Below are 288,358 nucleotides of genomic sequence, written 5' to 3' on the forward strand. Positions count from 1 at the left end.
TCGTCCCCGGTCCCCGCCGGGACAAGGCCAAACGCCCGGCTAAGGAAAGGGCTTTGGATGTCCCCAGCACTGCCAGCCCTCCGGGGCACGAAGCGGTGGGCCCAGGGCACGGAGTGTGGGAGGTGCTCGACTCTTTCTATCTTGTGTTTGCCTCTAGTCTTTGAGGTCTGGGGCTCGACCTCCAACATTTCTTTGAAGCCACAACAGTTACGTGCCAGCCTCTCTTTTAAATTAAACTTGAAATCCTCACAATCCCACAGTCTCAAGAGTCAGGCAATTAAAAAAATATATACCACGAGGCCCATAAAATCAGAAGAGTTGGCAGGCCTGTGGCTCCTCTTTTGTTCCCCAGTAAACCACAGCAAGACCGGGAGAAAAAGTAACTGTTCAGTTTTCCCTGCATTTTTCTGCCTACATTTTCCTACGGAGGTTTTCCAAGTTGTTGTAGATTGTTTTTCTCAGAATGTAGGTAATAAAGAACTGTGTATGCTTGCACAAAGGTCCTGGGCCAGGCTTGTATCCTGTCCTGACTATGTAGGTGGATTTCAGGCCCTCAAAGCTACAGCCTCCTGCCATCGTCCACGTTCCCTGCTCAGGCTAAGTGAATATAGGCTGTTTTGTAGAGTTGAAATCTTGCATCCTTGCCTTCACTTTCCAGTGTTTTCTCTTGTGCAAAGACAATTGAAGCTTCAGTAGGCCAGAGCAAGAGAAGCATGAACCTTGTGGTTAGGTCTCTTCTGCCTCAAGAGCGTGCTTGACTTTGGGCCTTGTATCCTGAGGCAGTTGTCTATCCGTTGACCTGCGTCACCTTCTTAAGAGGAAGCATTGAGTCTCCTTACACACATACTGTTCTTGAGAAAGAAGGGTTGGAGAGAAGCCCTGGGCTGTGCATTCCAAGCAGAAGATGATGTTTCCTCCTGACATAGCCTGAAACATTTAAAACTCCAAAGATGGAGAGACTTTTGGAGAGTTCTCTCCTTAGTGGTCTTCTAACCAGTAGGTTTAAGCAGTTACCTTCTAGCATGTCAGTCAGCTCCTCACTGGAAAGGCCTGCTGGATGCCTAATTCTGTGGTCTGAACTTTGCTGTGCAGTTCAGGCACCAAGAGATTTGATACGTCAGCTGCCTAAGACCATTTCTGCATTTAATTCCTTGTTCCTGTTCTAACCCTGAAGTCCTCCTGGCCTCTTTCCATGTTACGGCAGCCAGGGCTGGGAATATCCTTAGCACCAGAAGGCCTGGGGAGAAGAAGGTGGCCATTTCACTGCTCTGACACATCCGAGGGAGGAGTGCTCTGCCTTTCTGCCTTTTCAGATCTCAAGAACTGAAGCCTGGTGCCTTCCCAAAGTCTGCATCCAAGGCTGGGAAGGACGCAGCTCGTGCCTGTGCTGTGGAGACTGCTCCACAAATGCAGGTTTCCATCCATGAAAGGGACACAAGGACTCTCTTTTGAAGGCACTGAAAATGTCAAATGAAATTGTACCACCTTTCTTTTCTGCAGCTCATGTTACTTTCCCCTCAGTAATGGCTCACAGGCGTCTCACTTGGCAGGAAGCCCTGCTGATCAAGGAATGTGTACTACAAGTAATTGCAGAAGATCTGGCCCGTTTTGTATAAGACAAAATCAAATGGTATTCATTTTCTCTTACTGATTAGCAAGGCAGCTTCCCTGTAATTTACAGGCGTTCTGTACAGGAACTGGGTAAAGAGGTGTTCAGTTTTTTAGAGCAGGAAAATGTGACTGTGAAATGAGAAGGAGCTGCCAGGAGAAATCAGAGGCAGGGTAGTTCCTGAAGTTATTTTAAGGCTTTGGTATTGTAGTTAATGACTCAATGTTTAATGACACAATTAGAAGTTAAGAAACTTTTTTGACCTGATGCTATATAAGACAAGACTGTATAGTAAAAGTTTCAAGGTGATAAAGCTGCGGATGGTTAGGTTTCAGTTATCTGATTGTTATACAGTGAAATATGCTAGCTTAAATATAAATGTCCCATAGACTAATAGCTGGTCTAATTGTCCTTTCCCTATGACTTCTGATCCTCAGAAAATATGCCATCTATGCATCCTGCCTCATCATGCAACTTTCCCTGTAAAATATCACAGCTGCTATATTTTACAACAAAACTTATCTGCATGTACTACATATACACAGTCCATTTATTTTGTTTCCTGCCTTATCTCTGGTTTCCAGAAAATTGAAGGACAGATGCTGGAACACACGCTGTGTCTTTATAGACTTAGTGCTGCATTTTGTCATTGATTTTAACAGCAGCAGGGCTGTGCCTTTCAACATTAATATTTGGGCAGGGAGAGAGGAAGATTTAAGTCTCTCTGGACAGGAGGCTAGTTTTAGTTATCTTAGTTTATCTCAGTGCCTAGTATTACTTATAGAACAACTTATCTGCTCTCTAGGTCAGAAAAAAAAAAGACTGCTTGGGGCAGTGTAAATTCCAAATGAAAGTGAGAAGCCCAGCTAGGACATTTTCATTAATGAGAGTTTCCTGGAGCCATTTAGTCTTGCTGTTAAGGGTGTGTTGGTTATTTATGGCAGAGGAAGGGAACGGATGTGTTGATGTTCTGGAACTTTTCCTTTGTGCATTGTTTCCCATTTCACAGTTGTATTTGGCACCCACTTTCCTCCAGCCAATAAAGAATATTAAAGAACTTCCTTTGCTGAGAAGTTGTGTGCATGTTTGACAAACCATGCAGTTTAACCAGAAGTGTGCAATGTGGTACTCCTACCTGCATTTACAAACACCAGTGATTGTAAATACATAGTATTGTCTGGAGAGATCTGCCAATGGTTCTGTTTATGGACTATCCCTGTTTTCTTTTAAAAATGGTTATATAATACAACCAGCAAAGCAGATTTGGGTCTGACTGAATGTATTCAGGAAAGCCAATAACAAAACTCACACTGGCTGTGATAGGATGAGGAGGAGTAGCCTCTGTTCATGCCAAGAATAACCTCGAGTACACTGGATAGTGCAATATGTTTTGGTGTGCTCACAAAGCAACAGCTCTTTCCTATGAGGTCTCAGTGGAAGCATCCCTGTGTTGTCAGGCTGGATCAGAGCTATTATTGGAAATGAGTGTTCTGACCCAGGAGAAATAATCTCTTCATAATTAATATTTTTCAAATACAGGGAATTTTCTTCATCATTAGGGACCTATGCCTGCAAACCCCAGTGACATGATGGCAATATGTTGTTTAAGGGCTTCAAAAAATTCCCTGGTCTCCCCTGTCTGCAGGAAAACCATATAGTCTGCTGTGGTTTGTGCGTTTGCAGGGAGAAGCAATGGAAGACTTTGATCTGTTGACCTGCACTAGCTTAGGTAGTGCCATGAATTTTAAAAGAAATGGAAAGAAAAACATGACTTGCCCAAAACAATTAAACTGAAGGCACTTGCATTCCTTTCACTGGAAAAAAAATCTTCCTCAGATGCCTGAAAATACACTGCATGGAATATATTGGATTCACTGCCAGTAATAAGACCCTTATGGTTAGCGGTGAAGATGAAGCTTCACCCACACAGAACAGAGATGCTAGCAGGTGGATCACTGCCACATGCTGCCAAGTGTCAAGATTTCTCTGGCCAAGAGGCCTGACCGGGTCACTTGTGTGTGGACACAGAGGATGAGGGACACCAGCTCCTGAGTCCTCACTATGTATGTTGGGTCTGTCTTGACTGACAACAACAAATCCCTTTTTTGAGGAGATCTTTTATATTTTACTGATTTAAGCAGTTTTTATGCAGTGATTTTGCTGCAGATCCTTGCTTGCCATATCCTCCATGACCTTAGGAAAAGCTTCTGTCTATTGCTGTATTCCCTCATTTTTCCATCTTTACGGCCACTGTCTGGCTTCCTGTTGGGAAGATGTTATCTGGGTCCATGTTATCAGAGCATGGGTTTTTGTGTGACAAATTGCCTATGCTGTGGCCTTATCAGAGCAACAAACCTGAGTGTTTGGTCTCTTATTCAGTTCTTGATGTAAACAACGTGCTCCTCACCATTCGTGTTTTGACCGCTGTCTTTCACGTCCATTCTCTCCGTGCTTCTCTAATGTGTCTTCTGATGCTTCCTCGTGCAGGCATTTCCATTTGGACCTCATGCAGTTAAGTCTTGATACTTCGGTTACAAATATCCACAATGGCTACAATGAACTAATGACCGAGAAGTGACCTGCTGCTGAAGTTGCTCTGCTGCAACAACCTGCGTGCTGTGAACTGATTAGCAGTTATTTCCCGTCTAAACACTTGTGCTATCCTGCAGTTGATTATACTGGCAGTGTAAAGTTCAGCACATGCTTAATCATCATGTTGGATGAGCCCCGTTGCTGTGTCCCATACAGTAGCATGAGAGGTCAGTCTTCATGTCAGTGAAATAAGATACAGCATAGTTCTTGGAAGAAAATGAAGCTAAATATAAATCTCTGAAGAACAGGATAAACACCAGCAAATGGTAACAATCTTACTAACTGTGGAAGGGTTAGTGGAACCAGTCCTAGAACTAAGTCTGATTTATGGATATGAAATTGAAGAGGCTTACTTTGCACAGTAGTGGAAGGGCCTAATTACATCACGAAAAATAGGATTTATGAGAGTCACAGGCTAATTTAGATTTGTAATAGCCAGAGGAGCATGGAAATCTGCAAATAAAATATATTGAGAACATCTCAGACATACAAGTACTCTTAATATTGCAAGTCCCACCAGTGTCTACCCAATACCAGTGTATCATATTCAAACATACTGCCTTGCTCTGTGCAACTTTCAGCTATGCTCCCTTCTTAGTAATTATTGTCACTGTGGTGATGGCTCCTTTTCTGGTGCTGTGCCATTCCTGGCAGTCTTATTTTTCTGTTCACCAATTTATCAGACAGATATTGCCATACTCTTTTCTTTTTCTATGAGCTCCCACAAAGAAATGTGTCCTATATTATAAAGCTTCATAAGTTGATGCTTGTGTGATGCTTCAGCTTTTCTGTTCTTCAGTACATGGCCTGAACACGTCTAATGAATGTTGGATGAATTTGAAGCAATAACTCGGCTGTTACGAACTTTGCATGCACTCAAGAGCTGACCTCTGCACGAACAGGAGCCATTCAGCCAGAATTCCTGTAATTCAGTTGATCAGCCAGTGTCAGTGATTCCTGAATAAGTGGCTAAAATCATCAAAATTCTCTGTGCACAAAGTTTCCAGGCAGCAACACCCTTACTCCCTACTGAACCACATCCAGAGGAAAAAATATGTCTTCTCCCATACTATCCTTGGACTGAGCTGTAAGCCCACTCACTGCTTGGAACCAAATTTCTGTGCATCAGCACAAAAGCAAGGAGACAAAGACAGCTCAGCTAGGGAGGAGGTGGAGATACCTAGAGAATGCTTTGGAGGAGCATATAATACAGGTATAATATCATGTATTTACCCAGGTCATTGCATTTGTCTTGTCAGTCTTTCCATGACATTTTTCAGAGGCCATACAGTGTGTTCAATCTTTAAAGCCCTGTGGGCTCCCTGTGTGGAAAGTGCAAGCTAAAGCACATTTAAGGATGGTAAGTCTTGTGATCCACATACTTTTCTGCTAGAATTGCTGTTCAGCTATCCTCATGGCTCAATGCATTTATCTCATGTCCAAGAGGAAACCCAAGATCTCTACTGCTGGACATGGCTGCAGCATGCATAGCCCCCAAATCAATGTATCAAACTCTCATATGGTCCCTCAGAGATGGATGCCAGGGTATGTTCTGCACCATGCCCCAGTACAGACTAATGTGTGAAACCTGTGGAGGGTAGCCAAACTGAAGAGTGGGACTGTGCACTTAGCTGTAACCACTGACTTCTACATGTAGAAGAAAAATTGGGTTAAAAGGTGTCTTTGGGACTTCTTGTGGGTTTCAGTACTACTTAGCAGAGTGCATCAGGGCTTGGGATATTATCATATTAAATAATGTACAAATAACCTACCTTAAGGCTTAGCCTTGGCAAAATCCATTTATTAGAAGCAGCTTTGTCCTTTGTGGGACTGACCTTACAAATATTATTGTTTGGTGTGTCTCAGTTGCTCTGGTTAACCACTGTTCTCTCACAGGCTAATGAAAGGTCTGTATTGATGCACAAACAGAAATTCTAACTCTAGCAAAGAAGGTAATTCCGGCATATTTGAAAGGCAGCTTTAGAGATATCTTCATAAAGTCAGGTTGGTTGTTCGCATTAGGTCAAGCATTCAGGTAAATTCTGTATCCATTCCAGGAGTTTCCATCAAGGTAGAACTATTTTTGTGCTGAGCTGTGTGTTTATTTTTGTACAAAACCATCCCAAGCAATGACGTACAATCCTAACCTACTACCCACTTAATTACATATCTGCATACATCCTCGCATCCTCCCTTCTGGTGCAACACGCGTTTTTGCTTTCACTAGCTTGCAGATTGGCAGCAATCTCCATCTGCCTGTCTGCTTATCCCTAGTAAAGCCAAGAGGCTGCCCACCCAGGGAACGATTTGTTGTATCATCATGGCTGTAAGATTAAGCTTCTTCAGGCAGAAAACTATTTTCTGAAAAACACTTAGAACATGTGTGGGTAGCAACACAGACACCAGGAACACACTTACAAGCTGAAAATTGTACTTCTGAGCGTGCTCAGTCTTGTGCCCTCTCTTTGCCAAGTGGGATGTCTAGGCAGCTTCTTTCCCCCCTTGGGTCACCTGCGATACAGAGAAAAACCATCCCTGTGTCAGACTCCCATTTGTTAACACCGAGCTAAAGCAGTGATTCACATCCACACAGCTGTGTTCAGTGCTCCCAGCTCTGAAGCACAGCTTACCGGTGAGGTAGTAGAGCATATTTTTGAGACAGCTACTGTGAGTGCAGGATGCACCGGCTGAGTTCATGCATGTAGCGGCCTACATTAGGGTTTGGCAGGTACTTTTGCTGCCAGCAGTATGAGCTTGAGCATCCATTGTGTCACTTTTATGATTCTGTACTGCATTGTGTTAGTATAAATCTTTGTGCAATGCCACACAGTAAGATCAAGAAAAAAATTCTTTTTTTTTTTTTTTTTTTAATTAACCTCCCCTTAAGGTATTATTTAACTGGATAGTTCCCCTGCTGTCAGTTATACTGAATACAAGCATCAATCCACTGGAAGACCGGTAGGAGGTCAGAATAAACAGGAACAAGCAGCCAAGAGCAAAGATTGAAGGGCTATGGAGCTGTCATAAATATCCAAGGGCAGCACTCTTGTCATGTGTCAAACCACAGTCCTGGGCTATAGGCTGTCCTCAAGCTCGAAGAGGTGATGATCCTTCAGCTATGTGTCTTAGCCACTAGGCTGGAGTATTTCAGGCATGGCCAGGGACCCAAGCATACTCATATCCAGGATGGACTGAGCAGGACGCTGATGCTGGCAGGGAAAAGAGAACTTGCCTTTTGACCATTGTCTGAAGAAAGGCAGTGACAAATGAGGGAGCAGAACCGTGTTCTAATTGCAAAGATCTTCTTGTTTTTTTCTTTGTGAGTCCACACCTCAGCACATGAGAACACTGCTCATCCTCCAAAAACTGCTGTAACTACGTCATTTGGATACACGCTAGAACATGGGGACTAACTGGCTGGAAAGGAGTACCTGGCTTACAGGAGAACCTACATCCAGAAAGACCTTATTAGGCTTTTAATTCCAACTTTGGAGGCACTTCAATGGAGCCCCAGCAAATGTGCTTTGCTTTGGCATGCTGGCTTTGGCAAGCTGGTGATTGTAAGCTGGCTTTTGCAAGTGCTGAGTGTCTTCCCTTCTGCGTTTACTTCTTCCCTGTTTTATGCACAGTGTTGCTGTGGAGTGCAGCTGGGAGCAGAACAGCTAGACAATGCAGTACTCAGTGTTTTAATGTTCCTTTTACTTGAGTTAGACTGGTAGTTCTCCTTCATGCAAAGAAAAATCGAGAACTCAAAAAAAAAAACACACAAAAAAAACAAAGCTCACACACACTCTTTGCTGCACCTAAAATGTATAATTACAAACGCGTACAGGCATCTAGTGAACATGTGAAAAATCTCATAGCAAGCAACCTGCTGAGCATGAAGTATTTTTCCTAGGCAAAAGGAAATTACTGTTGTCTCATTTCTTTTCTTAGGTTTGCTTTCCTATTCAGCCCTGTAAACTGAGGTTTTGTTGTCTTCCTTCTTTTGATATGCACAAACAGGCAGCAATTCCACAGTGCCTTATTCTGGACCCCTGGCCATATATACATACAGGCATGCTCCTTATGCCTATAATTAGCAAGACTGATGCCAAAGAAGGCTGTCTGAAAGTCTTGACCTTTAAGATGTAGAATATACACACTGTGTGAAGTCACACCCACATGGAGTCTCTCCTAGCTTTGGAGATGTCAATGTCAATTTTTTGTGTTACATCCTGTGCTACCCACGCACAATTCTCAGGCCTCCCTAAATGGCATTTTTAGCCTGAAATCCTCTCCTGGATTTAAACACCAAAGAGTGGGCTCTCTCCATAGTCACACAGAAGAAACATCAGATGCCATCACATGTCAGTGAAAATATCACCTCCAACTCCAGAGGTGGTAAAAGGCTTGTTTGGGAAGCAGGAGTGCAATGGCCAAAGGTGCTCCAGATGTTTCCCGTGTCCACAGAGTGCTCTGACCACCTCATTAGGCTAGAGGGCACTGTCCACTCTACTTTTGAAGCATGGCCATTCCTCAAATAACAAAAGTGAAGCTATAAGGACAGAAAAGACTGAAGCAGAAATGAGGGTGATGGTGTCAACAGCAGTGCCTGGAGAGGAGGGGTGGAGAGGGGAAAGGCAAAGTTCTCTCTGCCACTCCAGGGCATGGTTGTGCATTAGTTGTATGTTTAGGTGCTGAAGCCATGTGTTCTTCACAATGAACAATTAGACTTCCTCTGTGAGTTGGGAAGAAACCTGTATTTACCCATGACACTCACACTGTGATTCAGCCTGTCCCTTATTACAGGCAACAACCTTGACCAACATTGTGCAATCTTACCACTTTCTTGGGCTTCAGAGGAAAGAACACAACTCTTTGGCGTTTTATTCCAGAAAGGCCTGATTCCTCCCACAGAGAAACCCACACAAGAGAGCTGTGTTGGAAAGACTTGTTGAAGTTTCCACTTCTTCTAAAGGTTAATGTAAGTTGTGTCAGTAACAGTTTGGTTTTTTTTTTTTCAGGGTACAAGTGGTAAAAATGTACTCCAAACCTTCCACATCAGGAGGAAGCAGGAGCAACCCCCAAGGTGCATGATGCCCTCTTTTGATATATCTCTGCATGTAACACAGCCCCAGCAGGACCAACAGCTGCCACTGGCTTGTGCCAACCAAAGCTCAGTAGCCATCAGAAAAAGTGACTCTCAGGGAGTAACAGCTGATTATACTGTTCTGAGTTAAGAGAACAGAACAGCAATGTCTTGCAGAAACACCAAAGTAGGCATCTCACAGATTTCTTGCCCACAGCTCTGTGAGTCTCCAGAGTCAGGAGACAAGCTTATACGCTCCACAGCGAGGCCCACAGGTGACAGTGGTTGCATAAATCATTGCTTTTTTGGAAGAAGTGGTTGCCAAAGAGGCTGACTTATTACTGCACATGGATGTGAAGTCTGTCCTGGTACTGCGGCTGGCTCTAGTTCTAGAAGGAGGGAGTGTACCAAAAGGCTTCAGGGAGAATGTGTACCAAATCACCAGTGGGATGGGTTCCCACAGCTGGTAAGAGGAAGAACAAGAATAAGGTCGGTTTCCAAAGGGAAGTATTTGGCACAATCTCAATCTGACCCAGAAACAAGCATTTTCTTGTGAGAAGAAAAAGGTTTGGGGACAGCAACACTTCAAGCACCAAAAAAATGTCTTGCTACAGCTCTTCCCACTGTCTGCAAATGCTCTTCCCACTTTCCCTCTCTCTCCTTGTTTTTTTTTTTTTTTTTTTTTTTTTTTTTTCTTCTCTTTTCCCTTCCCCATTCTCCCTCTCCTTCCTTTTATTATTCTGAAGCAGGTTAAAGGACTACTCCCACACTTTCTTATGAAGAGCTACACTCTGTCACAGAAATCTCCAGAAAGCTGGCCCTCATTTCATACTGCAGCAGTCACTGACCAAAAGTGATGCTATTCCTACCTTTTGAGATAAACCACAAGCTGCAGAACCAATCTACTAAATATTCTCCCAGAGATGCCTTAAATCTTTGCTGCTAATTGCAGCTCTGTACGAAAAATAACTTTCACAGGAAATCTCTGTGTTGGAAACAAATGGGAAGTATGGGACTCTTAAGATTAGAGAGTAAAGGTTATCTTTGTGTTTAGCTAGTCATTTTCTGCTCCCAGCAGTTTAGAAAGATAAAGCTATGTAACCACTAAGTTTTATTAAAGGGGATAAAACAGCTCCATCTTTATTATCCTAATGTTTAATATCAAACCTGCCTAGGCAAAGTGAGTATGAAAAACTTGTCTTTGATTTATGCAGGGACAGATCGAGTCTATGCAAATCTTTGCTATCAGTTTTAGTGAGAAAAGCATTGAACTCTCTACCGTATGACCTCCGCCCTCACAAAACCATTCCTGAAAAAGATGAATGGAGCAGAGGACATGACTTTAGTGACATTATCATTAGAAAGATTGATATTTTACCACTATGACTCATCCTTCCCCCATAATTTCATTCCTAAAAGCCAATTAATGTTGTTTAAAAGAGGTGTGTTAATGCTTGCTATTGCAAACAAACCTAATTAACACATAATTTCTGATTTTGCAATTTTACTTTTGAAATGAATGGAACACCAAACAATCTACATGCACAAAATTTTAACTTTCCAGTCTATGCATTTTGTGACCTTCCAGGTCTCATATTTGTGCTTAATCATTTTAGCTGAATGAATCTACAGATTTTGAAATCTAGAATAATCTGAAATTAGCTAGATAATGAAGAACCTATGATATTCCACGAGCAGAAGAGAATCTCCATTTATGAGTTACACTATTTTTGTATGACTTATTCATCATACAAAACGTGAGGTACTGATGGCTTATGAAGAGCAAGAGAAGATGTGCAGATCCCAACCTAGAAAAGAGAAATGATATAGACCTGCTTTGGGCATTTCCAGTCTCTCCCTCTCCAGTGCTTTTTTGGAGTGTGATCCTACTGACATTGAGTTTGCTGACAAGAACTTGGAATCCCTACAAAGCACATCTTTTGGAGCTGATCTCACAGCTTGTTAAAAGACATATGAAGATATAAAAGGCTGTGTTCTTTGTTTCCAGGTGAAATCACAGTTCTTCTTCGGGTATTCCAATATTCTTATAATATTTACCCAGTTTCCCACCACTTTGGAACAATGGAACTAAAACCAAAAATTGCCCAGGGAAAGTGTGAGTCTACTGCTATCTGAAAATAAATAAATAAATAAATAAATGCAATTAAAAAAAAAAACAAAACACCAAGAGAAACTGTTCTCAACTAAAATATGTTTTATTTTTGGTAGAAGGATTCTTCTATTATATATTTGTCAAGGTCTGTAGAGCTGGGAGACAAAAAAAAATAAATAAATAGGAAGAAAAAGAGGCATGGAAATACGAGGTATTGCAGAAGTGCTAGCCCCACTGATATGAGAAAAATGTTAGATGAAGGCTCAGCTGAAAGGAAAAGGGAATTACAAGTAGTGAAAGAGATTCCAGCTCTTGGAGCCCAATATACCTAGGGAAACAAGCTTACTCTGTTCTTTGCAAGTAAACTAGACTGCGTCACAAATGGTTTCAGCCTGACACTGCTTTCTTCCCTTGACGGAAATCATCTATAACAGCCTGCATTTTGTTAGTTGCCTAAATGAAAGGGGGAACAGGAGAGTCAATAAGGTTTGGAAGGCTCAAACAAGACTATCCAAAATGATAGGATACATGCAGCATAGAAATATCCTATATCTCCTATCCAAGGTACAAAGTATAACTGCTGAATACTGTTGCTCAATGTGCAAAGTGATGTTTTGCTTTTATGTGAAATAATTTCCACAGGTGATTTCTATATTGGAAGCTGATGGAAAGCATGGGACTGTAGTGGTTAAGGGCACAAGGTGCAGGATTATTTTGAAGGCAATGGACAGGGCTTTGGAAACTCAATGGCTCCCCAGTTTTAGCATAAAATATTGTGGTATTGTTACTAACCCAACAGTGTAAAGACAAGGAACTGAATTTTAAAGGTGATGGGCACCCACCATTCTTATTTTTATCTGTTGGAAATGCAAGCACAACAAGCCAACAGCCCTGAGTTGAGATACTTGCTCCCTCTGAAATAATGTGGAAAGTTTGCACAAAGAAAACCATGTGAGAAGAAACAGCTGGGAAAACAGGAGGGGCAAATACCAAATGTCATTCTCACCAGCTTCTGGATACAACCATGTTCACACTCAGTTAAGGGAAGTATGTTTTTAAATAATTAAAAGAAAACAATTAGAAGAAAATAATTTAACTCCGAATTCTATTACAGAAACTGTGCAGACATGAATGTACCTCTGGAAATGTCAGTGCAGAGTAAGGGCTAAAATCCTTTAAAAGAGTGAGATGAGGTGTTTTAGTTAGTTAAAACTTTTAAACAAATATCATTATTCTTTATGTCTTTTTGTCAGCTTTTAACAGTTTTTACCATTGACTTCTCTTGAGAAGCATGACTGGACCATCACAGACTTGGGCTTTCAGCAACCACTGATTCCCATATGCTTTTCATTGGAATCAAGAAAAGAATTACACTGGTGGTTTTCATAAATGAAGGGTCAGAATAAGATAGGAAGTTTTGAATCGTTTTAGACTTAATGACACAGACAGATGCCAGCTTGAATGTCTGAAAAGCCACATGTGGAGATATGCAAAAAGTTCAGCTGTGACCTTATAAAGATGCTCATACCATACATGAAGTTTATTAGCAAGATTGCTATGGTCAAAGTTTTTTTAAATGATGTTTATGCTGTTTCTTTTAAAAACAGACTGTTGTGTGGAGCGTATTTTGTAAAAATCAACCCACATAGAAATCACTATGAGGACATGACCCTAAAGTGTGAAGGGATGAATACCTTTTTCTAAGTCCAAAATCTTAAGTTGTTCAAAGTTCATTTCTTTGAGAGATGATGCCTGCACCAGCAGATCTAACAGAAAGGGAACCTCCCAATGAATCCTGAGTATATTCATAAGCTTCTGAATGGTTCCAGTAAAAAGTCCTTGTACAGAAAGTTCCAATTCACTTCTTGTTTACTTGGTTAGCTGCTGTAGAAGAGTCACATAGGATTTCCCTAACAAATCACATGTTCTCATATTGCAGCATCCTTGAGCCAAATGCATAGAAAACCTTGGGTAACCTTTTCTTCCTCAATATACACAGTAAGATATAATCTGTTTTCAACATTTTTGGCTCCCGTATTACATAGATAGTAGCCAAATAATGACCTATGTCAACATATTTTTTCCTGTACTCTAAACAGCATCTGTATAGTTTTTTTGTCTGCCTTATCCTTAATAGACAGTACCCTTATAAGAAAGACTGCTATGCATGTAGTAACATTACACAAATGTAGATTTACAGTTCTGAATATTAATTCGCAGGAAATTACTTTGTGCCAGATGCTGTAAGCTATTTTCATATGCCTACTGAGATAAACAAACCTGAGGCCAGGAGCCACTTTGAACCATTTTTTTGAAAGCCTGGTTTCCAATATCTGCTGCTTTCTTAGATGCTTCAAAGTCAGGCATTGCCTTGCCCTTGAGCTCTTATAACCAAGTCTCTGAGCTCCAAGTGGAGGGAATTGCCTTAGGTCAGTGTACTCATTGCAAATAATGCCTAAAGATAGCCAATGGAAAACAAGAATGTCATAGATATGTCTGGATTCCGACTAAAATAAGCGGGAGATGATGAGAATGGCATTTAAATGTGTTAAATTGGATATTTGCCAAGAGAAGGGGAGATCTGAATTCTACCTCCTGCTCTAAGGATTGTTTATGCACTGCATCCAGTTACTGTCTCACATAAATAGCCCTTTAAGCAGGACCAGAACCCAGGTTTCCATTAGTCCATGAAAGTGCCTCAATTAATGCATTAAGGATTCAGGCTCTTACTCTCTATTTTTTCCTGCTAGAGGAGACTTGAAGTCTTTCTTTACTTGTTTTCACAGAAGGGGTGAAAAACCCGCTATTGTCCTGTCACACACTCTGCTTACAGAATCACCTGCCTGGTGTATGCAATTTCCCTGAGCAAAATGCATAGGACACTTTGGGGAACTATTTCTATTTCAATACACACAAGAGAAAGATGCAGTTATAAGTGCTCTTGAAAGATACACCTATGGCATTGACAATATACTGTGAAAGTTCTGAATATTCCCAGTAAAATGCTGAAAGTAAGTTCCAGTTCTTGCTTAGTTGTTGAGGAAATCATATAAAAATTTTCCACTAATGAAGTAATAACTGTGAAAGATTTTCACACCCCTTGTGAAGAAAGGGGATAGTGTGCTTACAGGTCAAGCAAATTGGTGAGAATTTCATCTGGTGTGTTAGGGACACCAGATATTTTTATGACACTTTATTCATTTTCATTGCTGTAATAATCCCAAACTTCTGTTCTTATGAAGCCATTTTAAGCAAAACCTTCTTAAAAGTAAATATTTTAATTAATTAATTAATTAATGTATTTACTTATTTATTTTAGGGGAGTAGCATGCTAGGTTTCTTATTTTCTTAATTTTATGCAAAATAATGCAGAAAAATGTTGGGGGGTATGATAGCTTTCTCACCAGTGTGCTTCCACAGAAGGCAATGAATATATTTGCATAGATATCACATTGGTACCGATAGAATACATCTTTAAGAATAGCAGCAGTTCTCTTCAGGATTAAGTGTTACTACTAAAGGACTTATTCAAATCCCTTTCATGGAAAAGCTCCCTTTGAATTCAGTGAGCTTTGGATAAGCTGCTTGCATTTCCATGTCAGAAATTTTTGTTTACTGACATGGATTCATTCATTTTAATAAGAATCTGCAAAGATGGATTTATGCGTTCTCATTAGGTGAGAAAAGTGGCATAAATTGTAGTGATTTATTCAAGATAGTCTAGATAATGTCTCACAGATGCACAATCTTTATTGTGATTACAGCACTGAAGGGTTAATGCTTTCAGTATCTTTCTCATTTTTGCAAAGCACAGACTTTGTAAAAGCACAGCATTTTGTTTAAAGGTTGTGTTTAGTTCCTCTAAACCAACAGAAATTAAAGGTTTTGGAAACCATGTCAAACTCACTGTATAGACTGTGCACAAATGTTGTGGTTGCTTTTGCCTACCCCGTGACTCACCCCTGGTTGTTTTGGTATTCTTAAAATATAGATTTAGCTTCAAATTCAGGTCAGCTTGTATGGTCTCATTTGCTGTACTCTGTCTTCAAATCTGGAAGATATTTGTAAAATAATTTCTGTTCTCTGTGCCACGGACTTCCCAGAAATCCCTAGTATAGTTTTTATTTCTATTTTCAATTGTAGATAGAAGACAAACTACTAGTTAAAAATAATTCTGTTATACAATCACTTAGAGGAAAGAAAAACCCTATTCTAGATTTCCAAGTCCAGAAGTAATGCTTTCTTCACGGTCCTATGAAAACACATCATCAACTGTGGTTAACAGCACCTGAGTGGACAAGGACAGCTTACATACGCCTGCTTTAGATATATCAAGAAGAACCCTCAAGCACGAACATCCAAAACTTAAATGTGATCTTCAAGGGAAAACAAACAAAAACACAAAACAAATAAACAAACAAACAACAACAGCAAAAGAACAGCTGTTTGCCCTGATTTAGGAATGTGTCTTTGTTGTCTTTTTGTATTAGGAAAACTACAATTTCCAATGTACATTTCTGTAATAGCTCAAATTGCTACAAAGGTATTATTCAGCTCCAGGGACAATGTTTTAAATAAAGGAGCCTGGAGGAATTCACTACGGTGTATTTCAGGGCAGCAATATGTGCATTTGCAAATACTTAGACAATAAGATAGAGTCTCCAGAAAATAAGTGGGAAAGATATTTCTTTCATAATAGCAATTAAGTCTATCCTGAAATCCAAGCCTGCATGATAATTCTAGGCAGATTAGCTCCTTGCGCAGCTTCTGCAGCATGTTTCAAATGAACAATAAACTACTTTTTTTTCTTTTATTCTTAATAATTCCAATATTGTGGCCACAGCAGCAGTACACTGTGCATTATGAGCACCTAAAATCCATCTCACATTCACCTCAAACACACTTGTATCAGCAACAGCTGAACCTTCCCCACATCTTTTTGGACTCAAGGAATATATTCAAACTTATGTTCAAATCAAAGTAGAACCTCTTAGAATATGAGACTCAATTTTTGTTTATTTTAAGATGTAGATGAATAAACTCAGGAGCAACGTAAATGGTGATATGGCTTACGATTTGGCTTGCTCACCATTTGGCAGACCATAATCGCAATGTACTTGCCTGTTATAGGGCTGGTTTTGATTGCATGTGGCTATGCCTGCAGAGCATGAGTCTCTGCTGGTGGTCCATTTCATTCCCACATACTTGCTTCCTTCCTTCTTTAATGGTTTTAGAGATGATAATGATTCACAGATTCTCTCAATTTGCCCCAAACTCTTGTTATGGCATATTTTTGCATAGCTGATCATGTGTATTAAGAACATTATTTCAATTTACTGTTACTACTTCACTTATTTTTGATTGCCCAAGCCTCAAACAGCAGTGGAAGGACTTTCCCTAGATGCTTCTGGTCTGTCTTGTATCATTCTAACCACTCACTTTGCCATTTGGAGCAATGGGGATTTCATTAGATCACTATTCATGTTCTCTATTGACCTACCACCATTCCCAATTAAATATTATCCTTGAACTGTATTTTACTTCTCAAGTTATTTAGTCTCTTTCTTTGTCTTTTTAGTGACTAACCAAGTCTCACTTCTACATAAATAAATAAACAAAACAAACAAACAAAACATTATAAGGGTCCTAATATTATAAGATCTATTACATTATAATGGTCCTATAATGGTCCTATATACTAAAATTTGATCTTCCTCCTCATTGTCTGAAAGTAAAAAAGATTTTAAAGCAAAGGAACACATTCCTACTTCTTTTACCTCCTCAGATTTGTATTAATAAAAGTGTTCTCAGTGATACCCTGATAACCTCAGACTGTCAATGCTTTGAGGTACTACTACTAACTATCAAAGCTTTGATATCTGCTGTTGTCAGCTGCTGAAGAAGCTTGTCTAAAATCCCGTTGTCAGATAACAATCAATAATTGGTTTTATCTGTATTTACCCTGAGTCCCATTTTTCTTTCTACTTCCTTGGAGTCTCCAGCTATGTTTTGTATCACATTGTCTTTCTTTTGCAGCCAGTAAAACCATTAGTAACATCAGAAGGACTGGTGACAATCATCTAATTTCAGTCCCTCTTGCAAATTTTATAATTGTACCATGACTCCCAGGACACCTTAAGGAGACAAGAAGGAGTCGATCTTTCTGTCTACTCCCACTCTTATTTTCCAGAAACCACATTGCTATTCATTTGTTATCTCCTTTGTGTAACGGATGGGTGTATAAAATGTCACAAACAGGAATTAATAAACTGTACTGAGCAGGAAGTTTTGTGATCCTTTTTATAATCTATTCCAACACTTTATAAAAATTGCTGGAGAAACTATTTTCAATCCAACAAAGTCATTTGAAATAGTCTTTAAGCTATCTTATCCCACCATCCCACAAAGTCCTTTCCATCATCTCTCTGATTTCAGTAATTCAGTTCTAAAATTTCCAACCTTTTTCTCCTTGTTGTTTCCGAGAATTCCAGCTGCCTCTTAAACCTCTTAAACTTTTCTTTTCTACAAACAGCTAAGCTATTTGTACTAAGAAAGTCATTAAAGAACTCCCTCCCTCTGTCCAGAACTGCATTCTTGCACTGTCCTTTTTCACACTCACAGTCGATCTTCTTTTCTCCATGTGTTGTAGCTCTCATAAAATACTCCTACATTATATGTAATTTACTCTGCACAGTCCTACTGGACCTAAGTACTTCAGGTCCTTTTTTTTTTGGGTTTTATCACACTTCTTAGCATGAGACCAACTTGGAAGTTGTATTCTCACTTTGCACGTCAGTTTCCAATTACTTTCCCATGTGCTGTTAAATGACCCTTTGTTTCTCATACTTGGAATTCTCCTGAATTATCTTCTTTGATTCAGTCTGCCATGATTTCTTCTGAAGTCTATTTTTAACTGCTACCTTTTCCAGCCTGTTTTTCATATACCTCCAGGATGTTGTATTTTATCTGTAACTGGTCTACTGAATTTTCTTATCACGTTTGTGTTATCATTCTATGATCAACTCTTAGGCTTCCAGTTTTTGCCTTGAGACAAAATATACAATCTGATTACTAGAAAGCTCCTCTGTAGATAGACATACATGCCTGATAACATTTTAAAGCAAGTTTCTGTGTTATTCAACTGTGTCCTTAACTGCTACAAAATCAGTTAATCTCATGTCATTGTTAATTGTTATGTCATAGACATTAGATCCCTTCCACTCTCTTCCACATCTTCCTTTTCTACTTTGGCACCGCAGCCATCCACCTCTATTTTGATATCACACTTTGCAAGATTCTTGAAGACTATATCACAATCAGCACAGCATTCATCTTTTATGTTGTTAGATATTCCTTTGCTGGGAGCACGTATATTCATTCCTAATATACTAGTTGTCCCACTAGGTTGACATACAGCCATTTTGCTCATTGTTATCTTCAAAGACAGTAAGCCTCATTCTTGACCTTCCTGCAGCCTTCTTGCTACTAAAAGAAAGTGATACTCCTTCCTAAGAAGCAGAAGTAGCCTTGGGCATCTTTCCCTCCATTTGGCATAGCCCTTAGGGACTTGGGATTGATACCTCTCTTTCCATGGCCATGATACTAGTCACCATAGGGTTTGTTTCCAATAAACTGTTCGTTGATTGTCTTCTCTGAGTAAACCAGCAAGGATTTCAGAAACTTAATTAGCAAGGCTATCTTGTGCATGTCATCCTATATTTGATCCACTGTACTTTGGAGTACTCCTGGCCTGGGTAACAACATTACTTGTTTGTTCAGTGAGGCTTACCATGCAGCAAAGAATATTTCTTGCAGCAAGGAGTAAGTCTAAGCTTCAAAACACCTCCAGAACAAAGGCCCCAACTCTCTTGGAATTTGTCTACCTGTGTCTTTGCACTCTTGAAAATTCCAGCCCAAATGCAGCACCGAATGCAGCTGTCAGATACTTGAGATGTCTCACAGAAGATATACTTCTGTGCTCTTTTCTGTCAGCACTTATTATGTCAGAGTAAGAAAGAGAGATATTGTCTTTTAAAGCAGATGCTATTCCAAGATTTCTTTTTCTTAATAAAATCAATTGAAATTGTTTAGGCAAGAGACAGCATGCTCTCATCAATGTCGCGTCTTGAAGTCTGTGAGAATTCCTGTAAAGCAAAAAAAAAAAAACAAAATAAAAACAAACAAACAAAAAAAAAACACCAACAGAAAACCTATGCATCCTTTTAAGTGAAAAGAGCATGAACGCTCTTCCTCTATATATCTGTCTATGTCTGCCTATGCATGTCTGCAGGGTGGTATTGCTGCTGTAGGTCTAATTTAACCCTTAAGAGGAAACAGTGACTTAGAATTTCTCTTCAGAATGTTTCTTTCTCCACTTCCATTGTTTGTAATCTCAGGGCATGGCATCAGGGTCACGCTTTCCTGCTGTTGAGATGTCAGCTTTGCAGCTACAAAGTAGGAAATCGAGCACTGTGAAGAAAAAGAAGGCCTTCTTTAAGGTACTCATTCAGCAAATTATATGAGCAAATTTTAAATTGAATTGCTATTCAGTATCTTTGTTGAACAAAGATGGATTTGATAAAAGAATTAAAACAGGTCCATTCTGAAATGCTCTGTTGCATCATTATCTCAAAACTGCTAACAGTTTAGTAGTGGGATATGGAAGATTTTACAAAGTCTTCCTACGGAGCCCTGAATCAAGTTATACCCCAAAGTTGCACATGAAGAGCATCTCAAAGCATTTATTTCCTAGGACTAAGTGGGAAAGGACAGTCCAGTGTTTCCTTGGCTCTGTCCCAAGACTGCTCAACAGTGCAGAGTTTAGCATGACTCTTACAGGTAAAAGTAAGCAGAGATGAGGTAAACAGGCCAGCATTAGGAAGAGGGGCAGCAGAAGGAAGAGGATTTATCTGGAAAAGCCTTTACCTTGCATGCCAACATTCCGAAGTAGCCAGGGAATATGCTCTGCTAACATTGTGCACTACAAAAGCTCTCAGATTATAAAGGAGAGACGCTAGTGAAAATGAAGAAAATTCTGAAGTGGATAAGTACTTGGGACACTTCCTATGCCATTTTAATAGATGCAATTCTAATGGATTCTTATTGTAAATTATTATACATTAATACCACCACAGGATACTTGAATACAAATCTGCCCCCTATATACAAATCATTTCTGCAAGACAACAGATTAGTAGAGAGAAGAAGATCTTGTAGAGAGAAAGGTGTTAGCATGGAAATTATGGGGGCTGGTCTCAGTTTTAATGTTTTCACAGCTGTAAATCTTTGGGAACATCACTGAGGGTGAACACTACAACACTCAGCATTGATAATGTGTGAGTCCTTCTTCACCTAGGAGAAATAACAGGCTTTGGCTAAACATCCAAGTGCCTCACACAACATCTTTTGTCTATGGCAGACCAAACAACAGGCATCCTAGAAGCCAACACGTTGATCCAGGAGGGCTTAGAGCTGACTGAGAGGAAATGACAGGAGGATGTGTATTTACCAGGTTTGTCATAGCCCCCCTCTCCCTTACACTTACTACTTAGTGGAAAATGTGTTTCGCGTCACATGCAAGGGAGTCTGTGTATGTGTACCTCCTGTTTCTGCTTGTCAACATCTTCTCTGGACACATTTGTGGCCAGATCATTTGTTCTCATGAAACACTGTTTTCTCTTGATAACTTAATAACTTGTTAATCAAAGTACCAAGACTGTGACCTAGGACCAACTCTGGTTTGAAACTGAGAACAGATCTTTCCTGTGCGTGCTCTATTGTCAAGTGGGGTAATTTTTTAATTTATATATTTTTTTTCTGTTTCTCCTGTAGAAGTTAACCCTCTCCGTATGAATTACTGAAATAGTCTTTGGGCAGGAAAAAGAAAACTGCTTCCTAGAATCCTAGAATCATTTACATTGGAAAAGACCTCCAAGATCACCAAGTCTAACCTAACACTGCCAAGTCTAACACTAAACCTTGTCCCTAAGCACCACACCTACGCGTTTTTTAGATACTTCCAGGGATGGTGACTTTCCTGGGCATCCTCCTTCTGTCTCTTGATGCTGAAGACACCATTTAGGAGCACTGGGATTACCATCCCTGCTCCAAGCAGTATCTCTGTGTTTTATGAGAAGAAGAAAAACTTGAACAGAAAAGTTTGAAACATATCTATGTAGAACATGTCAGAAGGCAGTGACTAGAGTGTTCAGCTAGGAGATGGCAGGTTCCGATTTAAATTCTTTCCTCTTTAATTAATTTGAAGTAAGGAGTTAAACACCGTTCCTCTATATACATGGACCACCTATTTCTGCCTGAGTTTTGAGTTGAAGCCCAGTGCAGAAGCCTAATGTCTCTAATGGTAGAAACGTCAGAAGCCAAAAGTTTATAGGCACAAGTCAGACACTGAAAGATTTTAAGCAGCTTGACAGCTACATAGCAAGTGACTCTGTTGTAGAAGTTCTTACTGGTAACATGCTATGTTACCAATGTTTCCACATGATATGTGGGCACTAGCATATAGGCACTTAATTGTCCTTAGAGTCTGTGCTCACACCTTTTCCCTCCCCATTCTCTCTCCGGTAAGAATCACAGTACTTCTGCATTGCCACAATCAGATGATCTTTCCTATTTAGAGTGAAAAATTTTCCTGGCAAGAATAGTCTGCTCAGTGGAGCCAGACGAAGGTGTTGCTGAATGAAAAATAATTGTAAGGAATGAACAACACTCATTGCTTTACGTGGCAGTTCTGGGCAGGCAGTCCTGAGATACCCTTTTATAATGAAATGGCAGCTTGTGTAACTATGCTGAAATTGTTTTGTAATGTACAATATAACTAAGCCATATTTAGTATTGAGGATGTAAATATCCTTGTTGCATACTTTTTAGTCCAAAAGTTTGAAGGCAAGATTTTTGAGGGGAACTAATCTTGGTACATGCCCAAAAAGCTTATCTGTTCTTTCCAGGCTGAAACAAAATGAGACACTGCTTTCTCCTACAATCCTTGCCTCATTTAGTGCAGAAATTCTATCACAAATAATAATGAAGAATTACAGTATAACTAACTGCATTATAGTTTATATAACTGTATAAAAGTAATCAGTAGTAAGTTTGTGAGCTTTCTTTACCTCCCAAACCTCATGTGGTAAGTAGTGCGTACTGAAGTATCTTCTCTACTTTTGAAAGTCATTATTCCCAAATAGGATTAGCTGATTAAAACGAACTCAGGAAATGGGATTATTCACTGTCTATGTCATATAAATAAAAACAAAAGCTTTGGTTTCTTTAGCACTTTTCACAAGCGCTAAATAAGGAAAATAAAAAACACAAAGCATATCTGTGCAAATCCTCTCCAATTCAAGTATACTATTTTTGAATATGGTTAGCATTTGGCAGAATAAACAGGTAGATGCAATGTGGTTATCACCTTCCTGCTAGGAAGGTTTTCACCTTCCTAAACTGCTGTTTAAAGTTATGTTTACTGTGTGCATACTTCTAATGCTTGTACACACTAAAACAACATTCACATGCTTTTAGTAAACTCACTAACAGCTGCTGGTGAGCACAAATGTATTCATGATTAGTTATGCTTTAGAAATGTCTTGGATTAAGTGAATCTACCTTATTAAGCACCTTTGTATCCAAGGGCCAAAAATATTTGTAGGCAATTGCAGTTTTATAAGCCATCTGTATTTTGCGCCTGTAAAGAAACCTTGTAAAGGAGACCACTTTTTAAAGGCATAAAAGATAATGTAAACCTAAAATGTCATTTGAGAAGTCTTAATTGCTTCAGAATAGAGCAATTATGTGCACTGGTGAATTGAACATAAAGGAGCTACAGATGATATTTGTATGCTGTTTGGCTCAAAGAAAATATTTATTGATAGAGCCGGGAGATGAAATTAATGAGTCTGGAGTTGTAGCCACTAAACAGGATATGCATTCACATTGAGTTCATGTTTTCTAGAGAACTTCTCTGAAATAACTAAGGAAAAAGAGAAATAGGAAGAAAAGGAAGCTCAGTCAGTCACAACAGGATTGTTTTGTAAAAGGAGAAAACAGGATTAGCTATAATGAGATTATCGACTAATTCTGTGAGGCAACACCCATAAAGATCAACAGACAAAGGGGAGGGAGCTGGACTCTGCAGTATTTTTAACAGCAGCAATGTATCAGTGACAAAACTACGTTTTTTTGTTTTGTTTTGTTTTGTCGTTGTTGTTGTTGTTGTTGTTTTTTCCCCTATAATGTGGAATGCTGTTGCAGTTGTAGGACTGAACAATAATCTCTGATAGCAAGAGTAATTTCTGTCTAGCACATGAAGGGCATTGAAACTCAATGCTGAGCTTATAAGCCAAAATTCCTGTAAAAAGTAGCCAGAATCACTTTTGTTTGTTTTGTTTTGTTTTGTTCGTGGAGCAATGTGTTCAAGTAAGACAGCAAGACAAAATTTTCCTGCATTGTTCCTTTCTACAAGTCACCATTCTGCTTTCTGCTTATTTCTCTGGAAGCTTACTATTAAAACTATACATGCAGCAAGACATCAAAACCTAGGTGAGCATGTGGTTTCTGTCTGTTATTACAGAAAGGGCTCCATAATTCGAAGAGTATAATCCATCATGGTAGACGCTCCTTTTTTATTAGGGAGAGTCTACTTATACCAGGGTCAAACATGTGTTGACATCTGGAGAAATAACTTGTCCCACCATCATTCCTGCTACCAAGAGTCTGTTCTCTGGCTTTCCTCTTCCTGTATTGTTGCTGGTGGACTGAGAGCTCATCATATTCCCTGTGCTATTTAAAGAACTTCTTGGGCTGGTATTTTATTTTAAGGCTGCTACTGTATTCTCTAAAATACCAACAGGAAGCATTTATCCTCCACAAACCTTAGTAACATTTCTGTTCTCAGTTCCTACACAGAGATCAGATTTGCCACATTATGTATATAAACAAAATTAGCTTTAAAAACAGAGGCCCACGTAACATTTACCTCTTCTGCCCACTCTTCAAAGAGATTTTCTGTATTAGGGAACCCTGCCACAACTGACTGGGAAGGTCTTGGAATACAGCTTCAGAAGTGGCAGGTGTATTGTGCAGAAAAGCTCCTGTTGTTGCAAAGGCTGCAGATGTGATCCAGGAGCACAAAACCTGTAACTGCTGAGAGCATCTGAATCTGAAAGCAGAGTTGTGTCAGGGCTGTTTGGGTACAGCACCTGCGGAGTTATTTCAGCCACATACAACTCCATCTCTTAGGTATCACCAAGATCTCCCTTTAATTACCTGAGATGTTCTACAACATTTACTCTACTTCTGATAATAAGACTGTCATGCCCTCTTAGTAGGGTCCTGAAAATGATTTGTCCTTAAGTTATTTTCACAGGAACTCTCTTCTCCTGCTGAGTCTAAACAAGTGCAATATCAGCTTATTTGAAAATGTATCCTATTAAATAGGCAGAATTATGGCCTACTATTTATCTGATGAATTTGCAAGGAAGGAGCTCTGGAAAGAATCTAAGGTCACTCATGAAAGACATCAGGACTCATGACTGCTATGTGTCCTGAATCATGGGCTACCTCTTTTGAGGAAGGGGAGAAACCTGCGTGCACAGGACTTCTCTCAAGCATGACACAGTAGGGGAAGCTAGGCCAGGTGTTCACCAAACATGCTTTGTTACGAGCACCTCACTTGTGAAAGAAAATCTAATGATCTGGACTCTTATTCATCCTTGCTATTAAATTTTTCTCCTTTGCTTTTTTAACCTTCTGTGTCTATGGCAGTTAAAGTAACAAGTAAACAAAAGATCAGCTGAACCCAAACCAGGTTGCTGGCAGCCTGGGCTGATTGCTGGTAGCTGAAAAGAAGCCAAAAAAAGCTGGCTCATGGTTGTGCAAACAAATACTGGTAACAATGAAACATTTTTTGTTTCAACTATTCCCCCTGCCTAGAAGGAACATGGTTCGGTTTGTTCCACAGACTCAAGTCTTGCAAGCATTAGTGCTAGCCTGTGTGTTTAACCGAAAAATCAGAGAAGGGTAAGCTGAAAGTGATCTCTTCCCCACTGATCTCTTCTCTTGTACACAAGAACAGCTTCTTTCTCTTGAGCTTTGACAACCACAAATCCATAGCTGCTCTCCAGGCCCACATACACAGAATCACACAATAGCTGGTGTTGGAAGGGAATTCTGGAGGTCACCTGGTCCAGCGTCCCCTCTGAAGCAGGACCACTTAGAACCACTTGCCCCAGACTATGTCCAGAAGCCTTTTGAATATCTCCAAGGAGGGAGAACCCACCACCTCCATGGGCAACCTGTTCCTGTGCTCAGTCACCCACATAGTAAAAAAGTGTCACCTGGTGTTCACATTGAGCCTCCTGTGTTTCACTTTGTGCCCGCTGCCTCTTATTCTGTTTCTGAGCATCACTGGAAAGAGACTGCAGCTGTCTTCTTTACGCCCTCCCTTCAATTATTTATAAACATTGATGAGGTCTGCCCTGAACCTTCTCTTTCAGGCTGAAGAGTCTCAGATCTCTCAGCCTCCCTTCGTGGAGAGATGCTCTAGTCCTTCAAACATTTTAGTGGCCCTTCTCTTGACCCTCTCCTTTACCTCCATAGGATTTAGTGATCTTAAATGTCTTTTCCAGCCTAAGTGATTCTATGATTCTATGATCTCATACTGGGGGACCCATAAAATATAGATCACAGAATCACAGAATCACAGAATCGTCTAGGTTGGAAGAGACCTACAAGATCACCTAGTCCAACCTCTGACCTAACACTAACAAAATCTCCACTAAACCAGATCACTAAGGACTACATCTAAACGTCTCTTAAAGACCTCCAGGGATGGCGACTCAACCACTTCCCTGGGCAGCCCATTCCAATGCCTAACAACCCTTTCAGTAAAGAAGTTCTTCCTAATATCCAACCTAAACCTCCCCTGGCGCAACTTGAGCCCATTCCCCCTTGTCCTGTCACCAGGCAGGTGGGAGAATAGACCAACCCCCACCTCTCTACAGCCTCCTTTAAGGTACCTATAGAGAGCGATGAGGTCTCCCCTGAGCCTCCTCTTCTCCAGGCTGAACAAGCCCAGCTCCCTCAGCCGCTCCTCGTAAGACTTGTTCTCCAGACCCCTCACCAGCCTTGTCGCCCTTCTCTGGACTTGCTCGAGCACCTCCATGTACTTCTTGTAGCGAGGGGCCCAAATCTGAACACAGTACTCAAGGTGCGGCCTCACCAGAGCCGAGTACAGGGGGACAATCACCTCCCTAGACCTGCCGGCCATACTGCTTCTTATACAGGCCAGGATGCTGTTGGCCTTCTTGGCCACCTGAGCACACTGCTGGCTCATATTCAGCTGCCTATCAACCAGTATTCCCAGGTCCTTCTCGGCCAGGCAGCTTTCCAACCAACTAGTAGATACTACCAGCTACAGTTTCTTTTTATTTTCAACAACAGCAAAGAGCACCCGATGGTCTCAGTGAAATTCTGTTTCCCTTCACAAATGTGCTGGAAGAGGTAGGGTTTGTAGAACTCCATTTTTTAATCCATCCCGACAGTGTTACAGTGTCTTCCTATTCCCTGGTGGAGCTGTACACTCTCTAGCACTACAGAATGCCTTTAAAAAACAACCAAGTAACCATCAAAAAACCAAACAAAACAAGCAAGCAAGCAAACAAAATAGGGAAAAAAAGTCACAAAATTACCTCTGAGAATATTCTCACTTTAAAAAGACTAAAAAGACTATTTTGCAGAAACTTCCTCAACTTCCTCATTCTAAGTCTTCCTTACACAATCTCCAGAATGAACAAAGAAAACATAGTGTTTGTTTCCAAATAGGATATCATACCCTTTTGTTTGAAACCAGTTACAGAATTTATCAAAAGAGAAAAATATGTTCCTAGGTCCAACGCATCAGATGCTGCCAACACATCATCAGACTCAAAAATCAGACTAGTAGATGTGACAGAACCTCTGTTTGTTCTTCGCAACTTCAGCCAAAACAGTATTGCCTTTATTTATTTATTTATTTATTTTTCACTGCAACATCAAAACTGGAAGCATGAAAGCAGGACCCTGCAGATTTGATATATTCCCTGTGTTACATCTTCAGATTTTCCCTAACACTTGCACCAGGTTTGGGGTGGTTAGCTGGGTGTTATGTTTTGTTGGTTTTGTTTGTTTTGTTTTGTCTTGCCTTTTTTCTTTTCTTTTTTTTTTTTTTTTTTTTTTTCCTAGAGGACAAAGTACTTGCATGTCATTCTCATCTTTTTAAGGGGACACAAATTTTCCTTTTCAAAAGCTGATTCTTCTCTTGCCTTTCTGTTTAGAATTAATCCATTCCTGCCTCCTAGCAACCACTTACCATTACAACTACGGCCAAGACAGCAAGTAAACATCCACTGTGTAAGTACCTAATGCAAGTGGAGTTAATGAACTGCTTGTAAGCACTGTTCTCTAGGTAGTGCAGCCTGGAAATCTGTCCACATACCTTCTGTCAGCACTCTCAGGAAAGGGATCCTGAGATTAATAGCAAACATAGAAACATGCTGCTGACTGATAAATCTGTGCTAGAGTAACTAAGGAAAAATGCTTTTCCCTTGCTTACCAAATGCAGATCTGATTCTGGACTTCCCACAGACCTTATGAATACCATACAGTGACTACCAAGGGGCCAACAGCAATAGCACCTGCATTGATCCATCTACACTCAGTGCTTAGGCACTACAGGATTCCTCTACAGTCAGCAGGCAGGCATCTACAGACAGCAATCTAAATATGAATCTGAACTGATCTCAGAGGGTACCCCTTTCTTCCTCCACTAACCACACAGGGATTTAAGACAGCTAGATTTCTGATGTGGGCATCTCAGCATCTGATGTTTGATGCTGACATCATGATGGTAGAGTGGATCTGAGTGCCTCAGATAACCCCTGAGTTTCAGCTACGCCCCTATCTCTGTGTAGAAATAGGCAAAAGACTTTTAACCAGGCTGGTGTCATCTGATGTTTTCGCTGTATAATTTGAACCTGAACTGTCCTAAGCAGCTCAGAGACATGCCTTATGTCACGTAACAACTTTCGTCAGTGTCTAAGTTACTGATATGTGAACATTTACATTACACAGTTAAACTCCTCCTGGAGAATATACACCTGGCTAGAATATATCTACTCTACTTTTTTAACGATGAAGTAAATTCATTCAGCATGCAACAACTGTGTGCTAGACCAGTACTTCACACTTTCTCTCCAAATATAAATTTTAGCAGAAATATTGGCTTAAGAGATTTCTGTCCCTTGCCCCATAGTACCGGTAAGAGTTCTCTAAGCTGTGCTAAGAGTAATATCTGTGGGATCATTTTATAATCTGGATCAATAAACTAACTTAATTCTAAAAAGAAACTTCCAAAAACTGAAGATCTCTTAGACTGAACATTGCATTTGAGAACTGTTACCCCACTGCAGCAAATACTGGGGTTGTAAAAAATACTGGGATTGTCTTATTGAGAAATCTGTTATAATCCTCAGTTGGATTCAGATCAGATTGGCTTTTGGCAAGAAAACACTCCATGCACACAAAAAGCTTCATAAGCAACATATAACATGGTAAAATGTATGTGGAATACACTGGAGAGCTCATACAGGAAAGGAGGGATTCATCTCACTTCATGCTACACCTTGTGCAACGTCTCTCTGCAGACCAAGAGGTTGCCTTATGCTCCTCTATAGGCAATAGAGAGGAAAAGGCTTTTAAAAATGTGATTCATTTCAGACAATAAGATGAATTGTGTTCTGCTAATGGTTCTCACCATTGACTCCAAGGAAGTGTGGAGTGACTAGCTCATCTGCGGGCTATCTGTATTGTACATAGCTATGAATTCCTCTTTGCTTTTCCTTGCATAGACATTATCAGTCACACTGTTACTTTAATGTGTGCACATGTATATATATATATACATATATATATATATGCACACACACAAAATGTAATCAAGTTCCAAGCTAACATACAAGTCTGTATTGCCCCATGTTTTAGCCCATTTCCCTCTGATCATTCTCCCAAAGCAGTTGTCTCTTTATTTGTGCTACAAATCATCTGAGCTCTTCAAAGAAAGGCAATAAATCAGGCTTCATTCTCTTGCCCTTGTCCTCCTTCATCCTGTCAGACAGCAAATAAGCAGAAGATTCAATGACTGGCAGCAGCAATCTCTGTGCACTTAATAGTTGGGACTGGTTAAGCACAAAACCAAAGAAGAACCAAGTGTTTGAATTATCATAAAACAAACAAACAAACAACAAAAAAAAACAGCCAGTCCTTGGACCTCTGAGCTCCATAGACAGTTTAAACACATCTCCTCCTAAGCCCATTAAAATGATGCAAGAATGTACAAACTCCAAACCTCCGACGTTCCCCTTTAACTAAGAGAAAATTTTAACTTAAAGAAGTTAGCTAATAACTACATAAAGAGTCAGAGGTTGTTTGCTGTGGACAGTACTCCCCTTGCACAAACTTTCATATCTCCTCCACCATACACTACAAAGAACTAAGCATCCTTTCTTGTCCCTTGTGAACTAATCCACTCACTGCACTTGCAAATATCCAAAGAGGTGAAGGCGTCAGGACTTCTCCACCCTTTACAACTGGAAGCATCTCTTGAATCTGCATTATTCAGTCTGAACTTTACTGTTCCTTCTCTCTCAGTTCTCATGACACTAAATGTGTTGGACCTGCAGAAATTAATGGCATGGGAAAAATTCCAACACAGTTTCATAAAGAGCAACTAAGCATATTCACAGGTTGTCTAACATCTGGAGATTTCTAGGCCCTTTTAGCTACATGCTAAATGGATTCAGGAATACAGAGGTTAAAATAAAATCCCTACCTCCTTTCTGCTGCTTTTCTCTCTTTGGACTAAAACCAGGCACTGCAGCACACAACATATTGCTTGTCAGAGTGCTTTCCTGCCAAAGCAATTTACAAACTCAAATTATGCATCACAACACCCTTGCAGGGTGGAAAGGATAATTAAAAAGCTGGCAACAAACCATTACTTGTTGGAGCAATCTCACGGAGGTCAAAGATTATGTACGGTCTGAGGAATTTTAAGTAACGGGTCGTGGGAGCACTGAGGCAGAGGACAGGATTTCCATATCTCACCAGTGTGCATCGATATGGAGACTCCTCAATGCTTGCAGGCTCTGGGGCTTCTCCCAAGCTTTATTGTTTCATCCCTCAGCGAATGCCAAGCACTTTCAAGAAATCAGGCTCAAAAAGCCAGACTCTTACAGTACGTAAAGGAGCAGAATGGTGACTAGTAAGATCTCAAAAGCACCTAGATTCCCAGCTCCTGTCTGAAGTCCCACAGACTCCAACCTGGCACTTTAGATGCTTAAATACTTCTTAAAATAAGGCTCATCAAATACAAATCTCAGAGGCTGTGATCTTCATCCTCTGAGCAAACACCCTCCCCTCTAGAACCCATTTCTAACCCCTTGTATTGTCTCCTATTGTCTCCCTGCAATGTCTGCAGACACTGCGGCACCATTTGGGCAATCTCTAGTGGTCTTCTTCTCTGCCAGTTCAGTGTTTATAATTTCTATTTCTTCCTGTTTTTAAAGTGGCTTATCTGGCACAATGTTATTACAATGTTATTATTTGCTGGCCCAATGAAAGAATGATTAAAGCAGATAATACAAACAGACTTTGGAAAAAGATGTCATTTAAATCCTTGCTGATTAGTTTCATTCCTTTGTAAACTACCACTGAATTTGGTATGAGAGGTGGGCCTTGGTCAATTTTAACATCTGGACTGGAGTCACAGGCTAAATACACAGTAATTCCTGTCTTTATAACAGAACAAACCACTCACTTCTTTAACCCTAAATGTCCCGGAAATTGTTGCATTCAGCCTCCAAGGAGAACTCTGAAGTAAAACTCCATCTCTGTATCAAACAAGAGTCCAGAGCCCTGCTCCACTGCAGCTGTATGAATGCTCAGCAGAAGACTTCACCCTCAGGGAGGACCCTGTGTGAATGTTTCCTAAGGTTACAATAACAGACGGGCAGGCAGGAACTTCCTGCTGATGAAGATGTGTAAAATGCCTGTTCTTCTACCACCACTACCTCACCTGAAACTCATCTCTCTTTCTGAGTGAGTTTGAAACAGAAGGAAACACTTAGAGCTCATGGAACACAACCCTCTTTGGAACTATCCAGTTTATTCATCAGGAATCATTCTCAGCTGCCCTTCCTGGGAGGAGCTAGAAAGGAGATCTCCTATAGGCTTTCTGTAATTGATTTGTGATGGCTCAGGCTCACAGAGCATAAAATAAAGAGTCTTCTATTAGGCTTAAGTAACCCAGTCACTACTGTAAGGAAAAGCAAACAAAGAGCATCCCTTAGCTCAGATGCTGTGGTATTCCCAGCCTGTGAACACTGACTTACTTGATATTATGCACATATAGCCAAGTCCTGGCCTTCCCCACATTTGCCCTCTCATTAGCCACATCCTGGCTACCCCACAATGCACAAATCCAGCGTGGCCACCCAGGCCGCCTGTGGGAACTGCAGATGCAGGAGGGAGAATAACAGCTGCGGGCAGCATGGATGAGCATGCACTACAAATGGCCCAACACACTGAACAAAAGATGCAGACATGGAGAGGGCTGGAATCCTCCAGGTCAAGGGAATTCTCTCCCTACCAACTTGGCTGGGATCCACGTTCCTACATTTCTGGCTCTGCCACAGAACAAGGCTTTGTTGTATAAGTTACCCACTTTGTTGTGGGTAATATACATCAGGACAGCTTGAACGGAAAGCCAAATTTTTGCAGTTCCTCTGCTGGCCAGGGACCTGAACATATAAACACTTAACAGACAGCACCAGATTAAGTTATTCTATAGCATTCTTTGATAAAACCCACTGACCTGCAAACAGTTTCTCTGAACTGAACTGAATTTGCTTGGATGAAACTACAGTCTTCTTAACTCTTTTTTTTTTTTTTTTTTTTCCTGACTTGGTTTAGAAATGCCAAAACACTGAAGCATCCAGCACAATTTTCTGCTGAGGCTGCTAAATAGGTTTTACCTTGCAAACTCAACTCTAAGAATTACAGCTGCGCTCACATAATATATGACAAGAAACTCACATTTCCACCAGCAGTTTATATGCCGTGAAAGCCTGTTATTTTCATGTGCTGAAGCAGTAAAACAGATAAGAAATGAACATGCATAGTGTTCTGGTACATACAATATTTTAAGAACCATGTCTGGTGAATTAGCCACCCACCCATTTTCCAAGGGAAACAGTTTGAGATTTGGAAATGGTGTTTTCATGCATTGGTTTGGTGGCTCAGACACACATGCAAGGGAAAAAAATGAAGTCTGGGTGTATTTCTTCATTGTCTTCTCTAAAAAAGGCAAAAAGGCCTTTCACTTTTCCATGTAAGCCACATCTTTGTTAGGGTATGTGTAACTTGCTACTACCACTGCATCCTACCGTGTAGGTCCTTCCCTGGCTAGGTATGAGCTGGGGAAGAGGAGGTAGATACAACCATGTCAGGATGACACTTGCGATTACCACTTAGAGGCCAAGTAGGGCTCTCCCAGACCATTCTCAGGCATGCTCCTTGGAATCTCTCCCAACTGGTAATTTGGATTCAGCCAGCCTGTTTTGGAGGGCAAAAGAGTTTAACAGAATTGGCACAGTTATTTTGTGCCAGTTAAACTCAGAACCAAAGTATGCTTTTTGTTTCCTAGCATAGGAATTTGATATTATATATACAGTCTTAGAAGCCTGGCCTTGCCATGCTGAAGATGACAGGTAGAAATGGAATACTGAAAGGTTTGTCTTTTTTTTTTTTTTTTTCATTTTTCCTACCCCAATTCCCTCTGTCTCTCTCTCTCCCTGCAAAATCTTCCTATACATTCTTGCAGTGGCCCCAGATATGCAGAATTCTCTGCGTTATTAGGGTTCTGACCACAAAGAGGAGGTAAGGTTAGGTCTGAAGAAAAAATAAATAAATAAAGAACTGTTGATCATGGCAATTCTGAAAGAGTGTGAGTGACAAACAGCAAGAATCAGAATGGATGTTTCTGGGTGTGTGAGCAGTACAACTGCAGTTTCTGTTTAACAGCACATCCATCAGAGGCTCATTTACCATAAGCTGAGCCAGTAAATTAGAAATCTCTATAATAATATATATATATATTTTTCTCATAAGCGTGCAATACGGCATAACTCCAAACTTATTGTTTTCAAGCACATTCCCTTCAATTTTTAATTCTGAGGTGACCGGATTCCAACTACTGAAGAAAGTTTGTTTTCTGAAGCATGGTCTGAATCAAAGGCCATTCACAATCCTTTTCTTCATGGAAACATTTCTATTTCTGTTAAACTTGATAACAGCTTGTTTTTACAAAATAAGACACCGATGCCAAATTGGAGCTGGCAGTATCATTTAAAGAAGTGTCATTCTGCATATAAACAGGAAATGTTTAGAGTACTGATCCAGTGATTAATGAATGTTTCCACATCCACATAGCAGCCAGTTTTCCCTTTCCTTGGAGGTTACTTCACTGCATAATCTACAGAAGGGCCGGAATTTTGGCGCCCCCATATTGAATTATATGAAAAATAGCATTTCTGTGCAAATGCTGGCATGTTTTTTTCTTTTGAAATCAATTCCAGGTATCCACACTTCCTCCAGTGGGAGTGGGAATCAAGACAAAGTCTGAAAGATTTTTGCTCACACCTCTTTTTTTTTGGACCAAATCAGTTTTCTTCTGTAAGAATTCTCAGACTTCCCTAAGTTCATTCATAGACACCACTCCTTAATAGTCTGACTACAGCTGAGGGACAAACCCCTCACTTTCCTCCTTCCTATTTTTTTTCCTGGCTGCGGGGAAAAAAGTGAGTTTGACTGAGTCATTCCAAACTGTATTGTATGGATCTAGCTAGACACCCACATTAATCTTTTTAGGCTGCCCATCATCTAAATACATGTTAAAAGGGAGCCTAACAACAAAGCCCTCTAATTGCCTGATCTAATTGTCTGACCAAAGAGTACCAATTTAGGATAACAATAGAACAGGGCAGAACTTGTTAGCTAGTACATGCTGTTCCCAGACCAGCAAACCAGTGAAAAGAGAAAAATAGAGGAGTATGTGTTTATGTCGTCTTTTATGTTCTTTTTGCAAGGTCATAGAAACCTCAGGCACTCAAGGGAGCACAAGACCTTCAGGACAGCTGCTTAACGTGGCACTTTAAATTTCAAGCCAAGCATTTGTTTGGTGGAATTTCTGAGAAGCAGAAAGTGTGCTGACCAAAGCCTCTCTAGGTAAACTGAAAAGTCAGGTGGAAAAATATACTAGTGCTTTTCTAATGAGCTCATAGACAAGTTTGGACTTACCCTTGAGAGCCAGCCAGGTGTTCCCGAGCTTCTGCAAGGTGTCAAGATATCTCTGATTTTGCTGGAAGCAGCAGTAGTGAGAAGGACTCCACAGGAGACAGGATTACAGTTCAGCATATGTTTTCCTTTTCTCTGTACTTTTTTTTTTGGAGAGGTTTCTCTTCAGTTTTACCAAGCACAAGTCTGCTTTGGTCCTGTTTGTGCCATATACTGAGCATGTGAACTCTCCAGTAGCTCTTTGTTTCATGAGGAGTGGAAATTTCTGTACAAACATTCACCTAAAACGTAAAGACCAACTGAGGTAATTACTTGGCAGAAAGACTCTCTTATGTAAGAGGAGTTGCCCCAACTTAAAACGTTTCTACCACTTAGCTTTCAGGACTGAAGGGTGTTTAAAGTTAATAACTCACTGTGTAATAGTTAACTTGCAGAAATGTGATTGTTCATATCTGAAATGGGTTGCCTTAGCACTTTGGAGAAAAAAAAAAAAAAGGGATGTGGGATGTGGCATACTTAAGCATCTTTACTAATGTTTAGTAGACAGGGAAAAGCTGTATATAATATAAAGCTTTGTTCTAGAGAAATACATGCATTATATATATATATATATTATATTCATTGTGCATATGTACCTAGGTTCTAAATTGCTCTCATTAAGGACACGACCTCAAGCTTGCTGAAATCCATAAAACTGCTATTGACCCAAATGTCTCTGGATAATTACTAGACTCAAATGCTTTAGAAGTTTAGAAGCCTCCAGTAAAGCCTGTAAAATTAAGGGCTTAATGAAGGCCTCAGGCTTAAGTAAAATTTAAGTGGGGCATAAGCACTCTGAAAGTCTGGCTCATTTCTTGAGGCATATTGTCTTAAACCAATACTTCTCTTCTAATTTTAACCAAAAGACTACCTTACCTATTTGAAAAACAATCCAAGGCCCATGTTGTCCTTAATTGTGACATTGGTTTTCATTCACAACCGAGTAAATAAACTGAACTCAGTGTTTATTGTATTTTTTTTATTATTATTTTTCTGCGTTCTGCATGCGTGGGAATGTGTGTATTTACATTTCTTTATTTATTTTGTGATGACTTTGTGTTTCCACAGCTTTCAGACTCAAACTTGAATGTTTCCATTATAGTCACACACTATTCAGGGAGTAGGCAAACTTTTGCTCCCCTGTTCAAAGGTAATAGCTATGTTGTCATGTTTCTGTATCATAACTTCTTTTTCAAGAACAGACAGTAGCTTGCTCAGCCACTTGCCAGTAGACTCCCTCCAGTTTCATATTCCTGTTCTGAACTGAGCAACTTGTACCATCCTGCAAGCACAGTTCTTGGTATCACAGATGTAGGAATGACTACAGATGTTGGAATCAGACTATAAGAACATTATTGTATATATACACACACACACGTGGCTATATTTTGGGAAAAAATAAAAACAGAATTTTATTCATATGTGGAAAATTTACAACCAAATCCCAACATCTTGATATATTTAAGTATTTACATTTGAGTAACTTCCTTAATAATGCCAATTTTGACTAAGGATGTGTGTATAAAAAATTGACCACTTGGCATGCATTTATTTGGGTACTTCCATAGGACTGTAATTTTGTAGCTTGATTAAACTTGAAGCAAAATCTCTTGTGGAATGTGGAATGGCACAGACTATAATGGAGTCAATTTCTTCTCTCTCTCTCTCTCTCTCTCTCTCTCTCTCTCTCTCTCTCTCTCTCTCTCTCTCTCTCTCTCTCTCTCTCTCTCTCTCTCTCTCTCTTTCTCCCTCTCTCTCTCTCTCTTTCTCTCTCTCTCTTTCTCTTTTACAAACTGTATGCAGTTTGTTTTGGATCTAATAAAACTTGAGAAGATCTCTATTCTTTCAGTCATTCCTAAAGACACTGTTAATCTGGATTTTGTTTTGCTCTGGCCTCTGGTTTAACTATTTAACTTCCCTTTCTTGCAGGAGGTTTTGGAAATCTTTTACCATTAACAGATCTAACTTTTAACCTAAAGAAAGATGAAATTGTGTCTAGATGAAATGTGTCTACATTCTTTGGGAGAAATGAATGAAATTTTTCATTTCTGTGAGTATCTACGGTGGCTACTCATCAATGCAGGAAGTTGTCATTCACATGCAAATCTCTACGGCAGATCTGTTAGTAAAGAACACACACCTCAGCAAGCAAGTCCTCGCTGTGACTATCTTTGGTAAACACATGCCTCAAGATATCTGTCTAGAGAGATCTTCACGATGACATACTAATCTGACATGTACATCCCGTGGTAAAAGGGGAGAGTTACGATTTCAAGTCTGCACAACACAACCTCTGCTAAAGAGCTGAGCTAACTCCATTGAGCTGATACATTAAGCCTACACAAAAACACTTCAGGGAACAGATTTGCTATTTTAGTGTCTCCTAGATAGGTTCCCGGTCTGAGAGTTGGGATGCATTGGTTTTAGCTCCAAAAGAACTACTAAGAAGGCAGAAGTATTCTGCATGGTGCTGCATTGTATGATGCATGCGCACATATGTATGTATGTCCTTTGAGATCAGATGCCAGTAGTAGCTTCCAGTTCGGATCTCAACCTGTGGTTGAGAGCATAACTGGAGCATAATACATTCTGGGGAGCTGAATTCAGATGTCACTTTGGATCTGATTTTGGTCATTTTGATCTATTCTCAGGGTAAATTTGTCACAGAGTACCAAAAATGCTACATACATAACCAAACATGTAAATATACCACAGTAAGTAAAGTCTCTACAGTACAATAGACAGAGAAGAAATTGATATCACATCCTCTTAAAGGGCCTCTGAAATATAAATATTTTAAGCTTTGCTGTAATCTGAACAGAGTCATCTGGAAAAGCAACAGTGGTAACTGTGCTTTGGGGACATTTTTTATGGTACAGTTGAGGGTAGCAGCTCCATAAAGCATGGGGAGATTGGTGCTGAACATAACAACAAGGGTGGAAGGGGAGGGGTGTCCTCAGCCAGGGCCCAGACCCCACAGTGTCGAAGCAAGTTGACCATGGCAGATCAGAGATGGCAGTAAAGCTCAGCAAAGGATCCATATCATCGGGCAAGTTCTTGGTGATACAGCAAGTCTGAGGTCAAGCCAGGAAGTAAATCCACAGGTCAGGATCAGGATCAGATTTGGTGAGGACAACCCAAGGCAAGACACAGTTCAGTGATCATGAATAACAAAATCCATCATCTGCTTGAGTATGTGTTTTATATATAGTATGTATAATATTTATAATATTTAAAATTTGTGTATCATAAGCACTTAAATAATGGAACTATAATGTAATTTTAATGTAATAAAAGTATAATGTAATTTTTGTATAATAGAATTTTTGCTTAGCTTTTTTTTTACAGCAGCTTTACTCACTGCTGCTCTCTTTGCTTTCTTTTCAGCTTCTGTTCACTCTCATACTGACATTATTGGAAGACAATTCATTTTCAGTAGCAAAAGAAAACATTTCTTTCTCCATGCCCTTATTACATTATTCTTAGACCATACCATTGTTTTCAGTGCATTAAGCTGATCTGATGTATTACTTACTGTTCATGCTTGGTCAGTCATAGGTCATGCAAGAAGGCTCTTCAATCAACAAATATTTGGATGGAGGCTCAAGTCAAAAGCTGTTTCAGAAATAGAGATGTTACAACTGGTCACAGATAATGCATGTTCTAGTTTTACTGCATGCTCTGAGGAAGGTGGATATGAAAGTACTCAGTCACAGCCCTTACAATGAAGCTGATTCTCTTTAGAAGAAGCACAAGTAACACTGCATCACAGACAAGCTGAAGAAAATAAGATCTCAAAGGAAAAAAATGCAATGAAAGACCATTTTCCCTTTCTCTGAATTTCAAAGATTTCGGGAGCATGATTTTGCTTGCATATAACTTTGTAAGCATTGGTATTACGGAGGAGTGGCTGGTACCCCAGAGGGCTGATGCTCCTGACATTCTTTAAACAGCTCTTGATTTCTCATGCATGTTCCCACTTTCTTGGGCCAATCTCCTCATGCGCAGGCTCTTTTTCACCTTCCCAGGTGGTAAGTTGTTCCCCAGTTTCTTGTTGTGTCCTCCTTGATGGTCTCTTCAGGGCATCTCCCATGCTCAGGTGTCCAGCTGCACATCAAGGACATCCCTGGCTCCCAGGCACAGTTCCCAGGCCGAAGGCCGAGCTCCCAGCCTGGACCCCAGCCTGGCAGACATCGCTCCTGTCAGCGTGGAGCAGCCATTTCACGTCAGCACTTTTTCACAAAAGTCAGGTTAATTCCTTAAATGCTGCCACCAGGGGCACCCCAAGAGCCTTGTGATGTCACCAGAGAGTCACTGTCACCCTACGGCCTCACAAAAGGCAGCTGGCCATAAGTGCCCTGAGCATCCAGCCTGTGTCCAGTCCAGCTGGTGGCACTCGAGAGGTCGAGATCCTACTGCTGGAGCGTGAGAGTTGGAGGTGTTGCTAGTGGAAGGCACGACGTCGCGGTCATTCTGGTGGCACACGAGACGTCAAGGTCCTTCCTGTGACACAAGAGACGCGAGGTCCTTCTGGCGACAGGTGAGGTACCCCGGTCCTTCTGGTGGAACACGAAATGTCAACGTCCTTCTGGTGGCACGTAAGATGTTGAGATCCCTCTGGTTGCAGGCAAGGCATCAAGGTCTTCCTGGTGGAGCGTAAGGTATCAAGGTACTGCTGGAGGGCTGCGGCTCTCTGAGATTCTGCCAGCGACCCGCGAGGGAGGTGCTGAGGACCGGAGGTGCTTGATACCTGCTTGTCATCAGAGCAGCGTCCCGCAGAGGACAAGCATCTCCCCACCAGGACAGAGGCAGGCACCATGAGCCAGCCACGCCAGGAGCTGCAAGTGGAGGCGCCCAGAGAAGAGTCGTGCACCATCTGCCTGGGCCTGCTGGCTGATGCAGCTCGGCTGGACCCCTGCGGGCACTCCTTCTGCACGGAGTGCATCCAGCCGTGGGCTGCCCACAGAGCCACCTGCCCGCTCTGCTGGCGGCCCATCCTAGCCATCGTGAGGCTGGTGCCGCGCTCCATGCGGGACGCCTCGGGCTCGCCGGCCCCGGGGGAGGGCCCAACGCAACGCAGGGCCGGGGTGGCGGCAGCAGCAGCGGTGGCGGAGCCCCTCCAGCTACTGTTCCCGCAGCATCTCGCCCAGGCGCAGGGAGCACAGCCCCTCCATGCCACAACAGCTCGTCCGAAGCTTCTCGTGGCACTGGGAGCAGGATGGGTGCAGACAGCCCCGGTCCCCGCTGAACACCAACACCAGGGACACATCATGGCTGCATAGGGTCCAGCAGGAGGAGCCAGGGGCTGGCGACCACAGAGGCCGCCAGGCCAGGCCCCACATTTAAGGAAAAAAAAAATCCTAAAAAGCAACACAGATGGAAGTCATTTGGTGGATGGGAAATTATCATGGGACTGGGTAACTGGGTGAGGGCAGAGTGCACCCTCAGCAAGTTTGCTGATGACACAAAGCTCGGAGGAGTGGCAGATACCCCAGAGGGCTGTGCTGCCATTCAGAGGGACCTTGACAGCCTGGAGGGTAGGACCGAGAGGAACCTCATGAAGTTCAACAAGGGCAAGCGCAGGGTCCTGCACCTAGGGAGGAACAACCCCAAGCACCAGTACAGGCTGGGGGCTGACCTGCTGGAGAGCAGCTCTGCAGAGAGAGACCTGGGAGTCCTGGTGGACAGCAGGCTGACCATGAGCCAGCAATGTGCCCTTGTGGCCAAGAAGGCCAACGGTATCTGGGGCTGCATTCGGAAGAGTGTTGCCAGCAGCTCAAGTGAGGTGATCCTCCCCCTCTGCTCAGCCCTGGTGAGGCCATACCTGGAGTATTGTGTCCAGTTCTGGGCGCCCCAGTACAAGAGAGACATAGAACCACTGGAGCGAGTCCAGAAGAGGGCTATGAGGATGATGAGAGGACTGGAGCACCTGTCGTATGAGGACAGGCTGAGAGAGCTGGGCCTGTTTAGCCTGGAGAAGAGAAGACTGAGGGAAGACCTCATTAATGTGTATAAATATCCGAGGGGAGGGTGTTGAGAGGATGGAGCCAGTCTCTTTTCACTTGTGCCCAGTGACAGGACAAGAGGCAACAGGCACAAACAGATGCACAGGATGTTCCAGCTGAATATGAGGGGACACTTCTTTACTGTGAGGGTGACAGAGCACTGGAACAGGTTGCCCAGAGAGGTTGTGGGTTCTCCTTCTCTGGAGATACTCACAACCTGCCTGAATGCCATCCTGTGCAATGTGCTCTAGGTGATCCTGCTTGGCAGGGGTGTTGGACTAGATGGTCTTCAGAGGTCCCTTCCAACCCTGCCCATTCTCCCATTCTGTGATTCTGTTATTCTAGCATGTCTGGTTTATTTAACTCTCCACATAATTAAGCAAGCCAATACCTCACATTAGCAGTTACAGTCAACACTGTCATTTCAGGCTCCCATTCAGATTTAAACTAAGAATCAAGAATATACTGTTCTACAATTGGGTAATTGAAAAGATCCCATATCTATTGACATGCAAGTATACTTTAAGATGCTTCCAAGCACCTATCTCTTAAGATCATGTGTTTCTGTGATACACTCACTGGGTGTCTGGCATTGACCTACAGGACTCTCTGACAGGTTAATATGCATATAGACTAAATCTGTAAGAAACCAGAGAACTTACAGATTTATAAATATAAGTATTAATATATGATGTATAAATTGTGGACCTGTAGAGTCACTATACCCTGTTGTATGTATTTTCAGCTGCTGCTCCACTCAGAAGTGTCACAAGGGAAAGGATGCTGTTATAAATCACTACAAAATGGTGTTGAATTCTATTTACACCGCACACAGTTGCAGAAAGGTAAGCCAAACAATATAAGTGCACCTCCATTGGTTATAGTCAAGCATTTTCCCTACTGAATGTTACGGTCATTTTCACTAGACAGTTCCAACTCTTGTTGCTTGTGGCCTTTTGCGTGACACTAAGATCTGAAATTCATGAGTTCAGCAACTTTCTGATGGTCATAAATCCTTGAAGTAGCATGATATCCCTGATTGCTTGTTAGGAAACGATCTGGAAAGCTTGTTTATTCTGGCAGTGATTTGTAAGCAAGTTAAAACTTAGTTACCCATCTCCTCACCTTCCTGTCTGTGCAGATTCTATATGTAGAAAGAACAATTGTCTGTCAGCTGCTGTAGTCTGATGCTCTTTTCTAACCTGGAGAAACTATACTATAACTCACGAGCAGAATGCTTTTCCCACAGCCATGGCTTTTATTTCTGTACTCAGTTTGTCTGATGATTACATTTTGAGCATGCCGTTTCTTATTAAGAATTGTTAGTCATGCTTTTTCTATGCTTAGTATCCCAAAGTTAGGAGAAAGGTTTCACTGATGTACTATACCCCAGTGTCTCACTGGTATAAAATTAACAAGGATTTATTTTGGTGGGGCATAGACAGACAAAGACTGATTGCCAGGTAACATATATACTCCACACAGAGGTTAAAAGGAAAAAAAAAAAAGACAGAGCGGGAGAAAGAGAAAAAAAAGAAAAAAAAAAGTAGGGGGGCAAAGTGAAGCCTTTCCTGTAGACAAAACCTTTCTCCTTGAGAAAACCTCTACTGTTCTATATCCACAGACTGGAAAAGTGAAAAGGCATCAGTGATGGACTTTAAATTGCAGCCTCACCAATGAAGCTTAAACCTTACAGAAAACTTTCTTGTAGAAAAAAAGAGTGAAGCTCTGATTTGGCTTATTTATGAGCTGTGGAATCTTCCCTTTGGAAGGTTTCATGAACAGGTTGTGCAAATATTTGTTACAACAGACAAATGTTCTGTCATGAGGAAAGAGACGATCCTGCCCTGGGGAAAAGGAGAAGGACTGAATAGTCCCTCTAAAAGTCTGTTTCAGCATTATTTTCTGATTCTTTGTTTTTCAGCAGACACGATTCATGGCTTAGAAAATCTACCTTAATTTATGGACATTTAAAAGAGTTTTATCTACTACTTTTGTGAAAGAGATTAGAAACTCTGTCTTTTAGTATATGCCACAGGGAGAAGTTCTCAGTCACCTGGCTGGCAAGTTAATCTACCAAAGTCCCAGGCAGGTGGTGGTGGTGAGAAGCTATACTTGGGAAAAATTAAAAATGATATGCCATGTGTAGAGTTGATGGCATAGCTCCATGCCAGCACTTGCGGTGGGATTGCTGCAAAACTTGCAAACTTGTCCTCAACTAGTTGTCTAGATTCCTTCTGGTAGTCAGTGGGGAGAGACAGACAGCTCTCGGATGTGATACAGCCCACCTTCCTTAGACATGCCAGCCTACTGAAAGGGGTATTTCTCTGTGTTGACTAGAGAGGGAACCTGCACAGTCACCAAATACTAGAGTTGAAATTATGATAGACAAATTTCACCCACGAAGTCTTCAAATTGATTAACTTTCTGGAAAATAGAGTGTAGTTCAACTGTAAGGGAGAGACACTGTCATTATTCTTTTACTGTATGAAGAAAAATAAATTCCCTCTGGTCTTGGTAACCTCTGTGTATCAGTCCATCTTCTGCAAAACATCAGATTACATAATTACAATGGTCCCATCCAGACTTGAATTCTATTAATCAAAAAATTTGCAGAGGCCAATTAGATCTCATAAAATTTCTACAAATGGGACCTAAAAGAGATATTAAAGATCAGATTTTCAAATATAAGGGCCTATGTTACCATTAAAATTTTTGCATAATCCTATAATTTGTGTGGTAACAGGCACCAGTATACAAAAAAGATTGACTGTATGTTCAGATTTCATGGGGTTGACTTAGATAATACATTTTTGAAAGGTTCATTATTCATATCAACTTCTTGTATAGATAATACAGCTGAGAACGTACACAAAATATTATAATCTACAAGAACTCAAAATGGCTAAAATGTCCGAAGACTGTATTTGTAGAAAAGAGAACATTCATGCTAAAGAAATAAATTTGGAGATAAGCTCATGAGGAGACGTCTCAGCTTTTTTATTTAAACAAACGATTCAAATGGCATGTAAGGAAACACTGCCATAACGATTCTGATTTATAAACACAAAAAATAGCCTAAACATTGCCTATCCACTTGCTTTTTTTTATTCCTTTTTGTTTGTTTCTTTGCTTCTGCATATTGAGATGTATGCTTGGAAAGAAGTAACTTAAAATACACATTGTTCATTTGTTTTATGGATAATCATATGTTCTAATCATTTAGATAAGATCATATGCATGGCCACTGACAGTAAGCTGTCAGTGAATCCTCTCTCTTCAGTGCCCACAGTCCTCTCTCACAAATGCCCGGGAAGATCATGGACAAGATCCTGAAAGCTGAGTGGTGCAGTTGGTACAACAGAAGGAAGGGAAGCCATCCAGAGGGACCTGGACAAGCTTGAGAAGTGGGCCCATGTGAACTGAAAGAGGTTCAACAAGTCCAAGTGCAAGGTGCTGCACCTGGGTCTGGGCAATCCCAGACATGAGCACAGACTGGCAGAAGAACCCACTGAGAGCAGCCCTGCAGGGAAGGACTTGGGGGCTCTGGTGGACAAAAGCTCGACATGAGCCAGCAGTGTGTGCCTGCAGCCCAGAAGGCCAACTGCGTCCTGGGCTGCACCAACAGAGGGGTGGGCAGCAGGTGGAGGGAGGGGATTGTGCCCCTCTGCTCTGCCCTTGTGAGGCCCCACCTGGAGTGCTGCGTCCAGGGCTGGGGCCCCCAGCACAAGAAGGTTGTGGGGCTGTTAGAGCGGGTCCAGGGGAGGGCCATGAGGATGGTCAGAGTGGTGGAGCACCCCTCCTATGAGGACAGGCTGAGAGAGCTGGGGATGTTCAGCCTGGAGAAGAGAAGGCTCCAGGGTGACCTCACTGCGGCTTTTCAATACTTAAAGGGTGTTTATAAAAAAGATGGAGAGCAACTTTTTACTCACTCAGACAATGACAAGAGAAGGGGGAATGGTTTTAAACTAAATGAGGGGAGATTTAGGTATTAGGAAGAAATTCTTTACTCAGAGGTGGTGAGGCACTGGAACAGGTTGCCCAGAGAAGCCTGTGGATGCCCCATCCCTGGAAGCGTTCAAGACCAGGCTGGATGGGGCTTTGGGCAACCTGATCTACTGGGTGGTATCCCTGCCTATGGCAAGGGAGTTGGAACTAGATGGTCTTTAAGGTCCCTTCCAACCCATGCTGGAAAAACAAACAAACAAACAACAACAACAACAACAACAACAGAGACAACAACAAATCATCGAATGACTTATCAGATGAAATTATCTGAGACTGATGACATGGTTACCCCCAGGAAGCAACCAGCAGGCTTTTAGATGGAGTTAGTATCACCAAGATGACTGGCCAGAATTTGTTTGTTCAGAATAATATTTTCTGCTTTCAAAAAGGTCCCATAAACAGCTCACCATTTCTTAGAAACAGAATGAGAAAGACTCCAGATATTATGTCTTGTCCTGTCAGAACCAGACATGCTGTAGTAATGTTTAAAACCCACCCGGGGTAAACGCTATCTGAGACAATATGCCAGTGATACAAAAGTGGATGCCCTTGTAAAAACCCTATTGCAGCACTGCTCATATGTTCTATGCAATGTCTCCAAAGTAACAAACTCTTTTGGCTCTAGGACGGTATTGTCTACAGATTTTCTGACCTCGAAGATGCAGGCATCTGGATAGGGAGTTCAACTCAGTAAAGACGTTGGGCAGATGGCCAGAGTGGAGGAAGCTTCCCAATGTTTCCCAGCCAGCTAGCTAGCCTCTATTGACAATTCCAGTGCCAGGCCACAACACTGCCTTTCATTCACACTACGAGCAATAGTTTGTTCAGAGAACAGTTTCCTTGTTGCACTGTTTGAGGCCAGCATAGGACAGAATTGGCAGAAGGCACTGTCTGTACGGATGGACAGGCCTTCTTTGCAACCTGTCCATTTTCTGTGCCCAGGCACACAGAAAATAACTAGAAATGGCAAGGCACATGTGCTAGGGTCTGCCAGGATGTCAAGAGAAGTTCACATGTACAATGCAGAAGCAGGACGGATTTCATGTTAATAATGACTTTATTTGCCTTGATAGTGATGCCCATGCCTTACTAGGATGTGCACTGCTTCCTTTTGAGCAGCCAATGCTTCTTAGGATTTGCCGATGAGATCAAGATTGTGTTGTTTTGGAAGGAACTGGTGTGAAAAATGACAAGGTGGTGTTTTAACTCTTCTCAGCATTTCATTTGGCTTCACTTTGTATGGGAAACCTACTTTACTCAGACTTTCAGAGGTGAAAATAAAGTGCTCTTGCTGGTATTTTTTTTTTTAATAAAATAAAATTGTGGTCCCTCAAGAGAACTGTACCACAGACAGAAACCAGCTAGCAAAGGGCAGAGACAGCAATCAGGAATGATTACACCATACAAAAATGTCGGTGGCATAACATGACTTAACTGTGATTCCACAAATTATAGATGAATGCAGAGGCAGAAAAATCAAAACCAGAAAACACATTATACCCTTTATATTCAAATCCCCCAAATTTCACCAAATTCCTCAGACCAGTTCCAGACATTTACAGAAACTAGCTGCTGCTTTTTGCACTTCATCCCCTGAGAAATTGGTTTAGGGTAGAAAAGCTGACAGGAGAACTTGAGATTAAACATGTCCTCATCTTTAAAGGTCAGATAGGTTGTATTTACTGAGACACAGAGAGCAGATTCCTACCCCAAATGTGCTGATGGAAACAGGTTGGAAGCTATGAGTAAAGGACGGAAAGTTTCAAAGGGTGCACAGAACATTGAGGTTCAAAGGGCTGGAACAACATGACCTCTGAAACTCTGCTCCTACCAAGGTGAGCCATCTGTGCAAAGGTCCGGAGGAGGAGAAGGGAGAAGTGGAGGCTTGCTCTCAGTGTTGGGTTAACTGCCAATTCCTAGTGATAGACTATTGGCATGTGCTGCAGCTGAGGCCCCCATGGGTGCTAAGGACTGTGCCAGAAATACAGGAGGGCTCTGCCTCTGCTCTGAGGCAAGCTTATGAAGGCAGGGCAGAAGTTTGCTCTTGAATTCATGGAAAGACCCATCCAGAGATTAGGATGTTGTACATGCTGGACACCGCTTCTGCTCCAAGAAAAAACTGTGGAGGCTTCACCATTTGTTGGTGGTGGTATATCTAAGAAGGACAATTAGACTGTCATATTTTTCTTGTAAAAATAATCAAAACCAGCAAACAGCAAAATTGAAACACTAAGGAATCTGTTTCAGCTTTTCACTTTGCCTTAACTCTCCTGACAAAGTTGTTTTACGTTAATTTTGTGAGCAAAGCAAGAAGATGCCTGACCATACCACAGCCTAGCGTTGGGGTGCTGAGGTGGTAGCCTGCAGTGTACTCCTGTAGTCAGAGTCAGACAAGACAAGTAAATGCTTTTTCACACTACTCTGTTTCAGATTAGGATTGTGTCTGGCTTCATCCTGGACTTTGGCAAAAGTTTTGTCAGTTCAGGATAAGGTTTGCAAAAGCTTTGCCTTTAAATCCTACCTCTGCTCATCCAAAACAGTTTACTACTGCTTGACAGAGAAGAGTTCTTCTGACATTTTCACAGGACACTGCGCATTGTGAGTCATTTACACACATGAATGTATGATTCCTCCCAATATTATTAAAAGGAAGAAAGCATTTCTATCTTTTCTGTGCAGACAGGGTTGGGTGGGCTGTCTCAGGTAGTAGCAGAAATATCACCTCTAGATTCTATGCATTAATTAGTATAAGAGGCTTAGAAATCTTTCTCTGATGGCAGATAGGTACTACTGACACAAAGACTGTTTTGGGAAGGAAACAATTATGAAATTGTGGAATTTCCTTGGAAACAGAGGAAACAGTTCCCTCTCAGCAGCGGCGTACACTGAATGTCTTCTTAAATACCTTGCAATTCCTCACAGTCTGCATAAAAAGCACAAACATGATGAGTCCCACAACATTTAGTAGGAGACATAACATAAGAAGGTTATCATGATTACACAGCTGGATGTGACAGGGCCATTGCTTCATAAGCAAGCTATTAACATTTTGAGGTTAATGCATGTCTCTTCATATTGTCATGATGTTCTTACACTCCAGCATTCTGTCAACTGAGCCTTTTTTCCTCTTGACCAATCCTACTGAAAATAAAATGCACGAAATCTAGGTGTAGTCTTGCCTGCAGCTTAATAAAGCCTTTGAAGAGGCTACAGAATCATATCTCATTAAGGACTGCATGACGTATCAAGATCAGAAAGCCTTGGCCAGCTCAACAAACTCCGTAAACAAGGGTGATGCCATCAGTCAGGAAATGTGCAGTAGCCCATCATGACGGTATGGTAACTATTGGCTCCCAGGTTTCTTTCAAAACAGCTAAAACTGCACAACACTGTGAATCTCAGCAGTGATGTACAAACCTGTCTCAGTCAGCAAATCCTGCAGTTTTTAAGGTTCAGAGCTGAATGTAGCTGAGGCCTTTCGTCAGCAGCAGGGTGTGTGGTAGATAAATGGCCTAATTCTCACTTCTACCAAAGTGCCTATGCTGATAGAGCCCCTACTATAAGAGGGATGGTAAAACTACTTGACAGTGGTACAACATTGTCCTCTTCTAATACAGAAACAAGTGTTGCTGATACAGCTGCATTCACACTACGGCCAGTCTAAACTTGGAAGTTTTACTGGCAGAGCCCTGCTGGTCAAAAGTGTGGGGAAAACGTCACACACCACTCCAATAATTGTGCTGGCAGGCACTCTGAAGGAGCCCTTAGATAGACAAAACAAGTTTCTGGAGGATAACTGTAGCTATCTGTGTATGCTTAACCCCCATGAGAGGCAAGGTAGTTTGAATTATCTTCGCTCCCTTTCACTGAGGCTGACCAGAGGTCTAAAGCCATAGTTGTACCAGCCTAAAAGTCATCAAAGATACTGAATCCAGGAACTGTTAAAAGCAGTAACACCAAAACAACTTTTTTGCCAGTATATGTGTCTTCTCCCCATGGTGGGAAATGCACCAGTATAACTGCCATAAATAAACCCTGACAGTCCAGAAGTTGGGGTAGCCTGACACCAGTTCTCTCTTTGACTGCAGATGATTGCAGTAAGAGATGCATTAGGACAATGCATTGAAACAGTTGTTAAGCAGATCATGTAGATATGTTAAACCATGGGGATATATTAGGTGGTAGCAATCACATCTGCAAGAGAGTAAAATCAAGAGGCTCAATGACAGAGAAACGGTACTTGAACAAGGTGGAGGATTTCAAAGGATAGCAAATTTGGACATCCCATTTGTGACTCAGAAGCTGAGGATGCTCCAAAAGCCTCCCTGCTGCCTTGTGGACAAACCTCTGTCATGTACATTCTTTCTCCCATTGTTTTACAGTGCTAAAATTAGTGCAGAGAGTGACTGTGGAAAACACGTACTGAAATAAGGAGACTTGGCTGAACATGGCTTTGTTTTTCATAACTCCAGTGTTCTGCTCTTCATGAAACAAAATCAGAAAGTGTTGTCTTTACTTCAGACCTTGATAATCCTAACGGACTCTGTCTTTCTGTAGCTATTGAAGTTTTCAAGCCCTCAACATGAGGCTATGTCTTCTCTCAGGATCTTCCCATGTCTTCCTACTGCCTGCCTCCTTCCACTACACTTCTTAGCCACATCACTTTCATCCTTCCCAACTCACTCTTTGCCTTCACTGCTGCAATGTCTCTCATGGCTCCTCTCTCCTTGGTAGCACTTACCACTACCACCATAATATTCCTAGAGGGCTCTCAGGGCCACAAGAGCACCATCAGGCCTTAATTACCCTAACTAACATCCTTACACTGTTGGTTTCACTATTCTCCTCCTCAGTCAGCTTCTTTCTGCTCTCTACAGTGAAAAACAGTGGATTTTTTGGATGCTCTCTGATCAGGACTGGCATAAAAGCTATGGCTGAACTTGCAGTCTAAGTAATATATTGCAAGCCATTCTTGGACAGCCTAGATACAGAGATAACTTTAGGAGCCCAGGAGTTAAACACTACATTACAGAGACTGCATAGGCTAAAAGGCTTTGTGCAGACTCTTATCAGCACTGGTACGTGTGGACTGGGAAAAGAAAAGGAGGAAATTAATGATTGCACAATAAATCAAGAAGTGCCAGACAAGTTTTCAGGGTCATATAAAAGTCTGTGTTATAATTCTGCCCACACAAACCAGTGGAGACAGAGAATGGCTTGTTCAGTGTTTCACTCCCCACAGCCGACAGCTCCCAAAGGCAAGCTTCACTGGGGAAGAGCTGTTTGACAAAGGACTCGGGTTGACCCTGTTTCAGGACAGATTTCTGTGAAACCATCTGCAGCAGACAGACAAAAAAACGTAAGGCAAAAGACCAGGAGAAGAATGCAAAGTCAACATGCAGGTTAATTGACTGGGAGGTGGGAGGGCTTTAAGTCCCAATTTACTGAAGTCTGCGCTTAACTGGCCTTTCAAACAAACACAACAGTGCACTGCTTTTGCATTCTTATTTGCCAGTAAGCGTGACAACCAGGATGCCATGTCTCATAAGGGAGGCTGAATATATATTCTTTTCTTTATATCAAGCTGATCGCTCTCCTGCAAATTACGAGAAATGCAGTGCTTTCCTTTAAAAGCAAAAATGGAAATGGGCTTCTTGTCAGCAGAGAGACACTAGAACTCCCATTAATCTCTCTTTCTTGCCACTAAAAAGCAGAGTTCAAACATCCTGCAACCTCTACTGTTAGCTAATAACTTGGCTCTCTGTGAGCTAAAGATTAAAAAAAAAAGATTTCTTACTGGAAAATCAATGTGGCCCTTCCTCTTAATTGTAGCATCACTGCAGAGCCTATATTAAATGTAAAGGTTTGCACCATATTTTAACAGCACTCCATAAAGTAAAAAGCCCAGTATAGGCATCTGCAGCATCTACTGCTGGGTTGGTGGAAGAGATTATACTTTTTGTGTACTGCACATTCCTACACAAAAGCATCTCTACTGCTATTTGGAGTGCCTTTCTGGTTGTTGAACATTGATCATTCACAGCAAGCATTTGTCAAACCAGTCCAATGGCAGATGAAAATCCTTCAGTCCCACTGCTAAAACTGCTCCTGACTACTTCTGTATGTACTTTCTTTAGGAAAGAAAGGAAAACCATCAGGAAAACATGATGGTTAGGCTGAAAAATGCAAATCCACTCTAAGTTCGTAGGAAAACAAACTCTACCAGTTATTCTTTATAATTCATGTAGAACGTTTAGCTTTGTAAGTGTAACATAGCACTGTAAATACACAAATAATTGTTTAAGAAGTAGTCACATCAAAGGAAGATAATAGTGATACACGAGAACAATGTTCTCTGGAAATGCTGACCAATTCTTGCATTTAAAAAAAAAAAAAAGAAAGAAAGAAAGAAAAGAAGGTCAAATGCTCACAGGAAACAAGCATCAAAGTCAAGAGAAAGTGGCCTGACCAAAGCAAAGTCATCACAACCTGGAGAATCTTTACTTTTTTTTTTTTTTTAATTAATTATTCTTTAAACCCTTCTGCCAGTTCAGAACAGGCAGACTTTCTGATAGTATGATTTGAAAGTGTTTCATAATGTGTGCCACAACCCACAGGGCTTTCATTTTGTTAGCCCTCCACAAAGGAAGAATTCTAGATGACTGCCATCAGTGGGACAATACCCTTCAACTAGGAATGGTACCACAAAACTCTGTAAAACTTGAGCATCAAATCCACTGATTTGTGTATGTGGTAGTTCTTTGTTTCTGCCAGATGGGAGCAAAGTGCATTACTGAACAGCACCAGTAATCTTTCACACACACACAGCTGTATGCACTTACACACGTTCACCATAGTGTCCCCCAAGCCTTGAACTGAAGGCAAGGAACTGAAATAAATATATGCAAATAAAATTTGTGGCATTTATATACAAGTAATAACACCTTATGGCCCAGAACCCATGCAGTCCCCATGCTCCACAGGCCACCCTTTCCACCTGATGTCCCACAACTTCCCTGTTGCCTGGTCCATTAGCCAGGCGTTCTGCTTCACATCACACTGCCACTCATTGCAGGGTCTTTCAGGAGGACCAACATTTATATCTGCTCTACACTTGACCTGGATATCAGAAATGCTATTGGGACAGTGATAAATCCTTTCAATGTCCTGGATGTCATATATGTAGCTAGAGACGATGGCTTATTTAGAGGCACACCCTGGAAGTCCCAATATCAAACAGTTCCCAGATCCTCAGCTGGGAGGAACCATGGGGATGGGCTGTGCCAAAAGCTCTAAAAAGTATTCAGAGCTCATCCAGAGGGTGATAGAATAATTCTGCATCTGGAACATATTCCGTAAATACTAAGAATATAAAACTGCTTTCCTTTATTTTTAGGCTGCTCTAGTACCTTGTGTATCCTCTCTCCAGTGTACACTGATCAGCCATAAGTGACTGCATTATTGCTGGGATTACGTAAAAAGGATTATGTAAATTCTTAGCCTGTACAATGACCTCACCCTCCCTTCAAAATTATTTTTAAAGTTTCCTCCTTTTAGCTAGACTTGCCTAGAAATCAAAGTCATGCTAGTGCAAGTTGAGTTTCGAAAACCTGCCTTGTTATTAGCAGCATCTCTTTCATGCAGACAGCCGTCACCTTTAATGTAAATGTCAATGGAAGGCTCATTCCAGTGCATGGTTTACTTCTTTCTTGTACTTTTCATTTCATTTATCTGTACAAAGATCTTATTTTCCTTTATGTTTTAAGAAATAGGTGTTACCTTGTTTCTTTTGCTTCACATGGTTAAACATACATTTTTTTTTTAATAACAACAATTCTTTTTCTATCAAATTCAGTGATTTCCATATTAAAATGAGGAAAAAAAAAAGCTTTAAAATATTTGGAAATAAACGTCTCTTTTATTATGTAAAAGCACTAGAGTATCTTAAAGGTACTACAAATAATTTATAGTAAATGAGATTATTATTGCTGGGAAAAGGACTACTTAATTCAGGTTTTCTATGGGAAAAAACAAATCATAATAATCCAATAGGGATGCTCAGAAACATACAGCAAATATTAAAAGCTCTAAGGATCCAAAGCAGTAAGTGAAAAGTACATGCTGAGGCATCAATCAGGACAGCATTTACCTGTTCATCCTTTTTTTAGGGAGGTAGTCTTAGTGTTCCAAAAATGAAGACAGGAAGCCTACTTTATCACTGTGCACCTCCACAGTGACACTTTATATCAACTCATCCAAAGGAGTTCCACCAGCGTAAATGTGGAGTAGTTCAGTTTTGAGCCAAGCCTGGATATATGGAGCTGAAATAGGAAGTGTTCAGCATGGAGAGGGTATGAATTACTGTCTGGATATCCCATAAACTGATCTGTGTGGCTGCCCTCAAGAAAGCTGTCATGTCAGGGTAAATTTGGCTCAGCATACCAGTACGGCAATCAGCTAGTAATGGCTCACCTTCCAAAGATAGCACTACTACAAAATTAGCAACCCAGCTATATAGCCACATAACTGAACTGTTAAAAATACAAAATAAGCCTCGAAAATGACAGATAGATGCACAATATTTACTAGATATAGAAGTCAAGGAGTGTATTAGAGGCTGGTCTGTACTCTCTACCTTTTCTACTTTCGAAGTAAGACTTAACATTTTGTCCCATAGATGTCCTAGATGTCCTGCCAAAAGCCTCAGCTGTAACTCTTAAGTCAAAGGTGATGATGGCATTTGGAGTTTGTAAGATCAACAGTGCAACAGGATCTGTTACCTGGGTGTTGAGGACCAGTCCCTCCCCATTACAAAGTGCATTCAGTCTGAGCTCATACTTGTGCTCTCATGAGCTCTGTTCTGGCTCTCCTGGATGGTTTATGAGACACCGTGGGATTCTGAGCTATTTAATACAAAAAATTATAGATCCATCAAACCTCACACACATGAAATTCATATTTCCTTAACATTGTTCCTCCCTCTCACCTACTGAAGCACTACAAGGAAATGTTTCTGTGTTTTTAACATTCGACACACCTGTTAGTGCAAAAAAAAACGATCAAAGTGCCGGCACATGGAGGTGGAGAAGTCTGAATGAGTTCTGGATTTCATCTATCATTAACTTGCATGGTATGAATACCTACTCTAATGTTTAGATTTCCATGTAAAGTAACCCTTAGCATAACAGTTCGCACTTTGTAGAAATTTTTTGATCATCACATGCAATGTAGACTGGAACTATTTAATCTTCACAATAACTCCATCTTAAATACAACAACACTAAGAGACAGAGGGATTAAAGCTAAAAGGTATTTGCCAACTAAATAAATGCCCTTACTGACTTCAGTGGTTTGCTTGAAAGCCTCTTATGTGTTGAACAGCTAAATATCATTTGGAGACAGGTTTTTACAAAAAAAAAAAAAAAATTAACAAACACACCTGGCACTAAGAAATTCATACAAGACCCCACTGTCAGGACTGTGAGTGTAAGAAGAACAGGCCTTACCTGCCCCAACCATCTTTGCCTGGGCTATGCAGTAAGTGTACCTTCTGGATGGCTCTTAGACATATATTGTAGCCTGGTTTACAGTGCTGTCTATGGTTCCACCTCCTGTTCCTGGCTAAGCTCCCTGGATGGACCCTGCACCTGGCTGATCATTTCTACTTGCATGGGACTGTTGATAGAACCAGTTATCAGCATACTAACTCTGCCCTACCTGCTCAGCTCTGATGGGACTGTGTTCTGGTGAGGACACAATCTGCTGTGGTTGCTCTTGATTTGTCGTCTCTTATAGATTGGCACTGCTCTTGCTGTTCCCTGACACGCAAGACAGATTTTAGGGATCTTCCCTACTAGGATGAGTGCATGTAGGATCAAAACCAAAACTAGTGTTCTTTTAACAAATGCTTGCACATTTCTGTTCAATAGATTGGGCCATCTGCAATCTCAGCATCTACACTGTAAAAAGAGAGAAACTGCATGAAGTTCTCCTATAAATAATGGCATCTAAACAAAGTCAGAATCTGTCCAGAACAGAATATTATCTATGTAAATGTTTGAATGAAAAGGTAATATGTCACTGATAAATTAAAAAGTAACAGATCTCCTTTGAAGACCTATGATACGGCTTCACTTTTTGTTTTGTTTTGTTTTGTTTTTTTCAGGTAAAAAGATCTGATAAAAGCTTTGGGAACATGCAGGCCATTAATATATAATGAGAAGTTGCTCTTGGTTGATTACACATTGAGAAAAAAATCAAGATAGTAGGTAGAAAGGAGGGAAAAGAAAAACACTTATAGGAAAGCAGATAAAAAACATGATCAGCAAAAATGAAGGCAATAAGTAAATTAATGGGACCTGCACAAATGAACAAAGTCAGGACCCAATTTGGCAGGCGAAGATGGTAGTAGAGATCAATGCAATATATCAATATTTTTTGCTCTATCCATTAGGGTATGTGCAGTAATTTTACTCAAATTCAACTGATGAGGAAAAAACGTGATTAGAACATGTGGACACAGTGACTGCAAGAAATGGAAATTGTGCTGCAATTTTTAAAGGCATAAAAGATAGAAAAAGTATAATGCTCATAGAGAAAAACAGAGTTCAAACACCATTAGAAGTACATTTTCAGCTGAGGGCATGTGGGAATTCAGCTGCAGAACTTTCATTAAGTTTAATTGGTGTCATGGTGTGAAGTCCCTGTGCATCAAGTTGCTAATGTACTCCATCAAGAGTGTATTTATGCTTCTGAAGGTGCACTGAGGAAGAGAGGAAACTGTGAACTCACCATATTATGGGCTCTGAATCTCTAAAATCCTTTTTCTTGGAGGATATATTTTGTCAGTCCACTTTGACCTGCATGTTAGAAAATGACATTTGCAGCACAGAAAAATAATCAGTGTTGTTAACCATTCTGGACCAGGAAATGGGTCAGGAAGCAAATACTTCTACTTTTGTCCCTTCCTTTTTGCACTCGAGGGATTGTTTTGGCCTTTTGTCTTCATGCTTATTAAATTTATCTGTGTTCACTCAGTGAATATTCACCATATGGAATAAGAGCTCAGCTGAACAATTTTCAAAATAGGTCCCAGTTTGTCTAGCTAAGTTCAGTATGCTGACTTCTCAGCTGTGACAACCTCAGGGGCTAGTGATTTACTGGCACCAGTGGATGCCAATGGAAAAAAAGGAACCCTCCCAAGTTAGCATTCCATTTCATTCTCCACAACAAATTGATGAAGTGTTGGAAAGCACTCTGACAGGGTTGTGGATTCAGAGAAAGAGGCATCTGAAGTGATTTATAGAGGGAATATATTTAGCACCGTCAAGATTTCTCATTTTTCTCAGGTTACATGTCTATCTTTATCCTGGCTGTCTTCTATCCTTTGCAGGAATGAAGTGGCCACTGAGAAGATGAGCAAGAAAGTGTGAGTATTTGTTATACATCTGCCCAATACCCATGTCCTTTCAGCAAATATTTCATCTCCTTTTAAATATTTTATGTTTCTTTTGTGGTTTCTTTATGATCTGAATATTTCTTTTTATACACCTGAGAAATCAACTTTTATGAGATCAATTATGAAGCAAAGTATATGAATTCAATGGCAGAGGATGATATTCATGATTACATGAACTTATGTCTGCTAAGAGATAACTTTTTGATTTCCAGGAAAAACATATTCAGATCTCGGAAAGCAAGAAACTGAAAGAACCAACATCATTTCAACCCCATATAGATAGTACTTTCCAGTGGGAACAATGCCATAGTTACATGTGGTATGTCAGATAGCGTGGTGCTTGGCACAAAAAAAAAATAGCTGTGCTTGGCACAGCTTGGCTGAATTGGGACTATTAGAAGAGGTAATTTGAAAGTCCAGTGCCTGTCATGACTGCATTACTGAGGTTGTGTGGCACAGGCCCTATTCCTGAGTACCATGCTATGTGATCTTAATGGTGACTAAAAGGAAGAAGTATAGATGACAACTTTCACAGGGGAGTGGTTGCACAATTTTACCTTTCTTTTTTTTTTTTTTTATTTTTTTAAAATTATTATTATTATTTTTCCTACGGAATGTGGCAAATGTCCTGTTCAGGATGGCTGAAAGGTACAGCTCATGTCAGTGTTTTCTGAGTGTATCAGAGCTCAGGCCAAATGGAGACTTCATGATGTCTGTGTGAAGACATTGGCAATTTGATTTTGGCTAAGGTTTAACAGTTTTGAGATAAAAGATCATAAAGAAGGAGAATAAACTCGGTTTAAAATAGAGGAGCTCATACTGAGACAATATAGACACTAAGAGAGTTTATAAGTCCTCTGATTACCTTGCTGTGGATTCAGGCTTGTTCTTATTCCAGCAGTATAATGACTTTCTGATGTGCAACCAGTTCCTCATAACTCCTCAGGTTCATGTATAAACTGCTCTCTGTACTTCCTCCGAGGTCGGCTGGGGGTGTGCTTCCTCCTCTTCTCATCAGCTTCCCAGTTTCTCTGGAAACATTCATACTAACAAGCAGCTCAAGGGCAGAGGCTGTTCCCATGCCCTGGGCCAAATGGTTGTGTCCGCAATGTGCAGAGCTGGCTCTGGGTCTCCTTTGTGCTCCATGTGGTGATTATATGGCTATAAAACATTTTTTTTCATGTTTTTTTCTTTCAATTTAAGACGTCTAAGAATAGAAAAAGCGCTGTGTTCAGGGGTAGGGCCTCAGTCTATGAATGCTTGTTAGGAATAGCCTGGCACACACTGTCTTATCTTCTGACCCATACTCAGGCAGTGTTCGGAGGGTGTTAGCTGGCACAGGCCAAAACTGTACCACAGCGTGGTACCAGCCAAGCAGCAGCCCAGCACTTTGAATTCCCCTTCTAAACCCATCCCACTTTGAAACAGAAACACAGCCTTAGTGCACCTCTGTCTTCAGCTTGCCACACCCCACACTGTGAGAAGTGCTGCCTTTCACCACCTTTCCCTCCTGCTCCTGGTCAGCACATTCCAGTGCTCTTGGACAGGAGTCGTCAAAAGCAGACATCCTCTCTGCTGCCTGACCTGCTTCTTCCAGGACTATACACAAACAAGGCGAGCCTTGCAGGCTCGAGAAAGGATTTAAGAATATTACACTGAATCTGTGAGTGGCTGTTAAGAACTGTCTAGACACAAACACAGGCTGGGAAGTCATTAAGCCACCAAAGACCAACTGCCTGGACAGTACACCAGGCAGCAGGTCACATTATTGTAGCTCTTTCAAGGCTTGTTACCAGACCCTGTCAGAGACAGGATACTGAGCAAGAGGTCTTGCCTGCTTGACATGCTTGTCAGCATGACAATTCTTACGAAGCCATCAGAGTAATCACTGGATCTTCAAGGAAAGGGGAGGAGGGGAAAATACATTTTTCATATGCCTACCACTTTGTTTTGGGAACCAGAACATGGAGGAGGTGGTCTGTTTTGGGAAAACTTGGCTGCCAGTTTCACATAATGGATACAAAATTAATGTGTTTTCTTACTATCAGACACATTCTTGGGTTTTTCATGTGTTTAGAAACACTGGCTTCTTAGGAAGAAAAAGGATTTTAAATACACGAAAGTTGTAATCTTAAAGTCTCTGTTAGAATCTTATTATTTTCAGCTGTTTTGCATACAAAGGATGACTCAGTTTTAGAAAATCATCACCTTTTTACAGACAATCCTTGCCCAAAGGCAAAATACACTAAATAATTAATCTGTCATGATTTTTCACATGCATGCACTCTTGCAATTATTCCAGGTATTTACTTGGTACTGGGACAAGGCAAATAGGTGTGCATAAAATCATCTTTCAGTATTTGATAATACATGCATTTAAGTTTTTATGAAGAGATAATCTAGCTTTATTTTCACCTCAGTTATTTTTAAAAAGTCACTTTAACAACAACAACAGCAAAAAAGACATGAGATCTATCCGTAGTGATATATTTCCATCATTTTAGAATAATCTTACTGATTTGGGTTTAAAACCTGTAGCAGAACAAGTTGAGGTATTCATTTTTCACTCAGTAGCTGTACTTTAGTTGTATCACATTCAGGCTTCGGGAGTCACAAATAAAACCTGTGGGTAACATGGCACTTGAAGCTCATATCTAATATAGGAACTAAAACTAATGTACAATTGACATCACAAAGTCAGACGCTGGTCTTACTGCAAGTTGTAGATCTACTGCTATGTCTGAGAGAAGAAAGGAATGAGTCAACATTTTAGAAAACTAGCTGTTCACTGTATGACGAATGCAGACTTCACAGGTGACTTTCTGTTTGATATTGACAGATAGATGCATGCTAGGAAACACGAAGGGGAGTGTTTTCTTTAAAAACAGGGGCCAACATGTGACATAGTGGGACAGGGACTGCATGCTGTTCTAGAGTGTGCCTCTGGCAGGGATCATTTATGTCAAAGCTGCTATGGGCTACCGACATCTTCCCTCTTTCTGTCCTGGCTGCAACACCTTATTATAACCGTTATCTCACTAAGGACCACATGTAGAGGTATCAGTGATTAAGAAAGCACTGACAAGGTCAACCAGATGTATCTGGTATGTGGAGCAGGAGAGAGGCCATGATGCTAAGCTCAGCTCTGAACAAATTTATTGTATAAAAACCACATGTACTTCTCTAGTTGAAGGACAGACAGTTGTGTCCTTCATAGCAGTGGATAGCCTTGATTTTGCACAGTATAGTGCAAATGGAAGGAACCTGGGTTAGATTTTAAAAACATTTTGGTGACTTACACTCTTGATCTTTTGTATTTTACAGAAGAAGGCCATTCACTGGAGCACCTACCAAGATCCAGTTCTGCTTTCTAAGTGTCTAGCAGCAAATGTCACTATCTCTTTGGCTTACTTTCTCTCCTCTCCCTTCTCTGAGTCACACTGTTAGAGGAGATGGTTTAGGTTTTAGAATTATCAGCTGCAAAAGAAATTGCACTTAAATTTTTCCTTTAACTTCTTATCTAAAATTCTTAACAGGGTTAATATTTTGCTTAATAATAATAATAATTATTATTATTATTATCATTATAAAGCAAAACTTAGGGCCACAAATAGCGTAGGCAAGTATTTGCTAGATATTGTGTCTGTCTATCTCCAACACCTCCAGTTCCCTCATACTTGTCCCCAGATTATCTTAACCAGAGGTCTCAAAGTGTGCCAGCTATTTACTTCCCTAAGAAGGTATGCAGGAGAGAGCCAACTGATAACAGAGTGCATGCCACTTGTCGGCCCAGAACTAGAACAGCATTTCCAAATACTACATTATTAATAACTTTGGATTACCTGGCTGTTATAAGAAATGCAAAGGTCATACCACATCCAAAGCTTAATTTTCACATGACCAATAAATAACCTTCAAGATAAAAGTATCAAATTTTCTAAGAACCAGAAATCAATTACTTAATTACTGCCTCTTCTCTGTGGAATGAAGAATTAAATGAAATTTACCATAAACAAGGCAACTGGCAATATTAAGTTGTTACAATAACATCATTGCACACCTTCACTTTTTTTTTTTTTTTTTCCCCAAATGTTAACCATTCAAGGAATGTTGCTTTGTTAATCTGGTTTGCTTCCAGTTTTGGCAAAAAAACAAACCAAACCAACCAAACAAACAATCCATTCCTGAGAAAAATAAGGAGAAAATAGATTACATTACATTTATTAATCAGTTTCAAAGGATTTCCTTGTCAAGTACTTCAACATTTAAAACTTTTAAACTTTTGTTGCTGATCCCTCCTTCCCAGCCTGCTATTTTGTTTTTTTTTAATTGTCTTTTGCATCTCATCATGAGCTTCTTAATCATCTTCTCAATACATTCAAGTAGGATGTGGTACAGTGAGGCCACACACCTCCTATTGGGACTTTGCACAGACTTCTGATAGCACTCACAGCTGAAGCTGCAGTCTTGACAATGCCAAGTACCTCTTGACCTCTGATGTACCTGGATGCATACACCATTTGTGTAAAAGTCCTTAGCTGCTCTCAGGTGGAATACCTGATCAAAGAACCTAGTGCTTTTTTAGCATTTCTCCCTGGCATCTTCCCAGCTCTCTGAGAAGAGAGTCAACCTTACTATTGTGGTTTGTCAAGTTTAACGGTTTTTCCTGCAATGCTTGTCCTTTTCCATATTAGTGCACTAATATTTCTCATTATGGATAAACATTAGTGTTCATCACTGCTGTATGGTTAGGTAGTTCTAGTTATGCCTGCAATGAGTTTAAAGGTGTTGAAGTGGGGAAAGAGAAGCACACACACAGTTCTGAGATGAAGCATTGGTCGTGCTGTGTGGTTTGGGGGTGGAGTATTGGATTTAGCCCTTTGGCAGCTCTAACAGAACAAACAGTAGAAAATATGTGCACAGAGCAGAACCAGGACCAAGACATGTGGGAGCTTTATGTTGTTTCAAATACCATTTTCTGATTCATGTATTTTAGGTTTGGCTATCTCTGCATTCAGAAAATGGGAAAATTCTTCTGTCTTCAGCAGTAGAAGACTTTGAGATCACTGGAAAAGCAGGTGGATAGAAGATATTTCCATTTCTGTGGCACTGGTGAGATCCTACTTGTGTATTTCTGTGCACATGTCTAGTATGAAACTAAAACAAAAAGCCAAGAAACATTGCTCTGAGAAAATCAGTTTCTTTTCCTTACCACTCAGCTGCACTGAAACTTTTACTAGTGGGAAGCCAGACCAAAGGAAAGGAAACGTGTCATTACACATTAAAACAGTGTTTGCTTTCAGTGGCTGGAACAAGTCTTTCCCAGGAGACCTTACCACAAGATTTCTTTCTTCTCTCTTCCCTTTTACTCATGACTTTCACTTGACTTTGTCTTGGAATTTCTAAGCAAATTATTATTTTCAGGTTTCCAAAAGGAACATTTTTCCAAAGGTGAAGTTACTAGAACCCTCAGGATCAGTTCTTTGCCAGTTCAGATGCAGAACAAACTTGGATAAAGCTCTAGATATCCTACAGAAAAAAAGCAGAAAAAAAAATGTTCTGATATTGTGACTACACCATACTAAGCATAATTAATAATATATTGTAGTGTTTCTGTACAACAGAAATTATGTACCCTTTTATGGAATCTTATAATCATAAAACATCTTGAGTTGGAAGGGACCCACAAGGATCATAGAGTCCAACTCCTGGCTCCACACAGGACCACCCAAAAAACAGACCATGTGTCTGAGAGTGTTGCCCAAATGATTCTTGAACAATGGCAGCTTGGTGCCGTGACCACTGCCCTGGGGGGCCTGTCCCAGTGCCCGACCACTGTCTCTGTGCAGAACCTTTCCCTAAGACCAAGCCCGACCCTCCCCTGTCCCAGCTCCATGCCGTTCCCTCGGGTCCTGTCGCTGTCCCCAGAGAGCAGAGCTCAGCGCCTGCCCCTCCGCTCCCCTCGTGAGGGAGCTGCAGGCCGCCATGAGGCCTCCCCTCAGCCTGCTCTGCTCTGGGCTAAACAAACCCAGCGGCCTCAACCACTCCTCACATGTCTTGCCCTCTACACGCTTCACCATCTCTGTATCCCTCCTTTGGACATTCTCTAACAGTTTTATGTCCTTCCTATACTGTGACACCCAAACCACACACAGTACTGGAGGTGAGGCTGCACCAGCACAGAGCAGAGCAGGACAATCCCTTCCCTTGGCCAGCTAGCAATGCAGTGCCTGATGCACCGCAGGGTGCGGTTGGCCGTCCTGGCTGCCAGGGCACACTGCTGGCTCATGTTCAACTTGCTGTTGACTAGAAGCCCCAGATCCCTTTCCAAGGGGCTGATCTCCACCCTCTTGCCCCCCGGTCTGTATTTACAGCCTGGGTTGCCCCCTTCCCAGATGCAGAATCCAGCACTGGCTCTTGTTAAACTTCATATTGGTGGTGGTTGCCCAGCTCTGATTTGTCAAGATCTCTCTGCAAGGCCTCTCTACCCACAAGGGACTCAACAGCTCCTCCTAATTTAATGTCATCCACAAACTTACTTAGTATGCATTCAAGTATGCATACAGATCTTTTATGAAAACATTGCAGAGAACTGACCCTAAAATGGAGCCCTGTGAAACCCCACTAGTGACTGGCCACCAGCCTGATGCAACCCCATTTACCAGAATCCTTTAAGCCTGACCCATCAGCCAATTGTTTACCTATCTCATTATGTATTTATTTAGCTGTATGCTGGACATTTTGTCCAGAAGGATACTATGAAAAACAACATCAAAAGCTTTGCTGAAATCCAAAAAGACTATCAAGTAGTTTCCCTTGGTCAACTAGATGGGTGACCTTGTCATAAAAAGAAATTAAGTTAATTAAACAGAACTTCCTTTTCATGAAACCATGCTGGCTATTACTAATGAATGAGTTGTCTTTCAGGTGTTCTTCAGTAACTCCCAGAATAATCTTTTCCATACTTTTACCTGTGAGAATGGCAAGCCTGTAATTACCAGTGTCTTCTTATTTGCCCTTCTTGAAAAGTGGGACAGTTTGCCAGCTTCCAGCCAACTGGGACCACTTCAGATCCCTAAGACCATTGAAAAATAATTGAGAGAGGTCTCACAAGGACATATGCTAGGTCTTTGAGTACCCTGGGATGAATCTCATTGGGCCCCATAGAATCTAACATCCAGCTGGAGCAGCAAATTCTGCCCAAAGTTTGGAGTTGGTTGCGAGTTTATCATTCCTGCAGCTTATGGATGGTTCTGAATTTCTCCTAGAAGAACCTACACATCTGAGCTTTTCAAGGAAGGGAAAGGGTATTGAAAAGCTCAAGATATCTTACAGGCAAAGCTCCTGTTAGCTCTACTGTGTGACAGCAGTGACAATCTTGCTTGGGAACAGTATATGCTAAAGGAATTGAAGCAATTTCTAAACAGTGTTTCATTCTCTGAAACTTCTGAAGCTTTCTGTAGCTGTTTAAGGACAAAACAGGCTTTTGCTCTGAGATACTAGTATTGTAAGCATGCTCTGACTCTCTGGGCTATAGTCAGAACTGCTAAATGAGGTGGGGACAAGGCAATGTTGATGAAGGTCATTCCACTCAGGAAAAAAAGCAGAAGACAGAAATAAACTAGGAATCAAGTAGAGATGAGAATTAGCACTGTAAACTGTTGAAATCTAATGCACATTCTTACTTTTGAAGTAAAAGTTGAATTTTTTCAAGGTTTACTTCTATTTTTACCATGTAGCTCCCCACCATCTTACTCCTCAGGGTCCATTGGAAAAGAATTTGATGAGTGTCTGAAAATCAACCCCTTGGTCTTTACCTACTGTTTAAATATATGTGTATACATATGGCTTTCAGAAAACTTCAGGACAAAGAACTGAAACTTGTATTAACAGCTGATGGAGGGGTTTGATGTGCATTGCAGGAGTCATGAGATACAACCCTTCTGCAAGTGTTTCTCAGAAACCTTGAAGCACTCCTAGGAGTTTTCTGGAATGCAGAGAAGCCTGTAAGGATAAAAGATCTATGCAGATGCCTACATGCAATGGGAGGACATGACTCTGATTATACGTTATTTCCTGAATTTGTATGTAGGTATTCCTAGTATTAGCTGGTCTGTGGTTTCCCATCCTGCTCCAGAATAGAAAGTGGAACCTGATGGAAGACAAAACAGTCTCTGTTCTGTGTCAGCCTCCCCAAACAGAGGCATCAAGAGCTCCAAGCTTTTCTAAAAACAATAAAGTACTTTAAACAAAGCCCTCTTCCACTAGAGGGTAAACAGAAAGGGGCTTTGATTTCTGGCTGCAACAGATTTCCTGGGGTGAGTCAGTTAATGCCAGTGCCAGAGCAGTAAGAAAGAGAAAAAGGAGAGGGTACCTGCACTTATCAGCTGTAATTTAATATGCTGCAACAATACTTGGAAAGGCTCTGACAATCTACAGCCAAAAGATGCTTCAAGAGATGAGTATCATTATTTGATGTTTCTGCCAACTTTATTCACTTTGCAAGGGCAATATGTAGGGGCTTGCATTAGTTGTGTTCTTACATGGGATCAGGGCTGTCATACTGGGAAAGAGTGCTCAGAAGTACTTAAGATTTGTCTAATTATACTTCAGATATTTGAAAGATGGAAGTGGTAGTTATCCCCAGAACTTCGCTTTATAGAACTATCATTTGGCAAATTAAAGTCACCTTCTAGTATCAAACACTTACACTGAGATTAAGGTACTGCTATATCATTTCACTGTGTTAACAGTAACATTACTGCCAGTCATGGCAGTGAAAAACAGACTCTTAAAAGTCTCCTAAGGCTGTGCAATTTCTTCCGTAATTGTGTTGGTTAGCAATAACTTATCAGGCCTAGAAAATGAAGACCCAGAACTGGTGTTCATTCCTACAGCTAAAAACTCATGAGCAGAGCTCTTAGGAGTTTTGGAAGGTAAGATCTCCTCCACTATCAGTGGAGACTATCAGTGCTCAATCAACTCTAAACACTCAGACTGCAGTCGTGACCTTGAATATATGGTTTCCTTCCCAGCAGAGTATCACAGGTAAGGACTCCATCCCTAGAAACATCATGCGTGAAGACAGAAAACAGTTCAAAGACACCAGGCCCAAAGAAAAGACTCAGTTCAGCCCTGGAACAAAATGAAATATAGCCTTCAAGGTTTGCTTTAGCAAAGTGTCTGGACATGCCTACTCAACACAGCTTCAGTGATTGATATACCCAACCTGATACAACATTCTTCACAGTGCAGGGAAAATCAAATTTCAGAAGTAACTGACACAGATATTTCTTCAATGTGCTCCAAAGAACTGCACTAAAAGGATATAGGAATCCCATGCATGCACTGAGAAGCAGTCTAATCCATAAAATGTCCTACTGAAGCCATAGGGATAACATTTATGGTGCTGTGTCATCCTCATTGACGGCAATAATTCGCCTTATTTATATGGGAGGGCTTCTGTATTTAAGACAAACATCAATGGATATGGATTGTATAAACTTGGAGACAACAGAAGTGCAAGTCTCTTCAGAGCTCCAAATGAGTCTCATAAATTTCAAGAAAATATTTGATCTTAAAATTCTTGTTTGGAATGCACTGTATTATCTGAATCATCCCCTTCATGGCTACCCTAGAAGCATCTGAGGGGTTTCAGCAGGACCTCCAAATGTGGGCCCTGCTGAAAATTTTTTATGTGGTCTGTTTGGGGAAATCTAGTTAAGCTCTTCCATGTTTACGAGATTTATTTTTTTTTCAGACTAGTGCTCAGTGCTTATCCTGAAATGCTCATCAATCCTGAAATAGAACAATACTGTAATTTTACACTGAAAGCTTAAATTGGAATATTATCCCCTTGTGAAGTCCTTCTCTAAAGCATGAACCACTGACAGTGCCCAAAAGACTTTATCACATCTGCTCTCATTCATAACTTTGGGGCTGATGAAGCTACCGCATTCACCAAGTAGGACAGCCACAGCCTCTGAGGAAAGAACAAAATGATCATTTTCTTCAACAGTAAATAAATTTGACATAATTAAAGATAATTCTTTTCTCTGTGGACAAGAAATCTCTTTCTTTTGTATGCCAAAGACAAACAATGAGGCATCTTACCGCCTGCACAAAGTAAAACTCCACTTGCTATCACTTGCAGCTTAGTTGTGGTATCAGAACAGAGCTATTTTATCTTCCAGATCACATTTTTATGTATCTCTTTGTATATATTATGTCCAACTCAATAGTCTTCTATTCAAAATACAATTTCTTCAGTATCAGTAGCAGAGAGTATCAGTAGCATTGCTCCACTGCACACAGGCTTGATCTTCTGAAGATCTGAAGTGTGGCATGTTTATTAGTGTCTAGCTAAGGCCATACGTAAGTGATGTGTGTCCTATTTACTGACTAGCTAATAGCTCAGAAGCAATGTGAGGGATCCCATCACCTTGAGACAGAAAATCACTGACTGCTCTGGACGATGCCAGGTTTCAAACAGAATTGTGTGATATCCTAGGATGGGTTCTGGTGCCTCCTGAAGTCTGGAACCTATGGCAAATATGCTTTGTGGAACTGGAAAATTGTGGGAATGCTGTCAGTTGCCATGGTTCTTTGCTTTCTGAACTGCAGTGGAAGATTTTGATTTGAAACTTTCTAACAGCTACAAGTTTCTGCCATGCTCTGTTAACACCAATCATAAAGCGTATCCCATGGATCCATTCAGAAGCTAATTCCTAGACTGCAATTGCAAGAACCTTGCTTTACAAGCCCCTGATCTCTGGGCACTGGAGAACCCCCCAGTTCTATCCCAGACATTTGCCTGGTGCAAGTCCTGAAGAAGCTATAGAACCCACGTACAGTCTTGCTCAAAAGAGCTTCTTTGCTCTTCGCTCCCTTCCCAGGCAATCCACTGGAGTTTTCATCATCTTCCCCTAGGTCATCACTTCCTAACTACCTGTGGAGTCATCAGCCCTGTATGAGTCAGATTTTAGCTTTGTTTAGATCCAGACAGTATGCCGGCCATCCCATCCCATCCTATAGATTTATTCCAACAGTTTCCTCTTTTGTCTGATGTGATAGGTTTTTCTTCCTTTAAACAGTTTCTTCCTTATTCATCATCCCCTTTTCAGTATCTAAGGGCTGATTCTCACTGACCAGTTTGAAATACCAGTCTCCATACCTCTTGCTCAAATTTCAGACACATACTCTGAGCTTACATATACAATCACGCAAGTCTGTTCCTTTAACATCCTTACAAATCCTTTTTACAAGGTCATCCACTGCTGATGTGCTATGATAACTGCTCACCAATACGCAAAAACTTTACAAGGGATAAGAAATCACCCTTAAGTACTGTGTTAGCTTTCTTTACAGAAAAAAAAAGAAAGTATTTAATTGTCAACAATGCATAACTAACACAGCTATAGAAAGCACCGAATTCTGCTCTGCCTCATATATCATCAATAAAGCTATCATCTAAAGCTTTCCTTTTTGACTTTTGTCACTGGAGATCATGACTGGCCTAGAAGGAACTTAGCTTGGCTTTTAGAAATACTGGTATATTTGAAGTCATGAAGAAGGGCAGATGGAATGAAAATAAAATCCCACAGAGCTCTTTTTAGAAAGATTTTTCTAATGACAGCTGGACTTTAACCAAGCCATTGTCCCTGTTTCTAAATGTTGACAGCAGCGACACTTAGCAAGTACACGTATCTGCTCAGATGAGGAGCTGAGGAAAAAATGTATCAAAAAAAAAATAAATCAGTAAGCTATTTGACAGCAAATGAAAAATATATTGGAAAAAAAGATAGACCTGTATTAAAAATGAAAAAATGCTTGGAAAGGAAGATGTGCTTAGAGATTATGAGAACGCAAGAGTCTATGTTATAAAGATTTTGTTATAAAGGAATGTTACAAAGGAAGATGAGATTTGTTTAAAATCTCCCTTTCCAATATTTACTTATGCACACTAGGCTATTCCCAGTGAGACACCTTGCCTGCCACCTTCAGGTGCAAGGAACAAGGCTTGGGCTTTGGGTCAGGTAACTTCCAAATTATTATTTTTTTCTTGTGGAATTACAAGTATTCTTAATCTCTTCAAACTTCAATGGCTCCTTCTTTGGAGCTATTTTTTCTCCTCTCCCCTATCACTTAGTGCCCTGTTGCTTTCAGTCATTCTGATATATTCTTTCAGGCCACCTCTCCTCTCTAAGCTTTCCTATTAGAATGCAAAGCATATTCTGACTTTCTGTGAGCTGCAATTTGAATTGAGACACAACTGAGACACAACTTGGCTGTTCTTCTCATTTTCTCGTATTTCTCTACCTTCAGTCCAGACTTTCTCCAAAGACTCTCTTATACAGAAACAGAAGAGCTGGAACTAGGAACTATTCTGCTGTCCCTGGTTTCCAATATTTGTCCTTTGCTTGAACCTTATGTGTTACTCTTCAAGAGAGCGGTGGTTCCTTGAAATCAGTCCAAACTATGAAAGATGCAAGGATGCTATCAGAGTGACTGTGAAAATCTTCCTTGTCAAGATCTTTGTGTAAATTGTATTTTCATTAAATCACTCACCTATTCTTTTGAAAGATACAAAATATCTTTCAAAAAAGTAAGAAGCTAATGAGTCTCATTTATTTCAATCATGTTTTTCCTGATTATCTCTTTGGACAGCAGGGATGATTTTGCTATTCCATGGAATGTTTAAAGCCATTGAAAGGTGTTCCCACATTTTTTTTTCCAATTACACTGATGAGTAAGGAAGGCTGCTTCTTTCACCTAACAACACTACACTGAACTATGACACAGTCTGAGCAAATTCACCCAGTTGCAGTTAGCAGTTAACTGAATGGTGCTCATTATATCAAGAGTCAATTGGCAAGACTACAGCAAAGTAGTTCCATTAACAAGTTTATCCTTTCGATACAGTTAAGCTGCTGGAATGTGCATTTGTGCTATGTTGCCAAAACAAATTACACTCAGGCATAAAAGTTGCTGTTATTTTTTTCTTGTACTGCAACAGATTTCAAACACTTCAGGGCATAATGATCAAGGTACTTTTTCAGATAAACTGTCTCACTGAAAAAGGAGAAAGAACTTGGTCATTGGTCAGAAAAAAGGCCCACAAAAACTGGAAAGTGTGACGACTTCCCTCTAGATCAATTAGCTAGCTTTCTTGGTAACCCATGCTAAATCATTTGCTGCTCTCTTGTCCAGTGAATTTGACTGGAAAAAGAAATTGCTGAAGTTTGACATTTAGAGCATTTCTAAATCCTGGCTGTTCCAGTGTAGCAGGGTTTCTTTGGTATAAATAGAAAATTAATTTGTAAATAGCTGTGAAGAATCAGAAACTAAGGCTATTTATCAAGGCAAAATAAACATTTGTCATGCTGAGAAGAACGTAACTGTGTCTTCACGTTCATAACACAGACAGCCAGTGAAAGTATGCTGGAAAAGTGGAGCTTACATCTGGAAGCCCAGTACTAGGCATTGCTGGAAAACCTGAACTCTGTGTTTGTCAGAACCTTCAGGTCCCTTAAACCTAAGTACTTTACAGAGATTTTGTGGGTAAGGACTAAGTTACAAAAAACTTCATATCGACAACGATTAAAAACAAGATGCAAAGCAGCTTGCTCACAGTCATGTAAGAAAGGCAGCCCGTATCTCCTAATTAAAGTTGAAGCAAATACAAAAATGTTGAAGGCTTAAAAACAACCTGATTTTCTCCCTCTACTCATAAGAAAGTGCAGACAGTTGGGAGGAAGTCAAAAAATCTGCGAAAGGATAATTAAAATTAGACTTTACCTGCCTGTTCAGTAATCAGAAAGGTATTGTGTATAGCTGTCAGCACACAAGAAGTATTAATAGACAAATTAAAGGAATATATAGAATAGTTTTATGAACAAAGACCACAACACCACTTTGGATAGATTTGTGCTGCATACTTGGGTATATTTCTTTCATGTTGATATAGGCAAGAAAATTAAGACATAGAAGAAAAGGAAGTTTTTGCAATGCTGACTAACAAAGAAAGGTTATATCTATATGGTCAAAATAAAATCTGAAGAAAGTGCTTTTAGAATGAAAATATAAAATAAATCTGTGTTTCTAGGGAAAAATGGAAAATAAACACAACAGATATATGTGCATTGTTTTTATAATGAGATGAGGAAGCTACATGGGTTTACTTAACATGTAGGTCTTACTGCAAAGGCATAGTATCTAGCTAATACTGTAAAATTAGAAAAAAAAATCAAATTCATTTCTTACAGGAAATATTTTGAAAAAAAATGTTGGTAACATAATTTAAAAATTGGTCTAGATGATCTTTTGCCTTTTGCAATGAATGAAAATATTTCCTATATGTGTTTTCTTTTTTTTTCTTTTTTTTTTCTTTTTTTCAAGAAAAACAATAGGAAAAGAAAAGCAAATTCTTTTGTCACCATTTTTCCTGTATGAGTCCCATACAGTATTCCTGAGTCTCCTAACTGACTGCCTACATGCTGCCCTTCAGGAGTGACCACTTATGACTGGCTTACAAATACTGGTGTGAAAAAAATACATTCACTAAGACATTCACTCACTCTTGAAATGCCCTAGGCACAAAAGATTTTGTCTTTTCTTTTTTTTTTCTTTTTCTTTTTTTTTTCTTTGCTCTACTCTTTTAGTAGGTTTTAAGATGTTCATAGCATCAGAAATATTTTCTACTGTATTTGGGAAGAGTGGCAAGCCAGAGGATTTTGGCTAATTAAACAAAAGCAGATCACCAGGATGCCAACTATGTTTTATCATGAGATCTGCTATTTTAAAGACAGACTGTGATTACAACGGACACTTCAAAAGGCAGACTGCATCTCTCAAACAATGGCACTGACTCATGCTGAAAAAAAATCTGCATTCTTAGCTCAGCCCCAGAAGAGACACCAATGGTGTGATCTCACAATTGTTGATGGTGAAAAATTCTGCATCATAATGCGGAGCATGCTTAGAAGTAAAAGCAAGCTGAATAACTGTGCTGCTGCTGTGAGAACAGGGCTGTGAGAACACTTTGTCCCACTGCAACCTCATATCTGACATACAATTCCCAGACACTATATACGCTTTTCCTCCACATGCTTCTAAAAAACAGCTCTAGGTATTACAGCACATTGAAGAAGAACAATCGTTACAAAAATCAGCATTTGCAAACCCATTTTCCAAGCATAAATGTTGGACAAATTAAGCACAGGACAAAATCAGTTCTGTGCCACATGCAGCTCTCAGAACTTGGGCAGTTTAGGAACGGCACTACCTGTTCCCTGTTCAACCCTACCCATCCCCTGAGCTGGTAAGGTCAGGGTAGGTGCAAAGAGGCTACAAACATTTCATCTTGTGCTGAGCACAGATGACAGGAGATATGCCTTTCATGTCTGCACATTGGACTTCTACCCCTGGCTTCCCTGTCTGACTGTGACTGAAACCTTACATAGAAAAATAGTGGAGGCTTTTGCTTAGTACTGGAGAGTTCTGTGCTGCTCTATGTATGAAACTGTATGAAAATTAAACAGCGAGTTCAGATGTACGAATGCACTTTCTCATAAAATTGAAATTCTAAATGTGGGTGGGTGCTGAACTAGGTAGCCAAAGACTTGCTGTGGAACAGCAAAGTATAGTAGTTACTATTCCTGACTCTTGTGTGTCTGCACCAAGCTGCATTTTCCTTAGCTAAAATGATAGAAAGGCTGTGCTATCCATACTGGGCTGAAGTAAAGACCTGGGCACAATTGCTAGAAGTCTCCAGAACACATCAATCATGCTGAGATTGGACAACTTGTGACAAAGCTGCTGAGTACACGAATGTCACACAAGATAGACAACTTCTGGCAGCACCGCTCTTCTCTCTTAAAGTTTTCAGTTTAGGAACAGCCACAGTCATATCCTGTAGCCTCTTCAAGGTCATTTTTATCTCTCCTGCTTACACATGCACACACAGATAAAGATGAGACTTGACATTTGTGCAGGGGAGTTTTATTGCAGATGAAAAATTCAATTATTTCTGGCAGCCTGCACTTTTCCTAACTTCTCAGAAGATTCACAGGTGAACTTCCTTCACCCTATTCCACACTTCTTTCAACCCTATTCCAGCAATTAAACTGGTGCTGTACTTCCCACTTTGTCCAGGGATTATTGAGTATTTGCGCTGCTGATTAGCAGAGACAGAGTTGTGGCTATTCATGCTCATATTAATATCTCACTTGAGAAGCACAAACAAGATGCTGTATGTATAGCTGCTGTGTCGGATCAGTTTGGATTTTCAACTCCTGTAGAAAGTTGATCAGCTCTGGTATCACTTTCCTTCACTATTACCAGGCTGTCTGTGTCAAAGCACACAGCCACTGAAAAACTCTGCTTCTCTTGTCACTGCATCTTTATACTAAAAGTACAAAAATACAGTATTTCTTTCAATTTACCATCTCTAGTCTCATACAGTACAATCAGCCCACTGTTGGTAAGATTTTGACTATAGGTATTTTTTGCTTGGGCTTGAGTTTATAATTTCAGGGAACCTGGCTTCCCTGTACTTTAATATTCCTTCAGTGAAACCCGAACACTTTTTCCAATGTGTTTCTTTAAAATCCTTCTGGTTCAAGCTGTTGGAAGCACCTGATATGTTTGGTTACCAGTGAAAAGGGCAGATATAGAGGATGAGAAAAAGTAACTAAATACTGTCTGTACAAGTGAAAAATCTGTATTTAATAGAGAAACTGAATCTATGTAGCAAATGATATTAAGAAAGTCCTGAACTAATCACATGCTAAAGCAGGATCTCCAGGTTACTAATAAACAGAACTGGAAATTCTCCTGGATAAGAGAAGTGCAGTCTCCAGGGTTGATTTACATGACTGAAATGTAAAGTCACCTGGTAACTTTGGTAGGGCCAGTGGAATAGTCCTGTACAGAAGAGATTAACTGCTCTGGAATTACTGCAACTTCAAACAGAGGAATATGCATATGAATCAGTTCACTAATATAACCCCGAAGAAAGTACCACTGAAGGTCCATAAGGAGTGCTCATCCTAGAAAATTATAATGAAACATTTTGTAAACATTCAATTTAGTGGGAGACTGTTGCTAGAGATGTATGCTGTGTTAGAAGATGGTTGCTAGATGCCTTCTGCAGATGCAAAGCAAACATTGTTAGAATTTAGTAAGTTTATACCAAACTCCTTTCATCACATTTAAAAAAAAAAAAACAATAGAGAGGATTAATCACTGAATTAGAAGCTGAGATTAGCAGTCTTTGCCTGACCTGCTTATGTTCCATTATGACAAGCATTTGTCAGACAAGAAGAGTTCTATACTTGTATACATACATAGATCCACACAAGTACTCATTTACCAGACTTGAAGAAATTATTATTAGGGAAAAAATATAAAGAATAGTAACACTAATTAGAAAGTTTGTACAATGTGTTTATTATTTAGTCATTGACTGGTGGTAGGAATATCTCACACTGAGGGAGTTGTTACACTATTATAGAGCCACTGAAAGCAGCCCAGAATATGAATCCATTCACCTCTTCCAAAGGATATGAGTACAAACTGTGACTTTTTAAGATGCCCTGAGTACCCATGGTAGTAATAGCAGCCTAATGGTTTATTCATGCTGGAGTAACCTGAAGGGCATTCGAACGACATGGGAAAAACAACACAGAAAAGATCTTTTAATATTCTTAGATTGCGACTGGTGATTGTGATAGATAAAGACATACTTTAGCCAAAATACAAATCATGCTTCAGTAAAACTTGGATCAGATGAGGTTAAGAGATTTAATAGGTTTTCATCTATTAGGTCATACAGATTTTGAAGTCTGTATATAATCCTGCAGATATACAATTTTCTGGATATGGAATATAATTCTCCTTAGAACTACTTGTTCAAACAAAGAAGCAAACAAACAAAACAGATGTTTTCCTCACTGTTTGCTGGTCACCTTAAAATGTCTTTATTGTCTCCTGTCTCTCTTGCATGGTTTCTTCCTTGCCCAACATTCACACAACTACACTCCATTTATCCATAAACATCTACTGTTCTGTGAGCTACTGGGCAGATTTCATAGTAGCTTTCAAGGCATTTTATTACTCCAAGTTACGACAAAGAAATCATGCAGCCATGGGCAACCACAACAGAATTATCATGATCTTGTGATCTCTTTCTCTTACTCAAAATGAACCAAAGCCAGTGCAACCACAAACTCTTCAAAGTAAATCTAAGCACCCACTTGAAGCTTGAAAGATTAAAAATGTCAGCTACTTGAGAAAGAGACGACTGGTCTTTCATCATTCCTTTTTTTCTTTCACATTGCATGTGTAGGATAGCTGCAAGGTAACATTCATCAAGGCCAAAACAACAACAAAAAATTGATAAGATCAAGTTGACATTCATGTATTTTCACGTAGGGTTTATGCACCCTCCAGAAAGCTTTTTGGGTGAATAGAATTGGTGAGAAGGTAGATGAGGTGGCCTTATGGTAAGAATTAGAGGTAACATAGGTTTGCTCAGGAGTATTTCGTTCTCATGAGGACTGATTGCGTGAAGTTCTTATAATTACCATTCTTATACTTACCATTTCTTCTGGGATAATGCCTCAGAAGAACGATTAAGCAAAATAAATGTGTTTTTTTTATATGAAAGGTATGACTTGCAATTGTATAAAAGGAAATTTACATGAATTTGAGAGCATTTCTTGATTTCTTCTCTATGCCTGCTAGGCATAAGAACAACAATATTATACATATCAAATTACGGGCTGGTAACTGGGAGGTCATTCAATGCCTGGGATGGGATATAGAAGTTGATGGTAAAACAGTGGATTGGTAAGGACGTGGAAGGGATTGTCCTTCTGCTGTTCAGAGAATCACATGAAGAAACAGAGTAAAGAGCAGAAAGATGTTGAGTGGAAGTGAAAGAGCATTTTCTCTATGATTATGTCAACACGGAGTTAGACTTTGTACTTCAATGATTTAAATGGGTTCAACAGGTAATTCTGAGTCATAAGCCATAGTAGCACACCTCCAGTAATGATGAGTTCCCTGGTATAATCTTGATGCTACCATATAACATAGGGTATGAAGAATAATTCCTAAAAGGAGATTCCTAAAAGAATGAGCCAATGCTTACTACCCAATCAGCAAAACCAAACTCACTCTGTGACGTTAATTCAGCAGAATAAACCTAGATACACTAATAATTTGTCCAGTTCTTTTAATGGGTATTTGATTCATATCACCATATCACCCATAAATTTTTCCACCTGTAAACCATTTGCTGATAAATTTGATGATGCTCTTAACTTTCTCAGAAATCCGCTATGCTTCCCACACTCTTCTTTTCTAAGATACCTCCACCTAGTCACTCAGATCAATAACCTAGAAATTATCATTGACTGCACTCTCCAATGTCTTTACTGGCAGGCTAGGTCTAAATTTTAAATATCCTTTGCACATAACTTTCCCACAACTTACACTTTTCTATCCACATAGCTAGCTAAACATCTTCTGAAGGTTCTTATCTCTCATGTCAGTCACTAGCAAATTCCCCTCTCCGGCCTTGCACAGTTTGACATGCTCATATCTATCCAGTGTGCTATTGCCAGCATCTTGTCATTGTCTTTCATTTTGACTGGTTACCCTTCTTCCTGTACCACACCACTGACTTCCCTTCTTTGTGATATCAAGCATCTTCACTTTGAAGGTCTTCCATGGACTATTTCAAAGACAGGCAACCTTGTTGACCCTTAAACCACAGGGCTAGGAGCCACAAGACACTTACCATATCCCTCAGAGAGCTGAGTAGAGAAAGAGCATAGTTCACACAAAGATGACAGTGGCTCCCCAGAAGGCCCACAGTTCTGTCTGTGGTTTGGGGTTAAGCTGGGTCGTAGGATTACCTCACAATGCCAGCTCCAGAAACCCCTGCTGGCTTACTGTCTCCCACAGAGGGATACTCCTTCAGAATACTCAGTAGCTTGCTCCAGCTTAGCCCTGTTGACATGGCATAGACCTATCATGGAAGCCATAGTTGAACGGTTTGAGAACCAGATGTACTCTGTTTGCTTCCACAGAGCACCTTCACATGAAATATCATAAGGGCACTGAAATTTCATTGTTGAGACTTCCATATAATCCTGCTACTGTAATTTATAATAAACATTGTTTCTTTGTGTTTCCCTTTCTGCATATCATCATCATCTGTCTTTTACATTACATTTCCACAGATGTTTGGGGTTTACACTTATTTTGTCCAATGTTTGTGCAGGACCTAGCGCGGAGGAGATTAAGGGTTCAGGAGAGAGATCCCTCAATAATTTAATTACCTATTGCTGGCTTTTTCATCTGAGTGCCTTACTACTCAAACTTTCTGCATATATCTCTTATGATTACACTCTACAAAGTGTGTGGACACTGACTCAGTAAAACCGGTTCAGTGGATCGAAGTAGGAGATATTTGCTGTTCTCAGGCAGCATCACCTTGGTTCACACTTCTATATCCACCTAGTTCCTTTCAGTTGTTTTCCTGCAGGATACTACTGTTATTTACCTTTCTTTCTGGTTTACACCTGCCAGAAAGAGTTTTGCAGTGTATGAAAACACCACATAAAGCTGGCATGGCTCTGGCAATTTCAAGAATAGGTATCCTAACAGAACATTACCAAACTGGACCTAAACAAGCCTCTTTCATAACCCCATGACAGGAGAAGCAGCTTAACCTGGAACAATTACAAATATGAGCTGTGAGACTTGAAATGAGCCATGTGCTGTGATTCTTGAAATTTCTGCAGAATTAGCCTGCTAAGCAATTGCACTTCTAGCTCAGAGCAGACCTTGGCAGCAGAAAGCTAACACCAATGTGTCCGCACACAAAGAAGTAGGCCACTTCAAACTGACATGCATGAAGATATCCTATGGATAACCTATAGGACATCTATCCTCCTGTAGGACTAAATCGTGGTGAATGGTGTAAATCCACCACATAAGGTTTTCATGGCCTCTTGCTCTCTGCAATTTCTCTGTGTTGTCTATAGCTTTTGTTCTTATTCTGTGTCTTAGGGCAGACAGAAGGTATTTTGCTTGCAGACACTCAGCTCAGCCTTGTGTTTACAGAGCATCAGTAACTTCTGCAAGCCATTTCAGGAGTCGAAATCTTAAAAAAAATAAATAAAAAAATTGAAAGAAGGAAACGGATTTTTCCTACTCTCCATTACTGCCTGGATGCTAATAGCTTTATCCTGCCAGTGGCTGAGAATCTCCTGCTAGGAAGTGAGTTTCCTCATTATTTAAATGTAATTTGAGCGCACTCAGTGCCTTGCTGAGGCACTTGACACCTCACAGGAGCAGATGCTAAATGTTCAGTACATTAACCATCTGACCGTTACCCTCAACCTTTTTGATAATTAGAGTTATTTAAAATTCCACATACTGCTGCTCAAATATTGATAACTCCTCTCCTGACCTCTTCTAAAGAATATAAATAACTCATTAATCATCACTTAGTTATCTTCTGCAAATAACAATACATGAGACAGAATACATGAGACAGACACTTATCTTGAGCTTTTTATGTAAACACTATTCTCTATCTGAGACACGAACAGTCGGCTACAACCCAATTTGGAAACAAAAAATTATTCCATTTAACACTTACTAAGTAACTTCACAAAACTGTCCACGTAGTTCTCCTCATTTTTTTATTTTTATTTATTTTTTCCCAATCAAAATGGCTATTTTTTCACTACTAGGCTCAGCTTTCTTTTTTTTTATGGTAAGAGGCAGAAGTATTGAGGGCACTCTAATAGTGCATTTTCAGATTTTTTTCCTTTTCCACGGGAGAAAAAGCTGACATTGAGGCTTTCTTTAAAGTTTTGTAAGTATTTGAAGACAGTGGTTTATTAGTACACAAAACTTCTATAAACACACCCCTGCAGTGCTTAAGAGGGCAGAGAGAATGAAATAAACTCGAATTTTCCCAAATTAGAAGCAGCCAAACTCTGTTTACCCTCAGCTGTACTTCTGCTTGGAAGGCACCACACAAAAAACGAGAGCAGTTTTTTGGGGGGGCAGGAAGCATCTTGAACGTTTTTCTGTGTGGACTTTTACTTAGATGAGTATGAAAAGGCATGAATCAGGAAAGCCACAGAAAGCAATGATGTTCTTCCACATTAATCAATGTATCAATATGTCAGTAAACATATGAGGCTGTGGAAATTTACAGGAATTTACAGACCTTAAAGCATCTGAAAAACTTTAGTGTATTAGCGTACTGCGCCACCTAGCATTGGCTGGAGGGTATTTACTCTTAGAATTTGCTGACATTGAACAGCATATCATCCAAGAAGTGCATTCAAATACTGAGTACACGCTGAAATACCTCTCCGAGTGACACAATCTAGCATGAGGGTGATATTTTTCTAGCCTGTGTTTCTTGCGTGAAAAGCATTAGAACTAAATCAGAAAAGGTACCCTTGTAGAATAAGACCTGATCTGCACTATACGTATGTCAGAAGAGAAAAAAAAAATCATACTGCCAAGTGATACAAGTATTCCAACCTTGTGCATGGCACACAGCCACACACCTTACATCAGCAGAAAAGCCACCAGTCGGCAGCACCTACTCTTCTCTGAGAAGCAGTGTGAGAAATGAAGAGAACAGAACTTTTCTCTAGTCTAAATTGTACCTGCATCAGAGTATTGCTGATTTAACACCAGGGCTGGAATAACTGGTGTAGGAATGACCAAAATCCCCCTAAACATGGACACCTGTGAGCATAGCCACAAACAGCTATGCTGACATATTCTCAGGGTTGTTTCTTTCAGAGTCTGCATCCCCACTAGTTAATGATTGTTACCAGCATCAGCAGTTACAGAGACCTCAACTCCCAGTACTCTACAGAGTATCTGATTGCTTTGTGTTCTCAGTCCACTGCTCCATGGTCTGCTTTCAACTGCTCTTATTCCACAAAAGCTAGGCTTTTCCAGCCTTGCCTAGAAACACTGCTAAACCCAACACGGGGATGGAAGAGTGGACAGTGAGGTGGATTGAGAACTGGCTGGATGGCAGAGCTCAGAGGCTTGTGATCAGTGGCGTTGAGTCTAGTTGGGGGCCTGTAGATAGTGCTGTCCACCAGGGGTCTGTACTGGGTCCAGTCCTGTTCAACTTATTCATCAAGGACCTGGATGAAGGGACAGAGTGCACCCCCCGCAAGATTGCTGACAACACAAAACTAAGAGGAGTATTATAATACAGCAGAGGGCTGTGGTGCCATTCAGAGAGGCATGAACAGTTTAGACAGTTGGGCAGAGAGGAACGTCATGAAGTTCAACAAGAGAAAGTGCAGGGTCCTGCACCTCAGGAGGAATAACCCCAAGCACCTCTACAGGCTGGGGGCTGACATGTTGGAGAGCAGCACTGCAGAGAGAGACCTGGGAGTCCCGCTGGACAGCAGGGGAGTTGAACTAGATGATCTTCAGAGGTCCGTTCCCACCCTGCCCATTCTGTGATTTTGTGGTTCTGTGATGGTTCTATGATGACACCACCACTTCAGGTAACCAAGAGATGCTGTTCGATTCTACCATCCTCCTTGGACAGCCAATAGCTGATAATGTTCCTGATATTCTTTAAACAGCTCTTGATTTCTCATGCATGTTCCCACTTTCTCGGGCCAACCTCCTCATGCCCAGGCTCTTTTTCACCTTAGCAGGTGATAAGTTGTTCTTCAGTTTCTTATTGTGTCCTCCTCGATGGTCTCTTCAGGGCATCCCCCGTGCTCAGGTTTCCAGGACTAGATTATCTTCAGAAGTCCTTTCCAACCCTTCTAACCTGTGATTCTTTTATTTGGCATGGCAAATAGGAAATCCTGCATTAACTGATTCTGATTGTTGCTGAGGTACTTTCAGTTGTATAACATCTGAGAATGCATACCTCCTCTTCTAGATCTCAATTCTCCTTTCCATGAACTTTCTACTGAATAAGATTCCCCAGGAAAAAAATGCTGAATACAAGTATCCAAAGCCAAAGAATGGGACAAAATGAAGTGGTTTTTTTTTTTTTTTTTTTTTTTTTTTTTACATCACCAAGGGACCTACAAATCTAATTTGTGATTAATTTCATTGACTATTGTGAACTGACATATAAGCAGGTTTAATAATAGTACCATTTATAAAGGTAGTGTTACCATTTGGAGATACTACCCCCAGTTGTTTATACATTTCAGACACTCTTTTGGGCTGGAGTTTTCTATGCTAGTTATCTACTGTAGGCTGCTGTATTTTTATTAAACTTCAGTCCAAATAACTTCTGAGAACAATTTTTAAAGGAAATCTGGGGACTGTTCAGAGTTGCTCCAATACCCTCATGCTTGCTACAGTGGAAATACCCACACTCATTATAAATAACTAGAATAGATGTCTGAAAGCACTATGTCAAACCCATTTAGCCACTATTTCAGATTTCTCAATTCAGTCTACAGTTCATATTCTGAAACTGTGTGTGAACTGGACAATTCTCTCATGGGTTAGAATAGCATAGCACTAATTCTGGAAAACGAAACACCTATAGAAACAAGTATTTTCTGCAGCAAGCCAATACTCACCCTGTGGAAAACTGCCCTTTGCCTCCTTACTTGTGTAACCAGCCGGCAGAGAAGCCTGCCAGTGTTACATCAGATCCTGTCAGTTGCTCTGTGTGTCCCAGAACTCAGGAATGGCCTCAGGCTAGTATCATGACACCAAAGAGACTTCAGAGAAGTAACCTTTGTGTCATCTCTTGCTAGCTGCTGTCTCCTACTGGAATACTGTTTTTTGCATCTGGAAGCATTAATGTCCATACATTTATCTGATCTCAGAGTATTCACTCTTAAATTCTTGATTTTTGCTCTGCAAATGTTGGTCAGATTGGGACCTCATTCTTATCTGGATCTCCTCTGGTTACCCTGATTCCATCCGTTCTATGCTGGACAAAAACGCGTATCAACTAAAGCTCTTTTACAGTTATTGGCTTCAGTGGGAAATAGACATGATTTCTGAGTCAGATACTGGGGTTTTAACTGATCTTACATTGGGGTGAAAAGTCCATAGCGCAGCAAGAATCCACAGAGAATCTTCTCTTCCTGCTTCTGGGTATGCCCACCTCCATTATACAGTCACTAAACATGTGCTGTTGTGTTTGGACATGACAGACAGCGGAGTAGGGATGACCTGAATAAGTTCAGTGTAAAGGAAAGCAAGCAGCTCTGCTAACACTATAATGTTTTGATCACACACACACAAATCCTGGGCCCTGTTTTACATTCTAGCAAACTATCTCACAGCAAAAAAGCATGAACCCATGATTTTTTCAGCACGCGATCGCTATATATGACAACTTTGTCCCAGCACCCTAAGTTCTGTTTACTCTCCTGTCCTTGAGTGTTCCATCACACTCTCCGTATTTTATTAGTCTAATGATCCAAATATGGAATGAATTTTAACCCATGACACCCACATAAGAAAAAAGTTTGCTCTTGATGTATCTTCCTCTAGTTTACCACAAGATGGTAGCACAGAGTTTCTCCTAGGAAAAACTAATGGAAAATATCCTGTGTCCCAACGAGTAGATGTTTTTGAGCTGATTCTATCTGGGATGATCCAATAAAGCATACAGTCATCTAAAGAGGTTCTTAGGGAAAAAACAATTCTCCCTCTGAAATCCCATCTAGTTATCCACTAACCTGGAAGTCTGAGTTCAATTGGCATCTCTTCATTCAAATTCCTAGAGCACTTAGACTTCACACATACAGAATTCAGTGTGAGGTGCATATAGCCTGCAAAAACAATTCTGAGGTCAAAAGCTAGGTGGAGGAATGCCCAGGAGGTCCATTTCTCAGGGTATGATTATTTATGATTATTGCATGTTGCACATATTTGTCCCTCACAGGAACATGTTGAGGACACCCCCTATTAAAAAGTAAAGGCACACAGTCCTTTTTTAACAGCCTACTGGCCACAATGCTCTACTTGTAAGTGAAGAGTGCGATTCAAGTCTATCCTCAGCTGAAAGACGTTCAAACGCTTGCTTGGAACAACCTCAAAGGATGACTAAAGGACTGAATTTAAGGATTGTACAGATGGAGACTTGAAGTGACATATTAATTCTTAATAAATACCTTAATAAATATTGTTTAATATCATAAATTTTGTGCCGTTATTAGTTAATGGCAAATAAATGATCATGTTTTTTCTTCAGCAGTCCCATAGTTTACTTATGCTACTGTGCTTTTCATTTTTAGAACAGACCTACACTTGTTACATGTTAGCTGAGATTGTTATCAGATTACACACATATAACACTTGCACCATCTCTTGTTAAGAACCACAATTATTACTTGATCAAAGAAATACGCCTGGAGGAGAGACTGTTGCTGGAGCCACACAGGTTTGTGTACCACACATTGCAATTCGATACAAGCTCAGGCCCTTTACAGCAACCTCCCACAGGCAGAATGGAAATGTCTACAGAAAGCACAAAGTTTATTTATGTAGGATACTCAGGGTACACCAGCAAAACAAGTGCAGACCATTCCTCCTACATTTCCAGACACAGTTCATGTTGGCAGCCAAGAATCCTAGCTTGACTCCAAGATAAGATCCCTATTGAGAGGCAAAGAATATTAGCTCAATCCACCACTGATATAATTACACAGTTTCACTGGCTTTCCTCTGCAGCTGTGGGATGACCAAAATTACTCACAGAGGTACTCCATGAATACTGTTGAAATCCTGTTGGTATTCTGGCTGCACTACATAGTACACCTGATTCAATACACATTCTTCAGTCCAGTACAGCTCAGCTCGAGAACACAGTGCTGTCCTTTGCTTCAAATCGGTACCAAATCTTCTGCAACTACTGATGTCAAATAAAAGTTGTTTCTGGAGGAAATTAAATCTTGCATGAGGAACACTGTTTATTGAAAATAATAGTTTGTTTTATTTGGGTTTTTGAAGTTATCACTGTGCAGGCAGAAAGCAGTTAACAGTGGTTCACTGTTAAGAAGGAAAAATGTCTTGAGTGGAGTTGTAAAGAATCTGTTTTGTCTGTTAGCACTCAGCAATCTGATAAAACATAAGATGCTTATTGGATTTCCAAATGGTGTGAAGCTATGAAAGATTACAAGCACATTAGAAAACAGAATTAAAATTGAAAATAGACAAAATAGAGGAATGGTGTATCAATAGGGAAAGTGCAATGTTGTAGTGTTAAGCAGAAATAATCAATTGAACAATCAGGATAAAGAGGAGCTGACAACATGATCTGTGGCTTACAGAAGATCACAGGCAGATCTTCAGCCAACAGCATCCTTCTTCTGAAGAAAGAGCAAATAGACAGGTAGGAACAGAAGTGTCATCTGTAAGAAAATAGAGTGTTGATGAGGCTGGAAGTGTTGTGTCCTCTATTTCTTCTTTTAGAACTGGACTTCGGGAGTGATGAGGATAGCAGTGATCACAATCAGTACTCTTTAAACTACTGAAAGAACTGAACTTATTCAACCTAGAGAGGGATGAGGTGATCCTGTGATTTATCTTCAATACCTCAGAGGCGTCTGCCAAACAAAAGAGAATAATTTGGTCTTTGGACTTTGTAGGCAGAAAGTGGTGGGGATAAAAAGCTAGTAAGGATTTTTGGTTTACATATAGAATTTTCTACTGCTAAGGATAGTTAGGTTCTAGCTCTAGCTAGACTGTCTTGGAAAGCAGTAGAATTTCTGGCAATGAAAGTTTTAAAGAACGTTCCAAGAATTAGGATGTGGGCATGATTCATTCTGCTATAGGGTTAAGGATGGCCTTTCAGACTCTTTCACACTATTTTAAATATAAATTTACGACTGAAAGAACTTCAAGCTTTTCCATACAAGTTTCTGCATAAAAGATTCAACATATGCAGCAAATCTCAAGGAGATTAAGTGTCATGACTACTTTTCTACTCAGTATCAGAATTGTAACCAAGCTCTTCTTCTCTCTTAGAGCAGGTTATTTTTTCTGTCTAGGCAAACATCAGCAAAGAGGATTTGCAAAATATGCAGAAAGATCTGAGTATTTTCCTGACTTGTTTATTTTTTACCCCAAAATCATGCCCACATGAATTCTTAGTGAGTTCAACCCTACACTGCCTGAATATGTAGGCAGACAATGTGAAGAATTCCTAACATTAGTACTTATTATCAACAATCCCTGTCTGAAGAAAGACACAAAAACAAAGATGCACACACACAGAGGAATCTCTTTATGCCTTTTACTTATCTAATGCATTTAATCTTCTAGTGTTATACATTCCATGGACTTGCTATTTAGAATCCAAATTTTGGTGCGTTGCCACTTAAAGTTTCTTACACGAGTCCAATGTAGGCTGCTGTAGTATCCTAAATAGTAATCATTTCAAAATTTGCCTTCCTAAAGCATAAGCTCAATACTTTTCACCTGAATGCTCCTAATAATGAAACCTGCTTATATTAGTATCTGCAGAAAGCAAAGCAAAGGAAAAGACATGACATAACAATGACAACTAACAGATGCAACCAACAGACAACAGTTTACACATCAGTTTCCATGCTCTGCCTGTAGATTTTCTAGACCTTATGGAAACTTCCACTAGGTCATTGAACTCTCTGATGCCACACATCCCAGGGTCCTGAGGGAACTGTCAGATGGTGTTGCTAAGCCTCTCTCCATCTTATTTGAAAAGTCCTGGCAGGTGAAGTTCCCAGTGACTGGAGAAAAGGAAACATCGCTCCCATTTTTAAAAAGGTTAGAAAGGAAGACCAGGGGAACTACAGACCAGTGAGCCTCACCTCTGCACCTGGGAAGATCATGGAACAGATCCTCCTGGAAGCAATGTCAAGGCACATGCAGGACAAGGGGGTGATCTGAGACAGCCAGCATGACTTCACCAAGAGCAAATTCTGCCTAACCAATCTGGTGGCCTTGGTGGCCTTGTATGATGTAGTGACTGCATCAGTTGACAAGAGAAGACTGACTGATGCCTTTTGCAAAGCCTTTGACATGGTCCCACATGACATCCTTTTCTCTAAATTTGAAGAGTGAACTATTCAGTGGATAAAGAATTGGCTGGATGGGCGCATCCAGAGAGTTGTAGTCAATGGCTCTATGTCCAGATGGAGGCCCCGGTGATGAGCAGCGTCCCTGATGGGTTCATCTTGGGACCAGTACTGTTTAGTATCTTTATCAATGACATAGACAATGCATCCTCAGCAAGACTGCAGATGACACCAAGCTGAGTGGTGCAGTTGATACAACAGAAGGAAGGGAAGCCATCCACAGGGTCCTGGACAAGCTTGAGTATTGGGCCCAAGTGAACCTAATGAGGTTCAACAAGTCCAAGTGCAAGGTGCTGCACCTGGGTCTGTGCAATCCCAGACATGAGCACAGACTGGCAGAAGAACCCACTGAGAGCAGCCCTGCAGAGAAGGACTTGGGGGCTCTGGTGGACAAAAGCTCGACATGAGCCAGCAGTGTGTGCCTGCAGCCCAGAAGGCCAACTGCGTCCTGGGCTGCACCAACAGAGGGGTGGGCAGCAGGTGGAGGGAGGGGATTGTGTCCCTCTGCTCTGCCCTTGTGAGGCCCCACCTGGAGTGCTGCGTCCAGGGCTGGGGCCCCCAGCACAAGAAGGATGTGGGGCTGTTAGAGCGGGTCCAGGGGAGGGCCACAAAGATGATGGAGCAGCTCTCCTATGAAGACAGGCTAGGAGAGCTGAGGATGTTCAGCCTGAAGAAAAGACTCCAGGGATACCTCAGTGAAGCCTTTGAGTATTTAAAAGGTGCTTATAAAAAAGATGTAGAGTGACTTTTTACATTGTCAGATAGTGATAGGACAAGGGGGAACAGTTTTAAACTAAAGCAGGGGAGATTTAGATTAGACATTAGGAAGAAATTCTTTACTCAGAGGTGGTGAGGCACTGGAACAGTTTGCCCAGAGAATTTGTGGATGCCCCTTCCCTGGAAGTGCTCAAGGCCAGGTTGAATGGGGACCTGGGCAACCTGATCTAGTAGGAGGTATCCCTGCCCATGGCAGGAGGGTGGAACTAGATGATCTTTAAGGTCCCTTCCAACTCAAACCATTCTATTGTTCTATGATTCCATGAACTTCGGGGTGCCTGCTACTGCCAGAAAGAGAGAGCTTCAGGACAGAGAGAGCTTCAGGGTATCTTGACTTCTAAAATGGTCTATGAACTTCTATAAAAGGGTGTTTTAAGTTCTTCTTTCCATCATTCCTCCGAGAGGAAGGATGCTAGAAAGAGGCCTGTTTAAGTGCAGCTCACCAGAACTTCTCCAAGGTCCTACAAATCGGAGAGCCTGAATCCTCAATTGGAAGGAGGGGCAAGCAGCATGTGTGCATTGGGTTGGAAATGGAGACTCTCATGATGGTGATAGCTGGAATCTTCTAACTTCTGGCACCAGGAAGATGGCTCCTTCTCTGCCTGCAAATGTGCAGCTACAGAATAGGCTCACTGTCCTGGATGCAGATGAAGGTCTGGGAACTCTGTTTAACAAAGCATCAAAACATCTTGGGACTTGACTCCAGGACATTGTGGAGAGAGAGACTGCTAAGGCTTGCCTGGTACTGACACTAGCATCTCATGCTGATCTTGCATGTGGGCAGCAATGATGCTATGAGAGGAGACTTGAGTGTATCAAGTGTGAACATTTGACTTGGAGGCAATTATTAAGGACATGTGAACTCAGTTGGTGCCTCCTCAACCCTACCATAGAAGGGAAAAGGTTCCTTCAGGAAATGGAGATTTCTGAGGGTCAATATATGTTTGCACAGCTGGTGTCAACACAAAGGAGTCAGATTTTATGACCATGAGACACTTGTTGAGGACTGAGTAGTGCTGGGAGATGAGAGCCACCTGACTAACTAGGGCAAAAACATCTTTGCCAACAAGTTGGCCATCCCAAAGAGATCTTTAAACTAGGAATACTGGGGAGAGAGATGATGACTGACAATGAAGTGAGGGAATCACAGAATCACAGAACGGCCAGGGTTGGAAGGGACCTCTGAAGATCATCTAGTCCAACCCCCCTGCCGAGCAGGATCACCTACAGCACATTGTACAGGAGGGCACTCAGGCGGGTTTTGAATATCTGCAGAGAAGGAGACTCCACAGCCTCTCTGGGCAACCTGTTCCAGTGCTCTGTCACCCTCACAGTAAAGAAGTGCCCTCTCGTATTCAGCCAGAACCTTCTGTGCTTCAGTTTGTGCCTGTTGCCTCTTGTCCTGTCACTGGGCATAAGTGAAGAGACCGGCTCCATCCTCTTGACACCCTCCTTTCAGACATTTATACATGAGTGGGAAGTGGTGGACTTGTTGGCAGCCATCCCAAGCTTATGCACACATAAACGAAGCCAAAAGCTTTATGGGGGGAGCTCTCATACTTTTGGGAGAAATCATCATGCCTGGGTGCCCACCTGAAGTGATACAGCATGGGGAACAAACAGGAGTCATGACAGAGCCCTGTGTGCAGGTGCAGAGATATGATAGTCCCTCTAACTTGCAGTGAGGAAACTGGAATACTCTGTCTAGTTCTAGGCAGTTTAGTTCAAGCAAGATGTTGAGAAACAGGAGAAGATACAGCAGAGGGGTACCAAGATTGTCAGGGGCTTAGAGCATATGAACTGCAAACCTGCTTATTTTTCCAAAGCGGAGACTAAGAGACCACGTATAAGCAACCTACTTCTATCTGAAAAACAGTTACAAAGTGGACAAGCAACTTTTCTTGGAAATGGCAAATGACTAAAGATAGAAAGAGGCAACAGTCAGGAACTGCTTTGAGATGCTCAGGATGAATATTAGAAAAATTTCTTCTCTAGAAGGAAAGTGCAGTGCTAAAACAGGTCACCTAGGAAGGTTCTAAAATTGCCGTTCTTGAAGGCTTTCCAGACTTACCAGACAGGCGAACGCCTGCTTTGAATGGGAGTTGTATCATAGTACTCCTTGGTCAGTTTGTTCAGACACTTTTAGGCAAGTGCACACACTCTGTAAAAAGAATATACATAGTTCAAAATAAAGCAGTTACTTATTGGCTAACATGCACAAAAGCTAGCTAGGGTTTAATGAGCTATTAGACTATGCCTGCCACTTTTGTTAATTTACCCAAGAAGCCTTTGCAGGGCAGGAAGGCATGAAGAAGAATGGGAAGGGTCACTTCCCATGGCTCTCCTGGACAGGATTCTCAGCATCGCCCAGTTGCCACCCTCCACCAGCTCCATTGACAATGATGATAAGACATATTGATTCCCAGCTAGTCCCCAACTAGACTGACTAGCTTGACTAGCCTTCCCCAGGTGATTTTTCCTTTTGGGATTTTATAACTCTTCATGCTGGTGTTTTCCCTCCTAAATCCTTGAACTGCCATTGATCTCATGTCAACAGCCCTACTTCTATCTGTACTTCTTCCTTATCTCTCTACAGATGTTCTCACAACTATCTCGTAGCAGTCTGGGTTAAGGTCATGCAGCTGTGTCATATCAGAGCAGGGCCTTGGACACATGTATGTGAGCAACTGTACATCTAAGAGGGAGTGGGGGGGAATTCAGAGCTGAAGTTAAAGAGGATCTCAGGCTGGAATGGATGTCTTTGTCTATGCCTTTACAGTCTATATTTCTATGATTCAGTATATAAAGATCTTTGGGACCTAACTTGGGACTTAAAGTTTTTTAGACATTGTAACACTGTACATCGCAGTGCCCAGTTCTCTTTTAGATTTACCTGTGTGTTTTTCTATTCTATTTCAGTTTTTCTGCCTCATATATGAAAAATCTGGCAACTTGTTTTTTGAAATACTTTATAAATTCTTTATAAATATTATTCCATAGCTTTTTAGGTTTTTAGATACTAAACGATACCCTGAACTGATCAGTACCTAGACAGCAGTGAGAAGCCCGTTCAGAAGTATGGTGCGTTCAAAAAGGATAAGCTACTACCTTGCTTATGCTGGAACTCCTGGATTATGTGGATCAGTGTGGAAAAGCAGCATCAGACATTACTGCAGCTATCCAAACAGTCAGGTGAGAAGAGGCTGAAAACTTGTAATCCACAGCAGAGTTGAAATGATTAAGAAGCCCTTAAGTATATTGGCAGATTTTTTAACATGTATCTCCAGTAAAGGCCTAAAAGAAGAAACTCTTTCAAACACAGACGAGGGGTCTTAAAGCAGAAAATGACATATTTTATCTTTAAAATAACATGTACAGTTTTTTCCACCCCTACACTAAAAGGCCAAAAGGAGTTCAAATACACCCATTCAAAATTTAAAAAGTGCTAGAACAAAGCTGTCTTAGTTTATTCCCTTTAGTTTTCATTATACGATATGCCATTTTTCCTACCAGATTGTTTAATGTATGAACCTCCCACGTTATATTTATTGCATATTATTCAAAGCCTACTCTCACATACAGAATTGATAAATTTTCAGTATGCTTTTCTAATTATACTGTCTAAACACATCAGAAGACAGAAATTATTAACATATTACAGTGAGTTGCTAACGACCATAAGGAAAAAAAAAAGAAAAAACATGTCAGAATTTTGGCATCTGATCTTTAGGCATCTGTGACTTGAATTTTCAGTAAAACTATGCAGTTAGATGACCTTTCATGTACTTAACCCCTCTGCATTTTGATGGAGCAGTAAATGTTTAGTACTAGTGCCTCCAAACATCCATGTGGGCAATGCAAAATGAGTAACCAGTGACCATCTATGAAAAGTTCAGTTTACATGACTCACCATGCACAGGAACTCTATGGGTGAAATAGATGTAATTCTCCAGGGTAACACTGAAGAATAAGACTATTCTCTCACAGGAGATCATTTGCTTGACTATAAAGTAAAAGCATCATGAAAAAAAAAGGAAAGAAAACCTGACTAAAGCAGCAGGGTGTTACTTAGTAGAGAGTGGGAAACATCCGCCCAGAGAACAATTGGGAAGAAAAGTGTCAGGGTGCCTCAGTGCAACATGTTGACAACATTATGCTGTTATGAAAAAAGGTAAACTATGTATAAGAAGGTAGAAAAGTAATACTGGCTGTGAGGACTTCTCAGTCCACATCCTACTGAGAGAAAAATAACCAAGCTCCAAGAATTGGCAACAATCAGAAGGAGAGCAATGAAAACTGACAGAATGCCTGAATAAAGTTTAACATATGAAAGCAGCTTAGGAAAAAGAAATCATGAGACAGAAGACTTCTCTTACCTAAAACTGCTACAAACTGGGGAAACCTTCACTTTGAACACACTGAGGACAAGTGCTAGGCTTGAAGGAGGCCTTCTGATGGTTCAGTCATGCAATGGAAGCAGTGACCCAAAGAGCTTGGGGCATGTCCTTCCCCAAACACCTCACCTCACCAGGCGCGGTCCTGAAGCACCGGGAAATGGATGAGGAGAAAGACTTGTCTTCCTCCCATGGCGTTGAGAGAGTAGAGTTCGGCCTGGTGAACCATACCCTTCATCAACCCCTGGTTCCTCAGCGGGATTTTGGGCGGACAGCCGGAGGAACCAGGCAGGCTGCTGCCGAGCCCCCCAGCCCTCGCCAGCCCAGGGAGGCACAGGAGCCGCGGGGACACAGCCCCGCATGACGCCTCGGCGCCAGCCCCTCGAGGAGCGGGAAGATGGCGACGGGCCCTGAGGAACTGAGGGAGGCGGGACCCGCCCGCCTCCGGGAGGGCGGCCAGGGTAGCCTAGCCGTGCTTCCCGGAGCCGGGAGGAAATTCCTGAGGCGCTCCTCACCCAGTCTGCCCGCGGAAGGAGGGGCCGCCCTGCCTGGCCTCGCCGTCGCCCTTCCCGGCACGTCCTGCCGGGGGTAGACGTGTTTTCCCCCGGGTTCCTGAGGGAGCTGCAGGTGAGTTGTGCCGGGCTCACCCCCTCCCTCCCACCGCCGCGGTGTTGTCCGAGCAGCCGCCCCCTCTTCCCTCCCTCGTTGAGGGGGTTCACCCCTTCCCCGCCGGCTTTTCGGGAGCAATTTCATCATTTTGGGGTTCGGTGGCTCCCCGCTATTCCAGCCGCCCCTCGTCCCCCAAAACGGGCTTCGGCGCCTGCCGCTCCCCCGCCACCGGAGCCAGGAGGAGTGGGGATGCCGCCGCTGCCCGCCCGCTCCCTTCGGAGCTCGCTGCTCCGAGGCAGCGCCGGGACCGAAAGCCCAGGTGCGCCTCGAGCCTGATAAACCCCGGCCGCCGGAGCCAGGGTGGCACGGAGAAGCGCTGCTTTGCTTTGAAGCACCCGTAATCCCGAGGACAGCGCGGTACGTGAGAAAACACCATGGGTTCCTGTCAGCTCCACCGTGTTCGGTGGAGCCTGGCTGTTTTGGGGCGCAACCTTTCCATCCCTCTTTTTATGTAGACTTTGTGTGCCTGGGCTGGCTGCTGCTCCCACAGCTCCTCGCACTGCGAGCAGACCATGCCTGCAGCGCATGGCGAGGTGCGGGCCGTGGCAGCCCAAGTGGCAGCGAGTGCTTATGGCTTCGTGTCCCTGTCTAACACTCTCCTTTAAACTTTTCTGGATCATAGGTACGGAAAAAAGCACACACACACACACACGGTTTAATTACATTTTTGTTTGGATTTCAGCCCTCGTGGGACAAATCATAAGTAATGTTTTCCTGTTTTGGCAAAGCTGTTCAGAAGAACAACATCAAAGAGCTTTCTCTGTATCAAAATACAGGAGATAAAGCCATCCCTAAGTAATGAAGTGATTGTATGTGTATCAGACCTTAATTATATAAAATCCTTTCTTCCATATACAGCTTTTAAAATCTTGTTGTTCACTCATTAGATCTCAAAGGCTTTTTAGGAGCTTTCAGTGTCTTATACACAGTTGTATTTTCTGTAAATAAGCTAAGTGTTATTGAAGCTATCTTTAAAATTACTTGGAGAAAGAAGAGTTGAATGCAAGGACTAAAAGCACTGTTCATCTGCTGTGGATCTCAAATATGCACTTTTTTTTCTTTCTTTTTATTTTTTTTTTCAGAATTGTTGCAAATCACATTTTGTATAAACTGTGTGACATTTATTTTAAAGAATGAGCTGTTTAGTTGCAGGATGCTTTGGCAGATGCTACTTTACCAAAACTCAAAGTTTCAGATGATTCGACATTGCTCCCCACTTCGAGGGCAAGTAAAGCTGCCTCAGTCAGATGTCAGCTCCGCACTGTTCATTTGCAAGGGTGGATGCAATATTGGGGATTGCAGAGTCAGGAGAGCAGCAATACACTTCAGTCCAGGGTCTTTGTACAAATCGTTTGCTTAGGGCATTCTAGATCTTCTTGGCACTTTTCTATCTATCTGTCTGTTTAAGAGAAAAAAATGCCTGCAGGGGATGAGTTAGTCCTCCTCTCTATGGCTGCCTCTTTCTCTCTGGTGGCTGTGGAAGGAGTTTATAAAGATATGTTTTGATGCTAAACACATCAGCTACGATAGTGACCTAGTGTTGCCTGATAAGAATTGTGATTCCTGTCCTCAGTCTGTTTGTCTGCCAAGTAGAGGGAATAGGAATATACGATGAAAAATGTTGTATGAATCCAAATGTCTATTACTGCATTTGCGTTACTGACAGTCCTCTTCCACATCTGGTTTGGGAAAATTTGTCTGATTGATAGTGCTTACGGCTTAGTGTCCCTGTCTAATACTCTCCTTTAAACTTTTCTGGATCATAGGAACTGAAAGTATTTCTTTTCCCAGCCTGTGTACAAACTTTGGCTCATTTCAGGATTTGGGTTGCAGGTGGCAGCTGTCTTAAACAAGCAAAGGGTGGCTGAGAAATGAAAATTGTATGAAGCATGATTTGGAATATGTGATGTGACAAAGACAAGACAGATCAAATCTATGGTGAATTAATGCTAGAAATTCATAGCAGGGACCTCCTTTTCTTAGACACACGTGTATTCCAGGCACTGCAGCAGTATGTGCACCGTACAGCTCCAGCTCATGAACACCATGACCTTGATCCTGAAAGAGGTTTCAGTTGAATTTTGGTGCTTTAGTGCCTTGGAAGAGAACTTTGTCAAAATGTTTATCTTAAGCATATTTACGAGATGAATAATTGGAATTTCTTTTTCCTCTTTTCCATGGAATCATAAAAGCCTTGGCCAGAAGGGGACTTACAGCGATCATTTAAACAAACTTTTTTCTCTGAAGAAGAAACAATTTAACTGAAGATATTTATTTAGACTATTCACAAATTATCTGCAGGAAGAGATTTTATCTCTTCCCAAGGTAATTTGTTCCCATGCTGTCTCCACTTCTTGAGTGATTGCTTGTAGTTTTCAGGTCTCTGAACAATTCCTGTTGCTGCATATTATTATTGCAGTTGCTGCCAGGTCTCCAAAGTGGTTCTGCGCTACTGATATATCTATCAGGACTGATTAATTCCAAGTTAAACTGGGGAGTCCTGAGTCCATTTATGTCTGTCTTATTACACCTCAGGTTACATGGCAAGGGAATTTTTCACATAGAAGAATTACAAGTAGAATACGTATTCATGAGTGGAAAAAACCTATCAGTGGTGCAGGCTACAGTTCGACAAGACACCTGTCTGCTTTATTTCCTGCACAGAACTTTTAGAAGGGGGAAAAGAAAGGGAGGGTAAAACGAAAATTTTCTTGTGCAGCTAACTTTTGTAGCTCTGACAGATCATTTTGTGCCCAATCATCCTCAGCCTAAGGCCTAGTATTATCACTGATTTTATAGATCATTTCACACAGTGTTCCAGTAATTTGATTTCCTCGCAGAAATGAGAACTGGAGATACTGTTGTTAATGCTGGTGAAGAATTAGAGTGGGCTGGGGAAGCTGGCGGAGTACTTAGGTAAACTGTCACTGATACAATACTGCCTAATAAAGTCAGAAGGGTGAAACAGAAAAGTTTGCTTAAAGCTTGTGTAGTTTTAAGCCAACAGATAACACTTGAAGATGTGTATGGCAGTGTAGAGAAAGTGCATTGCAGTACAGAGAAAGTCACTGTCAACTGCTTTTGCTTTGTGTCCCTTGGAAACACCAGGCATTCTGTGGACCACTGTCTCTCCTTCCCATGTTAAAGCAAAACCAAGAAAAAACACGAGCAGCAATATTTTGCATGTTTTGTGGGGAGTGGGCTGGATGCCATCTTGCTTTTTGGCTTGTGTCAGTAAGTTTCACTAGGTGCTGTCACGCTAAATGTCATTTGTAATTTAAATGCATCTATTTGTCTGTGCTTTCTTTTGGTATCCAGACATCTGCGAGGCCTGGTGGCTCCTAGCTGAGAGCATTCACAAGATTCTCTTCCCTCAACCTTCACTGCATAGAGTAAAATCTCTTAGGTCGCCAACAGCAGTAATTTAATCTTCTTTTCTTCCATTTGCGTATTTCCCTGAGGAAGGAGAGAAGTGGATGAGGAAAGTACAGCATGAGCAAGGAGAGAGAGAACTGAATGGAACAGGTGAGGGGGCAGGAAATCATCAGGGCAACTGTAGAATGAAGACCAGTAGAAGAAGCTCTCATAAGAAAATTACAGTTGAAAACAGGTTAGCATTTCATGTATAAGGATGTTCCTTATACATGATCCCTATACAGTTAATGCATAAGGATGTTCCTTTTTTTTTGGTTTCTTTCTGAGAACCACTTTAGAACATTGGTTTGGATTGTAGTCAAATGTATTGTCTAAGTACAAGTATACTTTTCTGCAAGTATAGTAAGTATGTGAGTCAGTAAATAGAAAATAATTTGAAGAAAAATATTTTTTTGTATGGAAAATTGAAAGAAACTAATGTGGCATTATTTTTCTAAAAGAAACAATAACAGGCTTATCTTCATTTTTGTGTATATTATGTTACATGCACATTACAGAAGTGGCTGTTAGTGTAGTTTTGTTTATACATACTTTAAACCTTCTTTACATTGTCTGAGACCAATGTTTCACTTCAAGTGTAAATACAAAATCTAAGGGCCTGATTGTGTCATCTTTGTATTGAGTCATGCTTTAAAGTACCGTGGAACTTTTGTGAAACTGCTCAGAATTCCTCATGAGTGAGACCCAGTGTCCATCTGAAGATGCTAGTTAATTTATATAAACACAGAGTAGTAACTGTGTAGGCACTGAGTAAGACGTCAGAGAGCAGAATTGTAACAGAATCATCAAACAATTCTATGGTTCTCCTAAGAGTCTGTTCACTGTCTTTTCTGTTAAGAGTTCTGGAGATTGAGGAAAGTCCCTGATGACTGGAAAAAGCAAATGTTACACCCATCTTCACAAAATGGCAAGAAAGCAAACCTAAGAAACTGTAGTCTGGTCAGCCTCACTTCAGTCTCTGGGACTATTGGGAAGCAAGTCTTTCTTAAAGCCATTTCCAGGCTTGTAAGGGAAAAGACAGTGTTTGGGAACAGATGCCATGGATCTACCAAGGGGAAGTCAAATGTGAATGACACAATTTATTTCCAATGTTGAAATGGCTGGCTCTGTGGACAAGGACAGAACAGTGGATGTTAACGATTTTTTCACAGTATACATGTGTCCAAATTAAGGCAATAGATTGGTAGACTACTATTTGGGGGCAAAAACTGTCTGGACTGTTAGTCTTAAGGATCAGTTCTTCAAAGTTTATGTCTGGTAGACATTTGGAGTGGTGCCCTATTTGAGCCAGTGCTGCTTAACATCTTTATCAACGCTCTGGACAGTGGAATGAAAAGTGTCTTTAAATAGTTGGCAGATGACACCAAATTGATATAAGTAATTGATACTCTGTCAGGCAAGAATGCAATTTATAGGGACCACAAGAACCAGGATGAACTGGGCTGACAAAACTTAGGAAATTCAGCAGAGACAAATGCAAACTCCTGCTGGGTGGAGTTGGAGGGAGCAGGGCAGTCAGGGAGCTGAGAACAGTCACACAGCAAAAAAGGACCTGCTGCATGTTAATCAGCAGTGGGCTTTGGTTGCAAGGGTGGCTCACCACGTACTGAGCAAGAACATGGTCAGCAGGTCAAGTAGAGTGGATATTTCCTTTTGTTTAGCACTTGTGATGCCACGTTTGTGTCCAGTTTGGGCCTCCTGATACGATGACAATCGACAAACTGGACTGAGTCCAGCAGAGTGACCAGGAGGGCTTGGAGGCTGGAGCACGCGTAGGAGGAGTAGCTGCAGGACCTGAGTTTGCTTAGGCTTGAGAAGAAAAAGCTAAGGGCAGCTCTAACCATTGTCCTCACCTAACTAATGCGAAGTCATGGAGAAGACAAAACTAAGCCTTTTGCAGAAAGACAAGAGGAAACAGCGCAAATTGTAGAAAGGAAAATTCAGTTTAAATATACAGGGAAAAAATATTCACATAGATACACTGGAACAAGTTGTCTAGGGGAGCTGTGTCTTCTCCATCCTTGGAGTTCTTCAAAACTCAGTTGGGTGAATGGCTCTGATTCTAGAGAAAAGCTGTTGCAAAATTATTTTGATGACAGAAGTAACTAGAAAAGAAAAAGTATTCAAACTGTGTGTCCGCTGTCCATATTCAAAATCTCTGGCATGAGAGCTTCTTGTTCTTAACCTGCAGTTCATGGAAGCAAATGTCACAGGCGTTCCAGGCTGGAGTGTGGTGACAATACATGACTTCTCTTAGGCTTCAAAAAAAAAAGTCAACAGTGATTCATTCCCAGATGAAGAACTGTGGCATACAAGTGTGGCATTTCTCAAAGAATGTTGCTCTATAACTTTTCAGCTTGGCAAATAGACAACCAAGCTTTTTGGCAAAACGATGGTTGTGACATTGCCACTTTTCTGGTGGCATTTGGTAGTAGCTCAATAGTTCTCAGAGGCAGTGCTTTGCCTGTTTCAGGGTGGTGAATTTAGATACCTGAAAACATTCCCTGACTACCTTACTCCATCTCCTTTGTTGTTCAATTGCTTTCACTTTTGGCAAAGAAGTAGTTAATCATAATATCATCATGTTATTTTTTTTTTTCATTGATTGATATTGATGATGTGTTTTCTACAAATATTTTGATTCTCTTTTAATCTTTTTAACTTAGACACATTTTAAATGGTTGCTTTATAACAGTATTTAATTATTGATATTGCAGAGTAAGTGCTTGACATTTGTTGGTAGCAGTTACTGTACATGATTAATTTGTTTGGTGTGAACAGAAGTTTCTGCATCAAGATGATTTAGGTCAAAATACTACTCATGTATTTCTTTTATGAGTACTGTAAAGGACTGTATATATATATATATTTTTAATAACTTTTTTTTTTTTTAATTTCAATATAAGTCATATTCTCTTTTGTTAGAGAATTTCAAAGCCTTTCCCATGGTAATTTGTTTGATAGCTACAATGTCGCACTTTATCACAGTTTACTTTACAGTGTTAAATGAGATTATTAGCACACTGAATAGTGAAAAGCATTGTAAAACTCCAAATAAGTTTATATTCCAATGGTCATTTATTATAACACACTTTCCTTTAGTAGAGTACAGTATTTATAGTGTGCAGCAATAGAAATGAGATAGGATGTGTCATCAGTGAACTGGTAGCGTAAATGACCAGAGAGAGGTAGTTAAATTAGACAGGTATTTCAGTGCTGACAATGCCTCTGTACAGCAGGAAAGGATTTTTTTTTTTTTTTTTTTTCCCAAATAGGAAGTAGTTTAACAAGTACTCTACTATGTTTTGACTTCCACAGTACTTCCCCACTGAATGTAGTGTTTAGGTGATACATGACAAATAGGTCAAACAGATTTGTGTCCAAACCCAAAGATGTTTACAAAATCAAAATGTCCTGTGGGACCATGTTTACTTCACACTGATATAATTAGGTGAGGAGTTATGCCCCTGAACCTAACTGACTACACTTGCATGAAATTGGTCTTAGGGTACAGTCAACTCAATTGCCTTTAAAGGCAATTTGTTTATTTATTATTATTATTGTTATTCTTATTATTGTTTTCCTGAGAAAGGGTGTGCAAGATTTGGCTTCGTGTTCATTTCCTATAATTCAAAATAAAAACAATGTACTGAAGTGTTTTCAGAATTTTTAGCACAATCTACTTTAGGAAAACTTTCTGTGCTACTTACTTGCCATTCTGCTGCATAGCAAAGAACCGCTCTGCAGTGGTTATTTCAACAAGATGTATCAAATGATTTTTCCTTTTAGATATTAAATTTAATCAGCTGATCAAAAATAAAATAAAATAAAATAAAAAAGAGTCTAAACTTTGAAAATTCATGAGGAAGCTGATTGCCTGTAGCTCCTGGAACACTCTTAGCTGCAATGTGAATTAAGTGTAAGTACTCAAAACTACGTAGATTCTTTATTCATGTTGATTTTAGTGTTGTCCAAATACTCTTGAGGATATGGGCAAGAAAGGCTGCAGAAGTGCATACATTAAGGAAGGCAACTCTCACTATTTATGTTTGGGGGCCTACATGTGAAGCATCTGTACTTATGAGGAGAAGGTTGGGGTACACTCTAGCAAGGATACTTGAGGCTGCTGCATGGCACGCAACTCATCCCCATTTTCCCTTTGACCTTCAGAAACTGTCAGAAAAAGGTTGGAATCTTATACCTCAAGCCATCGGAGAAATGCAGGGTTTTCCAAAACCACAGTGAATCTAAGACAGGGTCATTTTCTGCAGCTCCGAGGTAATAAATTGGAGGTTTTCTTCCAGGAAGATATTCTGGAGTAAATTCCTGGCACCTCTGAAATTAGTAAATATTCTGTCATTGGCTTTTGTGGGGACAGAAGGTCATTCTGGTTATCTTTCCTGCTAAGCAGTTTCTACTTCTGTTACGAAAGTTGACTCTCCTTATCAATATTCTACACTGCTCCAGAAATGTAGTGTGGAAGCCATAAGTTAAAGATAACTGTATCCAATAGTCCTGTTCCTGTTGTTTGTACTTCTGTACCCTCTGAGTGCTTTTAACCATATTGCTGCTGAATGTTTGCCTCTCCCTTCCACATGGGGGAATGTGCAGGCAATACTCATGTTTTATGAGGTCTGACATGGTCAGTCCCTCAGGACAACACTGAACTGTGCAAGTCAGAGTTTCATCCTGTCACAGTGTGAAAGCTGGAAACAGACTGCTAGGTAGAGCCCTATGGAGCTGGAGATGGCAGTCCTTTTAGGAATGGAAGGTGCTAAGACTTCAACGCAGGTATTTCAACTCCAGCCTAAATATAGCCCTCCATATAGTGTCCTGGGTACTGGTAAAGGCTGAGAGGGACCATGCTTGCCAAAGTTTGCAGGATTCATCATCATCCAAGCTTCTTGGTATGGCAGAAACTGGAAGACCTTTTGCACCTCTGATACTTCTTTTTTCCTTTTTAGAGTGGATCTCTCATTACTTACGCAAGAGGAAAGCCAAAAATACATCAGGACAAACTTTAGTTTTAACGTTCCTTGGGAACACATGGAGGAAAACCACATTTGTGTGTGGTTGTGTTTTATTTCTTTAGACTGAATTTAGCTTTTTAAGCGTGATGTATTTTTCACTACACTGTAACCAGGTCCTAAAAATGTCTTTTTTTTTTTTCATTCCTTATCTTTCTTTGTTCATTCTTCCTGTATGTCTCACAAACTGCCTGGAGTGTTGTGTGGTTGGGTTTTTATTTATTTATTTGCTTATTCTTACATGCAGTAATAGTATCTGGGCAATTGTCTAGCATATATTTTTCCTAAAAGAAACACATCAATAGAAATATCTTCTTTTTTGTTAGGTCGTGTGCAGGAAAAGGCAGATGAATGATGAATCACTTCATGATTCTGGCAGTACTGCTCCCCCTAAGGACTTGCCACACTGCATACTCACAACAAGGTAAATGCCTTTTTCATTGGAAAGCTATCTCTGAACTTTTAAGGACAACTGAAGCTTTGGACTTGCTCATTTGTAACTCTCCTGTGATTAAGCAACATGTTACATGACTAATCAAGTTATTCATTTTGTTACAGAGATGAAGCAACTTTAAAAACTACCTGTTGTAACTCCATGCAAAATTTCCCATTGAATCAATTAATTGCAATGCCACAAAGCCTGATTGTATTTGTATACCTGTTCCCACTCTCTCATATGTTTTTGATCTGTGCTTAGTCATCTTTAAATAATTCTTCTTTGACAAGTTTCATGCTTTCTGCATCTTCCCTTCACTTTCACTTTCCTGTCTTTCTCATCTGTGAAAACATTAGGACTTACATAGGCTCTTTCCTAGTCGTGCCTTCAAATCTCAGGACCACATTTTTATTTCATACACTTCACATCTGCATGTAATATGGAGAAAAAAATACTCATTTATTCCTATTTTGAAGGAACAAAGATGAATGTAAGGAATTTTCCAGAAGGTTGTGTGTTTTAAGGTAAAACTCTTGCTTGCATGCTTGCTACTGGCAGTAGTATTGGTCATTTTCCATTTAAAGGAAAAAAATAATGAATATTTTTATTGGATTTCTATGACCACAATTAAGAGGCAGAACTTAACAAACCAGTACTCACAATAGAAATCGTACTGTCTTAACTGAGTTGTTTAAGGATGGAGAGAGTTTTTTGGTGTATATATATATATCGATATATATATATAGATATATATTGATATCTATATATCTATATAGATATATGATATATATTGAGATATATATATATATATATATTATTTTTTTTTTTTTGTATGAATGTACTTGGTATCATACCGAAGAGGTGACATATGTATTTCAGATTTTTTCTTCCCTCCGTTGTTGAAATTCGTATGTTCACACTGCATTCCGGCAAGGTGCCAGTTACTTAGTTACCAATATCCCTAGGGTGACAAACCATTGCAATGCAGGCAAGTCCAAACAGTTACTGTGTTACAATAACTAAGTCACTTGTTTTCACATGCTGTTTTTCAGGAGTAGAATTTGTCTCTGCTGTTAATCATAAAGCTATTCATGTAGTCTGAGTTAGCTTTCAGTTAGAACAAGTCATAAGATGCCTTGATTATTTAAATTTCCTAGGAGGAGAAGGTTGCAACTGTGAATGCTACAAACATTTCTACATGCACAAATTATACTGCAGGAATCTTTATTTCCCAAATTGCAGTTCAGTGGTGTTCAAAATCTTGGGCTCTAGAAGAATCCATAGCTATATTGCTTGTGCTTTTTATTGGTACTGTGTGTGAGCCCTGGTTGGTGATGTAGACCGTCTTAAGTTCTGTGAGGTCATCCAAGTAAAAGGAGATAGTGGAGGGACACTTGTACAGATGGAGAAAAAATAAAAAAATAAAAAAATAAGAGAGCTTTGTTTTGGGCAGAGTAATTAAACATGGCAGGTAGGTCTCCATGGTGAGAAACAGGATGAGATTTTTAGCTTGAACAGAAAGATGCAGATGGAGAGAAAGAGGCAAGAACATCGTCAGTGTAATAAGCACAGTAGTGACACTTACAGCTAGAGTTGCCCAGAGGGAGAAGAAACTCAGCAGATATGCAAGCCTTTCATTTAATAGTGCACCCTGAAGGGACAAGTAAAGGTGTGAGGGAACTACATCATATTTAGTACTTGTGGAGTCTTTTACAAACAACCAGTAGTTTCAATAGCTATTTTTTGATCTGGTATACAGTAACTTTCTTCTGCCTGACTTCAAGGCATCTTACATTCGTTAATAGATGAACTCTGGTATCTTAAGTCATTATGTTCTTTAATATGACCTCTGGAGGTCATGCTGTCCAACCTCCTGCTCAGTCTGGTCACCTAAAGCACACTGCCCAGGACCACATCCTTGTAGCTTTTGAATGTCTCCAAGGACTTTCAGCTTCTCTGGGCTTCCTGTTCCCATGCTCTGTCTCCCTCATGGTGAGGAACTGTTTCTTTATGTTGAGGAGGAGCCTCCTGTGTTCCAGTTTGTGCCCACTGCCTCTTGTCATGTCACTGGGCACTGCTGAAAAGAGCCTGGCTCCATCTTCTCTGCACTCTCCCTTCAGTTACTTGCATACACTGATAAGACTTTCGCTGAGCCTCCTTTTCTTCAGGGGTCCAAGCTCTCTCGGCCTTTCCTCATACGACAGATGTTCCAGTCCCATAATCATCTTAGGGGCCCTTGGCTGGACTCTCTCCTGTACTTCCACTAAGTGTACATCTCCTAAAGGAGGAGTGCTCAGCTATTTTACTGGGACAAGACAGAGGCTTGATTTCTTCCCTAGGGTAAGGAAAGGCAGTCTTGTTCTGGCTCAGGTGAACTGTCATGAAAGAGCTGTCGTGGAGACATGGGCAGATTATACAAACCTGTTAGGTTTCAATTGCACAGCAATTGCACTCATCACAGCATCATGCCAATTTGAGTTCTGTGGTAGGAAGAGTTTTAAAACTGTCATAGAAGAACCACGATTTACTTTGTTTGAGGCAACCATAACAACTTTGTCAAACTTTGGATTTATAAATCTTTAACTGAAAAATCAGATATCAGTATGTACGTATCAGTAGCTATCAGATATCAGTACATTCTTCTTTTTCACAAGCCTGTTATATCAGTAGCATGCTTGACTTATGGGTCAGGTCTTAAACATTACTTAGAACTTATATGAACTGTTGTCCAGACAATTTCGTCATGTATTTTGGCAAGGCCATTTACATACACAAAATAAAATCCCTTCAGAGCCTTGGTACATGGTGCTTCAGGTAGCAGGGTGGTGAAGGTATAGGTAAGGCTGACCAGAAATGGGCAGTTAAGATTCCATACTGCAGAGGAGCAACATTACAGTCAATTTCTTACTGTAAGTGGGATTTTAATAGCCTTTAAGTTGTTTTGATGGTGAAAGTCTGTAGAATGTGGGGAGATGAAGTGTGTCTTGTTGTACTTTCCCAAAAGGACATAAGATACACTGATTTCCAGGTAATTTTGTGGCTCACTTCATTGCTTTGGTTCCCTGCTTGGCTCCCTGCCTGTTCAGTACTTGTCAGTGAATCTAGCAATATTTCTGTTTTCTGGTGAGACCTAGATTTGCTACTCCTTCATCATTTAGGCAAGTGAAAATTGTTCCTAGGCCCTCAGCTTTGTTTACTCCATTCCAGACATCAACTCCTTATCACAGGTGCTGGGTTTCCTCATGTAGTGTAAAACCGATGGCCATTGTTTTAATTTACTATTTGCCATTCAAAAGCAACTGTCAAGCAGCAGATATTTTTTAAGCACTGTGCCATAACCATGGCTAAACCAGAAATTTTACTTCTGCATGCGAAACATTTTTGCAGTTACCTTGCAGGAGACATTAATGCTGTCACATCCTGCTGTCATATAGTCACATATGTTTGTCGTTTTGCAGTAACCACGTATTAAGGCTGCAGTGAGAATTGACAGAGGAGGAAAATGCATGCGCATGGATGCGTACTTTCTTGAAAACTTTTTAGGACAACAACAGTCCTGTGTCTGAGACTTAGTGGTTGAAAAATGAGACCTTGAATTCTCATTCATATTTCATCTCTTCCAAGAATTGTTTTTGGTTTTGTTTTTGTATTTGCTTTCATTTTTCTAATTTTTGTGTAGTGGTGACAAAACAGATACCTAAAAAGAACAACCATGCATAAGCTCAAGGAGCCTTTCCTTTTCTGACAAGTAAAAGGACTTTAGTCTGACTTCTAATCTGTAGTTTATCTTGGGAATTAAACCCAGGCCCCCAAAGTCCATTTGCATTAACTAGTTCAATCTTCATTACATCACAGAGTAAAAATGAGTCTGGATTTTCTGCCCTAACATTTAGAGGTTTGCTGTGTGTTGGAATTTCACGAGATTTAGTCCCTGTTAGTGTACCGTGTTGTTGCTCTTCATTGGACTATAAAGAGAAGGATCAATATTCTGATAAAGTAGCTAGTAAACTGAGGGCATAATGAAACTAAAGAGCACACTCAAAATAATGGTGGGGGGCTATTGAGTAGATTCAGAAACCTTGTTTTAGCCTTCTGATGCCTTAAGATGAAAGATTATAACTGATTTTGATATTAAGAGCATTGGCCTTGATCCTCCTGTGTTCCAGTTTGTGCCCATTGCTCTCCATTGTATTCCTTTGCCTTTACTAATGACTCCCAAAAAAAGGGTAGTGTGGAAATTTTTAGTCTTTTGTAGCTTACCAACATCTGAAGGACTAAAGCATACATAAACCATTAATATTTTTGTGTCCTTTTTGTGCTCCTAGGATCCCTTATATTTCCTGTAACATACTTTAATATTTCCAAGGATTTGGCTCTTCAACGTCTGCTTGTGGAATGGGATGTTGACAAGTCAGCACATGATGCTGAACTAGCAATGTCTTTTGAAATACAAGTCCATCGAGCAGATGAAGCTACAGTGTGGACAGTAAGTGTTTTTTGTTGTTGTTGTTTTGTTGTTGTTTTTGTTTTAAAGATATATTAGATATTTACATTATAAAAGAAGCTAAAGGAAAATTGTATGCTCAGGTGCATATACAGATCTCTCTGCCTCATAGGTTTATGACTTACAAAGTAGTATCTCCAAAACTGTACTAGAAGTACCTCCATATTTCACTAGGTGACAGACTTGGTTTAATGTTATGTCCAGTTTTTGTGAAAACAAAATATTGTCTCAATTGAAGAGGTAATTTCCACCTGAGGAGAATGTAGATATGCCTTGTATATCTTTATTTAGAGGCTGTGGTGGGCAGACTTAGGAGATCTAATTCCCTTCCGAGGTGCAGGTCCCCTAAGCAGCCTCCCAGAAAAAATCTTTCTTTGCTCCTGAAGGCAGGCTTTTTTTTGTAGCATGATTACTGAATGTCACTGGGGACAAATTCAGAATGAGTCATGTGTTGCTGCAACTCCTCTCACCTTACAAACCAAACAGCATAGTTTCAATGTGTCTGAGGCCTTTTAAGAACTTGGCCCAGTACTTGGCCCTGTCAGCAATTACCTTATATTGAACTCTTCTGTTTAGGGAAGAAGGTAGTTATGTCTTCTTTGCGAAATCCCTGTCCTGGTAACTTTCTTCAACACCTGAAACACCCAACTTTTCTGAAGAGATGGAGATACCATCACCCAAATCATTATGGCTTAGGCCTGCTCTGGATTTTTTTCCGAAGCCTGTGACTTCAGTGTGAGAATTTTTGTCTCCCAAGAGAATTTCCTCTCCTTGGTTCTGGCAGAATCTTTTTGGAACTAAGTGCATGTCTTAGGGATGTTACAGCTTTTTAGGAGTCATCTGCTGATTGAACTACGGAATGAGATTAAATATGTTAAAACTTAGTAAAAACATGTTAAAACTTAGTAAAAACAGAAAACTGCTCCAACTCTTTCCAAACTGTTATTTTCGAGAAATTATATAGACTTGAGAAGGTCTTTTTATGCTGTCCATATTTTTATTTTTTATTTTATTTTATTTTATTTTTGAGTATCCTTCCAGCAAACTCTTGTTAACTTGTTAGAGGAAAGTTTTTTGAATCCAGGGACAGAGTTTGTAATGTTACTCATAATAAAGATGACGAGGAAAATAAACAGAATATTCTGAATGTCAGTGCAACACAGGAATGTATTTGCTTCTGTGTTTTTCTGAAGACTGTGTACCAATAAAGAAATCCTGAGAGTCTGCTCATACCAAAGTGCATACAGTCTGTCTAACTTTCAAAGTTAGACTGTACAACTGTCAACACTCTTCAACTGAAAAATTAAATTGTGTAGTGATTGCAGAGTTCTTCTCAAAGTGGCGCTATTATGAAAGTGCAGGTGTTGCTGATGGGAAACAGTGATGGGGAGCAGTTGTGTAGCTGTCAGGGTGAGTCAGGGCTCTGGTACAGTTCACTGGAGCAGCACAGATCTGTATGCTCAGAATCTGGTGTAGTTGCTCTAAGAAGTACTGAAATGTATGTTCTGTTCTGAAATGTATTTATAATTACAGGTGACTAATACAATTTTTGAGACATTTTTTTCCTGCCTCTTATGGGCTGTTATGCCAGCAAAGATTCATACTCAGGTTATCTTTTCATCTGTCTGTGTTACTACCTTGTGCCCTGGTTAGTTTGAATTGCGGTGCTCTGTGTTAGTGCAGCCCACTAATACACAGGTAGGACTTAGTAGGTATGTGCTGAGAGAAATTTGTAGGATATTTTCACTTAGAGCACAGCAGAACTTTTTTTTTCTCTTTGCCTGCATTTATATAATTCAATATAAAAGTGTTTGACAAGTTACAGAGTGTTTTGCTCTGATGATTTTTGAACTCCGTTTTACATATTAGGCCATCCTTCTTCTATTACCTTTGTGGAGCTCTTAACACTTTTGGATGTGTTCTTTCATGTTTCTTGCATATGTTTATTACAGCAAACATTTGGGAGGAATCAGCAGGTATTTCCCTACTCTGCCTGGCACTGATGGTCCTCAGACACTGTGCCTCAGAACTACAGTTAAATAATATCTGCATAATTCCTTACTGACCAGTGCAGATGCTTGCTGTAATTCAGAACCAGATATAGGTAATCCAGAGCATTGGACAAAGTGCACCTTCAGGCAGCAGCATGTGTGCAGAGTGAGGTAACAGCAGGCACATATAACCCACCGAAAGTCCCTGAGAGTGAATCTGTTTCTTGAGAAATGGGGCCTGACACACCACACGATTACATTGTTAGAACCAAGTGGTCTTGCCAATGTCTCCATCACTCCACCACTGCTAGTGCAGATTTGTAATCCATCACTTAGAGTGAGATCACAAGTATCAGGTGGGATTTCAGAGACTTATTTATCAAAACCATTTTCTTCATTTAAACCTTTTCTCTCTCTCGCACTCTTGGTCATACTTCCAGAGTATCTACATACTGCTGTGTTTTCAATAATTTGCCTTACTGGCCTCTCTTTATAGGATTTTCATAATGTGACACTTGATAAATCAGGAAAGCCTCTTCATTGGATATGGGATTCAGACTTACCTTTGGAGTGTATGTCACACTCAGTGAGAATCAGGAGTAAAGCAGAGGCGTCAAAAATCTGGAGTCAGTGGAGTCCATGGGAGACTGTCCTGGGTGAGCAGAACAAGACCTTGCAACATTGGCTTTATTTTTTCCAGTACAAAGCTAGATTTTAATTTGTGGATGACTTTAATAATAATGTCCAACTCAGGAGAGACAACATCGAAGCAAGAATGCATTTGAACTTTTTTATATCTAAGCACTAACCAACTCTATTTAGCCGGAAATAATATTAGTGTTTCAGCCCTTGTTCTAATTTGCAGACTACCTTCCTAAGCTAGTAGATCAAAAGTTTTAGGGCTTCTCTTGCTCACACATTAAAACAATACAGTACATTGAGCGGTATGGGAACTTGGATTTAAGAAGAATCTGTCCTGCTTTCTTGATGCAAGCTCTTGCGTAAGTCAGGGGCCCTGGCTCTAGCATAGCCTTTCACCAGGTCAGACACAACCCTGGTGGAGAGGAGAGGAGAAAGTGCATATCTGTGGCTACTTCAACAAATTCATCAGCATTTCCTTTATCTTGGAATCATACCTTTGATTAGTATTAAGGATGTAGAGAGAGGAGCAAGTCAGCTCCTTATGTCACTTGGAATGAGTTGTGAATTATATGAGAGTAAACAGGAAGTGCACCAATAATATAATCAAATGATGCTGAAAAAACAAAACAAAACACTTTTTTCAGATTATAACCTGTTTTATTAAAGCAGTTTGGTATGCAGAGAATTTGGGTTAAACAAAATTTGTAACTGTTTTAGAAAAAAAGATAAGTGATTTTGTAAAGAAACACTTCTTGTTTGCGTTAGCAAGGGTTTTTATTTATGGGAGAAGTTACTGGTAGTAGAAGCAACACAGGTCTGTATGCTTGGATTGTAGCCAACTAATTGCCCATCTCCTTCACATTTAATGGGAGATAAGACGCATTCTTTCTTACTAACCACAGTCTTGGAGACTTAATTTTTTTAATTGAAATTGGATAGGAATCAAAAAGACTATTTCCTTGTCAGAAGCAGATCCTGCATTAGAGACGTGTTTAGAGGTTTCTGAAAGGTGATTCTAGATTTCTTCAGCTTTTAGATCGGATCCTTGAGAGCAGATTTAACTGCAACCTATTCAACAGTGTGTGAGTCACTTAAATATTACTAAATTTTGCACCCAGCAGGGAGTCCGACACTGAAAGCCATAGAAATCTCATTCTAATCTGAGTATCCCCTTATCAGTTTGATTTGTTCAATGTTAGTTTAGCTTAGATGAGTTCTGTGTGAGGTTCAGAACATTTTCTTTTTTTTTTTTGTTCTGTTTTGTTTTGTTTTTCTAGTCCTCTGCTCAAAATCTGTGAAAGCAGGCATTTTGGCTGTAAGCATCATCCTGTTCATAGGTGCAGGAGCAGTGTTCATCTGTAAAGACAGTTCTTGAATAAACAATTTGTTTTCCCCATGTGAAAGGCTGTGAGACGGATTTAGGCCTCCCTTTGGTTGTTTGTTGTACTACATTATATGTGGATGGGTGTTAACAGAAATCTACATGTCTAATTGATCTCTGTATAGGAAAGAACGTGAAATAAAAGAACATGAATGGTAATATAACAGCAGATTCTCATGTAAATGGTCAGTTATGTGTTCTGGTTGAAGGCTGCTCCTGTAAGCAAATTTTGAAATGGTTTATTATGTGTTAATTTACAGGCCTGGATGCTTCAGATAGTTATGGACCAAAAATCTTTCCAGAAGAAAAAGTTATAGAGGAAGGCTTTGGCATCACTCTTTGTTGCATTGGAAGGAAAGGCCAAATCATAAAGGAATTCTTTCTGGATTCAGATGTTCATTATTTCAATAAAACAAACAGACAAGTTGGACTTCTCACTGTGAAAAATGTGACAGTTCGAGGAGCGTCTCGACATGTCAGTGTCTACTGTAAAGAGCCTTGCAGTGAAGAACCTTGCTATGCTCATGCACTTTTCTTTGTGGGTAGTAAGTGAAGGCTTTATTACAATTCTGTTTTCCTATTGCTATTAAGTCAAGAACGGCTGTAAGGGTTATGAGGAGAGAAACAAAAATAGCTAGCTGTAATTTGGCATTGTCCTGTTAGGGCTAGCTGAACTCTGTTTAATCTCTGACTTAAGGTATGCACACTTGCATGTAGAAGGCATTACAGAACAGAAGCCTTTGTTTTAAACATTTTTAGATTCATCACGTCAATCAATCCCAGTACAGCTCAATAATTTTTAAATATACTTACCCATTTTAAGTTCAGCTTCATTGTCCGTGCGCATGTGGTAAAATTTCAGCACAGTCCCCCTTTCCAAGACTGGTAGTAAGTTTTACAGATAAAAAACAATACAGATTCAATTAATTAAAGTATTAGTATAACAAAAAACAATAATATAGAGAAGTGTTTGGGTTGCAATTAATTTATGGTGTAGTCCTGATTTTTGCTGCAGAGTTGTCATTGAATAAGTATAATTGAATATAATTACAACATCTGTAGTAAACTAGGCTTTGTACACATCCATTATTTCTAGTTTGTTAACGTATAGAGAACATTGAAGGTTTTTGTCTTGACTGCTGTGCTGTTGGCTTTTTATCGTTATTCCCTCTGACTAGGACCACCTGACACACCTAGTGATTTTTCCTGCCAAACTCGAAACATGACAACAGTGACATGTACTTGGAGCCAAGGAAGAGACACCTACCTTTATGGACGTCATTCATCAAAACACACCTTGTTTGAAGAGTAAGTCTCCTCACTGTTATATTAACCCTAGCCTGTGTTGTACAAAACAGTCAGGTTCTTTCTGCCCTTTAAGATTTGTGGGAATATTTTTATCCATGTTGCAATTAGCTGCTTGCCTCTTTCCAACTCACTGATCAGCTTATTTAACAAAGCTTGAGTAATGCAGAATTAGACTACCTATAACAAAGTTGTTGCTCTGTTAGACCAGCTTCTGCTTGATAAGGCCTGCTGTAACAGCTCTTTTCGGTGAACTTGTTCAGATAGCTTTAAGCTATATGAAGATACCCTGCAAGCTGTATATGCCAATCTTAAGTATAGTGTAATTTATGGGGTGACACAGAATAAATAGCTAACAGATAAAGAGCTGGTAGGCTGAGTATTAATGTGTTCACAATCTGCTGACATTAACGCTTACTGAAATTGATGGTTCCGTGCTAGACCCCAGTTAGCCTGATTAGCCTCATTAGTTCTTTCTTTATGGATTTATAACTTCCCATGCTGGTGTTTCCTTTCTTGAATTCCTGAGCTGTCTCAACAATCCTACTTCTGTCTATAATTTTAACTTCTTTCTTCTTTTTAACTTTTTTTTTTTTTTTTTTTAAATCTCTCTGTAACTTTCTCACAGCTCTTTCTTAACAGTCTGGGTCGAAGTCAGTGGCGTATCAGACCTATGCATTGGCTCCTTGCCACAGAGGCATCTAAACCCCTAGGAGAGGAGGCAAGGCAAAGCGTTACAGAACGGGCTGCAGAGAAAAAAGATTAAAGAGAACTCATAAAACAGTACAGAAGGCTCATATCATCACCACAAGCTTTCAAAAAAAGATCCCAGAAGAAGGCAAATTATCATTGCACAGTACCTTCATGGTCTCTGCATCATTCTCTTCTGTGAGGATACAATGATGATTTAAAAATGGAAGGTTAGACGATGCACTGAAATTACTATTTCATTTAAAAGCATGACTGTGGACATGTGAAGGCTTTAATTCTCGGTAAACAGAGTCCTCAATTTAGAAAGCTGCAACCCCGTGATGAAATACCTAAACGCAATTTAGCTGTAACTTAAAAAGATAAACTTATTTAAAGAAAGCTTTCTTCTATCTGTAAGGATACCTATATTCATCTTAGTGTGGGCTAGGGGAAGGAACTGGGTAGCTTCCCATAGTCACATTTAGCATTGTTTTCTGAGATATTATGTTTTAGTTGGGCATCAATGATTTTGACATCTGTCTTGATTCTACGTTATGGAAAAATGTCTCTCTCTCTCTCCCCCTCCCCCTTTTCCACCTTCCCTTCTTTGATAGGTTTTCCCAAAACTTGGTTCCATGCACAGTAAGTTGTTCTGAGCAGTCCTCGCAGTGCTCATGTTCTTGGGATATAGGCCAACAGAGGATTTATAATATCACACTGACTGTTGTAAACGCACTGGGAAGGAAAACTGCCACGGAAGCTTTTGATGTAACTCACAGAAGTAAGGCCATTTCTATTTCTTTGTTGAAGGTCTTTGTTGAAGGCCTTGTCCTCCTTCTGATCTTAGTATCTGGACGCCAGTTTGAAGTAGAAGTCTTTTTGTTTTCTCAGGTTTTATTAGTTCTCTCTGTGCTGTAGTTTTCTGCTGTCTCTTCAGTTGCAGGTTATTCTCTGAGTAGTAACTACGGCTGTGGTTCCTTGTCCTGTACAACAGTGTGCCCCAGGTCCCTTAAGTTCTTGTCTATTCCTACCTAAAACACCTGGGTATTTCCTGCATCTCCAGTAGTCTTTCCTGTTCTCTTGAGTCCTCTTTGTGTCCTTTGGCCCCACCACATCCAACCCAGTGCTGCCATGGTCCTTTTGCCTCCTTGCCTGTGTGAAGAAGCAGGAGGCAATGTGCTCTGCCAGGTTCGGAAGCAGAGAGCCTGATGGGCCAGGAGGCTGCTGGTGTAATTGATGCGTTCTAGCAGTGCTTCCTTCCTCAGAGGCACTGATTTCAGTTTTGCAAGACACGTTTTTTCTCATGACTTCTACGAAACTATGTCCCCATCTGTTAAGTGTCTCTCAGACACGCAAGTTGATTATTTGATTGTTTGAGGAGGAAATGGAGTAGGAAGAAAGTGGAAGAGTATCCAGGCCCTGGATTATAGAATTTGACCGCATTTGCAATAAAATCTCTGACTGTTTCTTTTGTTCATGATGTTCTAAAATATCTCCAAGTCGGCACAAGGTGTTTATTATTATTATTATTAATAATAATAATATTATAATTATAATATAAATATAAATATAAATATAATAATAATAATAATAATAATAATTTTTATTTTTTAACTGGTATAACTTGTATAACATTTACAAAGTCACAGAACATTTTAGATTGGAAGGGACCTCTGGAGGTCATCTTGTCCAACCCTCGTGTTCAAGCCGGGCCACCTATAGAACAGGCTGCCCAGGACCTTAGGAATTATATTTTAATTCTGAAATTAATTTTTACTAATTTATATCTGCTTTTCCTAGACTGGCAGAGAAATTTTAGACTGTATTTCATATTTGCTTTTATTGCTCAGCTGAAATACCTTAAAATACATTTGTGTATATTGTGATTTACAAGAGCTAACACAGACTTTCTATTGGCAGTTTATCCCCTACCACCTTTCCAGCTGTGGGAAGAGTGCACGGATACAGAAATCAAGTTACATTGGAACCATCAGAATAAAGGAATTGAACTCTTTTGTCAGACTGAAGTGCTCCAGCCCAATGGGAAAGCAGAACTGGTATGAAAACTGCATTTCATACACCAAAACATAGCAAGAATCTATTTGACTTGAAATACAAAAATAATTCCTCAGCAATATGAGTACACTGTAAATCTTATGAGCATGCTAATGTGTCTGTTTTCTGGATTTGTTTGCTTCCAAGCTTGATGCGCATTGTGTGGCCCACATGGCCAGCTGTTGCTGGCACTAGTTCATACTTCCAACACTGCCTAAGCTGCTGCCTGAAGTGTGTGGTGTGGCTGGTCTGCATACATGGCTCTGTCCTCTGCCGAATGTCCTCTAACTCCGAGATCTGCTGGAGTAGATGGAAACAATTATAGGCTGTATAATTGCTGTCGTTATGACTACTGCAGATCTTTTTTTTTTTTTTTTTTTTTTTTTTGCTGTGTTTTTATAACTGATGTCATCTTACACACACAAATGGTAGAGAGGTGTCTTCAAGGACCACACTTGTTTGATATTAGTCCAGGAGCTTTCTCTGTACTATTGGCTGCACTTAATGGTAGTGTGTATGATTTCTAGTGAGGAAACCCCAGAACAGGTTTTCTTCACATTCTCTTCAACCTCCTTGAAAATTGTTTCAGTAGGCTCCTCATCTTGTTCCACCTCTTTTACAAACAATGCAGTTGACTGACTTTTTGCATGTGTACTGTGGTTTCTTTGTAGCCTTTTTCTTATGAGGGCAGCTTGCCTTTAGCATATTAAAGGGCATTATGAAGATCAGGAACAACCTGTGCTCTGTCTTAAGTATTGCCTAAGAGCTGTTAGATCAAATCATTGCTGCAGATGGTCATTGAAGGAGACAGTTTGGATGAGAGGCTTAAAAGCATGCTCACTTCTTGACTCTTACTGGAACTCACCCTGTTTCTTAGGAGAGAGCAAGCAAAAGGGTGGGAGAAATGGAAAGAAAGGTAGCTGTGCATATGTCAAGAGCAGCATCCTACTTAAATAAGCTGAGTAAGAGACCCAGATAAGATGAGAACAAAGTCTCAGTAAATTCCCTCGGCTTTAATGTAAACAGTATTAATTTGACTAGTGGTGAATGCCTCGTACTCAGATGGTTACATACAGCCAGCTTTCAGAACTCTTTCTGGATCTCCCAGTCTTTGGATCTCATGTATATCTTTTTCTTTCCCTTCCTTCTTGTTTTTTTTTTTTTTTAAACTGTTGTTCCTCTGTTATCTTCTCCAAGTCTAGATTTAATGGCTATTGTAGTATCTAGAGGTAGAACTAGTTTTTCAAACAAAAGCCTGTTGCTTATGAAGCCAAAATGAGCTGTTCTGTTTTGCAGTACAATGGTACTGTGCAGCTACATCATACCAGCATCACCCTGGGTGGACTGCAGCCATACACTAAATACACAGCTAGAGTACGTTGTGGGGCAGCAAAGAACTTCTGGAGATGGAGTGAATGGAGCAAAACCCAGACCATCAGAACAAAGGAAGCAGGTATGTCTGTTGTATTGAGAAGGGAAGCTTGAAAGATGTTCTTCATTTGGGACTTGTTTGTTATTTTCTACTATTCTGCTGTGTTGCTAAAGCAGAGGCCACTGCATACATGAGAGTAGAAGCACACTAAGCAAACTTTAAAAAGGTGGCATTGTAAACAACTCTCATCGTATGCACTGGACTTTGCCATTTCATCCACTGTAGACAGGGGGAAATCCAGATGACTGGGAGGATGGCTGGATTGAGTAACAGTGTTCTGTGAGGGCTAGAGGAACGGTACAGTGATGGGAACAAATATCTGGGAACTGAAAGCAAAGAACGTTTTTTTTTAGGAAGATGAACCACACATGCATTCAGGAAAAAAAAAGATTTGAAGACAACAAGAAGTTAAAGGATAATGTTTTGGCAAGACCTGAGAGTGATTGGGAAAGAGAGGTTTTGGGGGCTGAATCTGTTCAAATGGGAGTAAACAATTAAATATCATCTCTGCACCTAGAACATCTTTGTTTTGCTGTATTTATTCCAGCTCCATCAGGGAAAGTGGACATCTGGAGAGAAATTACACCAGTTCTGAGGGGGCGGAACGTGACCTTGTTCTGGAAGGTATGACATGGGTACAGAAATGGAAATAAAACTCTTAATAAATGGGTTGGAAACTTCTCCCATGGACTTCAACAAGTCTATGTGCACTTAATAGCAATTCAGTATGGAAGTGTCATCCAAGACAAATATTACTTATAACCTATTTCAGGATGTTTTTAGCTGTATGATGGTGTGCTTTCTTGTCATTTCAGGCATGTATACTTCTGTTTTACCAAGCATTATAACATGATAAATCATATTACTGATACTGCATTTCCATTTCAACCAGTATGTGTTATGCCTATATGCAAACAAGTGTCTATATTGTTGCAGAAATAATACACTAAAGTAGTTACTTAGAGTTCTAATTGTTCCTCTCATTTTTTTTCAGCAAAATTTGCTACATAATTTGAGTCTACTCACATATTTTTTTCCCTAGCAAGAACCAGGATTTCGAGCAAATGGAAGAAGTATTTCATATGAAATAACCTGGGAAAAAATAGAAGACAGATCTAAACCTGAATGCATCTCCCTCTCATCGGCCTATAATAGCACAAGGATTTTCATTGATAACCATCCCTACAGAATCACTATCATGGCAAAGAACAATGTTAATTATTCACTTCCTTCAATACTGATCATCCCTGGAGCTACAGTTAACAGTAGGAGTATTTTCAGCTAAACCTAGATTTCCATTATCAGAGTTTTATGTGCACTTGTTATAAGTGAAGTGGTAATTCATCGTCTTGGGGGAATAAATTAACCAGGCCTGATAACTGAAATCACTGCTATCTGGAAATTATTACTGTATTTTGGCCTGTATGGTGGTAACTGTGTTCATATTAAGCTTAAGTGCTTTGATCCATCCCTCACAACAGAAAGTCTGTTTTCCACAGAGAGTCTCTGCAGAGCAAAGTGTGGTTAGCCTTCAGCTACGTCTCACACCTTCAGGAAGGACCCCGAAGGAGCAGCCTTCCTTGCAGGGAAATTTGTGCATGCGATTAGCCTCTTGTGACTGCCATTTATGACTCCAGGTTTATGCAGCTGAGTTCTTTTTCTGATAATAATAATTACTGGATGATTTTTGAGAAGTCATTTTTCATTATATGAAGGGATCAGCTTTCAGCAGGTGAAAGAGCCTAAATGTCTGATCAAGAAGGAGCACAACGCTTTTATTATTACTACAACTGCTTAACACGGAAACTATATTGACCTTCATTTCTGCAGGTCTCCTGCAGGAAAGTAAGAAAAACTCTGTTTTGTTTATTCCTAGGCATTGAAAAAATGCTCAATGGTTCAGAGCTTAAAGAAGAGAAGGTTAATGGTACAGAGGATGGCATTTTGATTTCCTGGGAGCCCAGACTTATGTATGACAGTTACGTTATTGATTGGTGTAACTTTCTGATGTCACAGCATTGTGATTTGCAATGGGAGAGATTTGGGCCCAACACTTCCAGTGCTCTAATCAACTCAGGTGAAAGCAGAATATTTTTTCTTTCTGATGCCTGTGGAGCAATTCTTTTATGCTGTAGATTTTATTTGAATTTAGGAAACCTGTGGAATATTGAAGTCTGTGCAGTGCAGGTGCAGTTCTGTAATTGCATGTGACATCATGTTTTGCCCCGCAGCTGAAATAAACACCATAAATGTGTCAGCACCACTGAGCCCTGGAAATCAGAACAATATTTTAGCAAATCTCTTCTGAGTAGCTTGAAGTAACGTCTTGAAGGGGCATGGTGGTGTTGATGAAGGAGTTCAAAATCTGTTTCAGCAGAAGAGAGACAAAATGGAGCTCTGCCTTATCTATAAGATGGGTGAGAAGTTTAGACTCGGGCAAGATAACACCCACTACACAGTGAGAGGTTTAATGCTCTCAGCGTACCACAGAGAACATCTCAGCAGCAGTTGGGTGTATTTTATCTCAGTGGTGGCCATTTTACCTCAGTTCTTTCTGGCCATGTGAAAGCCACCATGGTATACTTCTGCAGTTGCGGGAATACAGCCTTCCCAGAGTCTCTTGCAGATGAGATTTCACTTTGGATTGAAACACGTTTGATCAAAATTTGACAGAACACATTTCAATATGCAATAAAAAAACTGCACCTCAATTGATTAAAAACAAACAAAACAAAACAAGCCATCAGGGTAACCTGCCTCCTCATCTATTTTTGTAATCAGTTCTACTCTTTTCTAGCTGCTTTTGTTCCGGGGGTAAGATACAACTTTCGTGTCTATGGATCAGCTGCTAATAGAGCCTCCTTGTTGGAGAAGAAGACTGGTTATCTCAAGGAGCAACGTAAGTTGGCAGTGTATTTAGGGTTTGTGTATTTGCTAAATTCATCTGTCACAAACAGAGCGATTCCACAGCCCTCATCTGAATAGATGTGACATGTAATTGCTGTGTTGTTTCTGTATCATCAGAGAAACATTTACAAGTTGTAAAACAATCTGCATGCCCAATACAGAGGATATGTGACTAGTGCAGTTAACATGTTGAGTCCCATCAGACTAGCGAAACTAAATGACGATTAGCAGTCACTGTTTTGCATGTAACGTGGGCTACGTGAACACTCTGAAGGTGGCAAATTTTTTGGAGCGCTTTGGCTTTGTTCATTTTTTAAGAGCAAGATAGAAACACCACATGGGAATTTAGAACTTTTTTCAAGTGGGACAATACACATTCATAAAGGATAATGGAAAGTTTAATATGAATTTCCATTCTTCCAGCTCCCGAGTTCTGCACTGAGGTGAAAAACATTGAACTGAGTAACCATGCAGTTACACTATTTTGGGATCCTTGCCCCACAAACAAGACAGACCGTGGTTTTCTAAGAGGCTACCACATTTATGTATCACCCGTGCAAGAGGATTGCAATTTGAAAGGATCCAAAAAACATGTTCATTCAGGTAACTGAGCCTTGGGATTTGATTTAGGAAGTTCTATCACTGAGACAGGTGAGAGACTTTTGTGGCTGATACTGCAGACTCTTGGAAAGTTCACATTAGGCAGGCAAATTGGCCCATAGGTAAGGCATAGATTTCAACACCTGCTGTTTTTGATTCCTCCCATGTGTTTGAGGTGTTAGTGAGCAGAAATAGGGTCCTGGCTTTATACAGACCTGTAGCCTCCTGTCCTGTTTTCCATAGATCCCTTCAATTTTATTGTGAGCTTCAGGAAGGATTCTTGTGGGAAAATATTCTCCTCTGCAGGAGGACTCAGTTTCTGCCTCTTGCAGTCTGAGTTCTGGAGAATTCCGAAAACATCTGTTTGTGGTCTGCTTGGATGAGAGTCGTAAGAAGCATGTTAGTTTTACTAGGCTTTTAGAAACAGATGGAATGCCATTTATTTCCGTCAGAATTGGATCACAGTGGAAATTCCCCATTTACATTTCTTTATAATGAAAGTATTTGTGGCTGTGCTCTACCATGGAGTTCCTCAGGCAGCAGAACTAAGCCATGGGGTGGCACAAAACCACGTTCAACTTTTTATTTCTGTTTTTCCTGCTTCACACTCAAAACTGCTCCAGATTAATTTACATTAAAATTTCCAGGTGTTTCCAAACAAAACCAAAGGTGTTTTTTGTTTGTTCGTTTGTTCCCCCCCCCCCCCCCCCCCCTTTTTTTTTTCCCCTTACCTCTTTTAGTTGGGTCATGTCCTCTCCGATTCCTGTGTTCAGCAGACAATTACCAAGCTGAAAAGCATAGGTTGAACTGGAGCAGTATTATGTAGAAGTTCTTGCCAAAACTAAACTAAATACTGAAGTACCACAGTTCTGCAAGTTATCCCGCTTAGACTTAAAGTGTTTAAATCAAATATTTGCTGTTTTCCAGTTGCCTGATCTGGCAGACAAAGGGTGTGACTGGAAACAGGAAATAAGCTAACCCTTCTCTCCCTGGGGTCTAGGAGTTGCACAATAAGGAATTTTTGTTTTCTTTTGTTTTTGAGGCAGCGTTTTCTTGCTTTCAATTATCTCGAAAAAACTTCACCTAAGCTTAAGGGCTACCACATTCCAGGATTAAAAAAAAAAAAAAAAAGGCTAAAAACCAAATCAAGCTGTAGTAAGAGGAAATGGAAATACAGAATTGCAGCTTCTGACAGCAGGTTGTTAGGTGGTCTACCACAGGACGGTCGATGCTGCAAGAGTCCAGTTAGGAGGGATGTGAGCCCAGCCCAGCAGCACTGAGTCAGGATGACTATCTTTCTCAGAAGAAAGTGTGCAGATTACAAAGAAAGCAAACTGTAAATGTTCTGTTATTTCAGTGGTTTAGCAAACTCGGTTAAGCTGATTTGTAACATCTGTTTCATTTTAGATGGCTCAGTGCTATGTAAATACACAATCGAAAACCCAGAAGAAAGGAGATACACTGTGAAACACCTAAAGTCAAACACGAAATACAAATTAGCAGTTGTAGCATACACTGGAGGAGGAGAGTTTCCAGAGCTTAACTTCACATACATAGACACACCATTTGACTGTGAGTATTGGCAGTAAGACCTTTTTTCTCCTAGAAGAAAGGTGGGAGGATGTTTGAGGTTAGAATGACCTTCCTTTCTCAAGGGAAAACCATTTAATTTTCAATGCACTTGAGAAAGGATCTAATTGAGAAATGAAATACGCATGCCATCATGACATTTTGGTACTTTGAAGTAGCTACATCTTTAATTTAGAATAAAAAGAAATTTACAATGACATTTAAATCTCATATCCTTCTTGGAAGTAGCATAACGCATGCAGATTTGCAGGACTAGTGAGTCCTGTTTGTTAGATCATTGAAGAGTTGCATTTCGACTTACTTAAGTTGTTATCTACTATGGGAAAAACTACAGACCTATGTGCAGATAGAGAATTTCTGTAGAGACTCTTGAACTTCTAATGCTGGTTGTTATTCTCATCAGTCTTTAAATCCCCTGCCAAGCTAATTCCTTCATAAGCCAGTAAGAGGGCTGTTGGTTTGAGTATTGTAGTTTACTGACTGGGCATATAAAAGCAGAGCAGGAAATTACATGCCTGTAGTTCTGTTCCCTTGAAAACACCACTCAGTAGTCTTAGCCGTGAGACTTGTAACCCAAATTGGAAATGTCTCATTTTGAAAAACTTGCCTGGAGTGAAGGTGGATGGGGAGGCGTCGACTCATGCAAGGACAGTTCATGTTTTATGCTAACCAGCAAAGGTGTCTAAATGCTCATGGCTCCCTCACAGAGGCAGTTCTGCCTCTTGCACCTGTGTTCCAGCTTCCATGCTCCAGCCTTCTTTTGTGCAGATAACAGGCATTTGTACTGGCTTAAGTAAGTCAGGAAAGATAAAAAGGAGAATGTAACATGTTTCTTTTCCTGCTGTGGTTTGTGGTAGGGACACACAAGTTGGCTGACAGGCCAAGATGGCAGGAGCCAGCGCAAATGGGGAGAGAGCACTTGTTCTTTGTAAGGGTCTGCATGTAGTGGCCTGAACCATTTGTGAAAAACATTTTCTAAGGCTGTGTTTTATAACCAGAATTAAAAATACTGAGATTATGTCAGCATAAATCCTAGAAGAGGAAGAACAGTAGAACAGTGCTAGTGTCAATCTTATTATAGGTACTGAGTTTATGTCTACCTTGTCTCACTGTAAAAAAAAAAAAAAAAAATGTCTTTGGAAATCTGGGAGGAAACCAGATTTAACAAATAGTTAAGTGAGATTACTACTGCTTTAGCTCTTGAAAATTTACAGTTACAATTAAGAAGCCAACTTGAGTGCAAAATGACGGAATCTAGTAATACTTAAATTGTGGTAATCAATATCCAAAGACATACGGTTGTATCCCAGACCTTACAGCCAAAATATATTGCAACCACAGAACACATAATTTCACTGCTGAGTTTGTGGCCCCAAGTCCCATACTGATGGTATTTTTGTTCCAGAAAATCAGGCTGTACAGACTATAACAGGTGAGAAGTAGAAAACAAGATTTTAAAGTATTTTTCTTTCACAGCAGACATGATGTACCTTCTAGTCCTGCTAGTGATAGTTCCTTCACTAATAGTAGCTATATGCGTCTGGAAGATGAAGTGGTAAGTTACAATGCATTTTATTCCTGTAGCCAGAGCATGCAAATGCTGTAATTCACAAGCCGCAGCTGCCACTTGTTGCTCCCAGCCTGTTATAAGGCCCCATTCATTTTTCCTTTGACTGTCTGTCTGTGGACATCATTGGAAATATTTGGCTTGCAGCATTTCTGAGACACTCATCATTTACATCTGTTCTTGTGCACATCTGTGTGTTGCTTCTGCTGGTAGAACGTGCTTTGATGAGAAAACAAAACTCACCTGTATTGCTGTCTTATTTCCAGCGTGAAGGAGTGCTGCTGTCCTGTAATACCTAGTCCTAACAAAAGCAAAGTGCTGTCATTCAAAGAGTTTAAGGTAAGGCCACTGAAAATACTTTTAATTTTTGCATTCTTGATTAATGAAGGTTTTCCTTTGATGGCTACATACAAAATGAGTGATACTCATTATACAGAAATTAATATAACAATATCATAATTTAGTGGAAAATTTAGTGATCAGTTTATATTCTGCAGTCTGTTACTGCAAAAAGTGAAAGCAAAAACATAGCTTAGCTGAGTTGGAATGAACCCACAAGAGTTATTGAGTCCAACTCCTGGCTCTACATAGGACCACCGAAAAATCAAACCCTATGTCTGAGAGCATTGGCCAAATGCTTCTTGAACTCCAGCAGCTCGATGCCATGACCACTGCCCTGGGCAGCCTGTCCCAGTGCCTGACCACCCTCTGGATGCAGAACCTTTCCCTAACACCCAGCCTGACCCTCCCCGTCCCAGCTCCATGCTGTTCCCTCGGGTCCTGTCGCTGTCCCCAGAGAGCAGAGCTCAGCACCTGCCATCATACAAATCAAACAGTAAATGAAATTTTTTGATAGAATAGGTGCTTCTTCAGTATTACTGTTCTAAACGCAGTACTGTCTGAACTCAGCAGACCATACTGCATCATGGTGCACTTTGCTGCATGCAGCCTGTGAATGCTGTCCGTCCACCCATCCTGCTGCATGTGTCACCTACTGTAAGGTACAGAAGAGCGTGGTAATTGATCCACCTGATGGTCCTTGGAAGCATCTGGCAGGCATTGACAGATCTGGCAGGGAGGAAAAGGCAGAAGGCCATCATCTTCCCCTGCAGGCCCTTGAGCCAGGAGCTGCTGCCTCAACACCGTGTGTAAAATGAGAGTAACAAAACGATGAGTGTGCCTCACCCTGGCAAGTGTGGTGGCTGCTGCTGCTATTCATTCCACACAATGGGAGAAGTCTAAAACATAAGCCATAGGCTGCTGCCTTCCCATTGTTTCACACTTACTTAAAAACTGCACAGATAAAAACACTGACAAAGTCTTTAAAATAGAGGGACATAATAGAATCATCTAGGCTGGAATAGTTTTTATTGAGTTCAACCATGGGCCTGGCCTGCTGACTGCCATCACTAAACCCTGTCCCTTCAGGGTCATGGATGTGTCTCTTAAATGCCTCCAGGGCTGGGAACTCTGCCACTTCCCTCTCCGCCATTCCAATGATGTTTCCTTCTGTATCAGAAATACTCTGATAAATTTCACATAAAATTCATCTTCCATCAAACATTTTGTACAGGTTTTCCATTATGTTGGTTTATATGAAAAATCCAAACTCAGAAAATCTAAGGTAATTTTAGAAGTGCTTGAAGTAATTACTCACTTTCCTTTACTCTAGGCTTATTTCATTGAGTAATTTTTTTATGTTTCTCCTGTAGATCGGGTCTGAGAAAGTTCTAAAAATAAGTGACTGCACGCCTGACACCCTAGCAGTGGATAATAAGGTCGAAGCCCAGAAATTACATCTACAGAGCCTGATGTCTTCAACGCCAACAGAAGACAAGACTGACGTTCACAATTCTTCCTGGGATTATCATAATGAAAATGAAAAAAGGAACTTTACAACCACACCTACACCTCAGACTCATACTTGGTTTGAAAATTTGGCTTATTCTTCTCATCTTGCAGTTGAATCTGACCCCTATCAATTGCCAGAGACACTAGAAACCAGCAAGGCAGAAGTGTCAGTAGTGCTATACCAGCCCCAGTACTACCTCAGTATTTTGAATGATGATGCTCCCTCATCACCTGGAGAGGCAGCTGGCAGGAAGACCAATTTGAGATATATTTCACAAACAGATGTACACTGCATTGGGAGGAGGCTTTAATGTACCCTCTTTGATTGTCTGTCTGATGTTTGGGTTACAAAATGAAAACAGGAATTTCTGAAACCACTGCAGCTTCTCTTTTTGACAGAGGCTTTCACAAGCCCAGATGCCTTACTTCTGTTAACTGCTCAAAGCTGTTGGTTCAGGACTAGTTCAAAAACACCAACTTTGCACTGGAATGATGCATACTATAGTTTGAACACAAATTACTGTTATTATGTAAAATTTGCAAGCCAGTGTTGCATGGCCTATAACAAGCAGAGGGAACCACTTTTCTAGCAGAGCAGCTGTTTGCAGAGGTGTTACTGAGGCACATAACCTTTTCCAGCATTAACCCTTGCACTTAGCAAACTCCAGACAAGTAGGTAAGTAGACACAGTAGTCATGCATACATAAATCAATCCCCTTTCCGAAGAACATCATATGCAGGATCCATATCAGTTAGATCTTCCACTGCTGTTTGCATGTTTAAAAAAAAAAACAAAACTTCCTCTACCTAGCACTGAAAGACATGCTAGCTGTAATTTTAAAACTTACCAAAACATTCCTTTTGATACTTACACTTTTTATCTTGCAGCATTTGCAGAAAAGGAATTGAATACCATAGATTTGTTATAACTCCCAGAATCCATACAGTAGGCTGAGGTAAACTTGGTCTTCCATTATGATTTTTAAAAACCGTACATTTCTAATGAAGCAGACTAGATACTATAGTATCTGAAAGACCTTCATTTCAAAAAGTAGTATTAAAAAAGGCTTGAAAGATATTCTATATCAAGAGCTACATGTGTAAGGAATTCTGATACAGAAACTCAAGAAGTCAGATTAAATTTCATTTTAAATTTCAGCATGGTGCAAGTTAGTCATGCCAGAGGGGATGGCTCTAACAAGGCATGATTTCCTACATCTGAGCTCAGCTGCTGTAGCTTGGCTGCAGTCATTCAGCAGAGTAAACGGGCAGGATACTGGGGGTGGAGATGAAGCAGCCAGCACTGCCTTCATAGTGCAGTGAGACACTGTGGCCCCTCGGGAGTTCCCATCTCAGCTCCAGCAGAGGTGGCTCCCCTGGTCATTCCCGGGGAGATCTTCCATTGAAGGCATTTTATAATCTGGAGGCAAGGCAACAGTGTACCAGGTACTGCTCTGCTTGGAGACATGAGAAGAGGTTACCACCTCTTTATCTATAAAACATTCTGCTTGCTGGGCCTGATGGCTGCTGTTTCTTGAAACTGCCTGTGCTGTAAAATACAGGAACAAACTATTCCAAGGGGGATAAAGCCTTTGTGCAGGTTAAAGGGGGCAGTCAAGGCACTAGCACTACCACTTACAAAAATATTTTTGACATAAGGGTAGAGAGACATGTATTTTTTTTGTTTCTTTTAAACACCTGTCTTGTACTAGTGCTTGAAAAGGAGTTAAAAATGAAAGATACAAAGTTTTCTGTCTTGTTATAATTCAACTTTTGCAGCTGTTGTTGAAATGCTAACACTTAAAATGTATGAAAATCACAATGGAAAGTAACTAAGTCTCGATCAGTACTCAAAATTTTTAAATAAATATGGTGTACAAACTATTAGTGTCCCCTCTATTTTTACAAGACATCTTAAAGTAAAAATGTAAAATATACTTTTGACAAAAAAAATGTTTATTTGGAAAGCTTCAGGTTGTTCTAGTTAATTAGTAACTTACAAATATAAATAAAGTTCCAACTCATTCCTAGTGCTGAGAGGTACATATGAGACCAGAACAACTATAAGAAGTTTAAGTACATTTTATTAACAATGCATCCCTTTGATAAGATTATGCTTCAGAAGGCTTCTAATGCCCATAGACATGAACTGTACACACTATACAAAAAAAAACACAAAAAAAATCAAGGTGGGCAATACCATTTTGGGACAAGCCTCTGTTTAAATTATACACAGCTCAATGCAATATTCTTACGGAAAATATATAAATACTTTTTCTTTCTATGTTACAGGTATACAATATAAATCAGATTTCAATGTCTGTTCAGTGACCTACAAACACTAGAACCTCCCAATATGTAGCAGCGTATAACTAAATAAAAAAAGACAATGTGGAACAGGGAGAATAAGTTTTGAGAGTTTCCTTGATCCCCACCCCTCCTCAGAATGATTAATTTACATTATCTCTTGTAATGCAGTTTTAGGGATGCTGACAGCCCAGTATAGGAACAATTTTTCAATTAAATCTATAAAACATCTGCCTTTACCTCCTAAAACATTGCATCTTGTGCTGAAAAAACCTATTCAGTGGCGAAATGGCATGTTACACTTTTTGGCAAAAATTACATTTCTCAAATTAAATAGTGTAGTTTACAAAGCAATTCAAGCAAAATGTGCAATATCTGCATGCTGTGGCATTGCTATCAATCTACATTACAAAAATAATCCAAAGAAAATCCACATTCTTTACTTGAAGAGAACTATCCAGGGAACCAGAACTGAGTTAGACAAAAAAAAAAGATAGGAGCTTCTACCAAGATACAGACGTGGTTTCTACCATGTTCCCAAAGGTCTTTTATAGTTCACAGATTTTACTCTTACCTTGTACACACCTTTAATATGCACATGATAGCAGTAGATAGAACTTAAAAGTAAAAAAGTTAGAAGCTTTCAACTGGCTCCACAGCAAAGCACCCAGTAACAGGACTTTGGTGCAGCCCTGTGGGAGGAGAACAGAGAGCTTGGAACTGCTCCAAAGCCTGGCATGAATTCCTGCACCTCAACTCCTCAGCTTGAGCTCATACTCACAAGCTAATGTGAGATTCCTGAAGTCCAAAAAACCAGATACCAAGACAAGAACATAGACTAAGAAGCAGGAACAACTCTTATCTCTCGCTGTGCTTTAATTATCTACCCTTTGGAAACATTTCTCAAAATAGCTATCCTCCTCTTCAGGCACTGTGAACAAGTGACGGTGCTATACTTCTTTTTTTTTAATCTTCTCACTGCAAGTTAGAACTCCCTCATTCAAGACATATTTAAAACAACAAAAAGATGAGTGGTACTCTTACTCCTTTTAAAATGTTTATAAGGCAGCTTACCTCACTGTGCCAACCACCTCACCCTTAACTACTGAATATTGTGACTTTTGTGACTTGGGAGAAAAAACATCCAACGACGAAGAAAACAAAGAGAGCAAAAACAAAGAGAGCACCTTTCAGGTACATATGCCAAATCGAATATAAGAACTGTCATATGAGGAAAAGCGACTGTCTCCAGTACAAGATGCCAGCGGTCCAGCACATAAGCTAAGTACCTCAAAGCCTGACCATCTACAATTTATGACAACTGGGAGCATTCAGGATCTCGATTTCAGATACCAAAAACATCCCTTTCTCCAAAAGGATACTCACACCGCCCAGCTTTGTTCCCCTCCCCACTCAGTGGAGAGAAACAGGTCCTCTAGGAAATAATTCAAGAGTGCTTTAGTTAGGTCTCTGCCCTTTGGAAAGCACCATCCCTTTTCACTGACTGTAAATGACAACCAAGAAAGCGAGCCAGATAATTTAGCAGGCTAAATTCCACTGTTTTCATAGTCAGGCTCTTCTTTCTGTGAAGGCTTTCACCTCAGACCTGTTTGAATATTCTGTATTAGCATATTCCATCAGTCAGGAGTTTTCTTTGCCACAGCAAACTGAATTTCTATATAGTGTCAATGAGCACTATCTGCTTTACCAATTGTCTGACCGTATCCCAAACCATTAGGACTGGAAAAATATGAAGTGGGTGGTCTGTCAGCTTCCCTTCCTACCCTTTCTAGGAAACGTGGAAGAATTCTTTATTAGGTTTAATACATGCACTTATTTTTTTTGGGGAAGTTTTATCATGAAGCAAATAAAGCTCCAAACTAAAAACTTTAAAAGGGATATTTTAAAAAAGAAATTGATAGAATTAGAAATTCACAGTTTATAACTAGACCAATATCAAATTCCTTCAATAATAGTATCCCTTCATTTGCCAATTAAAATGAAACACTAATGTGAGCTTAATGTAAATTAATTCTAGAAATGTATGTTATGTACAGACTTTACATCCTTTATGCGTACATGTTGAAATCTACTGACACTCATACGCTTTTAGAAAAAACATTTAAACTGTATTTGCAGCAGTAATTCCTACATCAAGTTTGTTGTCATAGATCCCCAAACAAGCGAGTATTTCAGAAAAAAGTAAGATGCAGAAGCTTTCAAAAGTATATTGACGTTGCTTTTGCTTACCTTTTTCAGAGGCCTTCCTATTGCGCTTTCTACTTTAAGTGCTATTAAACTGGTAACAAATGAACAAGGGTGTTTTATTCAAATACAGGCGATAAAACTTGTTTATTTTGCTTAAATGCAGAAAAATAACATGGAGTTGTTTGATGTAACCCCATCTAGTTATTAAAACAAATCTCTTATACTCTAGCCTAACTGAGGTAGTGTTTGAAACTACGGTATAAGATACACCAGCCCCATTTTTGGGAAAACTACATTATTTCCTTTGGAGTATATACCACTATTTGGTCTACTTTGACAGATTTTGGTTTTACAGAAGCATTTATTCCTTATGACCAGAGAAGTCCAATAGTTTCTGGTGTGGTATGTTTTCAGAACATTTCAAACATGTCTTGACATGTAGACATATTATTTGTGTCACTGACCACAAAAGATCTGAATAAGTTTCTTTTTGCTCCTTCTTTCAGTGGGAACTCATGAAACAACAGTCTCAGGAATTAGATTTTGCTATGAGCAGCAACTTACAGATCCGCTTTATGAGACCCTGATGGCATACAGTGCACATAAAAACTCAGTGAAGTGATATCTGCAAAGCAGTGCCTACGTGGCAAGATAAAATTTCCAATAAGAGCAAGTAAATTTCCTATTTCACTGGGAATAATGTTTTACTGTTCACAAGACAACTGACTGAAATCTTCAGTAGCATAGCTAGTAAGAACGGGATTATGAGTATCAGGATAAATTTTTCACTTATGTATTAATCAACAATTATAAAAAATGGTAAAAGTGAATGGATAAAAAATACGTCCTACTTAGTACAGTCCAGCTGAGTTATTCACCTATATCAAAATCAAAGGGCAACCCCTTCTATTACAGGCATTCTAACAAAGGTGGCCATGCTACTGTATATATATACACACATTTGCATATATTTATATTACCCTTTGTACAAAGGCTTCTGAATCTTTAGATGCATGATGAGTGATGGGGACTTCTACTTTTTTCATTAAGCTTGCACTCATTACTTTAGAAACCTCACTAGTAGCGTAATAGAGTCAACTGTTTTACTCATTAACAGTCACTGTATTATGTAACTTTTGCAACAAGTCTCAAACACCAATATAAAATTTTAAGTTCTGCTGCTTCAAAATTTGTACTTAAGGCTTTTCACTACAATTATTAGTACTATCTGATGCTTGATTACTCATCCACTGAAAATTCAATCAAGCCTTTGTTTTTACAAAAGGCTGTTTCCATGGAACTTGGAAAATTGCTCATATTACATCTTTTCACAAAAGCAGCAATGATTAATGTCTTCAAGTTTAGTTTATACAATATTCATTTATCTGATACAAATCATGCTTGTTAAAGGTTTTTAGTTAAGAATAAGACCAACATTCATACTATATGAGCATGAGTGTAGTAACTGCAAATACATGCATATCATTCAGGAAAAACAATTTGATTCCAGCATTTTAACTTTAAATGATTTGTTATTTTTAAATCAAACTGTAGTGAAAATCCTTAACTGGTTCAGATAAGATACATATATGTAAATGCAATGAAATTGGAGAGACTGCTAATAAAATGACTTACAACTACAGTAATATTAAAATAACTTAAAGGAAACCTCAGATTCACAGAGGCTTTTCTTTCTGTCTGAAGTTACAAATCCCCAAAGTAGTGTTACAAACAGTACAAAAACCAACAGAGAAGAGCTAACATTTATCCCCTGGTGTCCATGATCACAGCATGGCTCCCCATTGCTGACAACGGAATGCACCCTCATCTCACCAACTCCTGGTATGCTGGGGTTTAAAAAAACAAAAACAAAAAACAAAAAGCAAGGCATCATTCTGCTTCTCCGGAACAGAATTAGAAGTCAATCAAGTCAATCATATAAGATGTCTCTGTTTTTTTTGTTGTTGTTTTGAATTTATGGTAAAAAAATGAAATGAAAACTTGTGGAGGTGTTCAGTGCTCGGCTCTTGCATATTCTGGTAATTACTATTATTAGAACTATGGTAATGTTTAATATATCCCCAAGGGACTCAAAAGACTGGGGCAGTTGGTTGAGGAAGAAAGTTATCGGTTCACTCTTCAGGTACCAGTAGCTTCTGGAACGGTCTAGAAGATGATGCTCCAAACTTTATTTTCCAGTCAATCAGAGGTTGTCTGAGGATTTCAGAAAGTCTGTATGCAATGCACTGTGTGAGACAGACGTCAGGATTCAGCTGATGTATCAATTACAGGTTGTTTTGTTGGTGTTGCTAAAATAGCCTCTGCTTCCTCATGCATCTAAAAGACAGAGGGATGAAGTATTAATGTTGTTAGAGATTTTACCAGAATGACATCACAAAACGGTTTTCTTTAATACGTGCCTGAAGACATTTATTACTCAGAACATGAAACCTCCACCCCTTTGGCACATTTTAGTGAATTCAAAGCATCTCAAACCTCCACTTACTTGCAAGAACTGCACATCTTGAAATAGCTCCTGAATGAACCTTCGAGATGGGAGTCGAAATGTACAATGTGCTAACAAGTAGGACACCTCAGAGTAAAGGCATATGTCATCAAATGCTTGGGGATACTTCTCCTTAATTCTGATCAACAGGAAAAACAGAATTTTAAAAGTCCTGAGCAGATTTCCATCATATTTTTAAAAAACGTTCAATTAAGTTTTGATTGTCATCATTAACAAACTAGAACTCTTCACTAATAAGACATTATAAATTCTGGATCTGATGAATGAAGAAAAATCAGAATAGACAGCATGATTTTCTACTTAACTGGAAGAAATCTATATTGATGAGACGAAACAGAATATATACTTCGAAAGTTGTACAGAGTATCTGAGATCACCAAGGCTAACAGTAGAATTGAAAGAACAGCATATCAAAGACAACACACCCACATGTACAACAATACTAAAAATAAATATGGAAAATCTAACTTAATACCTGTATTTTATAAGTAAAATGAACACTACTGAATTTTCTTTTAGCTGCTGTCTGATGGTTTTCAATATCACTAGTCGAGAAATTTACACTTTTTATTATACTGTTTAGTACATATACATTATTCCTGTATTTTTAACGTTAGTTTTGCCTACAAATTAATGCCAGTAGTTGCACTCTTGCTTAAAGCAGATCTGCGTTTCTCAAGAAGTTACTTTCAGATTGTCACTCTGGTTACCTGATGTATCTTACTTGGCTCAAATAAACATGAAATAGTTACTGTTTCTTTTTCAAAGATGCAGGACATACTGAGTTTACAATGAAACATCGTTACAGTTAAAATACTGAGTTGAAGAAGAGTGGGTAAGAGTACAACATTGAAGATGGAGCAAAAAATATTATAAGGAAAATCATTTCCTTAGCTTTTACACTACGTTCAGCTATCTCCAGTAATCCACAATAATACCTGCTTGACAGGATTTTGAAAAGTCAGAATCAGGTGAACCACTGTCTCAGAAAACTTAGAAAGTACATACAACTAAATATTGACAAAACATTTGAAATATATTTAACTTACGTCAGGAGCCCAGTTTCGTGGCCCTTAGTTCCCACTGAACTACTCAAATTGATTACTAAACGTAAGACTTCTTTCCGCAGAAGTATTCTGCACACTGGTGTATCATCTGGGATTGATTTTACTCCTGGAAAAATAAATTCAATCATACGAAGTTCAAGCAGGAAGTCTTTGATTATGCTAATCCTATGCCACACAAGTCTGTTTTAGCATTTTATATACGCACACATACGCACACACATGTACACAGATTTACATATATATTATGAACTACCAATAAATATTCTAATTAAAACTTAAAATTAAAAATTTTAACATAAGATTTTTTTTCAAGATAAACTAGCATTTCATAAATTCCGTGAGACAATGTGGAAGAACTGAAGACTAAAGACTGTGAGATTCAGCTACAGCACTGTCTCTATCACTAGAGCATGTTGCTGGGGTAGAAAAAACCTTCTGTTTGTATCAAATCCTAGAAGCTAGCAACCAGCTACTTCATAACAAGTTATGATAATTCACAATAGAAAACTCATGTCTAGAAACAAAACCTCTCTCTCACAGAAATTTGGTAATTTTGTTTTTAAAAACTTTTTCCTACAGTTAGGTAAAAAAAATCATTTTGATTGCAAGGTAGGACACAGAGCTGTTTAATTACCTGCAAAATGTTGTACAGCACAAGCAGAACAGTTTTAAAGTATGTTCTTCCATCTGCCGTAATAACAGGCAACGAATGCATCTATCTTCCTGGATAATGATTAGGGCATCTATAGGTGGTTTCTTTCTTGTTGTTTGGTGTTTGTTTTTGAGTAATGGACATTACTTTATTGCAGTAAGTACAAATAAAGTATGATTCTTTCATAACACTTAAAAATACTTTAAGAGCTATCGCTTCTAATAATATAAGGTTTTCAAACTTACCTAGTACAAGTTCTGTACTTTTGGTGCTGCTAGCTGAACCATGAGATACTGCATCACTACAGCCTGAAATTCCAGAAAATTTGGAGGAATGCACATCTAAGTGATTGTGTATGGTCTGCCCACACCAGTCAGTATATGGAATGTCTGAAAAATCTGACAGAAATAAGATGTCACATCTTTGTTATCTGTATTTTTCCTTACCTGAAATGCTTTTCATATTTTTCAGCAATGTTAGGTATGCAATACTCTGATGCACTAAGTTTGGTAGATGTCAACATATAAAAACTAAAATAACATATTTAAACATATATAAAATATATACAAACTAAAACTAGATTTCAGACAAAGCATGCTAAAAATGTTTTTAAATCACTTTTTGAATCTTAAAATTCTTTGGTAAAAATAACCAACTCTTAAGCACTGACAGAAGTCTAAAAAAATGCATTCACATGTAGAGCTGTTATTGATATATTTATGCTTTTTTGTATAAGAGATGTTTTTTGTATATGAACTAAGAATTTGTGCATATAATTGTCATAGGTCATGCAGAATGGGCTCTGACTTCAACAGAAAGGTGTGACAATCAAGGATTATTCTGGGAAGTTTCACTACATATAGCCTTTGACATTAATCCAAACTTTTAAGTTTTTGTGCATTTAATGGAGCCACAAAAAAAAAACACATTGGTTTGACAGGATTTTGGGAGACCACCTAGTTCAACCGGTTTAACGAAGAAGGGATCACTTCAAAATTAGATCACGTTACATTGTGAAGAGTTTTTCCCCTTTATGTTCAACTGGAATTTCCTTCACTACAGTGTATGTCCATGACCTCCTGTTCTTTGGTTTTGCAACTCTGTCAAGAGCCTGGCCCTGGCTCTCTTGTAATCTCCACATGGCATTTGAGGACTAAAAAAAGATGAACAAGCCACAGCTTTCTCATTCAGTTTTATCACACTTCCCTAAAAGGAGCACTAACCTGTACGAGTATATGAAGAGTTCACTTTGTTGTTAGGCTGATAACCCAGAATTTGAATGCAGACACAATAAAGGCAGTTTTCATCTGTGTGCTCCTGTAGCCCAGTATCCTCTGTATTTTCTAAAAACTGGGAGGCATCAGAACGGCTGGTGTTCATTATTTCTGTGAGACTGATCTGCTGTCGGAGCATCTGAAAAGGACTTTTGACTACATCACCTGTACCTGATGGAAGACCTGTAGATAGGCAGATATCAGGAAAAAAACACAACCAACAGTTAATAGAACATTCTTTAAATTAAATTTCCCCTGTTAAGGCTAAGAGTGGAAGATCTAGAAAGATCTAAAGATTTTTTTTTTTGAATAGTTAAATTCCCAAGATTTGTTATGGCATTCCAGAAATAAACATCGTGTTTTAGTCTCAGCTAAATACTATATAACAGAATGTTGCAAAGGATAGACCTCAACCTCTAAACACCTACCGTACGAAGGCACAGTCAATTCCAATGTTTTATCAACAATAGTAACACCCATATGTTATAAATTTTCATAGTATCAAACAACATTGGTAGAATATACCAGGTGTATAAATGATACAAACAAATGAAAACAAACAATTTAAGAACACTAACTTAGTGCCTGTAACAGCAGGAAACTCAACTCAGTAATGTAGAAACAGGACTAAGAAACTTCAGTGATGGGCTCTTTCTTGGATGGAAAGTACCAACATACACAATTTTGAATGAAAGTTATTTTACAGCAAAACTCAAACTACAGAAACATACTTTCAGGAAAATCAGCTTTATCTATTATACTGAAAACACACAAGAAAAGATCTTCAAATAATCTTCTTGTAATAAAGGTCCAGTTAACTAAGAAGTAAGACTACAGTTATTCTGTACTACTTTAGAATCAGTATCAATGTTTTGTTTTAAGTTGCCCTACTAAAACGACACATATTGATGCCCTACAGATTTTTGTCCACTCTTGAAGTAGAAAGAAAACCCTTTCCAGAACAGGCCAAGAATAACAGAGCACTTGCACTTCTCTTGTACTACGTTTCATCATCTCCACTGATAAACTGTCTTGGAAACAACACAAAGACAAAATTTAATTTCCAAAATATACATGTGACAGCTTCATTGTTCCTAAAAACTCACGTGTAATCAAAGCGAGTCAAAATGTAATAGCTCAATTTCTATTTGACATTATATTTTTCTTTCTTAGCTTAAATTTTGTTTCTTTCTCTAATGCACTATTGCTTCCAGTCTTCCTTCAATTAGCATTAGCTCATATTACAGTCAAAGATACATAGACATGCTTCAATTTATTAGATCAAATTCATGTTGAAACAACAGTGCATTATCTTGAACTACACAAATGAAATTAATGGTCCAGTATCCCTAAATCCAAAACACAGCTCTCAAATAACCTTCTCTGTAAACAGAAACAGACAAACCAACATCCCACCCCAAACAGCACATGTACAAATAAAGGTACAAAAGAGGAACAAAAACAATACCTCCTGCATCAGGTGCAAAGACCCTAGCTCCACGGTCATCAAATGGAGGTGTAGTTTTCTTCTGGAAATATGGAGTCTCCTTTACCTGTTATAGTCAGGTGATAATCAAAATTAGCACGGGTGATAATCATACCCAGAGGAAAAAGATTTTGTGAGGACAATTTCAGGAAAAAGATCCAATTAGAGGATGAAATGAAGAAGGGGCCCTGAGTACTAAAGAAATGCCAATGAAAACAAAAACCATACATTTGTGAATGAAAATTTAATAATCAAAGCTTATAAACAGAAAGCAAATAGACAAACAGTGGTGACAGGCTGTAAGAAAATTAGTGACCCGGAAGTGACTATTAATGATCTCTACAATACTGGAGATCTCAGGAGAGCAAAGTAAGAACACCCAGGCCATTTAAATGTTGCCTGTAAAATGCTGTAGAATTGAGCGGTGTTGTAGAGTTGAGAGAGAAGAAATGAAGCAACATAAATACACCATAAAGAGTGAAGGAAAAAGAGAAACAGTCATTTCACAGAGGAAACAAACCAGTATGATAGAAGATCTTGCCTTTGCTCTATCTTCGGTAATTTTTACGATTCGTAGAAAGGAATCGAGGTATGAAAGGCAAAGATTAAATAAACTAAAAATGAGAAAGACACTAATTTACCTGTGACATTGACCATGTCCTGTCTTTGACACTTATGTAACGGAATATTAAAATTAATAAAAATTATGATGCATCACTGTTAAATTGTAATGTATTTAAACTAGGCAGAGAGAGAAAGGCAAATGACAAGACATCCAAGTAATCAGTTTTTAAGTTAAGGATACATACCTGTGAAGTTAAGGCAATACAATTTAATACTATGATGATATACATACTAATAGAGTACCATTAAATCAAAATTACTGTAGCAGAAAGTTTACTGTGGGATTACACACACGATTTATAGTTGACTAATGAACTGGTTGGCTAGTTGAACTAGTTATCTACTAGTTGGCTAAAGAAATATTAAAAACGCCCATAGACTATGTTAATTTTAGTATAAAAACTAGCTGCCAACTAAAATCCCATGGAAGTATATTCATGCTGCCATTGTTTAATGCTCTAACCTATTCTGTTATTTGTCTAATAACACAAAACAGACTAGCGCTTTTCAGACTACTGCTTTTCTGTTAACAGGGTTAGAAAAGAAACTCTTGTTCTCCAAAACGCATTCCTTGAGAGTACCACATCCTGTTCTCCTCTTTCTATAGATCTGATCTATTCTAATGGAAATGCAACTGTTCATTACCTTTCAGTAAGAAAGTGTGAACAAACCCACTACATTATCACATACATACCTGAAATATTTCATTGATATCCACTGGGAGAGCAAGGCCAATGTAATCATCAGAGCTTCCATATGTAGCATTAGAAACCATGGAGCGAACAGAAGAGGAACGCTGAAGTGTATTTTGATTAATAGGACTTAATAAATCTTCTTTGTCTAATGAAGCGTAACTTAAAGCTTTCATGAACCTGTAACATTAAAATAATAATCATAATCTTGGTCTGTCATTTTTTGCACATTACAGATTAGAAGGACTGCGGTCACAAAGACTACCCCTCATCTTCCCATTGTGGAACCCAGAGCTTGTTACTCTTAAGCTATAGCTATAGGCTCATTTTTGTAATGTCTCATGTTGTATTGCACCATTTGGCAGTTCCTAGGGTAAAAAACCTGTGATCTTTGGAAGCCCTGGGACATGGACCTGAAAGATATCTGGATGAAACTTAAGAAGCTGCCAACCCTGTAAAAACAACCCTGTAGAAGTCTTCTCCAGCTTCAGTCTTTGCAAATGTATAACCCAGAAACAAATCAGTGAAGATGTAGGCTTTTGAACTGCTAAAAGTCTCATTTTTAGAGCATATCTATCTATACACAGAATGTACCTTTACTGGATATTCACAAACTCAGACCTAAGCAGGCACATTCCTGCAAATGTGAAGGGTGGACATGCTAGGTACCAGAGACACAAACAAGGAACATTTTTTCCTGTACTCTAAAGGAGACTCAGTAGGTGACTTTTAAGTGTAGAAGATGAATTTAGTCAACTTAATAGTATGAAGAACAAACTTGAGGCTGCACAGTGAGCAGTGCTGACTGTGACAAGTAACTGGAGGAACAAACAAGAAAAAATAGGCTGGGAAAGTGAGACAGGAGATTGGAGGTTGGAGATCATGTCCCTCAGTGCAGATCAGAGTCCTGGTAATGGAAGTCTCACATGGCCACCTCTCATTTTAGTTCTCATTGAAGATTAAAGACCTATAAATGCTTTCTTGTTAATTGAACTAAAACAGATTGTCTATGCAGTGGAATAAAATTTCCTACTCCAACACGACCATATAAGCGCTAATATGCCATGACAAACTTCTCCTTTTCACCACCTTTCCTACACAAAATGGTTTTAAAAGGAAAAAAACAAACTACACCTAGAAAGTCATATTATGGCTTATGTTAAAAAAAAGAATTAAAATTGAAAAGGTAAGAAGACAAATATTAAAAATACTAACTATACATAGCACATAAGAATTATTACACCACTGTCATGACTTTGGCTGGGGTACAGTTAATTTTCTTCAGAGAGGTTTGGATGATGCTGTGGTTTGGATTTTTGATGAAAACACACTGATGGGTTGGTTGCTGTTGAGCAGTGCTCACACAGAGCCCAGGGGGTTTCAGCTCCTCGTGCTGCCCTGCCGCCGAGGGGCTGGGGATGCACCAGGAGCTGGAGGGAACAGGGCCAGGACAGCTGGCCCAGGCTGGCCAAAGGGGTGTCCCACACTGTGTGGTGCTATACCCGGCAATAAAAGCTGGGGGAACAAAGGAGGAAGGGGGGATGTTCGGAGTGATGGCATTTGTCTGCCCAAGAAACCATTACAGGCGATGAGCCCTGCTGTCCTGGGAGGGGCTGAACACCTCCTGCCGATGGGAAGCAGCGAGTGGGTTCCTTGGTTTGCTCTGCCTGAACACACGGCCTTTGCTTTACCTGGTAAGCTGGCCTTGTCTCAGCCCGTGAGTTCTCACACTTCTACCTCTTTGATTCTCTCCCTCCTCCCACTGGGTGGGGGATGAGCAGCTGTGTGGTGCTGAGCTGCCTACCAGGGCTAAACCACACTGACCAAGGCTTAATTACAAAAATCACACATTATTTATTCAGCAGAATTACTGCCTCATTTAATATGTAGTACATGACTGAACTGCACTGAAAAAGACTGCATGTATTGGCCAAGCAATTGTCCAAAGGAGCACTGCTTTATTCACAGCAGAAGTGGAAAACGTTGAGTAAAATAAGGCAATAATGTAATTATAGGCAAAAAAAGTCAGGGAAAATGAATTTGGAGAAGTTGATTTTATCACTAACTCAGCCACAAATTCAGTGTTATTGACAAACATACTGACTTTTTAATAAAAAGAGTAGTTTACAAAAAAAGATTTTCTACAGGAATCTCTACATGCTTTCCAAGTTTCAAATTTTATTTGCAGAGCAGCTGAACGATCCTACTAAAATTCAGATTTGAACAATTCTATATAATATTTACAAAGGGAGAAGGAAGGAAATTACTTCAAATTATTACACGCTAGGAGCTAAAGTACAGCAAACTTTTTGATTTCTTAGGCTGGACATTCTACCTCAAAAATAACTTTCTATAACTTTTTGGTTTAGATATACGATTAGAGTATCTTCCCATCCTTAACAGTTTAACAAATTTACACTGAGATAAGAATAAACTATTGTGTTTTGACCTTGTGAGGCTCAAGACACTATTGTACAACGAGAGAATGCATAACAGATTAGAGACATCACTAGTTTTCCCGATACTACCTAATTCTGACCCATGTTAATTACAGTTGCAGTGACTTGCCATTAAGACTCAAGCCATACTTCAAGACACACATAGTTACTAATTGCACTAGTTATCTCATAATAAAACATTCAACAATTGCTCTCATTACAAAATTACAAAATTCCAGATCTAAGTATTAATCCTAAACATTTGCCCCTGCTTCTCCTGGAAAAGCAACCTGATACATTACAAATAGTGGCAAGTGCTGGTAAGTTTTCATGAAATCATGTCTGCAGTTAACTGGGGGAGAGCACTATGATAGGATTTGACATATGCACCTTGACATTTTTGACTGGCCTTTAAAAACACGTGGAAAATTTAGCCTTACAAAACATATGCAAAGAAATAAGCTTTTCAACCTTTTGACAGAATGAAACAATTAGAAAAGTCACTGAAGCTAATTGACCGCTATGACCATCTGAATTTGTGAATAAAGCATAGAAGTCTTTCATAAGACTGACAGAAAGTTGGCTTTGGAAGACAAAAGGGATAGAATCTCTTTCCAATTTACTACTTGCACAGCAGTTAAGGACAATATTTAACTGGAAGCAGTAATTTATGCTAAAATTAAACAGAACACAATGATTCAGTGGATAGACTATGCTGTTACCAAGAAAGGAAAACACACAAACCGGTTAAATTAAACCCTTTCCAATCAATTATATCTGTGGCTAAGACAAGACAACCATCTTTTGCAATATGTATATCTAATTTTTTAACCTTCTCAGAAGGATGACAACTTTAGTCATTTTGGTTCAATGGTACATAGGTCAGCTCAAATCCTTGCACATGAGATATCATGACCAGCTAAGCACTAGGAATACTGAACACTGGAATCGAGGGCTACAAGATCTTCAAAAGAGACAAGCAAGGAAGGAGGAGTGGGGGTGTTGCCCTCTGTGTTAGGGAATGGATTGATTGTGAAAAGCTGCCTCTGAGAAACAGACACAGACAGGTTGAGAGCTTGTGGGTAAAAGTTAAGGACCACACTAAATAAAGGACATCGTATGGTCGGGATCTGCTACAGGCCACCTTATCAAGGGAAGCCTGTTAAGCCTGTTACCTACCTGGACTTCTGTAAGGCCTTTGACACAGTCCCACATGACATCCCGATCCCTAAATTGGAGATATATGGACTTGATGGGTGGACCATTCAGTGAATAAGGAATTGGCTTGAAGGTCACACCAAGAGAGGGGTCAGTCAACAGCTCTATGTCCAAGTGGAGGCCAGTGACAAGTGGTGTCCCTCAGGGGTCTGTCCCGTTTAATATCTATATCAGCAATATAGACAGGGGGATCGAGTGCACCATCAGCAAGTTTGCAGATGACACCAAGTTGAGTGGTGTGTTTGATACAACAGAAGGAAGAGCTGCCATCCAGACGAACCTGGACAAGCTTGAGAAGTGGGCCCATGTGAACCAAAGGAAGTTCAGCAAGGTGTTTTTGTATTTTTTTATTTTTTTTTTTTTTACAGCACTCAGTAAGTTCTCATTAACTTATTATTCTCTTAATATCAGTACTGCTCTCAGTGGAGATATCTAGCACCCTGCAATAACTGTCACTTTTAGATGAAGTTGGAAAATGGAAAAAATACTAGAACAGTATGTCTGTTATTTAATTGCTTTTCTAGCTTTGAAGAAAGAAATTAGCACAAAATAATCTCTTACCTGCTTGGCGTTAGCCGAGAATCCAGGCTGCCAGACTTCATGGTAATAGTGTCAGTAAAAAGCACATCCTTTGCTGGAGATGCAAGGGCTTCTGAGTGAGATAGTGAAGGATGCATCCTCTGCTGTTGTAAGCGTTTTAGTGTAGCATAACCAAAGGCATCTCGAGAACTTGTGTAGCTAAAGTTATAGTCAGCAAGACTTTTTATTGTAGCAAGAGAAGGAGCTTTAAGAGACTGGGCTCTTCGAGGAAGTGTATGAGAAGACCCTGGGGGTACCAGGGATACCGAGTTGGATTTTGAGAGAGGCAGGTGGTTAGACTGTGGTGTTGAACAGTGAGATGGTTTAACTGTTTTTGTGCTTACCACAGTACTTAAACTTCCACAGTCAGTGTCTACATTTGTAGTGTCCACACCTACAGTCTCCCTTGAAGGGCTAGAGCTCATTGAGCTTATGCCACTTGTTGTGGTATCTGTATTAAAACTTAAGCTACGGCTCTTGAAATGTGTTTGTGTAGTACCATCTCCTATTAGCCTTTCTCTGCTTGTGTTTTCCCGGTGAATTTCATTTCCAAGACCTTTTGGCAGCTTCAAGTCATTTTCACCAATACTCGGGGTACTATCAGTATCTTCCATGTGCTTACTTCCAACAAAAGAAGTTTCTAATCGTAAAGTCTGGATTTTAGGAACTCTGAAAACAGGGTTGAAATCTTCACCAGCAGGAATGTCTATGCTACTGGAAGGTTCTGTTACAGTACGATTTCGCCTCAAGCCCGATTTACTGTCAGATGATGTCAGCTTTCCTCCTTTTGGATCGCTGCTACTCCTGTGTTTTTTATTAGGGAGAGTAAGCGAATTTAGAATGCGATTTTTCACAAGTCTGCTAGAGGAAAAGAAAGGAAAAGGACTACGGTCTTTGTCCTTTGAAGGTCCAGGTCTGTCATAAAATATTTGTTCTGCATCTTCTGTAATATCTAGGAAGAACGTACTAGTTGAAGTACTACCAAAACGGTCATCTTCCATGATGAACATACCTGAAATGAGATGAGACTTTTGTCAATGAAAAAGATCATTTCTTCAACATGCATCAACTGAATCATGCAAAAGCAACCTATTTGATAAAAGCCCAAACTGCAGAGCATGTGGTTTATTACAACTTTAAATTCAACATTTTTTCTTCACAACTTAGCACAGTAAATTAAATATCTTCAGGAATATCTGAGTTGAAGGTTTCTATGCTTCAAAAGAAAAGTCACAGTATCTTACTTCAGTGCATATAACCAGCTACTAAGACTACAACTGATACACTCCTTTAATGATATCTAAATATGCTATATTTCTGGATTCAAATTCCAAATATCAATAACATTAACAATTTAAATATAGCAATGCTATATGTACTCTATTTTCTAGACATCAACAACAAAGTAAATGTACACTTGAGTATGCAGTTTTCTGTAGGGTATTACAGCAAACTGCCATGACTTATCCAAGTGATAAGACGAAGGGAAATGGCCTCAAGTTGCACCAGGGGAGGTTTAGTTTGGTCCTTAGGAGAAATTTCTTTACTAAGAGAGTTGTGAAACACTGGAATAAGCTGCCCAGAGAACTGGTTGAGTCACCATCCTTGGAGGTCTTTGAGAAACAAGTAGATGTAGAACTTAGTAACATGGTTTAATGGGGGACTTTAGTACTAGATTAAAGGTTGGACTAGATGATCTTAGAAGTCTTTTCCAACCTGACTGATTTTTATGACTTGACATAAAAATTAGTAAACTCCCCTAATGTTAAAATTCCTTACCTCAATGCCAAATGTAGATCTAAGACATTGTTTTCTTGTCTCTCACTTGTCTACATCTCTCTGAAAGTACATAAAATTGTCCCCTGGCTTGCACTTTTCTTTGTTGGTAATATCACCTTTGAACCACTTGCCTGAACCTCATCCTGACAAGAAGTTGATAACAACAACAGAATACTTGTTTTGTCTTTTTTTTTTTTTTTTCCAACTTACTTGAAGGTGCAGATTCACTTTCACTGTTATGCCTAGAACTGGTGGACTCAGAGTTCAAGCTAAGAGTACTGGGTATAGAAGAAAGTTCATTGCAGAGCTGCTCCATGTCATCAGGGACCACTGGCCAAGGCTGTCTACGACTGTGTCTCACTGCATCCCAGTTGTGATGCTTCAAAATGTCACATCCTTGTTTAGTTTTGGCTATTAGACCAAGCACGTAGACACACGTTCTGTATTTAACGTATATATAGAAAAAAGAGCAACAATAATAGCATCTAATTTAACTAAGTTTTTTTCCTTTTTTGAAAGGAAAGTTTCAGAACAGTTCAGAAGAAACTTCACAAAATTGCCACTTTTTGTTCCCGATTTTCATTTGTAAATCAGTAGAAACTTAAGTACGCTAAAATATCCAAAACACATTAAAAATATACTATACAAAAATAAAACTCAATTATTACAAAAAGCCTGATAAAATAAAACATTGATACAGTAGCACTATTAGGCAAAAGACCATCTATTTATGCTCCCTTTTAAAGACTCAAAATAGATAATAAATAAAAACGATGGAATAATAAATCAATTCCAGAGATACACACTACATATTTTAATTGCTTTTTAAAGGAGGCAAAGAGTAATATAATTTTTTTTCCCCCATAAGTTTCATTTGCTTGTACTTTTGAACTTCCCAAACAATTCTGAGAATCCTCTCAAACCCTGTTATCAATAATTCCTAATAATTGATTACCAAATCAGTGGCAAAATATATATCCATGTGAATAAAGTACAGGTATTTGAAAACCTACTGGAACTACCATCTTTACATTTTGTTTAATAATTAAATACACATACCCTCTAACAGAGAGAACCTCACAGTGTTGGGCAAGCGTCATTATATCAGGAATTACATTCTCCTCTTGAAGCAAGTTAAGACCCCAATTTGATGATCCAATATTGCCCTGTAATAAAATAGTTTGTCGAGTAAGTTTTGATTTTGATGTGATCTGCAGCACCATTGATGTAAAGTTTTCAACACTTCTGTTTGTAAGTAGTAGAGTTCCCATCCACAATCCTCTCAAAGGTATTAGAAAATTGAGCAGTTTCTCCCTCCTTTTTAATATCACCTAGTCATGCCATGGGTATCTCCAAATTCAGTAAAGGACTGAGGATACTGTAACAGCTAAGACTGTCACAGGTAACTATATGTATTCCTCAGTTTACCAGTTATACTATAACCACCAGTATAACTTTTTTTTTTTTAAAACTTATCTTACATTCCTCTTAAACAGGCATTTTATTACATACCTACAATGTCTTCCAGTAATAGTCACCCTGAACAAGTGTTCCAAAACAAACTTTGGGGAAGACAGAAAAAAGGCAAATGAACACTTAAGGTGGCAAAGCAGCTTTAGAAGTGTAGATTGGATAGACACATAACACTGTTTTTTTTCCAGGTTATCCCCAGTACCGAGGATGTCATAACCATATATTCACAGGCAATCAACAGCAGCACAAGCTTTCCTCCAAAAACTTTGAATTTTGGAATACTACAGTAGATGTATCACACAGCAAGTTGTAATCTCTGGCTCCATACTAATACTGTTGTTGCACGTGGCAATCTGTTCTTTATATTTGTAAAAAGTGACAACGAAAAAAGCTCAGAATAAAACAGATGCAGTGAACAATCTTCATCTGTTATTCCAGTTATGGTACAGAATGTCAGCTTGGCAGGGGGAGGGAAAAGTTGCACATTTTATGAGAAAAATACCTAAACAATGTTTTTTTTAAAGGATTTTGCTTAGCTATTGCAGAATCAAAAGTTTCAACAGAAGTCAAACAGCTGCAAAAAGATTGTAAACCTATTACTAACCAAGGCCCAAAGGGCTGCTTTCAGCTGCTTAATTCCTTCCCACTTATCCAGCATTGGGGAACGAACAGTGTAACTCAGATCTGTAACAATACTCTGAAGGAGAAAAACAAAAAAAATAATTAAAAATGAGAGAGAGACCTCAGTGAAACAGGCTGTCTTGCATTTTTAGGAAACAAAGAACTAATTTGAAGTACACACCCTGAAATAAACAGTCATAGTTGTGGCATAGTAAGCATAAATTAACATCAATGGTAATGAAGGTGGAAAAATGTAACATAACCAGTGAATGCATCAGGTCAATTCAGATTTTATATGGGTAACGTTCATCAGTTTAATACAGGAAAATATATAACTTTTCACTTGATTTTTTCAACTATTAAATACAATTCAAAACATAATTTTGTAAAATCACATTAAAAGTCAATTTAATTAATGAAGAACTGATTCTTATACACAGATTAAAAAATTATTCCTACTTGCAAGCTGCTTTACTAGCTGCTTTACTTTTTTTTTTGCTAGCCATTTTAAGAAAAATAGTGCAAGGTATTTCTGATATTTCAGTGCCCAGAAAGAATTTCACATGAAATTAGATGGAAAGATTGTTTTCACAAATTTTTGGCCCCAAAACACTTGAGACTTTCGTAATCTACTTATTTTGCAGTGACTGTTTAAATGACATCTCTTAAAACATTTCTTTAAAAAGAGTTACAGTACTCTTTAAAATCATTCAAATTTTAAATCATTGCTATCCTCACCTGAGACTCCAATAAATGGCAGCCTGTTTTATGGTGCACCAGTTGGCCATAAAGGTGAACTGGAAGGTAGACATGTGGTCGCTGTAATCTGGTAGGAAGAAAAACCATATCCTTTTTCAGGAATTCTGAAGCTTTCCTTTAATGTAAGTTACACTGCATTGTAATGCAATGAGTTACTCCTCATCTTTTTCAGATGAAGAAGATTCTTGTGGTGAGTGTTTACCTTTGATTGCTCCGACGAACATAGTTATCACCATCAACAGGTTTGCGATATGTTGTAAGTGCTTCATTAAGTTGTTCTTCAATCAACTCAACATACTTTAAGTTATATTCCTAAAATAATATAGACAAACGTTGACACGCTACGTTTAGGTGGTTTATTTTTTGTAGTAAGGTACTTTATAAGGAAGGAACAATTGAAGTGCTTAATGAAGGATGAATTTCTTTATAATTTGAATGCAGTGCTCACCAAAAGTACTGTACTTCATACATAGGATTTTGCAGAGTCAACAACTGATTCCATAATTACTTCAGAGAAAGTTAAAAATGGTAGAAAATATTTCACTTTTTACTTTAACCTGAAACATCTCAGACCACCACACATTTCAGTATTCTTAGATAAGTAACAGCTTATAAATTAGTCAAAAATTACCTAATGGCCCATAGGATTTTGACCTTTACAAAATGCTTAACTACTACCTTAGGAAAATAAGCACTTAAATTACAAAATGATGTATGACTACTAACTTTAGTCTGACAACGATGTATTTTTCTTAATGTGTCTTGTGTTTATCTACTTCCTAACTGCATAGGCTAATTCTATCTTCATGAGTTCTGGATTTAACTTAATTAGCCACAGCTAGAGTTGACAGCTATCTTGAAAAGTAGTGTTCCTTTCCATACTTTTCTGGATAAGACCTTACAACTACCTATTTTAGAAATTCATTAAGTCACTACACCTTTAAGTACTTTCTGGAATATCAAAATTATATAAAAGGCCTTGTCAAATGAAAAGCATGCATGTACAGAGCAGCTATGCACCTCCAAGTCCGTGTCAATATTTTTCCGGAATTTCCTAAGTCACTGAGGCAATAAATGCACTGGCAATAGAAATACACCTATATGAATGCACAACATCATTATCTTGGACCTTCTCAAGCCCACGTATTCAAACTCTTCCTCCTCCTAATTTCAAGCTAATGCACACTTTTTACGCTTAGCATTACCTTTTGCCACTTTTCCATTTGTTTTGTTACATAACCTCTCTCATTTAGATATGAAAACCCCTTTGGAATGGAGAGAAACCTGTAAAGTAACATCAGACAATCAGCACCCCACGTAAATCACATAACTTGAATACAAACCAAATGCTTTGTTTCCACATTATAAGTCAAACAGCATATTCAATGTTTACCTTAGGAGTAGAAGCAAACCTTTATCTCCAAGGTGAGAAAGAGCTGGTTTCATCTGGATAAGGGCATGAAGATTGGCCTAAAATAATTAAAAAATAAGTCTTATCTGAACATTGTAACACTCTGAAAACTACAATTACAACAATCTGTAAGCAATGATGTAACAAGTTTATCACAAAAATAAGTGTGAAACTAACCTCATCCTAATATTGTCCACTTTTGGTACCTTCTGGCATTAGATATATGTTCCCTTACAAAAAGTATGATTAAAATAGCTGAATTAGTGTGAATTAATATTTAATAGTAAGCATAATCCAAACATCTACTTTTTCTTGTCATTAATAGTGTAGTTTGTAGACCCATGCTGAAATGACTATTATGAAGTCCATCAAGGACAACCAAGAAAACAAACCATCAGTACCTTCTTGGATACTTTGCTACTGGGGGGGCAGGGGGGAGGTGAGGAACAGCTTAAAGTAGCATACCACAAAGATTGAAAGGGAAAAGATGCAGGAAATGATGCTCACCTTGTCTTCACATGCCTCATCTAGAATATCAAGTGCTTCAGAAGAAATAGTTTTATTTTTATCATGTAACTGTGTCACCAGTAACTCAATCCCCCAGTTGCTGAAGAATTCTACATTTGCTCTCAGTAACACTCTTAAGTGTTTTGTTGCATACAACCTGCAGCTCTGCAAAAAGCAAGGAGAACAGAAGAAAAATAGCTAATGTAATTAATGATTTATCACTACTGAAAATACATTTTCAATGACCATATTTTACAGCAACTAAGTGCGATTCATGCCCTATGTGTTAAAACTGTCATCTTTTAGATAACTGTATCTTATCAAACAGAAAATGCAAGTCTGAGATTAATCTGAACTGCATGTTCATTATTCTTAAGATTCACTTGTCCAAGCTGATAAATTGCTAGTTCTAATAATTTTTAAAAATAGGTTCTCCCTATGGGACAGAAGAGTGACTGGTATAAATTGGACCACATTTTTATTTTTCCCCTATCATGCTTGCTACGTATAAAACAAGTACCATATTTTGACAATGCTGTTTCAGAAATCCAGACCATAAACCTCAGAAAATGGCAAACACCTGCCCTAACACCTAAAGCAGATTTACTTTCAAATTACTCTGCAGTTAATGGAACTACCCATGCAAATATGTCAGTACAATATTTCCATATCCCTTCTGGCATCTTACCCTCTCAGAACTGACTACTCCTTCCACCTCATAAATAATTTCTGGAAGACACTCGTAGTTTTGCCAATTACAGTAGCTCAAATATACCATTTATACCACTAAATTACAGTTAATACAGCTAATCCAGAATAATTAAAAGACTTTAGCCTTTGCATAAAAATAAAGCTTTTAAGCTTTTATCTTCTACTGGGGACACATACACCAGGAATTCTAAACATAGGCATTTTGTCCATTTGGTACTGACAACATTCTTTACACCACGTACTGCCAAAGTACCCTTCAACAGGTTAACATTTTGCTTTTTGTCAAGAGGTATTCAACAAAATTTTCTCCGCAAAATCCAATCAGTTCAATCACCATGATAAGAACGCATGTGGCTGGGAAAGAGTTTAAGTAAATCATCAATATACGAAATCATCTGTGGTAGATGCACATGTGGATTCATTTCTGGTCGCTGAGATGGTCCATTCTATTTGGAATTTTCCTCTTTTAGATCAAAAAGACTAAAGTATTTCCTTATGAATTCCAGGAACTCCAAGCAGGTCAACTAATCAGGAAACAAAAATGCCGTGACGTATCATCTAATGTTCAAGAAGTATCAAAAAGTCTGACTGTTTAAGAGGTTCAAGAAGTAATGTAGACAGGATTCTGATGGCATTGCAGTGTACAAAAACCAAGGATACTCTCATCCAGCGCAATATTAAACTCTAAATAGCAGAATTTAAGTCACCATACCTTCCAGCTATGAACTTGTTTGCCATTACTATAGTTACAGACCTGCTACAACTGACTGCACAACCAGCCCTGATATAAAGGATTATTGGCCAAAATCACTTCACATGCAAAAAAAATGTATATTTTAATTACATAACATGTCAGTCAGCTGTAAAGAGATACCCTATTCTTTCACATTTCAAAAGACTGCCAAAAAAATAGGTAGTTACATAGTCTCTGGTGTTTTCTTAGACAACAGTGCTAGATCAACATACCAATGACAGACTGGTAAATTAAAGCATTAGAACTCAGTAGCCATAACACATGCTGAGGCCATAAAACAGCACTGATGCAAGAAGATATCAGTGTATTTGGAAAGATAGATCCCTACCTTTAAAACTATTTAGGTCTGAGCTCCAAACTTTGAGTTCTTCTGTTTCTGAACTTGTAGAATGTATCATAGCTTTCTCCAAGGAGTTCAACCTCAACATACATCAAGGTTCAGCATTAAATACTTAAGGTAATACCAGTAGATAGATCATGATCTACCATGTAATCATGTAATATATCATAATCTATTACACTTGAGATCATGATCTCTAATCCTTATTGCAATCACAAACAGACCAGAGCTGAAATGTGTAAACCTGGAGGCTTCACCATCTCTTAACTTCTAAGGTGCTGGGGAGTGACATCTACCCTATTCATGTGAAAAATACAAGTGTTTATTAACCCATTGTTCATTATGCCAAACTACTGATCAATGGAATTCGCATTTTCAGTTAACATCTCAACAGCAATGGTAGCTTCCCAACTGCTTTCTGGCTCTGTATACGCTCAGGACAGTATGTTCAGACAGTATCTGCACCCCATTTAAAGCTAGTCTGCTAACAGCTAGTGATATCTGCAACAGAGTTTAATACCTTATTTTTTTGTTTGGTTTTCCCTTACTAAGATTTGTTTTCCCTTCCTAACATTTAAAAAAAATAGAAAAGTAGGTCATTATGGAATGCATGGAAGATGATCAACAACCCAAAATTTGGTGTAAGTACTGGATATTTGAAAATGTCAAAACAAATCATCATACCCTAAATATCACAAATCAAGAAATCTTCCCAAAGGCTAAAGCACAGATATTAATTCCCAATAAAATGCTAAAAATTATCCATATAACTATATACCTCATTGAAGAGACTAGGACAGCACATCTGTACTTTTTTTTTCCCTTGTTGTTAACTAGCTGCATTTGGAAGCAACTGAAATGTTGGTGTCTTTTTCCCCCTTGCCTCACCTTTTTTTTCCCCCTCTTTTTACGTTAAGGAAAAAATATCTGGGAGGTTGGCGGAGAGGACTGGACATCAGTAACTATTGACACAATCTCATTTGAAACAGCTCAAAGTTCTACAGCCTAAACTGCTCTCAACTAGCAGTCATCTAACAGAAGCTTACAAATCACATAACGATACAGTCCTCACGACATGTTAATTTCTATTTCCTTGCTCAGACTAGGCAAAAAATAGCCTTGGAAAAAAGGATATCAAAATCATCACTTCATTAAAACACTACTTAAAAATAGTCAGTAGGAATTCTCATCCTCTTCTTTCACTGAGGTATTCCTTTAACCCCAACTAGCTACATTACTTCTATACTGCTCTCTTTACCTATAAGAATCTAAGTCTTTAGTATCCTCTGAGAAACATCCTTGATTTCTTTCTCTCTGCTCTTCTTAAATACAGTGAGACTTTTAAAGCTAGTGTCTACCCTCTTGTATCCACTCTAGAATACATTCTGCCTTGTCCAGTTGAAGGAAGAACAGGTCTTACAAAGTACTGGAAGCTGTTTCCTAGTTATATTTAAGCTTAGTAATTGTCAATTTCTTGATATCAATGATTGCATGTCTACTGTTACACCCGATTGAATTCTCTTTTCACTCAGTTTCTTGAACTTTTAGTTCAGGAGCTTCCTTTCTTACATCTGTATGTTATTTCCACTCATCTCTGATTCAAAAGTACAAATCCCATTGCCTATTTTGAAACCACTCCCTTAATCCAAGGGGGATAGCTTCTCGTCAGTTCCACCACAGTGATCTCAACCATTATCAAAACACTAGAAGCTTACCCTGTTTATTACTGCTAGAAATACACATTTCTGTTTGTGAAAACAGTGCCTTCACAATTGGTTTAGGATGTTTGATGACCTAGACGATAGTGTTATACTTGGTTTACACATTTAAAGACTTCAATTCTCTTCATAAATGAGAGAAAATTCTGTTTGAATGACTTAATATCTTGAGCACAAATACAGTAAAATGTGTGAAGTCCACAGCAAGGTCAAGATCTACACCAACTAGGAGTTTCTTTTCTCTAAAGACAAAATGGAAAAACTTTTCTGAAGTTCAACAATACCATGTGCAAGGTTCTGCATCTGGACCAGGGCGATCCCAAGCACAAATGCAGGCTGGGTGGAGAATGAATTGAGGGCAGCTCTGAGGAGAAGGATCTGGGAGTGTTGGTGGATGAGAAGCTTGACATGAGCTGGCCATGTGCTCTTGCAGCCCCAAAAGCCAACCATATTCTGGCCTGCATCAGAAGAAGCATGGCTAGCCAGGTGACGGAGGTGACTCTCCCTCTCTGCTCTGCTCTCGTGAGACCCCACCTGGAGTCCTGCATTCAGCTCTGGGGCCCCCAACATAAGAAGGCTATGGATGTACTAGAACAAGTCCAGAGGAGAGCCACAAAGATGATCGGTGGGCTGGAGCACCTCTCCTATGAGGACAGGCAGAGGGAGTTGGGATTGCTCAGCCTGGAGAAGAAGGCTCCAGGGAGACCTTAGAGTGACCTTCCAGTACCTAAAGGGGGCTTACAAGAAAGCTGTCAGGGGGTACATTGATAGGACATGGGGGAATGGCCTTAAACTAAAAGACGGTAGGTGTAGATTAGATGTTAGGAGGAAATTCTTTACTCAGAGGGTGGTGAGGCACTGGAACAGGTTGCCCCGCAAAGCTGTGAATGCCCCATCCCTGAAAGTGTTCAAGGCCAGGTTGGATGGGGCTTTGAGCAGCCTGGTGTAGTGGGAGGTGTCCCTCCCCATGGCAGGGGGGTTGGACTTAGATGATCTTTAAAGTCCCTTCCAACCCAAACCATTCTATGGTTCTATGATATAAAAAATCTTAAAAACAAAGTCACGCATCTTGAAAAACAAAATAAATATCTACTTGCAAATAACAACGGTACATAAATTGAATCAAACTTACATCAGTAGCTGCCGTCAGGATTTTAGAGAGGATGACTCTCGCTAAGCCATCTCTACTGTAATCCAAACTAGAAACAGTCAGTTTTAACAAGTGATCCTGGTTCTTCAAGGAACAAAGATTGAGAAGACTGGGGAAGGGAAAAAAATATATCAGTATTTGAATCCAGTTAAACCCAATTATTTACCCAGTCAACAATTTAAACTTAAGTACTCTGAACAAATCTTTCACTTCTATAAATGCAGAAGAATACAAAGTTCTCACACGAAGTGGAATAACTTTAAACTATTACATCTGTTACAGCCAAAGGGGACAGAATAATGCACTAAACTGCAAGGAAAAAAACTTTCATTTTGTAACTGCTCTGCAACAGTTGTCAGCACACTTGAATTAGTGATTTTGAGTACAAAAATAAATGTTCATGAAACTTTGTAAACAATTCCTCATTCTAAAACACTGCAAAACCCAGGAGGAGGTAGAAGAATAGAAGAGGGGATGGTGTTTTCAGTTTGCTTTTACTTCTCACTTCTCTGGTCTATGATTCTATGATCTTCAGAAAAGAAAACAAAAAGAAACCACTCCACACTGCCATTCACCAACAAAAAACCCCACTCCACAACTGGGGAGTTTCTACTTGAAAATAATCACAAGAATTTGGAAGTTTCCAGCTTTATAGACAGTGGTCCTCATGCACAGTTTACAAGTTTCATAATGATTATACTCATAAGCACAATTCGAACAGAATAAAACCACTCACCACTGAAAAACATTACATTTTTCAAGCATTTTGACTCCATGAGGGTGACAAGAAAGAGTACCAAAAAATAGAAAGTAGTGCTGACTAAGCGTATTTAGTAACCCATTATTTTGAAGACTGCGTTCAGGTTTCATTCCTGAAGAAGTGTTGAGCCAATGTACAATATCTTTAACTAATTCCTCCAGGTAACCTTGTCCATCCTAACAAAACAAAGAGCAACAGTATTATTAGCAACAGAACTTGTACTTTTTTTAATCAAAATCTGTCACTAAGTTTTTTAAATGTAAAAACAACACAGGTACAAAATAGAAGCATTTATTGGCAACGAATTCAGACTAAAAAAGGTTTCAATGCAAATGAAACAAATTCAGTTTGGAAACATCTTAGGAGCAATTCTGTTCTTTCTAGGAAAAGAACTGTTCATTGACATTTTCTCCTGGTCCAAGGCATAGCACACAAGAAGAAAGAAGGTAAAGAAAGGATAGATAGACACAGCAAAAATTTCAAAAAAACAAAATGAAACTTAAGCTGCATTCAATAAAACTGTATTTAATAAAGTCACTTAGACACAGTTACCTCCCCAGTGTCTCATTAATTCACAATTTTAAGATATTTTTCTTAATTATGCTGATGATTTTAGGTTTAATACCCAAAGTCTACAGAAGTTTTTATTAAAATTAATGTTCCTTTAAGTGGCACACAGCAGCTTAATCACTATCTCATCTTCTAGCTGAAAATTTCTTACCTCTTCTGATTCAAGAAGAAATTCTGTAAACTGACAACCCACCACAGTGAGCTGCTTAGCCTTGGCATAGTCCAGATCCAGATTGGCATATAGTTTACTGCTAGGCTTGTAGAAATATAGTAATCTTCTTACAAACCTAAGGAAAGTAAAAAAGAATGTTATTTTTTTCAGTAAGACAAGGAATCCCTTAGAGTATAAAATGATGGCAGTATTAAAGATACTTTATCATTAAATTAGCTTATTGGCAACATTTTTTCAGAAGTTATTAAGAGAGTAGCAGGCATCAGTAATGAGTCTATCCAGACAATTTCAGAAATGTAGCTGTATCATACATTATAAAGGGTTTTCTGTCATGATTTACACTAAGCACAGGAACTTAAAATCTGTGCTCTTCAAAAACATAGCTTCCTTCTCACTCATGTTTATAATTTATTCTGCTGTACTTCTTCCTGTGGCAAGCTTCAAAGACTGTTCTATTTAGACTTTTAAAGAACTAAAAAAGTGTCTGTTACATGACTTTTCTTCAGCTACAATAGTACTACTGTGAAAAAATGTCATGTTCTGCCATATTTATTCAGCAACAGTATTTTCATTCACCTCACTTAAGCATTTGAAACATAATGCAATGATAACAAATGCAGACTGTCACTTTGACTTTCTGAAATTACACTGAACAATATAGCCCAAATACTGCATTGCAGAAATAAATATTCAGCAGAGCTTCCCCCTGTCAATTCTTATTCAAAAACCAAACATTTGTGCTTTATAAGAGCACAATGTTTTGTCTGAAGGCAGATATGTCAAGCATAAGAAAGCTTAACTAAAGCATTGTCTTTAGTTAAAAAAGTAAACCACTGTCTGAAGTCCAATACAAAAACTAACTATAAAGGAAATCTGAGAGCTTCTTTAATTTGTCAAATGAAGTGTAATTTATTTTCTTATTAGTGAAATACACATTATAGGTATTAGCACACGCATTCATATGACTGTATTACATACATATGTGAGTGCGTGTATATTTACACATATATGCATATGTACAGTGCATTAACATTTCTCTCTGAAATGAAGGAATCTATACAAAAATACCTGTATTTTCACTTTAATAGCTGTAAGATCATCACAAAAACACTACCAAAAATAAGACATTAAAAAATCAAGGTACAGAAGGCCAATTTATTTTATACCTCAAAAACACAATGTTGCAGAAAAAGCTTTATGATCAGCAATAAAACTAGAAAGATTTGGGAGTATAGTTTTAATTGAACATGAAGAACAGCATTTTACAGCTGTTAAAGCATGTAACCCACAATCCTACAGAAAGGATCAACTAACTCTAGAAGTTTAATACTAACTCAATCCTAGGTTTTCCAGTTTTCTCACTGATCAATACCTGAGTGCAGTAGAAACACAGCAAACAGTAATACTGTCCCAGGTAGGCAAGTAAGTAGGTAAAGGAGTGGAGACTACAGACACTCATTTAGAGAAGAACATTAGAAAACCACCAAATTTGATAAATAGTTCCTTAACACCCAGAACAGATTAGCAACTGATATTCAGGTAAAGGAAAAAAAATTACAAATGCAAAATTAAATTATGACTATGATTACACAATGGGAATACCACTTATACTGGGACCACTATACAAAAGTAGCCCGATTACTTTTTAATTAAAAAAAGTAAAATGGAGCAGCGTGAGCCTTTCAGGATACATTTTAGCTTTAGGTTTTTCCTCAAATCTCTGCAAAGTGGATTTCCGTGCCTACCAATACAGAACTACTCTTCAAAATAATTTACTTAAATCAAATCAGTTTGATGTACATGTTGAAAGTGACAAACAGGAACTAATTTATAACATGATTACCACACGTGCACAAATAGGAATGCCTTAATGCCAACAGACATGAAAGAAACCTGAGTTGCACTGTGCTGTTTTTTTTTTCCCCTCATTTGTTTGGTTCAAGTCACACACACTTCCCTTGCCATTAATAGCAACTAGAAACAACTTCCTCTTAGGTTTTGATGAAAGCTGCAATGTTACAGCTGTATACTTATAGGCCTATTCTGCCAAAATTTGTCAAGTGTTGACATCAAACACTAATGTATTAAATGTCAGAGAGGTAATATTTTAAGATTTAGAATTAAATAGGGTTTGTGAAGCCTGTATTACTCTTTTTGGATCATAAATATGAAATAACTTCAAGATGTAGTGATTTATTTAATGCAAAAATATTACAACCTAATTATCTAAATTTCGTTTTTGTTGCTCATCTCCACATTAAATTTTAGAAATGTGACATATCCAAGGAATAGCTTATTGCAATTATAAAAACGAGGCTTTCCAATTTTCTTTCTTCAAAGAAAGTCTACATAATTTTTACATACCTGTGCAATTGTTCATCTTTATAGTTCCTTAGATTTACATTTGGCCACTAGAAAAACAGCAAATATAGGATTATATCAAACTTGTACATCAGTCTTTGATTAGTCACTAAAATTTACTCATTTCTATCACCTAATTGTTACAGATGTAAGTTTTTTGCATCTAATATTAGCTAAAAAAAACTTATTTTATTGAAAAGCCCACACTTCTTGCTCCAGTAACTGTTTTAATTTTTCTAAAGAAGGAGTGGAAATGTTGCGAGCATGTTATGTGTACAAGTCCACAATTCTAATGAAAACAGCAAACTATGACATGCTAATGAAAAATAAACAACTTTGGTCAGCTTCTTCTCTGTAAATAAAAAAGAAATTTTGATATGCATAATGGGGAAATTGTGTTTTGGCTTTTTGTTCTCGTTTTCACTATTAATCTGATTTATTTGAGAAATTACCATTCACTTAAATACTGCTTATTAAAATAGTCTTTAAACTCTTCTGTTGATAGTCTTATTCCCTCCATCCTGACCACTGCCACCTTTAATGTTCTTTTAGCAGTTTAAACAGCAAGCTACACAAGTAAAAAGGCAGTAAGGGATCACTGAGAAGTAGGTAGTAAGGTGGTGGAAAGGCAATGCTCCACAGCCATAAGGCTGTGACAGAGTTGGGAGGAAGGAGGTGGCAATCTGAACACTGGAATCTGGTCCTGTTCATTCAGGAACTACAGATGGACAGCTCTGATAAACTATACAACATCAATGTAAACTAAGATAACATCAGCAGGAAGGGAAGTGGTTAGCATTTAACCAGAAAATATAGTAACTACTCATTCTGAAAGACAGAAGACCCTAATTTTGAGGCAATTAAAACTGTTTGACAGGGCACTGTAAAATCTGGTCTGAGACAGCAGGGAAACTGACAGCTTGACTTAGAAGTTTTTCTGCTCTTACATTTCAGGATAAAAATATTTCTTCACGGTCATCTACATAAAATTTCCATTATCGAAAAAACTACACAAACTAACTAAATGTGAGATTCCAAAGAACAGTTTCTTGAGAATATCTTTATTAATGAGTCAAAAATACTATCCGATTAATGTAAATTTCATAATATTACTGTAAAAAAAATGTAAACAGGCAAAATTCAGCGGAGCAAGGCTACATATTCAAGTTTTAATAGCACACAGATTCTTGCTTTCTCAATCAATCCCTGAGAAAATGCAGAAATATTTTGTGGTTTGTGTTTTTTGTTTGCTTGTTTTGTTTTTGTCTGTCATCTTGACTACTTTTTTCTACTTTCACCATATTTACAACAACATAGTAAAGACTTTAAGAAAAACATTACTTGGGGGCAACAACAGAAGGAAAGCTTTGACACAATGACAGAAGCTATTTTGTCTCTAAGACTATACTAAGTACTCAAAGGGAACATTTCTGTTCAAAAAGAGTCTCTTAAAAGCTTTGCACTAAATATACATAAGATAAAGACCTCCCTATCAGAGGTGTTTCCAGTTAGGAAGTGTTTCATACAGACAAGTTAACTTTGTAATGAACTTGATGCTATGGGACTAATTTTATTAGTTCAAAACTTATAAGGCTGAATTACCGAAGCTTTCATACGTGGCTTGGTCTACATGTTTTAAGCCTGATCTATAACCTACCGCCAACCTTAAGCTTCAGCTCATGTTATATGAAAAAAAAAAAACTGCTATGAAACTGAACAAAGCAGTACTCCGCTTGGACTGAAGTATTAGTAACTTTAAAGTTATCATCTCATTCTATAAAGTCTATTTCTGTGCAAATAAAGTTATATAAATTTTGTGTGCTTATTAAGAAAATTGTGGAAAAATCACTACAGTTAAATTCACACAGTTTAAGGGTTGTAAACAAAGACTGTAACAATACTGATTAAATCCATAACATCCGGATTTTCTGAAATAGAACAAATTATGACATATAGTATAGAATTAATTCTAGAAATCAAAGCTCACATGTGAAAGGGAAACAGTGTTTTCAAACAATTCCGTAAGAAATACTATCCTGCTCTATTTATGCTCACCTTCAATATGGTCCCTATCAGATTCCAATTCCACTCAAGGTTCTCTTTATGGTTGAGAACCTGGCTGTCTCTGAGATTCATTACAAGTGCTTCTTCTGTATCCTGGAACACATACGAGAAGTTACATTAAGTTTCCTTGCATCATTGTTGTCTGTGTTGTCACATGATACACTTACTGTTCACGTAACAACCAAAGAGTAACTTGCATCTGTGAGCAAATTGTATGGTTGTAGTACTGCATTATGAATCTAACAACAGGATATAAATTACTGAATTATCTGAGAAAGTAAAGCTGGGGGATGGGGTGGGATTTAAGTCTCCAAAATACATCAAATTAGTTTTGAAAGCTCAGCAATGGTAATACCTTTAAAATAAAGATGTCTTTCTGCACACGGTATTGATCTCTTTTTTGGTGCGTTGAGATTGATTTCTGAATAATGTGATCTAAATGGAGGCTGTAAGGTTTAGGCCCTCTTTTCTTCATCTCGTGAAAGCGTTTTAAGCAATTCAGCGCGGCACTTGCTCGTCTGATAGAAAAAAGACTATAATCAATATTTGACAACTGTTATCCAACTAAAAGAACTCCAGTGCTACATACTGAGTTAAATAAGTGTAGCTCAAGAAAGAATTCACTAAGAATTCTGAAGCCATGAAACAGACTATACTTTTCCTGATGAAAGTTTTCATACATCCATAAACTTCAGTCTTGTATTGAAATTACATAAAATTATCTTTGAGAATTTCTGGTACTGAAGAATGAGCCTTACTAACACCTTTTCTTCTACTCTGATATTACTGGTGTCCTTCAGACTCCACAGAAGAACAGAATAGAACAGTTCAGTTGAAAGGGACCTACACAGATCATCTAGAACATATTGCAAATTTTAAAGTTGATAAAGTATTTTAAAATGTCATTGTAGATCAACATTCTGCAGTATATGTTTGAGGGGGCTAGCTTTGACTTTGTCTAATGAAATATTTAAGCTCTTTTCTCCCATGAAATCCAACCCTGAGGACACAGCAGTGTACTATCAGTAGTATACTTCTTCCTCCATATACATGGTGTTGCTAGGCTGTTCAGGTAAGAAAATTCGCAGGAAAAGATAGGAAACAAAAATGACAGCTGATGAGGGCAGGAACAGTTAACCTAAAAACGCTGCTAGCAGTAAACACTGCCGATCAAATAAAATAACGAAGTATAAAAATTAGGAGGTAAGCCTGCCTTTCCTATAAACAAAAAAGTCATAGGATAGGTAAATGTTTTCATTTTTGTACATCTTCAAATACATAAGTACCTGTGAATTTGTTCACTTAAATTATATAAATTTAATATATGAAAAGGCTTACAGGTTTTCAGAGCATGAAACAATGCAGTGATCACAAAAAACAGGATCCCCTAATATAACAAATACTGTTGACAAAATATTTTTCTTCTAACAAAAACGACTGTCTTCAAATATCAAAATCTTTTGGTAACATCAATCTTCAAAACCAGAAAAACAGGCAGAAGCTTTCTGGAAGCAATCTGCAGCATCATTTACCATTTTACAGCAGCAGTTTGGAAAGATTTTGTAATTTATCACTGAAAACACAACAGAAGAAAATGTGAAGTTATGATACTTTATCAGAATAAAGAACTGACAAGCCAGATCAAGAATGGGAAGAACAACCAGATTAACAAAAACATTTCCTATAACCTACTATAGGAAGAAAAAAACACATACAAACAGAATTTAAATAATCTAAAAAGAAATGCAAATAAGAACCCTGAGTTGCAGGCGCACATTTTAAAGAAACTGGAATTTAAAAAACTGACTTTCTTCAAGTAGCTTAAATGATGCTAAGTACCCAGGAGACGGCATTTTATGACATAGCACTTCAGAAGTTAAATTGCAAGCTTAGCAGTTGTATAGAGAAATTATTTAAAAATAAGTAAAAAAACATTTTCTAAAATGACAAAAATTCAGACTTTTCTAGTTTAACAAGGAGTAAGAAGCTTCTATAAACATTCATTTCAAATCATATGCCTACATATACCTCTTACTTAACGAGTTCCAAACAGTTCCTAATACTGCTTAACAACATGCCACTGCAGTATGCTGCACTACATTGTATAAAATTTGTTCATTCATCTTATATTTAAGTGGAATTTAAAAGAACTACAAAAAATTAACAATGCAAACTTCAATAAAGAAAGCAGCAGAAAGTTTTTTTTAAACAAAGGTACTGTTGTACAATGACAATTTTCTGCTGAAAAAAAGGATCCATGAAACAGAGCCGTACCTATTTTATATTTTTATTGTTGCTCACACCTATAATGATTCACTGATTTGGTCAATTACTATTTAATTACCTATAGATAAACAACAGCTGAAGAGAAGAATTGGCACAGGCATTCTTAGGTTAGAAGGTTTAATTGTATCAAAATGCCAAAAAAAGAAATGTGAAACAATAGAGATGTTAAATGAACAGAACATGGTTCAGATGTTGTTTGGTCAAACAGCAGGTTATAGTCCATTTAGGAAACTTACATAGGAAAAATATTGCAGCATATGCAGGAGTGTTCTGAAAAAACTATGAAAACTTTCTAAATTCCTAAGCTGTTACGGTAATATACTTCTGGAATCTTACTAGAGGAAGTTTCTAGTGCATGAGCCAAAGAGCATTTCTATGTGGATGCATTTGTTTTTAAATAAAGACAGCAATGATTTCAACCAACAGAAAGCTTGTAACGTAGGTTTTCATTCAATTGCAGGGAAAAAGCACGTATTTTAGCTTTTTAATACAAATTGGAATTCTTACAGTCTTTTCTCTTTCATGATGTCAAAAGATGCTGCCATGTTCATTAACGTCGGTAAGCAGTGCAGGTGATGGCTGTGAGAATGAGGAAGGATTGTGTTTGCCTAAACAACAAAAAAAGACTGGTTAGAATAACCCACTATAACATTTTCAGCCATCTTGTAAGGATCAGAATTTGTAGAACCTATTATTTTTCACAATACTTTCACAAATGAATGAAAACAAAAATGTATTCTGTATAACATCATAGCAATAATTAAACATACCATTTTGAATATTTTTATCTATTTAATCAATCTGAAGCACAATCTAATGTAATTAAGGAATTTTAGGACTTGGAGCCTTTTTTTTCCTTTAGTAGTTTTTGAAGTGGTAGCATGCAGAAACGTGCATAACAGCCATCCTTACATCATATGTACAGAAAGTACTAAAACATATAATAGTACTGATATATATCTATATTTATGTGAAAATCTAAAACTATTCAAGCTGATGATGTCCATTCAATACATGTAACTACCAATGTTTCTACACACACAGAAGAATTATCCAATGAACTAAGTTACTTAACCAAGTAACTTAACCAAGTAAAGTTACTTGATATTTAGTTCTTTTTACTTTAGGATACACAGATAGTTGTGCAAATATTTTTGAAAACTATGAAGAATAATGAAGATAAAAGGGTTACTTCAATTTCTTAAGAGTACAAGTATCTGTTCAATATTTCGACAGTCATTTCAGACTAATCACCTCTTCAGAAATCCAAAAAATACCTGTGCTTTGCAGCAAACCATGAACTGAAACTGCAGTTCATCTAGTCAATACTGCACAAAAGCATTCCAGAAACCAACAGAAATAGCATATGCTAATCCATACTCCTCTGTTTAAGCTACATAACTAAATGAATACTCAAGAAATTGTGCCAATTATTTAAAGAAAAATATCTCTGAAAAGACTGAAGAACAGATTCATTCTGGTTTTGACCCATGCTGCTGAGGTGAGATATTGTAAATCACTATGCTAATAAGTAAACCTATATTTGAAAACTGTGGTCTTGTTTTCTGCAGTATTAAGGGGAGGCCAAATTATTGATTCATTTCAGTGGTACAGGATTGAAGATATGGACTATGTATGATAAGTTAAGTTTTGTAAGACAAAGCTTATTTTGATATCTTACCATCTCTTCTGGAGTAACATGATTATTTGGAAAAAAGACAAAACAATCCCCAAGAAACGTAATCAAAAACTACTCCACTACAGATAATATTCTTGCTGGCAAGAAAATACGTGAAAATGAAAGAATTGTTTGTCAAGTAAGGTAAATCATACCACATTCCCTCAGGGGTATGTCTTGGGACCAGCGCTCTTCAATATCTTCAATGACACAGACAATGGGATTGAGTGCACCCTCAGCAAGTTTGCAGATGACACCAAGCTGAGTGGTGCAGTTGATACGAAAGGAGGAAGAGATAGATTCAAAGGGACCTGGACAGGCTGGAGAAGTGGGCCTACATGAACCTAATGAGGTTCAACAAGGCCAACTGCAAGGTGCTGCACCTGGGTCGGGGCAATCCCAGACATGAGCACAGACTGGCAGAAGAACCCACTGAGAGCAGCTCTGCAGAGAAGGACTTGGGGTCTCTGGTGGACAAAAAGCTCGACATGAGCCAGCAGTGTGTGCCTGCAGCCCAGAAGGCCAACTGCGTCCTGGGCTGCACCAACAGAGGGGTGGGCAGCAGGTGGAGGGAGGGGATTGTGCCCCTCTGCTCTGCCCTTGTGAGGCCCCACCTGGAGTGCTGCGTCCAGGGCTGGGGCCCCCAGCACAAGAAGGATGTGGGGCTGTTAGAGCAGGTCCAGAGGAGGGCCACAAGCATGCTTAGAAGGCTGGAGTACCTCTCCTGTGAGGAAAGTCAGAGAGCTGGGAATGTTCAGCCTGAAGAAAAGGCTCCTGGGAGACCTCACTGCAGCCTTTCAATACTTAAAGGGGTCTTATAAAAAAGATGTAGAAGGACTCTTTACTCGGGTAGATAATGAAAGGACAATGGGGAGTGGTTTAAAAATAAAAGAGGACAGATTTAGACTAGGCATTAGGAGGAAATTCTGGCGCAGGTTGCCCTGCAAAGCTGTGGATGCCCCATCGCTGGAGGTGTTCAAGGCCAGGCTGTATGGGATCTTGGCCAACCTGATCTAGTGGGAGGTGTCCCTACCCATGGCAGGGGAGTTGGAACCAGCTAATCTTTAAGGTCCCTACCAACCCAAGCCATTCTATGATCCTGTGAATTCACATGACTAACAGCTAAAAGAATCAGGTTAAGTTCTGTTTTTCAAGCAGTGTTTTTTTGTTTGTTTGTTTGGTTGGTTTTTTAGGGGGGAGCAGGGGGATGGGGGATGTTTGGTTGGTTGTTTTTGATCTGGAACAGTCTAGCACAACCTGAGCAAGACGAATACAATAAAATAAAGTTAAAATTCCTTCTCCTCTCCAGCTGCGGAAGTAAGTATAAATCCTGTCACAGTGTGGAATGGTAAAGACTTTAATCTTGTTGGGATGCAGCATAAAGGAAAAGGAGAAGCTACTGTAAAATATGTTAAAGAGAAGCAGGAGGCATTAAGCAAGGTTCCTTCAAGCTTCTCTGTGCTATGCAGGGGATACCAATAGCAATGCTGAAAGATCACTTCAAGTTGGGAGTCACTTGAATGCAATATGAAATGCCCCAGATGAAAATGCAGAAGTTTCATCTGCCCAGTCTGTGAGACAGAAAGCTAAGAATGCTGCCAAAGCTACCATCACTCAAAGAAAAGCAAAAATCAGCTGTAGACTTTTCCCAAACACAGTAACAGATGAGTGAGTTTGAAGGACTCCAGCTTAAATATACTACTGGATACTGATGCAAGGAGAACTGGTGAGAATTTGGGAGCTGGGGGATCAACTGCCTTCCCATCACATCATGTTTTTAATAATATAAAATGACATATGGTGTAATACAAAATAAACCATTATTTTGATGAAAAATGGATGTTTGAAGTTCCTAGAAAATTCAAATCTATACTAGAAAAATAACTACTTTCATTGAGCTACTTATACTACTTATTCTCAGCAAGAAGGCTTACTTACCATGTGCAAAAGTTCTCCTAAAAGGATAGTTGCTCTAACAGATACATGGTCATCACTACTTGTGATCACTTCAACCAGACCCTTCAAAAAAGTTTAAAAAATTACAACATTTAACGTAGGATGTATGTAATGTATCTTATTTAAATGTTTATAGGATGGAAATAGCAAGCATCTATTCATACTTAAGTCAATTAATTACCTCTAGAAGTCCATTGGTGATAAAAGCTGAGAGCACTAAAGCCAAGTAATTATCCATGAGATCAGGCCTGAGAGGAAAAAAAGTACGTAAACAGTTTAGAAAATACATTTATTTTATTATTTCTGAAGGAGAAAAACAATTATTGTCAACAACAAATATCAACAGCTTAGACTGAGTTCATGAAATGCCCACCTTGACCTGGCTCTGTGGGGTAATATAGTTTTAGCTTCAGCAGCTACAAAGCCATCAGAGAGTCTCCAGCAGTCCTGAAACCTGCTTGGATCTGTAACAACAAAAATATAAGTATATATAAAAACAATAGATATGTATATGAAAACAATGAACAGGGTTAATTATAACCCTGGATTTCAATGTTATTTTAATTGTAGCCTGTGGGAAAATAGTTCTTCTCAACAGCTGTTTCTTCAGGCTTGATATTACGGAAAATTTTAGTTCAGAAGGAATCTCCAACAAGTCATCTAAACCACACTCCTGCACAAAGTGATGCTAACTTCAAAGCTAGGAAAAGGACTCTAAATATCAAACAAAATAATAAAACTTCCAATTCCTAAACACAAACTTGTTTAACAGAAATCATAACACCTATCATTTTAAAATGTATACCCACATGTAGCAAAGTCACAAGTCTGCAGCAAAGAATAACTTATTTGTAAGTGGAACAAGGATTAAGCTTTCATAATCAAACCATGACAGACATTTATAACCAGAGTTTGAATAATGCTGGACAGACTTGCTCCTTCCAGTCTCATGCTTTTGTGAGACAAAGAGGATACTCTTAAGGTTTAAAAAGCAATAATTCTAAATATAAATGATTAACTCTACTATAGACATGAAAGCATTCATATTTGCCCTAGGAAAAGTCTGCTGAATTGCCGAGGGGATAATTAGCAGATACACAATATATAGAAAAAGAAAATGTAATAAATTTTATGTGACATTCACCAACACTTCCATGCTACCAATGCTTTTAATACTCCAAAGATGACTAGTTTCTAGTATTGTACACAGTTTTGTGTAAATGCTCCATTATGCTCCACTACTGTTTGCAACAAACAAATTATATAGTAAGGATATCAGAAAAAGTTAGACTGGTAGCTTGATCACTGCTGAACTGTTGATAAGAGATTTTAAACCAGACTTCAGAATACCCAATGAATTCAGTGATGAAGCAGTTAATACATCGAAACAGTTAACACAGCCAACCAGCTGACATAATTCACAACAGAGGAAACGGTAAAGTGTTCAAATTTCTATGAGTTTAACAGACAGAATTCCTGTGTGAACTAGTCCTAAATACTTACCTACACTGAGAAGTGCCTCAATAAACTCTTCGGCAACAACAGGGAGAGGAAGGCGAAATATATCATAGAGAACCTCAAGCAGACCTCTCTACCAAAAAAAAAAACAAAAACAAAACACCAAATTTATAGATTTAAGAATGGTCTTTTTGTTCATTATTTAAAAAAGAACTTGAAATTCATTTCTATAGCATAATAAAATTGGTGTCTATTTTGGGGTTTCTTTTTTGGATTACATGTTTATTTTAATATCTAAGGGAATCTGGAGAAGAGAAGTAGGGAAGGGGGGCTTGCTCACTTTAAAATTGTGCTGCACTGTAACTGTGAATCCTACAGATGCTTAGGCTACTTTGATCATTTTTTAATTTTTTTTTTTTGACCAGTCACTGCTGTGACCATCAACTCTTTGTTTTAAGCAGTAATTGGGAAGAAACACATTCTTTTATCTAAAATTCAATGCTTTAAACTCATAACTACAGCTACCATGAGTTTGCTTTGACCTGTGGTCAAAGCAAAAAAAATAATTTATGCACTACTGATCTAGTCTGAGTCCATGCAAGTGATGGACTTTCATAATGCCCACTCTCTGCTTCTAGTAATTATCAGCAGACTGGAGACTTCTACCATACAAAGTGCAAACAAGAAACTAAAGAACGTAAAACCAAGAACAACAGCTGAAAGCATTTCACAGTACATTAATACGTTTTTAACTTCATTTAAATCACAATGCAATTCTAGAGTTAATTCAGAATCTACATAAAATAATGAAAAGGAACTTAAAAACTAAACTAAACAAAAACACCTTCATTTACTTTCATATTCTATAATCTATTTCACTGACAAAAATATTTGAGCATATACAAATATTTTATTACTTCCCCATGTCTTTTCCCTTTTTGCTCCTCCATTCCCTCCTGTTAGACATACAGGGTGTGCTTTGATTCACACTTCATGGACACAGAGAACAAGTCGCTTGTTTAAGATCACACAGGAAGTTTATACAAAAATTATAGACCCGAATTTGGGGGCCAAATAAACTTGAGGCTACTAGTCTCTCAATTGGAGACTGTGTTTAGACCACTACATTTTTTTAAAAAATGTAATTTATGTTAATTAAGACATCCAATAGTATTCCTATTCCAATGCTAAATATTTACCACCTACCCGTATTTCCATATTTGGTATACAGAGTACCCCAATAAGAGACTGAATCCCAGAATTCCCAGGTTTGCACAGACTAATAATACCTAGAGAAAACATTGAACACATAATAATCACTCAAACAAGAATAGCATTAGGCACATTGTTAAATTTAATTTCTAGTTTGACTGCAAGTACAAATGACAAAGATTTTTCACCTTTGTGTCACCACAGAACAATGTTTAACAAAACTAATTGTACAACTGTTCCCTCACTAAGAACTATAGCTACTTTTGCCCTTTCTACTGTGAGCAGAATTTAAGTTATTCATTTGCATTGAAGAAATGGCAGAAAAGACAAAATTGCAAATAAAGATTTATTCTTAAAAATGAAAGATATAGGTAGAACTGAGCACTTTCTGCATCAAAAACTATCTTAACCTAACCAATTTTTTAGTTCTTTTTAACCTCTGGTGAATTCTAAACAGCAAGTTTAAGCATAAGTGGAATAACATTCCCTATCCATCATTTTTAATCATCTTTATACAAATGAGAAGGGCTTATCTCCATAGTTTTCAACACTTTTTTTTTTATAGAATCTTGCTGCCTTTCCCGTAATTTGCTCCTTTTATACTGTATTTCACTCAATGAGTTTAATATTTTAATATTAACAGGGCAAACCCTCAAATTCTTTTAAAATGTTATAGAATACCACCTGAAGCTAACCATTACACTGATTTTTACAGTGAGCCTTAAACTGAGCCTTAGAAGTACCACTGCAAGTAATGTATTCCAAGACAATTGCTTCTTCAGTCACTTGACCTTTTCAGGCTGATGGTGTTGGTTCTAAGCATCTGAATTTGGGAACATGCAGCAACATTCCTAAGAGAAACTGGTTCTTAGAATTTTCATACTTGTCACAAACTCTCCAAACTTCCTCCCCAGTCATTTGAGAACATGAGACACTTTTGAAGGACACCTGGATGTTAAATTTAGCTTACTGATCCTTTCCAGACTGTTAAAAAATAATACAAGTTGTCTTAAAAAAAATCAGGAAAGTTTTCTATAATTTCTGAATCTTTTCTATGTATAACCTGTAAAGAGCCTATCCAAATGTTGGTAGGTAGTCATACCACCTGATTAGCTTATTGTGAGACACTGACTTGACTAAAAGAATGAGAAATCCCCTGAGGCATTATTCACATTAGGTACTGTAACATTACAGGGAAGGGCATAAGAAAAATGAAAAAGCTCACTTTTTTTCACGTAGAAAACATTTCTAACTCAAATAAATAGTTCCATACTGGAATTTATCTTCAGCTATAACACTTGGTAAAAGCAGGTGCTAATGAAACTTTTTTGTTGAAAATTCTTTGTATAAACAAATTTATTATTCACGCTGGCAGAACTATCTCAAAGGCAAATTCTCATGATATGATGCTATTTTCAACATCCTTCCACCGATCAAATAGGAAGTACCACCACCAAAGTATAGCTGACATGGTATTCTATACTGAAAATAAAGCTGCAGCTTGTTGGTAAAGAAAACTATGTACATGTCCTCTAATTTGATGATATCAAAACATATTTTGGTATCATTATAGGAAGGTAGTAATAGAAAAAACAAGAGAGAAACTCTGTAGCTAAATAAACCATTCTATTACACTGAAAAGTCCCTTCCAGTTATTCAACTTAAACAAAGAAATCTTACCTGCCCATGAACGAAATGCTGCCACTATCCCCATTTTGCTAGCTAGGAATCGTGCTTCCCGGTCCTCTCTGTCAGGAAACAACAAATATCACAATACACAGTTAATTACTCTAAAATAGTGTTATTAATACATCAAGTAAAAAATAGTTAAGAAATTTTTGGATGGGGGACAAAATCAAGAGTAAGAAAAATCTTACGCCTTTTTTGTGTGTATATATATACAATATGCATATACAAAGATTAGAGTTTTTAAGCATTGATACTTTTTCTTTTCAGCAGAGTTTCTACAGCAGGAGGATCACAAAATAGATACCTATATTTGGCCTATCAGATCAGTCACTCTGAAGTCACTCTGAAGACAGGGAGACTACAGTAGGAGCCTAAGGATTTGGACACTGATTCAGTTACACTGACCTAAGCATCTATTGCCATTTGACGATTACAAAACAGGAAAAACCAAAACCCATTAAGTCAGAGATGAGGTCTCTATTCCAACTTCCTACACAAAGAAGTTGTCAGATATGAGACCAGTTATATACTCAGGGCTTTATCAAGTCGGTTCTCAGAAACTCTCAAGGATGAAGGCTACAGGACTTCTCTTGGACAGCCAGCTGCAATGCTTAACTAGCCGCACAGAAATTTTTTTTCTTATATCAAGTTGGAACGTTTTTTTTCCCTATTTTTCCCTGCTGTTTCATGCCCTCACACCATGCACCAACACGAAGGAAGGGTTAGACTACATCTTCTTGAAAACCTCTGCATGGTATTAGACCCAAAACTGGATGCAGTGGTTTACATGAGTTTCAGCACAGAAAATAAACGACAAAAACCACATCCCTCTGGATGTCAGGGATGCCCTTGATTCTATAAGCTATTCCCCCAGTTTGTTATCATCTGTAAAATTCACAAGAGTGCACTCTATCCCATCCTCCAGGTTATTCATAAAGACATTAAACAGGATAGGCTTCAGGCCAAAACCCTATGCTTTTATACTCTTTATACTCTGCTTTTTACTAGATCCCACACAGTCCAATGCCTTAACTACTACCCTCTGAGTCTGACCATACAAACACCAAACATGAAACTAGCACAAATATACTCCCATTTGGGATATATAAAGCAACATAAAAAGGAACCTATACCTGAAGAGAGTTGTTTATATATATTAATTGAAAGAAATAATGGGGAAGGGAAGAAGAGTAAATCTAATCTCCCTTTTAAATCTTTAATTCCTAACAATGTTTTAGGAATTTGCATTCTAACCAGCTATTGTGTTCAGCTTCATATAGTTTAGTGTTAGTTCATTGCTGTTATTTTGTCACTTTGGAAAGGAAAATAGTTTAATTATAGTTACATGAACACAACTAGTAGCACAAGTAACAGCAATAACACTTACTTGAGCTGTCCTTCTGCTGTGTCTGGATTATGCCTGTAGTGAAAATCTGTGTAAGGAGCTAAAATTCGCTAAACAAAAAAAAAAGACATGCATTACTTTCATATAAGAATACAGTTAATGGGTTTTGCCCTTTAATCAGTCCCACTCCGATTTGTCACATTATTTCTTCTTCATAAATCATTCAGCTCTTAGCCTGAAATGTTGCATTTTAAGTATTTGGCATTAACACAGTGTGAAATCTGAAGTAAAAATTAAACATTTTCTTTAGCAATACAATGTTTAATTTCTGTCACTAAATAAGTAAAACTGAACCCACCTCTAATTCTACATCTGCTCGCACATATTGTCGGGTCTTTGGATGATTAATGAGGTGTAAAACTGTAGTTATCAGAGCCTCATTTATTCGGCTTAGCTGACAATCAATCACATTTTTCAAGATGGTACTTAAACCACCCCGAAGAGCCACCACCTCAGGATTCTGAAGTGCTAGATGACAAAAAAAATATGTAACTTCGATGAGTGATATGAAAGAAAACATTTCAAGACTTTCAGTATGGAAAATTTGTCTGTTTAGTATATATATCTTTTTCTTCCTGAACACTGCTGAAGCACACAGAAGGCTTTTAATGGAACTGACCAACATTAGCAATGAATTGTGATTTTAGACTAATTTATCAACTAAAATTCTGGTCAAGAAGTTACCGTTGTACAGCAATTTCTCAGCTTGTTTCCAACCAAGTTTCCATACAGCAGAGCCCATATTGTTTCACACTAGCTGATACAAAACTAAAAATACTTAAAATCAGCACCAACATAGGGATTTAGTATAGGTCACTGTTCAAGTAACTTTTACATGGACACATACTGATTTCCAAAAGACAGCTAATCACAGTATCCTTCGTAAAAAAAAATACATATATATATTTTTAGTTCTCTGAACACTGGTACATTTGATAGCACTTCATGTATGGAGTTCTCATGACATCCAATCCATTCATTTTTAGAAACATCAGCTGTAGCAAGGGAGTATTAAGATAACACAAAAATTGGCAAGTATTGAAGTACAGCACAGTACTTAAAATCTTCAGGTACTTAACATCTTTAGTGTAAGTTAAAACGATTGTTTTACATCAACCTAATGACTAAAATTTATGAAACATAACTACAACACTTAACATCTGATTCAATAGTTATTAAACAAATTCCTTTATTATACGAAAAATCTAATATAAACCCCCAGAAGAGAATTTCTTTAAAAAATGAGGACACTCACGTAAAGTTTTAATTAGATTCCAGTTATCTTACCTAGTTCACAGATAATGGCTATACATGCTCGAACCATTCTGTCTCTTTCTTGAAGACCATCATTGCCAACTGCTATCAAAGAATTAGTAATAGAGCTGGGGAACAATGAAGCATTCACAGTGATCATCTGCCAAAAATAAAAAGAAAAAAACTCTGGCTTCTTCATAGTTCTCTAAATATACTCACAGATTCACCAACCTTCTGTTTCCCAGATAACACCAGACAAACCATTTTATAGATTAACTTGGCTATATCCTGGGAATACTAAAACTATTTCTATTGTTCTTGAAACTGTTTGTTAACTTAATTTACCATTATCTTCCTGCTTCTGCTTTTTATATTTTTATTTTGTTACTTACTAAGATAAAAAAAGATGACTGCTGCAGACAGAACCATTGCTGCCTTTTTCACATCTTTTCCAAGAATTTCTTTATCAACAGAGAACTCTACCCACTGTCAAAAAGTAGCCTACATGCTCTTCTAGATGATTAATTCATACTGCACCAAATTCTTCAATATCTATTCAACTTTAATTAAACTTGGCTTAATTAGCCAAGACTGAAATCTCATGTTCTTAAGGACTTTCATGAGGGAAGAGACAGTCACAGACTACAAAAAAGGATAGTCTAAACTAAAGCTGCAGCTACTGTATTTGGATTCACCTCTAAATCCTCTTGTGTAGTACCTGATGTTAAAACTGCCACATTAATTCAGCTTTACCATAAATTATACTGGTACATCATAAACCCTACAGATCTTAAACATCTGGTTTCATCTTTGCTTTTCAGTTTACGACCTGCCTTCATAAATCAATAGTCATTAAAGCAAGAAAAAAATGCAATAAATTTGGGATGTAATAAAGGAGTTTAACAATCAATGCTCCTTTGCACTACTGAAGAACCGTGCCATAGAGAACTTCAGCTGCTAGTTTAAGATAACCAGAATTTAAACAAGATTAAGGATCAAGACTATGAACACAATAAAGAAAAAAACAAGAAACTCCCCAGCCCAAATAAGGCTTTGAATACAAAGACTAAGATATTTCCTCACATTTTTCAGTTTGATAAGATTAAATATGCATATCTGCTGCATACTATGGAACACGAACATTTACTGAAGTTAAACAGACATATTACTAAGGAGAAATATTTTTTTTTTTATCTGTTTTAAAAGGGAACAACATAATGTTATAGCCTCCCCAACCACATCACATTTTCTACTAATAAAAAACTAAGATGTCAAAAAAAATGCTCCATCAAACATCTAAACACGTTTGCAAGCTAGTTTTCTAAAGGTTTTATTTAACATTTCATTTCCAACAAAACTAGGCTTATCTGCATTACTCTCCCAAAATTGTTTTGTCTCACATTCGTTTTACAGCTCCCTTAGATGTCTCACAGACATGTGCTCAGCCAAAGGAGATTAAACTTTCCTCCTTCTTTACAATGTTCAAGTGAGAAGAGAGAAACCATTATGACAAATATTTGAACACTTTAGCAAGTTTATTTTTAAGACGTTTTTGAGAAACTTCTTGTCAAACATAATGTTGTTACCCACAAAACAGGAAGCCTTAAGATAGGGCTCTAAAGAAAACCCATACTCTTCCCCACCCACACAGTCTTTCATTTTTACAACAGCAAAAAGTATTAAAGAAAAAGAATTAGCAATAGAATGGATGTACTAATCCACTCTTTCTACTGACATTAACACGTAATTAGCATGAGGACACAAGCAGCATCTTAAGAATGTTATATTGTGGGAGGGTTTTTTTGGTTTTAAGAGATAAAGGAGAAAGATTTCTTTTAATATTCCATTTCAAGTACTTTAGTAAACAAGTTTTGCATTTCATTCTGCTCTATACGCTTAAATACAATATTAAAGACAAAGCAAATAGATGCAAGGTGAATTATAAGCATGTATGATGAAGTCTGTAACAAAGACTCTGAGGTCTTTAAAGATTCATTAATAAAAATAATAGAAGGAAGGTGGTTCATATACCCCCCCTTCACTTCTGTTTCAAAAATAAAAAAACCTGCCTCTTAAATTATTTTAAAATATGGACAGTTTGACCATGACTTCTATTAGATAGAGAAATGCTTCCTGAAGTAACTTCAGATCATTGTTCTCATGGCTGAAGACACTTAAATTACTAAGCTCTCACTAGGAAACACTGCTGACAGGACAAAACATTACCAACAAAAGTACAGTTGATAGAGAATATAAGCACTCAAAGCCCTCAAAAAAAAAATCAGAAACCAAATTTTAAAAGTTTAAAGTTGTTTTTCTTCTCTCTTGTTCCACTACCTTAACCTGCACTTCTTTAAAAACATAATTATCACTTTTTAAATTGAGAAAACAGGACCAATATTTTACATTTTGCTGTTCTTCTTTATGAGAAGAATGAGAAAAAAGAAACAATGTTTTAAAATTCTGAATCTATACTATTCGCAGGCATTTTTGCTACCAAATTGAAGTAAAGAATCGTGTCTAGACTTTAGAATGGAAAAGTACAGTTCTGAAGTGCTGACAAGACCCAGTTCCACAGCTCACTAGTTAACAGCATCTTCTGTGTAAATTAATTAATTCTGCCCAATTGTAATATTTGCTGTTCATTATCCTCTCCTATACCTTTATACAATCTTTTAGGGATCCTGGTGTCACACAACCAAGTATGAGCTGAATAAAAACGTATCATAAATGTGTTTCCATTCCATCTTCAGATTTAAGTTGTTACAGCCTGACACTGAAGCTCTCTTTAGATTATCAAAGAACATTTATAAATGGAGACTTCCTGAAGGACCTCTGCAACTTACACAGATGATCCATTTATTTTTTTGCCTTTTTTTAAGCTTTAAAACTTTCAACAATTGTGCCAAACAAGCATATTGTCTCTTCTGAAAGAGAGAAGACATTGCATATCAAGGCTCCATATTTTCAACCTAAACATATACACATGTACACATACACTCAAACTAATTAACACTATGCTCCTAGGTAACAACTCTTCCAAATAATTCAAACCTTACCCTAGTCTTCATTAACTTTTTTTAAGGTGTTCAGTAGAAGTAAATGAGCAAGATAAATAACAGCAAGAATAGAAAAGTCCAGTACAAAGGCAGAGTACTACATTACCTAAGAAAATAGCTTCAGTAGCTGTAATATGCTAGTTTCTCAGGGATCAGCTTACAGTAACCAGCAAAGACTAAGTATGTTTTATTGTGTAACTGAGAAAACTATGGACAGCATTAACCTCTAAGGATAAAGCAGTAAGGCCAGAACCATTACTTGATCTGATTATTCCAACAATGGCAATTTGCCTTATTCCTCGAGTGGCAGAAAAATCTTGAATCCTTCATTCACAGATGCTTAAAGATATTATAAAATCAAGTTAAACCATAAGAAGAAACTTAATAATACCTTTATAACCCTTGCACTCATCATTTGATAAACTGTTTCCAAATCTTACTCAGTTTTATGTCCATCAAAGGAAAAAAATCAGGAAAATTTTTGTAAACCACTCAAGATTCTCAGTCATAAGAGATTAAAACCAAAATAAGTCTCAGCACTTTTTTTTTTTTAAATTAACAGCTATAGTTTCTTCTCACATGATAAAATGAGAGGCTGTGAAAAAGATCTGCTAATGAAGAAAACCTGGAGTCAACACAGCTGACTACCAGCCCTGGTAAGACCATATATACTTAGATTTTACCTTTCTGACTAATCGAAGTGCTTGTGTTCTTTCTACTTCATTACTCTGCTGTATGTCAATGCACCTAAAATAAGTTAAAAGAAATTTTTGTTTATATCAAAAGTAACTTTCACCTTAACTGTTAACATCTCACATTAATAATATTCATACAACTGAATAAAGAGAACAAATTATGAATGATTGTTTAAAAATCTGCCTTTCAGTAAACATATTCATGATTAGACAGTTTCAGTTTATATTATTTTCAGTTATCCTCATTACAAGTAAATCACTAGAATGCTCTCAAACATACAATGACAAAGCATAACAGTTTCAACAATTCTGAGCTAGCTGCATGTGTCATTTCAAATAAGATTAAACAAAAGCATTTGTAATATTTCAATTTTTTTATATGCTTTCAGAAAAATCCCTTTGCCAAGAAAATTTATCACTACACAAAAAATTTATCATCACACTAAAACTGAGAATGTGTGTATATATGAAAACAAACACATACATATCAGAACATTAAATCTGATAATTTTAACAAAGGAAGCACTAGAAATGATAATTAGATCTAGTCACCACACTGGCCTTATTATCTCATTGTTAGTTTGCCCTTTGGTATCTTTGTGTTGGGTCATGGTTTATACTTAGATTATAAATTCTTGGGCATGAACTACTTTTTCGTCCTGACTTTGTACTAGAGGCCCTAAAGCAGTATGATGATACTAAGAATTGGAACAAATCCCACAAAACTAGAGACATGAATATTACTATGGTTTCAATTTGCTAATAATACCATGGACTAATTTACAATTAATGGCATTTATGATACAAAAACGTTTTTAATGTGTCTAATTTTTTAGATTATTCTTAGGATGCCATGTACTAGCATAGCATTTTATTTGGATTAGCTGGTGTGATGTATTATCAAACTTTTTAAAGAAGTACATTATTCACACTGAAAAAAACAGACTTTCATAAAAGTATATGTGAAGAATATAAGAGGATATGAAACCATGTTTTCTCACCTCTCTCAACAAAAAATAATAAGTACAATTTTGCAATTTGCAACAAGAAGGGAAAGTTACCTGGCTATTAAGTAATCCACTTTCAACTTTAGCACCTTCTGGAGAATACTGGAGTCTCGAATGAGATAGCGGAGGGCTCGCAATCCTGCTGCTCGCACCTCTTTTGCTTCATTTAGTAAGGCTAACCGCAGACTACAATGAAGGAAACAAAGGGGGCAAACAATTATATAGCAGCAGGTACACTTCACCATCTGAGATGCAGATACTACTAACTTGTTTAAAATAAGTCAGATTTTTGAAGAGAAATATCCTGTATTAATTTTCTTTGAGATATTCACCTGTACAGTCTAGAAGACAAACCCTCACCTTGCCAGCAGATGTAGACAATATATTAATCTGAACAAAGTCAGATTTTTTGTTGTTTTAGAACAGTCTGTATACCCTTGAAACAAAATATGACCAAGACCTGTATATGACTTGTTATTTGACAAAACAGTTGAGCACAATATTAATCCTGAAAAAGTATTCCAGATTAGTTAAAATTTTCAGGAAGTTTAACAGACAGAAAGCACTTCGTACTCTGCTGCACTGTTAATCCATATGTATGGATCTTCAGAATAGATCTTCAGAATAATGTCTAGACAACCGAGACAAAACTCACCCCTGCATACGGCAGGGGCGTTGGAATTAGATGATCTTTGAGGTCCCTTCCAACCCAAGCCATTCCATCCTATGAAATTTGAACCTTAACTATTACATGCATTGCTCTCTAAAGATATTATGAGATCAGTATGCTTACATGAAACATGGATGTCAATGGAAAATACGTAACTTAAGCAGTGCTACATAGCATAGATTTCTACACATTTCATTTCAAAATATAATTGAAACATATTTCTCTTTAGATAAATTTTGAAAGTGTTTTGCTTGTACACCAATGAGCTCTCCTAAACCTAACGTGACAATGTAATCCCTAAATCCACCAGCAAGGTTTAAAAAAAGGGAAATGTGAAAAAATGAGATCTTGAAGACCTCCAGAAACAGAGTTTGAAAGTATTAAGTGACACACTGTCCTTCTGAAGTTTCTCAAAAGATTTTCCCGTCTTCCTTAAATACAAAGGAAGAAAAAAAACTCTTAGCCACATGTTTTAGGAGGATTGTTTCAGTAGACATCTGAGAATGTGAACACTGCAGCCAGTGAGACTGACTTTCAACCTACACAAATAGATTTTTCTCTTGTTCTTATTCTAAGATGGTCATGCATGGTAATAAACCATTCCAAGACCAAGATCTTCTGAATCTTTCTGAAGATGAGTTAGTCAGTCCATGTAGGAGTCACTATGAAAGGAATCTACTTCCAGGTGATGTCTAGACCAAGAAGAAAGGCTGCAATACTTTATGCAAATACAGATAAACTGATTATTGCTTTCAGCACTAAGGAAGACAATCACTGTTGTAATATCAGATATGATTCTTCATATAAAAACTTTAAGCTGAGCTAGTAGAAAAACATGAGGTTAGGAAAACTTCCTTTACAAGAGCTGAACTACGCGAGTTATTTCCAAGTCCCTCAAGAAAAGCAGACAAAAGGAAAGATAAGTAACCATCTGCTTTGAACGGATAACAGGTATTCTTTAGATCATGAAACATTTTGTTTCTAGTGTTGCAGATTGGTAGAGATGGAAGTCAGATGAGCATTAGACTCACATCTTCTCAACAGTACTATTCTATTTGGACTTCTACCTCACTATTTGTAATTGGTTTGGATATTCCAGTTTAAGACACTTCAGTTGAGATTCTAAGACAGAAGATACCCATTTCCCATGAAAACAATGATGTGCCTATGACATTTCTTATTAGGATAGCCAAATACAGCATCTGGATTTTTTTTCCCCTCCATCAAGAAAAGTACATTTACTTTTATATTTGAGAGGAAAACCTTTTTTGAACAGCAGAGCAAACAATCTTTAGACAAAGATAGGTGTGTGTGTTTGTACACATGGACATAGGTTCTGGCTTCTCAGGCAGAACTCCACAAGCAGAAAGTTTTTAAAAATGAATCACAACACAGAAATAATAAAGCAATTAAGAGACAGAAGTATGAGATAAACAAATATTTTCTTCATATTAAGTCATTGTTTTGGAGATGCATGTAGAGATTCCTATCCTAAAGTCTTTTTTAATATATTAAATATCAGACTAAGAAGTGAAAATGGTGGAAGAATGGAGGAAATCCATCAGTATTACCACTGGCCCACCAAGCTTCACATCTAAGAGTCTGGAAAGAACATTAATATGAACTATCTTCATATATTTGCTAGCATTTGCACAAAAAGGATTCCAAAGCTCATCCAGATGACAGTTTATCAGATATCCTCTTAAAAAAAGCTAACTACGTGAAGCAACCAGAATAGTTTATGAGAACTATATTCTGCTAATCTTTTGAAAGAGTTGGAAAGAGTTATTACAACAGTGTACTAAAAAGGAAACACTTTCCTAACATAGTAATAACCCAAAACTTTCACATAAGGTATTAAAGGATATGAAGAGGTTATAGGGTGATGAAAAGCAATCACACAAATCAAAATCTGAAAAGATGAACACAAGGAGCAGAGGTGAATGAACAGAAGATTTTTATCCTGACAAATTTTATCCTGATTTTTATCCATTTAAGTATCAGGTTCACAGTCTCCTTTGGTAGACAGTACTTAATATACAATTTGTAATTTGAAAAAAAGGATGGGGGGGATTACAGGGGACTTAAGGATGGGGCTATAAGAATCTTCAAGGGAATATAAAAATTATGCCTATGGAAAACTGGCAAGATGAAGAAAACTGAAGATTGTTAAGTGTGAGTTAATGCACAGAATTCTAAAACAGCCACCAGATCAAGAAAATGATTTTCATCTGTACACTGTGTGCATCTGTGTCTGAAAGCTGAAAATGTATTATGATGCAAGAACAGCAGCAAACTTATCCAAGTATTTTCAGTGTCACTACAGAAATGAGAAGTGCCACCTAAGACAGCATTAGGGCTGAAAACTTTAATACTGCTAAAAATCTGGAAAAACTAACAAAGGATGGAATTAGAAAGAATATTGACTAACTACTAGGTACTACAGGAACCTACTACTACAGGTTCATTCTTAAACTTTTCTCTTAAATCATCTCATCTACTCACTACAGTAAGATAACAATGGTTTTGACAGATCTCTGATCCAGTCAGATAATTGTATATATTGTGAATCTTGTATGGCTACAGCCTCTTGGCACATTACTAAAAGACCTCAAAAGTTTCTGAGGCCTACCAACACTCCATTTTCTTCATGGCTCAAGGCTTCCTCTCAGCTGTCAATGGTATGGTGCTCTGGGAACCGGCAAGACCAATCTACACTGGGAATGACAACAAAATGTGTCACTATTATCTCCAACTGCTGGCAAGAAGAAACTATAATCAGGTACCTGGAGTAAAAAGAGAATGGAGTCCTAAAAAACAGATCTTTTAGCTCAAGAATAACTGCAATTACTGCAGACTAGTATATCAGAAAAGTGCAGACTACAGCTGTCTTTAGTTTAGTTAAATTGTCCATCAAGGTTACTGACTCCAAACCCCAAAACTTTATAGGAAAACCTCTAGTTCTTCTTGAAGTCACTGATTCCCTTATAGTGTAATGCTTTGAAGTTAACAATTCATACTCCAAATGAAGAAACTTGTACACTATTTCCTGCATCCAAATAACTGTTCTCATCTTCAAAGAAAAACAAGTTTGTTCTGTACTACAAGAAGATTTGTATATGAAAATCTAGGATAATGTTGAGAAAATCAGAAGAGCAAATTATAAAATTACACGTTATTTCCAAAGGAATATATATACTTAGCCTAACTCAAGGTCGCTTTCTAAAATAATTTAAAAATTCAGCACTTGCAAATTTCTCAGAATAGCTCTAACCTATGTAGCAAAATAAACCGCAAACAGAATATTGAAATATTAAAACATGAAATCCTAAATCTGTTTTTTTTTCTACCACCAAAGCTGAGCCTAAGGACCAATTTACCAACGTCTGCACAAAAACACAAGTTCTGGAAACAGGCATGTAGTTCTTTTGACTGTCAGACATTGAGACAAGATATAGGAAAATTCCATTTGAAAGTATATACATAATGTTTTAGGAGTAAGGAAAGCAGTCCAACAAAGCATACACACACACAGAAACTAACAAAATGTTCATCTTTAAAATCTTAGTTCTACTACATTAAGAGTATGCTCCAAATTGTTTAAGAGAACATTTTTATATAAGTCCTTTCTGCAAGTACTGAGATGTTATATTTTTTACATTTCTGAGAAAATACAACAGAGAAATCTACACTTTCATTTGGAGCTTTTTTCCCCCTCTTCCTGAAAGTGTATAATGTATTTCTGACTTTACTCATTAAAGTACTTGTAAAGTATGCATTTGCATTATGACATTTTAAACATACTGGAAATACAAAATTCCAGTTTCAAAAGTACAAATAAAATTGATTTAATTGTACCTAGAACAATGAAAGTACCCTACTATTACCAAAGTACCCGAAGTATTATCCTAGTGTTCCTTATTACTTACCATATTATGATGCTGTCATACGTAAATCCTAGCTTTTCTTCAGCATGGCCAGTATTACAAAGAAGCTGAAAAATAAAAGAAGGCATCTATTACTTAAAATTCTTTAACAATTACTATTTAAAACCTAAAGATATTTGGTAATGCTTCTGAAGTAACACAAGGAATTTCATTCATTGCAAGGGGAGGGAAGTGTACCAACTTCAGATTTCCCTGAAAGTTTTTGCTGACAGTATTCAGTTCCTACATACGCACCAGACACACAAGCCTTTGGCCTCTCTTAGTAGATAGGAACTTGCACAACTGCCTAAGTTGCCTACTGGTCAGTTTTTCAACTCTACTTTCAGAAGCTATGCTTTAGATTGCTCCTTTTGCTGCCTTTAGGCTCTTTTTGGAAAAAGCACTGATTAGGCAATTGGTAACCTCAGAAGACAAAAGAGACTGAAGTCAAAGCACATAAAACATCTGCATTCAAAAATACAGCTTGGGTGACAGTTTTGAAGTAAAGCTAGACACTGATGGTCCACTGTAATGTTTCATTCACCACATCAGCACAGGCACAGAAAAAAACTGAGAAGTAGTTGCAAGTGGTAAGGGTCCCGCAGCTGCCATCTACCCTGACCTGCCATCCATTCCACAGGATTTGTGATTTTTTTTTTGATACCTCTGAAAAATCATTGCAAAGATCGAATTTACACCCATAAACTGTAACAATTTCTGAACGCTTCAGCCTCATCTGTCAGTTTTGAGCACAAAACTGCAGACTTACAAGTGCAGTTTTTAAGTCCAAAGCCAATCTCTCAAAAGGAGCAATCTACTGCTTGCCATGTTTTAACCTCTCAAGAAAAGAACAATAGTCTCTCCTTTAAGAAGTACTGGTATTGTTCTCTTTTACAATGGTGGCAAAGATCCTAGTCTTCTCATTTATCTAAAATAATAAAATAATTTAGTATTAGATTCAAATGCCAAAGCACTCGGACAAAGCACTTCCAAGAACTCAAATGACTAACACTGATTGCAACAGATTTACATTTTGTCCTCTCCTTTTGAAATAGGTATGCATTCAAATCTAAGCCACTGCAGTATCAGTTTGCCCTCAGTGAGAAGTTCAGTGTTTGTACAACTAGTGAATATTACTGGTCTGAAGTTATTAACATTTATCAAACACTATGCCCATTTTTATTAAACCCATTTTATTAGCATGATGGTTCAAATTCAAGCTGTATTTAGGTTTATGCTCAATCATAACAAGTTCTTCCAAAGATGACATTACATTTTAGGAAATTATTTTTTATATTTTAAAAAATATGATTTAGATTATGCTGAAATCCAAAGTTATCAGTGAAAGATTATTTGAGCCAAATATGGAGATGATCCATGCCAATTTAATAATCTAGACTTAATTGAAATATTTTTAATCTTCCATTTTTCTTCGCAGTGGCTATAAGCAGAGAAGACTGTAAAATAAAGAAAGTTATTACATAACCCATTCTACTCTACCTTTCCATTTTAACTGAGAACCACATAGAACCACACAGGTTGGAAAAGACCTCCCGCATCATCAAGTCCAACTGTTAAACTGGCACTCGCTGCCAGGTCTACCAATAAACCATGTCCCTAAGCACTACATCTACATGTCTTTTCAATACCTCCAGGTATAGTGACACAACTACTACTTCCCTGGCAGCCTGTTCCAATGCTTCCCAAGCCTTTCAGTGAAGATTTTTTTTCCTTCAAACATCCAAAACTCCCCTGGTGCAACCTGAGGCCATTTCCTCTTGTCCTATTACTTGTTGCTTGGGAAAAGAGACTGACCCCCATCCTGCTACAGCCTCCTTTGAGGTAGTTGTAGAGAGTGAGCCTGAGCCTCCTGTCCTCCAGACTCCTCAGCTCCCTCAGCCACCCCTCATAAGACTTGTTCTCTAGACCCTTCACCAGCTTCGTTGCCCTTCTCTGGGCACACTCCAGCACCTTCGTGTCCTTCCTGTACTGAGGGGCCCAAAACTGAACACAGTACGCGAGCTGCGGCCTCACCAGAGCCGAGTACATGGGGATGATCACTTCCCAAGTCCTGCTGACCACACTATTTCTGATCCAAACTAGGATGCTGTTGGCCTTCTTGGCCACCTGAGCACACTGCTGGTTCATATTCAGTCAGCTATTGACCAATACCTTCAGCTCCCTTTCCGCCGGGCAGCTTCCCAGCCAAAATGAAACTAGGCAATCATGTGCATTAACTAGTCATGACAATGTGTCATATCCTACAATCAGTCTATTTTTGCCATGTTGTTGGACTGCCTAAGGCCACCACTGCTGCTTTAGCATTTCTATTGACATCTTATGAACTGTAAAAATTGGCTGGCAGAGTGTAAGCAAAATAGTGTGAGAAGACAGTGAGTAAAAACACATTTGTTCAGTTTCAGACAGGCTCATCAACAGTTGTTTAGGCTTGTCATTTATACATCTAACCTCACATCATCATTCTATCCCAGACAGAAATGAGAAATCCTAATTTAACATACACCAGACTATCTTCAACAGCTTTTTTCCTACTTCAAAAAAATTAAGAAGGAATTGTAATTATGATATATGGACTTTCTTTTCTGAGGAAATAAAAGATAAGCAATAAAGTTTACAAAGTAGCTGCAATTTAGCAACAGCTGAAAGTATGTGCAACTCTTTCAAGCCTTCAAACCCAAGGCACAAAAACAAGTCTTTCTAATATGACACTTGATTTCAGCTATACAACTGCAGAACAATTCTGCATTATTTATTTGTACATAGACTAGAGAAGTAGCCTTTAATTAAGAGAAGTCAGAAGACTGCTTAGCAAGGACTTGGAAACATTTTAGGGCAACCAGTTCCACAGTCACCAACATATCAAGGGGATAAGGAGTAGAGAAGAAGTCATTCAGCTTTGTTAGCAGCAGCCTGAAGCTCTTCCCTAACTCATGTGTGTATTAATACCTACTGGTGGTAAACTACCACCTAAACAGAAATTAACTAAAAATGTAACAGGTATTTACCCTTACAGACACTGTCAATATACTTTATACTGTGAAGAATATTAAGCACTGCTCGTCATCATTGCTCAAAATTGAACAAAATCAAAACCTTGCTTTTGCAGAATAAATTATAAGTAAATGCAAAGATATGGAAAATTCTGTTTAAGTTTACATAGGAAAGTAAGTACATTGCCAATATCCGTTTCCCACCCTTACTCAAGTGACATTCATTGCTAGATTTCTTTAAATGGTACGTTAAGCAGAACTCTGAAAAATAAAGATGCTCATCTTCTCATTTTAGTTTAGTCCTTCCAAGAACATCTAATTTTATTTATTTTCCCTACTGCATCATTTTCCCACCCACCATTAATTCTTCACTAATTTTGTTAATTCTAACAGCACTTATGGATAGATAAAAACCTCATGAAACTTGCTCATTGCACCTACTAAGTGTTTTGCTTTGTGTCCCCCCCACCAGTGTTTTCAACATGCCAAAGTTATGTACCTTTTTGTACTTGCTAATGGTTCTGTCCCGCTAAGTCCAAAACACTGGCATGAAAATAAATGTACTTAGTGCTTATTGTAATAGTTCCATGGACCACAGTCTCAAAACATGTCCCTACTGACACACACTCCTGTTTAACTTGCAAAGGGAACTATCACTACAAAATGCAGAGATTTTACTCAGAAAGCAATTGGCAAGATGAAATGTGACAAATCACTGGTCCTGATAAAAGACTGTCATTACAGGTACTCTCATGCCTTTCAAAGGAACAAGATCTTTTTTATTCTTCCATTAATTAAAAGAGGTGCTGCAGCTGCCATGCACACAACAGTAGCCTGTGGACAAAGGTCAGATTCTGAAGTGCCACTACATTGCCCCTACCATCTGGAACACATGCACTCTTCTGAGGCAACTCTTCTGTCACTGCGCTTACCACACATTTTGTTTCAGTGGTCCCAAAATGAAACTAAAGCAGAAGATGTGTTCCAGGAACACACCTAGCCTGCTGCAACTACTAAAGGGCATTCAGTTCTCAGGGCTGAACTAGAAGTAGTCCAAAGTAACCACTCTTTACCAACTGCATGCACCGTTACCTCTTCAGTAACGACTATTTTTCTTTATGTGAGTACTCCCACCAAGCACGACTTCATTGATAGATACACCTGGTCTTATCTTGAAGTTCAGTCATGAAACCTAATTGTATTTTGGAAGTTTCCTCAAGTTTAATTGCTCTGTGGATACAAATATCTGAATGTGATAATCATTATCAAAACATGATAGTGTTTACATGCACGTGGAACATCTCTCACAGAGAGAATGAACACAAAATTGGCTGAAAAAATACAGAACTAGCTACTGGCTGTTTATTCTCATTCCAAGGGGCCAGTTACCTAAGTATTGACTTTCCTTAGAACTTACATAATGTAGTGTGCTTACAGGATTTCCAGCTAGAAAACAATTTAAAAGATGGACAGCAAGATCAGAATTCAAAATCTTACAGTGATTTAAAAGGAGTGCCCAAAATGGGTAATAAAATTCAATTAAATAAAGGGAACAGTGTATCACGTCAAGTTAACACATTAAGAGTCACAGAGAAACTAAAAGGAGCCCAGCAGAGAAATACAAGCTGTCCAGAAAGCATTCAGAATGTCAAATACAGTAACAATTCTGAAAGTAAAGCAAGATCTGAGTTACAGCAACCTATAAACTAAATGAGTGAATGTGATGTCATCTCTAAAAAGTAATTTTACCATTGAAAATAATAGAATTGCATTATGTCAGATTAAGAGATATTTTTCTACTCAGGCTACTCTTAAAATGCAGTGCCCCAGATTGTGTTTTAAGACCGGAGAAACTGGAAAAAGTACAGCAGCAAAATATACAAGGCAGGCAGAAAATACACCCATGAAGGTTGAGCAACTGGGTTTATTTAGCCTATTAAAAAAGAAGACTGGCAAAAGTAAGGCTGGATTGACATACGTTTAAAAGGGAATAAAGTCATGGAAGCTGCTATAAAGAAGATACTGTTCAGTTGGTCTTCATACTTTAGGTATTTGCTCAGTTACAAATGTCTGGCCTTAAATATTTTAAAGGCGAAACCTTGCCACTTTCTTTACATTTCACTTTCAAATAACATTAAGCAAGTTAGTGATTATGGACCAAAAGCAGAGATTTTTGTTGATGGCTCAATTCCTGACAAAGCTAAGCCTGTCATGTTTTTGACTGTAATATTGAACAAGTAATATGTATTTTGTAGTACTATAAGTCTGTAGGCACAGGCAGTACCAGAATACTACAATCTGCTTGTGGCTTGACATTGCTATAATTCACTAGAATAGCAATAGATTATCATATCATTAAAATTCATGGGATTAAGCAAATACACTTATATTTTGTACACAAACACGACATATGTTTTGCTTGTTAGAACTGCCTGCAAGTCAACTCTAAAATTCAGAGTTTTTGATATTCATATAAATGAATGTGAACAGCACAGAGTATCTTTGAGCAGATGATTTAATACTAGTACAAAATGATCCTTACTCTAGGTCAGACAGTGACTAACTTACAGTGAAGGTTTTTTGCATGTTTACTGTCAGCTATGAGTTTTTCATGCTACTTGGATGAGTCACAGCAATATGAGTAACACATCAACATGTCTTGGAAACAGTAGCTCAAAACAACAAAACCACAGGAGGTCAACAGCACACACAAATTGAGTGCAATTTTACATTTTACACAATAGCCATAGCAATTAATAGGTAAATTTTGACAGTATTCCGTATGTCCAAAATGCAATTATTACACTGTAATTTTAGAAATAGTTTGATCCACCAGTGGTAATATTTATGAGTAGAACACCTAGTAGATTCTAGTCTTACTATAAGACTTTACCAAAACTACAGACTCTGGATTTAGACCCATTTACTCTCCAATTTTGTTCTGCAGCAGAATGCCACTAAGCAGGTGTTCTGTTCCTATCTGCTACATATGTTTATGAAGTGGTATCAAGTTTTGTCTATAGTGGTAATAGGTATTTGGACAAATATTACAGTCACCAACAACTGCATTCATATTCAGAGATATCTGGGTTTTGCAAAGGACGGACAAGACCCTAAAATGACAACAGAAGCAGAGCATAAAACCATACAATGGACTATGAATCAGATAGAGAGAAACTCTGTGAAAACCTCTGTAGCCCCAAACTCAATCCACATCCTATCAAAATTCATCAGCATAGTCAAAAGCAAACAGATACACAGAGCAGAGCAGTAGAGCTTCATTAAATGATGGAATTAGCCTTGAGCAGACTGGAAATATAATTTTCAATATCATTGATGCTATTCAACTGCTAGGGCCAAGCTAAAATGAATTGTTTCATTTTATCCTGAAAGAAGAAACTTTCTCTTTGAATTAATAAAAAACATTAACAGCATCTGTGAACATTTTTAAAAAATTCATTTTTTAAATATGGTTTTAGTTAAAAAGGTATAAACAATATCTCAGAAGGTAGGAGTGGAATAAACCTTCTTTAATACAGGATTCTAAATGAATACTTCAAATCCAAAAGAATTTTCCACTAGGTAAATGCAATTTTACAGTTCCTTCTGGTTTTCAGTAATTTATCACTTACTACTTCTCATGGGGGTGGGGAAAAACCCAAAGAAATAACAATCATGTTTTGCTATTAATCAGCAGAAGTTGGGAAACTTCAAGGTGCTTGCTTTATCTGTCTGGCCATACAAACGAAAATTGGTTAAGCCTAGTCAGCTCGCTGAAGCCAAAGGCACATACAGCCTTATGAACTGCTGCAATAACTGAAGATGTCCCTGACCATTTATGAGGGGTCAAATTCTCAGTTTCCAGGTCAAAATTCAGGTTAGTTTAAATAGTGAGACAGGTAGTTTGAAAGGAACAGGATTACTTTTGTCTAATACAGGCTAGGCAGTAGTTCATAAACCATTTTACCCACAAAACTCCAGCTTCAAGCATTAGCTGATGAGCAGCAGACAAGGAGAAAAAATTCGTAACAAAATGTACTTTTCAATAGTCTGAATATCACCAGAACTGTGAATACGAATGTCTTTGAGAATAAAATGTTAATGTTACAGCAACTGTTAGGTAAGAATAACCCCACGTTCACTCAAAAAGCCAAGAACATGAACATTATGTTTTTTTTTATTAATAACAAGTACTATCTAATATTTGATGAATGAAAACAAGTTTCTAAAAAAAATACCACGTATACAGTATACTGGTTCTTAACTGTGCGAAGTGATGATTCAGACACCACTAGTTAAAACTCCTCTTGAAGGGAAGGAAAAATGAAAATAATATATCTGACGTGCAAATTTAATACAAAAATATCTGCCTCACAGCATCATTCTTGAACATACAGCAAGAAATCATGCTGACTGCTAACCACATTTATTTTAATCAATTTTATATAAAGTTATTTTATTTCTGCATAAAATCCTGGAGTCTAGTTCAATGATTTTTTTAAAGGATATTTATTTTCATTCTCCTTAATTAAAAAGATGAAAAAATCAAAAAGAATCAAAAATCCAGTCCTCTTTCAAGGAAAGAAACCCAAACTTCACATATCTCAGATGTCTTGTTATTAATGCCAAACAAAGTCTACCACAGTCTCTGTCAGGAAAGTCCATGTTAGCTAAAATTACTTGTTTTCACATGCATATAGGTATTTTGCTTTATCTGACCAGAAGAGTAGAATAATATTTCTTCCAAATGTGAGAGCTATCTTTGAAGGAAAAGAACTGGGACAGCAGGGAGCAACTGCCTGGTACTGACATTTTCCTACCTTCTTGTTTTGCCTTTTTTTTTTTTTAGTGTAATATTTCTAGAGGAGAGGCAAGTTTTATAGATTTTTCCATATTATTTTACCAGAAGTACTCTATAATTTTTTTTTCCAAAGGTACTTTCCCTGCCCATACAATAGATAACCAGGGTGACTGAGAACTGGAATGGGTTGCCCAGAGAGGTTTTGGAGCCTCCCTCCTGGGACACATATACAAAAGCCATCTGGACATGGTCCTAGGCAACTGTCTCCAGTTTGATCTGCTTGAGCATGAGGGGGATGTTGAGCCACATGACCTCCTGAGGTCCTTTCCACTCTTAACCATTCTCAGATTCTGTGAATTCGCAGCCTTTCGCACAGAAAATAAAATACAAGAATTAATGGACAAATCAAGTTTATCACCACCAATATCCTCCAAGCTGAAAATACAAACATCCTCAGCTGCTAACATATCAAACATCACAAAACCCCACTGTCTTCCCCACACTCCTATTTCAAAAACAAGGAACTGAGACTACGTCAATTCATGGTAGTAGACTGGAGTACAAAAAGGAAATAAAACCATCTCCCCCTGTCTCCATGCTTTCACTCTTAACCACTGGAATGAAAAACACAGAACTGTTCCAACCACCAATGAGACAATACAGTATGTTTTGCAACTTTTATTCTATCTTCATAACTGAATTCACAATTGAGACGAAAGTAGGAACAGTTTTCAAAATCAAATGTACAAGTTATACGTATATATTGTCCTCACTGAAATATCTGCTTTGTAAGTGCTAAACAAATGCTAAACATCAAGGAGTAGGATGATTACCTTACACGTGGTCACTCTGATTTAGGATCAGAGCCCAGTTATGAATTACTGTTTGTCTCCAGAAGTCAGGGATGTGAGTTGCCTTCAGAAACTCCTCATTCCTTGCCAGTCTTAAGTTCAGTTTACGAAAACCTTCCTAGTGTTTTTGAGCATATTTTCCAATTTTCACACTAGGTCAGTTTAAAGAGCAGTAACATTTTTTAAATATTTAATTATGATACTATTCATTTTTTCATATTTCACTTATTTTAAAAGAACTTTTGGTTCATCCTTTAATTACATTATGCATATCTACTAATTGACCACATTTACAGGTACTTACTATGTGATGATTTTCAGTAGAAAAATCAATATTGCTTTAAGACCTGCTCAAATACTAGCTTTTTGCTAGGAATCACACACCTGCAAACGTAAATCCATCTCTTTCATTGTAAGGCAACTAGAGAATTTGGAGGCACCTAAATTAAGTTTCCAGATCAGCACAAAAAAAGAAATATAGTTATGCCCCAGCCTTTTCTAGCAACTTAAAGGGGACTTTCTTGAAATAGTTCAGAATCTCAGTAACAACAGCACTGTTTGTCATAGTGGATGCAGATGCAATAAAACAATGACACAAAGAAAAGATTTTAGTGTAAATAAGATCCGATTCTCTGCAAATGCTTTGTACCCCCATGTACCCTAAACTCAGAAAACGAAGCACTTGCAGATTTCTTCCTAAAACACTAGAAAATAAATTGACTTGCTTGGTAACTTTGTTCTCTGTACTCACTCTTCTGCCAATTGAAACTCATACACTACCACTGAAGTGTTGTTGAATCTTACAAGAGCTTTCAACAGCCAAGAGGCATTCCTACTTCAAAGATTATGATTTATGTTTGTTCTTCTCATATCAACTGGTCCCCCAGATCTGCTCTCGAGCATTCATTCCTTCACTTGAGATTGTCTCAGAAGTGTTAAGCAGCCTCCTGCTTATCTCACTCAATGTTATCACATACAACAATGAATTTAAACCTTACCTTCCCCACTAAATTATCCATTACTACCTCCTTTTCTATCTACTGCTCATTGCAGAACCCATTCTGTGTCACTGAAAGTTGGGTTTCATTTCCAGACATGTTGCCCTATCTGTGACACTGTCAGAGATGCGTACAATTCACCAACTTTTTCTGTGTATCAGTACATTAATTCAGGTAACACGCACACCAAAGCTCCATTGTCTCCAACCTCACTTACTGTAATGTACTTACTTTTACCTTACCTTAACAGCTGGAACACCGTCCAGCTACAGCCTCTCACTGTGTTACAACAAACACCATTTACCTAATTCACTGCTCACCTCCCATCTGTCCTCTCTGCTCTTCTTCATCAGTTCTTCATCTACCAAAAAAATGTCTTTACTCTCATTCTGAAAGCCTTTCATGGTCTCTTTCCTCAGTCTATCATCTCTCATTCCACAGTAAGTTATTAATTCTTGCCTCCAGCAAGCTCCCAACATCTCCATCAAACTTTCAAGCAAGTATCTTTCACATTCTCATTATCTGGAAGCTTACAATTGCAAAAAGTACCTAAAAAATCAGCCATACAGACAGTTTTTAGAAATCAACCCTTTAGATCTTTTTCACTAAAAAAAAAAGAAAACATAATAGAAGTTAAGTTCCTATCCTGCTAGTGCCCAAGACACTGAAAATCATGCTCAGTGATATAGTCCTCCTCCTTACCATACTTTGCCAGTTTACATCAAACGTGTCTGCCATTCCTAATTTTTGATTCAACCCTGTGGAGCAGGAACCAATCCTTTAGCTTTATTTATGCAACTTAATCTCTGAATTAGGAGATAATTCAGATTTCTAAGCACTATAACAATCCTTCCTGTAGAACACAAATTTCAGCATGATCTTCCATTCACATATTTACTTGTCCTTGTTTACTCTTACTCTCTCACAGCATGTACTGTTCCATTATACAAAACTGTTTCATGAATCTCCTAGACATTTGATAGAGGACATATAAAATATTTTGTCTGTATGATCACATGTTCTGACACCATTCAAGCACCTACCTTAGTAAAATTATTCAAGTGACCTAGTTTCCTCATATTTGAGACACCTTGCAATTTGGCCACATTTTGGAGAATCTCTCTCATATTATCACAGGGTTCTGCAAAAGAAAACAGGTTATTAGTAGACAATTACAAGAATCAGAAGTATAAACATACACTCAACATGCAGTTTCCAAAACATAAAACGCTATTTTGCTAATCTCACTTAAGGTTGTAGATCATCTTCCTTCAAGAAAGATCAGCTGGATTTATGTCTAGAATGCAAGCCAGGTATACCTGAGTTCTGAAGTGCTAAAGTCCATTGGGGAGAGAGACTCCTACTTTAAAACAGATTTTAATCAAATATCTTAGATTTACAGTTGACAAAGATATCCATTTAGTGACTTGAACTCCAGTCCTAGCATGTCATAGCTGAACACTTATCCTTAATCCCCCTGTATTTTAAAGGCAAATAGTAAACTTAAAGACAGAAGTAAAAAGACAGCAGTTTACTACAACACCATATGACTTTTTTTCCCCTCTATAAATAAAGGGTCAGTAGGATTTTGGGAAGACAGGACTCTCTTCTGCTCTCCATATGAATTTCTGTCCACAAACACTGTAAACTTACTAGAGGGCTGGGAGTTTCAAGCAATATGTGAAGAAGAATACTAGGTAAGCAAGGTGACTGGGAACTTTTTCTCCTGATTTTCTTCCTAAGGGCCCTAATATGAAAGAACATCCTAGTATGAAAGGATATCCTAATATTACCATGCAGGATAACTTAATATGAAAGAATATTTGTATATTTTTCATTATCTAAATGAAACCCAAAGCAGAGATCCAAAGAAAGCAGCTTCTCACCACCTGTCTACACAGCAAATCAGGTTTATTACTAGCTTCTCTAGTTTAAAAACTAGAAAGAGCAATAAAATTGAAAATTATGGGTATGAACATCCCTGTATCACAACACTTTTGAACCCATAACATATCCCCATTTACACCACAAGACCGACCAGATGTTAGCAGTCTCAGAACGTTCAACCTCTATTCTCTGAAGAGCAAGCAGCAACAATAACTTCACAAAGTAAGTAGAAATATTCTTGTAAATTTTAATTTTGAACATGTGGATAGTTACACACGAAAGTTAAACCTCTACTGAAACTAAACTCACTATACAAACAGGAAAGACACGAGATCAGCCAGACAATCTCTGGCATATTATTGGCAAAGAACATCTCTATCTGGTTGCCTGATGCTGTGGTTGCAACTTGGAACAAAGTAGCATGTTCTCCGCAGAAAGGCAGCCAATCTGGATTTGAGGAAGCCGGAACATGATGATGCTATGTCCCATTTCAATACCTCTGCAGCTATGAAATACATTTATAATGAGGCTGCACAATTAAAATGTGCACCAAAGCCATTTTATTCTACATGTATATGTAAAGTCAGAGCAACTTTTCTAATATTGTACTCTTTCTGCACAGAAAAACCCTCATTTCTAGGGACAGAAAAGTTTGATGAAAACCAACTTTGTAGTGTTTAGCAGAGCAGCCAGCATTTCCCAGAAGTTTTACTAGGAAATAAGTAATTTGAAGCAAAAACTTCAGCAACAGATCTAGAACACAATAAAAACACATTTCTACTACCAAATTGAATTGATAGTATCGATCATATGAATATAGCAAATTATTTTCCTCATAGTTTGATTGTATCAACAGTCCTAGCACTGTAGGAAAAAAACATACAAACAAAAAGAGACAGGAAAGAAATACCCTCTAATAGCTTAAGTCCTCAGAAAGAACTAAAATTATGGAAGCCTTTTCAGTCAGCTGTGTCAGTTCAAGTTCTGGTTTTAATGTGGGAAGTGATTTTTTTCAAGAAGGTTCAAACAAAAGAATTGTGACGTTTTAACTTCAAGGAGAGCCTATCCCATTTTCCCTCTTCTGGAAATGTATCATATATTAGAAAAAAGCAGAAATTTTATTCAGATACTCTAACATAATTCATTTCTATTAAAAATAAAGCCATCCTGGAAGATAGGCAAGTCTAACAGAAGTGCACGAGTTGCAGATGTAAAAGAATTTAAACAAAACGATGTGACTTCACAGATGTAGTCTCTTGCTATTATATGCTTCCTAATAAAATGTCTTAAAAATAGACTAAATATATTCTGCATTCTCCCAACTAATCAACATGGCTTTCTGTTAATCAAAGATCAGAGCCAGGACTGCTCATCTTCCTGCCACGAAGTCTCATTCAAAAGCATTGAAAAACACAGATTAGCCCAGAAATAAAATAAAACAAAACACATGGCACGCAATCCGAAACTGATCTCCCCAAAGAAGAAATATTATGTCCCTAACTTTTCATTGTCAAGCTTAACAGGACATGTTAATGTTGATAAGGACAAACTTTTTTTTTGATGACCCCAGGTCAGACTAAAGCCATAGAGATTTCTTAGCTCTGATTAATGAGCCCTTATTCTTTACTCCTTCAGTGGCTCTTGCTTTTCTATCTGAAAAAGATAAAGAGAAGCTACTCATCATAATTTTAAGACCCTCACAATAACCTATTATTTCCTGACTTACCTCATTTATCACTGAGATGCTGACTCATTGTGAGTTGGCCCACAACAGCAACAAAGTATCTTCACATTCTTTCCCATGGTGCTTCTGAGGGTGGAGTTGTGCAAAACGATGTAGCTGATCTTAGCGCTTTCCTCTGCTGAAAGATGCACAACCCCTTCCCTTACTTTCTTTCCCTCTACCCTATACACTACTCTGGCTCTACATCAACTTCACATTAAAATGATTCTGCATACCAATTCTGCAGAATGCTTTTTGTTCTTTTGGTCGTGTTAGCTTTCTGCTGGGTTACTGAATCAAATTGAATCCCTAAGACAAACAGGCTCCTGTGCACAAGCATCTCTGCCATCGAGACGTTCATAAGCAGACTGGTGGAATCAGGACACACTCTTATCTAATGAATCTTTTCAGCTGAAAAGTCAGACTTTTTTTTTCCACCTGCACTTCTACGCTTGTCCTGATCAATGCATACAAAGCCACAGTCTCAAATATAATCTAAAAACCTGTGCATGCATACAAAACTTCCAAGCTAGACCACTTGTGATCTGCAACAACAGCTTAGCTTGCTGATCATTAGTCTTATTTTCTATACGTTTTTCCTTTTTGAACAGCAAGCACATTGAAGAGGCAAAATAGTTCTATGTATTTCTATTCCATAAAACACAGTTCTTTATCCGCAGCTGTTTGCACCAAATAACATCCAGTACCTACAGTGATAATCTTCAGCATATAGTGATATTTATATTTTAAAAACCCTAGCCTCGAGAATTCAGTCATCTGTGTACCTTAAAGTAATCCATAGATGCATATATATTAAAAAAATCTTCAAAGTTGTTTTTGTTTGCTTCTAAACTCTCATGACCTTTTAGGGCTTGACTCATTTTTACACCCCTTCAGGACCATGACATTGTTTTTCCCCAGTGAAAGTCATGATGTGTTCTGACAGATCCCATTCTCCAGAGAGAAAACAATACCACCACATAGCTCCAGCTACGCAAAACAAACAGTGCTCCATCTAATGCAGGGATGAAACAGGACTAGCAATAGCTATTTTAGCATGAGTGACGACTCCTTTCCCCCCTACCATCCTGGCAGATAGAGCAGCATTGTTGACCACATTGGAAAGGCTAGCAGCGTGCCAATTCACCATCCTGTTATGCACATGTTAAGAACAGGCAAACAAGAACAGCGGGCTTCAGCACACAAATAATTCAGTAACTCCTAAGTCTGGCATAACAAGTTAAACTGAGGAACATACATTTTATATGCATCACTTCTGAGATGCTAGGCCAGTAGCTGAACACAGCATCTAACACACATACAGTAAATAAACTCACAAGTGAGAGACTGCGCTAGTAGCTGCTTATCACACATACTAGCGTCACAGTGCCAAAAAGTGAGATAAGAGACTAAATTTGGCTAAAGACTCCTCTTAGAGGAGGAAGTTGTACTTCAGTAAGTTAAGCATCTAATAATTGTCTAAGAACAATGACACAAGAGATATCTTGAAGGGAAGAATCACAGTATAAATGGATGACCTTGGTTAACTTACACATTTGTTTAATAAAAAAAAAATCAAGATAAAAAATCTTAAAGTCTAACCGCTACACAACTGTACATTTCAAGGTTGCTTTTAGTGGCTTGTTAAATTACATGCTGCAAAAATGAAGGAAACAACAAGGAACACGAATGCAATGTTCTCCTTTTCCACTGAAACAGCCATGAGTTATCAGTTAGTGAAAGCTGTTAAAACCTGCTACTTAGAGGTGCCATGCAAGCTCAGATGACAGGTAATCAGTCTGCTAAAACACTTTTTCTCAACATCTGAAAGAATGAAGTGAAACACCAGTGAAAAATGCATAACCTTCCATTATGAATTTCTGAAAAAAATCAGGGTAATTATGTAATCTCTCATAACATGAAGTATTTTTAATTTACATCTAATTCAAGATGTGGAAACTGCACAGAAGAAAAACAACCAAGTTCTGAGAACAGTGGAAGAAAAGACAGCTACATAAGAAAGAAAACTGCATGACACAGAGATCACTTCTGAATTATTGATATGAACACAAAGACCAAACTCTACCAGACTCAAAAAAAACCAATTGACATTCAGCCTATGATTCTCAAGAACACAGTAATACACATTATCTAAATTATTTAAAACATTACAGAGAATTAAACAGGTAAAAACATTACAGAAAATTCTCTACATTAAATGTATTTAGTTACTATTATGCTGAAAAACATAAGAGTTTTAATACTAATCATAGAGGGTGTCTATTACTACCCTTGAATCAGCAAGGTGCAATACACTTTTCACTGGTATAGCATGATGTGTAAGTTTTACTTACATTTTTTGATAAAAAATTAGAAAAAAAGAGAATGTATTACAAGTTTAACAACTTCGAACATCCCCTTGAAAGGTAGAGATGACCAAAAACAGTGATTCCAGCAGAATGTAAGCAGCGATTTGTTGTTTCCTATACACCTTTCACAGATGAACAATAGATAAAGTACTGCCATTTAAATACAACTTAGAAGATTCAGTAAACCATATTCATGAAAAGAGAGAAATAAACTCAGATTACTTTCACTCTTGCTGCTTAAGAAAGTTATGAATAGATAAAAGTGCCTCAGTAATACAGAAAAAAAAAAAGCTCATCTCTTTCATTGTAGTTAAAAAGAAGAGAACCGTTCCTCTGCTTACATCAGTCAGGTAGAAATTAAGCTTCATATTTACAAAATTGTCTTTTAAGTAGAAAGCGATACAAGAGACAGAACATCCAAGGTAGGATCCAGGAATTGCTACAATCTCAGAAAACAAAAAAGTCTTAAGTCTTATATTGGGACTACATTTACAAATCTAACCCTTCATATCTTACTATATGTAGATCTACACTTACACATACATCTTTCTGTAAGTAAACACGCAAGTAGAATTTAAAAACCTATTATGACTGTACAGAATTCTCATTTGGAGATTTGTACAAAATACCATAAATTAAACGTTTTTGTTTTTCCTTTTTAAAAGATTCCTCAGTAGAGACAGAGGTTACATCAAATAACATTCTGGTTTTACAATCAGCTTGAAGTCGTGAAAGCAGTTCAAAAATGGACCACTTTCCAAATTATTTTCTTACAGTATTATATATCTAACCAACACACTGGGATTATACATGTAGAAAAGCCATCCTAAACTACGTTCTCACCCTCGGAACTATGTTAATTACTCCTAGTGTGTGATCTTGTATGCCAAATTTGTAGACTTCCTTTACTGCTAAAACTCCTGAAAAACAGGTTTTATAGTTGAAATGTTAACAACTTTCATAGCATCTAAAACTACAATATTATCCCTCCAACAGAAGCACAGAACAAAGCTGAAGAGTAGCCACATACAAATTTTTTGATTGATGGTGAGAACTTAAAATACCTTTAACCTTTAAACACAGTAAAAGATAACCGAAGACCATTCCAAAAGATAACAACGCTGATTTGAAAATTCATGGTTTTTTTTAACTCATGTTTTTTTTAAGCGATTTTGATGTCTTATAGTAGTATAAGACATACATACGTTTCCTCACTTACTAGTTCTGAAAATAATTTTCAAGTTAGAACCACATAATGTACCACAATAGGTTTGTACTACTTGTCAGTTTAGAGAACGCCTGCTCTATTCTTCAAATACTAGGAAGATACAACGTTAATGCCAAGAACCTTAGCAATCATCGTTATGACGTACAATCTTCATATATTACTCGCCCCCCCAAAAAAACACATTATTCCATCTTTCTACAGTATTAGACACATACCTGTAACTAGTGCACACTGTGATGATTAAAACCAAGCTGAAATTACAGTCTCCTAGTAAAATTCCTGTCATTACCACTTCATAGTAAAATAGAGGTATAAATTATTCTAGAATGTACGGTTAAACTCTAGAAGAACTTGTTCTAACACACCTAAAGGTTTACATATTAAGAAAAAAAGACAGGAAAAAAAAAAGCACGAACTGATCCATAAACTGCTGGAGGCTGGAGAATGCTCCATGGCAGTGTGACTGCATGCCTGCCTTGTTCTCCAACTCTCTCCTGTGCACCAATTAGCAGCTGTTGTCACTGACAGGCCACAAGGCTGGGGTGACCCAGTACAACTGCTCTTGTGTTCAAAAGCAGGTAAAATCTTGGAGGACAAGCCTTTCCCAGATCCATAATGCTGGCTATGTTAGGATGGAAATCAAATCAGTATGGCAATCGAAAACATCGCATTTGAATGGGGGACACAGGGTTACTGTAATCATTTAGAAAATTATTCTTCATTCTTCCAAACTCATTTTCTTATTTCTTGCCAACAATTCTGAACAGAAAATTCAGACCAGTCACAATATCTATTTGCTTTAAATAAAATATATACACTGACTGCATCACATTATGCAACTACTCTTTAGTTTGTGTATCAGGGAAATCTTTCAAAACTACTCAAAAATTCTGATCATGCATTTCTTTGAATATTATTGAGCACACAAGCAGGTTGGGAATACTATCAATGAGATTAGAAGAAAATTTCTGAAAGGGAAGAAGATGATCATATCTAAGAATATGTTTCCCTATTAGCATTTTTGATTATTCTCTGCATCATCTTAACTTGCTCAAGAACACCAAAACATAAATGCTATCCAGCTAAAAGGCCCTTACTGATAAAAGTTCAAGCTGTCAGTAGTTAGCCACTGTCCCCAAAAAATCCTGTCACATAAGATGCTGTGTAAGAAGCAATAACCTAGCCCCATTATCAGATGTAGGATCACCCAGTCTCCTGACAAAGACACTAAGGGCAATTTGTAAAAGGGAAAGAGCAAAGTAACAACATCTCCAAATTGAAACACTAATAAAGGTACATGCAACTGTAAGCTGCAGGTAATTCAGAAACAGCCCTAACAGCAGCAGGAAACCTTTACACTGCGGTGATTGTATGACGTGATAACTACTGACCTCAAAATCTTACGACCAGAACATTTCAAAATAGCACACAGACTGAAGACTGTTGGGAACTTCAGCACATCACGCTAGCAACAGGACAGTCTCACCTGCCCACAGTTGTGACCATTCAAGCCTTTTGCTCTTTTTCCTAAAAAAATCTCAGAGAAAGGACAGAAAAAGTCAATTATATTATAAATTTTTACATATGATAAAGAAGAAAATTTAAGTTCATCTTTTTAAGCACAGAGGACATTTAATTCATAGTTACATTTTGACTCGAAGAAATCTACCTTTATGAAGTAACAGGCTACCCTACAAAACTGAGCTGGAAACACCACATTTATGGAAACAGGGCAACAGCAATATTTTTTCCATTTCTCTTTTTGAATTTCAAGAAAAAAATCCACTCGATCTATCCATGAAAATCACATATGGTTTGCATAAAGGAGATGAACGGATTTTAAAATTCTCTAGATATGAGGTTGCTAAAGCTAATTTCTAACATCATTAGTGTTCAAAAGATAATAAAGGGAAAAGACATTATAGGTTTACTCTTTTTTTTTTTACAGCACTAATTGTCAGCCAACATACTTGCCTCCATACATTTTTATATGAAGAGATTAACAAAATTATTCTTTGTTACTATTCCATTGTAATTACACATTTCCTATAGATCAAGACCATATTGTTTTGTTTCAAATACCTTTTGTCTATGCACAACTAATCTCCCACTAAACATTCTGTAGTCTTAAATTAGCAGCTGTAGTTCATTTCACAACCATTACATTCCATGTAAATTAGGTATAGAGATGTACCTCCTTCATTTTAACCAGAAGTGCTAACTGTCCCTAGCCACCTCAGATAGATGGTTGATAACCGTCCTATTTCATCTTTGCCTTTTGCCATCCTGTTGGTTTTAGGCTTAAGGTTGTTCAAAGTATCACTGATAAACAGCATGGAATTGTTAACTAAACATTTCTTCAGTGGAAATGGAATTCAGAATCTTTATGCTTTTTATTTTACACCTTGGACAATTAAATATCTTCAGTTTCCACAAGAAAAAAAAAGGGAAAAAAGTAGCTCGCTGAAGTATTTGAGAAGCTGCTAGCTACCTGAACAAAAGATCAGATATAACAAAAACAGTAATAAGTAGAATCATAGGATCATTAAGGTTGGAAAAGACCTCCAAGATCACCTGGTCCAACCATCACCCTACTACCAATGTCAGCCACTAAACCATGTCCCTAAGCACCACGTCCAACCTTTTCTTAAACACCCCCAGGGACGGTGACGAAAAAAATCACACCTTTTAGAAAACTTTCATAAAAGATTTTTCACTCAGCCTAAGGTATGGATGAACTACTTGGATTCCAAGAACATTGCCACAATTTCGTGAAGACACTTCCTCATAATATTTAATTACCTAAACATATTCAAGCCGCTGTTTAGATGCAGTTTGCTACACACTGATGAATGTAAGAGAAACAAAATGAGTCTTACATAGCTTTAAAGATTCAGTTATGCAACTAAGAAAATGCAGCTAAGTAGGGGGTTTTGTTCTTTTTTGGCCTTTTTGGTTTTATTTTTTTTTTTTTTTTTACATCTTTACCAGCATTCCTCCTCTTTATTAGCTGCAAGGACTGCGTAAATACACTCTTCATTAATTATGTTCTGAAGTTCTGCTAACTTCTACTTTTCTTCTGACCCATTCTACCCAAATTTTCCATCACCACAGCACATGTTTGGCAAATGAAAAAAAAAACTGCTTGTGCAGTATACATGAATATACTAATATTGGAGATTTCTAAACTACAATAATGCAAAATATATTTCATTATGAAAGTTCTCAGTGCTCCAGTTAAAGCAATTTGTCAGCTGTCAGCCAGCACTGGTTTCACAGCATTACGGCACCTTCCCTTCTGTATCAGGACGTACCACATGAGTGTTGCTGTATGCAGTGACCTGTGTTATGGTATAAGCACCTGCCCACCTGCATGCCATAAAGCATGCTTCCAATGAAAAACACACCCCTTATTTTATGCAATCTGTTGTGTAGTCCAAGCCTCCTGTCACATGCTTACGTCTTAGTTGTAAGAAAATAGTTGGTTTTACGGTGGATAACTCATGTCTGAAAAAAAAAGTCACAGGGAAGAGTCCCATTTAGCCTGAAAGATAAAACACAAACAATTCTTCACCACATTCCTAAAACCAGTCAGCCACGATTTCAACATCAACTCTCAAGCCACCCTGAAACTTTCCTTCAATGTCTGGATTTGGATGGGTCTAACCAGTTAGTTTGTAAACAGATATTTTTCAGTATACCTACTACACTTCTTCCCACTGTTAACACTCTACCTGAAATTGAGCATCTCTTACATGCTGGTAAGGAAAAACTTTCTAGTTTCCCAGCTAATTGGTAAAGTATGCTGGAAGATTCCAAGATTGGGCAGAAGTCTGATGCATTTCTTTCTGGAAAGGCTATCATTGACTTAGCTTCCTTATTTACTGTAATTATGATGAAGGGTGTGTGTTTCTTTACATAGCATCTACCCTGGACGGACTCTGACAAAAAAAATCCCAAAACTCCTATCAAGAGGGCAGCAGTAACCAAGAGATTTTGGTATTTCTGCATTTTGTAAAATTCAAATGACTAGATAAAAAAAAAAAGGCAAAAAAAAAGCAGAAAACTGTAATGTGAAAACACAGCATTGCTTAAACACCTAAGAACTTATTTATACTGATCCAAATCCCCAAACAACCCCTTTTGTCAAATATAAAAAGAAACCACAAAATATTAGAATGGTAGTTTTAGTTTCTGCCCTTCAGAAGAAAAGTGCTGACATTTGTTGACAAACCTGAACCACTGCAAGAAAAAATATACAAAAATCCACCCATAAAAAAAATAAGTTGCCATACACAAAACTTTTGAAGAAACACGAGCACAGATTTTGAAAGACATCGTAGTGCCCAGCTCCTACAGATACTTTAATGGTGAGCAAGGGTTTAAAGTTGCCTTTTTATGAGATTTTCACCTCATTAAACATCTAGTTCCTGTTTTCAAGAAATGAAAGTGAAAATACTGTAAGCACATACCATTTTAGTAGTTCTGAAAAGTCTTAAGATTGTAAAAGTAGTAATAATCTAGGAAACATAGCCAGAGGTATGCAAATGTTATCAATATAACCAGGCTAGTGTGCTTTACAATTTGAAAACAATGCCAATTTAAAGCACAAGTGCAGATAGAAAAGCTAAGCGTATGCCTTAATTTTGGAGTGCATATACTGAGCTCCTCTAACTTGCTTTTAAAACCTACCAAAAGGTAGGTTTTGCCTAAAAAGTTAGCAGGCCACCATCAACAGTCATGTACCCCTTGGAGTCCAGATAGGCAAAAAAAAAAAAGATCAATATTCAAGAATAATTGCAGTAGAGAATTTCTCAGACAGCAACGCAAGTAAGATGTAAGACTCCAACTGTTTTTCAAGTTGACTGTCTGTATCCCAGGACAACTGAAAAAAAACCTGTTGGTAAATACCTTCTTGCTCCTATCAGGGTTTCTGTTACAGATTCACAAAGAAGGAAGTAAAACACAGCACTGTGTGATTTGCTCTAATAGAAGTTACCTGTTACAGTTAACCATCACAATCATGGTATGCAGTGAAGGAAGGGGTAAAGGTGCCCACACATTTTGTTTATCTGGATATTTTTAAAACAACATTTCTATGCGGCTGAGGAGCCCCACTTCCCCCTATTTTCAAGATGGATCACCTACCACGAGAGCATGCAAAGAAGAGCTTTGTAACAGTCCTGCCACCAGTGTGCAACACTCACTGCCTTTGAGCCACCAAGAAAGCACACACCCACCAGAATCTCTGCATCCTCCTTACCGCCTTGCTACAAGGACTCCAAATATTTTTCCCCCCGATGACTTGAACTCTCAGTACTAGACAGGTGCGCAACATTCCTCCCTGCTTCTTCTTTACTGATGAAGAAAGTTGGAAATGGAGTGGTCACCAAATCTCAAGCTGAATTTGGAAACAAAATTCATCTAGCCTTCTTTGACTATCCCTCAAATAACCCTTGAAAATGCCCAACATTTTTGTGGGCTGTAAACTGCAAATAGCCTCCTGAGACATTTGCCCTGCATGCAATGCACTGCAATTTGCCATGTGGGCACAGGGAATCAAATACTACATGGTTTAAAGTGATGTAAGCACAGTAAGAAAAGCAGTATAGTTGTGAAGTTAAGCAGAACTTTTGTGTCTTTGTGTTAGAAGCAAACAATGCCTAAGTAAGAAAAAAAGAAAAATATTTTTTTTTCTCATAACACTGGGCCATACTCATTCTTGAGGAGAAAAAAGCCAGTCCTCAGCTACTTTATTCATATTTGTCTCCTGTTGTAACTAAGAGACTCCACACTTGCAGAACAGAGAACTGGATGTACAAAGAGCTGCTAAATCAAAGTAGTGTCTCGCAATGCCTGTAAATTAATAATAAATGAAAGTATCGGTGCTGAAGATAAGTACCTTTCAATTAATTAAAAAGCACAATAACAAAAAGTGAAGACTGTTACCCTCAGAAAGAAGGAAATTGAGACATATAGTCACAAACAGCACTTGTCCTCATCCACCATCAGCAGTTCTATTTGCACCCTTGTTTATCTCAAATACTTCAGTAAATAAACTGGATAGTTCCTAATAGGCAACGCAGAGTCAGAACTACAGGAACACAAAAAAAAAAAGAAACCACCACCAATCCCAAACCAAAAAAAAAAAAAGAAATACACCAAGAAACAGGGATCTCTTGACAGAAGGACATTTAAAGGTGTCTGTCTATAGATAAGGCGCTGCCTGCAATTCCCCTCACCCAGGCCTGCACAGCTCAAAGCCAGCAGCAGAAACACCAGCAAGGCAGTGGTGTAGGTCACCTAACAGGATAATTTGTTACTGAAGCAGTAACAAATTTTCAAAATCAGTTGGTAAGTATACTCAGTTACAGACAGGAGCAAAGAACTTTGCAGCAAACCAAGTGTGGATTACACAAGCCTTTCACAGTGCCTAGGGCTCTGGGAGGTACACCAGCTCTGCAGCTCAGCTTGGAATCCCTGCAAAATAGTCAGAACCAAGACAAATTTTGCTAAAAGCACAGCATGCTTGCAGCACGGTTACGTACACAGCCGCAACCGGACTCAAAGCAAGAATTCATGCCAAATGCGATAACTTGGTCAATAATTCCAATTGTCCTCTCTGGCCTTAAGAAGTTATGAGCTTGATTTCAAGAGTCTAATTAAACCAGTATGCCTCATCCCATTGCTAATTCCTTCCAGATGACTGCAATGGGAGTTGCGCTGGTGGTGAATCTGTCCTCCTTTTCCTCTTCTGTTCTATTCTGAGCAGGTAATAGAACACAAGGCCAAAATCTGAGTACGGTGAATCCCAATTAACAATTTCAATTTCATAACCAACAGAAGACATGATGTATAGCCTTAAATAGTCAAAAGTGACCAGTTCAACATCTATCTTTAGGGTTTTTTCTTACTGTAACAACATTACCAACTCTACTAACATTATGTCCAACATATATTCATGTTGGGGACAATTTTTCTGGAGCCGATCATGTTTTCAGAAAACTAATTTTCTAGGGAAAAAAGGTTAAGAAAATCATTGTCCTAAAATAAAATTAATCAGAATCATCTTAAAAGACAGTGTACAGCCTGGGCTGAGCAGCTAAAAAGTTTCAAAAACAAACAAAACCCAGAAAACCACAAACTTTACATTAATATCTCTAACCAGGTTAATCTCATACAGAGACTTCACACATGTAGTGCACCGTAACATAAAACACCCTTCATAAACTTTATTACATCACTTTGGAAAATGCATAGTATTAAAAAGTTCTAAAGAGGGAACTCTTGCTGTTCCAGGCATGGTAAAAACACATAATAAGAGAACAACAAGGTGAGTTCTGGGAAAACATGGGCAACCCTCAAGGAGCAGTGAGGAGCAAACAACAAGTAAGCAGAGAAAGGTGCATCAGTTCTACATGCAGCAAGGCGCTCCCGGAGTCTTACTGCACAAAAAGCCAGGAAGAAGTAGGAACTAAAGCAGCACAAACAAGGCTAGCATCCTCCCTGCATCTATTATTAGTTCTGAAATACTTAATAACAGCACTGGCCTCTTGCACAGTCCACAGTTACGGACTACTGAAAGCCTGACTTGTATATTAAGTCATTTTTGTCTAACCATCACTAAATGAGAACCTGCTTAAAACAAGGCAATACCAATTTAGTTTCACATATTCGTAACAGAGACCACTGCAGCTAGAAGCACATGGCTGAGGCATTGTTTCTGGCAACTCTCTACTTTGCACAACACAGATATTCTAGATTAATCAACACAAAATTCAATTGTCTGGGGGAAACAAAAAAACAATAGAATAATCTTTTAAGATACTGAAAGCGTGAGCCTTATGAAAAACTATGTGACTGGCTCAACATAGTGAATCAAAACAGGGTATTACTAGTACAGAATTAGTGTAACAATTTAAAATATTTAAACTAATTGCTTATGTAACTATAGTAACAGTTGGAAAAAATAAGTGTTCACTGTGATTGTGTGTTCAGTGAGGAAATCAAGTTATCATCTAGCTTAGTTAATGCCATGCTGAGACATTTTTTATTTTAATTTTTTCTTTAAAATTCTCTATCCAATTACTGATCAGTCAGTTATAGCTTCTCCAACAAAAAAAAAAAAAAACAGATTTTTGACGGGGGCTACATGACTAAAGGTAAAGCTGTACCTTATGTAATTGTGATTACCATACTAATGTTTTTTGGTTTTTGTTTTTTTAAAAACAAGCACTACACAGTGCAAAACATTTTTTTTCATTGCTTTAGGAACTCATTTTGCATCTTAACTGAGACTTTTTTTTTTTACAACAGGATAAACATGATATAGTTACAATGCTATTACTACAGGTCTCATGGGATCAGTAGGTAGCTTAAAACACCTCATAGGAAAAAAAAATCAATCTCAATGACAGTCACTTTTTGAATTCTGAGTAAGAGATTTCAAACAGACCACATCTAAACATCACTACTCCAGCATTTAAATTTTGTGTATTGTTCTGTCACATCAGAACAATTTAGCGTTACACAATGTAAAAAAAGGTTACTAAAGACATTCATTAAAATCCCGATTCTGTAAGTTTCATAAACAGATAACACTACTTACAGTAATAGCTGTGTCATGTGTCTGAACTGTTAAGGCCTTTGTCCTGCATTTTGTTGACGAAGTTTCACTCGTTTTTATTTTAAAGGCACAAAAGCAACCATGTGCATGTGGAGATGGGGTGGGAGGACAGAAAAGAGCCTGTTCCTTTAAACTGAAAAAAAACTCAGAGCTTTTCCTCAAGAACTAAAACACATTTGTAAATAAAATATATGTATGCAGAGATAATTTTCAGCCCAAGATAAAACTGCTTAAGAATGAAACTCTGAAAATAGTTTGTACTGGGGAAAAAGAAAGAATCGGAGGTGGAATCGGTGAGATACAGCCTAATTCCAAGGCGAAAACGTTACTGCCACCGCTAATATTCGCGCTTCCTTTGCGTTCCGCAGCCCACTTTCGTTTCATCGATCCTGTCACTTCTCCGCCCGGTTCCTCGCAGAGCCGAGCTCCCCAGCACGGCGGCGGCCCTGCACCTCCCCCCAGCCCCGGACCTGCCGCCTCTCCCCCTGCCTTCCCCCGGCCCTTCGGCGGAGCCGGGACTACCGGGCGGCGGCCCCGGGGCGAGGCTCCCACCGGCGGGCAGGCCTCCGCCTTCCTCCTCCTCCTCCTCCTCCTGCTCGGCGGCGGCGAGGGAGGAGGCGGCGCCTCCCGGCCCGTGCCCGTCCCCGTACCTCGGTTGAGATCCAGCGGGACGTTCTCCTCGCCGCTGTCGTTGCGACCTGCGGGACGGGGGAGAAAGAGAGCGCGTCAGGATGGCAGGGAGGGGCGGGGTAGGGGCAGCGGGCACCGGCGGGGGGACAACGGGGGCCGGGTGCGGGCCGCTCGGGGCCGAGTCCCCCTCCTTGCCCCGCCTCCGCCGCCGCCGCGCGGGGCCCTCACCTCGGATGCGGAGGTGCCTCAGCGACCGGGCGCGGAGGCTGACCGCCATGTTCGCGGCCCCGCAGTCACAACACCGGAAACCTCGCCCGATCTCGCGAGGAGACGCCCGGCGGGACAGGACGGCACGGGGCGACGCCGCCGCCGCCGCCGCCGCTACCACCTCCCTCTCTCCGCCCGCCTCGCGAGAAGCCCCGCCCCCTCCCGCTGGGAGGCCTCGCCCCCCGAGGCCCCGTCCTCTCCCTCAGGCCACGCCCTATAGGCCACGCCCCTTCTTACGCGGAGGCCACGCTCCCTCCCCATACAGAGTACCCCCTTCCCCCCACGCCCCCGGAGGCCCCGTCCCCGCCCCAAGAGGTGGTTGCTGGAATGAGTTCCTTCAGTTTAAACAAACGCATTCATTTTAACTACTTCCTTACTTCAGTTTTTGTTTATTAAATAAGAAAATAATGTTCTTGAAGGACCGAGGTTCCCAAAACTACAAGGTATAAACGATAGTATCTCATCCATCCGTAACACAGGACCACAACAAACTCGCTTTAGTGGTTTCATCAACCTCCCTCAGGGCTGATAGTCAAAATTTCACATCCAGGGAGCCCCTGGCTTCCTAAAAATGCTAAATGAACTGCTGCTTCTAGTGGTATTACTGTACCCCATTTCTAAAAACACTACTGGGACTAATTAAATTCACATTAAAAAAAAATGAAGTGTCGGCCCTGTCTTAAACTTCTGGGTTGGATTTGAGCCTGTAATCTGCATGTGGAATGCTTTGGACCCTTGCACTCAATGCTGGTGCCACACAGCACTTAGTTCTTCCCTTACAGATAAAATAAGCAGTCAGACAAACTGCATTTTGAGGGAACCACAACACCTTACAAAAAAAAGATAGCAAGAAAGGAGTAATGTTTAAAATCTGGGGTACTCTTTTAACATTTTGTTCCTGCTGACAGAAGACACTGTTTAATAATCAAAATATTTCACTTAACCCTTTGGGCTTCATCTCTCTTTCACCTACATTTGACTTATACAGACAAAATTCAGGTTGTTTGTGATACCGACATGCAAAATAATGTCATAACATCACTTATAAGAGGAAACCCACAAGGGTACATTGAAGATAATTTGGGTTGTAATTAATATTTGCCACAATTGAAATATATATATATATATATTTAAATGTCTATGGTGACACGGAAAATAGCAAGTATGAGCTAGCTTTGACTACCAGTTAGGTAGGAGCTCTCCACAAAAAAATAAAAATAAATAAAATAAAAAATCTGTGTTGCAAAAGTGAGCCTGGCACTTAAAATATAATGGCCATAACTAGTATGAGGAGTCTGTTAATAAACTTTATAAAAACTTCAATCAAGCTATGTTGATAAGAAGTTAGACTAGTGAATTCAACTGAGCTATGGTGGTTTGTACTTGTTGAGCATTTTGTCTTACCCAAGTGTAATTGTAACAATATTCCTTAATTTTCAATATCATAAAATCGGCTCTAAATAGACGTTAAATCCCAAATGACAGTGGGATGAAGAGGGGAAAGTGAAAATCTAGTGAATGAAAAGGTTTGAAAAAATCATTGCTTTTTTTTTGCTATCTATACCGTTAACAAGAATTTTGCAATCATTCTATTTGTCTAACTTTTTTCTTCATGTGAAACCCATCAGACTGCTTAAGACAGGATAAAACCTGAGCTCTGTTTTGTACTGTCAAGAAAAATAGTCAACGCAGATATAAAGCAGAAGGTATAAAGAAACAATCACACATTGAACAAAGTATCTTAAAGGGGGATTGGTGGCCAAATTGGCTGCTCCCTGGCACTGTTTAAGTGACTAGTATGGGCACAGCCCCACTGCCTGGGCTTCAGCTGGTTATGGGTAAGGGGCAGACAGACTGCTCAGACTGGGGTGGTGCAGAAAGTGTGTGAAGGTACCATGAGGTTTAGGTGGATGCTGAATATTTTCTGGTGAAATTTTAAGCCATGCATGTAAAGCTCCACATCCTACTTTGTTTTGATCTTTATTCATAACTTTTGGTCTCATGTTCACCAAGGTGCTTGGAGAAAAAACAAGGGGCATTTTGCTGTTTGCTCCCTAGGGAGGCTTTTTTTCACTGAATTCGCTTTTTGAGGTGATTGCTTGCCTGGTGAATGTGGTGTATTCCTAATACATTCCTATGCTAGTCTTTTCAAGTACAGTCCAACAGGTGTCTTTCTATATATACTGTTACGGAAAAGGAGTTCTATAAATAATGTTTTAAGTTACACAAAAATAAAACACAAAACAATAATTAAATTAACAGTAATACAGTTTGCAAAAGCAAAATGATTTGGCTAAGGAAAAGAACTCCGTTTTAACTCAGTAAACATGTTTCTGGAGTTGCTCTGATTTTGAAAAGCAATGCAATCTAAGTTAATTCATGAATGTAGTGCCCTTAAATCGAGCTAGAAATAAACATGATTAATAAAATCTGAAATGATTGCAACTGGGTAAAAAGTTAATATTTCTTAAGTATACAATAATGGAAAGAATTAAAAAATGAACACAGAAAGTATAGCAGAAAATGATGTAAGAGTGTCAATTAGTAGCATACTAAAGCAACAGTGGCCAGCTGCAGAATAACAGCATGTCAAGTGATGCAACAAGTCTTCCTGATTAACTGGACAGGTTGCTAACTAGATGGTTAATTAGTGAATTAGTGTAACCTCACATGTAGGCACCCATTCATGTCAGATTTTTCACAGCATTCTGTGCTGCATAATACTATTGAAGCTGTGAAAAGCAACAGGTGTTCAATTGGCATATGGTTAGCATATTAATTAGACCTGAGTAAAAAAAATAAAAAATAAAAATAAAAGCACACAGCTGCTAAGTGTTTCAGTCCAAATAAACTCTAGTTATAGGGCTGAAGCCCTATACTTATGTGTATAAGTATAATTTATCATTACTCAATTTAAAATCTATAAGGCAGCAGATTTTTTTTTATTATTTTTTAAAGTTTTCATTGCTCTTTTCTGAAACTGAAGAAGCCCACAGACATTTTCTTTGGGCTTTGTCTGTAAAAGGCTTGCTGTCATTTTAATAGCAGTACTATTATACGTCATGCTATCCATTGGGAAATATTTGAATGTATTTAAAATTGATCTATTTATTTATTTTTATTTAAGCTGTAAGTAGTAAGATTTACTTACATACAGCATTCCAACTTAACTACTGAAAAAAACCTCTTCCAAACACAGAAGGAAGGTATGTTTGGCTGGATTTGAAATGCTATGGGAAAAACAGCATAGAACACAAAATACAAGAATTGTTAAGTCCTCTCAGTGGTCAGTGAGTCATAAAACCTCTGATGGTGTCACCCACAGAGCGGGTCCAAAAATGGGCATTTAAACAGAGCAGCTTTTAAAAACGAGACAAAAGTGCAAGTGCCAGGAGAGGAATGCAGAAGTAGGGGAAGGGTTCAACAGGATGAAAAGAGAAAGGGAAAAAAAATAAAAAAATAAAAACAGAGGCAGGAGAGGCAGGAAAGCGAAGGACAGAACACCACAGTCTCAGAGGATCAAGGAAAAGAGGAATAACTATGAGGAAGAGGAAACAGCTGAGCAAGTGAGTGGAAGCATACAGAGAGTATCCCAGGTGGTAAAAGAGGGCAGTCACTCCAAAACCCAGGATGTCTTCGGGTAGATAAAGAAAGAAGAAGCTGGGCTTACCTGTGTGAGCCGGTGTAGTGGGTTTACGTGGCAAGGTTTTGGTAGCAGGGGGCCATAGGGGTGGCTTCTGTGAGAAGGATCTAGAAGCTGCCCCATGTTTGGTAAGGGCCCCACTGCTGACCAGAGCTGAGCTAATAAGTGATGTTGTTTTGCGCCTCTGTGAGAGCATATTTAAGACAGGAAAAAAAAAAAAAAAAAAAAAAAGAACAACACTGCACCACACAGCAGCTGGGAGAGTGAGAGGAGGGAGGAACAGCCTTGCAGGCGCCAAGGTCAGTGAAGGAGGGGGACAGGTGCTCCAGGCACTGGATCAGAAGTCCCCTGCGGCCTGTGGTGAGGCCCATGGTGAAGCAGGTTGTCCCCCTGCAGCCCATGGAGTACCATGGTGGAGCAGGGTTCCACACTGCAGCCCGTGGAGGAGACCACAGTGGAGCAGGTGGACCTGCACCGACAGAGACTGCGGCCTGTGGAAGATCCCTGCCAGAGCAGATTCTGGGCCAGACCTGTAGCCCGTGGAGAGGAGACCATGCAGGAGCACATGACCTGGCAGGAGCTGCTGCCCGTGGGGGATCCAGGTTGGAGCAGTTTGCTCCTGAGGGGTGGACCCCGTGGTACGGACCCATATCTGGAGCAGTTCACACTGGATCAGTTCACCAAGGACTGCATCCTGTGGGAGGGACCCCACAGCACAGGGTACGAGAGTGACTGAGAAGGAGCGGCGGAGAAGAAGCACTATAGACTGACCATAACCCCCATTCCCCTGTTCCCCTGCACAGCTTGGGGGGAGGAGGTGGAAAAGGGTGGATGGGGGGGAAGGTGCTTTTGGTTTCTTTCCTTTGTTTTTCACTTCTCTAGCTTGTTAGTAATAGGTAATAAATCTTACTATCTCCCTATGCTGTCTGTTTTGCCCGTCACGATAATTACTGTGCGATCTCCTCGTCCTTATCTCAACCCTTGAGCCCTTTTCATTGTATTTTTTCCCCGGTCCTCTTTGAGGAGGGGGAGTGAGAGAGCGGTTGTGGTGGAGCTCGACTGCCCACCCGAGTAAAACCACCACAGCTGGGCAGTGTACTGGGGCAGGAGCATGCGAAGGAGGCCAAGACACAGGAGAAGGAAAGGGCTCATGGCAGGGTGTCCCTTCAGCCAGCACAAGGAGGGGATGGGAGCCCCGCACCCTGTTCCTGGGTTTCGGGTGCATTTTCCAGCACATGCATGCGCAAATGAAGGAGCAGGAGGCTTTTCCTGCTAAGAACTTGAAAATCAGGAATCTGGCCAAACAAAAGAATTAAAACCAGGAAAAGAAAGCCAGTGCTGATTTTTCTTTTCTTTGTCAGTCTCATGATGCCTGAGCTGTAGGATTTTACAATATTACTGAAGTAATGCAAATTGCAGTGTGTTTCTTAAAACCTTCAGTATCCACCTAATTCACATTTCATTCACGTACGTGTTGACATTTTGCATGCTTCCTTGCCACCTAATGGTGAACATATTAAGGTTAAGCAGTGTTTCTATGTGCATTAAGAAAGAAAATAAACTTTCCCGTATTCTTTTCAACAAGGCCCATGATACAAAAGCCTTGAGGATGAAACTCTATATATCCATTACCAGCTTAATCTTCTCTCTCAAAGTGCTTTAGAAGGAGGCAGAAAATTTAACAAATTCATGTGTGTTCAGGAGCCAGTTAGCTAGACTTGAGCACAGAAAATAAAAGCTTTGTGAGCTCATTGCAATTTTGCTTCACCCAGGCAAAAGAAGGGGAGCTGGGTCTGTCATGCTGCTGCAGGTGGCATTCTGCAGTGCTGCAGCAGAGCGGGGTGGAATGGAGATCTCTCCCAGCCAGCACAGGTGCTAGAAGTGCTTGGGATGGGCAACCTTTCAGGGGGACCACTAACTTGCTCCCTTAGTATTCAAGGTGGAGGGCTGTGCTGCTCTTCTGGATGAACAACTTCTGAGAAATAAGTGAATGTTCTCTAAACGTGTCTGGGTGCCTCAGCCTGGCGTGTCCCCAGACCATGCACATGTAAGGGAGTAATTCTGGCCAAAGCCGTACAGCTGACTCAAAACCATGCCAGCAAACTTGGTGTCGACATGGGACTCATGAGAAAGAAAATGTTGTAAGCAGACGGAATAAAGCAGACCATCCAAATCTAGAATTTGCCCCCAGTGTTTCTTACATTCCAAAATATCATCTACACTATTATTTTCATGAATTTTAATCAGTACCCCCTATTACTGCAAACTTGGATTCAAAATATAAGTTTTTGGATGCTTGTACTTTTTAAGCATGATGCGGTTTATGTTTAACCACAGGTAGTAAGGAAAATGAAAGCACTAAAAATGTCATTAATCTAGATTTAGCAGTTTGCATTTATACCCAGAACTGTGGATATGTGCCACAAATTGTTCTGTTTGTGCCTTCCTTTCATACACTAACATGAGGATAAAATATTTTCTTTGTCTCGCAAGAAAAATCCATTCCTACTCATGGAAATCAGAGATAGCCTTGTGATTAATACCATGAGATGCTAATATTTCTGGGTGCAGCAGAGAGTGGGGAAGATTTGCACTAAAGAAAGGAGTGGCCAGAATCTGAATGAACAGGGCTGAACAACTGCCTTTTCTGTTAACTCTCGTCCAGCCCATGCACTAAATGAGGCGGGGATCCTGTGGAAAAAACTCATGAGCCATCCAGTAATTACAGACTGCACACACATTTAAAGACATATCCACAGAGGCAGGCAGGACCGAGGTTGCGCAAATACAAACTCATTTCTTGCCCTCTCTAGTGTCTGGGTGCTTCACTGAGTAGCGAGGCTGTGTGTGAAAAAACCTTTCCATGTTGAATGGTCTGTGGCTGCTATTCAGAAGTCATAAGACTCCTTTTACAGATCCATCTGTTTCCAGAGAAGTTGCCTTATTTGCCATAAAATGCACACACAGAGATGCACACATGCATGTGTGCACCCATTTTAGTTGTAAAGCAATGCGATGCTAAAGGCTAATCCTTAACACAGTGAATCTGGACTCCTACACTGAATTTCCTTCCTCATAGTAAAGCACTAGTCTTTGCTGTTGAGGTTGATTATGCAAGCAGATCGGACATAGAGGAGGGTTTTGTTACCACCAAGGGAGGAGTAGCCAAGGGATCTGCAATTATGAGGATCGAAAATATAAACCTCTTAACGCAGGAATGCGCAGGAGATCAGTGGCATTCCTGCAGCCCAGGAAAAGGCCTGTGGTCAAAGCAGGGAAAATGCTCTAAAGCTGCTGAATCAGAGGAAAGGGTCCTTTTCACCCTCCCAGTTTTTGTTTTGCTTAGCCTGTTTACCAGGGCACCACAGAGGTACAACACGGATGGAAACCAGTAGTATTTAACTTGACTGGGGCGTCCATACCAAAGCCCGCTTTTTATGTCAATATTTTGCTGTTTTCAGTGCTGAATATTTTAGCAGGCACAGTAAAATACTCCAGGATGGACTTAGGAGAGGGAAAAGTGTCCAGAGAGAGAACAGCTTTCCTTTTATTTCTTTACGACTTTGAAAAGATAATACAATAAATTACAGGTGAGAAACCCTTAAGTATAGTCTTTATTAAACTGCCTAAGCATAGATTTTCCTGTCTGGAAGTTTTTCTGCTTACATTTCACTTTCTGAACAGCAATTACTGACAAACAAATGCTGCACTGTAGCTGTGCTGCCATTGCAGCAATAATAAAGTTGATTTTCACTGTGCTGCTCAGCAATAGTTTCCAGAAATTATTTTTCAGCTACTGCTGCTCTAGTTTGGCAGAAGATGGTGTGCCCACATGTCTTGTGAGGACATTTTTATTCAGAAGGAAGAAAAAGATTTTATGCAGCAAATGACATTGGTAAAATAATAATAAAAAGAAAGAAGGTAATTTTTCAGTGTATAATAACTTATAATACATTTCAACACTCTGTGCCTCTCACACTAAGTTTTGGTGTAAAAAAATACACAAATCAAACAATGCACAAATCAAACAATGCACATTTTTTAGCTTAAAGTATGTTATGATTATTTATTGTGATGATTTAATGTATCATAAGACCAGTCTAAAGTTAGGTAAGGGAACATGTTGCCTACATCACATCAAGGTTAAGAAACTGTAAAAACTATTCAAAATATGCAACCAAAAAATGTGACAAAGAATAAAATTTACATCTCTGCAGGGGAACAAAAGAGATTTGTATTCTGCTGAGGTCCTTTAATGCAAGAGAAAACAACAGGGAATTTCCCTTGTTTGTTTTACGGCAACACGTGGAGTTCTTCTATCAGTTGAAACTAAAACAGGATTGTGCACATACTTATAAATTTAACACAAACTCATTTTGAGATAATTAGCTATATAAAGCATGAAAATTTTTATCCTATTATTAACTGACAAGGGACCATATATTTCTGAATGTGCAAGGTTCTAAACCAGAGTTCACTCCAGTTCATTGGCACATCGCTAGTTTGATGCATATACTCTCTAGAAAGTCCCCCAAAAGTAAATCAACCACCAGAAGCTCATTAGCCAGCCAGATTCATTGTGCTTAACATAAAATGTAACATTTTAAATTTTTGTGCTGGTGCTTATGTTTACTCATAGAACTGGTGTTTGTATGCCTGGAAGACAGTTTGAACAACAAATTTAGGACTGGAAATGCAAGTTTGCATATAGCTTTTCAGTATATTATCAGTGATTTTAAATACAGTGTAAAGCAGCTTATGGGCTATTATCTCTACAATTAATTTCATTTGTTATCATAACATTATACTTCTTTAGAAATTTACTGTACTTAGAACCCTCAGTAAAAGGCTCTTGCATAAGATGAAATCGCATCTCCACTGAAAGTGAGACCAAATGTCTCACCGATTTAAAGAGAGACTTTTTTCTTTATATTTATAAGCTAAACTTGCTAGCTTGCTACGTTGTACTGTTTTGCATAGTGTATTTCACTGCCCTTGAAGATCACAGGAGACTTGATTACCTAGAGAACTTGCACAGATGCAAACGCATTGGTTGTGACAGTTTTTTGATTATCTTCTAAAACAGCAAAAGCATCATGCATTGCAAACACTTTTCATTTTCTGTACTTGATCACCTTCTTTATTGACTGTAAACTTTTGAATTCCAGTGAGTTCTCATATATAAGCAAATGCAAAGAGATTATTATTATGGCACATACATTCACTTTACTTTGTTTTGCTATCTGCTCATGCAGCTACAAGCATCACCAATGATCTTGGCCACTTTAGGAATAAATGTTGTTTTTACAATGGATTAGCATGGAAATGCCTTATTTAGATACTCTATTTCCCCAAGTCCAGTGTAAAAAATAATCATAGAATCAGAGAATATCCTGAGTTGGAAGGGACCCAGAAGGATCATTGAGTCCAACTCCTTGCTCCACACCACCCAAAAAAAACAAACCATATATCTGAGAACATTTTCCAAATGCTTCTTGAACTCCAGCAGCTTGGTGCCATGAGCACTACCCTGGGGAGCCTGTCCCAGTACCCAAACACCCTCTGGATGCAGAACCTTTCCCTAACACTCAGCCTGACCCTCCCCTGTCCCAGCTCCATGCCATTCCCTCGGGTCCTGTTGCTGTCCCCAGAGAGCAGAGCTCAGCGCCTGCCCCTCCATTCCCCTAGTGAGGAAGCTCTGGAGCCTGGTGTCCATTGTGTGAGGGCACCTGGAAAGGTGAGGTAGGCAGGGAGGGCATTTGTCTGCCACCCCAAGCAGAAACTTGCTTCCATTCCCTCCTCTATCTTAGGTCCCTTTCTTCTACCTGGTGGTGAGAGGGTAGTGGGTCCTCTTCGTTTCTTGTGTTGTGGCTGGCTGACAGATTTCTCTCATGGTTGGTAGGATACGATTCCACCAGCCAACCTCCTGCTCCAACTCCCCGATGCTCCTCAACCTGTCCATCTCCTCCCGAAGCTGTGCCACAAAGCTGAGCAGTTCTTAGTTGCCATCACTGAAATGTGGTGGGACCACTCCCATGACTGGAGTGCTGCAGTGGATGGCTACAAGCTCTTCAGAAGGGACAGGCAACAAAGGAGGCACAGTGGTGTGGCTCTCTATATTCAACAGCGTTTTGATGTTGTTGAGCTCTGGGCTGGGAATGATAAGGTAGAGTCCCTGTGGATAAGGGTCAGGGGGTTGGCCAACAAGGTGTACATCCTGGTGGGGGTCTGTTACAGACTGCCAAACAGGACAAAGAGAACGATGAGGTGCTCTGTAAGCAGCTGGCAGAAGTCGCTCAATTGCCAGCATTTGTTCTCATGGGGAGCTTCATATTCCCAGACATATACTGGAAATACAGTACAGCCCTGAGGAAGCAGTCTAGAAGGTTCCTGGAGTGCATGGAAGACAGCTTCCTGACTCAGCTGGTTAGAGAGCCTACCAGAGGGGGTGCCCCGCTAGACCTGCTGTTCATGAACAGAAAAGGACTGGTGAGAGATGTGGTGGTAGGGAGCTGTCTTGGGCAGAGTGACCATGAAATGGCAGAGTTCTCTATTCTTGGTGAAGTCAGGATGGGGTTCAGTAAAACTGCTACCTTGGACTTCTGGAGGGCAGACTTCGAACTGTTCAGGACACTGGTAGGGAGGGTCCCTTGGGAGTCAGTCCTGAAGGGCAGGGGGGTCCAGGTTCATGGAAGGCAAGTCCCGCCTGACCAACCTCATCTCCTTCTATAACCAGGTAGCCCACCTGGTGGATGAGCGAAAGGCTGTTGTTGTAGTCTACCTAGACTTTAGCAAAGTCTCTGACAGAGTATCCCCCAGTAATCTCCAGGAGAAGCTGGCAGCCCACGGCTTGGACAGGTATACTCTTTGCTGGGTTAAAAACTGGCTGGAAAGCCAGGCCCAGAGAGTGGTGGTGAACGGAGTGAAATCCAGTTGGCAACCGGTCACCAGTGGTGTTCTTCAGGGGTCAGTGTTGGGGCCCATCCTCTTTAATATCTTTACGGATCATTTGGGTGAGGGAATTGAGTGCACCATCAGCAAGTCTGCAGAGGACACCAAGCTGAGGGGAAGTGTCAACCTGCCAGAGGGTAGGAAGGCCCTGCAGAGGGACCTGGACAGGTTGGGTTGATGGGCGGAGGCCAGTGGGATGAGGTTCAACATGGCTAAGTGCCGGGTCCTGAACTTTGGCCACAACAACCCCATGCAACACTACAGGCCTGGGGCAGAGTGGCTGGAAAGCTGTGCAGAGGAAAAGACTCTGGGGTGCTGATTGATGTTCACCTGAACATGAACTGACAGTGTGCCCAGGTGTCCAAGAAGGCCAACGGCATCCTGGCTTGGACAAGGAGTAGTTCAGCCAGCAGGACCAGGGAGGTGATTGTCCCCATGTACTCTGCCCTGGTGAGGCTGCACCTCAAGTACTATGTTCAGCTTTGGGCACCTCACTACAAGAAAGCCATCAAGGCCCTGGACCATGTCCAGAGAAGGGCTATGAAGCTGGTGAAGGGCCTGGAACACAAGTCCTGTGAGGAGTGGCTGAGGGAACTGGGGTTGTTTAGTCTGGAAAAGAGGAGGCTCGGGGGAGACCTTATTGCTCTCTACAACTCCCTGAAAGGAAGTTGTGGGGAGCTGGGGGTTGGCCTCTTCTCACAGATAACTAGTGATAGGACTAGAGGGAAAGGCCTCAAGCTGAACCAGGGGAGGTTCAGGTTGGAAATGAGGAGATATTTTTTCTCAGAAAGAGCAGTCAGGCATTGGAACGGGTTGCCCAGGGAAGTGGTGGAGTCACCATCTCTGGGGTTACTTAAGGAAAGGTTTGATGTGGTGCTTAGGGATGTGGTTTAGTGGGTGATATTAGTGGTGGGGGGAGTGGTTAGACTAGATGATTCTATGATTGGACCTGGTTGCACCTCCCACAGGTACACACACTGCTGCTGTCAGACACTGGCAGAAAACTCAGGCTAGAAACTAGTTAGAAAAAAAGATAGCATCAAAATGGTGTGATAAATATATATATTTTTAATATAGAAATTATTTCCAAACAGTTTGTAAGTCCATTTTAATGCCTACATTACTATAGTGATAACAACATATCTAAACTAAACAAAAATTAAATCTTAACCTAAACATTGCAAAGATATTCTGAGCAACACTACACTATAAAACAGGCTCTTCTATGGTTTATATCTCAGAGTGCTGTACGTAACGTAACTAGTTAATGTTTTACTATTAATATTAGTCAGAAAGTACTTACAAAATAAAGAGAAATTTAGGAAACTGTAATCTATCACTAGTACAACACAGAAAAATAAACTTCAGTAATGGAGTCACATGGCTGTACATGTCAGTGTAGCTAATGCTATTACAATTGGAAGAGCAGGTCAGCAAACTGATGCCCACTTTTGATTTCCTGTTTTCATAACAGGATGTTATCCCCAAAAGAAACATTCCTTTTCAGGATGCTCTCATCCCCAGAGTGACAGTCTCTGCTGTTTACTAGAACAGAGCTGCAGTGAAACCTGTTCCCAGGATTTGTTGTCCTCTATATCCTTCACAGATCTGAACTGGCCTCTTTGGGTGTAGCTAATTGAGGAAGAATTGTTTTTGTATGGATTGTCACCAGTGTAGAAAGGAAGTGGAAGATGATAACTTTAATTTTAGTTCATATACCCCATAGTTTAATTGCTCTGATAAATGGCACTATATATATCTTACAAAGCAACTGAGGACAAACCCCTGAAATCCTACAAAAAGATTAACAAGTAATGTACATTTAGAAGAGTGTAACTGATTAACTTGGAATCAGCTTTAATGGCTTCTTGCTTGACAATTAGGAAGTCCAAAATTGATTTTGGTCTTTAGTGAAACGTTTACTGTCACAGAATTCTGCATTAGTCATTATCATAGATGCAATCTGAAATGGAAATGGAATGCCAAACATATTAGTATCGTGTAGTGCTTTGAGTCAGGATAAAATTATTTGTAGTAATTTAATATAGTTATTGTATTGTTTGAAATGTTCAACATACCATCACCGATATCATCATAAATCTCTCCATCACTGTAAGTAAAATAATAAATAAAAAATAAATGTATTTAATAATTAATACATTAAATTTAAATAATAAATAATAAATAAAAAATAATGTATTTAAAAATGGAGACATCAGATATTACTATTTACATGCAGCTATGAAAAGGTGTAGCAGTATGGTGCAGACATGCTATCAAGTATTCATTTGCTATTTAGGTAATAAAACAGTGTTGAGCAGGACGTTGAGGCCAAAGGAGCTTCAGTGAAGGGTAAAACTGGATATGTTTCTTTTTAAAGTGAAATCAATGCTTTATTAAAAGATATATATATTTTTTAATTATGTTTTAAGGTAGCTGTTCTAAAAAAAAAAAAAAAAACAGAGGCATTTGCATTAAAAATGAAAGACTGAATGATCTTTTTAAAATCAAAGATGGGAAAGATGAGTGAAAAAAATCAGTATGGTCTTGAAACGCTTACTTGTTTCTGTACTTGGCAATACTATAATGGTTTTGGAGGAGCAGCTTTTTGCATAATGAATTCAGGTAATGTCTGTAAAAGATATCTGCTCCATAAGTAGGAATTTTCAAAACGTCAGTCAGATACATGGACAGTCCCCTTGAAGCCAATAAAGCTATATATGTTTGTAAGCTAAGCATGTGCGTAAGGCTTGGATTCTAAAATTGACATCTGATTGGATATTTAGAGGTCCTGCACAAAGCACATTAAAGGAAATGGAAAGGCTCTGTCTGATGAGAGTTTTGGATTACAACCGTAAAATTATTCTGAGGGATGGAGCCAAACCTGCACAATCCCAATGAGACCGAAATAAAAATTAACCTAATGAAAATTTGGTCCATTTTAGTTAAACATTTTAAATTGGCATCAATACACCTAATCACATTAATCTACACTTTAGTAATAGACTGTAGTCCTGATAATACTCCATTTATGTATCTTTTCAAGGCTTAAACAAGAGTTTATGGTTAAGCAATGAGGAATGGCGTACTGGATAATTTCCAGCATAGAATTACATGACTAATTCTTGAGAAATATAAAGTTCATTAAAATATCTAATTTTAAAGGACTAAAATGACATACTGAAAAAAATAAATTTCATATTTATTTAACAAACAGTTTAGAACAAAGTATATCTTTAAAACAGTTTTTTCAAAAAGATAACTTACTTCTCAACTAAATTGCTTCTCAGAACATACCCATCTGTAAAACAGAAATATATGTTATATGTGTTAAGTTAAATTTAAGTATTCATGATATTTCTTCTCTTGCTAGCACTAGTGAAAAGTAGTTTTTATCTTTAAAATATTTCAGATAGGAAGATATACAGATGTATAACAATGTATGTTGTTATGTAACATGTTCATGCAAGGTTTTGCTATGTCTAATTGTTCTTATCTACCTGTTTAATATAACATGGTGCCTTATATTTCCTACAGGGACAAAAATGTTTTCTAAGATATATACACCAATGAATTATTACTAACTGTAATTGTTTAAAATGTTTAATTGTATCTAAATTGGTAAAGAATATTTGTATAAAAATATGAAAATACCTTAGAAAAGCTGTTCAGTAGTGAATTAATCTATCTCTCTGTTGCATTGCTATTGAAATCAGATAAAACTACACATATTCTTCTTCAACAAATTTAATCCCTCGAAAAAAGTACTTGCTGTCTTTGGAAAAATACATCAGCTGAAATACTTGTCAAATGGTGTAACATACCAAGCAAAGAGAAAGCTATGACAGCAATTACATATTTGTAGCTAAACAATGGGATGTTTGTACAAAGATAGAAAAAGTTTTAAAGTAGAAATGTCATTTTATGTTAGATTTGAAATTACTGCAAAAGTTTCCCTATTTTATTCCCTAGAGGCTTAAATGGCCACAGTAAAACTACATGTTTTTAGTAATCCATACACTGCCATATTAATTACTTTTAGTATAAATTTATTAGCTTTACTTGTAAACATCCTTTGCATTCTTGCATTCTTGGTGCTGCTGCTGCTTCATGTATTCAGAAGAACCACTGTAGACTACAGAAAGTATGAGTTTTCTGCTAGTATGCCTGGTGGTGATCCTGCAGATCAGTCTATCTCCAGGTCTTACTGTTTTACTTACAGGAATTATTTCTTCCTTCATATGAACTTTTTGTTTGTTTGTTTGTTTGTTTTTCCCAAAAATCTACGGAATTGAATTGAAGGATTTTCTGTATTTCAAAAGGTATGTGGTTCAGACAAAAGCAAGAATAAGGAGGACTTTTAGGGTAAATAAAAATAAGTGATAAAAAAATATGTTCCTAAGCACATCAGTCCTTGCTTAACAAGGTGGGAAGACCTTACAGTATAATTCCTAATTTTGTTTAACTGGTGGTAGAGGCATGAAACCATGGAAGTGCTCTGTAAGTTAAAGATCAAATGGAAAAATTAATGTGAAAGAAAGTAAAAAAAAAAAAAAAATGTAAATATTAATTTTATATCTATCTGGCCATCAAAAGGTAAAGTTAAGATATGAGGATACTCCAACTAGAAAAATAACCACAACTGTCATGTACTTAAATAAAATAGGACTCCAGTTTTGCTAATTAATGTGAAAATTGACAGAAATATATTCAGAGGTTTTCATGGAGGATATTTTTATTTGTTTTGCTCTTTTATGCATAGCAAAGCAGTAGCTTCTGTTACTGTTTGAAAAGCTTTGAAGACTACGTAAGGAAAACAGACAACACGAACTACTTTCTGCTTTGCTATTAGCTTGATTCAAAAAATGTGACATCGATGGCCTCACTTTGCAAAGTGGCTGCTGTAAGGCAATACATATTTTGAAAAACTTGTGTTCTTATGCAAGAAATTCTTCTTCACCCTGCAGGCCTGCCAGGAAGATGGCTATACTCCAGATTGTAACAGATGAGTACAGAGGGGAAAGAAATAGAAAGAAATTGACTGAATCCTTGTCAGAGGTGTATGGTTTTGGACTGTCTTCTACATAGGCCAATGGTTAAAAGCAAAGGCAAGTGGAAAGATGTTGCCACTTTGGACATAGTCTTTTAGAACACGGTGAATTTTTATGAGGAGGTTTGAAAAGCACTGAAACAGAAACATACTAAGAAACCGAAACCAACAGTAGATGCTCCAGACTTCTCCAAAGAATGCAAAAACTTCTGCCAATGCATACCCTGTCCAAGGGTTTCAAAGAAACACTGAAAGGCCTTGTGCAGCTCCCAAAACAGGCAGGGATGCCAACAAGGACATATGCCTTGGATCAGCTAGCAGGGGGAAGACACTTTAGCAGTTTTCCCCACAGCCTGTTGAAAAGATTAAACTCCAGCTCCGGCAACCCAAAGGAAGAATATCGTCATTGATTTTCCCTTGGCTGCAATCTATGGGCAAGAACTTCCAAGAGGTGCAGCAAGGATTTTACTGTTTTACTAGATTTTGTAGGGTATCACAGCAATACTATTTTTGGCAAATGGAGGGAGACAGAAGCAACAAAAACATCTCCTTAGCTAATGCAAAGCAAGGTTTACATAAATAAGTTGTGATCTCTCTCACGTTTGGTATGTCTTGACTATTGGAGTTTTAAGTTTTTTAACTTCTGACACTTTTAACATACTCAGCGAGCTACTGTAAGTAGTAACAATAATAAAATAACAACAATATAACTATATAACTCCTGTCAACCATCGGACAAAGAGAAAGACAAACATCAGACTTTAGTATGACAGGAAGAGTTTTTTTTTTTTTTGATGTCCTGAGTCATGTATTCTCTGACAATTTAATTAAATTAAATTTTAATTTATACTTTCACATATGCATTCTGTACTACAGCTTTTTAATAAGACTTACATTTTCCTTCTTCATTCCTGCACAGCACCTTGGTATCATCTGTATTTTGTATAATTTCAATAGACTCCCCTGGTTTAACTTGTAAGTCTTTAGATCCCCACTTCCTTTGGGGCAAATCCTGGACTGTGGTGGTAGAGTAAAGAACTTTGATTTCACCTTCAAACTGGAAAAAAAAAAAAAAAAGAAAGACATGCCAGATTAAAACAACAACAACAACAACAAAACACTATAAGGTAAATCTTATGATCATGCATTTTTATAACAATATATTCCCATTTATTCATAGATTTTTGAAAACTAGGCAAATCATCGTTTATACTATCTTGTATGTGCCCAGGCTTGCCATTTGCACTTACTAGGGCTCAGATCACTATTTTTACAAGTAGTAATGCTTCACTTGTCAAAGGCAAAATAATGGATTATTTACAAATTTGAGGATACCATATGGATATATTAGTCTTTATATTTTATGTGAACAAAACTTACTTTGAACTTTTTTCTGAACTCCTTCTCTTCTCTTTCCATCTTTTTAAGCTTTTGTGGATCTTTTTCATCTGATTTACCTTTTCCAAGGTTTACCGGTTTTGGTGAACTAAAACATGACATTACAAATAAAACAAAATTAGTAACACATTTGAGGTATTGACAATCATTGTGGTAATTTTAGTGAAAATGTATTTCCTTTCACGTGTCTTAAGTATGTTTTCTTCACTCTACAAAACTGACACGGATAATACAACATAGGTTTGTTTGCAGAAGAAATAAAAAAAATGGGGTTGTCTTTCCGACTCTTTTTTTTTTTTCCATGAGTTCTGATGTTAATGTATCTATTACACCAGTGAATATGGAAAAATTTTCAAAGTATCTAGCCATTAAAGCAATGAGAACTTTACATCTACCAAAAATAGTTTAGATAAACAATGTCCATCACTTTAGACTGTTTAGGCAAAGGACAATTTTTGTGAAGTCTAGGTATGTTTGGGCAATAGGCTGAATAACACATGTCCCACTTTGGAGGCAGCTGGAACACCTTAGCCTTTCATACAATAGCTGTCTTAGTCTTTTGTGCCCATAAGAAGAACTTGCTACTCCAGGGAATCTGCATTATATGCTCTATTTAGAGTTCTGTTCTTTTTTCACATCCCTGATACCTGATTTGTGCCAATGAACAAGAAAAGGTTTCATGTCCTAACTGCCCTTCCTGATGCTGTACCTGGGTATTTAAAGTCTGATCTTGTGTTCTAATCCTTCCTGTTCTCTGCAGAGTTGTGGATGATAGTTTCACTGAGTGTGAATGTATGTGTGTGAAATAACTTAGCTTTAAGGCGGGCCATGCTGTTTCCTTTGGATATAGAGCTCAGAAAGATCTCTCTGTTTTAATGCCTCTAGACTAGATTTTTGTAGTGCAATCTGCTTGTAACTCCACCTGAGTGAAATCAGTGACAGCAGAATGTGACATGTTGCAGTCAGCTCCACAGATGCATCTGTGCTCATAACATATCTGTGTTCCAGAGATGGTTGTGACTTCCTGGTACAGGGATAAAATTTTCCAAGCTGAACTTTACACCTCCAGATGTGTCTCATACTGGTAGTGTAGGGCACTATCTCCTTTTCTCATAAAATATTGCAGCAGCTGAAATCTAGTGCAATACATATCCACTAGAATCTCCAGATTTTGATAGAAAGATGACTGCATGCAAAGAATCTACTGTGAAGGGTCTTTAGGTCACTCATTCATTTACACCTCTTGTCCCTCAAGGGCTAAATTTGTTGAAATTCAAAACATGCTTATTTATTCTGCAGTCTAATACCATTATTATTACAGTCTGTAATAAAGGCCATTGTCAAAAGCAAGGTTATGAGAACTACAAAACCTGACACCACCAAATAAAGCATACTATTTGCCTCTAGTAAACACTTTGAAAATGTGCCACAGTGTACTAAAGATTTCTAATTGGAAAAGTAATTCCTGTTTTCCTTGCCTGAAGTCAGGTGGTGGAGGAAAGTCTGAGGAATCTACATCATCATAAACATCACTGTCTCCACAATCTGAAACAATAATGTGTAAAAGGATTCAAAATCATTATGTTATCTCTGAATGTGAAAACATTAGTAGTGAATACATTATGTTATAGTCTGCAATAGAATATATAAGTTGACAAAAAACCGCAGCAAGTTTTGTAGTTTTTTACTTTCTGTAGTAACTGTAGTAACAATCTACTGTGCAAAACATATACCAGCAAACCTTTTCATAATAAGACTCTTTATGAATAATAATAGGTATTCACTGATAGTTTAATCTTCTTAAGCTGAAGCAAGTTTTTGCACATGTTGGCTAATGCAATAGATTTTAATCCTCATTTTAATTAGTCTATTTCCCACTGTGTTGCATCAAAGTATATATTTAGGATTTGATTTTAATATAAACTCACGTACTTCCATAGCACTTTGGTCAGTGTAACATTGCCTAGAATTGGGTATGAATCACACATATATTAGATTTTAGATCACCTTGCAGTGCCAAAGCAGTGGAAAGAATACTTACTGCAAGAATATACTTTGAATCATATCCAGCATATTTGTAGAAAGGAACCAATTATTTAACTCATCAAATCCATGGCTAGAAAAAGTCACAGTACAAGGTTGAGACCTCATTTCAGGCAGCAGCCACAACTTGTAAGAATTTGCTTTTTATTCTGTGGCTGAGACAATATTTATGAGTATACGTTATCTTACACTGCAAGTGATAAAAATAACAGCAAGCATCTCATTATTCTTTTGAAGTCTCTCATTAAGTGTTTCTTTCCAAGTTTATCTATTCATACTTAATGCCAAATAAAATGAACAAGTGGAAGTCTTAAATAGCAACATCATGACTTTAAAAATACATTAATTTGTTTTCTAGGAAGTTTGCACTATATTGATATCTCCTTGTCTGTAGCCAAATCAGACACAATATATGAAAATTGTTTGCTGGAACTGGATAAGCAATGGAAAATCCTGTTTCCTTCCTTAGACATGTTTTTGTGACTAACATGATACAGAGTAATGTATGCAGAAAAAAGGATCATGAATCAATATGGAGACAAAACCACAGACTATTAATTACCTTTTCCAAACTGCTTTGTTGAAGGAGACCTGCTTGGGTAAAAAAAAAAAAAAAAAAGGAGATGCTCATTTAGTATTTATATCACATTAATAGGCTTTCACATCATTTACATCCTTTGAAAAACTTACAAGGGCTCCAAGTAATCTCCAGACATTTTGAAGCTCTGCTGACACTAGCAATAATAATAGTTCACAGGCTAAATGTATTTTTACCAGTGGATCAAAATAAACTAGTTCAGAACTGAATGAGAAAAGATGGTAGTAAATATGTTATTTCCTGATCTAACCTCTAGGCAAGTTGGGGAGAGGACAGTCTTTGCATTTTTCTCTGTTGCTTATTATTCCTAAATTTTGGATTAATGGTATTAGATTTACCAGTTTTTCTTGGCTGTACTGGTGAGCAACATTCATTTTAACTGAGGATACAACAAACTTGCATCACCAGAGTGGAAAAGAGATGATGCATTATTTGTGTGTTCTTCAATAACAACAACAACAACAAAGTGTTATATTTTTAGTTACTAGGCTCATGCAACAAATACAGCTTGTAAACATAGTAATTATGTTATGAAGTTGAAAAGAAAAGTGATCAATATAAGGACATTTTTTTTTTCTTCAGAAAAGTATCATCCTGATTTGCAATTTGATGCATGATTCATTAGGCTGCTGTGAGAACATGTTAGTAGCATGTAATCAATGCTTTATTAGAATTAGTTAATGTGCACTGTGATTTCCTAGCAGACTCTTACAACAAATCTCCATTATCTTCTGCCCCATTGACTTTGGTAGTTTTTTCTCGTATACTTTTTTTTTTGTTATCTTTGACCTTTAGCTTCTTCAAGATTCCCCAGGACCAGGTATCATTCTTATCTTCATCCTGTGATACAGACCTTTGGAGTATGCATGCAATTATCACAATGTAAAAGGTAACATTCTTTTTAAATGCTCCAATTTAAAATCTTGATTGATGCACATAATTCTCATTAATGATAATGATGTATATATCACAAAGTGAGGACACTTACTGTCTAAAATGCAAAACTACAAGTGTGCATTTTAGATTTTTCATAGATATTGAGATATATAAATAGTTATATTTGTCTACCAGATGTCTGTTTTCGTCTTGTTACTCAGCAAGCTAGCATTTTATTATTTTATTTTGTTGTTTTCATTTCAGAGCTATTCTATTTTTCTATTGGGGATTTGCATGACTGAAGCTTTTTTTTATTTCTTTTTTTTTTCTGACATAACAAAATTAATTACGAAATGAAACTTCTCCAAAAGACAAAATAACTTTTTTTTTTTTAAATTCATGTATCCATCCTGATGTATATCCACTTGCTGATCATCCCAATACTTGACTCAACAGTTATTATGTCAAATTTAAGAATAATAAAAACCAAAATGATAATACACTGCTAAAGACACATGTTTTAAATGATATGAAAACATACCTAGTAACAGCATCGGTATCATCAACACCATCATAAATTTCTTGATCAGAAGGAGGAGGTGGGAACATCTCTTTAACAGATCAAACAGTGAATTAATGCGTTTCTATTTATTGTTCCTGAAGAGCATATTAATTACTGGCCTCAGCATGTCAGATATGTCTGCAACGTGTGTGTAATATCCTTGTAAATGGGGTCTTTCTGTAGACCTGCAGAGACTATTTATTAAAACAGCAGTTTAGCCTTAACCCAGTTGGGCACGTCATCCACAGAATTTAAACGTGACACTGCCAATAATTAGAGGATGAATACTGAAAAAAAAAAAATGCATTTGTCTGATGAAATTCTAAGTAGCTGTTTTGGGCCCATTTGTTATGATGACTTTTTCATTTTCATTTGAGACTAACCATGGCTGAAGGTGTCAGAACAACACTTCCAGCAAATGACACCACAGATGTCAGAAGCAAATGAAATGTAAGTTCCCCATTTTGGTGGCAGATCTGACCTCTGAGCCCCACCTCCTTCAGTGCAGGGTTAGCTCAGTTTCCACGTCCAGTTCCAGCCACTGGTCAGAGTACTGACTGAAATCTGTACTTAGCTGGCAGCAGCTTCATTCAGGACTGCCAGGGGATGCTTCTCCCATGACTAGTATCTAAACTCTAAGCTGAGAAGATGAGCTGTTCTCTTGTGATCAACGGAGAATGCTACATAAATATATGTGCTACCAAAGAGGAAACCAGTTTGAATGTCTGTTTTTGACAGTGTGGAAGTGCTGCAGACATACTGGTTAGGACTTTAGAGTATTTCTGGAACTGAAGTTCCCTTTAACCTTGCCAGCAAAATGTAACTTTAATTGGTAATATCACTGGCTATTTCAGAACTGCACTTCTGGATAAAAATTCTCGATCATGTTAATATTTGCCAGTTATACATCTGGTGTTTTGTGAAATCATTTAACTTCTCACAAAACAAACAAACAAACAAACAAACAAACCTTAATGATCTGTAATCTGGCATGCTTCCAATACATAGTGTGAGAAGACAAAACATTTTCATCCCAAGTGGATCACATAGGTAGAAAGAAAGTGAAGTTGGCCACCATACTTCCCTGTTTGTTGTCTATTAGCTAACATTTAGCATGCTTCTGGATAATTACTGCATTATTTGGAAGCTGCAGAAGTCTGGATTTGAAGGTAAGCAGTACACAGAAACAAATACCCCCAAAAGTGCATGTAGAACTTACTTCCAGCTCCATTTCGACCACCACTCTGACTGGAAAAACAAACACAAGAGATATCTTAGAGAAAAACAGTCATTCTTTGGAAAAAGAAAACACCATGCTTTTGTGGGTCTTAGTTCTAAACACTTTGGCTTTGGCACTCCTTGTCTATATTGTCAGCTGAGCACTACTAATTCTATGCTGAAAGCTCAGGCACAGGCTTGTATGTTCTATGTTGACAACAACTAAATGTGCCAGTTCTTTTTTTTTCACTCTGCCTTCACCACACACATTGATTTCTTACAGTCATATAGTAGTTACACTCTTACTAATGCTAAAGAAAATGTGCCATCGAATTAGTGAGTGAATTATCTCCAAGATGAGGATGGATTAATTTTTAGCAGAGTCAGGTAAAGGAATTCAGGAAAAGTACTCTATTTTTATCATTGGAAATAGTTCATTACAAACCAGAAGAAAAATATTTTAAAATACTATCCACAATAATTCAAAAGGGGGAATTATCAATATTCTCTATATTTAATGCAAAAGCAAAAGGGACACAGTGTATTTTAAGTGAAGCTCTGAAGGAAATTTGCATAAATCAACACATAGTTGAAGCCAATAGATGTGCATATTTTTGTATGAGCAGAACATTTAGCCCTAATTGTTGGTAAGTGGCTCTACTGGGAATTTGCAATATTTTATCTTGATTTCAGGGAGATGCAAACTGATGTCTAAAACTATTAATGATTTACAGTATTTAGAACATATTTTACATTTCTATATACATATTGCTAAACTAAACATGAAAGATAACTTACGACCATAGGATAATTCAGGTTGGAAGGGATCTCAAGTGGTCATGTAGTTGAACTTGATGGAATTAAAAAATAACCTGACTGATTACTTGAGAGTGCATCCACTCCCTTTATTCATAACTTATGAGGCAATTTTTGTGAGATGAAATGGTAAGCAAGTGAACTTATTGTTCAACTGTCTTTTACCAGGTGGTGCTTTAAACCCCTGACTACACATTTCTAACATTTCAAGGATTCCATATTAGCCTAATGTTCTAACAGTAATTGTAAAGAACCTCCTAGGTTTATAGGAACTGGGATTATTTCCAGGTCAAAGACTTTTTTAAACTTATACGTCAAAGCAAGATATTTGTTAAAGTCTTGTGCCAACAACTCCTGAAACACAGCAGACCTAGTCATTTATTAAATCTGGAATATTAACAATCGTACTGATAATGAGATAGCACTGTTTGGTCAAGAGGCTTTTTATAGTATGGCATTCTTACAGTGGTTTCAAAACATCTTGATGCATTTCAGACCTTCTAACGATTCATGCTCATGAACTGAACAGAATGCTATTAATCTCTAGAGAAGATAAAAATGTTGAAATACAACTTGAAGGATTTAATGAATCTGAGACAATCATTCATCCATCCAAGTTCCTTAACCTGTTATTTTATAAGAACCAGTGTAAGTATTCTTGTTTGCTTTTGAATTCAAGGGATATTCCTACATTCCTTGCTCTGAGGTTGTTAATTTTAATGCTTGCCATAGTGAAATGGATTGGCCAGAAATATCTCTGCAATGAATGCCTAATGCTTAGATTACCTAAAACCTAGAATAACTGAAGTAACTCTTCTGACTGTCATTACCATGGTATGAGACCATCGCACAGTGAGGGAAAATGTTAATCATCAACCTACAAAAATATGAGATGTATAAACATACTTGTTACCTAAAGAGTGTCACCACAAATGCAGATCTTCCTAAGTGCTGTTTCTAGAACTCACAGGGATGTCCTAGCAGCTGAGGATCATCTGCACCCAGCAGCAAGACAGCTGTGGTCCCTGTGTTCCAGCCAGATCTCTGAGCTAAGGTTCTGGGAAGCACTAAAGCCAAGTGTAATGACTGGGAGTTGCAACATAACATCGAAATCTTCTATACCTGTATGCAGATCTCTTATCTGAATCCCAGCATATGTGAGTCTGCACATAAGGACATGTGATGGGGAATGAGCACTGTTTTTTTGCATCATGTGACAGAGGCAGACTTTTATGTGAGGCCAGGTAACAAAGGCACTACCTTCTTGTTGGGTCACGTGGTAGCCTCAGCTCCTGTCACAAGATCACGTGTATATTCCCTTGCCAGTAAATTTGATATCTGCTGCAGATGGCACTTTCCTAGCTGCAGATCCCTTTGACATTAAAAATATGGTACATTGAAGTAGAGAGGCTGCAATGTAGCACTGCATCACAAATGCATGGGAGGGTGTTCTGTAGAGGAACTTGATCTTGTGGAAGATGTCCGGGTCAATGGCAGAGAGGTTGGAACTGGAGATCCTTAAATGTCCCTTCCAATCCAACCCATCCTATGACTCTGATGAAGTCAAAAGTATATCTCATACCCATCTCAGGGGGTTTGATAGTTTTCGTTTGTTTGTTTTTATAGAGAAGACTAACCACATTAGCCACAGTCTCTTCCTAAGCGTCATTCCAGTCACTCTTCCAGAAATCCCTTATCTTCAGAGGTAAAGAGGTAGTAAGGCTCATAGTTTAAGAGCAGTGAGGGTGAGAAAGGGTCTCCCAGAACAGTGAGTGCTTCTGGAGTCCTTTATTCTTACACATTAGAAAATGCAATATGTGACTCAGAGACAAAAAAAAAAGGAAAGAGAGGGAGGAGAGACTTGCACTTCCTGCAGGTGATTTGTGAGTCCTGCACGTTTTGTGTTTTGTTCTCTTTTGGGTTGTGATTCTATAGTATGGATAACATGGATTCTTCCTGAGGATGAGTGCTTATAGATGCTAGACTCCAGAATACATTCTTGTTCCTCTGACTACTTCAGAGTGAATAGCTCAGTTACATGTTTCTCATATAAGTGATTTTTTTTTTTTTTTTTGTCACAACAGTCTACTTTGTTGTTGTAAAACTTCCCCTTTCCAGGCTGACTGTGGTGATTCATTGGTTCCCTTAAATGTGTTCCTTTTACATACCTGCTAATACTGTCCTGTTCTCCAACATCATCATATACTTCTTGGTCACTCTCTGGTTGTTTCACAGCGGTTTTTTTGCTTTGTTTTTAAAGAGTCATAATCAATCTCCACCACGGTCGTCTTAATGTAACCATCTAAATGAATGAAACCATGTAATTAAGCAAATAGAGTTTGAAAGCCTGAAGTAAAGGAATTAGTTTAACTGAAGGTTCAGAATCAGTGTGATTGAACTGTATTGGACTATCTTTGAAAACTTCAAAAAAAAAGTGTCATGCGAAGCAACCTCAGCTTGAGTCTCTATCTGCCCACATATGTACAAATCTCAGAAGTCTCAGATCTCTACCCAAGCCCTCTTCAGCTGGTGTCAAGTTAACTTCATCTTTATTTATTTCTCAGCTACACCTGAGGAACTTCCTGTGCAGGCTGCAAGGAGCAGGGAAGGACAAAGATTCTGACAGGACATAAGGAGGGAGAGACTTTTTTTTTTTTTTTGCATGGATTGTACTTTGAGTTGGTAGACACACTGGATCTGTACTGTCCCCTTGTCCCTGGAACTTCACCAAAGAGAACTGGTTATACTCCTGAGTGTACTGGCTCAGGAGAAACTTTTGCAGCAGAGCAGCTGGCCAGTCCCAGCTCTCTCATCCTCTCCCCATAAGGAAGATATCTATAGTACTGGATGTTAGAAGACATTAAAGAAAGTGCTCAGCTGGTATTGTCCAGTTATTCATGTGTGAACTCTTACTGAACTTGTCATTTTGGTCTCCTCAGAATTTTAGCTATTGCTTTTAATAACTTTTACTGATTTTAGTGACTTTTGTTGATTTTACGTATCAGTCTTTTAATATCTTTGCTATAAACCAGGAGATAGATCACCAGCATAGACTCACTGCTATGGGGGTCATTTATAAAAGTAGAGAAAGATTTTAGATTTCAGACAAAAAAAATCTAAAAATTAGTGATAAACCCAAAAACACTTAAAACAAGACCTTATTTTAGGCACGTCCATTTTATTTATAATAGAATGCTATGAAAAAGCCAACCTCATAACTTCCACAGGGCCAAATTCCGATGTTAATTTAAAAGATAACATGGAATTACCTCTCGTTCTTAACTTATTCAAGTGCCTGTTGATGTTACATAATGTTATACAATAACTATGAACTGAGCCCTGCATGCCAGGTAAGGACAGATGGATTAGTTGCAGTAATTATTTGCTTTGGTGGCCAGTGACTAAGCCTTGTTAAGGCTACTCTTTGCTGTAATGCTGCATGCGCACACATGTTCACTGTCTAATAGCGAAAACATTCAGAAACACAGTGAAGGAGCAGAACTTACAACATCCTTTTATCCTGCCCAGCCACTTTCCTTCTGGGTTGTCTGTGAGGCGAATGATTTCAATCTGATCCCCCTGTTTGACAGTCAGCTCATTCTTCCCTCCCTTGCTGTCAACACGAGCTCGTGCCTGATGAAGGACTTGGATGGGTCCTGTTAACTGCAGAGAAGAAGCAGCAAAAGAAGTCACAGATGTGGAAAAATGGATTTCTTTCCTAAACATTCAGGCAAAAGATAATATAATGATAGTTGTATAACTCGTTTCATTAACATTTAAATACTCTAGAAAAAGAGACATTACTCCTGTTCCCAGCTTCCCAACTATTAATTTAAACTGGCTTTGAAAAGAGAAAGTAACAGCATAGTGATAAAGTAGCTGAAGGAGTGACAGAAACACAGAAATATGAAGACTAAAACCAACAGGCTAATCTGTAGAGCTGTTCTTCACAGAACAGATTTGTGTTTGATTCCAATGGGCAGCCCCACATAGTTCCAGTAGAACTACTCATATGAATAAATGTTCATTAAGATAAACAAGTCTTTCACATAATGTTCTGTGCTTACAATTATGCTTTATAAATGATTCTAAAAGTACCCCCAAAGAGATGATCGCCCTGTTTGTTAGAATTCAGGATTCTCCTTGAGATCTTTAGTACATATTAAAAAGAAAGTTCTTTGGATTTTAACTTCTGTGGCTTTAATGTATATGCAGTCTTGTAGAGTATCCATCCCTACATAGGTGTCAACTAGAAAGAAAATACGATTTAAATACATTTGTTTGCATATAAGAATAACAACACTTTAACATCCACAAGAGAGCAGTCTGCAGTCTAAAAGCTTCCAGTGTGCTAGTGCGTACACTTAGGGGAGTGGTCTGAAAAGTCAACATGGGGCCAACCCCCTGACGAGCACCGGCTAAACCACTATTAATTATTATTATTTTCCTTTAATATTTGCTCTTCATCTCAGCAGCCCAAGGCCATGATATGGGAGAATCACAATGGCTTTACTGTATATGGAGCAAAATAGATGGGGAGAAAAACAAAGCCACCCACTACATACAAGGAAACTGAAAGAAGAACAACAAGAACATCAAGAACAAGCATCAGTTAGCAGAAAATGACTGACTAGCAGTTTTATAAACTGCAGGAGCACGTTGACCACCAGTTATATAAAAATGATATAAAGAAGAAACAACTGTCACATTATTTAGCACCTGGGCTTTTACAACGACTATAGCTCCCCTGCAAATGTATCCTATTCCATTCCTCCGTATTTAGTCTGGAAGTCCCCTTGGGCTGGAGACCAGGGCAAGGGCAATGTGTTGCAATTTAATGTTGAAAGCTCTTAAGGGCTGGATATGGTTGTATACAATATGAAGCATATTTGTCCCAATTCACACTTTTGTAAAGGGCTTTTAACGTAATTTTAGTGAAGGAAATGTGTTTTAAACAGAAAAGTATTTTTTTTTAATAAAAAGAACATGAGAAGGGATTTTTAGCAAAAATTATATAAGCACTGAAAAAATTTCCTTGTTCCTAGTACTGACTTCAGTCTCTGTACTGCCAAACATAAAAGGGTAGATTTACATTTACTCATGATTTATCAAGGTGCTTGACCTACCTAGCATGACAAATAGTTCTGCAGACAGCTGAAAAGCATATTTTGGACTAAACAATGCTAACTAATACTTCTTACACATCTTTGCCCAGATTACAAAACAAAAATCTTACTTTGAACTTCTTCCTTATTTCCTGCTCTTTCTTTTCTTTTTCCTTTTGTTCTTTCTTCTCTTGGTCCATTCTTTTCTTTTCTTCCTTGTCCCACTTCTTCTCTTTTTCTCTCGATGGTCTAGAAAAGCATTGCCAAGACAGACTATAGCAGTGAAGCAAATCTCACTAGAGCTTTCTTATTGAAGGCCAATTAAAAACTACATGTGATAGAAAATGGCTTCTCCCAGTGAAACCTAAGATACATGTTTAAACCCAAATGTGGCTGCAACAGACAGAGGAAGCAGCCCTTTCTCTTATATTACTTACATAATTTAAAGCGGCTGTTTTCAAGAGGACAGTATGCCAGAAAGGGAGACTGGCTCTGCATGTGCATGTCCAAACACATCTGAGCTAATTTTGGTAAGCAAGTTGGCAAACGGGTAGTAATCTCGGTGTTGTGGCACTGTCTGCAGCTGCTAAATACTTACCCAGGCTATCAGTGGTTGATGAAGCCAGACCTGAAGCCTGAGTTATCACTGGACTGCTTTTTTAAAACTAACTGAAAGATTTTCCAGTGGTCTACAGCAAATGGCAATCAGTCTTCTGCACTGCTCCGTAAGTGTGACCAATACACCAGGGTACATCACCTGTCATGACTTGCATCCTGGATGGTACTGAGATGTGGGCCACGGGAAGTAATTAGGACTATAGCTACAGCTTTGTAGGTTGCTGCCAGCATTTTTACTTGAAGAGCTATTCTTTACAGACCCTATGGAACCGATTAAGTGAGGCTCTCTTCTCTTCCTTTTTTGGTATTTTTGCTAAACAGAAATGATCAAATTAAAAAAAAATTAAAAATCTATAAATAAAAATACAGTCTGAATGAGGAACACTTGTTTTGATTATATAGTTTTAAAATTATCTGTGAAAGAGAATTCAACAATAAATTACTGCTAAAAGTCATTCTACTTGCGAAACAAGGTATTCTGGTGTAGGAACTTTAGACTATTTACTCCAATTTAGAGGATTTATTTGGATCTTGCCACACAATGAATCCGATAGCTTCAGATATTAGTGGGGTGAGAGACTCCATTAAGTGAGGGGTTAAAGGGTAAGAGACAGCAGAACTCTTATTTTGGCTCTGCAGATATGCCAGGGTACGTGAACCATGAGACCTGTACATCTGGTCGCTTATAGGAGTTCTAGGTACATTTATGTAGAAAGCAAGAAAAGCAACCACAACAAAAGAATCTGTCTGTGACCATAGTATCTAGGGGCTGAACTTACTTTTGCTCCTAGGCTGTAATTCCAAACAGTGATTCACACATGTTCCTTAGATCAGAAATCAGACTCTTCTGTTATCTAGATCACAGTAATCACATGATTTTATTACAGGAATTTTTCCACCCCAGGGCATATTGGATCTAAGTGGGAAATAATCTGTGAACAACCTGATTTTCTCCAGGTGAAATGAATGAATACAATGATGCTTGGCAGGGGCTGCAGTGGAATCACACTTCTGTGCCAGGTGAGGTACTTTTGCTAGCAGTCTTTTGGTAATAAAGATACAATAGGCTACAGGGTTTAAAATTTCTACCTGATTTCATTTATGTCTTCATACATCTCTCCATCACTTCCTTGGCCCTGTAAGAAAATTTCAGTTTTCAATGGCCTATATACATTTGGAAAGGCATGAAGAAAATGGGCTATGTAAACTTCATACAAATTGTATAAAAACATTTACAGCAAGATGTAAATACAAATTCATTTAATCTTCCAAAATCAAATTACTACATTATTCAAACCCATTAATTCTCTCCTTCCTTGTCTCATCCTTGCTTTTATAATACCACAGCTTTAAAGTCCTGGATTGTTACCGTCACACTAGCACGTTGCTTAATGCAAAGGGGGATGTTTTAATTGCAGTGTTAGTCCTGGAAAGTCTTTATCTGCACTGATGATTGCACTGCCATGATGAAGGCGCCAGGGTTAGCAGTAGTTAAACCGGAATGCTAGGGATCTAAATAGGATTCAGATTAAGGTCTCAGAGACTGTTTTAATCCTAGTACAGCCAGGTGCTTAAAGACACCAACACAAACGTGTGCTTAATTGAAACAAGTGGTTTATTACTAGAATAGAACAGGCCCTTGTTTCTGGAAAATCTCAGTGAAATGAAATGAAATGTCAGAAGAAATAGTTTTGTTTTGTGTTTGAAACCTACTTTTGGTGCCTAGCCAGCTTTTATAATTAGTTCCAGTTTGCTCAGCTTACTTGGTTTTATTTCTGCCCTTCACAGTAAGTGTTTCTACAATTTATTGTCAACATGTTGGATTCATTCTGCAATTACTTTTCTAATGTATTGAATTGATTTTACTAAATTTGTCAGTTTGTACTGGAAAGGATAAGTTTATCACTTACCGCCTCTGTATTTCCAGGAGCTATATGACAAAAAAAAAGAAAAAAAAAGGGGGATATTAATTTTTTTATTTACTGTACAAAACCCAGTTCATTATAGTGTTAACTATTTACAAACTGCTAACAGCACTATTAGTATTAACTAGAAATACATGTAGGCTCTAGCGTTCAATGATATGAAAGTGAAAAATCAGAGCTTTTCCAGGTTGCTTTTACATTATGCTGTAAACTAGAAATACCTGGTACAAACACTTCACTTGTTTCCTATAACTTAGCACATCTCACCATGTACTTTTGAAAGGGAAAATTTTGTTTTAATTATTCATCAGGGTCATTGATAAACCTACCTATGCTATTTGTTTACAAAAAATGCCTACTGATACAAGAAAATCATTGTTAAAACAAACAAACAAACAAACAAAAGAAACACAAAACAAATCAGTCTGGATAGACCACAAAGAACTTGCTTGCACCAACTCCACAGCTGAATAAGGTGGCGAAAGGCTTTTCTTTAAGTGAGCCTCTGCCCTGTTCTGCAGAAAAAAACCACTAAATCTGCTGCTTCCTCTGCTGGTAAATTAGGTAAGCAAAGAGCTCAGGAACAGTTTCAGCTCCACGCCTACATTGTTGTACAGAGGGATGGTCAGCACACTAAGCGATGCATACTGTGCCTGGCACAGACCAGTGCCTCCCGAGGAGAGATCAGAAGGCGGACTGAAATTCTTTGTGTCACAATCTGCTTCTCTGGCAGCTCCTGGTACAACATAGTGACTCTCTGCCTCCAATTGAAGGCAGATCACAAAGCCACACTAAAAGCACAATCAGGAAGTTATTATTAGTTTTTTAATCACATATAAAACAGTGCCTGTTTTGCCAGAACACACAACTTCAGCTCCGAAAGAACAGCATTCATTTTGGTTCAGATTCTGAAATCTGGTAATTTATTATTTTATTATTATAATTTTATATTTATATTCTTAGTATTTATAATAATCATAATATTTATAATAATTAATATAATTAGCATAATTTAACAAATTAGAATATTTATATTTAACATTTAAATATTAATATTAACAATATTAATTATTAAAACAATAATATTAATAATGATGTTGATAATAATCTTAATGTTTATATTTTATATTTTAATATTTTTTATATTTTTATATTTTAATATATTTATCTTTAAATTTATATTTTATTTTTATTATATTTTATTTTATTTATTTTATTTATATATATATTTATATTTTTATATTTTTTATTATTATATTATTATATTTTATTATAATCTGGTAATTTATTATATTAGTTCCAGTATATTTACAACAACAAAAAGAAAGGGGTGGGGGGTGCAGGAGAAGGGAAGGGAGATATTTAAAGCAGTTCCTGAGAGTCTGTCATATTAATTATAAAGCAATTAGTGTTATGAGACAACCTTCTTAGCCCATAAAACTGCAGTACCAGAATAATTAGTTGCACAACTCACTCACGAACACAATATGCTTTTGCTTATCTTATGAATACAATATGCTTACAGCTTCAGAACGTACCCATCTTACTCTGTGAAACAAATTCCACATCATCATAATTTTCTTCGTTGTCTGGACTTCTGCAAGTATGAAAAAGGGAACATGTGAAACCACTAGATGGTTTTATGACTGCATTTTCATTTACCATTTTTCCGGTGCTTTTTTTTTTCAGTTATTTTATAGAATGGTTGGGTGCTCTGTTGAGCCCTATGTGCTCCTTAAGTACCCGTGAATGTCTCTTCCTGACTGTGAGTAGGTTTTTCAGGTGGAGACACCTTGATCATGAGTGTAAAGGGAGAAAGGAGCCAAAGGCCCTCAGACACGATGGTGATGAGTAGTGTATGAAATATATAATGGGCAGACGGGCCTACCGACTGGAAAGAGTTGGGTTTTTTTAACCATCTTCGCAGGTGCAGGCTCCTCGCACAGTGCACAAGAGGAACATCAGACTTTTGTACAACGCTAAACGTAGCTCTAAGATGTGCTCCTTGACTTGTATGGCTTAAAATCTATACAAGGGGCAAGAGAAACAGAGTCACAAAGTTGTAGGGGTTGGAAGAGACCTCAAGAGATCACCAGGTCCAACCCCCCTCCAAAGCAGGTTCCCTAGAGCAGGCTGCCCAGGTAGGCATCCAGACGGGCCTTGAATATCTCCAGAGAAGGAGACTCCACAAGCTCTCTGGGCAGCCTGTTCCAGTGCTCCATAACCGCAGCATACGGTTAGGCTGGGTGAAAGGGTTCTGGTGCTGGATTAAAAAACCCGGAGAAGGAAGAAGCTGAAGATACAGCTGGCAGTTTAGGGACCTTTAACTGCAGCCGGCAATTTTCAGGGGCCTCTCACTTCCGAAGGCTGTGTAGCGGTCGAAGGAAGCCTCGGGCCGCCTACCCTCGCCGGAGGGGTGCTGTGAGGTGGGATAGGGGCACGGACAGGACAGGGCGAGCATCAGGCCGGGGGCTGCTGCCGGGGAGCTGCGGCCGCTAGAGGGGGCGGCGAGCGCGGCTGGGACGCTCGGGTGTCGCCTGTCGCATGTCGCCCGTCGGGCGGCACCTCGCCCCTGCCCGCCGCGGTATATTCTCCTTGTCCTCCGGCTACTGGCTGGAGAGAGGCTCGGTATTTATCTTCAGCTTGTTTCCGGCCAGTTTTCACGCTAGACCGAAGCGCTTGCAGCCCTCCGCCGCTGGAGGGTTCCCGATGTGCACGAGGATTTTCGGAGAAGGGCAGAGAAAAGGAGCCCGGTGTGTGACAGTGGCTTCTAATATTGTCACAGCAGGCCATGCCGCATCCCGTGGTGCGGTTTCGCAACCAGCGCTGAGCTCAGTTCCTCAGGCTTGCAAGGCTGCAAAGCAGGGTATCGGCTGGAAGGCCTGACCCTCCTGACTCCTTCCCCACAAGAAAAATGCAGGGGAAAGGTTCAGCTATTGATACAAATGATTATCTGCAAAAGTAAGAAATCTTTTTATACTACTTTTGAGTATAAAACCCAGCCAGGTATTTGTCTGCTCCATCCCTTACCCCCTCACCAACAGGGCAGAAAAAGTGTCCCTGCAGATAAGACTATTTAGTGAAATGACTAAATAGTCCAAGCTAATGAAAAACATATCCAAACAGGCCAGGGAAAGGGCAGGACAAGCACAGCAGCATGGAAGCTCAGTGCACCCAGAGATCTGCGAGATGGTCTTCACAGGTTACAGCATGAGCACAGTAACAGGTGGAAAAAGGAGAGAAAATGAAAGATCTCATATTTTATGTTCACTTACGTTGTTTCAGAGCTGGGCTTGATGTTCCTGGGAGGCAGGCTGGGAGCTGCTGGGGCCTGCAGGGATGGGTGAAGGGCTGGTGGAGGAGGTGGCAACTGCATGGCAGAGTATGGTGGAGGTGCAGGTGGCGAGGCTGCTGCTGAGGAGAGCGCTGGCTGTTTAAAACCTTCATTTTTAGGGCCTGAAAAAATAACAACAAAAACAGGACAGAATAATTAATCAAGCAAATAGCTCAAGATGGAAAGAAAATAAAAACCTCACTGTTTACGTGAAGTATTAGGATAAAATATCACTATTGCACACTGTCTAAAGCAAATATATTTTGTGAACCTCTTTCTTAGATATACTTGGTGCCTTCCTGTACCACAGGAGAGAGGATCTGCCTAGAAGAATTTACTGCCTACAGTAGGCCTTGAAAATGTCTTTAAAAACACAAAAATGAGACACAAAAAAAAAAAAAAGTTCATCCAGTGTATAAGTTCTTGTGCTTTCACATTATCATTTAGTTCTACAATTTTCTTGCAGAGATCAGCTGCAAAGTGTCACATGAGCAGTGCAGTCTCACTGGAGTTCTTGCTCAGAGACAAAGTTTAAAGGGAGGGCATGAGAAAGAAAAAGACGTTTTGGCATTGATTAAAAGCTGTACAGCTATCTCTACAACTGCAAATAGATTTGTAATGTAAGTTGTAAAAGGCTGGACTTAATATTCTACACTAGCAAGCCCATACTAGAAAAGTGGCAATCTGAGAAGCTACACCCTCAACAAACAGGTGCAGTCTTAAAAACAAGATGATGCAGTGCACCAGAAACACAGCAGCCATAATTACATGAGTAGGCTGGCTTGCGTGTGTGCTGCACCGAATTCATGCCCCATGTACAAGCCACAACCAAAACCATGGTAACTATGGCTTCGAAAGTTCACATTCGGAGAAGTTATTCACACACAATCAAATGAAATCACTGCCTGGATACCATGTTGTCAAGTCTAGAATTGTGTTTCAACTATCGTTAAGCTACCCAGAAGGGATTGTCCCCATCTGTATGGAACAAAGTACAACAAAGTCTAAGGAAGAGGAGAGCAGAAGAAAAAAGCAAATTCACAGTTCAGTTAAACCAATAAGAATCAAAAAGAACCCCATTGTCTTCTGGAGTTTTTTTCAAGTTCACACCTGCATACTGAAGATCAAAATCTTGTCAAGAAAAAAATCTTCAAAGCATTGGAAAAAAAAGCGTCTCAAACACTGAACTAAAAATATTTACTAATGCTTAATACCCAGACTGAAAGTTAGTTAGACTATTAAAAGAGCTTTCTTTAGCTGTTTGGTTGTCTGATTTTCAATGCTACAACTTCTTGCACAGATTCTCTTTTCATAACTTTTATAAGCAGAATCTTTAATTTATCCATGATGCAAGCAAGTACAAAAAAAAATAATAATAAAATAATAAGACTCCTATTACCTGTCCCTTTCAGGATGATGTCGTTGTTGCTATTTTAACAACATAATGAGACACAATGAGGAGCGTGAAGCCTATTCTGCTAAACAATAAATCACAGGACAAATAAATAGTTTGTGCTGCATTTCTCCACTTCAGATCACTGTTGGAAGCAGAATATAGGAGCAAGAGTTATTCTTATGTCCTTAAATTACTTAGGAGACATGAATGTGGTAGCGAAGTTGCTATGCTAGTTTGGTTTTCTTTGTTTTTAGGCACAGAATACCAGAACAAACTGAACTGGTCTTGTACCCTGTCTCCAATGATGGCAGACATTGCTGCTTGGAGCTGGGAAAGCCTGTATGAATAGTACTTCCTGATAACCTCCCAGACTCTAGCTACTCTGATTTTAGAAGCCTCCTAACATAAATGTGGTTTCTTTATGTTAAAAATTTTCAAATAATTTCTATTCCATTGATTTTTTCCAGCCTCTCCTTGTCCCCATATAACTACACTATAGTCAGAATACACTGGCAAAAATCACAGAATCCTTGAACAACCTGGGCAGGGAGGGACCATTAGAGGCCACTTAGCCCAAGTTCATGTTCTAAGCAGGGTCACTAGCTTAAGGATCTCAGGGCCCTGGCCACCTGAGTTTTCTGCTTCCAAGGCTGGAGTTACCATAGCCTCTTTGGGCAACTAGCTCCAGTGTTTGACTACTACCATGGTAGTTCTCCCTACTACAGGAAGGTCCTTGGTCAACATGTCAGGCCTGCAAGACCTACGAAAGCAGCTATCTGCTATCCTCCAGTTATTGAAAGCTCCTGACATTTAACTTTATGTGCTTGCTGTGCTTCTTAGGCCAGTATCCAGGCAGCATAAAAGAGAACAAGAAAGTAGTCTGGACCTTGTGCATAAATATAAGGAAGATAGATAAATGTAACATGCACTGAGTGGGTCAACCTGGACATGAAGAAACTAAAGAAGGGATCCTTGGGGTACAGAGGAGAAGGGGAATCAATAGCTTAGAAGGTCCTCTTGCATGTCACACAGAAATTAGATGGAAAATACCAAGCCTTGACATTTTTGTGCTTACTAACAAGGAACTCAAAAGTTCATGGATAAATGGGCTTCATGGCTCCTTGGAGCAACTCATCAATGTACAGGCCAATGACAGTAATTCTGAAATGAGTTAAGTTCCACCATTACTTAAACAGCAAAATACTAAAAGTCCCAATAGTGCTGATTACACAGGTGAATCCATTGGTATTTTTAAAGAAAAGTTCATAGCCCAGAATCAGTCCATTAATATTTAAGAGATGATGAGATTAAAATATGTGAGATCATAAAACTTTAAACACAAAAGTATAATTTTATTTAAAAAGCTAGCCCCAAAATAATATGAAATAATCCTTTCACTTAGTATTGAGGAGGCTTATAGCAGTGATAATGTGTGCCAACCGGAGAGAACCCAAAGAACAGAGAGAATGGTTAGAGGTACAGAGAATAGTTAGAGGTTCAGAAAACACAAATTCCAGGAGATATTGAAAAAAATGAGGTTGTTTTGTCAAAGATGATAAGACTGAGGGAAATCAAAACAACAATAACAACAAAACCTAAGTCTTGGGCAAAGATAAAAGTTTTTTGTTTTGTTTTGTTTTTCCTCTCCCCATTTCCATGGTGCAGAAGGCAAGAAAAAATGTGCTTAAAGGCCAGCAACTTTAAGGAAGCACTTTCTAATGTTCTTATTTTGGAATGCAAACAGATGAATATCAAACTAAAGACCATTAGCAAAAGCTTTTTTTCCCAAACTATATGACTGTATGAAGACTTCTTAAAGGTAAAACTCCAAAAAATTAGGGTTACAGTCTCAAAATCATTGTGCATTAGATCTTTCTGCCACAACATTTTCCTTACTTAACTGTAAAGATGTTTATCCTCTCTGATGTTTCGATTTTTTTTCCAAGGCATTACACTACCACATTTTGCAGGTATGGTTTCCGTTTGTTTATTCTACATGAATTTGCATTTGCATAAAGTCAAACACTGTTTAATTAAGCCAAGATTACAAATGATCACGTCCTCCTTGTATCTGATCTCTGAGGAGTGCATGTTCTTATTTAACTCTTCAGAGTCTTTATTCATACAGACTTTATCAGCTATAATCTCTTAATGTTCCAAATTCCCTGATAAAGATGAATAGCACTGACAATCTAAGCATTTATTTGCAGTAGAATTCTTTCAAGCAGATTCTAACCAAGGAATGAAGGCAGAAATAAAAGGCTTTTATGTTTTCATAAAAGCCATGTTAACTGGTATTAATTGCACTCTCAAATTTTTGTGTTTTAATAGTGAATCCCGTATCAGCTTTTCCACGGATATATATGTGTTGCCATAATACAGTGTTGCACATATGCACAAAAATCGCGTGCATGATAGCATGCATGCATTATATCATCATACAGTATTACTTCATTGTGATTAGGTTGTAGGACTAAACCAAAAATTCTGCCCAAGTCCCTGTGCATAATACTTCTCTCATCTGTTGTCTCATAAAAGCCAAATCCAAACAATAGGAAACAGAGCCAGGAAAGGACAACATATGTATTTTAGATTAAGTCCTTATTTTTAAGTATAAAGGCTGAACACCTGTCCCTTTCTATCTATGTACATTGCTAGAATCTAGCAATAACTGAATGATCATCATGATAATGGAAACGTTTTTTTTTCTGTCCTTTTTTTTCTTTTTTTCTTTTTTTTTTCTAACTATAGAACTGACTCTTGCCTGCCTTTAGAGGTGTAATTACCTTCACTTACACTGAAACTGCTGTGGGTGTAAAATGTTTTAATTCTAATATTGAAAATAATGGGGTGAGTTAGATAGGAAGGCAACATTCAGTATGAAAAGGCTGTTACAATCAGGCTCACAGAGACACAGCTATCATGATGTTTTAGTAGTGTTTTGTTTCTTGTTTTAATTGAGCATTTCATTTTGATCCCAGTTCCCGCTTCTTGTGCCTTATAGGCTTGCTACTCTGAGTGCCCGGGAAGGTTCTGTGCTGGTAGTGGAACTGAAGTCAGCTCTGGACACTCAGAATGAGAAAATAAATTGAAACTACATTCTGGCTTTACATGTACCCAAAGCACTCTCACCACCAGAAACAGGGTGACAGACCATCACTGCAAGATAGCTTTCGCCACTACCGCTTCAGTTTCCAAATAGCCTCTTCTCTTTTCTTGGGTCTCTCAGTTTTTTCACATGCTATTTGGCACTGAAGAAACAGGTGGAGAAACCAAACCTTTTAACAAAGAACTGAAAGAATGGATCAAAAAGAAAGAGTTCCTCAAAATCTGTGCAGCTGTAAAGCAGCTAAGAGAAACCTGCCATACAAACTGTCCATAAAGAGTAACAAATATTTCTGCTAATTGTGATACTAACTTTCTTTAATTGTCCTTAGAGCTTTAGCACTCACACCAGGACTGTGCACAAAACATTGTAAGCAGTTCTCCTGTGTGCCTGGGGGGCCTTCACAAACAACTTCTATACATGTAGCAACCCAGAGGTCACCTGCATTCCTGCAGTGTTTGTTCATCAGGAAGTTCAGGACACTGAATTTGTCTTGATGTAAAACTTGTGACTTTGACCCTTCCTATTCCTGGCTTGTGAGAAACACTGGCATATCTTCAGTAGCTAAGACAACATCTAGAGAAAGAACCCATCTTCCCTTTGTGTCCAGATATTGTGTTCAACAACCGCAGAAAACAAACTGAATTATAGCAGGTCTCAGTAATTTCCACACTTTTCCTGTGTGAACTCAAAGAGAAACTAGCCAAACAAACAGGCAAACAAACAAACAGGCAAACAAACAAACAAATAAACCCAACCATTTGGAACAGATGAACTCTATGTGGACACATACAAGTTTCAAGCTAGGATTAAAAAAACATATCCACTCTCACCTTGTTAAAAACCTTCTGTAACTGTTCTGAAATACTGCCTTACTCAGTCTTGAGGTACCAATACCAGAAATGAGTAGCAGAACCTGGTGGGAAATTCCAGCAGTGCCTGGAGTCCTTACCATGCATGCAACAAGCAGCACGGAGGTGGGACAGAAATCTGATGGGAATCAGTAATTCAGCAAGAACCAGTTCTCCCCACTCCTTTTCAGATTCATAAGATAAATTGTACTCATGTACAATGATGATATAGGCTCCAGTGCTGACAAAGCTGAACTGACATGTCTTTATTTATTGTCTCCCTAAATACCAGGATGTCTCATTTCTTGGATGAGAGATTGGCACACAGATGAAGAATAGTATCTAACTATCAAACTGACCAGAACAGAGGCAGTCAAACAACAACAACAAAACACGTTTAATCACTCACACCTGCAGTTCAACACCTATTGGTTGAAGGCATAAATTGCTGATAAATTCTGTATTACAATAGTATGTGATTCCTTGGCACTAAGTTATTAATTGGCAACAATGAGAAATAATGGTTCTGATCATCACCCACGGAGTAGGAAGCTATCCCAATCTGGCAGGTGATGACCTGGCTTCAGCTATTCATATTTTTCTCACACCTTGGCTAGACTGTAGCAGTAATGTATACCTGTTCCCAAAGTCATTAATGCTTAAGAAATTCCAGTTAGCTGAGAACAGCTGAAACGTATTTCCTCACAATACAATCTCTTTCAAATGCATTAGCCCAGCCTCCATTTTCTACACAGTCATCTTCACAGAATCACAGAATGGCTGAGGTTGGAAGGGACTCAAGCAGGGACACCTAAGGCAGGTTGCCCAGGATGATGTTTTGTAATCTTAACTGAAAGGACTTAACTCTGAATTATACTGAAGGTATCAGGCTGTAGTATAAAGGCCATCTATTGCCTCAATCCAGACATTTCTAGTTGAAGATTGCATATGAAACAAAACTGAAACCATACATGTACACCACACTAACTTCCATTTCAAGTTCACTCTCATCTCACCTACTTCACCATAAATATAATAATATATATACTAAAGAAAATACCTTTCCTAGCAAGGCATTCTCTTGTACATACAGGGGAAAAAACTGAGTATTTTTTTTCCACTTCATATCCTAACAAACAGACCATCTTTCTCTTCCTCTAGTCTAGAATACATCCTTTGTAAAGACTTTGTTCCCTTTGACGCCTGATGCGGTGAGCTACTGATGAGGTGTCACCCTCCTCTGGCTTTATTAATGTAAAGAAAACCTGACAATATCAGCTACTGCAAGGGGACTCCATACATTCTGCAAGAAAAATGCCTGGAATTTTACACCACTCAATTTAATGATGATTTTTTTTCTTAAATGAAAAAGGACTTCAGGATTTTTCAAGCAGTTATACTGCTGGTCAAAAGTTTTGCATTTTGAATGAAACATTTATTTTATAAAACAAAATGCTTTTGATCTATTTTGCAAGTGCAATATTGTTTTTCAATTTTACTGCAAAACACGTCACCATTTCTACATGCAAGATCTGGGAAGCTTTCTGGGCCTTACAGAGAATTTACTAAGAACCTGCAACAACATTTGCAGCAGCTGATCACCCACTTCCTACTTTATTCATAATCTGCAGAGAGCTGTTCTTTGCTCTGCTTCCCTAACTTGCATATTCATTTAGATACAAGCCATTTTTTCAGGTTTCAAAATTATGCTACTTTGGAGCTGCTCAGAGTAAACAGGTACACTTGCAACATTACTGAAGCTCAGTGTTTTTGATGTGATGTTGTCAGATATGCTCTAACAGTAGAGACACTAAGATTACTGGAGACACTGCTCATGCCCTGAAAACAAAGACCACAGAACAGTTTTTATTATTGCCCTCCCTGAGTCCAGGTCCAACTTAAATGAATGCCTGGGTACAATTTTTTTTTTTCTTTTGTTGTCCTCAGCTCCTCTGAGTTTCTTCCCATCAGATGGTAAGCGTGCTTTTTCAGCTTTATATAATGGAAATCACCTCCACAAAAGGGGAATTCTGGAGGAAGGGAAAAGGGGAAAATGGATACCTAGCACAGATCTCCATCTATTTTAAGATAACTTTGCTGATATTTGCTCATACATCGTGAACAACATGATCGGAACAGATGGAGAATTTATGCCTTTTTTTCAAGCAGAACATCTCATTGATCTCAATTGGTAAATTGTGTTTCCAGAGCAGATGCACAGACTACTTCAAGTTTTTTTTTTTTTTTTTTTTCAGATAACACAACACCTATTCTTACATTCTCAGAATGACTAAATCTCAGACCACATACCTGGCAGATGATGTATCCCATTCTATGTGAGCATGTAGAGACAAACAGGTAAAATATAAACAACACCAGAAAAATCTACATTTAAAGTTGATATTTGAACAGTTGTTATTAAACATTCATGCTGTCTTACTCCCAAAAGAAAACCTTCAGGCCTCACCTGAAGCACTATGCTATATAAAAGCTTGGAGGACTGAGCCTTCTGGAGACTATGAGGTTAGATATTTAGAATGCTTTTTCTGGGCAGAGCTGATTGGCATGAGGAAAGTGATTTCAAACAACTGATGTGTAATCTTATGCAGAAGCATATCCTTATCTAAAGGGGAACCAAAATTGATTCTCCTTTGAACTGTAGGTTAAACTTTTTGTTGCTTGATGAAAAACCTTTCATGGTTACTTTTAAATTCTTCATATTATTTTAATGAGAAATATTTACAAACCCAAGCCAGTTATTTTTATATCATATAGAAGTCATTTCTTATGCAGGAAAAAAACAAAAACAAAAACAATGAGAAGTATTCAGAGATGAAGGACATAAGATAGCAATAGTATAAAATAAATCTTCAGTAAACCACTCATATTTGAAATACTTGGATGCAAAGGCAAATAAAAGAAAATGTGCTGGAAAAAAATTACTTAAAATATGACTACTTATTTTCCAAATAAACAACTGATGAAGGGGTAAACTATTTCATCAACCCATTGTTCAATGTGAAAATGCTTACATCATATATAGTATTCAGTTCTATTTAAAAATTAGTTAAAGGAATATAAACACTGATAGTCTATATAATGAATCAATTGCATAAAAAATTCCCATGCTACAAAACCTCACATTCAAAGCCAGGGATTTTTGCATGTTTTCCCTTCAAGATCTGCAAACAAGGAATATCATTGTTTCAAATGCATACATTTCAGGAAGGTTGAGTTTTGGGTGGAAATTAATGACATCAAAAATGTCCTTTAATAAAATGAATCGTTTAGGATACTAATTGTTAGAATATCTTTTTTTTTTTTTTTAAATCACAAAGCTTCCTAACATCTTTACTATGAAATACTTCTATTTTTGTTTGTCTTTATCAGTATTGAATTATCACTTTAGAATTCAATAATTATTATCAAAGTATTCGAGAATGACTAGTGGATTCCTACAATTAAATATTTGGATGACTAAATAAACTTTAAGTTAATACGATTTTCAGAATCCAGATATAAAGGACTTGAGGAAAATTATCTTTCAAAAATGTAAGATACTGGAGGTATCTCAAATTGGAGATGGAAGATTTGAAGCATGAGAAGTAACCATCTTTCAAAATATGAGCTATATAAGTTTGTAAGCCTGTATCACCCAAGAAAAGATCTCATGCCAGTTTTAATGAAAGGCCATATATAATTCTGCATTAAATGCAAACAGCCACATTCTTCTACATCTGATTAAATGCTACAGGATCTTTTTCTGAAAATTTGAGAAGAAAAAAAAGTTCATGTTGGTTTTTCAAGTCAAAGTAGATTTGCAAAAGTATGTCATAAAAATGTAAAATCTGAGTCTTCAGTTTAGTTTTGACTTGTTTTTAATAAAAAATATTAAATTTCTTTTCTTTTTCCTTTCTTTTTTCTTTTCTCTGTGATCTTGACAGAATATTTAATAAAAATAAAACGCTTGGCAGTAAAAATCGATATTCTTAGTAAAAAGTTTTCTGTGTGCCTTTAGAAGGACAAATATGAAACAATACAAAGAAAGCTTTGTATTTTGTTTACATAACAGGGTTTTGGTGGCAGTGGGTGGGGGCTACAGATGTGGCCTCTCTGAGAGGAGTCTAGGAGCTACCCCGTGTCAAAGACAACCTGGTCCAGCCAACTCAAAAAGGAACCCACCATTGGCCAAAGCTGAGCCCATCAGAAATAGTTGTGTAACCTCTGTGATAACATATTTAAGAAAGGGTAAAAAAAAATACTGTGCAGCAGCAGTGAGAGAGAGGACAGAGAAAAATGCAAGAGAAACAACTCATCTGACACCAAGGTCTGTGAAAAAGGAGGGGAGAAGGTCCTCTTGCAGCCCATATGGAGAAGACCATGGTGGAGCAGGCTGTTCCCCTACAGCCCATGGAACACTACATTGGAGCAAATATCTATGCTGCAGCCAATGGAGAGCCCCCGCAGGAGCAGGCCCCATGCCAGGGCTGCAGCCCGTGGAGAGGAGCCCACGCAGGAACAGGAGATCTGGGGGGAGCTGCCACCCACCCGTGGGGGACCCGTGCTGGAGCAGTTTGCTCCTGGGGGATGGACCCCGTGGTACGGAGCCGTGTGGGAGCAGTTCTTGAAGAGCTGCTGCCTGTGGGCAGCCCCCGCAGGCTCAGTTCGGGAAGGACGGCATCCCGTGGGAGGGACCCCGCGTGGAGCAGGGGCAGGGAGTGACTGTGAAGCAGCAGCGGAAATGAAGCGTCAGGGACTGACCACAGCTCTGATTCCCCGTTTCCCATTCCCAATCCCCCTGCACTGCTCGGGGTGGGGACGAGGTAGGAGAGTCAGGAATGAAGTTGAGCCTGGGAAGAAAGGTGGTCGGGAAAGGTTTTTAGCTTTTTTTTTTTCTTACTATCCTACACTATTTTTAATTGGCAGTAAATTCAATTAATCTTCCTCATGCTGAGTCTGTTTTGCTTGTGACAGTAACTGGTGAGCAATCTCACTGTTATTATCTTAGTCTATAAACTCTTTCATCTCATTTTCTCCCCTTGTTCTGCTGAGGTTGAGAGAGCATCTGTGTGGGCACCTGGCAGCTAGCCGAGGTTAAGCCATTGCTGGATTAAATATATAATGATGGACATTTTCAAAGAAGCTATAGAATCAATGTTAATCAGATACTGTCCCCTATCCCAGACATCAGTTTGTGAAACCTCCAACCTGGCAATATCTAAGAGAAAGTAGGAGATCTACGTGCCTTTCTTTGACACTGATATCCTGGAACATACCATTTGGCAGAACTGGACTGCAGAATCTATCACCCACCTTAAACATAAACAGCTGCTTTCAGCTTAAGCAGCTGCTTTCACCTCAAACTGGCTGCAGCTGCTTGAAATAACAGGTGCTTCTTGTCTGCATGGCCTTACACTGGGCTTGGACTAAGACTTAGATCTTCACATTATTCTATTAGTGACTTCACCATCGGGGGAATTTAGGAGTGTGGTAGACAGGCAAGATAGAACAAATTATTGCTCAGAAGAATAACTGTAGACATTACCAAAAACTTTTTCACATGTACGCAAAAAAACTACTTAATTCCTGTTCCTTACAGAGACCAAGTCAGCCAAAGTTAAGCACCATTTCGTAATTAAGCTATTTCTCATGCAAGGGGAAAAAAAAAAAGACACACTACACTTTTTTTTTTCATACTTAGAAGGATATTTAGATAATCCAAAACACTTTTAAAACTGGGTATTTAATAAAATAAATATCAACTACTGTTAAGTACTCTCACAACAGCACATAACTTGCTAACTGTTTTATGTCTGATTTTTTTTTTTTTTTTTCAAGGAAGGATTGTAGAAAAGCATATTTGACCCCAATTCTCCCTCTGAGTGCTACAACTAATGTTCCAAAAAAAGAGAAATAATACTAATCAGCCCTGTGCCACATACAGGAAAACAAATATTTCTCTACGATGGAACTAGGAAACGTATTCTGTGCTTTTGAGAAAGTTGTTTTGAAAAACTTAATTCAAAGCTCAGAAGTGGTCAGCAGTGCAGAAAATCAAACTTTTATGATGAAGTTATTAAGTTGTGCACTGTGACTTACATAATATGATCAAATGATGAAGGTTCATAGAAAATATTTCTTCATGTCAACCAAAACAGGTCTAGAAAATAACAGGATAGAATGGAACATACTACTTATGCTTTATATCTGCAAACCTCCAGGGAAATATTATTAAAACAATACAAAGAAATTAAGACTTTCCAGCCCAAAGACAAACTTCAGAACATGTCAGAGTTCAAAGATATGAGAAGTATATGCCAAATGTTCTTGTAAATGAAATACAAAGCAGATGTTTGGGTCTAGCTAAATGTGAGAACTTTACACTTCAAAACACATTTTCCAATAATTGTATCAGCGACATGTTCAAAGCTTCATGACCACATGCATATTTTTGTATATCTGGGGAAAAAAAAAAAGTCTCTATTTCCAGCTTTACCATAAAGCTGCCTATGAATTAATGTGATATTTTCGATATACTTAATTGCTACAATTAGTTATAAAGCAGATTTTGAGCAAAATACATACCAACATAATAAGTGGGGGAACTTCCAGCCAGTCCATATCATTCTTCTCTCACTTAAAATTGTTAACATAATTTATATTCTCATACTTTTCTGGGATACAGACATGTTTCAGAATACTCATGACTTTGTTACAGCATAATAACTTGTCTACCATTACCTACGTAATGCAACCAAATGATGAAGGTTCATCAAAAGTGTTTCCTCATGTGAACCAAATAGGTCTAGGAAATAAAAAGATTTCAAAGACTGAAGAAAGAAAACATAACTTAAAGAGAATTACTTGGTTCCATTGGTTTTACTGTTTTTCTGTCTAGCAGTTTCCATTTTCTTTGACACTTTCTATGATAAAAGACGTTCTAGCTGTCTTTTTCATGTTTCCTTAGCAACTGTCCTTTATAAGTCATATTCTGAATACTCTTCCATAAAGACTCTTTTTTTGTATGTGGTATAATCCTAAAGGCATTGTGTTGAGCTCACCCAGCACTGACCCTGCTTGAGGGTGGACACTGGATTCTAATACATCACAACACATCATTTGGTTTCATTCAGTCCTTAGCAATTTCCACACCAATTCAGAGTATATATTAGGTATATACTTTGATTCAAAACAGAAATGACCTCAAAACAATTTGAATCACACTGTTAATGTGTATTTGGAATTGTTATTAAGTGATCATTATGTTTCCTCAATAGAATCAATAGCTGCATTGGTTTATCCTCAGAATCTTAAATTATGCATCTTAGATACTGAAGTCTCAGCTCAGGAATAATTATAGCTGACTCTATAAGATTTAGCACAGTCAACTGCAGAAATGACTCTACAATGCATACATAAACTGTAAGTGCATACATGAGAAAAATACAATTATGTGCTTGCCATTCATACTATGATATATACTGTCTATATCTTACTGTTAATTTCACCACAGTCTAATCATATGAAAGGTAATGAGTATACCACATAAAGTGTCACAAACAAAAATGGAGACATTTAGGTGAAGATCCATGAACTATGAACTTCAAAAATTGATTCTTCTGTTTCTTAGCCATTTAATATATTTCAGTTAAATGTTGCTGAAAGAATCCTTTGCGTTCTCCCATTTACAGAGACAGCAAGAGAAAAATGTCCTTAGAGGAAAGCTGGAGAGTTTTTAACTTAGTTTCCACTATAAACTACATGCAACTACTAATCCATTTATTTATTTATTTATTTATTTATTTTATTCCAAGCAGATCTAGCAAAGTTACATTCATGGCAGACCTGTATGATCATAATTTCAAGTTCACTTCCATAGTTTTCAGGTAAATCTGTGATGGATCAATAACAGTAGATATTAACACTATGAAATCTAAGAAAAGACTAGGGAAAAGATCTTGAAGGTCTTAAAATCCCCATGAATATTCTTTCTTTAGTAAATATTTTTGGTATAGTTCAGAATTCAACATTTCAACTATGTATATCAAAATCCAGACATTAACTTGCACATAATTATCATGCTATTCTGATCTTTTGACACTTCTCTGAGGTGTACAAGGTTTTATGGCATGCTATAGTTCCTATGTGCAGAGGCATCACATCATTACACATCACTACCACCACTCCACCCTAAGCTGCATTGTTTGATATCGCCTAGTTTTAGTTCCATCTGAACAGATTATGTATCTCAAATTACAATTTGTATTATCCCCTTACATCTTATGACTGAGCTGTTGTGTAACTTTATCCAACCTGACACTGAAGTAAAGAAAGAAAACCTCCAGTGACCTTTTAAGTACTGATTCTACCGTAAATAGCAGTGACATCCTGTGATAAAAAAAATCCCCTATTCTTTATAACATTGGAAGTTTTTGTTTCATCTTGCTGTCAAATAAGGGCAACAATTGGTTGGTTATAAGGGGCTTTGCAAAAACAGTTAGATGCTTACTGTCCACAGGAGCAGTGCTTGTTTGTTAATTACTTTGCCAACAGTGCTGTGCTATTTTTGTTGTACTTCACACTTCCAATTTTAATTCCTCTATTCTCTCTTTATGTCTTATCCAAATCAAAAAAGCCATGTCACTGTCAGGGTACACAATACATCTTGGGATAGACCCTCAAGAGGGGCTGCAGGCACTACTGCAACCCATACCATAAACTGTGAGAATTGTTTTGCATGTATTCTTTCCTCCTTGATTCAGTACAGTTTCCTTTCCTTTCTCCCACCACGGCTTGAAATCTTCCTAGAAGAATTCAGAGCACTGGGGACTCTGAGCCTTCAACGGACTTTGTGTGGCTGGCCATCTGTACCCACACAAGCACACTGAAGTCAGCCCAGGTGCAGTTCTCTGAAAGCAATAGTGTGGTTGTGGCCTCACATGGAAAGGTGTCAGCAAAATGACTTTGTTTCTCTTCTTTTATTTATTTATTGTTTTTTCCCCTAATGAAGCCCTGTTTGAACTTTGGGTGTATGTTATTAATGTTATCATTAGTATTATCTTCTGAATCTAGAAAGCACATGCAGCCCATTGATTTCAAGTTGATGTAAGTTTGATCTACTCTCAGGAGAATAGCTTTAGAGGAATGTAACACAAGAATTCAGAATCAAGGAATCACAGAATATCCCAAGTTAGAAGGGACCTGCAGGATCATTGAGTCCAACTCCTGGTTCCGTACAGGAGCACCCAAAAACCAAACCCTATGTCTGAGAGCATTGTCCAAACACTTGAACTCTGGCAGCTCAGTGCCATGACCACTGTCCTTGGGAGCCTGTCCCAGTGCCCGACCACCCTCTGGGTGCAGAACCTTTCCCTAACACCCAGCCTGACCCTCCCCTCTCCCAGCTCCATGACGTTCCTTTGGGTCCTGTCACTGTCCCCAGAGGAAAGGTAACATTTTCCAGGGTGCCATGTATTCACAGGCCGAGGCAGGAATTCATTAAAACCTGTCTTCACTGGAATGTAGCAACAAACTGACAGTCAGCATTTCCTCAGCAACACACTTGTATCTGCAGGGGTGTTATCAGGAAAAGTTTTTCAGGATGAGATTAACATTTCTAATCAAAAACAAAGCAAACCTTACTATTTACACAGGACAGTTTAAATCTTCCCTCACAAAAGAATAAGGCTGCTGCATTTGAGGTGAGCACTTCAGCCTCCAGCATCTAAGGTTTTTCCAGCGTCAAACTCTGGGTTCCAATCAGGCAATGCAAGATTTCCTGCACCCCAGGCACATGTCCCTAACACAATTATATCAACTGCCATGTGTGAAGCTCTTCTCTTCACAAAGGACACCACAAAACTTTGACCCTAGTACAGATCAAAAAACCAAACAAAAACAAAACCACCACCACAACGACCAAAAGACCCATCATCCCAGAAGGTTAGATCTCAGAATCCCATGTTGCTGGATGGGAAAGCCTTCTCCATTTGCTTGTTCTTTTTGCTCAGGCCCTGAATCACAGCAGAAAATAAAGCAACTATGGCAAGCTTCTGTTTGTTAGGACAAAGTAATGAGCAGGAAGAATTTGTGCTGCGGGGGTGTCATCTCCCTGGCATGACTTTCACTCTTGAAATGACAGCTAAAGAAAAAAAAAAAGAGAGATAGAAAGCCATTCAGTTTAACTGCCTTTCCAAAGCAGGTATGTGTTGTCATTCAAGTTTAATGTTCCAGGAAACCCAGCAGTGATAAATAACGTTGCTGAGTTGAAAACAAGGTTGTTCAGATTTAGGCTAGAACATAAGGTCTCGCCACCAAAACTGTTCTACATGAAGTTCTGGCCACAAAGAAATAAGCTTCATTAATTAAAGCCAAGCATAACATCAAGGTCTACATACCAACTCTTCAGGGGAAGGCTAAAGCTCAAGGCCAGTATGAACAGCTTCATACTGATGTGGTTTCAAAATCTTTCATTCTTGCCCTGACTCAGAGTGTGAAGTAGAGAAGACCATCACTGACCACTCAGTTCTGTTTAGTTGTGTGTGTATTAAGTTGGGTGTGTATCTTCTAACATATTTGGAGAACAACCTGTGCCACCACGTTGGGTAGCTCCATCTTTTGTCCCTCTCCCCATTGCAACTCACCCAGGCTGGTAGCTGTCCTAGTACTGGTTAGTGACAACTGGAGATTTTCCTTTCAACAAAAATTCTGGTGTTATCCTTATAGCCCCGTTCACACAACCAGTTCATTTGAAATGTGTGGAATAAATATTTGTAACCTTCAATTTTAAAAAGAGAGTGAAAAATGTATTGTGAGTATACCTGCATGGGCAGCAGAAAACAATAATAATAATAAAAAAGTTGAATAGTAAGATAACAAGATATTTTCTCCATTAATTACTTAAAATAAAATTATCAAATATGTTTTTAAAATAATTGCACTTCTGAGTGATTCAGCCTTGGTCAGGATTTCTCAGTGTTCTAACTAGCAAAGCTCATATTGCTTTTGTTTAATCAAAACATTTGCTGTTGTCCTTTGCTGAAAATACTATCGTTCCATTTTGAACCTTTTCTGGGCACTAGAGTAAGGACAGTCATGATGAACAGTGCTTTGTGAAGAAGGGATGACTGCTCAAATTGTTATAAATTGGCATACCTCTTTTAAAAGAGAGAAACAAATTTATACCACTCGAGGGCCTGGCCCTGTTCACGCATTTGTGAGAACAATTCCTCATACGGAGAGAGAGGAGAAAAATGGAATATAAACTTGACAAGACAGTACATTTTATGTTATTTATGTTATGCTCCTCATTTTTGAGTAGGAGAAAATAATAATAGAATATACAGTTTCATGCACACTCTGCTTTTGGTGTGACTTTTTGTGTTCACAGAAACTCAGCTCTGAGCCTTTTCATCCGGTCATAACACCTTGTAACGTCTTTTGTCTCAGGAAGCTTACTCTTATGTGTATTACAAAACTGCTGAAACACAAGCAGTGTTGCATTCTAAGTACAGAAGACACAAGGACAAATTCTGTATCAAGTAAATTACATAACTGTACCTGATGCATTGCACATGCACAGGGTGGAGTATTTTAGAGCATCTATTCTCAGCTCTATCGGGCATCTAACTTAAATGCCCTGAAACACTTCATTGGGCTTCTCCCTTTCCCACTCACTACATTGGAAATTTGAATCTAAGTTTGATCTGTTTAATTAATCTAAGAGAGATGCTTAAGGCAGACTAATGTAGGTACTGTGAAATGCCCCTCACTATCAGAAACTACTTAGCTGTGTGTTTTACCTGACTCAAATTGTTGCAGGACCTAACTAGTTAAAATGACTTGAACTAAAAAAATATATGTGAGGACTGGATATACACTTCGCTTCCTAATCTCTGTGCAGGTAACAGTGTACTAAGAAAAACCCAGAAATAAACGAATAATAATAAAAATGTAACAGAAAAATACATTTTTTGTTTCTGTCATTGCTTCTCTCAGATGCACTGCATTCACCTGTACCCATACACCTTAAAACTTTGATTGTAAAATATGATCAGTTTCATATGCAATCATAGTTCCCAGTGCCTGGCATTATAAGAAAAAACAGAAAGCTTCCTTCATGTACACTAAAAATTGTAATAGAAACATGACAATTGGCATCACCTACTCCAGCTGGAGGTAAGAGTAACTGATTTTAGCTTTTTAAAATTATCAAACAATGCCTAAAATGCACTGGCAGAAAATCTTGACCCAAATGTTTTAACAGGTGATATAAGGGAAAATTAAGGACACGCAGAACATCTGAAAAACTCATCTCTTCTTCAAGGAGGAGATAGTGGATTTCTGGGTCTAACTTTAGGAAACTATATTTTTATCTAATAACCTCAGATTTTCAAGGACGTATTTTGAATACCTCAGAAACAGCTCATATTTGTGGCAACTTGCCCTATGGGATGAAAGGAACCTGCTGAAGCAGAACTTTTTGTGTGAGTAGAGTCACAGAAATTCCATTTTTTTCACACAAATGTGTATACTACCAGATATTTCAAATATATTCACAGATGTTCTCATCACACACAAAACCACCTCAAGTTTTACAGAAAGCCTGTAATAAACCTTAATATTCATGCCTGGACTACAACCAGCAGAAAGTTAAGTGGCTTACTTCATAAGAACAGTGAGGCAGAGCTTCAGGTGCTACAAACTTCCATGCAACTGAAATCACACAAATCTAACAGAAAACACTAAGTGCAGAAGATGCTTATAGAGTCTGGATTCAGATCCGAGTATGAAATCCATGCAGCTGTACCTGGGAATCCTTCATTCTGTAACAGCATAGTGTTCTAACTTTCTGAACATACTATAAAATACAGCAGCTTATAAGGATGTGTGGTTAGTCACTGTGAAAGGCAAAAAAAAAAAAAAAGAAAAAAAAAAAAGGTGTGGTTACTACAGGTTTACTATCATTTTGATAGCCATCAGACTGTGCCCAGGAAATTCATAAGAGAACAAGACACTGAACATCAACACCTCATTTATAGGAAGTCAGGACTTCAATGTCTGTTGAGAAAAATACTTAAACTCTCTGCTACAAGTAATAGCTACTTTTAACAGTTTTGAAAAACAAGTGAACTAACACAGAAAACATTCCTCCTACACTCTGTGTTGCTGAGGGAGAGAGAATATAATTTTCATTTCTGCCCTGTACAGATGAGATATAAGCATAGATTAAGGCTTTAAGTGGATGTCAGATGCACAGGTCTTGTGTTATTTCTGAACAGAAGGGAGGATTCCACCTGAAATAAATTGAGTGCTAAATGGGTTAAAAAGAAATACTCATGAAAGAAAGAACAGAGAGGACTCACTGTCTTTTGGGATGCTCTTCTGGAACTTTTCCAGGTCCACGCTGGGTGGTCGGCAGGGTTTTTGCGGGGGCTGGCCCAACTTGAATAGTGGGGGCAAGGCTTTTCTTTTCGGGACTCCTGAGCTCTTGTCCCCATCCTCCTTTTCTTCTGACCCACCCAGTGACTTTCCTGCAGCAAACACTGTGCTCATCTTACGGAACTTGGGAGGAGATGAACCAGATTCTTCCTGGCTGATTTTGTTGAGAAAGATATTCCTGGCAGCACTCACTCCTTTTTCTTCAGTCTTTTCATCCACATTTTTGGGGGTGCCTTGAGATGAGCTGGACCAGTGGCCAGTAGGTTTCAGAGCCATGTTAGCAAAATGACTGCTTGCAGTTTCTGCAGCACAGTTACTATTTTCATCTGTTTCCTTTGCAGCTTTAAAAGAATGTATTTTTGGCCTAGGACCTCCTAGTCCTTTATGCAGAAGCGCATTTTTACTTGAAGTGTCTTCACTGTGGGAGACCTCATGGTTTAGAGAAGGTTTCTGTGCAAGAGCTGGTTTAGAGGAAGGAGGCTTGGGCTCATTTTCTTGTGATGCAGACATGAACTTTTCCTTAACTCCAGCTACTTTTGAGAATACTGGTTTTGCCTCACTCTCCTGTGGTTCAAAATTTGAATTTGGTTTTGTTCCCAGAGGTCTTTTTTCTTTCTCATGAGGAGCAGTGCTAAGAGGCTTGTTCCCTGCAGGTTTTGGATACAGAGGCTTTGGCTCTTCTTTTGCCAAGTCACTGATTTTGGTAGGGAGTTTAGTGCATCCAGTTTTCCCATCATTTTCCCTGTTAGTTGTCTGAAGCTGAACCCCAAACCTTTGTGCCACTGGTTTCAAATACGGGGGCTTTGGATCCTTTTCTGTCTTATCATCAGCTGAAGGCTTGACCCCCAGAGGAGTCTTAAGATGAACAGGTTTGTGAAAGGTACTGGGTCCTGAAGGAGAAGTTGCATTTCCTTGACTTGCAAATTTCTCAAGTGCTGCTTTCCTTGTCTGTAATCCTGAATGGAGAGGTTGTCCTGCAATTTTGAAGGGTCGACTGTTACCAGAAACATCCTCTGAGGGGTTGTTACCCGCGTTAAATTTCGCCATGAGTGACTTCACATCTGCTTTGCTGTCCTATGAGCATAGAGAAATAAAAAAGAAACAGCAGCAATGAGAAAGTCTCAGTTGCAATGTTCACACATACTGTACTTTAAAGAGTTTCCTGGTCTGAGGCTTGTAGTACTGCTGATTGGCTGTGCAGATATTGTAGCACATCTTCCTGTAGTGTTAGAGAAGCTGAATATTTTGTTAGATCATTGCTATGGTTATGTAATCTAAAATTTTCACTCTAGGTAAATTTTCACTCTAAAATGCCTTTAGAGAGTGGTCATTCAGCTCCTTCCTACTATATAGTAGTATGGTTCATACTATGGTAGTTCATACTATAATTTTTGTTTATTTCTGGAATAGGGAAGTGAACACCTGAAAAAAATGCGAAAACATATACTACTTCAAAATTAAAGCATCCCTAAAAAATTGTGAGTCTCCTACAGTGAGAGGTGTAGACTGTGCTGGAACCTAGGCTATATACCAGACTAGTGTTAATCCCATCAGATCTTTGAAGAACTGAAAGCTCCCTTGTGAAAACAGAAAGTCTTCTGGTTTGGGGGGACTGGGTGTCAGTTTTTCTTTCCCTTCTCAGCAATTATATTTCTTTCTGCTCTCTACACACCCCCGCCCCACCCCCCTCCACAATCTCCCTACCCCTTTTGACAAGCTTTGTCCTTGTTTCTGTTCTACATTTTGTATCTGACAAAAACTGTGTATGGTCAGATGGAAAGTGAAAATGCATGGAGAAGAATAGGAAGAAATGACAATCAGTAAGCACAAATACTGTCAAAGATATTTAATCTCTTGGAAAAAAAAGAAAAAAAAGAAAAAAAAAAAGTGAACTTTTACCCAATTGTTTACCAGGTGACTAAAACACAGTTTCGCTTGAAAATATCTTAATTTGTCAGATCTATTCATTACTGTTCTAGACCAGCCTTCAATATGAACTGAGAACAAAAGCTCAACACAGTTTGATTCAGTGAAATTATAACACAGTGCAATGAAGGACCTGGGCAAAGTATAGTGAGCTGGTCCAACCACACTGGGCTGGGGCCACTCTTGGCCTCTGAGTGTCCTCAGCAGCAGGGGGGTCCTTTGCCAGCGGACATTGTTGGCAGAGTTGCAGGTACTGTGGATACAGAGACATAACTGATTCACAGCTTGTACTCAGTGGGATCTGTTTTGTGTGGGGAAGTCAAAAGGTAAGACTTACAATATGAAGCAGGGATGCTATAACTAGGAGGGGCTCTCAATCATTTGTTTGGAAACACAGAGTATCAATATGAAGTATAATACATAAGGTTCTGAAAAAAAAATTTAGAAGGAGGTAGAAAAGTGTACTATGTCTTCACTCAGTACAGTTTCATTGAATGTTCAGTAACTTTTTTTTTTTTTTAAAAAGAAACTTCATTAACAAGAGCTTATGAATTGTGGTCGTCTGCTCCTTTTGCCTCCTGTTTGATTATATCATGTTATGAATTGTCCAGTACATTGTAGTAGTTTTACCCATGACTTCTGCAATATAAAGTTAAATTTCCTAGTCTTTCAATATCACCAAAAAAATTCAGTCTTTCCAAACTGTATTGCATGACAAAGTTACTTATAAGAAAAGAAGCCAAAACAAGATGAAACCTATCCCCAGAGCACCTTTTTTTATCTCTTTTGCTCATGTAGGGATGGGAGGAAGTACACGTTTACTATGGAGATTATCAGGTTTAAGCTATCTACTGCTGGTTACCGCAAGTACACTCAGACACACACACAAAATCACAATGCAGAGATACATATATCAGAATCATTCAAGATTCCTCCTTTACTACCCCACAAAGCACTGATTTTACACACTTAAAGAAAAAGTTAAGCTAATTGCATTGCCAGAAATAATAACAAAGACTTCTGTCTCTGATCTATTTGAATTAGTACTAATGCATGTTTCATTGGTGTTGTTTTTTTGTAAAGAAATCTAAACCATCAGAATTACTGTAATGTTCCCTCAGTGCTTTAAGTCTTCAGAACTTGTTAATGACAATCTGATCAACTGCCTGGCCAACTCAGCAGCTCATTTCTTTTGAAAGGTGTAAGAATAAATTGATTCTTCTGCTATTTCTTCCTTTTGTAATTTAAGAAAGTGTACTGTGTTAAACTACAGTAATGTGGATGTTCTGGACAAGAGACTTTAAGCATATAGACTTTTTGGGAGCTGGAAATATGATTTTAAAGAAACTTTTCTTGTTATGATATGCAGTTTCTGAGAAATTTTCTGCATCTTGGCAACAGCAACATCAGTTATATTCATACAGACTTTCAAATGCACTAAGCAATCCACTACTGCCGTGTTAGGACTGTTTATTTTCTCTCAGTCCTACTGAAGTCAATGATTTATTTTAATAAATTTTTTCCCAGTACTGTGAAAAGAACCTTGACCTAATCATGTAGATATACCAGCTCTTCAAGAGTAAAAAACATCACTCCTGGGGATGCACAAGGGCTTAAAAACAGCACTGCAACTTTTCTTACTTATTTACAGTTGGTAATGAGTAGTAAGGGTAGCACTCTAAGAAATCAGGAGGGTAAGGAACTGGGAAATTTTTCTGCTTCTTTTCAATGTACATCATCAATTATTGCTTTAATAAGCTTACTTTATAGCAGGAGCCACATTGCAGATTGTAATGTGCAACCTGACTGGCCAGGTAGATGGATGGGGAACTGGGAAAAAGAGGATCTTTTGTTTGTGACCCTGCTCACAGAATAATCCCCACAGTTTCTGCATTTCCCTTCCGAGAAGTGACAGCAGTTACCTTTTCCATTAGCACATACAACAGGTTGTAATTCATGAAATGGGAACTTGAAAAGATTATGAAGTTAGATTAAGTTCACACCACCCTTCCCACCCAAAGTGCAAACTTCCAGTTAGACAGAGGATTCTCATACAAGAAGTACATAGGTCACTTTCTGAACTTTCTTGCACTTTCTTGGGAAACTGCAAAATATTTTGGCCTTTCAGCTTCTGAACTGAAATGGAAGCAGCACAAGGTAAACAGTAACATTTTCTTTGCAAGGAGATTGATGCATTGTTCAAATGTGTTGGCTCATATCTAGAATAATACCCTTGTTTTGGTTCCCGGATTTGTATGTACAGCACTTTCTCAGCTTCCACTGCCTTCAGCAAGAATCCACACATAACAAAAGTTATAAAAAGATAACAGTTATAAAAAGTTATAAAAAAGTTATAAAAAAAGTTATAAAAAGATAACAGAAGACTTCCATGAGAAGACTATATAACTACTTTTTTTTTTTTTTTTTCTGTACAGAAGTACATTATAGTGAGAACACAAGAAAAATAAAGTTTCAAACTCTGTTCTTCCTGACTTTTCTCTGAATATCTAAGTCTCAAATAACCTGTTAAAAACAAAACAAAACAAAAACAAAAACCACACTTTTGTTTTGTTTTGTTTTGACATAAATATATGTTATTTAAGTTCTAGTCTTGGTGAAGCCAAAAGATCATTTCACTTCAACTTCCCCTTGTGGTTGTTTTTTCTTCAAATAAATAGAAACACTGGATCAATGACAGAAACAGAAGATGTCTGTATGTAATTCCTAGTTAAGCAGATAACCTCTGTGCAACTGTTGACTGTACAAGGAATTGTGCAATTCTTCAAAATGCATGCAGGTCTGATTTATGAGACAAAAAAACCTCTTTTCACTTCTCACCTGTAACTTTTTCCTTTTTATTGCCACATGATAATGTCTCAACAGGTCTTTTAAAACTCATATTTTTTTAACAGAATCAGATCTTGGTGAGTTCGCTAGGAGGTAATGAAAGAAAGATTATAAATCTACCACCATTTTAAGAAGTATGTATACTCATGAATTCTGTGACAGTGAAAAAAACACAGAAGCTTATAACCACTGAATGAATTGGCCTCTAACCCATGGACAGGATATAATGATAAGGAACAGAATAAGGAAAGAAAATCATGGAAAACGATGAATTAAATAGAGATCTTATCTTAGTTGGCATCATAAAGGCCTGATTTGGGCTCTACTAAGGTTAATGGATTGAGGGAGTTTAGCTGTTTGCATAAGACGCTAGTGTTGTTCTAAATTCATGATAATTTATTGGAATTTTAGTGGAACAGGTTGCCCAGAGAGGTTGTGGATGCCCCATCCCTGGAGGTGTTCAAGATCAGGTTAGATGAGGTCCTGAACAACCTGATCTAGTGGGTGGCATCCCTGCCTATGTCAGGGGGTTTGGAACTAGATGATCTCTAAAGTCCCTTCTAAGCCAAGCCATTCTATGATTCTATTGCTTGACTATTTCCCGTTCCAGATGGAGAGACTTCAAAATTATCTTTATGCAACACTTTTTGTTTTCAGAAGAGATAAATAATTTCCAAGTTGCTTTTATTCCCCTTGAGTGTAATAATAATTACTAGTTAAAGAAGACTTCCTCTAATTGCGAATTCAGCATTTGGACATTGGAACTAAGATGTTGCACTACTCTGTACCTATGAATGTAAATAGCACAAGTATGAAAAAAAAGGCAGAAAGACAGCATCTGTCCAAGCAGAAAGACTTGCTGATACAATGATTGGCATACAAGAGAAAAGAACCCTCATCAAATTCTAAATACTGAAGAGGCAGGCTGTTCTGCTCTTTGCTTTTGCTTTGAAAGACAGACCTCTACGATGGAGAGAATAGCCAGAAATCTAAGAGATTCTTTGGAGAAAGACCAACAGCCTATACGCCCTCCTGACTGAACCTTTTCAAACATCTCTCTAACACCAGCAGACAAAGTTATCACATTCACATGGATGTGCAACTGTTGAAATTAGACAAGAATGTTCCAGCCTGACACTATCTTCTTCATCATGCATTCCTCTACATCTCTTTTGTCCCTCTCTTGTCACGTTTTCTCATCATTCACATAAATCATAAGACCAACAACATCATGATGCAGAAAAATGTGAAGACAATATAATTCTTGCACCCAAAGTGAGACCAGGACTAGTGAAGGCATAGGGCTTGACCAGAACAGCTAGACGACATCCAAGCTTGGTCCCAAAATTGCTGTCACATCTTGTGCACCAGGCTAAAGGATCTATCCATGCATGGTCATCTCTTCATCCCTATGGTCTGGTAATTTCAACACAGAGCTTCATTTTTCTTTTCTTCCTTCTTTTTGGTACTTGTTTACATCAAAACAGAAAAACTTTCTACCACCAGAAACTCAGTCTTCAACAACAGAAGCCTGGGAGCTTCAATTTTCCACCAAGCAATTCTGTCCAATAAAAGCTGATTGACTAATACCATTTTCTGAGAAAGTATGTTGATATTTTTTGATTAACCTGGTTTTATATAAGCACTGAGTTTCATGATACTTAATATTCTTTTTTTTTTTCTCATATGCTAATCAACGACTTTCAGAATAATGTAATTTTTATAGCAAGTATGCTAAGAAATGAAACAGCCAGATCCCTTCCTACTCAGAACCCTGTTCGCATATAGTATATACAGCAAATACTTTACGAGCATCTTTGATTTGACTCCAGTTATTCCATTACAATTAAGGTAACACATCTGAGTCACAAGATAGAAAACCTTGAGGTCCTGACACTGAAAAGTTCCTACCACTATATTTTGAATTTTAAGATCCCATACGATTTTAAAGGATTTTTTTTTTTTTTTTTTTTAGCATTAAGCCATTGAATACTGCTCTGACTCACTGCTGGAAAGAAAAACGTTTTCCACAACCCACTACAAAAAGATACTTACTCACACTGATATCTTAATTCGGAGTATGGTATATTAAAAAATACCCTACCACAAAACAACCAGCCACAAATATTGCAAAAGGAATTACGAGAAAAATAATTGCCTCATTTCTGTTATTCTTCAAAATGCAAAGGTCATTTAAGTTAGGGCTGCTTTTAGTAAAATCTCAGGGAACCAAACACAAAGCTTTGAGAGAGAAAAGACCATTTAATCAACTTAACATCTTTTCAGCTCCACAACTTATTTCAAGTAAGATCTACAATTAGCATTTCCACTTACATGAGGTTATATGCAATATATTGTACTGATTATCTTTTTATCCTGGAACTTGACATTTTTATTTCTAAGACAAACATGTACATCAATTTACCTGGACTCCCCAAAGCTCCCAAGTATTTTGATACAGGCAGAAAAGCTGGCTCGCTCAATGAGAAAATCCACGGGGTTTGTCACGTTAGTAGCCTGTTCTCTTTGCTAAGAGGAGTTCTGCTTCTCAGAGAGGGTTTGCATAAGAATGTTGCTTGTGGTTTTTATTATCATGATCAGTAGAAAAAAGCTGCTCTCCGCAGGATATTAGGCAAAAAGCAGTGGAGGAAAAGGGAACTAAAATTTGTTCAGACTGCTTTGGTGCTGCCATCAGCAATATTCACTATGTGATATTTAAAAGCAAAGTGAGATCCAGTACTGCATTTACCCCATATTGCAGAGTCCTGTGAAGCTATATTGGTGCATACAAGCTTGAATTTTTACTGAATAATATTTAAGAAAACATGTGTGGTAATTACAAGCTTAAAGACAGTGGACCTCTTGGGTCATCAAGTCTAGTCCCCTGCTGCCAGCAAGGATCACTACATCCATTCCCACTCATCAACTAAAGATGTCAGCTAACATGTTTGTTTGCTCCCAACTTTGCCAATAGGTTCTGGCATTCTCCTGGCCAGTGTTTTAAAGCATTTGTTTTATAGAGGTTTTTTTTGTTTTGTTTGTTTGTTTTTTCAAAATTATGATCTATTATGATTTATTTTACTCTTTTGCCTCTCAGTTTATTACACAAATCAAAGTATGACATAGGATAGGGAAATTAATATTGAGAAAATAAGCTTCACAAGAAACTCTAAACGTGGAGGTAAATCCAAACCACTAAGGCAGAACCCTCTGCTAAATAGAGCTCAGTGAACTTGCCGGAGCTCTGCATGGTGATAAGATTGCATTAGAAAAATTTTGTGACTGAGCTTCATTAAAAGTTGTTTGGCTCTTCCTCATTGTTTATCACTTCCCCTTCTGCACAACCTTATTTATTTATTTATTTATTTATTTTGTTGTCTCAAAAAAGCATTGGAGGTACTTAATACTTCTAGATTAATTTTACAAACACCTCTGTTTTAGCTAGTTTGGAAACCTATTAGTGTTGGATGGAACTTATCTGAGATAAAAATACTATTACATGTTTTATATTTGTCACTTTCCAATAATAATTTTGTTGTTGTTACATCAGGCAACATTTTTTTCTTAGTGGGAGATATGCAATTCTGAGATATTCATGAGTTCTTTATGCTATTCATTCTGTTGTACACAATTTGATTTATAAAATCATATTTATTTTTGAAAATAAACATTCATTGCCAGTGGTGAATCATTTATCATTAATCTTAAGGCAGATTGTGACTGTTGTTCTAGTTGGCAGTTTGCACAACTGTATTACAATGTTAAATGTAGCAATATAGACCTTTTTCACTGGTAAACAACACTGCAAGGTTTGGCTCACTGTATCAGCACTAGGCAAATCATACTGTGATCAAAGAATGAGCTCTTCTTTGCGACTCTGAGTGCTAGACAGTTCCTGTCATCTTCCCTTTCATCCAGTGCACAGAAAATAAATACTTCTCTAACTGATAGAATGCTGCTGAGGAAATAAATTGCAACAAACACAATAAAAATATCAGTTTAGGCTGTGAAATTGCTCTGAAAGTTGCCCATGTGCAATATCTGCATTTTATGCTTCATTTCACACTTGGAGATGCAACAGCTTCCTAGATCGTCCCTCTTTTTTTCCACATAGTTCTGTGGAGGATGTTTGTGAGTAGTTTGAGGGAATTAGTTGTTTTTAGCAGATGAAAGAATCTGAAGGAATTAATATTTTAAGGAACAGGACCTTCAAACCTGAAAGCACATTATAGCTATATTGCTTTTTTTCTATTATTTCACCAAAAACCAAAAAGCAGTAGCAGCAGAAACAGCAGCAATAACAGCAACACAAAATTATATTTAAGCAAGACAAACATATCAATAATAATAATGTCTTCCATACATAAGCATGCCATTCCAGACTCTGTGTTGACCAAAACTGGCATCTAAATCCCAGCATAACAATGGCAATGGTAGTAGTATTCTCATGTGCAAAATTTATTACTGCAGTGATACCTTTTTTTTTTTTTTTGTAACAGAGCATTTAGTCAGCTTTAGTTTCCACATACCTTTGGGAAAAGTGGATGCTTAAACATTAAATTTGTCCAAAATAGATGAAAAAAAAAAAAAAAAAAGGAAAAAAAGTACTTCACTGACTTGTTCTGCTGTAAATGCTAGTTCAGCTTTTTAAGATAACTTTTATGTACTGATGTTGTCCTGCACTCTGAAATGGCTGGAGAGTCAGGCACTACTATCTGAACAGCTTAGGTTTCCAGTTCAGTGCTTACAAAAAATATAGTCATGATCTTGTTACCTCTGTGGCTGCAAACCATAGTGGTGAAATGACACTGAGAAAAAGCAAGCAGATAAACAAACAAAAACAAACAAACAAAAACCCACAAACTTTTTTCTTTCCACGTTGTTTTAACACAGTTCATTTCACTGATCTTAGTCTACTACGTGGTCCCAAAACAGGTGTGACAACATAACAGAACTGATGGTGAATGAAGATGGGAGATGAAGAATATAGAAATGATTTGCTTTATGAGGTAATCTTTAAAATATGCCTAAAAAAAAGCACATAAGAGATCACCTTTGGAACCCTACAAAAATATCATTAAAGCAAGTTGGAAATCCCCTTTCTAAATCAGAATAATGTTGTTCCATCTGTAATATACAGTACATATATGTGGAGTGCTTGAGAAAGAGAAAGTCAATTTTAAGAGTTTTTCACTGAAGCCTCTATTTCTATCTCCTGACCACTCTCAGGAGGTCTTTTGCCTCCTAGTGGCAGACCAGGAGCAGCAGAAGAAATGATGCATTTTTCCTGCTGAAAATCTGCTTACACATCCCTGTACTCAGAGGATTAGCCTATCTGGTTTCATGCCACTCCTGAGGGATAATATTTCAAGTATTTAAATGTTGTTAAAGGACAAGACAAGAAGTTAATATGCCTGCTTAACACTGCTGTGCCAATCCTGGGAGTCTGGAATTCTGGGAAAAAAGTGTCATTCAGATGTCATCCGCGACAGGTAGCCACGGCAGTGATTTGTTACAGTGATCCTTTGGAAAGTACCTGAAATTCAGTAGAAACTTGACATTCCTGAACACTGACAGGAGCTTCTGCATTCATTGCATTTCTTGTAGAAGCAGTCTACATTATCTTTGTATCTGCAGACAGGGCCAGACTTCCTGAAACATGTGTTGTTCCATTTCCCTGAGGTTGCCATTTGAAAGTGGGTTTAATATTTCTGACAGAGGTTTGGTGTGGTCAGGAGCGAAGTAACAGCATTGTCTCAAGTCTAAAATGTACTGTCATGTATACAGGAAGAGCTGGGCTTCCCAGATATTATTTGTGGACAGCTGACAGACAGGATTTCCCAAAAGCTCCTCAAGTTGAAGCTGTGGCTCTTTTAAACTGCCATAATTCAAACCTTATAATCTTATAGCTGTTGAATTTTATTACAATATTTATGTTTGTCCAAACCAGGAGTACGGAAATCTGTTTCCACTATTTAGATCTCCTTATACTAAAAGAAGTAGATCTGAAGAGCGAAGAAAGAAGGCAAAAGATGATGTCAGAATCTAGGTTGGTTATACTTTGTAAATGATGTATTTCTGTCATCAAGGAAAGACCAGTGTACTCCAGCGTCACAGTCACATGCATGCCTTGTTGAAGAAAAGTTAAGCTCCTGGTTTTCTGCTTGGTTGTAAGCACTGGTACTGCTGATGCAAAGCACCTTCAGTTAAAAAGTAAAAAAAAATAAAAAAATCTTTCATTTGAAAAGGTTTTTTTTTTTTTTTTTTTTAGTTTGACCATAGCAGTGCTCTGTTGGCTCACATCCTAAGCAATCCTATTTTGAAGGCAAACTTTTCATTTGGATACAAAATTTATCTCCACGTACACTGGAAGGAAATCGTGGGCTTTCACTAGACAGTTCAGAAAAACTCTTGAAAGCACACGGCTCACTGAGGCAGGCAGCAGCCATGACGTCCTCAGATGAACTATTGCCCCTGGCCTCCCTTACTCCACCACTTGTGCCTTGCTGAGAGCCACAGCTGACCACCATTGGCAGCTTGACTGGATGGTTTAATGAGCTAAATTGCAGGTGATATGTTTTTGCTGCGACTGCTGAATTTGCAGTTGCCAACTCCTGGGTAGAAGGAAGAGGTGCCAGCCCCAGGCCTGCTGGCTATTTTGGTAAGGCAGGCAAGGTGAGAAGCTGCTAGAAGCAGTGGATGAGGGGAAGGTGGTAGAAACCAGGATAAGAGGGAGGACAGATGAGCATGGTAGGGCTACAAGGAGCTGGGTGGGGGCAGTTCATGTGGGGAGAAGAGCTCTGGAAGCTGGTGAGGCTGGGTAACCTTCTGCCTTCCCACTTGATGTTGTGCTCCATCAATTCCCCCTGTGCCTCTTGAAGGTGGCCTGGCCCTGCCCCACCATTGGATCGTGGGGCCCTGCCTTGCTCCATCCTCCCTGCCAGGGCTGAGCACGTCAGGGAGGGCCCCAGGACTGGCTGGAGCGAGCACACAGGCCTGGAGCATGGGGCAGCCATCTTCGTAGTTGCTGTGACAGCAATGTCCTAATAGTGAGGGAGAGGAATGAAATGGGGAAAGGGGAGACAGGGTGAGAAGTGATGGAGGAAACAGTGTTCTCAAGGAAGAAGTTACTTCAATTCCCTATCCTTACCATATACCCTTATTCAGGTGGGGAATTGTCTACTGGCTTGGCTTCCCCCTCAGCATCCCCCCTAGCTGCTGATACCAGGACGAGGAAGAAGTGGAAAAGCAAGAGGAACAGCCAGCTTTAGCAATAGACCCCTGACTTCCCTTTCTCCTCCATGTGTCCTTCCCCTCTTCTGTCTGGGAAGAAAACAAACATGCAAGAACGTGCAAATCCCTCGCCAGCAGTTGTGCAAAGGCTGTGGGAGGGGAATGTCTCTGGACTCCCCATGATTTCGCACACAAACTTAACACCCTCCTTTCCTACCCCCTCACAGAGTCACAGAATGGCCAAGATTGGAAGGGACCTCTGAAGATCATCTAGTCCAACCCACTTGTCGAGCAGGATCTCCTAGAGAACATTGTGCAGGATGGCATCCAGGCAGGCTTTGAATATCTCCAGAGGAGGAGACTCCACAACCTCTCTGGACAACCTGTTCCAGTGCTCTGTCACCCTCACAATAGAGAAGTGCCCTCTCATATTCAGCTGGAACCTCCTGTGCTTCAGTTTGTGCCCATTGCCTCTCATCCTGTCAGTGGGCACAAGTGAAAAGAGACTGGCTCCATCCTCTCAACACCCTCCCCTCGGATATTTATACACATTAACGAGGTCTTCCCTCAGTCTTCTCTTCTCCAGGCTAAACAGGCCCAGCTCTCTCAGCCTGTCCTCGTATGACAGGTGCTCCAGTCCTCTCATCATTTGTAGCCCTCCTCTGGACTTGCTCCAGTGGTTCTCTGTCCCTCTTCTACTGGGGAACCCAGAATTGGACACAATACTCTGGGTGGGGCCTCACCAGGGCTGAGTAAGGCTGGGGAGGATCACCTCCCTTGAGCTGCTGGCAACACTCTTCCAAATGCAGCCCCAGATACTGTTGGCCTTCTTGGCCACAAGGGCACATTGCTGGCACATGGTCAGCCTGCTGTCCACCAGGACTCCCAGGTCTCTCTCTGCAGAGCTGCTCTCCAGCATGTCAGCCCCCAACCTGTACTGGTGCTTGGGGTTATTCTTCCCTAAGTGCAGGACCCTGTGCTTGCCCTTGTTGAACTTCATGAGGTTCCTCTCGATCCTACCCTCCAGGCTGTCGAGGTCCCTCTGAACAGCAGCACAGTCCTCTGGATTATCAGCCACTCCTCCGAGCTTTGTGTCATCAGCAAACTTGCCGAGGGTGCACTTTGCTCCATCATCCAGATTGTTGATGAATAAGTTGAACAACACTGGACCCTGTACTGACTCCTAGGGGACACTGCTAGCTACAGGCCTCCAACTAGACTGCACCACTGAGCAAAACCCTCTGAGCTCTGCCATCCAGCCAATTATCAATCCACCTCACTGTCCACTCACCAAGGCTGCAGTTCCTGAGTTTGTTTATGAGGATGTTATGGGAGACAGTGTCAAAAGCCTTGCTGAAGTCAAGGCAGACCACATCTACCGCTCTCCCCTCATATACCCAGCTAGTCATCTCATCTTAGAAAGCTATCAAATAGGTTAAGCATCATTTCCCCTCGCATGTTAAACCTCTGACAGCTCTTCAAGTCTCATCTGCTTTTAGTGTAGAGAAGCAAGTAGAACCCCACGATTCCTAAAAAGCATCTCGGCTCCAGGCAAAGTCTTGGTTTCACTGCTTTCCCTTCTGGGCACAAAGGACTCACAGCTGGTGTCTGTGCCTCTTCAGGTATCACCTATCTCAGTTACCATGAACTTACCCTGGGAAGAGGGTAGCAAAGGGCCTTTACCCTTCAAAATCTCCTCATTAAATATCTGAAGAAAATTGAATTTGTGAATTCAGCAATATAGGCTTTGTTAGTGTCATTTGATTTCTTATGAACAGATATTTTCTTTTTAATTGAATTAAAAACTGCACTATCAAAACTACATTTGGTAGCTAATGTCTGAGTCATATCAGTGGTGGGCAGGCTGCTTTTGCTATAGAAAAGATGTTAATTTTATCAAACAAACAAACAAACCCATCAAAAGCAGACTTTCATGATCAATTTTGGTAAGGCAAGCGATCCCTGACAAAAATGTATTTTAATGAAATGCAATTGACATTGTTCTACACTTCAGATGCTCTCAAGTAAGTACCTATAACAAGTATGTCTGAATTTGAAACATGTGGAATAAAGAAAATGAAGGCTCAAGTTAAATTCTCAGTTGTCATGACTCTTTCACCATTCCGCCTTTGCACCCCTTCATGAGGCTTCTGTGATAATTAGTATTATTTAGTATAACTGCAACAATTAACAATTTTAGAGTCTGTTATCATGGTCTTGGATTTTAAATTTTTAATATATGCTGTATTACAAGTATTTTAATGTTCTAAAATAGGAAGGGGGAAAGGTCAGGTTAAAAAACTTGGTGCTTTACAGTTTAACCTTAATTATATGTCAGGAATGTTATTTATATTGCAATGAAACCTTCTTGGCTTATGTTGTAAAGTCACTTTACCCAGACAGTCACGTGGGTAAAAAGTGTGCATTTTTGCCTGTGTATCATTAACAGGTTTCAGGAAACAGATAGTTACTTTCTCATGCAAGTCCTGTTGATTCACTGGAGACTATGATACAGAAGGAAAAACCTATTATTTTTAGGCTGGAGCTCTTTTGCTTCTGCTCAAGTGGCAAGAATAACACAAGGAAAGTCCAACAAGGAGATGCACTGTAGAGCTTACCAAACACCATGTTCACCTAAGTAAGGTACCATGTAACACCAATCTCTGATATTGTTGTGTAATATCTCTTTTTCTAGCATTAATGTAGTACTTTGCAGTGGGGAACATTTACAAACACTTCTATTACATCTTTAATCTTTTATGACAAGCTTCTCAGCAGTTGAGAAATGCACACAAGAATTTATTTTAGCTGGAACTAATTTTACAACTTCAAGCACAGTAGATTAAGCATGAGATATTTTGTCTACCTCTTAGGAAGGACTGAGAAGCTTCTGGAAAAAAATATTTCTGATTCTAGTGGCTCCAGCTGATTTGCAAAGGCCAGAAATGGAAAAGTACTACATACTTTCAAGGATTTTATCCCCAGTAGCATTTAATGACTTTTTTATAGAGACTCTGCTTTCGAAGTTCAGAAGCAGTTGGTAAAATACGTTGTGTTCTGTGAGCACTACATGAATTACTTCAAAATGAGACATAGTGACTCAGCTTTGCTTGCACTTGTTGCTGTACAGATGTTACCTCATCCACACCCGAACTGCAGATAACGTGCCTCCATATAAGCAATTATTGTGCTTATTGCATGGCTGGTCAGAGACTTCACACAGGCAGTTTCCACACAGCAGCTAATCAGCTATAACTTGCCGGGCTGTGCAGCTAGATTACCAATTACCTGTTTCTCAGCTCATTTCATGATCTCAGTGCAGAGACTGAGTGCTAGCTGAGAGTGCAGGATCTAGGCTAAAGCACAGTGAAATGGGACTTGGCAACTGAACGCATATAAGGTTCTTTTTTGTAGAGCTAAAAATGTGTTATAAGAAGGTAGAGAATACACTGGAATCCCTGCCTATGTACAGCATAAAGTAGGAAGATGACTGTAGAATCAGGGTCTGGGTTATGAAAGGGAGGATATATGATAAAAGAGTGAGGGAAGAAAACACTTCATGCTCAGGTACTGCCACTGGGCAAATGGAGTTTTAGAATCCCTTACATAGGCCTTGCATGCTTGCTTTCTTGCTGAAGACCCATTATACATATAGAGCATCATTCATCCATTTGCCACTCATCCTATGCATAATTCTGCAACTTCTGTAAGTCAACAGTTTAACTATATAATTGGAAAATTCACAAAAGAAAAAATGAGCCTGTGCTGCCATGGTGTTCAGTCACCTTGGCCAGCTGTACCTTCTGAGAAAGCAACACTTTCTCAGTGTTGATGTGGGGCATGGGACACCACACAATTACACCTTAAAACAGTGTAACCAAAGAGCTAGGATGCTGTGTAATGATGTCTACTGTTTTTCACCACAGTTTGTAACAGTGAAGTTCCAATGGGGGAAGCAGTTCCACACTCATAGCCCACAGGTTTGGTACTATAGAAATTTAAGACTGTTATATATCACATCACTGAAAAAATGCAGATTGAAAATATTCAAGGAAAGAGAAGAAAAGGAGAGAAAAAGAACAAGGGACTGTGGCATGGGAGCAGAAGTGCTTTTCAGTCTAGATTATTTCACTGCTTGAGGTTACAGAACAACACATTTATACTAACAATAAAAAGAGACAGAGGATTAGAATAACTGCATGAGAGGAGTGACTGGGCAAGGAGTCCCTAAACCAACGTTGGAGTGGAAGAGAAGGAGGGTAGGAACATACTCTTTGAACATAGCTTCAGGACAGCTGTGTTGGTTAGAGAGGAACAAAGAAAATACATATAGAAAGTAATTTCTGTGCCTCACATGGGCAGAATCCTTCTTGTTCCCCTCACATCTCCCAGCTGCAATGTCTACCATACAAGCCTTTTGTACATTTTGATACTTCCTGGATCATCTGCCCAGGCACAGGACTGGTCAAACCTTAGAATTCTTTACACATAAGTGTGAATTTTGTAGTATGACCAACACATTTTCAAGGATTGAAAAAAAATCCTTGAAAAAGCTTGGCAGAGTGGCTGGCACACCAGAGGCCTGTGCAGCCATTCAGAAAGACCTGGACAGGCTGGAGAGCTGGGTGGAGAGGAGCCCCAGGAGGTTCAACAAGGGCAACTGCAGGGTCCTGAATCTGGGGAGGACCAGCCCCAGACACCAGTACAGGCTGGGGGCTGACCTGTTGGAGAGCAGGTCTGCGGAGAGGGACCTGGGGGTCAAGGTGGACAGCAGGCTGACCACGAGCCAGCAATGTGCCCTTGCGGCCAAGAAGGCCAATGGGATCCTAGCCTGCACCAGGAGGAGTGTGGACAGCAGGTCAAGAGAGATGATCCTCCCCCTCTACTAAGCCCTGGTGAGGCCGCACCTGGAGTATTGTGTGTGGTTCTGGGCTCCCCAGTACAAGAGGGATGTAGAACTTTTCGAGAGGGTCCAGTGCAGAGCCACGAAGATGATTAAGGGATTGGAGCATCTGTCTCATGATGAAAGACTAAGCAAGCTGGGCCTGTTTATCCTAGAGAAGAGGAGATTGAGAGGGGATCTTATCAATGTCTACAAATACCCGAGGGGACAATGTAAAGAGGATGGGGACAAACTTTTCTCAGTGGTGGCCAGTGATAAGGCAAGGGGTAATGGGTATAAATTGAATCACTGGAGGTTTCATCACCATTTGAGGGATAACTTCTTTATGGTTCAGGTGGCAGACCACTGGAACAGGCTGCCCATAGAGGTTGTGGAGTCTGCTTTGGAGATATCTAAAACCTGCCTGGATGCCATCCTGTGTAATACGCTCTAGGTGACGCTGCTTGAGCAGAGGGGTTGGACTAGGTGACCTCTGGAGGTCCCTTCCAACCTCAACTATTCTGTGATTCTGTGATTGTCAAACATGAAATCACATATCTGAAAAAATGTTCAATCAGAAATGTTGAAGTTTAATTAAAAATAAAAACATTCCTTTATATGACTTCTCAGGTTAGTACAGTTCCTGACATCACTATGATGTGGCCTAAAAAACAACAACAAAGTGTATCTTCCTACAGAATAAACACTTCAAAACACAAAATAACTTCAGAAATGTTCCCATGGGAGTTTTAATCAAAGACAATAAAGATTAAAAATGAAAACACAGTTCGATCTAAATAGCTTTAAAAAGGATGTTTCAACAAAATTTTCCTAAGCACTTCTTCTTAGGATTTACTTAATACCTAACACCCTTTCTGTGGCCCAATCCTTTGGGCTTTCAAAAGGTTTTTCTTTTGACTACCAATGAATTCTGATCCTTGCAAATGACAACTGGCTGGTCACAAGGCTGCTGGCTTCAAAGTGCATGTCCACCTGTGAGATAAACCCACAAAAGAAATGGAAAATGAGGTTAAATAAAAGTGCATTCTTCTGTTCCTCTGGCAAAGCAGAGCAGAAAACTAAGATCCGTTTTCCATCTGCTGGAAGAATCTCTTTGGCTTAGTCAACTTATGTAGAGAGTGTATACAAACCCCATATTCTGAAGCCAGCTGGTACATTCACAGTTTATTCTTTAAAAAAAAGAATTCTTCTTCCTTCCTGTACTACCATTCTGCCTTTTTCCAAGATTCCCCTTTCTACAAACCTTGCTCAGTCCCTTTTTATCCTATAGCTTGCATGTGCTAACTAGGAAACTTGAGAGATGAGTGGGCAATGTGTCCTCTCTTCCATCATATGCCTGTCCTACAGTCAGATAGATTTCATTTTTCTGTAGTCAGACAGAAGTGAACACTACTTCACAGAGAACTTTCTCTCTACAATCTTGTTGTTGTTGTTGTGTTTTCCTTTTTTAAAATTCTTTTTCTTCTCTTTCTGTGGAGTCATTCCTTGGCACTTGCACAATGGTGACCTCTAATGGAGGAACCACTCCCATTATGAATCATAGCCTCACAGAATAATTTAGGTAGGGAGGGAACTCCGGAAGTCATCTTATCCAACTTTCTGCTCAGAGAAGGGCCAATACTTTCCTGATTGCTCAGAGCATTCTCCAATTGGGTTTTGACTACCTGCAAGGATGGAGATGCTGCAGTCCTAGGCTATCTGTTCCATTATTTGGTTTCCCTCACCAGGGTGTGTGCGTCCAACTGGGTTTTCCCTTTTTGCAGCTTGTTTCGAAAGCCCGTTGTTTCCATTGCCATTTCCATTTAATCATGAAAGTGTAGCTTGCTGTGTCTATTATTTGCAGGCACTGGAATCTGGAAATGAGAAGGGGAAACCTAGTTCAGCAGGGTCTATTTTAGTTTTACTATCTCTTCACAGTGGCTACAGGCCATGACAGATAAGGAGGCTGCACATACCAGCCTTTCTGCTCCAAGGACTAACAAAGTGTATGGGGAAATGTGCACACTGCCTTTTGTTGTTGAGCAGTGGCTAGACTGATGAAAGCTAAGGCTAGTCAGCTGGGCATCCATTTAAGGATGAGCTGTTGTGAAGTTCTTTGATTGCACAGGATACATATGTTGTGGAGGATAGAACAGCTACTGGCTGCGGTGGGGAAAAGAGAGAAAAAAAAAGCAAAAAGAAGAAAGCACCAGTGTTGGACTAAGGTAGGTCAGTTCATTCTTGAAGGCTAGTACATAAATTTTAGCCCTGTCAGCTGCTCTCAGAGGCTAAGTGAAAGATTTGACAGAAAACTCATGATGTGTAAGGAATATATTCAGATCAATGAATAAGAGGTCCAAAAAGGTCTAAGTGGGGCCAGCTGTAAAGACAGAACCACTGTGGGATAAACTGCAGGGCCTGCAAACACTTGAAAAGATGAAAAAGATTCAAAAAGGATTGGGAAAATAGTTGAAAAAAATACTGAGAGATGGAACAGATCAATGGTTGTAGCAAAATTTTTGCGAGGCTTTGAACAGGGAACATGATTTCCAAACATTTTTCTTCTTCCTCCAGTGAGAATAAGAATACCACTCTCCCTATGACTTGTCCAGAGAATCAAAATGCAGACACTCTCAAAAGATTAGAGAAGGGCTCTAACATTGTAGTGGCTGTGACACTTCTTCAAAATTTTATTACACAAGCGTTAGAGATGCGTCAGCAGAAATAGAAGGAACATCCAGCCATAGCTGTGAATTCAAATTGCATAAAAAGTCTCTGATCCTCATTCAATTCTGTGAAAATGTAAGCCCCTCAAGAACAGTTTAAATATATATTTTGGCAAATTCTATGGCTTGAGTTTGGCAAAGGAGTGTCCCATTTTTAAGAACACATAATAAATAGTTACTATGAATTTTCACAGCTTTCAGTGATGACATGAAAAGCAGGGGGCCGTTGTTCACAACTTCAATACAATAACATGGGTGATGCTTTTGTTTTCTTCATATTTGTTTTGTTGTTGTTTTTGTTGTTTGTTTAATATTGATTTTCTGTGTATTCCAGCTTTTGGATTAAGGGATGTTGCTGAAGCCAGATGCTATTTTTGTTCATTTCACATTATTTCTATTAAGAACCCTAAACTCCGATGGACAATAATAATAATAATAATAATAATAATAATTGATTTGTTGGATTTTCTTAATTAAAATAAGAATAGTGTGCATGTTCTCTCTGTAAGAAAAAATAGCTTAAAAAAATGTCTTTTTATTAAAATGGACCTACATATATCCCCAGGGTCTTAATCCCAGGCTGCTGATGCAAATATGGATGACTTACTGATAAATATTTAAATATATTAAAACAATTCACTTACAACTTCAAGAAATAAAAAGCGCACATATTCCTCTGTGTCTTAAACTATCAGGAGACATTCACAATGTAGTTACATGAGAAATGTGTAGGGTAAATGACTACTGAAAGTTCTCATATAAATATAAATATTCTGTTTTCAAAAGGAAGAGGATATTAGGGAAATGTTGCTAATTACCGTCTTTGAGTTAGAGCATAGAGAAAGGGGGTAGCTGTAATAAACGGTGACCAAATATGATTTCAAGAAAAGGTGTCAAGATGTGTAAGCTTTTTCTTGAAAGCAAAATGTTTGTATTTTTTCAGCTCCTCCTTCCTTTAAAAGCAGCTTTGGTGTTTTAAAAAGCTGATTTTGTTTGGCAGCACTGGGAGCATTGCATTAACTTGTACATCTTACTGTTAGTCTAGGAGAAGCAGACACATAAAATACAATGCTTTTCATGTTATAACTTGGGTGACAAAGGGAAAGATTGGGATCATTTTGTATCTTAGAGCGAGGTAATTAAATGTGGTATGTTCTGTCTCTGCTTCACATCTGTTTATGAATATTTTTTATTGTTTTCTGATCTAGATACCTAGCTCATTCATTCTGCTTCTGTTAAGTAGGCCAAGCTGATTTTAGTGTGGATGGGCTGATCACAAACATATCTACATGTAGCTAGTTCTGGCTTGCCAGTGTTTTTCTTTAATGATATAATGGGTCTTTCATGTTTGCAGCAAGATATTTTGGGATAACAGGGATGCCAGAGCTTGAGATGTTCTGAGTGTAGTTTGGCCCTCTGTAACAATATAGAAGCATCACTGGGCATTATGTCTGCACAGAGTTTGGCTGTCTTAGAATATACTCTAGACAATCCACTACTTTTCCACTGCTTGACTAGCTTTGTCATTACATTTTTTCCTTGGTGTCTTATACAGTGAGCTAGAAAGAATTTTTGGATTTATTTGAAACAGATGTTCATTTGTATTTCAAATAATTTTGAAAGTATCTGAAAGATCTAGAAAAAAAATATTTTTTTTCTCTCAGATTTGTTTCTCTCAGTCTTTGTTTCTCTTTGCTTCTTGTGCTTCACTTGGGCTTGACAGACAGAGAAGTGTGCCTGCTTCACAAAGACAATAGCATTCTGAACGTTTTCTTTTTCTTAGTCCTGGAAGTTGTGGTTTTTTTACACAAAGCAATTTCAAAATCAGCTGTGTTGCCAGTTAAGCAAGGCATAACTTGAGTTGCTGGACTTCTGCGGCTATCTGAAGTCCAGTGGCCTCTCTGGTCTTCACAGAAAGGTAGAGGTCACTTTGCACAGAATTCCTTGCAAGACTGGTCCTTCAGAGTGTGGTTAGGTCTTCTGCTTGTCAGAGAAGCCACTTTTGTGTATTCTGGTACAGAATCATCAGGACTCCATCAAGACACAAAAGTTGGACATAAAATATAGCACTAGAAGACAGGGATTCTTTTTTTTCCTGGTGAAAATAATGATATTAAAATGTATTGGCCTGGTATCCCTCATATCTCTCTCTCTCTCTTTTTTTTTTTTTTTATCCTATTATAGAGGAAAATTTGAGGCATCTCAGTTATTGGAAAAATGTCCTTTCCTTTTAAAAATGATCAGCTGCTCTTTAATTTCATTTACCTCTAGGTAGTGGTCAAAAAATAAACCCCAATGTAAGAGAAACCCACAGCTCTCCTGAGAGTGCCCTAAACACCAGATAGAATATTAATAATGGTTGGTGAGAGGTTTCCACCTCTTTTGTTGACAGTGATTGGTTTGCATGAAATATGTGAAGATTCTCTGGTTCAGAGAAGGAGAAAGTGTAAAGTGTGTCTATAGACTAGTAATTACAACACTCACTTAGATCTAGTTTCCATGCACTGCTCCAAACACTTTATCTATCTATCTATCTATCTATGACACACCAAAGGTAACTCTTTCCCTCTTGTCTACTTTGGTCACAGAGCAATTGAACTGCTGGTGATGCAGCAGTCCCTTCCAAATGGGCCTGACAATCTGATGAGATAGAGAAGAATACATAATTTATAAATACATTGAAATGAGTCACAAGCAATCTTAAATGGAGGAATCTGCATGACCAAAACTTTCTTGTCAAAATCTGAGACATATTCAAGGATAGGCAGATTTTGAGCCTATCAAGTGCGGATTTGTGGACACTGCATATTTGTCTCTAACTTTGTCTTAGCCTTTTAGAATGAACACACAAAGTTTGAGGGCCTGAAGTTTCACGTGATCTACCTTGTATTGACATCTCCTTTCCTTGCCTTTATTTCTTTTCTTGTGAACTGGACAACGCTTGTAAGGTGTTTAAACCTCTTATAAAACTCTGAAATCCTCCTTGATGAAAGAACATCAAGATAACATCTTGTCAAACATACCTGCCTCATTCCTAAAATGGCTAACCAAAAAAATAGGTCTCCATAATCTTTTCATCAAAGCTTCCAATGGCAAAGTTTTTACAGTCTGATCAAGCATTCTGTTCTCATACTTCACTATCCTCAACCTTTTTTTTTCCTAATATTTAAGCTGAAAAATTAGCAGATTCCTTTATCTGTGAAACTATACCATCACCTTCTTTCTCCCCTTGATTTCAAATGAGAGCATGGCAAAATAGAGAGACTTCAATTTGAACAACCTTAGCCTTTGCTGAAATGATGTTAGCTCTTCAGTGGTACAGCTTTACTGAAAGCATGATGTGTTTGTGCACCTTTCACTGTTAACTAAAGCAACTCAACTCTGGGACCTTGAAACATTTTCAGAAGTATGCCAAGAAATAAAGTCAGATCATGGAAGATTCATATCTTCCATGAAGAAGATCATATTCATTTTTCTGAAGGTAAAGTTTAAAAGGAAGCGTTAGTATAACTGTTTGGAAATCCCTCAGGGTTTTCCCTCTAGGTAGTATGATGGTCTGGAAAAGAAAAAAAGCCATAATTATATGAAACCTGAAACCTCTATAAAAAGAGCATCTTCTACCTTGTATATCAATGAAAAAATGAACAAAGTTATTTAGGGAAAAAAATAGGTTTAAAAGAAGTCAGGATATCACACACTGTAGATTTCTGAATGGATGTGGTTTGAATCTATGTGGTCTGTGGAATTAATTCTGTTTCATATTTCAGTGGTTCTATGTACTTCATTAATCGACTCTAATGGTACTGAACTTGTTCATTCCATTCATGCCAGATTCTGTATTTTTCTGCATGTGCCTTGGGGACAAGATCACTTTTTCTAGACTGCAATATTTATTTTTATTTTTTAATAACCGTACTCATGAATTACATGCTTCGTGTTGCCCAGAGAAGTCATGGATGCCCCATCCCTGGAGATGTTCAAGACCAGGCTAGATGAGACCCTGGGCAGCTGATCTAGTGTGTGGCATCCCTGTCCATGATAAAGTATGTAATCCTAGCAAGCATCTCAGGAAACAAACATCCCTAGCTTTGACATACCCCTTAATGTATTTCTTTGTCCTCTGCTAGGTCACTTTATAGGCCTGACTCACATCTAAGGATAAGTGCTTATTCCACTTTTTGTTGTACATACTCTTTCAAACAAATAAAGAAACCCAAGGGGGCACTTTTCCTTCATTTAGGATATAACCACTTATAAATAAGAAGAAGCTTTTTTTTTTTTTTTTTTTTTTTTCCCTGACTATCCATTAAAACAGACCACTTGTTTAAGTGGCCATTTGTTCTGTGTGACAAATGTTTGCTCTCAAAGGGCTAATATATTTTGACTGTCTTGGAAGCAGATGAAATTGTCTCCAAGACAAATGCAACAGAAACACAGCACTGACCCATTAATGAGTCATTTCAAGGCAAATTATAGTACAAGAGTTGGTTTCCAAGAATTGCCAGTATGGAGATTTTTTTTGTTAAAGGTCATATATATGGTGAATGACAGAAACTCACAATTTAACTGTGAAGTTAGTAACGCTGCTGAGGCAATGTGAATGCCTTCCAAATTGGGCTACTTTGAAAATGTGGGTTTAGGTCTGCATTTGTACTTCAGATCTTATTATGAGATACTAAAAAGAGTTGGGGATTTCTGTACAGTAAACTTGAAATGACCTTCTTTTCTGTGCCACACCTCACTGTTTAACTGCTGTTCTATCTCCATGTGGATGTTATGACTAAGTGGATCCCAGTAGTTCTCTTTGCTTTTATGGATTACTTTTAACAAGAATTCTTTGTTAACAAACAGTAAATCCAAATAGATTAACCAATTTCCTTAGTTAGCCATATTTATATTAGTGGATTTATCTGAATTCTCATATCTCAAAAGTTCTTTTGCTTCTGAGAGTGAATCTATGAATTCCCAGTTACACTGCAGGAAGACAGGCATGTTAAATGCTATTTCTCTAGCTTAGAAATCAATGCTAGTCTTAGCTTTAAGTCAAAGGAAAATGTGACCTTTTCCCTTTGCATTCATCAGCTCCAAACTCACATGAAGCAATACCTACCACCAGCTGTTAGGGTAGTTCTATGATTTTTTCATGCGTTATTATGTCTATGTGTTTTGTTTTAAACTTGGCTCTGTTGTGATGATCAGAAATGAAATACTGAACTCTGGGTTTTTATCCTATGGATCTTGGGATTCTGTGGTACCTCGCTGTCCTCCTTCCATCTCTTCCTATATGTAGTAAAAACAGAGCCAGCCAGATTGTGCCAATTTAATTTCATTGGCTATTTTGTAGGGATAAATTTGTCTTGTCAACCACTCTGACATCAGCCTTGGGTAAAACTGTCAGAAAACATCCTTTCCTTCATTACTCCACACTCTACTTTCTTCAATAGCTTGTTTTTCTTTCTTCTTTTTTGTTTAAATTTTTTTTTTTTTTGGTCTGACTTATAATGCTATACTATTAATTTCCACACCTGCGGTATCAATAATATGATTTACTTTCTTGGTGAGGCTGTTGGGATGCCTGTGATGCAGAGATGAAAGCACCCCTTTCCCCATTGTGCTATATAATTTTGTAAGGTAAATACAAGAAGAGTCTGAATTCATAGTTAGCGTTACTTTGAATTGTCAATCATATTTGAATTCTGAGAAAACAACTTGGAGCTTTAGAGAGATTTACAGAAAAAAAGTGGCACTGTTAATTGTTGCTTATTTTCAAACTTCTTTTGGCAACAGCAGAAGCCCTGCATCCAACATATTTGCATATGTGCATACTCTTTCTAAACAAACCCTCCTGTGAAAGCAGCTAGACAATTGAGTCATGCCAGTAGAGCAACTTTATGTTTGCCTCACAATTTTTAATGCAGGATTTTGCAAGTGCAAAGGCTTCATGTATATTTGGCCTTCCTGAATTGGTAACTCGAGTTAAAGAATCTCTGCAACAACAGGAGTTCAGCATGCCACAGCACAGTGAGATGCTAATTTGCTATAACTGTTGTGCCTATTTAGATCCCTTTTACACATGCGTAAATCCAGAGTAAGTCAAGTGACTTGAATTGAATTTTTTTGTAAACAAGTATAGTATTTTTCTCTTTCTCAGTTGATCCTACACATTGCAACATTACAACAGAACATTACAAAAGAAATTAATAGAATAAGAATTATCAGTTTTGTGTTTTAAATATCAAAAGGTCATTTAAACAATTCATAGCCATTTTTTTCAGATTCAGGGAGAACTCAATCACTGTATAAAACAGAAAAAAACTCAGCTAAAACCCTCCAAACTTTGCAAAGCACTGTTAAATGTAAACTGTATTCTGTATTCAATCCTATTTCATGTTGTCATTTTATGAGTTTCTTGTAATGGACATTAGACATTTTTCCCCATGAGGATACTAAATTCTGTAGCTTGGATTCCTATCTATATTTCATAATGTACCTTTTCTCTCTTGGAACAAGATGGGCATATTCAAATAAGAAACACCTCTTTATTACCACTACTTTCAGGAAAAGATTGCTTTATTTGGGCATATATACAATGACAAAAATATACAGGAGTATATATATATACTCCTGTATATATATCCTGTATATATACAGAAGCTACTCCAGGAGTCTTGAACTATTTCTTGGGGAAAAGACAGTCTGAAAGGCTATTCAGATTACACAATTTTTACCATTTATCTGAAAAATCATTTGCCTCAAACTTTTTGACTCAGTTTGTTAGTAAAATAGTTTCAAAAAACAGCTGCATATATTTAGGTTTGGAATTTTTAAGAATGTTTCTTTTTATGGAAAAAAAATCTAAAGATTAGTAAAAAATACAACTATGCTGCAAGTTTACAGATAAAAGCACAAATCTTGTTTGTTTGTTTGTTTGTTTTTCATTTCAAACGACTTCTGAATTAAACTAGGATAGTGCAGTGGCTTCCTAGAAATGTAGTTAAGGGTCTTTACTCATTCCCATTTCTTGATTGGTGTCTTATTGACACCTGGCTGCAGAATTCCCCTAGATACACAAATAAATTTGTCCGCTTAGCCTTGAAAGAAGCTGTTGCCTCTTCCTTAATCTTGAATTTCAGAATCAGTAAGACATACACAAACCAGTTCACATGGTGAAGAAGCTGAAAAAACTAAAAAGTCTCTTCATGCCCTCAAAAGCAGGAAGTCAGCTACAAGGAACTGAATTGAAAATTATTAGAAATATGTTTAGAGCTTTACAGTTACATCCACTGCAGTTTTAATAATGAATCTTACATATCCATGTAGTAAAAATAAAATTAATAGAGCTCTGTACTTACCATAGTTTTTGCCTCTCTGTCTCATACAAGTCTGCTAAAGAATATGTACTGTACTGGAGAGAGTCAAAAATGTTCTTTGTCCTTCACTGTGCACTTCCTTTTTTGAAAGTGTATGTGGTCTATCCAGCCTTCACAGGAAAAGATATCAGCAAAATCCTTGTTTTGCATATTATCAGAGACCTAACAGAAATTTTAACAGCATTTGTTTGGGATACACTGCAGCACTGTGAAGGACAAATGACAGTGAAGGAGCATTCATTCATTTTATGACCTCCAAGATTATAATGAAAAACATGTATATGCTGATGAGAAAAATATATAGTTACGTTTTCACTAATCTTTTGCAGAATTAAAAAAGCAAATATATTTAGTTTTTTGTCTTTCATACTCAAGGTTCCCAAGTTTTCATGTATTTGAACTTCATAACCTACCTCATATACCCCTTCTTCTGGCTCAGATTTGCACAGATGTTTAAAATCTGAAGCCACATTCTTCCTCTAATAAGCTGACCTGTATTTCTGTCCGCTAACTTCTAACTCATCATGTCTTCATAACTCACAGTATTAGAAAAATAAGGTTGTTCTGGTCCAGCAGGTTATTAAAGCCCTGCACCGCCAGACCTCCTATGCACAAAAAGTTAAGGAAGAAACGGGATAAACCTCACTGGGGTGGGTGTAACAAAGGTAGCTAAAACAGAGGTTCTTCAGCAAGATGATTGAAAAGACATGAAGGAAGGAAGGAAGGAAGGAAGGAAGGAAGGAAGGAAGAAAGGAAGGAAGGAAGGAAAGGTGTGAAGCACATGCTAAATGCAGGGGAAAGTGAGGACTGATATACTTTGGGTGAAGTCCAACTGCTAAATAAAAAAGCAGATAAGTTTTCAATAAGCAACCTTTGTATGAAGCAATGAGGGACAAATGAAAACAATAATAATGTAACAGAAAATACTGTATCTGTATCACAACCAAGATTTAAACTCTATTCTGTGATGAAACCAAGATTTACTCATAATCTTGGTAACAGAGCACTGAAATGATTGCTGCATTGCCGCAGTCCCAAAACATTGGTTTTCAATTAAAGTTTTAGTGCAATATATCTGTGGAGCTATAATAGCAAATACCACTACAGGTAATTATAAAGGCAATTAACATACTCACTATTTATGTTCTAGAAAACAGAAAATTACTGTGGCAGCTACAAGCTTGTGTGTTTGAGCACAATATTATGCACCTTTGAGAAGGGATTTGAAAAAACAAATTGAAAAAGAAAATATTACCTTTGCACTCGGGAACATTCACCAAGTGTATTTCCATTTCTGTGGTTGAGTAGGAACAGTTTATGGTGACCGAAACCAATTAAAGACCTTCTTTTTTGGTCTGCATTTGTAGCACAGGGTGTGATTCACTTTCTTTGGTTACCATTTCAGTATAGTTTCACTTTTCAATTCTCTCCTACTGTAGGGACCCGGGGAACAGTTCTCTCCCTTGTTTCTTTTGGTAGTAAAAGTCTTCAGGGCCACCTGTAGTGGGCAGCAGGCAGGAAAAGAAGGTTCCAGGAGACTCTTCCAGACTTGGACTGCATGTATGTAACAGACTTACCTCCTTGATATGTGGTTGCTACTATTCCTGTGTTTCCAAACCACTCAGCCCTCATATCCCTTAGTTCTCAGTATTTTAAAATAATCTGTTTTCTTGTACCTTGCATCCCTGTGGATCTTCTTGAGCCTAGTAGAGCAGCTGAATTCACACTAATGCCTTTCTACAACCAGGACACTAATTTTCTTTTGTTTACTCAGCTGCTTTTTTTTTTTTTTTTTTTTTTTTTTTTTTTCCCATGAGACTTCCAGAACTTTATATCTTTGAGAACTATCCTTCCTCCCCCAACCTAATTAAATTTTCTTAGTTGTCTACCAATTTCAAAAGTTACTCAGGATACTGATAGGTAGTACAATTGCCTCACCCTTGTCTCTTTCGGGAGTTTTGCTAAAAATATAGGTGGCATTATACCAACTCTTCTACCTCTTTGTAATGTAGCTCTGATTTCATAAAAAAATCCTTAACACATTGACATGTACAAGATACAATATCAAGCTCTTCAGCAAATGCTATAATAGCTTTAGTAAAGCTGCATGTCTTTAAACATACCTGTGATGCAGGGTGTGAATTAGATGTAAGATGTGAGAGTGGAAATAAATCCAAAAGGGCATTCTAGTCAAGATCGAAGTCTCTCTCAGGTTCTTTGCTGACAATATACTATCAAATGGCTGATGTTATATACATTATGATATACATTCTGATATTCATGCTGGACTTGAATTCTTGAAAATCAGTTTGAAAACATTCACCCCAAGGAATTGTTGAAAATAAGACAAAGGGGGACTATTATGCTATTGACTAACAGACATAGATGATAGATGATTCATGTTCTAATGACAGCAGGAGATAAAAAAAAAAAAAGAAAAAAAAAGATGGACAACACCCACTGCATCAGCTCTTCTCCATTAAGATGTTTATTGGTATATTACTTTGTTTTGCTAAGCAATCATTTAAGGTGGAGATGCTTTTAATTCATGGTGTTCTGTTGCTCTTGGGTAGCAAGCTAACCATTGGAAACTGTGATTAGAACTGGTTTGGAATCCATTAACCATTTCTAAAAAAGGGGAAAAAACAGTGAAAAAGTGTTAGAACATAGTTGCTATGACATATGTACTAGTCAATATTTAAGTGAAACAGTATTCTCATGGCTCATCAAGAACATGATTTCACTGTGTTTCAATTATGATTGTAACATAAACTCATTATAATAAAGAAGAAATCAAACCACATGTGATGCGCAGAAGCTTTAAGCGTGGAAGCTCTAAGCCAGCTTCCACTGTCTTCAGTTGGAAGAGGG

The 288,358-nt window shown here is 38.6% G+C and overlaps 5 protein-coding genes across 54 annotated transcripts in view; 1 reads left to right on the forward strand and 4 right to left on the reverse strand.

Moving 5' to 3' along the window:
- Positions 1 to 34,799: 34,799 nt before the first annotated feature.
- Positions 34,800 to 91,019, reverse strand: LOC118256623 (uncharacterized). 25 transcript variants are annotated; one of them, XR_007709275.1, is made up of 6 exons: positions 90,713 to 91,003; positions 89,298 to 89,483; positions 88,261 to 88,350; positions 82,032 to 83,900; positions 61,632 to 61,824; positions 57,096 to 57,456 (listed from the first exon to the last, which is right to left on the reverse strand). XR_007709275.1 is itself a non-coding variant. In XM_050716310.1 (3 exons), exon 3 carries the CDS (start codon positions 40,094 to 40,096, stop codon positions 39,293 to 39,295), a length of 804 nt encoding a protein of 267 aa, XP_050572267.1. In that variant the 5' UTR covers positions 40,097 to 40,184; positions 88,261 to 88,350; positions 90,713 to 90,850; the 3' UTR covers positions 38,450 to 39,292. The 25 variants fall into 25 exon arrangements, 4 of the variants coding, with proteins under 4 accessions (XP_050572269.1, XP_050572267.1, XP_050572266.1 ...); XR_004781269.2 differs by lacking the exon at positions 57,096 to 57,456 and having other exon boundaries at positions 60,501 to 61,824; XR_007709274.1 differs by lacking the exons at positions 57,096 to 57,456; positions 61,632 to 61,824 and adding an exon at positions 90,100 to 90,192 and having other exon boundaries at positions 82,379 to 83,412; positions 90,566 to 90,715.
- Positions 91,020 to 91,036: 17 nt separating this feature from the next.
- LOC118256622 (oncostatin-M-specific receptor subunit beta) lies at positions 91,037 to 124,549 on the forward strand. 21 transcript variants are annotated; one of them, XM_035563731.2, is made up of 20 exons: positions 91,076 to 91,609; positions 93,445 to 93,577; positions 94,571 to 94,777; positions 100,041 to 100,138; positions 104,476 to 104,636; positions 107,142 to 107,301; positions 108,929 to 109,213; positions 109,847 to 109,976; positions 111,278 to 111,444; positions 112,584 to 112,720; positions 114,015 to 114,171; positions 114,698 to 114,774; positions 115,193 to 115,415; positions 116,027 to 116,227; positions 116,948 to 117,049; positions 117,481 to 117,660; positions 119,065 to 119,229; positions 120,727 to 120,802; positions 121,081 to 121,153; positions 122,527 to 124,549. In XM_035563731.2, the coding sequence occupies exons 4-20, from the start codon at positions 100,066 to 100,068 to the stop codon at positions 122,974 to 122,976; spliced, it is 2,817 nt and encodes a 938-aa protein (XP_035419624.1). In that variant the 5' UTR covers positions 91,076 to 91,609; positions 93,445 to 93,577; positions 94,571 to 94,777; positions 100,041 to 100,065; the 3' UTR covers positions 122,977 to 124,549. The 21 variants fall into 21 exon arrangements, with proteins under 21 accessions (XP_035419619.1, XP_035419623.1, XP_050572264.1 ...); XM_050716303.1 differs by lacking the exon at positions 93,445 to 93,577 and having other exon boundaries at positions 91,076 to 91,210; positions 94,571 to 94,862; XM_050716304.1 differs by lacking the exon at positions 93,445 to 93,577 and having other exon boundaries at positions 91,076 to 91,210.
- Positions 124,550 to 124,732: 183 nt separating this feature from the next.
- On the reverse strand, positions 124,733 to 205,709 carry RICTOR (RPTOR independent companion of MTOR complex 2). 6 transcript variants are annotated; one of them, XM_035563720.2, is made up of 38 exons: positions 205,535 to 205,709; positions 205,327 to 205,374; positions 189,887 to 189,984; positions 179,186 to 179,250; positions 174,641 to 174,772; positions 173,568 to 173,631; positions 169,859 to 169,985; positions 168,870 to 169,039; positions 168,554 to 168,621; positions 167,158 to 167,225; positions 165,472 to 165,554; positions 164,311 to 164,398; positions 163,181 to 163,271; positions 162,989 to 163,055; positions 162,790 to 162,870; positions 159,681 to 159,781; positions 157,243 to 157,405; positions 156,879 to 156,980; positions 154,827 to 154,873; positions 152,442 to 152,577; positions 151,697 to 151,896; positions 150,943 to 151,069; positions 146,288 to 146,452; positions 145,763 to 145,839; positions 145,575 to 145,653; positions 144,572 to 144,681; positions 144,349 to 144,436; positions 143,594 to 143,686; positions 142,576 to 142,682; positions 141,727 to 141,956; positions 139,720 to 140,749; positions 135,505 to 135,682; positions 134,169 to 134,253; positions 132,650 to 132,883; positions 131,672 to 131,824; positions 130,757 to 130,880; positions 129,687 to 129,825; positions 124,733 to 129,517 (listed from the first exon to the last, which is right to left on the reverse strand). In XM_035563720.2, exons 1-38 carry the CDS (start codon positions 205,581 to 205,583, stop codon positions 129,443 to 129,445), a joined length of 5,142 nt encoding a protein of 1,713 aa, XP_035419613.1. In that variant the 5' UTR covers positions 205,584 to 205,709; the 3' UTR covers positions 124,733 to 129,442. The 6 variants fall into 6 exon arrangements, with proteins under 6 accessions (XP_035419613.1, XP_035419616.1, XP_035419614.1 ...); XM_035563723.2 differs by having other exon boundaries at positions 151,799 to 151,896; positions 205,535 to 205,668; XM_035563721.2 differs by having other exon boundaries at positions 131,672 to 131,815; positions 205,535 to 205,668.
- An 11,503-nt stretch (positions 205,710 to 217,212) lies between these two features.
- On the reverse strand, positions 217,213 to 285,520 carry FYB1 (FYN binding protein 1). The gene is given in 20 exon segments (XM_035563809.2): positions 217,213 to 218,130; positions 218,246 to 218,277; positions 219,435 to 219,468; positions 222,112 to 222,274; positions 222,598 to 222,703; positions 224,094 to 224,160; positions 225,221 to 225,249; positions 225,969 to 226,109; positions 226,674 to 226,743; positions 227,914 to 227,942; positions 230,897 to 230,965; positions 230,967 to 231,030; positions 232,235 to 232,391; positions 233,965 to 234,082; positions 235,541 to 235,587; positions 236,362 to 236,381; positions 237,915 to 237,973; positions 239,652 to 239,832; positions 258,428 to 259,577; positions 285,470 to 285,520. Coding segments are annotated over 20 exon segments (2,562 nt in total). The 5' UTR covers positions 285,473 to 285,520; the 3' UTR covers positions 217,213 to 218,107.
- A 1,966-nt stretch (positions 285,521 to 287,486) lies between these two features.
- Positions 287,487 to 288,358, reverse strand: part of C9 (complement C9) — a 21,785-nt gene continuing 20,913 nt past the window's right edge. Inside the window, exon 12 of the mRNA XM_050716362.1 lies at positions 287,487 to 288,115. The gene's annotated coding sequence lies outside the window, so the exon portion shown is untranslated. The remainder of the gene's footprint in view (positions 288,116 to 288,358) is intronic.

This window comes from Cygnus atratus, chromosome Z, assembly GCF_013377495.2.
Source record: "Cygnus atratus isolate AKBS03 ecotype Queensland, Australia chromosome Z, CAtr_DNAZoo_HiC_assembly, whole genome shotgun sequence".
NCBI classification, from domain to species: domain Eukaryota; kingdom Metazoa; phylum Chordata; class Aves; order Anseriformes; family Anatidae; genus Cygnus; species Cygnus atratus.

Excerpts from the sequence above, each read along its gene's own strand:
- LOC118256623 (XM_050716310.1), bottom strand. The coding sequence starts at position 40,096 with ATGATGTGTCCCTGGTGTTGGTGTTCAGCGGGGACCGGGGCTGTCTGC.
- LOC118256622 (XM_035563726.2), top strand. The coding sequence starts at position 100,066 with ATGATGAATCACTTCATGATTCTGGCAGTACTGCTCCCCCTAAGGACT. Across the intron at positions 109,977-111,277 it reads AAACACACCTTGTTTGAAGA|GTTTTCCCAAAACTTGGTTC; the intron begins GTAAGTCTCCTC and ends CTTCTTTGATAG. Across the intron at positions 111,445-112,583 it reads TTTTGATGTAACTCACAGAA|TTTATCCCCTACCACCTTTC; the intron begins GTAAGGCCATTT and ends TTCTATTGGCAG.
- RICTOR (XM_035563720.2), bottom strand. The coding sequence starts at position 205,583 with ATGGCGGTCAGCCTCCGCGCCCGGTCGCTGAGGCACCTCCGCATCCGA. Across the intron at positions 152,578-154,826 it reads AAAGATGAACAATTGCACAG|GTTTGTAAGAAGATTACTAT; the intron begins GTATGTAAAAAT and ends TACTTTCCTTAG. Across the intron at positions 134,254-135,504 it reads ATATCAATGAAATATTTCAG|GTAAAGGAGACTCCATATTT; the intron begins GTATGTATGTGA and ends TGACTATAACAG.